The sequence below is a fragment of the Anarhichas minor genome, unplaced genomic scaffold, assembly GCF_050575085.1.
Source record: "Anarhichas minor isolate MPS153535 unplaced genomic scaffold, ASM5057508v1 ptg000087l, whole genome shotgun sequence".
Taxonomy (NCBI): Eukaryota; Metazoa; Chordata; class Actinopteri; order Perciformes; family Anarhichadidae; genus Anarhichas; species Anarhichas minor.
In genome coordinates, this window is record NW_027466533.1 from 322908 (window position 1) to 611265 (window position 288358).

Below are 288358 nucleotides of genomic sequence, written 5' to 3' on the forward strand. Positions count from 1 at the left end.
TGTCTGACGTTATTGCAACCCTTCACACACACACACTCGAATCGAAGTCACAGCGACTTGATATGACCGTGAAGCTTAACAAGCTGCTCTCTCCCTCCCAGGTGCTCTTAGTGTTATTATTAAAGCCCAGAGCATGCTTCACCCCAATGTGCCATTGGTCCTTGAATGGCAGCATAAATAAGCCACTGAATTTGAATAACAATCAGGTATAGCCTGAGGCTATAACAACCAGGTATAGCCTGAGGCTATACCTGGTTGGGTTCAATATCCGTGTGGAGACACACTAAGAGCGAGGCTACAAAAAGTGGAAGCGTCAGTTGGTGCACTGACAGGATTTTTGGGGAAGGTGACACAAGGCAACGGGTCTAATCACCGATACGTCAGACCCCTCTGACATCATTTTCAATCAGCGTCACAGACTGTGTAAAAGAAGTGGACGCAGTATTTGAACCAGAGAATTTGAACCAGAGATGCTGAACTTTGAGTGTTCATTGCCCAGTGGAGTTACCAGTGGATTTACAGATGACTGTAGAGATAAATATGGTTGTAGGTTACTATAAGCGTGTTGACAAAAAGACAAGTAAAGAGTCTTTCTGCTTAGCTGATCTAACCGACTGCTGGTTCCATGTTTGTATCAATATTCTCGTTTAAATCTCTGTGAGAGAGCCAGTGAGCATGTCAAACGTTCAGTGGTGTGACTCAGATTTTGGTCAATGCTTCACTCAAATGGTAGACTCCTTAACATGAAGCCACATCATGTATCACATGAGAGAAATGCTTACTTTAAGCTTGGCACTAAAACTCACTACCAGGCATTTAGACACATTCAAATCATGAAAATGGTGAGTTACATTCTGAATCACAACCATGTGGAGCTCCAAGCAGGGACAATGAAGAAGATTGGAGAGACAGAGGAAAATGAGAGAAGCCTTTTTCTTATATCAGAGGAGATTATGTCATAATTTACAAGTAAAGAGCAGCTTGAAGTGTGCGTGATACAGCGGGGCAATTAAGATAATAATGGTTGACTCTGAAGAGGACATAATGCGTGTAGATGTAAATGTCACTTGATCTTGTATCTCCACAGATTATCTCGTATAGTTGGGTGTTTGTGCAAGCTGCCGAAACACTTGTTTTTATTACATATTCAACATAATTATTTATGAATGTATTTTTAACCATGAAATTAATGATTCCTCGTAATCTTTCTAGAACAAAACTTGATTCCATGTGACATACTGTAAACTCACTCAACTTCAAGTTATTGTGAGGAACTTTTAACTTGTTATCTCTTAATTTAATACTGATCCCTCAAACCTATAAAGTAAATGAGACCACGCGCTGATGGAGACCCAGACCGTATTGCAGGGCCCGCTAGAGGGAAGGGAGGCGCGGGCGAACCAGAACCAGGACTGTGCGTAGCAGACTGTCACAGCACTGCTGCAGGAAAATTAGAGGTTTTCTAAAGGGACTATGGAGCACGCTTTTTGTCCACAGGGAGCAGTAACTTTAATATTGCAGTTGAAAGTTAGGCCATTGCACTGTACAACAACACTCTGAGTCTATACAGTCCCAGTATGACCTTATTTGTCTCTGTGACTATTTTGTGCTGAGATCACACAGGAGTCTGGCTAGGATTTATTGGTGGACTACTAAATAAAGGGTGCAAATATGGTAATGCATTGCCTGAATTAATTTAATTTGATGTGTCGTTACTGTGGGACTAATACAACTTCATGGACATATCAGACCATATTAAACGCCCCGCATTAGACCAAGCAACAATGCACTATAATAAATGGTTGCATGGTTTTGTTCATATCAATGTGAGGAGTAGATGAGATTTTTATCGCAGGGATTAGGCTGACGGGATTGTTCGCTATCTGATGTAAGACACTTTAATTGCATTTATAATTGATTTAGTATTAAGTAAAGACTGAAAAGAGAGAGACAAAGAGAGAGAGAGAGAGAGAGAGCGCTGCAGTCTAGGCTAATTGGCTTGGCAAATATCTCTGTAGAGCAATGTATGTCTAGGAAAAGTTCAGAATCATGAAAAAAAAAGTTGTCAGTGTTCTAAAAAGCACCGAAAAAAACTCAGACATAAAGTTAACAAAGCTTTCACATTTCAAAGACCTATTCATATGCATACTTTATATGGATTTTTTGTGAAAGCCTCTCTGAACATTGTCGCTTTACCGGCCTGCCACTGTTGTCCGAATGCAAGTCTAAGAATCTGAGTGGATGAAAAGGTTGCTAAATTTAGCAAGCCGTCTCCAGTTATGAACGAGCGATCAAAGTCGTGGGAGCAGTAGCCAGAAAACATTGCCTTGAAACTTTTTCTGCCCTGTCGTTCTCTTCTCAGGTTCCATACTGGCTGCCAATAGACTGTAGAACTGAACGAACCTTGAGGTCAATTACCTTGGTTTTTAGCTATTACCATCTAGATTTTTTTGGAACCAGTAGCGTGTAGCCACGCCATAAAGCATACCTTGCTTTATGTTCTATTTTACTCTAAATGGGACCATCATTTACTAAATGAACATCAATGACCACAAACTCATGTTTACATTGTTTATGAGGTAATAAATCAAATGAGAAGTAGGGTCATTTTCTGAAAGACCCTACTTCTACACAATCAGACTTCTTTTAACATTCAGACTTCTTTTTGCAACCAGAGGAGTCGCCCCCTACTGGCCATTAGAAAGAATGCAGGTCTAAGGCACATCCACATTGGCTTCCCTTTTCAGACCTGAAGGTTGCCGCCTGGCCCTACCTAAAAAAAATAATACCTGGAGACAGTACTACGGACTCTTTAGAATTACTATCAACTTTGCTTTTTTAGGTAAAAAATGTAGAGTATTTTCTTCAAAGGACAACATAATTGAACACGAATTAAAGAAAAGACAGTAAAGCATATCTTGACAAGCGCTTTGCAGATATAACGCTCATTAGTTCTATTTCCACACCATCAGTTTCACAGACACACACTCTGTGATACATGTGTTTATAAACACTTCTTTGACAGGAACCTGATGCACACACACACACACACACACACACACACACACACACACACACACACACTTGAAAACATGTTTCTCACACATCGTTTAATGATATAACGATGAGTGTGTGTTTCCTCTTGAAAGACAGCTCACATTTATAACAATGCAAATAGACACACCTATGCAAACCCACACCCACCCAAACAGACACATATACTGCCCATGTTCTTCAGCCCACACACAAACACACATCATACATTGTGACAATTACTGAAGAGGCGTTTGTGTGCCTGCCATATCTATCTCTGTCAAGCTGATTCCCATCCATCACCAGCTAATGATTACAGCGGGCAGGGCTTTTAGCACAGATAGAGATCTGCCCCGTCCGGGTCTCTCTGGTAATAGCATACAATTACGTAGATAAAAAAAGGCACACAACAATAGGATGAGCCGCTACACCACTGTAGCGAGTTATCTCCAGAGACCAGAGGGCAGACAACTGTGATAGTTTAGTTGGAAGGAAGAATAAAGACATTTTTCTTCTTTGCAGTTGTCCATGTGAAAGTTCAGCTTTTTACTCTATTTTAACCAACTTTACTTTACAGAGAGCAGGCATACAGAGTGCGGCAACTCATCATGTGCAATTGATGAGATATACAATTAGATGAAAAATAAGATAAAAGGAAGGGGAAACAGGGAAATCAAGACAGACTTTTAAATGAATCATGAGACACTAAAATCTAATAAGGAAAAAAAAATAAAGCATTTGTACATGCAAAAACACATCAGCCCCCAGCTGAGAAACGCACCCTTAAGCTGTTCATTATGTTGATGAGAGCAGGAGCTAGCAGGAGCTAGCTGGTGTAAGGAGATCCACAAGGCCTCTTCACTCCGGACTCGTCCAGGGGACAAGAAGATCCACAAGGAACCGCGGCCTCATCAAATCCTATCAGGTCACATGTAACATTCGCTGGTCGAACAGACTGTGTTTTATTTTGAGTTTTGGATCCTGTAGTGCGAGAACGGATAACTCCTATGCCCCGTTCTCCCACCCTTTTTGTGTACACACCGCCGGCAGAAGGTAACAATCTTTCCTCGCCGAAGATTTCCGGGAAGGACGACCCAAACCTCGTCCCTCAGCCGAAGTTACAAAGCCCCTCTCTGCAGCGAGGAGGCCGAGTCTGCGCCAGCCAGCCCCGAGGCCGCGCCACCGAGAGCCAGCGGCTACTCGAGGACCGAGTGATCCCCACCACGGGAAACGTACCCTACCGAACGAAGCTTCTCCAAGTAAGAGTTACTGGTATCTGGGCCTAGCTTAGCTTAGCTTAGCATTAGCTTAATTTAGCCAATTCTTATGTCGTTGTTATTCCTGTGTCTAGTTACATTAAGTTACTGTCGTGTTATAACGTGTTATTGCGCAAGCATCGCGGACCACGGAGTCCCGTTATATTGTGTATTTCCTGCTGTAACTGTTTACATTAGATCCGTCGCTGCTAGTGGATGTGGAGGTTGTGATTTTATCACTTCAAAGACCAAAACCACGGTGGCGGAGCCTCGTCTCGCCGACCGAGTTTCGGGGTGATAAGAGGGCAATACTCGCATCTCACCGCAGTGATAAAGATCTGTTTTGGGGATTATTTTATTTTGTTTGGTTTTATTCTCTCTTCTTTAAATCGGCTCTGTGAGTGAGATTGAGAACCGCAACTATCACCGTACAAGCGTGACCAGTCGGTTCAGAATCCGACCGCAGAGTTTACGAGTGATCAGCTAGCGCACCTCTCCTCTCTCTCTCTCTCTCTCTCTCTCTCTCTCTCTCTCTCTCTCCTAACCCGCACACACATAGTTAGATTCACTGATTTTGGGTGAACCTCTCAGACACGTGGTCGAGTAATCTATTGTCCCAACCGACATTGTGCGCCGTCCCACGTGGTTACACGTAGCCACCTCTCAATAGAGTCCGCCATCTTTGCTTGTAGGCTCACACGCCCCTTTTTAGGTTAGTACCATCACTGTTTGAGTAGCCCCCCCCCCCCTTCGTTTCCACACACACACACACTCACACATGTACATTTATCTATATACATATCCTTACCCCACTTTATTCATTTGACTTTAGGTATTAGACATATAATTGTATGATAGTGTTCGTTGATTTTGATATTACTTGACGTAAGCAACAACGGAACGCAGCCACGGAACGCATCGACGCAGCCAGGGAACGCATCGCAGCAACGTGTCGCAGCAACGTGTCGCAGCAACAACGTGTCGCAGCAACAACGTGTCGCAGCAACAACGTAACGCAACAACGTAACGCAACAACGTAACGCAACAACGTAACGCAACAACGTAACGCAACAACGTAACGCAGCAACGTAACGCTGCAACGTAACACAGCAACGCAACAACGTAACGCAGCAACGTAACGCAGCAACGTAACGCAGCAACGTAACGCAGCAACGTAACGCAACAACGTAACGCAACAACGTAACGCAACAATGTAACGCAACAACGTAACGCAACAACGTAACGCAACAACGTAACGCAGCAAGCAACGACGCAGCAAGCAACGACGCAGCCACGCAGCAACGGAACGCAGCCACGCAACAACGGAACGGAACGCAGCAACAACGGAACGCAGCAACGCAACAACGGAACGTAAAGCAACAACGGAACGCAGGATGCCAGTGCCCCCCGGCCGCCTACTTCCAGCAGCCACAGCATGTTGCTTGACTGGGCACGCGTCACCAGGACTCCAGCACTCCCCCCCCCCAGCCTCCTACTCCCAGCAACCACATCAAGTTGCCGAGACACCTGACACCGGGATGCCAGCGCCCTCCGCTGCCTACCTCTAGCAAACACAGAAAGTTGCCTTAGCCGAGGCACCTGGCACCGAGATGCCAGTGCCCCCCGCCGCCTACTTTCAGAAAACACAGCAAGTTGCCGTAACCCGGACACCTGGCACCGGGATGCCAGTACCCACCGCCTCCTACTTCCAGCAACCACAGCAAGTTGCCATAACCGGGACACCTGGGACCGGGATGCCAGTGCCGTCTACTTCCAGCGACGGACCCACACAATTACTCCACACAACGATGCCGCTCCCCCTGCCGTTTTTGGGGGGTTTCCACATCACAATACGTTTTGCCATAGATCAGCCTCGGACCATGCAAGCAAATGCCAAGTCGCCTTTCCTTCATGCTACAAAATCTGACCAATAGTAGCCGCAGCCATTACGTGGGGCCACGAACGGCCCAGCAAGTCCATCTCTTAACTCCTGACAACCTAGCAGTCGTTTCACCCAATCATCAAAGGACGCTAGGACACCCGTCCGTCAAGAGCGCGTTATCGATGCGGCCCGCATCCGTGCCACCACAACGCCATGGCCTTCTCATTTCTCATTCCAGAAGTTCGGAAGATCCGCCCTCCTGCAGACACCCGTCCAACATCCAACGCCGTCTTTAAACCCAAAAATCCTTACTTGATTTTACCGACCATCGACCAGCAGAACTCCACTGTCGAGAACCCATCTTCCCACGCCTACCAACTTTACACTCGCCAGCTCAAACGACCAGCGCACGGGCAGGCAACCTGCTCCTCAGGAGGACTTATTTTGGGGATCTGCAAGGCCCGGGAGCCGCAGTGGATCCTCAGCTAAGCCTCCCCCAAACCGCTACTGGTTAAATCTCCATCAACCATTCCTCAACGCTCCAAATAATCAACGAAGGTTTGCCCTCGGCTGAGGCGGGGTCCTAGATAGTGAATTACATTTTCATTTGATTTTATGATTTTCAGTTTCATTGTTTTTTCTTGCTATGTGAAACTTTGTTGATGTCAATCCTTAAACCTGCTGAACTACATGACCCAGTGTTTTATTGATTTAGTGAGTTATTTGTTACTTTTGGATACCGTATTTGTACATACATCTCCAGTAATAAAACCGCTTTTTGAAAAAAAGAAAGAATCAGCTGATGTGTTTGCAAAGTACTCATCATTGATCATGGATCACACTGTAGGAAATATAGGTTTAGAAGTGTGCTTTAAGAAATTATAATTAGAAGTGTTTAAGAATTCATAATTAGTCATAAATTAGAAATGTTTAAGAATTCATAATTAGTCATAATTACAGGAGTGTTTTAGAATTTATAGTTAGACATGTTTCTCAGTAGAATTAGTAGCACCTCTTACAGGTGGATAATGGTATGTTAGCAAGTACTTGGAGTTTGCCATCTCCTTATCTTTAATATAGTATGTTTAGAAGTAAGGCTGAGGGACAGAGAGACTTCTAGACAGGCATTTGCAGGTTGTACCCGTGCGAGGGTCTTCGCCAGTCTGAAGCCGGGAGGAGACTGTTGAAGTTAGCCAATAGGAATTAAGGTGAACAATATGGGAGGGGATTTCAAATTGTGACCAGGAAGTGCCGGCCAGAGAATCAGTCTCTTTCCTCTGGTCTCAACGGGAGGGCAGCTGTGCTTCTACTGGGATCAGGGTAAAATGCCTCTCTGCGCAGAGAATATATATCTATAGATACTGTAATTAATGTGCTTCACTCTGTAATTGTATTAGATTCAGTAGGATTAAATACTTTTTGATTGTAGACCAGTTTATGGCAGATTTTATTATTGCAGCGACTCTACTGTAGAACAGCAGTGGAGCGGAAATCAGCGGCCTTCTCTCTGTGGGGTAGAATTCAAGCCTCCACAACACTGATTCTAAAAAGTATAAACGTATCATGTCTGTGTGAACATATTTGAATTCGATGAGAAGTACACACTGCACATGTTCAGGAAGCAAAGAAGCTTCCCTCTTCTTTTAGTCAAAGTGAAGGAAATGTACAGACTGAGCAGACACAGTTTTGGTCATGGTGACTGGCTGCTTCGGGAAAACAGAGCTGCCCAAAGAACAGACTTTACAAAGATTGTCAACTGGGTCACTTAGGACAAGCAGCAGTGATATATGGAAGTTCATTTAAGACAAAAAAACATTTGATCGAGCACATAAGAGGCACAGGGGGGCTGATTTATGAACAACAAACAAGGCGTAAGAGCGAGCGAGGACGGAATCATGAGTGTCGATCGACGTCCTGAGCCTCCAGAGGAATCGTGTCACTGGATTTGAGCGAGCAGCACGGCTTCCTTCGAGTGCTCGCAAATCTGAGAAAACAGCTGGAGGAAACGGGGAGAACAGATTCTGAGCTTGGTGCGCACAAACTCAGGGATTTGCTCTCAAAACTGTTTTTCTTCTTTCTTTTATTTATTTATTTTTTTGTTGCTTAAAAGTCTGTCTCTGTGTGTGCACAAAAACACCTTGAGTTACAGATTGGGAGACAGCTTGTTGTGTTCTCACTCGGTGGTTTTGGTTTAAAAATTGTTAATTGTAAAAATGCCTGTATGCAATTCAGTGTACATGGGTTCATACAGTAGTTGTGTGTGTGTGCGTAGGTGTGCGTGTCCATGGAAGAGTGTGTACCAGCAAAAATAACGTGTGGAGAGCGGGCTTGAGACAGACAACTGCAATTACACAAGGCGTCAGCGCCGCTGTAGAGAGGGGAAAGGGCATGCGCTGCACGAACGCACGCACGGGAAAAATGCAATCACCGCACACATGCATCTCGTTTGATTGGCTGTGATGCGTGAGTCCGCAGGTTTGATTAGAGATGAGCAGAGGGCTGGTGAAGCCACTGAGGTGAAGAGAAAGGCTATAGCCCTGTCAGTATAATTTAGAGAGGGAGAGAGAAACCAGTGGAACCTGAGAAACATCAATCTATATGCACTTCTTTTTTATTGTTCTATTTCTTTATCTATTTTTTGGATATATCAGTCACCCTGGTTAGTAGGCCGATAATTTATCTGGTTTATTAAAACCTGACTGGTGTATTTGTTGTTTGACTTGTAAATAATTACAAAGATTACAGAAATTATAAAGATTTACATTGTTTATTTGATCTTTTTGAATAATTCTTTGCTCTTAGAAAAACTGATAACACACACACACACACACACACACACACACACACACACACACACACACACACACACACACACAGAGCAAGGGTTAACATGAAGGCATTTAACAATTCTATTTGTCCAAGGAGATTAATGAAGCAGTTCTTTTTCCTCCTCTTAAAGACATTAATATATTAGCCTTGGGTTAAGATCCTTTACTTAAACTGTGAATCAAAAATGTTGCTGTACGCTACTTTAGTTTTACTCTCCAATTTTTTATTTATTGACTGAATTCACATCAAACACCACTTAACAGAGCGCATCAGTGGTCATGATAAAAACGCCGACTTTGAAATGAACACGAGAAACATCAATAAAAAGTTGCAGAGCCTCTTATCCTGCTATAGATGGCAGGTACTACCAGTTATAATGAGCGGCCTCCGTTATTATGCTATTATGCACCAAACACACACAGAGAAGCATTATGATGCTGTCGACACTGTAATTTACCCTCAGCATGACCACTACATATGTAAAACAGATTATATTTATTCTACTGTTAAAGGTCTTCATGGGCTCCATGACATGCTTATGTAAAACAGGACATGCAGTGAGGTGTTGAGTGCTTGACGACATCTGGTTTAGTATATTTTTCCTTAGTGATAACAGTATGCATGATAACAGCTTCTGAGGCATTATATCTATATTTCTGGTGAAAAATGTTCATCCTTTCGGGTGATGCCTTGTGGCAACACTCTGAAGCATCCTTGGTTTTGGGTTAAGAGAGCTAAACTTGTTGATGGAAAATTGGCAGGTTAAGTTCATGGGCTGATTAGAAATGTTGTGGGTGAGAGTGAGTTTGGGGGGGGGACCTTTTCTCGCCCCGTGTCGTAACACCACCGCCTGCAGCTGCCAAAACTGAACCACTCATCCACTCCAGTGCTGCAGTGGAGGACTTATTAAGTGGTCAATAGTGTGAGTGAAATTACAGAGTTGCTGCTGTGTGTGTTTATCATTTCATTTATTTTATCCTGTTTTCCCGATGACTAATATTTTTGAATTAATTCCCCACATCAAATAAATGACTGTTAACGCTTTGATAACACAGAGATTGATTCCGATGGCCCATTGCATGCTGCAAAAAAATGATGATTATATTTTCTTTTATAAGGTTTTTATATAATTCTGTAGCTTCCCAGTGGTGTCGCTTATAGATTCAAATCTGAACATTCACATGTTGGTGGAAGTAGTTCTGCTACTTTACCATTGAGCTCTTCTAAAAACTTTTTCCCACGTGACTTGACAGAGCTTCCTGCATGATGACACTACATGTACAGTCTATACATAGTCAGCGGGTTGCATACAGTAACTTAGATGGCGGTCGGCACGCTACAGTTTTAGAGAAGCAGAGAGTACCGACCACAGAAGCTAAGCCCTGTGTGCTGTCGCAACCCTGGCTGTCGACGCCACGTTACTACGGATCCGAAATTCACACAAACTAACCCATCGAGGCAGCGGTGCAACTCCTGTGTTCTGCGAGGTACAATTTACTGCTTTTATCAATGGAGTTGAAGAACAGCTTAAGTTCCTTGACATAAAGGGCTGTCTGAGAGCAAGTTGTGAAAATACTCTAATACAGTGTATACTTCAACTGTAATGATTTTTTTAAGTGGGCCTTTTTTTAAGGTGGCTAAAATGACCCACCCACAGCCGCTCTATCTTGCCTTCAGACAGCGCTTTTCGACAGCAAACTGAAGTCATTATATTGCTGTCTTCAAATCCACCAGATTCCATTGACAAAAGCAATAATTTTACCTTGCAGAACACAAAGAACACATACAACCCCACCTCAAGAAATCCTAACGAACTCTTTCAGCAGTTTCCAAACTCAGCATAGCTACAGTTGACTTGGCTACTGCTTGTGCTCATTCATGACCTCATTGATTAGCTTAATTAACCTACGTCACTGCTCTGTGCTGACGGCTGAGTGTGAGTTTACGTTTGAAAAGCCCGTAAAAGAACCCAGATTGACCGTCGATTTTTCTGCCAACAGTTTTCTGCCAATGGGGTGAAGTATTACTAGTCTCATACGATTTTTTTTTGTCATTGGTTTTTCAGTTTTTTTGTTTTTTTTAGCAGTTTCAACAACAAACTTTGTGCTTTACTGTTGTGCAGCCTCCCTGCTGCTCCCTGCCTTAGGTGCTTACAGAGGCAGTGAAACATACAACTATAGATTATGCTGAAGTGAGAGGGACACAGAAACCTCTCAACTGAATTCTCTGTTCTCCTGTTCTGCCCTAAAACCAAATGGGGACATAAATCCTCTGCCTTTTGTTGTTTTGTCCAAGTATCTGGTTCAACACTGGAGACCCAGAAGAGAGCAGAGAGGTTCTTTGGGGTCACATTCCTGCTGAAGGGGCCTCAACTTCAAGTCTCTGTTTTTCTCTGTCTGTATCAAGCTTCACATTGAGTTCATCTTTATCTTTACTTTTACGTTACAGAAGTCCATGGCACAGATGATAACACTCATTTCACTAGCTTAGGACCCCGCCTCAGCCGAGGGCAAACCTTCGTAGATTATTTGGAGTGTTGAGGAATGGTTGATGGAGATTTAGCCTGTTGCGGTTTGGGGGAGGCTTAGCTGAGGATCCACTGCGGCTCCCGGGCCTTGCAGATCCCCAAAATATGTGCCCCTGAGGAGCAGGTTGCCTGCCCTACTGGTCGTTTGAGCTGGCGAGTGTAAAGTTGGTAGGCGTGGGAAGACAGGTTATCGACAGTGGAGTTCTGCTGGTTGATGGTCGGCAAAATCAAGTAAGGTTTTATGGGTTTAAAGACGGCATTGGATATGGCGGAACCGATGTTGGATGGGTGTCTGCAGGAGGGCGGATCGTCTGAACTTCTGGAATGAGAACCGAGAAAGCCATGGCGTTGCGGTGGCCCAGACGTGAGCTGCATCGAGGACGCGCCCTTGACGGACGGGTGTCGCGGCGTCATTTGATGATTGGGTCAAATCATCAAACCTAGCGACTGCTAGGTTGTCAGGAGTTTAAGAGATGAACTTGCTGGGCCATCCGTGGCCCCACGTAATGGCTGCAGCTACTATTGGTCAGATTTCGTAGCATGAGGGGAAATGACTTGGCATCTGTTTGCGAGATCCGAGGCTGGTCTACGGCAAAACGTCTTCTGTTGTGGAAACTCCCCAAAGACGGCAGAGGGAGCGGCATCGTTGTGTTGACCAATTGTGTGGGTCCATCGCTGGAAGTGGACGGGGTGGGGGCACTGGCATCCAGGTGTCCCGGTTATGGCAACTTGCTGTGTTTTCTGAAAGTAGGCGGTGGGGGGCACTGGCATCCCGGTGCCAGGTGCCTCGGCTAAGGAGACATGCTGTGGCTGCTGGAAGTAGCCGGCCGGGGGGGCGCTGGCGTCCTGCGTTCCATTGTTGCTTTACGTTCCGTTGTTGCTTGCTGCGTTCCGTTGCTGCGTTCCGTTCCATTGTTGCGTCGCTGCGTTCTGTGTTTGCTTGCTGCGTTCCGTTCTGTTGTTGCATCGTGGCGTTCCGTTGTTGCGTTGCTGCGTAGTTGCGTGGCTGCGTTCCGTTGTTGCGTTGCGTGGCTGCATTTGCGCTGCGTTGTTGCGATACGTTGTTGCTGCGATGAGTCGGTGCTTGCTGCGATGAGTCGGTGCTTGCTGCGATGGGTCGGTGCTTGCTGCGATGGGTCGTTGCTTGCTGCGATGGGTCGTTGCTTGCTGCGATGAGTCGTTGCTTGCTGCGATGAGTCGTTGCTTGCTGCAATGAGTCATTGCTTGCTGCAATTCGTTGCTTGCTGCGTGGCTGTGTTGTTCCATTGCTACGTTGTTGCGTTCCGTTGTTGCGATGCGTTCCGTTGCTGCGTTGCGTTCCGTTGGTGCTTAGAGAGGGGGACAGTTTAGAGAGGGGGATAGTTTAGAGAGGGGGACAGCTTAGAGAGGGGGACAGAGGAAAGAAGACCTGGCAACCCGGTGCCTGGGTATAGGCCGAAGAAGGGTGGTGTAGGGGAAACTGGGACAGGGCCCTGGAAAAAAAGTAAGGGAAAGCGAAGAGACGGACGGGTGAATCCGGCCAGGAGGTGGGATGGAATACTGTAGAAATTTAAAGGGAGGAAGAGAGAGTCGGCATCTCGTTGCCGCTATGGAAAGTAGAGTTTGCCTGAGGTAGTGGAGGGGGATGAGAGGTGATGTGCTGCAACCTGGCAACCCGGAACTTTGTGGGTTGGAGGGCGGAGCTTTGGGGTGCGTGGTGGCGTCATGGTCGTTGCCGTTACGCCGGTGTGTTTTGGATGTAGGTACGTTTGTGTTTTTTAGCCTGGCGTGACTTTAGGAAAGTTGTGAGGAGTTGGCACGGTTTGCTTTGTTGCTTCCATGCTCTTAGCAGGCGGACTATGGTCCAGTTGGAGGTCTCAGCTGGTGCGTCTTCAATGGGGGACCTGGCTGGAGCGCGGAGGGGTGGCGGCGTCTTTGAGCGCGGCGTGCCGGAGTCGTCGGAGGCTCGTTTGGAGGGTCTGGAGCGAGCGAAGAAGGAGAGAGCTGGATTTACGTTTCCGTTGTCTACGTCTGGAGGTGGCGGGTCTCCCTCTGCCACCGAGATGCGAGTTATAGGACGACGGTCGTGGGTCTGAATCTTCGTATTGTTGGATTCTGGCGGGTGGATGCAGCTGGTCGGTGAGGTGGAGATCGGCGGGTTTGGCTGCCTGGACCCTCTCGATGGCGGTTGGCGCCGTTTCGTGGGCGGCAGGTTGAGTGCTTCCCTGGGCTGTACGGGTGGCCTCTGGGGAGGCGAACTGATCGTCGTCGTCGGATGGCCTGATGGACGGCAGGTCCATGTTTTAGGCGAGGTAAGGTTTTTTGTTTTTGTCTTCTCTGCATGGCGTTCTTGTTGCGAGTGCAGAAAGCACGAGCCAGCTGAGGCTTATTAGCTGAGGGTAGGTATTTGTAGGAGTGTGGCCGGAAGTGGGCGAGTGGCTGAGGCGTGGTCCTGCTCCTGAAATTCAGCTAAATAAATTTATCAACAATATAATGACAGCTCGAGTTCTGATGTCTTTTAATACCTGCGGAGACGTCGGGTTTTACTCATCAAATCTTTGAATTCCTCAGTGAAAACACGACATGTAAAGAGGAAAAACAAACACTGCCGAGTTGCTCTCGCTGTAATCCCATCAGAGAAAATTAAGAAATGAGAAATGAATTAAGCCCGTTCTGCTGCCACGCCAGCAGCACTTCTGGGCCACCAAAAGGCACAGTCTTTGCCACAAACAGCTGAGATCTCTTGTCTTTTTCAGTGGACATTATGTGTAGCCAGACCTTCAGCCAAAAAAATAACAAAAAGGATGCGAGAGACGAGAGACAAAGCGTTGTGTGTCTGTATGGCATTAACAATGTCTAATTTAGGCTCAGCAATAACACTGGCGGGCTCGCAAAAGCAGCATGAGGGACAGGAGGGGAGATAGTATCGCAGAGTAAAAGAGAGAGGTTTGGTAGTAAATTACCGGAACGTGTAATTTCATTGAACATCGCGGTGAGTGGAGAGCATGAAAGAAGAAAGATTACACAAAGAGCTATACTATAAAAGAACATGTTGCTGCTGTACGAAGAGGCCAGGACTCATCTGCATAATGCATAATAGCTCAAGTGAGGTGCTGTCATGTATAACCAACGTGCAATAACTCTATCCCGCTCGCTCATGCCACCGCTCTCTCACCCTGTGACTAAATTGGAAACTCTACAACGGATGCCACATATTGCTTTCCTATTCTTAGTCCGTCTTTGTCTCTCCAACCAGCATTCTGCACACCGTCAACTGAATCTATCCTCTCCTCTTCCTTGCCCCAACGCTCCCGCAAAGGTTGAGTTATAAATTGTCATTAGACGTTCGGATTGCGCCTGTGATTGGTTCATACAGTGCTGACACTGATGACGTGCTTGTGTAACGGTTGATACATTTTTTAGAAGTTCCTTGTTGATTGGACGCCAAATGGCCAGGAATAAGTTAACAGATCAAGAGATAAATATTGACGGTCCTATTTAGTTGCACCGGAGTGGTTCAACATTACTCTGTCTGGCAGATTGTTTAGCTTTTTCTGTGCTTATAATTGTCGAAGCATTACTTTATATTTATCAAATGCCAGAAACGAATCAGCTGTAATAACTGGGCAATGTTCTTATCTGAAGATGCAGGTATATAGAAGGTTTGAATTATTATCTTATGAATCAAAGTCACACCATTATATATGCTTTATGGAAGTGTTGTCAAAATAGGAGAAGTAGGAAAAAAAAGTGCTTTTATTACCTAAACAATCAAGTGCAATCACAGGATGAACAAGTCAAGTCTGTCATGGAAAGGTATATTACTCGAGCAAACTACACCTCTGATTTGAGCAGGTGGTATGTTGATCAGGGTAATTGAAAGAAGACGGCAAAGGACTTGAAAGTCTGTGAGAGAAAGCGCCTGTGAGGTATATATTAAACTTTGAATCACTCTTTTTTAGTTTCATTAGCAAAAGTTGTGGATAGTACCTGGTACTTTCCTTGGTACTAACGCGGTCGAGGGTTCAAGCGAGCTCAGCCGATACTGGAAGGTGGAGTTAAAACACTACAAACCACCGATTGGTCAGAGAGAATCTGACCAGGGATCGACATCCCGCACGAATCCACCATTTTTAATCAGCCAAGCTACCGTCAATAGCAACCGCAATTTTGTTTGTACTCTACCCAGATGATCACCGATGAAGACCTCACAGAGTGTCGTGCTGAAGATGACGTCACGGCATTCAGCTGAGAATTCCGCCTACACCATCCGCAGTGGAAAAGGTAAAGACCTCGTATCAAAAGTGAGTTGGGTCGAATTGAGCTGACCATGCAGTGGAAAATATTTTAACACGTCTTGAACCAAGTCTAAGTTCAAGTAGTCTCGTATAGCCACAGCCCTGTGTCAGCACTAAAGAGAGTCCACCCATTATCATTCTGGTATTGTCTTGTTTGTCTTTTAACCAATCATTCATCTCGGGCGAAGCTAAGCACAGGATGTAGCAATGGTGCCCTTGCAAAAAAAAAAGATGGCGAAGGGAGCGGCTTCTCAGCCAACTGTAAATGCACTCCAATAAGTTCGGCCACATTCATACGGAAACCTTTTAGAATAAGCAAGTTGGAAGGTCACCTAATTTCGCCTGCGATCTCAAGCTGCCCATGAAAAATGCTACAGATGACTCCTTCCTCCACGAAAGAAAACTAAGTAGAGCACATAGAGCAGCACTGCCTCATCGATCTTAAGTGCCAGGGGACTCACTTACTCGCAATGGAAGACCTTCCTGGCAAAAGCCATCACCTGCAACGTGAGCACAAATCTGTGGCTGAGTGCGCGCATGGGTGTTTCCTATATTTTTATAATGCCCTTTGGATGTGCACAACAGTGCCGTTCATAGCTGCTCTTGGTTGATGAGATCATGCGTAGCCAAACAATTATGCACTTATGATATGCACTTATTATATATTAATGCACATGCGGTCACACCGTGTAACAGCTGATGGGTGCTTCTGAATGTTGGCACTGAATGCATTCGGCAAGTGTGGCGGTTTAAGTTGACACTTTACGGTCAGTTTAAACATTAATTGGAACAACTCACACATGTGCCATGCGGGTCCTGAAGTTAACCGGTTTAATGGGGATAGCAAGACTGCAGAGCTTGAGTCCAACTGGAATCCCACATGCTTAATTATGTATGAAGTTAAACGGTACAGCAACACACTTGAGCACAAGCGTCCATGACCAGGCATATGGTGATACAGCTTCGGTCAACATGCTGCCGCCTGAGATGGAGGGAAAATCATAATGGAAGTTTTATTTTCCCCTTATAGTTTTTCTAGTTGTATAAATGTAATTATTGCTACTCAGGTCGCTAATTAAAATAGAGCCGTTATGTGTAGATACACATCCGCTTTAAGCGCTGGGTGTCTCGCTCAAGGTCACTGCTATGACATGTCTGATTCACTTAGTGCTTCACACGAATGCGTTCACACATATAGGGTCCGTGTGAGACTGTCCTTTGTGTTTTGTGTATGAGAAGCTGTCTCCCATTGAGAGTGGGTGCCAAGTAAGACCGCATTTGATAATTGATAATCTATGGATAATTGCTAGTAGCTATTCCACTGTGGACAGGTCACACATGCACACATGAACAATGCACATGCACACGTGCTTCACTAACTCGCCTCGGCGCTGCTCATTAGCTCCTGAGTTCAGTGACAGTGAAATCTGGGTTACTGCTTTGCAAGTTTGTACACATGTATGCAAAACAAATACACACACACACAAATCCATAGGCGCGCACACACAAACACACCAGTCATGACCAGCAACGGAACTGGTGAATGTGGAGAGAAAGGCAGGCAGAGACGGCAATAAAGGAGAGCTGGGGGGGGGGGGGGATACTCACCTTTTTATTGCTAATTAGAAATATGTGAGAGTGTGAGATAAAGAGAGAGAGAGTGTGAAAGAAAAAAAATCAGTTTGAGGTGATGTTAATTTAGTTACAGCTCCTATTTCTGCAAGATCAATTTGCCGGAAGGAGAGGATGAGCGCTTTTGTTCATCTCTTTATGAGGTTAATATTGTACAGGATGTGTAGCATTTAAAAGCCTGTGTGCCTCTGTTACCTGAGGGCAAAGTGACACATGAAGCAGGAGCATCACATACACATGAGCCGTGAAATCAGTTGATCGGCATGGAGCGGTGCTCCTTGATGTTATCAAGAGAGATGCAGTGCTTTATTGAAACTACTGCTCAGATCTGTCTTGGTTTGAACAATGACATGGAAAATTAACACTATAACGGTGGATCTTTTTCCACTAGCCGGTTGGTGTACTGATACAAACACACTGACACACAACATTTATCTTAACACCATGTGATCTGAACAGCGGCATATTGAGAGTTAGTCTGCATCTTGACACAATCTTGTGTTCAAATCCATGAAATCAACAGCAATTACATGTTCTAATTGAAATGTCAATGTACAAAACCAGACTTTCTCATTGGGTCCAATTTGGGATTTTTTCCGCAGCCTCGCTTAATTCCATACTAATCCCCCTCCATTAAATTGGTAAACTACGCATTACAAGCATCAGAGAGAGGAATAATAGAATAAAATGCTGATGGGAGTAAATTCATCAGCTCTTCAGAGTGTAACCTAAGCTGCAATAGACCTTTTTTATATGAGACCTATATGTAGAAAATCCTACATACATTTCTGAAATGTTATTTCCTTAGACAAATAGGCTGTGGAAAGAGGAATTAAAGGTCACTAGTTCAAATCCATGACCTTAAACAATCTGTATCTGCCTGAATGCCACCGGAAATCCTGTACCCTATAAGATCATATTTATTATTTAAATCCTGGTGGAAGATTGACTGAGCGTGCTCTTTGCAGCAATCCCTTGCACATGTAATTATGCATGAGAACTACCTCAGGCCAGCTTAATCCAATACATATGCAGCATACAGTATACTATGTATTAAGCACCGTATAATTCCAGATAAGTATTCACATAATAGTATCCAGCCTCTGGTTTCCACAAAATTGAATATCGTAGTAATTATTTCCCTTTCGGTCTCTGTAAATGGACGATAGGAAACCAGAGCCTCCAGTCCTGAAAAATTAAGCCAATGTGGAAGTGCCTTAAACTTGCAGTCTCTCAACTGGCCGTCAGGGGGCAACTCGTCTGGTTGCAAAAAAGGAAGTCTGATTGTTTCTCTCTTGATTTATTACCTCAGTAAACATTTTAAACATGAGTTTATGATCTTAATCTCTAGTTTCAAGTCTTCTTCAATACAGCATGATGTTCATTTCGTAAATTATGGTCCATTTAGATTCAAATAGACCATAGAGCAGGGTATGCTTTAGGGCGTGGCTAACTTGATTGATGATTGACAGGTTGCTACCGCTACGAGAGCCATATAAGGCGCAGTCTAAATAAGGTCACGTCCGTTCACTGGTTGCAAAAAAACAAGATGGCAACGGCCAACATGCCGAAATCGAGACTTCAAAACTGCAGCTCACAAACCAGTGAGTGAATTCACAACGCCTACGTCCACTTCTTATACAGTCTATGTAGGAAATGTACATTTGAGATGCAAACAGCTGTTCTTAGTCTAATTCATGTCAACTGAAATAAATCTTCCCTGGATATAAACCTCATAATGGCCATAGCGAAGAGGATCAAGTGATCAGGATTCATACGCTGGGTCCGTACAAAACTGCATGGCAATCTATCCAATAGATGTTGTGGTGGACCGACAGAGTTGTCCTAGTTCTTGTCTGGCAATAGGGTTGGATTTAAAAGGCTGCTGTGGGAATAAGATCCAATCTCTGACTGTTGACACTCCAGTCACATGCACTCCAGCGTAAGAAGTTAGTGAGCCTCCTGCTGTCCTGTAGCCCTGGAGCCACAAACTGCTCCAGCAGCTCATTGGTCAACAGCGTTCAACTGTGATGGTAAGAAACATCTCCTGACTGCAAGCAGTACATACATGTTTCCATGCCTCAGCCAACCGCTCCCTCAGGTCATCGCTATAAATACCAATGTGTAACCATTTCACCGGTCTGGTTAGGTAAACGTTAGCAGAAATCCTTCGCAGGCTCTTCTGACGGCCCGACATGACTGCGTGTCACGAGCTCTGGATGTTGCGGGGCCGCTTTGACGTTCCCATCATGTGCCGTCTGCGAAGCAGAAATGCCAAGGAGAAAAAATATTCTTCAAAAGAAAGATTCCAGCCTGATGCACTGGTTGAGGGAACCGCAGCGACAGGCTCTCTATGCTACTGTTATGTAAGACTAAATGTAATGTATGAGAGCAGCGGCCCAGATAAATGGGCAGTAAAATCTGCTCTGTGGTTCTCAGCGTGAGCTGATCTCTCGGGACGAGGAGGAGTTATGTTCGTAGTTGATATTCTTATGATAGAAAAGTGTGACAAAAGACATGTACACACGTTGCTACATGGGGAAGATATACAGTATAACAGTTAATGGGTACCAAATAGTTGCCATTAAATTATCATTTGGATACTGGATTTAGTTTTATCAGTTTTATCGAGTAAAATAAAAACTTTGATGGATTCGGATAATTTGTTTTATTTTAATCTGATTGGGGAATCTTTGAGGTAAGAAAGAAGACACTTCTTACCTCAAAGATTCCCCAATCTGATTAAAAAATAAATAAATACTGGTGAATTACCAGTGAGCTCAGCAGTCACTCCCTGCACAGCAACTAGAGAGCATAAAAAAGAGCTAAAGGGAGAATGAATATTGGACTTATACTGACACTCGACACTATCCATCCATCCATCCATTTTCCACCGCTTATCCGGGGTCGGGTCGCGGTGGCAGCAGGGCAAGCAGGCCGACCCAGACCTCCCTCTCACCGGCAACATGTTCCAGCTCATTCTGGGGGATCCCGAGGCGTTCCCAGGCCAGCTGGGAGATGTAATCTCTCCAGCGTGTTCTGGGTCTTCCCCGGGGTCTCTTCCCAGTTGGACGTGCCTGGAAAACCTCCAGTGGGAGGCGTCCAGGAGGCATCCTAATTAGATGCCCGAACCCCCTCAGCTGACTCCTTTCGACGCGAAGGAGTAGCGGCTCGACTCCAAGCTCCCTCCTGATGACCGAGCTCCTTACCCTATCTCTAAGGCTGAGCCCGGCCACCCTACGGAGGAAACTCATTTCGGCCGCTTGTAGCCGCGACCTTGTCCTTTCGGTCACGACCCAGAGTTCGTGACCATAGGTGAGGGTAGGAATGTAGACCGAGTGGTAAATTGAGAGCTTTGCCTTCCGGCTCAGCTCCCTCTTCACCAAGACGGTCCGGTGCAGCGCCTGCTTTACTGCTGCAGCTGCACCGATCCGTCTGTCGATCTCCCGCTCCATCTTACCCTCACTCGTGAACAAGACCCCGAGATACTTGAACTCCTTCGCTTGAGGTAGGCACTCCGTCCCCACCTGGAGGGAGCAATCCACCGGTTTCCGGCAGAGCACCATGGCCTCAGATTTGGAGGTGCTAACTCTCATCCCCGCCGCTTCACACTCGGCTGCAAACCGTCCCAGTGAATGCTGGAGGTCACGATCCGAGGAGGCTAACAGGACCACATCATCTGCAAATAGCAGAGAGGCGATCCCGAGACCCCCGAAACTGACGTTCTCCACCCCCAGGCTGCGCCTAGATATCCTGTCCATGAAAATCACGAACAGGACCGGTGACAAAGGGCAGCCCTGGCGGAGGCCAACACCCACCGGGAACGTGTCTGACTTATTGCCGAGAATGCGGACACAGCTCCTACTGCAGTCGTACAGAGACCGGATCGCCCGTTGTAACGGGTCCGGCACCCCATACTCCCGCAGCACCCCCCACAAGATCCCCCGAGGGACCCGGTCGAAAGCCTTCTCCAAGTCCACAAAGCACATGTAGACTGGTTGGGCAAACTCCCAGAGCCCCTCCAGTAGTCTTGCGAGGGTAAAGAGCTGGTCCACTGTTCCACGGCCGGGACGGAATCCGCACTGCTCCTCTTGAATCTGAGGTTCGACAAGCGGTCGGAGCCTCCTTTCCAGCACCCTGGCATAAGCCTTCCCCGGGAGGCTGAGTAGTGTGATACCCCGGTAATTCGAGCACACTCTCCGGTCCCCCTTTTTGAAGATGGGAACCACCACCCCGGTCTGCCATTCCATGGGCACTGATCCCGACCCCCATGCGACATTGAAGAGGCGTGTCAGCCAGGACAGCCCAACTATGTCCAGCGCCTTCAGCATCTCAGGGCGGATCTCATCCACCCCCGGCGCCTTGCCACCAAGGAGCTTTTTAACTACCTCAGCGACCTCTGCCAGGGATATGGGTGAGCCTCCCCCTAGGTCCTCAGGCGCTGCCTCCTCTGCAGAGGACATGTTGGTCGGGTTTAGGAGTTCCTCAAAGTGCTCTTTCCACCACCCGACGATGTCCTCCGTCCGGGTTAGCAGTTCCCCCCCCCTGCTGAGAACAGCCTGGGGTAAGCCCTGCTCTCCCTTCCTGAGCCGTCGGATGGTTTGCCAGAACCTCCTTGAGGCCAACCGAAAGTCCTTCTCCATGGCCTCCCCGAACTCCTCCCATGCCCGAGTTTTAGCATTCGCGACCACCGCAGCTGCAGCCCTTCTGGCCTGCCGATACCTGTCAGCTGCTTCAGGAGACCCCTGGGCCAACCAGGCCTTGAAGGTCTCCTTCTTCAGCTTGACGGCTTCCCTCACCTCCGGTGTCCACCACCGGGTTCTCGGGTTGCCGCCACGACAGGCACCGATGACCTTCCGGCCACAGCTCCTAGCGGCCGCTTCCACAATAGAGGCTTTGAACATGGTCCACTCGGATTCCGTGTCCCCAACCTCCCTCGGGATGTGTGAGAAGTTCTTCCGGAGGTGGGAGTTAAAGACCTCCCGGACAGGGTCCTCCGCCAGATGTTCCCAGTTTACCCTCACTACACGTTTGGGTTTACCGGGTCTTTCCAACCGGTTCCCCTGCCATCTGATCCAACTCACCACCAGGTGGTGATCAGTTGACAGCTCTGCTCCTCTCTTCACCCGAGTGTCCAAAACATACGGCCGCAAATCAAATGATACGATTACAAAGTCGATCATTGATCTCCGGCCTAAGGTGTTCTGGTACCAGGTACACTTATGAGCCACCTTATGTTCGAACATAGTGTTCGTTATGGCCAAACCGTGGCAAGCACAGAAGTCCAATAATGAAACACCATTCGGGTTCAGATCGGGCAAGCCGTTCCTCCCAATCACCCCCCGCCAGGTTTCTCCGTCATTGCCCACGTGAGCGTTGAAGTCCCCCAGGAGAACTATGGAGTCGGTAGGCGGCGCCCTTTCCAGGACCCCTCCCACCGACTCCAAGAAGGCCGGATACTCCGAACTGCTGTTTGGTGCATAAGCACAAACCACAGTCAGAGCCTTGCTCCCCGCAACCCGTAGGCGCATGGAGGCGACCCTCTCGCTCTCCGGGGAGAACTCCAACACAGCGGCGCTCAGCCGGGGGCTCGTGAGTATCCCCACTCCCGCCCGGCGCCTCTCACCCTGGGCAACTCCGGAAAAGGACAAAGTCCAACCCCTCTCCAGGAGCTTGGTTCCAGAGCCAACGCTGTGTGTGGAGGTGAGTCCAACTATTTCTAGCTGGTATCGCTCCACCTCCTGCACCAGCTCCGGCTCTTTCCCCGCTAGCGAGGTGACGTTCCACGTCCCTAGAGCTAGTCTATGTCGCCGGCGATCGGCATGCCCGGGCCTCCCGCCCGACCTACCGCCCGGTCTGCATAGCACCCGACCCCAATGCGTGTCCCTGCGGGTGGTGGGTCCACAGGGTGGCTGCTCCATGATGTTTATTCGGGCTGAGCCCGACCGGGCCCCATGGGCAAAGGCCCAGCCACCAGACGCTCGCCTACGAGCTCCCCTCCTGGGTCTGGCTCCGGGAGGGTGCCCCGGTTTCCCTGGTCCGGGCGAGGTGACTGTAGTCCGTGGGCTGCTCATCATTAGGGTCGTTTTGAACTCGACACTAAAGGAATGCTAATGTTGCTCCATGTCTGCTGAATGTTCAAATAGACAACTGACATCCATTTTAAAAAATCAATTAACACTGCTTTAACCATGACAGCAATATTTCCCTTTTCATGTGTTTAATTTGCTTAACATTAACTTCACTGTGCTGCAGTTGCCGCACTTGGATAATGACGGAATAATTACTGACAGAAATGACGATATTTAACATTTTAAACTATCCATCATTGAGTGCAATCCAGGGTTATGCTAAATTGTTCAGCATCAACATTCTGTTTGGCGAGTCGGTTGCTATAATTGACCTAAGTGGATCGTGAGCACACGCACACACATACAAGGATGAGTGGTGTATTCATTCAGTTTTTTCAATTCAATCTTATTTGTACAGCCCAATATCACAAATTTGCCTCAGAGGGCTTTACAATCTGTACATCAGACGATGTCCTCTGTCCTTGGAGCCTCGCATCAGGAAACACTTTTATTTAGAAATCAACAGTGACCTTACCAATGATCTACCACTGATTAGGAGGAGTTGTTCACAGTCTGTGTTAGCGATGGCGATGCCAGCCAGACACTCTCATCACCCCTTAAACTCCTCTGTCTTCAAAACTGCAAACGGACACTAAACGGTTTCTACTGCTCACCAATTACGGCCGGCCGGCCTTTGGGCTCACTAATCCTCTCCATAGAGCATTAAAAACAGATCTCTGAAGCAAAGTTACAAATGATTCTTCCACTGGTGAGAACGTATTGATTGGAGTGCAGTAAACTGCTTTTGCTGCAGCTGACTGCACCATAGGCACATTTCAAAATACTGAATACTGAAAACCCTCAGCGTAGTACACGTGCATGACCTTGGCTCATTGTTTGAATGTCCTCTCTGTTAGAGCGCTTTGCTTGCACAAAACATCTCAATTAAAGCTACAGTTGGTAACTTAGATAAAAACATTAGTAATCACTGCTTGTGAACTCTGATCAAACTGTCAAGATAGACTGCGCTGATCAAATATGAATCAATATTCTGTTACTGCATTGGCTACTTCTTGCCTCAAATGTTTTCAGAAACATATTGTAGTTACTTTTTGGCTGTAAAATGAGAACGTTTTCTCCGGCCGGTGGCTGACTGTTTTCAACATGCTGGCTGGGTCACAAACTTTTTAATTTTCCAGCTTAACAGGAGAATAAAATATGTTTCTGACAACAGTTGAGGCAAGAACTAGACAATGCAGTAACAGAATATTGATTAATATATGATCAGCGCTGCCTAGTCTGACAGTTTAGTGCGTTAGAGACTCTTCCTCTCCTCTGATTGGTTGTTTTCCTTCGGGCATTGTGGAATCTAGCAAATGCCATTAGGAGCACTAATAGGAGGCGGAGGAACCTGTGTTTTTCCCAGAATATATCTCATGAACTTAGTAACTTTTATCATGAAACAGTGTTGTTATTTTGCCACTTGCAAGAAATTACGTCTCTCATAAGGGACTTCGCAAGTGCTCATGTGCAGACCGTGCATGTTCGTTTTCTTGATTTGTTCAATAATTCAACTGCGCAATACTTCCATTAATATGGCATTTATACTTGTTTTGGTTATACCGCTGTAATATATTGTAGAATCATGTACATAATTTACAATGTATTTTACTTTTTTTTTTTATATTTTACATGGTCCTTTATTTCTTTTATTTTTCTCATATTTCTTTATAAGGGCAACTGTAACGTACTAATTTCCCCACAGGAATCAATAAAGTATTCTGATTCTGATTCATTGGGAGAGGAAGTATACGAGGCAAGTTTCTAATATTACCCGTGAAAAACGGCTCAAACAAAAGGGGCACGGCTGCTTTTCATGGCTTCCTTCTCCTCCCTTCATCCATCGTTCACCGTCTATCTAATTAGCCAAAGTCCAGTGGGCGGGTCTGTCATGCAGGAAGCATGCAAACACACTCATGGAAATACACAGCACCATGCAAAACAGACATAGACATATATCAGCACTATTAAAACTTTCAATATCCAGCCCCACCCACCTCGTTTATCTCTCTGTGTCTTGTCCTTATTGCGCCTTCTCTCTCCTGATTTATGAAGATTCATCCCCTTGAGTCCTTCACACTCTATTCTGCCCAAGAGCCCCCCGTGCTTTTTTAACAATCCATGCATTTCTTAGATGAGGGCTTATCAGGTGACTGGGGGGAAACCCAAAAGAAATGAACATTACCGAACTCCCTGTAAGTATCTTTAGCAGTGGAGGGTCAACTAACTCTCTCCGTCTCTCTCCCCCCTACTCCCCTCCTGCTCTCGTTTGTTCACATTGTTGAAAAAAAACTCATGCCTGTAAGATGTCAGCCAACGAACTGCAACATATCCCTGTTGTCTTTTGATGAACAGTCAAAACTATTCCACACTGATGTAACAAACGCTTATCTGTTCAAGAAATATGTAGCGTTTCTTGATGGAGATGGCTACAGATTGTCTCCTGTCCTTGACTATTCAATGCAGAGAAAAACATTGGAAATACAAACACTTAAGTTAAAGAGTAGGCTACCATCTTAATACAATACTTTCTAGTCTTGTAGGCCATGAAGTGAGTCCTTCACTGTCACTTACATGGGGGCGGGGCGAAGGCCGCTAATGTCAGGGAAAAAGCTCTTAAAACCCACTGCACACTACCGGCACAGCACGAAAACAGCCGACAGACAAAGTTAGCGGCTAGCTTGTAAACAAACTGCAGCATTTAACAGCGAAACAGACACAGATATTTCCCTCAAGAGTAGGTGGAGACCAAATTAGAGCTAAAAAGGAGAGGGATTTATTTATCTGGTGGACACAAACACAACTCCAAATTAATACTAATGCTGTACTGTCTCTGCTCGATGTATATCTTACTTTATCAGCTTCATAAGGTGTTAATATGTCATTGTTATACTTACAGCTTACTGCCCCCAATTGGCCCAAAAGGTTTAGGTATAAACTAGGCTTCAGCAGTCAGAGTTGGCCAAACGAAGTTGATGTCTTCCAAAGTTACTACAGAATTATTTTTGTTTCCCTGGCCGGTGTTTTGTTAAGTAGCTGTGGTAGAGAGATACGCTTACACATGGCTGCCATTACAAAGACACCCACTTCATTTGGCTAACTGCTGGAGTCTCATTTTAGCTCCGGCTGTAGGGTCACTTCAAGGAATGATTGCAATGGCCAGTGCAATCATAAGGCATGCGAGTATTTAATTAATTAAGACGGATTTAGGGTTGAAAGTAGATCTCCTCCCGCCCACAGCTTCGGGCATCGCTGAACACACTCAGTCAATTTTACAAATGCTCTATCTTGCGATGTTAATGAACGTGAAAAATAATGTGTGTACAAATGAACAAACAGACATACCGGGCCGAAAAACATAACCTCCTCGGCTTGGGTAACTACGTTTTGTTGACCTAACGTCAGCAGTTTTCTTGTTGAGATGTGATTGTGAGTGATGGTTACTGCGGTGATGGTGGTTTTGGCAGGTAGCTGCTGCCCCCCTCTTCAGGGTACAGCGTACCGGCACTGAATCTACCAGAGTACTGCACCGTAACAACCTACTTTCACCCCTGGACAGACTTAAAAGAATCTGAAACCATCCTTTAAGTCGGCTGGATTTCTGAAAGCTTAGTTGATTCTGAATGAAGCCACCCGACCAAAATTAATCAACTTGAGCTTTTCTTTTAAATACTTTTTTTTCATTTTAGATGAGGAATTGATTAAAAGCTTGCCCAAGATTTATTAAAACTGCTATGTAGGGAAGTACCAGACATTGTCCAATGACCCACTCTGAGCCTCACGTTTTAGTCGGAGTACACTGCGTCAACCATTTTGATTGCTTACAGGATATTCAGTCACTTCAGTCAAACTGTCAGTGTTGCCAGATGTTTCCCCCCGACTCGATCCTCAAAGCATTCCCCTGTTGTCATTTTACAACCGTCCGTGTCGCTGGTGTGTGTGAAATATTTCAGACAAATTCAAATTGCTTCCTGAGCCGTCAGATGACAGACGATCACGTCAGGGGAAGAGGATTAAAGTGTCTCTCCGTGTCCATCTCTCCGTGTCTATAGGAGAGAGTTGAAGACCCCTTTCCCCTTCATCCACTCTGTATTCGTTGGCCCAAAACATTACCGCAGAAAATTTAAAAATCGCTTCTGTCATGGCACAAGCGACTTCAATGGCAGAGGTTATTTTGATTTGTATCAACCCTGTGCTCTATTGATTGAAGTATGCTGTGAGTCTTTTAAAGTGCCTGTAAGACGGATGGAATAAAAGAACCCTTGACAGTTAAATTAACTGCCTGAATCGGGATAATTATTTAGGGATCTTGGGACATGAAATGAAAGATTTTTCTGAGCAATTCTTTGCTGTTTCAGGTGGGAATGCGGTGGAACAGTAATGAGGCAACCTGGTGCTGCTGTGATGAGTCATAACTTTCTCTCTGTGTAAATATAGAACACCTACACGGAGCCTTTGTAACGGGACACAAGGGGCAAAGAGTAGAGGAAGCTTGACGGAACTCCTTTATTGAAGAGCGTCACGGTGCGCGTGTGCACATACTACGGGTTTAATGTGTCCAAAGTGAATAAATCACTTCATTTTGTTTTTCCATAACCACTGAGGGGCCTATAACAGGTGTAACTGCACAACAACCAAAAGCGAGGACAATGAGCACATTTTTGTAGGGCTTCCACGACGCTTACTTTGGGGTAAGGGGTAAGGGGATGAGTTTCGCATTACAGTTCAGCTAAGGGTAAAGCATGTAGTCGTGGTTAGCATTAGTGTTAGAGTTTCGGAAGGGAACCCAAGTCAACTGAATGTCATCGGCCTAAAATTACTAGTGCTGTGGATCTACGTGTGCTTGCAACAGATACCGAGACAGAAAGAGAGATACGAGACTGAATATGAAGATAGATAAGACTGGATCTTCTTACGCTCTCATTATTATTATATTAGTGGCAATGCATAACTGAGGAAATTTAATAATTGACACAATTCAAGAAAATCCATGGCCGGCCCTCCATCAAACTCTTATTAAATATTGTTCATTTGTGGATCCGATGAACTACAGGTTAGGGATGCAGCGATCCAAGTTTTTCAGTCCCGATACCATTACAGATATCTGGGCTTTGGGTATCTGCCGATACAGAGTAAAGATCTGATACCAAATAATTAATAAGCTTGATGTCTCACTGTGTGGAAGTGATTGGGATCATTATTTTATGTGTAAGGCAACATCAGGCTTGACTTAAACATTGCTTTACTCGGTTTGTAAAACAAATTGTAACAAATAAATATTAAAATATAAAAAGAATGAAATAATAAATAATAATCTTAAATAATAATAATATTATACAATATAATAACAAAAATAATATTATACAATAATGATAATATTATTATTATTATTATTATTATTAATAATAATAATAATAATAATAAATAATTTACCGGCAACTTGGTAACATTTCTTCAAGATTAACAGGAATTACAATTCAAGTGTAAACCTTCTTTAATGCAGCATCAAATAGGTCAAAACTAAAACAGGAATTAAAATTCCAGTGTATAATATATACATAGTATATAAAAATAGAACTAAATTGTTGAGATCTGTCTCATTGTCACCTCCAGCTATTTGAGTCAATTGGCACCTGCTGCATTGAATCTCACTTTTGTACTTCACACTTTTCAGCCATGCAACATCTCTGTAGAAGTTGAGCAATGAATGCAAAAAATAGATTTTCATACAACAACTATTATTTGAAAGGGTGCAATTTTCAAGTGCTAAGAGCTATGTCTTCAACTACGTCTGAACAAGCTGTCATGATGAACCAAAGTGAAGTCAGTGACAGGCTACTACAGCACAGCTGTTGGTAATTAACGTTAATCCCGCGAGTTGGCCAAACTACAAAACAAATCTCTGGTTCTCAGCTGGTGTCTGTACTATTTCTGCTCCTCCAAAGAATGTTTCTGAGAGAGAGAGAGAGAGAGAGAGAGAGAGAGAGAGAGAGAGAGGAAGCACTCTGCATCATTTTGCTGAATGTTGAGTTTTCATCTACACAGGTCATATCACATCATTTTCACTAGAGACAGTTAGCTAGCAGCTACCTCCAAGTACTTAGTTATTGAGTGAGTGACAGCGGGCCGAAAACTTCTGAGCACATCATTACGTTATTTTGAGTTGATCAATATGTATGCCCCGAGTTAAGACCACCAAGATTTGGAGCTGTGAGGCAGCCTGACCTGCATGTGAAGCTAATGCTAATCAGTCAGATATCACGGCATTGTCAGACTGAACTAAACAGCAGATGGTCAATATTGCAGCTATGGGCAACAGTCCATGGTATGGGCAACAGTCCATGGTTTAAACAGGCTGGGGCGACATTTTGTAATTATTCTCAAAGACAGTGAAGCTGGGAGTGTCTCGTTTTTTCCGCTCAATATGCTTCACGTTTTTACAGGAGTGCCCTGATGACCTCGAGTTGAAAGAAATTATATTCAGAGCAGAAAAGTTAAAGCTAAAATTACAAAACATTGACTTATCATGTACTGTGCCATTTCTGACATCAGCAAACACGTCAACTTTAGAACTATGAGCTTTCAGAAAATGTTCACTTACGAGGCTGTGATTCCCACACGAGGGGGGGGGGGGGGGGGGGGGGGGGACTCTTTTTGTAAACACAACCCCATTTAAAGGCAGCATGAGAGTCATGATTATTTTTTGACAAATAATAAAAAATGTCAAATAGTTTTGCTGATAATATATAATCTTGGAACAATGGCAGGACCTCGTCAAGCAAATGCATAATTTCTATCAGAATTTTTTTCTTTTTTCTTGTAGAAATATGGTTTGGTTTGACTATGCTTTGTAATAAAGCACAGAGGCATCTTTGTTTAAAGGATATTTTTGGACATTGTATGAGACAGTTGACAGTAGGGAGATGACAGGAAATAAGGGGAGCGACAGATGGGAAACGACATGCATCAGAGGAAGTGGCATCAACACTTAATTGTATATATTTAATTCCAGTCAGAAGAATTTGAAACATGTTTTCTCCTCAGATCGCTCTATAGTAGAAGATAAGAAGGAGCTGCCCTTGGATAACAGATCACCAACCAGGTCTGTGTTGACAACTCACTGCCAACACATAGTTATATTCTTTTTTGCTATGTATCACTTTTTTTCTGTTGCTTTCCAGATTGAATTACTATTTTCATAACCCCTTCAACTGAGTGGCCTACATCTTAGCTAGAATGAATGCATTCAATGAATTTCATGTCTTAATAGTGAGCATGATTGCAATGACCTGACGATAACCTGATGATATTACGTGATTGCACAAATGTTGCAAAAGATTAAGAGACATTACTGCCACTCCAATGGGAGAATCTAGCGGCCTCCACCCACCTATCAGACTGATTGTGATTTACTATGGGCCGAAGCAATAACATAAGAGATGCTGTGATGTTTTCTTCCTGTCACTTCTTCTGTACACTAAAGAGACGTACAACTGTTATGGTGAGCGTGACGGGACTTCTGCATTTTTGAGCAGATTTTCAGTGTTGCTGTAATTTTTCAAATTAAGTGTGTTTTCAGTGAACAGTTCAGTTTTAATATGATTATTGAGTGTCACAAACACAGAGCCCCTGTCACAATATTGCATTTTTTTTTTTTTTTTTTGAAGGAGAGTAACAGAACTCGTTTACACATCTTATGAAGTGTCCACAAACACAATAAGTGCATCCCAACTCAATCGCTTGGGACTAATTTGCACGAGGAATCTGTTTCGTCACGTCGCTTAAATATATATATAGGCTACTGTATCATTACACACAACGAATGCAGCCACAATGTGACAGACTCACCTACAATGAACCACAGGAGCGCCTGTCTCCGCAGAGCTGCCCCGGTCTGCGATCCCATCCTGTCTCTCTCTAAAACGATCCGCCGACTGAAGTTTGGGAGAGAAGTGAAGGGGGGATGGATGGAGGGGGGTTGAGCAACCGCCGAAGAGCTCAATGAGTGAGAGGTAACATCATAGGAGACAGCAGGTGAAGAAATCCATGTATTGCGGCCGTCCGTCGGGTCAGTCTGCTGTATCACCTTTGCGCAAACTGCTCGAGGGGGTTGGTGGAGTGGCGGAGGGGGGGGTCCTCGCTCCTGCTGCACCTGAACTCCCCCGACACTTCCTTGTCACCGATCCTCTGTCACCCACGCGTAAAATATATTGACTCGTAAAGTTGCAGCTAACTGTCCCACCAGTCCGCCCCGAGGAATTTTTGTTCTTCTTTTTTTTTTTTTTTGAGAAATCCGGAGCGCGCTCGTGAAGTGTGCCCGGCGTTGGTAAACGGTGCCGCGCGCAACGGGACGCACCAGCCTTGGACCGGTGGAGCGGAGAGACTGTGTGTGTGTGTGTGTGTGTGTGTGTGTGTGTGTGTGTGTGTGTGTGTGTGTGTGTGTGTGTGTGTGTGTGTGTGTGTGTGTGTGTGTGTGTGCGTGCGTGCGTGCGTGCGTGCGTGCGTGCGTGTGTTGAGGAGGGTTCACTGCGTACTCTGCGAGGACACGACTGTCGGTGAGCGGTGGGGACACACGGGACAGACCCAGACATAGCAATTACTGCGCGGGGGATGGGAGAGGAGGGGAGGGGGATTTTGGGTAAGGGAGGAGGCGCCGGACCCCTAATGGTACTTTTCCATTGGTTAATCGGATACCAGCTTCCGCATGACAAACCACTTAATGAATCAACAAACTAAATACACAAATAAACAAACAATGGCAATCCAATACAGCCAGTCTGATTGTATTCCCTGAAATCGTTGTGACATCATCTCCGATTTAACATCAGTATTATAGAGACAAGTTGTAGATGGTATATTCTCTTTAGAAATGTTGGTGTTACCATTGAATATAAAAAACAAAAACGTGTGTACATGGGTCGTTTACGTCTGGGACAAATATAAGGCAAACTGTCCTGCAACTCCCCCAAAAACTTTTCAGGAAACGTCATTTCATGGATCCTAGATCTGAAGACAGGTACAGTGAGGATACGGTGTGTGCGTGTGTGAGCTGTTCAACGTCGCCATCTAGTGGTCACATGGAGCGTTACAACGCGGTCTCTACATGAGTCGATCACAGTTCTGATACTGTTGATGTTTTGTATAAAGTTTTTTTTCTTCATAATGTCTTTATATTCTTATGCATGATGATGGATGATTACATGTCTCTGTTGTTTTGACCACAACGCACTTTATTTCTAAAAGAAAAGATGTTTTGAATGTCAGGCCTAACACTGAAAACTTTAACAGTTTAAAGAGGTTTAAGCCAAATTCAAAATTCGGCAGACAGGTCTGATTGATATACCGTGTATAAACAGTGGACGTTGTTGTCGTGAAGTCACCCATTGATTAGTGAACTGCCATTTTGAAGCATTTTGGCTGTCGCTATCTTTGTTTTTTTTGCAACCAGTGAACGGAAGTGACCATTTTTGGACTGCGGAGGAGTGACATAGTCAGACGTTTTTGCTTACTGCGCAACTTTTATAAGAATGGGGCCCAGCCTCCAGTTCTCTCTATACATCTGTAGTTTGCATAAGACAGGAATGGCCAGTAGCTGCTGACTTTATTATTTGCCTAGTAGCGCGTACCATTAAGGCTCACAGTGACCGGCCTGCTGTTCGAGTTCGGCACCGGGGTCCTTTACTGCATGTCATATCCTCTTCTTCCCCTGCCTTTCATGTCGGTCTCCCTCACTGTCAAATAAAGCAGAACAAAATGTTTCTCTCCTATATTTCCTCATAAATGTACTCAACTCGTTCCAACTTCACATTGAAATTATATGTGCTCTGCATTAAAAATAAAGATGAATGATGGGATGTCCAAGAGAATATTGAATAAAGTTGTGTGAGTTTGAATGTGTTTGGCTGCACAGCAGTTTGTTATGACTTTGGCTGAAGAGGAGACAAACTCATAGCAAGAACATTTCTCTGCCTCAGTTTCTGTGGATCATTACAGGAAACATCTAAACTGGTCGTAGAAGTAGAGACTGTTTTCACACACACACACACACACACACACACACACACACACACAAAAACCCCACATTGGAATGAATATAGTATGCAGTAAGATATATATTTTTTTATTTTGCATTTCAAAGACCAGTCTAGCTATAAAGTTTAGAGGTTTTTGGAGCCATTTCAAGTGGATAACAATTCCCTCTGTTTTGCTGCAGTTCAGTTTGAACCCAAGGCCTAAACATGACTCATCCATGTGGGTTGACGAGGACCTAATCTTTGTTGTTTTGTGGTGTTACATCAGAGCCATGGCAGAAGCTCCCAGACAACAGAAACTCAGAAAATGAAAAGGCTGACAAATCATCTCCCACAGACTCCCACAGAGAGTAAGAGGAAGGTCCGCCGGGGGGGGTGGAGGATGGCAGAGGCAACACAAGTTCAGAAACAAGGCAACTGTGAGTGTTTTAAAATGTAGGGCAACTGAAATAAGTCTGGAGGTCCAAGGGTCCAGAAAAATTATATCACAGTACAAATATCTTTCCAGACCAAGATCAAGCACATCGTCCTCTGCCAGCAGTTCACGCAGGATGAAATGATACGTTATGTTTTACATGATACGTTTTTAGGATATAAATTTTAAAAACCTTGAAGAAAAAAAGAAAATGTTTTCTTTTTGCTGTTGGACAAAAGGGTGAAAGGGATACAGTAAGGCAGACCACGATGAATCTCACTGTGTATCTCAAACCGAAATGTGTTTGAGGAAGAATGCAGAAAGATTGAAGAAGAGATGAAGCAGAAAGATAAGTAAACCACTTCTTAAAAGAGAGCAAGAGAGTCAAAAGAGAAAATAATAGAAAGTATTGATGACAGACATGAAGCAAAGTGAAAACTGATGGGGGAAAGCTCTGCATGCAGAAGAACTGGGACTAAAGGCAAGTTAGAGGAGGACTCAAAAACAATATGAAATGGGAAACTATATGAAGGTGTCAATTTGGTCTTAGAAATGTTAGGAAACCCAATAACTTGACCAGTGATGTAATAAAATGTTTCATAATGATTTTTTTGATGGATATTGCATTTGAAGTTCAGTGTTCTATATTTTGTGGTTTAAGAAATTAAGAATGTTATACGACCAACAGTGGATTTGATGTGACGCAACAACATCGTGGTCTCCCCCATCATAATCAGTGGGTGTGCGATTGAGTAACAGTCCAAAACGTTCCACTTTTAAATATACTTAAAGCTACCGTGATGAACTTTTAGCTGGTAATGAAGAAGTCTAACTTCAAAGGAACAGTGTGTGAGATTTAGTGACATCTAGTGGTGAGATAACAGATTGCAAGCAACAACACAACCCTCCGCTCACCCCTCCTGCCCAAGCGTGAGAGACCTACGGTGGCCTTCAGGTATGGATAGGCATCTTGAGGATTATATTACTACTAGGATCTACTCTTATCAATACTCAATATCAATGCTTATAATTTAGATATAACTAAATATTGTTTCTAGAGCAGCAAGAGTTATGTTTAAAACAGCAAAGTCACTATAAAGTCATTAATATCTCACTGGAAACTAACTTTAAATGTCAACAAAATGAATAAACAATGAAGAATACAGACATCAGTCAGTACCAGTCATTCCTTCTATATTCGTGTTTTTATTATTATTGTTTATTTTATGCACCAAACACCAAGGCAAATTCCTTGTGTGTAAAACTGTACGCAGGGCAACAAACCCTTTTCTGATTCTGAGCTGATTATATTGTTCACGTGGTTCCAGTAAATCAGTGGATGCACCGGGCACACTTGTTTGTTCTTTTACAAAATAGTTATTTTGTGTAAGTGCAAAGATTAGTGCAACCAAGTAAGGTATCTAGCTCCATCAAGTTCACGCCACACTAGAGTAAATGATCCTATTTCATGTCCAACTCGGGTCTGAATGTGTCAGGCAGCAAACAGCCTGCTGCAATTTAACCCGTTGCCAGCCGGCCATGTCTGCCTGACCATCTCCAAGGCAACCAAGTGTAAACGCACAGCAGGAGGAGTGCGGGAAGAAAACCAAAAAAAGAAGAAAGCAGAGGAAACAAAAGAGTGGAGTCTGCTGAAACGGATCAAAGGTCTGCACGTCTAATGTCCACTGAAGGACGTAGAAGACACATGGCTGGATTAGCTCGTGAAGGAACAGCAGCTAAACGAATTAAGTGACATGTAAGTAAAGTAGTTCATTTCAACTTTGCATAGCAATTCTTGCTGTTAACAATCACTGACAAATATTACATTGAAGTTCCTTCATATCTTCCAAAAGCCACTTTTCTAATGTATCTCTAGAGTATATTGTTTTAAACATGATTATATAATAGTCATTTCAGCCATCTTGACTGTTGCTCTGTTACTGTTGTCAAACATTGTTAGGAGTTGTCATGTAATTATACACACACAATCCTACACACGCGCACACACACACACACACACACACACATAGCCGTAACAGCTACCAACCAACCTTACCCTCACCTTAAACCAAGTCTTTACCCTTATATGTAATGATTTAAGGGGATGTGCAATTGTCTGCATTTACTCTACTGACTGTCAAAACAAATAATTAAAGTTCAATTGAATAATATTGAAACAATATTTATTTTTACAGATTTTAAATTGAACTGTATTAATGATAAATAATACATGCTCTAATATATAAATGTTCTTGATGGGCTGGATAAAAAAAGCAATACATAACAGAAAGTTTTTTGAAAAATTTGGCTCTTATTAAAATAAAGTACTGAATTTTCGGAAAATGTAAATTAATTGTCCTGTCATCAGTTCAGTCAGGTCTTGTGGACATCGAGCTGAGATAAAAAATGATTTTACACGTTCAATCAATGGGCAAAATGTATTTCAAACGTTAAAGTTGATTAGATGTCTACCATGCAGATAATATTTCACATATTAATAGACTTATTTAATATTTCTGACAAAGAATCTGAGTTATTAGAAAAATATATTTCAAAAAGTAAATACCCTCATTAGAATACTGTTGAACAACGGTTATATGTAATCTAGACATCTGATAAACTCTGACTTTACAACCAAATTTAGTCACGTTTTGATGTTTTTCGACCTCCAAATCACAAAATGAAGGCCTACTGACATTTATTCTTTATAAATATATTGCACTATTTTTCTTAGATTATTTCTTTGACATTGTTGCCTATACTTTTGTACAGCCAAAGACAGACAAGAGGTAAAGGAGGCATGGCACAACTACTGCTAGTGAAGAATGACTGAATAAATCAATCAATGCAGAGCATAATACAATGACATGTTGACTACTGTGTGTGGTTGTTTGAGAAACCAAACTATAAAGGTGTGGGACAGCAGTCACATTGATGCATTGATGGACTGGCACAGTGATGTATATTATTGCGACTCACCAGCAGTAATAATGTGATAGAATAGTTCCTATCACGCCCTCTGTCTGTGTTGTCCTTAGATCTTTAGAGACTTACATCACTGTGATGATCACACAAACACACAGACCAGCAAAGACACCGAGCTGAAAGAACCGGATCACACACTTAGGCGCAGCGTTTACAGGTAATCATTCATTTCGTCTTTTTTTTTTTATAACAGCAATAAAAATAAAAAAAGGGTCAAGTCGTCTCTGACCTCCGGCTTAGACACTGCACTTCACACAGATCCGTCTGACAACCTGAGAACCATGGAGAGAAGTGAGGAGAGACGAGAGAACAGCAGTGTCGATGAGGTGCTGAAGAGAGGGCAGCTGGAGGGAAACGAAGAAGTCCCGGTTATGAGCCGTAGACAAGAGTGCCGGGTGGAGCCGGAGGCCTCCGACACCGAAGACGAGGAAGGATCCAGTCCACTTATCACAGCATGTCGCACAGGCATGACTGAGGTAAGGATGGGTACACCTATTGTCATGATAATTACCGGTTTTACCTTAACAGATATGACATTCTGTCCGTTGTTCACCATCACTTCAGGTGAGCGATGTTTGTCAGACAGGCTGTATTCTTCCTGTCAATAACAACATGTGTTCATGCACAGGAGGGACCCATGTGACCCGAGTCTTGCTGTTTACGTAACACCTCTGCACCCTCTTGGGGTTGATGGGGGCATGTTGAAAACAAACATTTTACTTACCTGTAACACAGGGGAGATCACACTGTGATCCCTTTTAAAGTGAGATGAGACTACATTTGATTCTATTGAGAATTTACACATTAACCAGTATTCCTGAGTTTTTTATTCAGCTAAGGACATAAACGTCTCCCGATGTCCTTGTGTAACTGGAAATATGAGACACAGTGGCGGACCGTGCATTTTATACCTGGGCCTTCTGTGCTGTCCTACTACAGTTGAATTACCTCCTAATAACCTCATTATGACACATCAATCCAGCAAATCTGCAGCGGATCCACGCATTCCACCACACAAGAGCACGAGCCATTCAAATATTATTCATAAAAACGACACGATAGACAAATGAACAGTAACGTTAGTATGTAAAAAAACAAACGCAGTTTGTCACTTACCGAAAATTAAAGAGTTTATTAATCCCAGTACATCGTTTCAGTTCCAGTAAGAAGTCCTTCTCGATTCATGGACGCCAGTGATGACAGACGAGCCTCCCCAGTTGTATTTCGCCGGTCTGCTGCGGCAGGTTCGCAGCAGGGCCGGGATCCCACCTCTGCCAGGGCGCCCGCCGGCCGACGCAGACCACACGACCACACGGCCGCGGTTGTGGAGCTGTTTCCCTGCGAACGTGTCCGTTGAGTTGTAGATCCACTTGAGTCTCTCCAAAAGTTTTCAAATGCTATGGTGTCCTCAGGTTAGCGTAGCGTAGCTCCAAACACCAAGAGCTCAGTTAAAATGAAACAAATTCCCAGCCATAAAATGTGCAACGCTTCTCCGACGCTGTCAGCAAGAAATACCGTTCATAATCCTTTTCCTGGCTGAGTCAGGGCTGCCAGCTGTGGGGTTGACTGACCATTTCTTACATGTCCAGCTTTTTCCTGAAATGTCCTTTCTTGAGAAAGGCCTTGTCAGTAACTCTGCCACTAAATCCGCCACTAAATCAGTGTCTCCTCCTTATTCAGCCATTGAGTGTTAAAAAAACAAAGCTAGGTAAAAAAAAAAAAAAAACACCAAGCAAAATGCAAAAATTGTCATAATTTCTTCCATATCTTTCAATTTGAACTCTCACTACTTAGGCCTTAGGCCCTGTCCACACTACTCCGTTTCTCCTTGGATGCAGATTTGTCAAATAGAAACGATCTCCGTCCACACGGGAGTTTCAGCATCATTTTCGAGTTGATCTGCGTCCACACGGCAGCCTTCGAAGGCGGACAGCACGTGACCATTAACGTACACTGAGCATGCGCGTGACGGTGTAAAGAGGAAGTGGATTGCTTGCTTAGTTTAAAAAAATAAAAAATACGACAGAGTAATAAAGTAGTCTTTAATAATGAAAGGTTGTATTTGATAATTAAGATCTTCCTCTAAAATCTCCCTCTATAAACTCAAACAGACAGGTCGTGGAAAGTTTTAGAAGTTTTATTTTTCAGACGTAGTTACAGCGCTGCGGGTCTCTCGCTCTCCAAATTTACTTTAACATCAACACTTACACATAAACGTTTACTAGATTATGGGTCCATCAATGTGGTCTCTCACTCGTTTCCTCCGTGTTGTTGATGTCTGTTCTCACTAGTAGCTCTGAACATCATGTCCGCCTAGCTAGCTTCTAAGCTAATTTTAACATTACCGCCAATGGAGAAATGCTAACCGCGATTAGCATTACAGCGCTGCGGGTCTATCTCTCTCTCTCACATCAAATTTACTTTAAAATCAACACTTACACGTAAACGTTTACTAGAATATGGGTCCATAAATGTGGTCAACACACGTCTCTCACTCTATTCTGCTCTTGCTTCGTGCAGGAAAGCTTAGCAGATCGCTAACAGTAGATCCGTGAAATAAAGACCATGGAATCCATAGAAGAGTTTCAAGACTTCAGTGTGAATCTTTCTTATTTGTAAAACTGTGGAAACACAATATGAAATATGGCTTTACAAACTGTCCCTATACACATTACACGAATACAAAACAACAATCCATGATATAGCCAGCATGTAACATGTCCGCCTAGCTAGCTTCTAAGCTAATTTTAACATTACCGCCAATGGAGAAATGCTAACCGCGATTAGCATTTAATACAACACAAATGTTATACTAAACACGCGAATAGAATATATCTACGTACATCTTTTCATGCTTCATAAATACATACTTACAGACTAAGGTCTCTCAAGGCTACCAAACGGAAGAAGTAAAACGTTAGTGCAGCATGTCTTCTCATTAGAATCTAAAAACAACGAGCTGCTCCATAGGGCTGATGCCGGTCACGCCGCTCGCTAATCACTCCAATAACAGCTGCTTCCTCCACAGAAATGCAGACATTTACTGCACAACAGCTGCTAGCTGCTGCTAGCTGTTGTGCTAGCAGCAACATCATGTAGCTGTTGTGCTAGCAGCAACGCTTGCAATTAGTTATCCATGTTGAAATGAATCGCTGGTAGCCCAGTTTGTTTTCTTCCAGGTACGGGTCACGTGATAGTGAGTGTGACGAATCAGGGACGGAGACGTCATGGTTGCCAAGAACCAATCCAGTAGCGAACACGGGTGTGGGCGTAATTTTTTCTAAGCACATCCGTATCCGACCGTCCACACGCAAATGCAACCCCGGAGTTCTCAAATACCTCCAACCTCGGCGGAGTTTTCAGATTCCTCCGTTTAGGGTGCTCCAAAACTCCGGCGTAGTGTGGCCGCTCAGTGTAAACGTAGCAAATACGGAGTAAAAACGGAGTAGTGTGGACAGGGCCTAAGCCTCTGCTGTTAAGTTTCGTTTCACGATAGTCACGTGCTCGCACACTGACCAATCACAGCACACGCTGCACCTCACTGCAGAGCTGCACCTGAAAACTGAGCTGCACGTAATGCTAACGTAGCTATAGGCCAGCTAGCAGGCTCTGGCACTTCAAAGAATACGCCCAACATGTCAAACTAAAGATCTGATTGGTTGAACACTATGACAATCAACAATATCATCCCCATTCACTTAAACTGCAAAGGGATTCACTTGTGAGTCTGCAGGCCTCGAGCCTCTCTTCTTACCTAGAGACACAGAGGTGAAATCTGATTGGATAAAAGCTCTACTTAAAACAAGCTGCACTGGAAGCAGAGCAACTAAGGAAGACAGTAGCTGTGCAATGAGAAAATAAGATAATGGGGAAAATATTTTTATAAATTACAATACATGTAGTGTATTTAAGAAAAAATATTAAATTATAAAATAGCTATAACTTTGTGATTCTGTTTAGGCCAGCAGAGAAGGCCTTGAAGGCCCTGATGGCCCACCACTGGTGAGACATACCATCAGGTACTTTTCATTCAGATAATGGGTATAATCCAATGAGGCACCATGTGAATAACGTATGATTCTGTGCTTTATATCTGTATGCCGCCAAACTGTATTCACTGCTGCATCACATTGATTTCTCTTTAGGTGTTCAAGTAATGAATTTAATGAATTTTATAAAATCAAAACGATAATTTAAAGGCCCTGAAACCAGATTTGCTCAATCACCTTTGTACGGTTAGTGATGAGGTCATACAGGAACACAAGATGTTCTAGTATTTCACATGAGACATTTCTAACGTTGGTTTGCTATTTCGTTTGTTTGCTTGTTAGGGTTAGGGTTAGGGTTCGTTTTTGTGCTTTTCTCACTGGTATGTCATGGTTTTCCGGGCACCAATCAGGATGGAGCAGCATTTGAATCAGAATCTGATGACAGTTGATGGGTTGTCTGGGTTTGGTCAATCAATTCTGATCAAACCCAGACAGCCCTGTTGAGGTAGACTAACTAAGCTTTGACGTCTGATGTTTTTATAGATATTGACAAACAATGTTTTTTCTCCTAAATTATTTATTTATTTCTATGGAAGCCTTGAGAGGCAAGTGAGAAAAAAACAAATTCTGGTCATTTATTTTCTGAGTCGACTTTTTTTAATTGTCAGGTGTCCTTTGTTGTTGTAATACTCATTTCGGTATTTCTGAAGTGCACCACTACCCCTTCAGCCCCCTGTGGCCAAAATGAGTATAACAACATCAACAGAGACAAAAGAGAAGATTAAAAAAAACACGTATACGTATATGTTCTCTTTTTTATATTTAGTGAATTAAAATGTATTTAAACACAGGCTCACCTTTTCCTTCCTCACTTGCCACTCAAGGCTTCCGTATTGATCAACACAAAGTCATGAATATGTCATGTTGTAGAGAAATACTTAAGACTTTAAATCAAGCTGTCAAGAGCTTTAAATAATAACTAAAACATGTGTTTGCGGTGGATGTGAATAAAACAAGAAAAAGTTATAAATTTCAAGAGACCACAAACCGAAGCTATGCAAAGGATGTATGGTGCGTTTTTCCCCCTTTTGTGACCTCAGCACTTTGTATGATACTCCGAACTACGTTCTATAGAGCCCCATGTATTATTCATGTTTGTAATATGTTTCTCTGTCTGCTTGTCTCAGGCTCAGGCAGACAGGGTGGATGTGAATGTTCCCAACAGCGACAGTGTGACGGCTGTGATGCTTGCTGTTAGGGACGTTGATCTTTTCGAGGGCATGGCTGCACTGTTACCATGGGAACACAGACCTGTGGAAGTGGTCAAGGAACTACTGGGACTCTCGGCGTAAGAAAACACACATTCATGCACGCTTTGATATACTGTACAGAAAAGTAAATAGACACAAACTTTTTCACCACCAGCATGCAAAGGAGGTTGATTCTTGAATGAAAATACTCCGCACCACACTAACACACCAAATGGAAATGCATCTGCCAAAGCAAACACATTTTTAAATGCCTGAAACTGTCTTCTGTTTTAAACTTCTCCATCAGTGATCTGCGGCTACGCGACCACAGCGGCTGTTGTGCTCCCCACTACGCTGCTAACATCAACAGCCCTCTGAACGAGGAGATCATTCATATGATGGTTGAGGCCCTCAGTCACACAGGTACACATATACACTCACACAAAAAAAAAACAGTACACTTTGATCACTCCCGGACAGAAGAAGCATGTATCAATTAGCATGAGTTAGTGGACGATAGTTTTTATCTTTCCCAATTTCAAGCTACTCAAAATATTATTTCTTCGAATAACATTAGATAACTATATAGAATGTGAAATGGGTCACTGGGGCAGCTGTTTCAGCAAAATAGCTCCGATATACTGATTGTACGCTATACCTGGTTAGCACCAAACAACAGACGGACAGAGTTAGCGACTAGCTAGTAAATATATTGGAGCATTTAGCAGCTAAAGTTACAAACCTTTCTCTCAGGAGTTGGTGGAGACCAAAACAAAGCTAAAAATGGAAAGAATACATTCGTCAGGTGGTCAAAAACTCAAGTTCTATTTGGCTAATGTTGCTCTTGTTGCTCTGTGTCTGCAAGATGTGTAAGTAGCCAAGTGCTAGCAAGTTTAACCCCAAATGTTGAAAACATGTCAGTGTTGTGTTTATAGCTTTTTACGCTGCCTCAAGTTGCATCAATTCTGCTTTAAAGTTGTGGGAAAATACTGATCTTGATTACAACTGCTTTGGGAAAGTAGGGATTATCCAGTGATTTATACATTCTCACATTTCTTTCAAAAATAACTATAATCCAGTGGCGGGCCGTGCATTTTATACCTGGGCCTTCTGTGCTGTCCTACTGCACTTGAGCCATCTCCTAATAAGCTCATTATGATGCCACAGCTACGGTTATTTGTTTCTAGGTGTGTAACATCACGTATTCGTATTAAACCGTTCGGTGCGAGGCTTACGAGGCTGTGACCTTTTGAACCCGGAACAATAACAAAAACAGCTGAGGCGGCGGCACCGCACGTGCAGTGTTGCCAACTTGCCGACTTTCTCGCTAAATCTGGCGACTTTCCAAACCCTCATGGCGACTTTTTTTGTCAAAAGCTACTAGCGACAAATCTAGCTACTTTTTCTGGTGTTGTTGGAGACTTTTCTGGTGTTTTGACTCTGACGTGAAAGCCCCTCGCGCAGCAGTCACAGCTGCAGAAAGAGACCCACACTCCGTGTCAAGACTGCAAATGAATCGCGCATGCGCAAAGCCGCCGCTGTTCCCGCCTCTCTCCTACAGCGCTCATAACAATTATGCAAATTAGGCGATGACGTCATTTAGCGACTTCTAGCGACTTTTAGGACAGCCAATAGCTACTTTCCTTACTGACGAATTGGCAACACTGCGCACGTGTCTTCAGGGGGGCTAAGCTAACTAGCTTAGCGGGGAAACAACAGCCTGAACGGATTCAATTGTCCGGACAATAACCCCGCGCATGACGGGATGCTTCGTAATTAATGTACAATGCATATAGTCCAAATCAATGTAATTAACACAATGACAAGAACCAGTCACATATTTGTTGTCATATCTGTATATGACAACAAAGCAACAAATCAATCCAGCAACACTACAGCGCTAGAGCACGAGCCATTCATATTATTCATAAAAATGACACGATACTGCTACTGCTACTGCAGATGTAAAAACGCAAAAGCAGTTGACTTACCACAGCTGCTGTTCAAAAGCACGTAGCTTGTCCTGTCGTGTAGCTGCCTTGGTTAGCATAGCGTAGCTCCAAACAGCTCCAAACAGCTCCAAACACCAAGAGCTCAGTTGCAAATGAAACGCATTCTTAGCCATAAAATGTGTAACGCTTCTCCAACGCTGTCAGCCAGAAATACCATTCGTACAAATCCTTTTCCATGCTGGGTCAGGGCTGCCCTGCCCTGTCGACCCTTTGATATGATGTCCAGTTTTTCTGGAAATATCCTTCTCCAGAAATCCGTTTCTCCTAGTTCAGCCATTGAGTGTTAAAAAAACACAGCTAGGTAAAAAAAAAAGAATCTACACCAAGCAAAACGCTAAAAATGTCATAACTTCTCTTACATATGTTTCAACCTGAACTCTTATTAAATACTAAGATCTGCTAGCTAGCTTTCTGTTTGACAAAAGTCACGCTGACGCTGACCAATCACGGCGCAGTTAATGCACGTACTTAGAAGGCTACCTCGGTGCCAGTCGCACGTCAAAGAATACGCCCAACATGTCAAACTAAAGATCTGATTGGTTGAAGACTATGACAATCAACAATATTGTCCTCATATACTTTAATCTGCAAATTCTACCGAGAGGACCTCGGGCCTCTCTCCTTACATAGAGACATAGGGGCTGAATCTGATTGGATAAAAGCTCTCCTTAAAACAAGCTGTGCTGGAAGCAGCGCTGCAGGCTGGAAGTAGAGCAACAGAGGAAGACGGGAGCTGTGCAATGAGAAAATAAAATGATGGGGGGAAAAATGATAATACATGTAGTGTATTTGTGAAAAATTATTAAATTATAAAATAGCTATAACTTTGTGATTCTGTTTAGGCCAGCAGAGAAGGCTTAACTGGCCCTGACGGCCCACCACTGCTATAATCTGATTAGAATTATGCTGATAACAAAAGTTTTTCTAAAATGAAAAGGAATCCCCCCCTCCCCCACACACTTGCACTCTATAACACTACAGTGCTCTCTTTTGTGTTTAAATACAACATGGAAACCGTCAAAAAGAGATTGTATACTTTTGTATTACATATATTCATGAATAGGTGGCCATTGGCAACAGATATGTTTATTTCTGTTACAATCATTGCTTCTCATTTCATGAAATTAACAAATGTTGCTCACACTTGGTCACTTCACCTCATGTTATCGGCTTCACTTTGGTTACTGATTCATTTATCGGTTACTTATTAAACTGGGTGTTCAATTCAAAGCATACACACACCTCTAAAAATGTCTTCCTATTCATGACTAAATGTAAGTACACGCTCTTTTTTTCTCTCTCTCTCTCCCTTTCACACACATACACACAAACAGCATACCAAGTTCATTCATGATCCTGTTTTTTTCAGAGTAAAACCTCCGCAGTGGCACTCAAAGCCTGCACTTATGTGGGAGGGTATAGGAAAGGCTTGTTTGTGTGTTTTAAGCGAGCACGCTGCTGAGAGCCTCGAGTGTGTGAGTCAGAGTTTGTATCAAGGATGGCGATACAGAATCAAGGTGACACAGAGAGGATGGAGAAAGAGAGATAAAAAAAACACATAGAGAAAGGTAAAACTAGTCGTTTTTCAACTTTTACAACTCACCTCTACTTCCCCACCTTCTGTAAACAGCACAGGGTCCTCGTGTGGGTGTGGACCCTGTACGCCTAAACGTGGATCTGGAGTTTTCTCAAATTCTTGACCTGCTCTGGGAGAAACCATTTTCAACACAGGCCACAAAGGGGTTAGAATTGTTTCTGATTTTGCGCAGATGCTGCCTCCACGTCATTCCTAGCCCTTGACAAATACTCAGGCCAGGATTTGGACTCAGAGTTTGGGGATTCGGACGTGGAGTTGGACCTCGAGAGCCTTTATCCCGATCAGACGACCGCCGCCTCCCCCACGCAGATACCAGCACATCGGAGCGGCTTACTACTATATAGCCACACAGGGGTAAGTCCTTTGGGGAAAGAGATTGCTTGTCAGTCATTTTATTGAACATTATTCTTAAATGACAACAAAACTCTTATGATCCACCTTGATACTAATCTGCTGTATTTAAGCGTGTGTGTGCGAGTGCAGAAGTCTGCGTGGCTTACAATGTGGCTTGTTGCTCTCATGTAGCCACAATTAACAGACGCACAGGCAGACTGGCAGTGAGGGGTCACCCAGAAGACAAACATGTGGGAGTAGTAATTGGCTGAATAGATAAGTGTGTGTATAGGTGTGTGTGTGTGTGTGTGTGTGTGTGTGTGTGTTTGTGGAGGAGGAGGGGCTCTCTGGGTAGCTGACACTTAGTTGCCATACTACCGTATTATGGGGTCCTTATAGATGCAGCGGACAAGCAGGGCAGCTGGTTAGCTGGAAGAGAGGAGCAGGTGGTAGATCTTTACTTGTTTCAGAGGCCCACTGGCTCACTCAGCTTTAATGTGTGTGTACACGTAGAGTGTTAAAACTACTAAAATACACTTCATTCCAAGGGCTAACTTAGAACAATTCAAAAATCATTCAAACTCCATCACACTAACAAATGTAACAATTAAATGCGTGCCTTTGTGGGTTGTTTTGATTTAGATTTTGTAATATCTTCTTGGCCTGCATGCCGGACGAGTTTTGAGAAAGTATTCACAGACTCAATGAGAACACAGGAAATTAAAGCAATCAATACAAAATGAGATAAGGGCAGTGTTTACTTCAACTTGATTTTGAGTAATCACACTGAGGTCCCTCAGTGCTGGCGTGCAGTACTTCTACCGGCCATTTTTTTTAAAGATATATAGTATAATAAATTGCTCACTTTTGTTCTCTCCAGGAAGTGCTGGAGTCTCCAGGGTACCCTCCTCTATCTGGCCATCGTAAAGGCCTCAGCCACGGTATGGACTCTTTCTAGGACTATTGATGTATGACATAAGAGTAAAAACTTTCTTTTTGGGCTTGTTAGAGAAGGACCAACATTTTATTTTCAGTCCATAGAAGGGAAAAAAGGGCTAAAGAGAGAACACAAAAAGGTGACGTGGGTTTCTTGGATACCAACTGTCTACGTAAAACATATCAAACTATTGGCTTTTCATAGGGACAAAGAAATACACCGGTCAGCTCCCAAATAGGCCATCAGATCAGGTCACCTTCTAAAGGTAAGGGAGTTAGGGGGGAGTGACTGAGCGGGAGGGGTCTCGCACACAATACGACCTCTCAGCAGAGAAACCTGCCTGCCGGTCTTGTGCCCCAGTCACAACAGCGTGGTTGAGACGCAGAGGGGACTGAGCAGATCTCTAAAAGAGGAACGCGGAGAGCACAAACAGAATGAAGGTGTATTCATCAGGTTGAAATAAACAGAGAGAGGAACTCTCTAATTCAATCCTTTAGTCTCGATATGGGAGCAGAGTGGACCAACAGGCTCAGAAACCGGTAATGTGTTTTCTCTGTGACGTGTATCAAATGTTGTATACGAATATTGATATTGTATATGTTCTATATGAGCAGCAGCAGCAGGTTTACTTGAAAACAATTGATGCAAGTTTGCACCCACTCACCAGTGGTTATCAAGGCACTCTCTGTTGTTATTATGCAACATTGACATCTAGAACGGGTGGTTCATGAACTTCAGAAAGCTCAGAGTGACATTGTTCTTTAGCATTTATGAACCCCCACTTTATAGTTAAGGAACTGCAGTTTGAAATCATGTTTCTTTTGTTGCTATTCAAGATTTTCTTTCTGTGATGTGAGCATTTCTCTTGTATCAGTGATGGTTGTTTACTTTTCCGAACAAATCGGTTGGATGTAGACAACATTATTTGGCTTCTATCGGGCCAGAAATGTGGTAACTGAGTATTAAATGTGTGTGTGTTAGCGTGAACACCAAGAGAATACGATGGATTCAGGTGAGTGTAACTGTGTGTGTGTGTGTGCGTGCGTGCGTGCGTGTGTGTGCGTGTGTGTGTGTGTGTGTGTGGAGCAGATAAGGGAATCCCCTTCTGTTTCCAAAACGCCATGGAAACACTGAGAGACATCAGGCAGGCCTACCAGGATGCAGGGAGGGGAAGCAGGTGGGTAGGGTCTCACACCAACACACAAAAACAGACACGCACACACACACACATTCCCTTGAGTGTGTTCTGGCTGAAAATAAGTGATAATCCCCAAGCTGATGGCATTTAGCTGATAGTGTTGACAGTGCAGACATCACCATCTGTCCAAAACGTGTAACCACAAACATTTTTTGCGCGAACAGTTAACACTCCCCCATACACACACACACAAACACAGTCGCTTGAATACACAGCTCACTCTCCCTGGGCTAGTCAACAACTGCCTCTTACTTTACACCAACCAGTAGAATGGTGTCCTATCTGGTTACACTCCTGTCCTGTATGCAGGCACCTGTCACTGTGTCCAGAGGACAAGCTGTTCTGCCCAAACAGGTTAGAACCACAGGCAACGGGAGGGAGAGAGAGAGGGCTTCGGTGAATCAGCTCATTGTCTGCTATGTGACGCTCTCACCACTGAATAAAGTCCAAGCTCTCCAAGTAGAATAAAGGTCTTTGAGCAGGTCTCTAATGTCATAGCATCAGCTTCCAGTAATGTAGAGAGAGAGATGGGAGGGGAAATTTTGCTTTTGGCATTATGTTCAGTTCAGCACAAGATAATAAAAGTCATCAGCATTCGCAATTTTCTCAGTTGAGCCCCAAAAAACACCCCCTGAGTACAAACACTCTTTTCGAAGGCAAAGTTAACCACATTCCTGTCTGTGTTCTCTCCTCTTCGCCTCAGTAGAGGAGGTTTGTCTCTGCCGAGCCTGGGAGACAGCAGCAGACGCTGGAGCCATCTGGATCCTGCTCCCTCACCTGGTTTGCTGAGTACCAGGACCTCCTGCCTGCCGGTTCCCCCTCAAAACAGGTACATGCTGTAGCTGGACTCATTTAGGCATTTGCCATTGCTTAAGAAACACCAATCAAAAGCAGAACATGGTAATGTATCAACATCGCATATAAAGAGAGATACTGACAGTTGGAAATTAAACATTTAATGAAATAGACTGAAAATACTGCCCTTCCGTATTCTGATAATTGTACTTTTTTGTACTAAAGAAATCTGAGGCACTCGCACAAAACTCGACAAAAAAGGTCTGATTTTGAGTTGTCCCTTACAGGCAGAGGACAAGAAGTGTGGTTGCTGCATCTCCATCCTCCCCCGCCCTGCTGTCTGTGGCTGAGCCGAGCCAGCTCAGCCAATCAGCCCCCAGCATCATGGAACCCCTACTGTTGATGCAGGCCAGAGCACACATTCAGACCCGTATGTAAATGTAGTTATTAAAGCTTTAACTTATATTATAATACTTAAATTACATAAATTACATAGCAGTATTATTTGTAGAACAGAGGAGGACTTACATTTATTTTTCCTTATGTTATGAATATTCAAATGGAAACAGTGTTGTACATAATGCACAGTAGAAATCTCTGATAGTGATCACATCTGTCCGGGTCAAATTGATCAATACACTTTCTGTCTTAAGCTTCGAGGAGAAAACATTTTTCTTCGACGGAAATTATTTCAATGTGCAAGCAACACTAGCCTCAGGTAGCCAGCTGGAGGCAGATGGGTTACCATGATCCAAAGTATCATGGGAGTGCAGTAAAATAAAATAGAATTACCGTACTTTTTAATTGTCTTGCTTTTCAGGTATAAATAACACTATAGTGGTAAAAACGTGTCTTAATGTATTCAAAATAAAAAAAGTTTTTTTGTTTGCTGATGATGCCTGTGTGCATGTCGTTTTAATGTAAAATCTCTCTATCTGCAGGACTGGTCTTCCAAGACGCTGTAAATGAACAAAAGGTGAATTTAAACCGTCCTTGTATCGCCTTCACCTTTTGTCTTGTCATACTGACATTCATTCAATTTGTCTACCCCACAAGTCCTAACCATTGAATAACTGTCAATGTCTGTATTCTGTGCCGATTCGTGCAGGGACCCTTGCTGGCTCTGCATCCCAGAACGCCCAAACTGTTGGCACCGCTAGACAGCCGGCCCAGGGACGGTGCGGCTCTGCCAGCGCTAAAGCACCGTGTTCCCCTGAAGCCCATCAGCAGAAGCCCCCTTTGCTCCAGGGCCCGGCTGAGGAGAGAAAGGCTGTCCTGGGGCAGACCACGCACTGGCCTTCTGACCACTAAGGGGGGTAGTGAAGAGAGCGGGTCCAGCAGCCAGAGTTCCTTCGATCTGGAGGATGAGGATGAGGAAGATGAGAGGGATGTGTGTGGGAGAGCTTCAGGGGAAAGACATATGAAGTTAATTCAAAAGAGACTGGCGCGGCGTTCGAACGACGCAAGCCCCACTGAGGCTGATTTGGTTGGGGAGAAACGGCAGCATTTTAAAGTTTTGTCAAAGATCAGTCACATTCCACCCATCCATAGGTCGGCACATGGCCTGGATGAAGAGCCCATCGATCTTACAAACTCTCACTCTGAAGGCCAAGCAACCAACGACTCCTTTATTAAATATCAATATGCACAACAAGGAGACACTGTGAACGATGAATTATCTATCACATCAAAGTCTAAGGAGGAAAGGAACCATGTGGGCTGCACCCCAGAGTCTGACACTGAGATTAGCCATGGGATAATAGTCCATATGAATAATGGCCAAGGTGATGCTAGTGCATACTCTGAAGGGACTTACAGAAACGACCTGCAGCATATAAAACAGACAAGAACAACAATTAGGGATTCCTGTTGTGAAGAAACCCAGGTATATGATCCAATCCCTTGTAGGGAGGATGTAAAGATACCTACTGGCACTACCGAGGAGACAATTCAATTATTTACTCCGGCTGGAAACCTTCCACGGTCAGACATGGATCCCAAGGGAGATGAGAGGATGTTGAAGGCCTTAAAACCTGTCCTGAACAAGGACAGAAGAACCAGCATAAACTGTGAACTAAGAGCCGACATTCAAACGACCCAGCAGTCCTTCAACGTGCTTGCACACAAAGACCGAAGCATCCTCAATCGGAACAAGTCCAAAAGCAATCTGAAGCATTCCACACAAGTTAAGGACAAAACGAGGAACGGCCCCGAGCTAATGATTAGTGGAGAGACTTCCACAAAAGTAAAGTCAAAGCTCAAATCTGTTAACGGTGCTCATTGTCACACTGGCACCCCCTCACCACGAAAGAAGCTTAGTGATCAGGGCAAAAGAGCAAATCCTGACAAGATGAACAGAGCTCAACAGCATGCACCAACGAGAGAGCTGAAGAGCATCCGGCAGTTAAAGAGACCCGGTCTAGCAGGGACACCGAGGTCGAAATCTACCATGGACTTTATCACCTACAAAGACATGTTTCAGCAGATACAGAGCGGGGATGATGGACCGGCCATTTACGAGATGTTTGCCGGTCCTATCTATGATAACCTGCGAGTTTCCAGCTCCTGCGAGAAAGTGAAGGGCAGACAAGTGCAGTCTGCTCCGCCAAGGAAGCCACAACAGTGCCATAAAGCCCAAAACAGACCATTGAAACAAGCGCAGAGGATAAGTCCGGGGGAGAGTGTCGTGGTTTCCACTAAAAGCAAACCACAATTTGCGTCCTCAAGGGTAAAACCTCACATTGCAGCTGTTCCAAGGAAAGGCACACACAAATTAAAGAAGGATAGACACACAAAGGCTGAGTTAGTTCCTTCCAAGGATGTTGGAATTTGTCAAAGCAGTGCTCAAGAAACTATGTTATCTACCATAAAGGAGACTCTTTCTAGATATGGGTCTGAAACAATCAAATCAAATGACAAAACATTGACTTTGCCAGCAGCTTCATCTAATGCCGACGATCATAGATCACACATAAATATGCAAGAAATAAGAGACCCAAACCGACCGGTTCCTGAGCTTGTGTCAGCTCAAAGCACCCAACAGCCGAAGATCAACACCTGGACGTCTTCCAGCACCAGCCTCACCATCATGTCACCAGTTTACCAGAATTTCCTGGATGTGGCGGGGGACGGGCCGCTTACAGATGACTTGCTACAATGTCTGGCTGAGGAGTTGATCTCATTAGACGAGAGGGATGTATCCATAAGCCCTGAAAACCTGGAGTCCAACAGAGAAGATGATTATGTATCAGGAAGAAAGACATTTCCTGAGGTAAGCTTTCATGGCCAAAAGTATTTATTTAAAAAATATATATTTTTTTGTAGTCCTAAATTTACATTTTTCTTTAACCTTCCTTTGCAATATAGTTAATAGTTACATAAGCAGACTTTCCGTTGCATCATGGTTCATAAAGGTGCACTTTTCCACATGCACAGAGCAACAGTCCTGTCTCTGTATCAGGGTTTTATAAATGTTTACATTGTTGGCGCATATTAGAAGTTCCATTAAGATGATACGGTTTACCTTGAGGTCTGCACAATTAAGCATGTTGAACCAATTTTACTTTTGACACGCTGTGCAACAGGTGTTTCTCCAATCCAAGAGGTGTGTGAAAAGAAAACATGTATTACCCTGGAGAGGGCCTTGCTTTAGGTTTAGTCCCTCTACTCAACTTCATAATCTTTCGTAAAATCCCTGACTAAAAAAATAATGACATTGTGGTTTTTGTAAAAAAAAAATACATTTGTGAATTCTGTGTATTTTGTTGCAGGATAATTCAACAGACGGTAGTGGTCTTCTTGGCTCTGGGTTGGTTGTAGATGACACCATCACATGGACAAAGGGCGAAGTACTCGGCAGGGGAGCATATGGGACAGTAAGTATGGAAATTCATAATGACAAAGTAAGGTTTAAAGCATTATTGGTAGCAGACATTGATACTCAGCTAACCCTGGCAATCACTGCTGCCTTCTTACCAGGTGTACTGCGGCCTGACTAGCCAGGGCCATCTGATCGCTGTGAAACAGGTTAGCCTTGATTCCTCTGACCCCGACACTGCGAAGAAGGAGTTCGGCCATCTGCAGGGGGAAGTGGAGCTGCTAAAAACCCTCAGACACGCCAACATTGTGGGCTTTCTGGGTACCTCACTGTATCAGCATGTGGTTTCCATCTTCATGGAATACATCCCAGGAGGATCCATCGCCAGCATCCTTCACAGGTTGACAACTTACCCAGAAGAGTCTGTTGAGACATTGAGCTTTGGAATATAAGAGGGTTTAACAATAACTGGTCTGTACTAATGACTTCAACTGCCCTCAGGTTCGGTCCCCTGCCAGAGCGTGTCCTGGCTCTATACACCCATCAGATCCTTGAAGGGGTGGCCTACCTTCACCTGAACAGGGTGATTCATCGAGACTTGAAGGGAAACAACGTCATGCTGATGCCCACTGGCGTCATCAAGCTTATAGACTTTGGCTGCGCGCGCCGTCTCAGCTGCCTAAACCACACCGCCAGCAACAGCGGAGATCTGCTCAAGTCCGTCCACGGCACACCTTACTGGATGGCACCGGAGGTAGATGCATTAAGATGGCCTTCTCATCTGTGAAGATGGCTGATGGCTCCTTTTCAATTATTGAAGTTGTAATAATTTCTTCGTCAGCTAAACGAAAAATGACCATTTTACGCCGAGTTCACACGACACAACTTTAGCCTCTGATTTTCCTCTCGCCGACAGTTTTTAGAGCTCCCTGACAACAGCCCCAGATCAGAGGCAAACTAAAGCTTGAGCGCTGTGTGAACTGCTCAAAGACACTAGCTGAGAGGCTCGGCGGTGCATTGCAGACACATTCAAGATATCTAGCATGCTAAATACCTGGAACTGTCAGGGAGTCTGTTTGGGATCTGCAGCCAACGAGAGTGCAAGACAAAAGTCGCCTGTAAGATTAGGATTTTTACTCTGATTGTCACATTTGCAACACAGACCACCGTTGTTGTTGCGTCTACAGGGAACAGCTAGAAATAGTAAATAATTGTGAAAATGTCGTAAACACGCATTCCGACTACATCCATAGGCATGACTACAAGCAGAGTTCCGCGTATTGCTTGAACAAAAAAATTCCTCTTTCATGGTATTACATTATTTACTGTCACTACTCGTGTCAAAAAATAATTTGGAGAGAAAAAGTGAATTCTACAGGTGGAAGATCTTGTAGTATGTGACACTGTCGCTGGTAAGTCATGTTGCGTGAAAACGACATCTTTAAGAGTCCCAATTCCAAGAAAGCAAGTGTAGCGTGAACAGTGACGTGAATCTGACAACTTTGCAAGTCGGTTAGTGTGAACTTGGCTTTAATCTTACCCGACTCTTTTATCATCTCATCCACTCGTCAGGTTATCAATGAGACAGGATATGGCAGGAAGTCAGACATATGGAGTGTGGGTTGCACAGTGTTTGAGATGGCCACAGGGAAACCACCGCTGGCACACATGGACAAGATGGCTGCCTTGTTCTACATCGGGGCTCAACGAGGGTTGATGCCCGCCTTGCCAAATGGGTTTTCGGATCACGCCAAGGATTTTGTGAAAGTCAGCTTGACAAGGTGACCTGTCGTCTGTGCAAACTGGCAATTTCCTTTCATACTCACTCTGAACTATCCCTAATTTAATTCTAGTGAAAACTTGCTTAAGTCTGTAACTAATGGAGTTAAAGACATAATTCAGTGAATACTTTTCTACTAATAGTCCTGTTTGGGAATAAGTTCTCTTATAACTTAAAACTTTTTTTCTCTCTCTCAACTCCAGTGACCAGAGACTTCGGCCATCTGCAGACCAGCTGCTGAAGCATTCATTCATCCCCCAGCGTGAGACTGGAGCGCACTCAAACTGCTGTGCTCACCCAGAGGGACTGTGTGGTTAACAAGTTACACTTAAGACACGTTTTCGGGTTTCATTCAATTTAGACTTCATTTTTTTTTTTTTATTCAGATTGATGACTCAGAAAATAAAAGTATGCTTTGAGGGCCTACCACCTATCCCCAGAGATGCACTAGTAGTATGGTTGAGAGTACAAAGTATATAAAAAAAGAAGTCATAATTGCATTCTTAAACTGACATTTAAGAAACTATATGAGAAGCACTTTTATACATTTAACTTTTATAGAACCTATAAAATGTGAACTGACTTAACAGAATTTGAATATTTTATATAGAAATCTTATAAATGTGCCAATCTTCCAAGTACCGTACTTATAACTAGGTCTCTCTGCTTTGTGATATATGTAGATTGATAAAAATGTGTCTAATCCATATTGCAGCATGCTGAAAATGTTAACTACTTCCCGTTAGCTTTCCACTGATGAGTTATTGAGGAATCATTGGGTAAAGTTGTGACTAAGACATGAAAGTGATAAGAACTTGGTATTACTATAAGGAATAGTACATGTATGTCTCATATTCAAGTCAACAAGTTTCTTTCCTCCTAAACTCTAGAAACATGTATAATGCATAATAAAACAGCAACAACCAAGGTTCATACTGTGTCAGCGTAGTGGTGACTTTGAAGTTTATTTGTAATATTAAAAAGGAAAAAAAAAAAAAAAAAGCATGTAAAGAGTGGGTTAGGCTTATTTGTCCGCATCTGCTTTTGCTCCTTGTGCCCAACCGTTGATCCGTAATGGGTCCAAACGGCCTCAGGCTCAAGTATTTTGAATAACCCGGTGAAGAACAGAGGAGGCGGTCAGGTCTACATCTGGGAACAATATGGAGTTTAATGTATGAAACTGTTGTGATGAGACATGTCCGGACAGGTACATGGCTGTAAATGTTAATGAGGACATCAGTGACAAAACCTATAAGGGACGTCCACACTTCAGATACTTGAGGTTTATAAACGATATTCAGCAGGTCATGTTGCATATTGAAAATTGGTCACTAATCCGACAACTGTTGCTGGGCTCTGAGCCAGCAAGGGTATTTTCTTTTTCCTATATAGTACTATGTTAATGGCTGATTAACAATACTTGCATGAATCCCCTGCTGACATCTAAGGGCTACAGCTTCATGTCATAAAATTATGTCTGATGCACTTCAAAGTAAAAAGGGTTATGTAAATTTTAATAGCACACTACTACTGTCTTTGTTAGTTGTTTTCTTCTTTTGAGGCACAACCTTTGGCATCTAGCTTAAGGTCAACTTATAGGTCCCAAAAAATATTTTTTTGGTACAAATTGCATGGCTCCGATGTGATAAGTAGGTGTTAGATGTGCCTGCGTTACTGAGGGCATCAACTGATCTTCCCTGTGATGGAAAAGCACAGTACAGCATCCCTTGAAGGAAGGTTGGTAGAAGCACACACACACACCAGTGGAATGCTGCAATCATTCACCAAACGATGCCCAATCCGTTGATCAACAAAATAAAAGTATTTTATAGGTATTATAGTTATCTTGTTATACTTACAAGCAGCTCCAAACCTGAGTAGTCATGGTATAGCTTTTTTTCTTTTTTCTTTAAACATACAAAAACGTATGTACATTTATCTCCACTTTCTGTAAACAGCAAGTACGCGTTCTCCTTTTAAATCCCTTTGATGATTGAAACATGCAAATCATACGCACAGTACTGAAGTATAAAAAGAAATCACAACAAGAAAGAAATTGAGGAGATGAAACTTTACACCTAAAAAAATAATAATTGCATCCATCAACAGTACTAAATGGAATGCCAGCAAACATAACTTGAACTCATCTCCAGCTGGCCACTGGCTTCCTCCATATAACCGCAGAAATGTGATTCAATTAAATTACTTGTTTTAAAAAAATTGACGAAAATGAAAAAAAAGGTGCACCTTCCATGCCTCTTATAGTACTTGTAATACTTTTTTTTCCCCATGTGGAGATCTGAAATGCAGGGAAGACTTTCCCCCAGCGGTGAAAACACACACTTTTGCACATTCCTAGACTCATTTGAGGAGGAAGGAGAACCAAGCAGCGATTCAAGACTAACAGAAAGACAGGACTGAGCGTCACAGCCCAGAGATCTGACAGTCAGGAAGCATAATTCTGTTTTCATCTTTCTTGTCTCTCAGAAATTGAGATGTCCAACAATACTTGTCTTTTTTGAAGATACGTTATTTTTCTGCCTTTCAGTAAAGGGTTTATCATGACAAAGAGTTGTTTCCTTAGGGCACTTAACAGGGAGGTGAGCATAGTCTGAGCTGTGTGGGTAGTTTGTTGCCATTTCCATGGGCTGGCCATGGCTGCAGAGCGGTGGACTCAGTGTCTCTGCTCTCCCACTTCATGTGGCGATTCGCTAGGAGGAGGGTACTGCTGAGAGGTCCGCAGCCCACCTGGGTATGACAGGAGGGGAGGAGGAGAAACAAGAATAAGGAGGAGGAGGAGGGAGTGAGGTTAGCCACAGAGCTGCAAGCCAGACGAGACACACTGCAGTACAGGAGAGGAGCCAGGAGGAGAAAAGGGGAGAGAAAAAGATGTACCTGCAGCACCAGTGCCACCCTTGGAGATTTTGCTCACTTTGGAGCATGAAGTGGAGAATGAGGAGGAAGGGTGGTGGTTGTGGCCGGCCTCGGGGTACACCCTCTTGCGCGATGACGACAACGAGGCGGATCCGGGCGGAGGGAGCGCAGTCCCATCCATGCCGATCAGTCCTGGTGGGCCCCGTAGCGGGCCCGCCCCACCATTCCCGCTGTGCGTGTGTGGATGTAGGTGACTGTGCTTGTGGTGGCGATGGAGGCTTTGATCTGCTCCGCGGTGTTTCTCCTTGCTCACCAGAGGGCTGGAATGTTTACTCTTGATGTTGTTGGCCACGCCCTCGTCTGATGAGCTGTGGCGCTCGGATGACGAGACTTTTATCTTCATCTTAAGTTCATCTTTGATTGGCTGTCCACTTCTATCCAGCTGGGAGCTGCCGCCAGACCCAGGGACGGCCAGGCGGAGTTTAAGCGAGCCTTTGTCCCGTTTGTCACCGTGGTGACGTCTATCTTGCCCTGAAATCGAGGAGGGGACTTTGATTTTCATTGGGGAGGCGGTGGTGCTCCCACCACCACCATGGGATGCTTGGTGGAGCTGTGAATGCTTTCTATGGTCTACTTGGCTCGCAGAAGAGGATGATGCATAGGTAGAAGAGGAGGAAGATAACATATCCCCCCTCACATCGAAATCCATTATTCCCCCGTGCTGCTCCAGACCGCGTTTCTGCCCAGAGACCGCCAGCTCCGCAGCGTGTTTCTCTCTGTATTTGTCCAGGGAGAGCTTCTGAGCTGGAGATGGTTGCGGTGGAGGAGGCTGAGCTGGCAGAGGGTTGGCAGACTGAGGCTGATGCTTGCCCACTCCGCTCCCACCAGCTCCCTTTGGTTCCTGTTTGACAGGGATGATGTCTAACGTTTTCTCAGTCCTGTATGCCGACGGATGCTGAAGCAAAGAGGGCTCTTGGAGAGGGATGCTGAGGGGTTCCTGTTTTATACAGGTGGGAGGGTAACCTGCTTGGCTCTGGTTGACCAGGGGCCACTCGCTGTGGCTAGCTGGGTTGTACGTCCCGGCCAAGGTGTCCAGGGACTGGCCGGGCATGGCGGTGAAAGCGCCGCTTGCTTTGGAGAAACTTGAGGTGACGGAGAGCGGTGCATCGCCATGATCGTGGAGCATGGAAGGCCCGGGAAACGAGTTGTCGGTCAACTGAGAGCTGTCGCCCTTGGGCTTCTTGGCAGCTTGTGTGGCCTAGGGGATAGAAAGAGATTTGTAACGGGATAAGAGTTTGATTCAGTTGGCAGTGTGCTCTCTGAACGGGGTTTAGCAGTGGGACAACCAATCAATGTAGTGGGTAGATTTCTGTTCTGTAAATATTTGTGCTGCAACACTGCCACCAACATTGTTATATGGTGGTTTGCCAAACTGGGGTGTAATTCATAAGTCATATACTTGAGACTATTCAAATAGTTTTCAGAACTGTTTTGGTTAGGCTATGTACTTTAATACATCCTGCGCTTATAGTTGAAATCCAATGGGCATGCCAGACACGTCTTTCCCATGTATGAAACAGAGCAGCAGTGCATCTTACCCTCCAGTTGCGTATCCTCTTTAACCGGCTGGGCGTCTTCTCCAGAATCTGCAGAAACTCGTGGGTCAACTCTACAAGCACAAGGCGTGTGTGTTATCATCAAAACACTTCAAACTCTGCTGCAACACTGACACAACGGCCTCCATTATCTTAATACTCCCCCCTTAAAATATTTTAATTCTATGACCCTTTCCCCAAGTAAACACCTTCCTAAATATATAGCAAGATGTGAGAAATTGCCGCCATGTCATTTAAAACACATTAACTCAATCTCACCATCCAGCAGCTCGAGGGTGACCGAGTTGTCCACGTACTCCCACCAGTGTTTCCCGTCAGTGGAAACTGGGATCTCCCAGTTGGACCACTTGCACGCCAGGTGGATGCACACGCAGGAGATCACTGTGGGCTTGTACTGGAGGCAGAAGGTGGTGAGGTGTAGACTGCATAGCCGGTGAAGGTATGCGTGTGTGATGAGTGTGTGTGTGAGACAGAGTGAATATTTCACATATGTGAGGGTACAGGAATGTGAGTGGGTGGATTCAGGCCAGGCGGTATCCCGATGGGTCCACATATGTAGAAAAAAGAAAAGAAAACACAAGAGGGAGCGGACCGTTTTAATCTTCTGTAGGCATTGGTTGCAAAAGATGAGCCATTATTTAATGGTGTTTGTACATTTCACTGTCTGACAATGTAACAGTTCGTCGTATGCAAGGACACAATTCACAGTGGGATTAAAAAAAACAAGCATTGAATAGTGTCATGAAAACCATTTTTGTTCCGAGGAACCTGGCTGGTTTAAATGTTGAAACAAAAGGTGAGGGGGCCATGTGTGGTAGCTAAGTGTAGTCCCATTGTGAAACACTGAGGCCACACATGTGACAGTTACATCATTGGACAGTTAACCGACGAGGGGCTGCTCCTACAACCCTCTCTGCGTGGGACTCTGGGACTGTTTTGAAGGGAATAAACCTAGTGGGCCCTGCAGCTCCCTGGACAACATGGCACACTGGAGTAGTCTCAACACTAAGAGCCTTACTAAATATAAATATCAAAGCCAATCTGACCTATGGTGACTAGAAAACATGCAACATTGTCCTGCAAAAAAGGAAATTGGGTGGAGTAATGCAAGTTTAGATCATAATTACACAGGAAAATATATTCATATCGTATCTAAAGTAACAAATAATGTTAGACAAATGGTATTTGCAGATACAAACTGCTACAGCAACACTGCACTTTGGTTCTTTGCTAGCTTCCCTATGGTGAATCAAGTATGAATCAGCTAATATCAAACAAGCATCAAGGTTGTCGTTTTTAGATTGAAAGTAGGTTCTACACAATCATAGATCACAGACTTATGCCATGAACACATTGTGTTTAAAAACACATTAGGAAAGAGCTGGATGGTAACCGTGTAACGTGAGACAAGTACAACGTCTGGAGTCTGGTCTGTCGGATTACAGCGGCCTTAAATAAATCTATCAGTCACCGCCGACATTTACAATAATTTCATGAACAGTCATGCCTGCACTCTTGGTAAGTGCCAGCTCAGAGCAATACTTAAAACGCCGCTCACATTCAGCATCCAGACATTGTCAATTTATTGGAAGTAAAGTGAATTCCATTCCCTCACTGGTAACTATAACCAAACCCTTTAAGGACCCAGTTTCCCGACTACAAGACACGTCAAGAACATTTTGTCCTCGCTTTAGAATAAATCATAATCCCCAAATGCATTTTGATCAGTATGAGACGTACTCAAATAGCTATTAGGGGTGGGAATCACCAGAGGTCCCGCGATATATTATCACGATACTTGGGTCACGATACGATATCACGATACTGCGATATTTTCACGATATGCTGAGTATTGCGATAACATATATTGCGATTTCTTACTTTTTTCAACTTCAAATTATGTCCCCAAAAGAAAACTGTGTCGACATGTTTTATCTAATAAGTTATAAAGTTTTCAGTCTGTTTATCTCACTTCAATCATTTTTATTGAGAGAGCCAGTTATGCGCCGCACTCTCCCCATGAGCCTGGCTACTGTTGGCAGATTTAACCCCATTGTGAGGCCAGATTGAGCGTGTGAGCGAAACACTTCACATGCAGGAATCCCGTTACCTGAACGGCAACGCCCACGTTAGAAGCGTTGTCGGTTACAACCCCCAGGTTTTTGACGACAATCCCCAATCCTTGTGCTGCATTTTGCAGGTCTGTAATGTTTGCCCCGGTGTGACTTACGTGTACTGCTCTAGTTTGGAGAACGTGAGACAGCAGTCGCCAGTCCCCTGAGATATTGTGCTGTTATAGTCACATAGGAATCCACTGCGCTTGACGTCCACGCATTGATTTTAATTATTTTTTATAGTTTATATAATAAAAGATCGATACTTGGCTTCCGTGTATCGATACAATATCGCCACGCAAAATATCGCGATACTATGCTGTATCGATTTTTTCCCCCACCCCTAATAGCTATACTCATTACATATTCTGCAGGTCCTTAATGGGTCGCGATTAAGTTTTTCTTGTCACAGGTTTAACATAAGCTCCTTATACTAAAGAATGTTGTAGAAAAGCTAGAAAACATGTGCATTTAAAGACAGGAAAATATTGCAGAAGATAATGCAATTTGAACAAATGGATATGAAAAAGAACAAAAAAAAAAATACAAAAAATGTATTTGTGGTACTTACCGGAAGGACCTCTACGAGAAATGTTTACATCTGTGAAATCTTTAGCTGCTATTCAGGCTACCAAAGTGTCTTTCTTTTAGAATTATGCACTTTTTCGCAACCGAACAAACATGTGGGTTTCAAGCGCACCACTACACTTCACACCTTGCATTCAACCCATCTGTGCCAACACGTGGTCCCTTGTACAATACACCGCACTGCGACTGGGGCCGGTAACGCTACGAGCCGCCCTGTCCCGCTCCCTTTGAACGGGGGAGGGGAGCCGAGGGGCAGGAGGCAAGCATCCCAACAACCGCCAGCGCAAGTAGGGCCCGTTGGACACTGAAAGGGTACCCTGCATTACAGGAAGCTATGGTGTGCAGTCAAAGTGCAACAAAGGAGGGGCAGGGTAACAACCTGTTGGTAGCCATGAAATAGGAAGTCTGTGCCAGATCCTTGCTTGCTGTGAGAGAAGAGACAGAAAAAAAAAAAAAAAAAGAACAGGAGGGAAGGGGGAGAAGGATTAGCATCGTTGCGAGCCCAAAGCATATCTTCATCATTAGGTCAGAAAGTGAATGTTTGCACTGATTAAGCCAAGGCCAAGACAAAGAAAAACACTCGGCACAGACTCTTGCTACATTTTTGACACTTGCAGCAAGCTGGATGATTTTTATGAATTAAGCCAGAACCTCCGATTTAGCCGTGTCAACCATAACCAATATTTAAGGGGGTCTGTTTATCAGATCCAAAATGGCAAATCCCCCAACAAAATAAATACAATTCAGTCTTGGACTTGGCTGAATAAGCATCAGCAAATGTGTATGTGCTGTGTCGTAGAATGAACTCATAAAGGTCATCAAAAGAGCAAGGTGTGTGTGTGGTTATGTAACCATTAAGTCAGCACGGTTTTCACCCCCCTCCCCACCCATGTTTGAGGTGGGACAAATCAGAGCAGAGGGCACAAAGAGCAAAGAAGGAAGCCTCTACCTCTCACTAGCTGGGAACATTTCACCACATCAGTGTGTGGGTGATCAATAGTAATTTCAAAGCCTGGAACAAAATACATGACAGGTGAGTTCAACACAGAGACAGTTGGGAGGTGACATGTCATTTTATGATTAAACGAAAAACACACCAAGTGATGCATTTTAGGGCCGTAAAGTCAGATTGCAGTAGGTATCGATTTGGTAAACATGAATAGTGGAACCATTTGGTCTATTCACATATGCATGTTACAAATGAATCACTTTCTCTTTGGATGAAAGTATTGAACTTAATCAACAAGCGAGCACAAATTAACATAAAATGTGGCCCGGCAGTGAAATGGAGACTAAATTTGTGAGAGAAAAAATGCCAATGCAAAATTCCACAGTCGAATCAATACCATGTTTCGTGACCAGTGTCTGTAATGACAGAATGACATGTCACCTTTACATGATTTCCTGAAAATATGCATGTGAAAAGATACCCATACAGCAGCTGATAAAACATTTCACTTAACAGGCTGTGACGAATACAGTCAACAGTGATCAATAGCACTACTCCCGTACTGATGAAGATAAGCCAAAGATAATGATAAAACGCTCTATCTCTCTCAAGTCATCCACTCCAGTCACCACTACTTACCCAGGGTCTGCAGCACTATGGATTCAAGTATCACCAGCTCTTGAGCTTGCTGGAGGTATGCCTGAAGTTTGATAGACAGTCATTACAACACAATTGTAATGAGTCTATTAATCTCTCCCCCTAACAACTGATTTCAAATGGCCAAAAACTCCAAACAGAGAGGCTCATTTTACTATTTACTATTGTTTGAAAGCCTTGGGAAGTGTAGGCGTGTGGTACACCCCGACAGCAGGCCATGGCAGTTAAAATAAAGCCCTTTGTAGAGGGCAAAGGAATTTGGCACAGCCAGTTTAACATAAGGAAAACCATGACCACTGAGAGAACTGGAAGGTCAGATGTAGAAAAAAAGGGAGGGGGGGAGTACTCTCAACCATACAATATGTAGAGCTTCCTGAACTTACATTACTCTTCGTGTCGAGAGGTGGTTCTTGGGGATTTAGGCATGCGTGTGCCACTTTGATCACATGTTCGAGTTTCCGAGGTTGTTCTTCCACTTTGGCGGCCAAGAATAAAGTGGTTGGAGATATTATCTGCACAAAGACATTTCTCATAGTCACGTATCTGCGATTTCTGGAACATTCTACCCAACATGTGATTGTAGGTAGCAGGTGTGGAATTATGTAACAGAATACTTACATTCCTATGGAATTTGGTGAAAGAGTGGTGCATATAAAATCTATGCATGTAAACAATGGCTGTATTTATTGTTAATTGAGAGCTGGAGTTTTGGTCAAGGGAAATTTTTGAGTGAGTGCAACTTAAGCTGCCAAGAACAGAGTCAACAAACTAACTATATGCCATTCTATCACACGTTATTGAGCATATTAGCACGAAACAATTGTTTGAAATAAGTAAAGGTCTGAGTAAAATGAAAGAAAAATATTCAAGTTGAGCAAAGGACACTTTGTACAGCAGGCTAGCTAACGTGATTTACGCTAGCTTTATGATAGCGCTGACTAAATAATAAGAACGTGTCGTATGACTTTAAACTTCAGCTTACGTATGCGAAGTTAACACCTAGTTTTCTGGTCATTAAACTCGACCAGGCTGAGGGGTAAAGACGTTTAGCGGGCAAGGGGCTAGCAACAGCTGCAAACTCGCCTAATGGCCCTTTGAACATCGACCCACAGCTAGCTAGTTAGCGTGCTATATTAGCTCATAGCTATCGTTAAACATAAACCATATACAGCGAGAATCCAGGTTCAGAGTTCCACCGTAAAACGGTATTTTAAGAAACACAAAGGTAAAACATAATAAATCGAAGATTCATGATACTTGCAGCTTAAACTAAGCTCTTAACTTAACATTAGCTCGCGGTATCGGGCCCGCTGCGACGGTCTGCCTTAGCGCCATGTCTACTTCCAGCCTGGTCGAGGGAGAAGTTTGTTTACAAAGGATACACGTTGAGTCTCTGACCCATATCTTGGATCAGATTAGCCGCTTGTTGTCGGTAGGAGAGTTCCCTGTCTGGTTCTACTCCACAACGGCGGGACGGCGTGGTTTCGAGCTGCTCCCGGGTGAAAAACCATTTCGACGAGGATCCCCGGCACGCCGCCATTGCACTCCAACATTCAGCATCGAGGAAACGGATGTGACGTCCGTGTCGCACAGGAAAACACGACTTCTTCGGCGGTGAGAGCAGCGTGTGGTGGTGATTGGTTGGTTATGTTCCCTCGGTATCTGATCGGTATCCGTCCTATGTATCCATCCCACAGGCATCCTTACAGTATTAAATATTCTGATGCTGTTTTGTATCAATAGATGGCATTTTCTTTCACCAATATTGATTTTTTTAATTCACATTGTAAACAGCTTTGCGTTTGGTTGGGGTCAATGCAATTGTCATTGCCCAACCTTCAGTAATAAATAAACAGTTCACACAACTAAACTTGTATCCTGTGTAGGCTATAGAGTGAAGTGGGCAAAAAAAGGAAATGTATATTTCACAGGGTTTAGCGTCAAAGTTCAAAGTTATTTCCACACAAAGTCAGTAACTGGATGCATGATTTTGTGGTGTTACATTTAACCACACTGGGCAAGAAAGACAGATGAAATGCTTTATCTGGGTTGACATTAGCTAGAGAAGGGCATACCCAGATAGCAGTCAACTCCGGGGCGGATCCGCCCTCAGGTCGGCAGATCCGCCGTACTGTCTCACTCAGTTCGGCCATGCGCACAGGTAGCGGACCGTCAAACAGCAGACTCGCTGCTGACACCAGGCGGATCCGCACATCGAACGCTTATACTGCAGGCAGGTAACAGGCAGCCTACCATTAGGACCCACGCAACAGGGGGCAGTAAAAAAGGGGGTGGGAAGTTCACCTGGGCCTTTCCTCCTGAACTCAGAGAACAGCTGAACTCAGAGAACCTGAGAGAACAGCTGATCAGCCTTGAGGCCAACCTTTGTTTGGTGACTGATTTGGTAGGCTCTCTTTCTTTCCTTTTTAAAATATGTTTGAAAGCATGATTTTAAGAGTGAAATTGTAGAAAACATGATGTATTCTTTTTAGGTCATAGCATTAAATCAAAGATGTGTGAGATAATGGTTAAAATGTGTTATCTGCTGGAGGGGATGGTGGCCAGTCTAGAAAGGTAGATAATTACAGTTACATTTCATGTTCTATTAAATGTTTGTGTAAAGGTTCCTTTTTGTATAATGTATTGTTTATTTTTAGTTTTAAACGGACACTAGAGGAGCCAACCACTGTTTTTCCCACGCTTATTAGATTTAGTGTGTTTTTTTTAAACAAATCAATTGACTGGGCCATTTTCTGTTTAATTTCTTGTGGGGCTTTGTGTTATGCCGAAGGGGATGGTAGAGTTGGCTTCTTGCGTGCAGATCTTATTGTGTTGTTTGAGTCACCTTAGCGTGCTGTGCGTAGGTAAATTTGATTTGATTTTGGTGCAGTGGTTTAGTCATATTTTGCCTACATATTCTGTGACAAATTCCTCTATTTACGCCTAACTCAACACTGACCTCCCCGATGGTGCAGTTTAGCCCCACGTATTTTTATTTTCCTGTTCGGTTGTTTTGATTTATGCATTGATTTAATAGCGTAACGCTGCAACGACCTCCAGCCCTTTACCCCGCTGGGTCATCAGTCTATCCCCCTGAGCCCCAGTCTATGGACTCCGGTTGCCCGGAGCCTCATCTCCAGCCCCTGGAGCCCTGTTCCCAGTCCGATCTCCAGTCTCTGGAGCCCTGTTCCCAGTCCGATCTCCAGTCTCTCGAGCGCCGTTCCCAGTCCGATCTCCAGTCTCTCGAGCGCCGTTCCCAGTCCGATCTCCAGTCTCTCGAGTGCCGTTCCCCTCCTGGTTCCCAGTCTCTCGAGTGCCGTCCTCCCGACCCCCAGTCTCTAGAGTGCCGTCCTCCTGACCCCCAGTCTCTAGAGTTCCGACCCCCGGACCCCCAGTCTCTAGAGTTCCGACCCCCGGACCCCCAGTCTCTAGAGTTCCGACCCCCGGACCCTCAGTCTCCAGCGCTCCGTCCTCCGGACCCTCAGTCTCCCCAGTCTGCCAGGCCGGCCATCCCTCCTCCGGACCCCATCCACCCACCCGGTTGTGGACTCTGACTCTCGGCCTCGGAGGAGTTATAGTTATAGTTGCTCGTCCTGTTCCCGGTTTTCCAGTCTGCCTGTTCTGCCTTTTCCTGCCGGATTTTCCCCCTCGTCTTTTGTCTTGTCCCTGGATTCCCTGTTTTTGGTTCATTAAAGACCTTTTTTTCTCTACACCTGACTGTCTGCGTCTGAGTCCTCATCATGCCCCGTGACAATATGTATATATACGTATATATGTATATATACATGTATACGTATATATGTATGTATACGTATATATATATATATATATACGTATATATGTATGTATACGTATATATATATATATATATATATATACGTATATATGTATGTATACATATATATATATATATATATATACGTATATATATATATATATACGTATATGTATATATGTATATATGTATACGTATATATATATACATATATACGTATATGTATATATGTATATATGTATACGTATATATATATATATATACGTATATGTATATATGAATACGTATATATATATATATATATACGTATATATATATACGTATATGTATTTATGTATACGTATATATATATACGTATATATATATACGTATATATATATATGTATACATATATACGTATATACATATACGTATATATATATACGTATATATATATATATATATGTATACGTATATATATATATATACGTGTATATATATATATATACGTATATATACGTATATATATATATATATACGTATATATACGTATATATATATATATACGTATATACGTATATACGTGTATATATATGTATATGTATATATACGTATATGTATATATATATACGTATATGTATATATATATACGTATATATACATATACGTATATATATATATACATATACGTATATATACATATACATGTATATATACATATATATATATATACATATATATATACATATATATATATATATACGTATATATATATACGTATATGTATATATATATACGTATATATACGTATATGTATATACGTATATGTATACGTGTATGTATATGTATATACGTATATGTATACGTGTATATATACGTATATGTATATATACGTATATGTATATATACATGTATACGTATATGTATATATACATGTATATATATATGGGTGTATATATATATATATATATACACTTTCAGCGCCGCAAGCCGTATGCTATATAGTCATATTTTATTGGAGAGAAGGCACACATCTCTACTGATATGTCCAGCAACTCACACCAAAACCATCTAGATTGATGAATAGCACCACGGGTAAGAGGACAATGTGTTTTTGATTTTGGGTGAACTTTCACTTTAATCATCCAAATATGAATATTTGTATAAAGCATTTACACTGAATCACTGGGTGTGGCATTGTATCTCATATTTCCATGTCACTGAAATTGCTCTCGTTTCAGGCCCAGAAATTCCACTGCATTTCCAGCAAGCAATTTATCCTGCAAAACAAAAGAGTACACACCATGTTGACTACTCGATTGGACTTGCAGTTAGATTTTAAAACGTATTAATTCACGCGCATACATTTTGAAAGCAGAATCAAAGATATTTAGAATGGCTTATTAAACATTCTGCCAAAGACTAATAGTACTGTGCCTTTTGCACTACTGCTGATAAGCATGTTCTACCTGGCTATGTGTTACACAGCAGTACTGAGGCAGCAGCACTGTCAAAATGAAGGAGAGGAAAATGTTACCTTCAGTGTGTCATCAAATTCATCCATCGACTCAATCAGGGATCCAGGCTGCAGCTCTCCCAGCGGGAATGGATAGTCTGTTCCCAACATCACTTTATCCTGAAAGAGGAATACATGCACGTTAACTTGGAAAACTACGCTATAGCGCTAAACATGTAGTGAACATCCACAGTATCTATACCCACACACTCTCCACGATCAAAACTGGCAACATTGTTCTCATTGTGTGTGTGTGTGCTGAATACAAGCTCACTTTTCCAATAACATCAATGAGCAGCTTCAGGGAGATGGGATCGTGAACTAGGGAGTCGGTGTAGAAAGAACCGAGGTATTTCCTCGGACTGATCTTGTTGTCCACTGCACACAGGTCAGGGCGGACTTTGTGGCCGTGTTCAATTCTGCCAACAGTGAATGGAAAAGAGCCACCTGTAATCAGATGAACATGAGCAATAAAGGTCAAACAGTATCTGTAATTGAGCATCAAGTAAGAAAAAATTAAGTTGACACTTGTATTACTCTGCTGTGACATCTGATCTTTACCTCCATGTGCAAAACAAACTTTCAATTTCGGAAATCTCTCCAAGACGCCTCCGAATATCATCGAGCAAATTGCCATGGTTGTCTCTGTCGGCATGCCTTTGGGATGGAAAAGACAACAAAACATAACCTCTCCTTTCTAAAATACATTCATTAAGTGTCTTATTATAAGACAATATAAGTGTCTTTCAAAATATTCCTATCCTGATTAAAAAATATTTAAAAAAAAATCTTGATAAAAATAGCATTTCTTTCATATGGGGGACCAAACCTAGTCGGATTAGTGTTGGGAAAAATCTAAATGACTACTTATTATGCGTTTAATAAGTAGTGAATGTTATACATTTAACAGAGGCTCATGTCCTCTGTAGTGTTTAAGAAGCAGTTGATTGCCGAAAGAACACTTCAGCTGTTTGTCCTGAATAAGAATGATAATAAACTTGTAGAAAGCGTCAATACTTACGCAGGGCTGATTTGCGACCATGATTTATGAGAAAGTGACCTTTGTACTAGAACGAATTGTTAAAGTGTCCAGATACGTAGACGCCTGTGTGAAACGCAAAATGTGTGTGTGTTACCCTGTGCCAGCCCACTGCATGTTGTTTACTTAGTATAAATACCAGAGACTCGGAGACAGATCTTGGAGCGGTCTTGATGTACATTCTGTATGTGAATCAACCCTGTCTCCTTCTTTAACAATTAGCAAGACTCAACTCCAAAGACTAAAGCGCGCAGGAGGCTTAGCTTTACCCAATTTTCTCTTTTACTATTGGGCATGCAATATCCAGAAGCTACTTCACTGGTTTGAAGACAGGCCAATTGTGGGAAAGGCGGACTGGGTACAAATAGAATTTTCCTCCTGTCGGCACCACCTCGGCTCAGTGGTCTGTGCAGCCCTGCCTCTTCTTAGCAATAACTTGAGTACAAACATAATAGTAAATCACACAATAAGAATATGGGCTCAGTGTAGGAGACATTTTGGGCTGCAAGGAGCCTCCACCCGCTCCCCCATCAAATTTAATCATATGTTTATTCCCTCCTGTACAGATAACGCATTTACTCTATGGTTTGATAAAGGGATCAGATCAATCCATAATTTATACATAGAAGACACGTTTGCTTCATTCTCCCAATTATCACAAATCTATGATCTACCAAGGAACAATTTTTTCCGCTACTTGCAGATCAGGAGCTTCGTACGAAACACGTTTGACTCATTTCTGAACAAGCCCATGAAATCTCATGTTGACAACCTCCTAGAACTGAACCCGAACAGTAGAGGATTGATATCCCAAACTTACGAGCTCATTAACAATATCAACCCACACTCCTTGGAAAATTTAAGAATGGCCTGGGACTCAGATCTGGGAGTGGTTATAACAAATGACCAATGGGACTCTATTTTAGACTTGATATATACATCATCTCCATCCGCTAAACACAACTTAATACAGCTAAAAGTGGTACACAGGGCTCATTACACTAATGCTAGATTGGCAAAAATTTACCCTAACTCTGATCCGTTATGTCCTCGATGTAAAGGCCAGCCAGCAGACTTGTTACACATGTTTTGGCTATGCCCGAAACTCTCCACCTTTTGGATAAGTATTTTTAAAGCTTATAGTGAGATGTTTGCAGCTCAATTTGACCCGGACCCAATTTGCGCACTCTTTGGCTTAATACCAGAAGACTTCCGTGCCCGTTTACCAAATAAAGCCAATGTGGGCGTAGCCTTCACAACACTCCTTGCTCGACGTTTGATCCTTCTGAGATGGAAGCAACGTGCCCCCCCATCGTTCTCCCACTGGGTCAAAGATGTCATGTATTTCTTGACACTTGAAAAAATTAAATATACGGTTAAATATAAGGTTTGGGAGTGTCCTCCCAAACCTTTCGTAAAGTATGGAGACCTTTTCTAGAATACTACGACTCCTTACAAGAACCTCTCAACAAAGACTAATGTGGATCCCCTATCCGCCCCATAGCAACAGTGAGCAGCCCCCCCTCCTCTTTTCTTTTTTTTTTTTTTTTTCCTTTGTATTTTTTGTTTGTTTTCTTTAGCTATTAATCATTACATTTTTTACATGTAACTTCTCGCTATTATTTTTATTTTCCAAATTGCTTTACTTTGCCTGATCGATTAATGCAATTATTTGATATTATGTCTGCATCTCCGTCACCTGAATGTACCTGAATTTACCTGAATGTATACGTTCCATAGCCTGTAACCCTGCATTGGGTGGGTTGGGTGGGCAGGGTCGGGAATGAGGTTTTAAATTTCAATCTGTAATTGCCCTCAGACATGTGTGAATCCTCTTCCCTGGTGGGATAAAAACTGTGAAAATCAATAAAACATATTTACAAAAAAAAAAAAAGTATGAATAGTCAGTCATCAGGTCTGAAATCGGTTAAAAGATTTAAATAAGTGGAAGTGGAAAATGAAAATATTACATTTTATGTAAGGACATCAGAGCAACTTTTTTTAAAAGGCACATGGAAAAATACGATATTTGGATTTGATGACTTCATCTAACATTTTAGGAAATACTGTAATGTTGGACTTGCACTTTTGCCAGTGTTCTGTTTTTATATGCACAGATAACTAAACATGGTTCAATTTCAGCCACAAAGAAGTTACCTTAACAAGAAAAGTGTATTTTATTTTCTATTAACTTGAGGGAGGGGGGTGTTCAATATCTCCTGTTCCTACTCCATCTCCCTCACCTACCAGCCAGGGCAGCCAATACTTAGCCATCCTCCCATCTGTCTGCATGTCCCACGGGTGGACAAATATGGAGCAGCCCAGCTCCTCCGCTGCCTGCATAGAAGACACACCGCAAGATCAGCAATTCTATGTGAACGAGAACTTCACCCTCTGAATACAAAGTGTAAAATCAGTCAAACCAGTGAACAATTTGTAACTACCAGAAACATGTATACTGCAATATTCAAAGTCTCACAGCATAGAAAGGAAAGAGTTCAGCGGCGTTGAGGTCCCAGTTGTTGATCCGTGAGCCAATCTGCACCCCAGGGAAGCCCAGCTCCTTCACACAGCGCCTCATCTCCAGCACGGCCAAGTCGGGTGCTTGCATGGGCAGAGTGCCCAGACCCACAAACCTCTTGGGGTGACTGCGCACTGTCCGGGCCAAATCGTCATTTAAAAGGACACAGAGATCCAGTGTGTCATGAGGTTTGGCCTGCAAAAATAAGATGAGAATAGGTAAATATATCTGAAAGGTATAACCACTTCTATGATGCCCATTTCTATAATGCATTATAAACATACTTATAATGCGTGTAATTGCATCTTTTTTGCAAGGGTCATAGTGTATTATTATTGTCATAGTTTTAATGCTCTATAATGTTATTATAGGTCACTTAAAGTGGTCACTGTAGTTTACTTTACTTAAAGCAAACAATGGCCATTTATAATGACTTATAATCACATTATAATGCCTTCGAACAGTGATTTAATATCTATTACAACAATGGGAATTATAATGTGATCCTTGCAAAACAATGTCAGTGAGCAATTTTGAAGTAATATGATACTTGACATTATTAGGCCTACTGAAATGCTTTATGATTATTGTTATAAAGCATGATCAATATTTATGTGTGCTTATCATTTACTCAGTGCTATTAGCAAATTATAATGCATTACAAGTATGGGCATCATAGAAAGTATTACCAAATACAATTTGAATAATAAATTCTTCATCCTAGTGTTGATGCTTCTCTGGCTGAAGAAGGATAAAGACAGTGAAGCAGCTTTGCAGACAATAAGCCGCTGTGGTGTTTTAATGTAATTTTTCTCATGTTTCAGCAAGAATGAACAAATGCAACTCACAGTAATTTGGGGGCGTAGTAAACCGCACAGCAATAAAACATAACAGCTACACCGTTTTTGATCCATGTTGCTTAATTAATGTGCGCTTACCCAGTAACTGAACATCACAGGAACAGTGGAAAGGGCCTGAACTGTGACTCCTGAAGGGGTTAGAAACAGAAAGGCATCAATGAGATGAAACACTGTGGCACTTGTTGGTGTCTCGCATATCTGTGCATGTACCATGTTGATCCATGTCCCATATGCGTGCGTCTGCATCCCAGCAGTTCTCTTGAATCACTCTGAACAGCTTCCCATCCTTCATCATGTCTGCTTCGCCCTGAAACACAACATGATCAGCAGTCACATCCCCCATGTTGATGTGACTGTGATTAAAAATGTTCCTCCACAGAGTCCGGACACCTTGGCAGCATACATTGCTCTTGTTAACTATTTCATTTCCAGCTTTCAAGCTGACTTTTTGGGGGATTTCATAATACTTCAAAACCACATGATGGCAGCAGACAGCTGATTCATGGAAAACGTACGAGATGTGAACTGTCATTTACACCTGACATTCAAAATGTCTTTATAGAGGTGTATTCAAATGCAGACACAAAAAACACCTGGACAGTGTTTTCCCCTGTCAATGGCTGTAATAAAAAAAATCTTGTGCATCTACACCTGTGTTACAATGCGACCTGGAATCCTCACAGATCTTGTTCTAACATTGGCATCAAGACTCTAACAGATGCTCATCACCAGACACGGTTTACGGTTGAGTGCATCAATGTGTCACAGTCAACCATCCGTCCTTATGTGCGGTTCGCTGGTGCCAAAAGCTCAACCAATGTCGGCCACGGAAAGTTGCATTGGCAGCTGCCCTGCGTTGTTCTGCTGCGCTGCGGTGGTATTCGAAGGGAATCTTTCTGCTGATGCAGTGGCACCGTGCTGAGTCCTGCAGCTGCTCACATGTCGAGGACTTGAAAAGGTCCACAGGGTGGGGGTGCAGCCGGGGGAAGGTAACTTGCTGTGCCCTGCGCATTGTGTGCAGTACAATTGCATAAGGGCTTGTCTACCCTGTCTGTGCATGCATACAGGAAAATAAACAGCAGCTCACCTTGCAGTGATGGTGAAGCTGGACAAACCCATCATATCCATACCTCTGAAACACATGCAAAATAGTTATTATACTTAATAATTGAGTGGGGTTTTCTTATACCACATACTGGAAAACAAATTGTTTATTATCTTACATCTCTGGTGTATTTAATTTAGATGCAAAATCTGTATAAAAGTAAACATAGTTTGGTATCCAACGCGCGTCCTGCTGTGGGAAAGCCTCAATTGTGTTATCCCATCTGCCAGGGGTTCAATCTTCATCCTTCAGGACTATCCACTCCAACGCCCTGGATAACTCAAACTGAGTGCCATCTGAGGCCGTTGAGTCCTTTGCATACAGATGATGTCGCCAATGATCTCCGTGAGCAATGCAGCCAGCCCTATTTCATATCCCTACACATCCGCAGCACAGTGTGCTTTGTTCATGCCACAGAGAAGCTGCAGCTATTTAAAATGTCTTTTATACACTTGTTTTTTAAAAGTGTCAGTCTTTGTCTTGAAGTAGTTATTTCTTGGAAACGTGCTTTCAATGAAATGCATGCGTACCAGCTCAACAGTGGAGTTTATTTGAGTTAACCCTGATGTTCTCTTTTTGGGTTCTGAGTAACTAAGCCCTCTCAAGCAGCTCAGACAAATAGGTATTATTGTATTATCACCTTGCTATTTCATCAAAGTGAAGCGAGGACAAGCTTCAGAAGTACATTTCTTTGTCTGTGAATGACTTTTTGGCTCAGTTTGTGCAAAGGGAAAAGCTACCGCTTCAATACTACTTATCTTCATTTGGGGGTTTTATTTGTTTGGAAGGAAATGCAGAATTGTTTTTGCAATTATTAATAATTAATAATAATAATAATCCCATTCATCATATGATATGGATATGAAGAAAGACTCAGTGGTGCAATAAATCGAGACTCACAGAGTTAATCCTAAATGTGTCACTTCTGCTTATATAAGCCTTTAGTTGTTTATCAAACATCATGCAGAAGTGGTGAAATACAGTATTATTTCAGTGTAACACGCAAAGTTTTGATTTAACCCCCCCCCTGCAGAAAAAACCCACTGGCCTTGCATGTGTTCAAAGCCAAAACATCTCAAGAAGCAGAGAAGCTACTTCATAACTCATTATACGGTAACATGAATAAGACAGGCATGACTTGTTATGTTACAATATACATTTCCTGGGAAAAAAGAAAGACCATCTCTGTCTGGCACTGAACATGTCAAATCATTAGCCAAGGCCAGGCCTCCATAGTAACAAACACATACGAGCAGGAACAGATAACAGAAAGAACAGGGCAGAGCAAGGCCAAATCCACCTATTGATTAAAGTTTAACCATCCATACTGAAAACAGATTTATGGAGTGAGCTGTTAAACTCCCTGCTGACACTCCAATGGGAAAAGCATGTACACTTTATTTTACTGGCTTTTAATTGCATTGAACTGAAGGAGAAGCTCCTGCGTGCTGCAGACCCAACCAACCACACATTGTGTGGATTTACTCCGGAGGCTCCAGGCTGTAAGAAAAACCTCTCAGGTCCTCAATGACCTCGCGTCTCTCGGTGCCTACCTGCTTCAAATTGGGCCACTCCTTTGGTAAAATATGATTATGGATGTCAATCTTCATCCTTATGATTACCCTCTGGAAAAACAAGGCTGTCTGCTGCCAAGGATCACTTGCTGTGAGCGCAAATCTAGCAAATTCACTCTCCACCCTCCGGCCTCAGCCATAACCCAATGACCGACAGGTGACTGCATGGCTGCTGCTGGGACACCCTGGTCATTCATTACCTAGTCTGTAAGACAAGCAGAGAGTAATCATTAGTCTGTGGAGGCTATTAAACCTAGTAGGCCTACGATATAGTTGATACCCTGAACCATTAACTGATAGGCCTATTACAGCCTCAAATATTATTCGCTCCCTACCCCAGTTCAACCATGAACACACACACACACACACACACACACACACACACACACACACACACACACACACACACACACACACACGTACGTTTAAAGCAGCATTACTGTGCAGCTGACTGCCTGCACAGGAGGCATTTGCATTATTATTACCTCTGGCGTTTGCTCGCGGTAACTATAAGCTGCTGCACAGTTAAAAATCACTGACCCACAGAATGTAGAGCGAACTAAAATGTGCATTTTCTAAAGACAATGTGTGTGTGACAGCTGCAAGCTGTTAGGTGCTTCTGCAAGCTGCTTATAAACACCAATGTTTTACATCTTTTAGTGCCACCTACAGGTGAAATTGTATCAAATGCTTCAGACTTTACAGAATTTTGTTACCATGGAATATTACATTCAAGAGATATGGCAGTTAATAATTACTGTTACTAATACTAAGTTTTATTTATTAAATGTGAACAGAATTGAAGGAAATAGACGGAACCTAATACCTCAAAGCAGAAAAGAGAAAAAACTTCCGATCAGTCATTACAAATGTGTCTATTTTTTCATCTACTTTGTTTAATTGCTTGATAAAAAATAGCCTTTCAGTTAGTTCTCCAGTGTAGCCATAAAAAAAAAAATTCCGGACGACAATGCCAAATGTAATGAAAGTAAAAGGTAAAATACGGATGTTGCAATCTCCAAAATGAAATATCAATATAATGTCACTTAATCAGAGTTGTGATGCTATTGCTGAATGAAGCGCTATCTGCAGGGGAGAGAAGCAAAGTTGAAATGCAGGGATTGTAGTAGGCTGGAGCCAAAACAGAATTACACTCAACCTGTGAAAACATAAACCTGTGCAACAAGCATGTACGTGCACTCACATAGATCGTGTATGTACGCAAATACAAAATCTCACACATAGATACTCACTTGATGAAGAGGGGGCCACTGCTGTTGCTACATCCAGTCGTGAGGGCACCACCGATATTGCTCAGAGAGAGAAGGGTCATGCTTCATTTCATAACATGGAGAAAATACAAACATAAACTGTTTTAAAATGGGAATTGTAAATCAATGCAATAAAGGCTTCTTAGTTTGCTCAGCTGGTTTTAATGGATCACCGTGTGCCTCACTTTTCATGCGTTTCCCGGAACTCCCGTATAAACCCCCGTATATGCGCAAGCGCATTAGACTGTCATATATGACAGGAATAACCTCAGAAAACTTGACACAGCAGAGCATAACACAAACTACACATTCAACATAAATAACTAAATGAACAAGTACAACACAAAAGGGCATGGAGAACAAAATGGGCTATGGAATGTAGCGTAATACAATATAAACACAAACAAATGAATTAGTATTAAAGTATTAATTATTAAATTAATCATTATCCATGTGGGGCTCTGTGGAGCTCATGGCAGGTTGCTACATGTCTTGCTGTCAGTCGACAGCAGTCCTCCCTCTCTCCCAGTAGGGTGTAGCAGGAATGCTCTTATTATTTCTGCATCGGTCCCATAAGAACCCAATTTTTCCTGAAAGAAAAATTATAGGGGATATAAAACAGACTTAATGGACCACATGTAACACAATTCTGAAAATATTTTCTAAATACTACCCCATAGTGCCAAGGATCTGAAATGTTACATATATGTCCCAATTGTCACAATCAGGCTTTGCCTTGGGTGTTTTGTGTGTGGTTTTCTGTAGCTCCTCACTTCCTTCACCTGTCCCTAATCAGTTCATTCAGTGCGCCTGCCAGTCACACTCTCCCTCATCAGCACAACTCTCCTCACCTGTTCTAGTCACTATTTAAACCCCTGTCTTTCACTCACTCACTGCCAGATCATTGCTTTTGTTTCCTACCTACCTGCCCGTTTTGCTCTTCCTGTTCCAGGTTTCCCAGTCTGTCTGCCCTGTTTTTGCCCTGCCTTGTCCTGCTGGATTTCCCCCCCTTGTCTCGTCCTTGGATTACCTGTTTTTGTTTTGTGAGTTATTAAAACCCTTTTGTTCACTACTCTGACTGTCTGCATTTGAGTCCTCATTATGTCCCGTGACAGAATGATCCGGCCTACAATGGACTCAGCAGACCACGGTTGGGAGTGCTGTTCCCCTGAGTGGTACGAGCAGTTCAGGGGAACCCGCCTGGCTTTTGGTGGGCCTCGGCGTGTCCAGAAGGCGAACCGCGACCTGATGGACAACCAGCTCAACCCTCGAAGGAGACAGAGGAAGAAGGGTCAGACTCCCGCTCCCGCTGGGCCGCAGCGATCCCCCGCTCCCGCTGGGCCCTCCAGCCGCCGCCACCTGTTCCCCGTCTGATCTCCAGCAGCCTCTGGAGCCCTGTTCCCCGTCTCCAGTCTCTAGAGTTCCGTCCTCCTGACCCCCAGTCTGGCCATCCCTCCTCCGGACCCCCTCCACCCACCCGGTTGTGGACTTTGACTCTCGGCCTCGGAGGAGTTATTTCCCTCCTCCGGGCCCCCACCGCCCTCTCTTGGAAGACGTTTATGTTTTGGGACGTCTGGAATCCGTCCCTTAGGGGGAGGGTACTGTCACAATCAGGCTTTGCCTTGGTGTTTTGTGTGTGGTTTTCTGTAGCTCCTCACTTCCTTCACCTGTCCCTAATCAGTTCATTCAGTGCACCTGCCAGTCACTCTCCCTCACCAGCACAACTCTCCTCACCTTTTCTAACGATTTATTGAACCGGGAAGTCCGAATCTGTCAATATCTTTCTAACTTTACCTAAGTCAGCTTACCAATCACTTCGTTCAGGTTCTCTGGCTCTCCCTTTTTATTTGGGTCGAAAAACAAAGAAGCTCCAAATAGCCACATTTGCATTCTTTTGCTATAACGAGAGTGGACATCTTTCCCGCTGGAGTTACGGCCACACATGTAATCACTTGGGCTGTACCGAATTGTTCAAAGCTTCACTCATAAAGTTGACATTCCAACTATTATTGACAAAGAGAAACATTGCGTGCAATAGACCACCGGCTTCCATCTTCTCTTCCCCCTCTAACCCCAATCTCATTTTGCTGCAACTTTTACTATTTTTGCAACACTTCTTGCGATAAATGTGTTCAAATTGGTTGGTATTTGTCTGACAATAGGAACACGCATTTGTGAATACTCATTTATAGATCATGTAAAACACATTTGTGACCATTTTGAGATACATTTCACTCCATGCTGATGCCGGGTAATCGGACACCCTTATCTCCTGCTGTAAACACTAGACACTGATGTTATTTCGGGGGTATTAAATTTATCCGAGGTCGCCTAAATTTATATCAATTCAGGTTTAGGTCAGACTGGCAGAATTGGTCTAATTCATAATTTATCAGAGGCTCCAATGCAAGGGCGTAGGTTTGCATAGGGTACATAGGGACTAGTCACGACCAAAGTTTGGGAAAGACACAATTGTCCCCACCAATATTTCCCACCAAATTCACGGTAAACGCATTCAAACGGCACAGATCGGGAGCGAGCGAAGGACTTTGAAAGATAGCGGAAAGATTAACGTGAGACAACATCCGGTTTCTTCAGACGGACATCCGGTTTTCAGAATAAGATGCCAACAAAGTATGAATTATATTCACATTAAGTATAAAACATGCTACCTGCATCTTGTGAGTTAAAGGGAAAATAAACCTAAATTGTGCGTAAAGCGTCTTTATTCTTTGATCGCTGGGTAACCATAATTACCTCTGAGTTACAGCATTATATTGATGAACAGTAGAGCTGCATTCACATGCTCTGACTGTCATGAAGACAGACATTTTTGCTGAAACATTTTATTCCTGTTGCACAGCAGTGGAACGTTTCACATACAGTCAGCACACTGAGCACAGATATTGAAGAGCTAGAACTGCTACTGTGTAAAGGGACTACTGCTGTTAAAAATAACCTGATTTGTTTAAAGTGTTTACAAACCAAATGTTATTGACCTTTTGTTCATATAGCAGTACTTTTAAAATAAAAGTGCGCAATACACTACTTTTGAATTCATTATTGAACTTTGCCATAACAATGCGATTAATCGCAAAAAATCCATGCGATTAAAAATTGTAATCGTTGCCCAGCACTAATAATTGCATAAAGGAGGAAAGCACTTTATTTGTAGCCTATTAAGTGCTGCAGAATAGATTTATTTTTATATATACTGTTACTGTATATTGGCATTTTAGCAGAACGATTTTTATTCATTTATTTAATTATTTATTATTATTATTTATTTGGTGCAGAATACTGTTTTGTATTTAAACTAAGGTTTTGTTACTGTTATTATGTTTAAATCAGATCCAAGTTACACAAATGTTTACATATTTTAATACAGTTTGCCTGTTCAACATAATATATCAACTAAGACTTTTTTAGATGGGGGGGTAACGACGACGAAGACTACGACTGGCAGTGTCCCTACCAATGCTGAGACCAAACCTACGCCCTTGCTCCAATGGTGTGATTCCAAGTCAAATCACAGGCTACCAACTCTTTTCTAAAATGGTGGTTCCTGCGGTCATCTGAAGCCACTTAACCTTTCTCTTCACCAGCCTAAAGAGCGTGCCACTTAAGTGCAGCATAGTGGTCAAAATGGGTACCATCACATTGCACTTTTTAATGAAACACAAGATGGACAATTTTAACTACCGTATTTTCCGCACTATAAGGCGCACTTAAAAGCCTTTAATTTTCTCAAAAAACGACAGTGCGCCTTGTAATCCGGAGCGCCTTATATATGGATCAATTGGTTAATTGGTTGATCCATACTGGTTGTACACGGCGCTCTGTCAAAATGTTTCAGTACGACTGGTAAACTACAAAGCCGCACCGCGGTAAACACCGGTACTGTGCTTACTCCTAGTCCAACACCACTTGTGTGTATAAAGACCCCAAAATGGCACCTTTCAAGAGACACGCTTACGACGCTGAGTTCAAACTCAAGGCTGTCAGCTACACAGCCGAACATGGGAATAGAGCAGCAGCGAGAGAATTCAGACTATCAGACTGTTTCTTTTACGTGTTTACTGAATCAGGGAAAAGTTCCCCTCTACGTTTAAGTTACCGTATTGTGAATGAAATCAAAAATCAATAAAGTTTGACTGAATGATTTATCTGACTGTTTTGTTGACATTCCCTTTAGCACAGCTCCATCTAGTGGATGCATAACGCAACCCCAGTCAAACGTTTGACTGTAGTAGCTTCTATTCTATGCGCCTTATAATCCGGTGCGCCCTATATATAAAAACAGTTCTAAAATAGGCCATTCATTGAAGGTGCGCCTTATAATCCGGTGCGCTTTATAGTGCGGAAAATACGGTACTTCAATTCGGACAGGGGACAACCACCAGTCTGATTGACGGAAAAAACACGAATTAAAAGAGCAAAACTTCCAAGGCCCGTCTTCAAACATAGAAGAGCAGTCCACTAAGAGTAAAAGAGATGCAAAAAAAATGAAAACACAGCCATTAACTTAACCTCTTAAGTTATGTTGAAGTTACATCAATGATGAGAAATCCAAATTTGGGACTACTTGGTGGAAATTTTATTTTAGTTAGATAAGCACACACACCCACAAAATATCTAAAATGGACACAAATGTCCTTATGAGTTTCCCTCCTGCTCTATTATCAATTAAACCTACCAGTGGTAATCTGGCCAAGCAGCGACTGGGAAAATGGCAGCTTTTTCACTTTTTGAAGGGGGACGGAAAAAGTGAAAAAAATATGAAAAAAATTCTATAGTATTTTTGTGCATCCAGGTTGCACATCCAGGTGTCCAATTTGCAGCATGTAAACAAAATATGATAATTATATACCTGATTCAATTTACTGTCATCAGAGGGAATTTCATCCATGCATCTTACGGCTTTTTGCAAGTTTTAATGGCTTGTTTTTACTCATCTGTCAGGCCTAAACACACAACCATTCTAAACCCAACAGGATAGTTTGACCTCCCTCATCTCTACATTGTCTTCTCTCTGACGGCTCTCATGTCCACACCGTTCTGCTCTGTATGATTAAGCAGATAAAAGGATAATGGTAAATCATGTTATTGCAGTAACAACAGATGTAGTAATTAATCTTGTTCGTATATACACACACCAGAGTATAAACAGCTTCACAGCAGTGTTGCCAGATTAGACTGAAACCCGCCCAATTCATAAAAAAACCTGCACAGTAATAACTCTCCCAGAAACCTGGACATAGAATAACAACATAAATCCTCTTAAGCTCGCAGCCGTTTTTGAGGTCTCTGAGCGAAAAAGCATAGCCCTACAAAACTGACCATAGCTCTGTAACTACAAGGTCGATTTTAATAATTTTTGTTGATATAATCAGATCACAACACCTGTGACATAGTTTACATAGGTGATATTGTGAATATGTTGCTGGTTAATATAGAAAATAAGACATAACACAGCTGAAATTGAAAATATTCAGCCTCGCCTGGGAAAAATGCACTTTCAGTGATAAAAGCTTATTGAAATAATGCAGCTAGCCCCCTGAGACTTTTCCAAGTCATAGCATAACTGATCAGTAGTTATTAAAAAAAGGTTAAAGTGGAATAAAGTGGAATAAAGTTAAGAATAAGAGGTTTTAGTCAGGCGAGGCCATCATTTTCGAACCAGCTGTTGCAGCTCTTACATTGTACTTTTATACACTATATAACTATATATTTCACTTTCTTTATCACTCATATGATTCAATACATCCAAATACAGATAATAGGAATCATATTCATATTCATAACATCATCAGAGCCAGTTTTGGCTGTCATCTGTAGGATTTTCTCATTGCATGGGTGTGTATGTGGCTGCACGTCAGCCTATCCTCGGTCGATTTCCAAAAACAACCCCTCCTTAGACGCGTCACAGGCTTAGGAAGACTCATGCCAAGTTTGGTGGTGATCGTCAAAAGATTTCATACAATAAAGTTGCCAGAAGTGACGCGTGTACCCCGGCGGAAATTTCCGGTCGCAGGCAGTCTGACCACTCGCCCAAGCCTGCTTGACCCCTCTTATTCTGGAAACAAGTCGGAAGTCAACAGTATGCAGTTGGCAGCAATGACTACAGCTTTGGAACGGAAATTCCGCGACGGTATTATCCATATTTTCATAAAACTTGGGCGCATACCCACGATTTTGTTCGGCGAAGTTCAGCATGAAGGTACGTTTGATCGCCCACAACGGTTTAGTGTTTGTACGGATCGTAAAACAGAAGTTAGTTACGTGTTCCGCCACGTGTGCTAATGCTATTACATGCTTTGTATGACTGGGTAGCCGTTAGCATGAGGGTACAAACATTGATTTACTGTACTCATAGCGCCGATTTCTGGCCCGGATTTGGTGCTTTTATGCCACGATATTTATCTGCTTATGTGAGTACCCTATAACTGTGTTGGGAGTGTGTTAGAAGTGACTTATATGATGTTGTTGTCCATACGTTGCTCTTTCATCGAAAAAAAAATTTGCCACATACATGCTACTGGCTAATAATCATGCTATTTTCCGCATGTGAGTTTGAGGGGTTCTGAGCCCGAGTGCCCAAATTTGGGGGCGTCGTGCTTAAGAGGTTTTAACCATGCAATATAAAATATAAAATACGACATACGAATATAAATGCATCAAACAGTCTGATCAAGGATATAACATGTACATTTTTTAAAACTAATGTGTAGAAAAAAACTTTAGTGATGCAGGATAGATGTCACTGATTATTGAATGTGGCCTGTATGAGAAATATGTGCTGAGTTCTGAGAGGAGGAAAGGAGGAGGAGGAAGGGGAGGAGGAAAATAATTAAAAAAAAAAACTTGCTGGCACCGCCTGCCATATTCACAGCGGATCTCAGCGATTTATCGCATCGCCACATCTAACCCTAAACTGTCTCTAAGTGGCTCCGCCGGACAGGCTGTTTACATTGAGGCTGCGGAGCTGCTCCTGACAGTGTTCACTTCACAGCAGAGGGAGTTGTCTCGCGGCTGATGCTGGGGAGATCAATCCGTTATCTCCCATCTTATCGTATCCCAATCTTCCCCTCTGCAGATCTGAGTCGACGCCGGTGGCATATCGGACGCGCGCTGGATGGCTGGTGCATTTAGCGAGCCGGCGTGAATCTTTTTTTTCTTTTCTTTAATCATCATCGTTCTCTTTTGAGCCTGAAAAAACAAAACAGCAACAGAAAAACAACAATGACAGACCCGGCCAGCCAAGAGTCTTACCCTGTCCCGGACCCGACTATTGTGGATCCCTGCCCGGCAACGGCGCGAAACGGCCAGTGCGCCCCAGATGGCTTCACCAACAACCATCACCAGCAAGCCAAATCCCCCAGCCAGCCCGAGACGTTCACCACGGGCCATGAGATGAAAATCACAGACAGCGTGGAGGGAGAAGGTAACTTCATCTACCTCTGTAATGTTTGGAACAGTTTTTTTGTGTGTGTGTGTGTGTGTGTGTGTGTGTGTGTGTGTGTGTGTGTGTGTGTGTGTGTGTGTGTGTGTGTGTGTGTGTGTGTGTGTGTGTGTGTGTGTGTGTGTGTGTGTGTGTGTGTGTGTGTGTGTGTGTTATCAGGGACCCAGATGGGAGGGGTATTTTTATCTATGCGAGGTAGCCTATTTTTAGTTTGATTTGAATAATTTATGATAGTCCTACATCAGCAGAATTCAGACCAGCGTGAAGCAAAAGTTGAATTCAAAGCTTTATATCTTTAAATTGATTCCAGTCCCCAAACTATTCATTCATTCCAGTTTTACATATTGCATTGCCTCTGGGGACAGAGATTGCCCTAAGAATTCAATTGTTCCTTAAAACAAGGCATACAGGCTCGGTCTGCCTCAGAGTTAGATTCTGATACCAGTCACGTGCATTCCAAACCTCTAAGTGAGCATTTGCATTTGCTTAAGCACACATGAGTGTGCCTGTGTGTTAGAGACCACCAATTTAATCCCATTCATCTTTTAATATGCATAAAACCTGTAAATCATTCCACAGTGGATAATAAGAGGGCCACAATACAATAATTTCTAGCCTGTTCTCTAGTTTGTGAATGCAGTTTATTGAGAGTAATATCATGCATGTTAACTGGATCTCATTTCAATGGATAATTAACATGTTAATTAAACTGTGTAGCTATCAGTAGCATAACGACACTAATATAAATGAGCATGTCTTAAGCAATTAATAACAAATTGAAATAGTTATCATATTTAGAGTTGTGACAGCTACATTGATTGGATTTGGCTTATTTTTTAAGGCTGGAATCAACCTACAGTATTTCTAAAAAAATGCATTTAACTCTTTGTGTCTGCGATGTTCTCAATCCTAAAATTGCTTTAAGACCCTGGTCAGCTGTCAAATAACTGTTAGTGGCACTCCAGTGACTTACAGTTGCACTTTCACAAAGTCTGGAAACCAAGGTTACGATATTGTAACCCTAGTTCTATAAGCAATACGGCCCTCTACTGGACTCTATGGGACATTACTCTCCTCCAATCACGAGCATGCCATAGCCCACTCAAAATTTGCATAAGCAAAAGAGCCCGACATGTCCAAGAGATTGAACTGTATGAATGGACAAGACGTCGACCACGAAGCAGTCGTACATATTGTCCTCGACACTTACCCTGGTGGCAACCTCCTTGGTTCTGAAGAGTGAATCCCATACGAAAGTGTCTTAAACTTACATTGTCTACTGGCCAGCAGAGGGCGACTCCTCTGGTAGCAAAAAAAGTCTGATTGTATAGCAGTCTATGAGAAAATGACCTTACTCACATGATTTATTACCTCAGTAAACATTGTAAACATTAGTTTATGGTCTCAATTGCTAGTTTCAAGTCATCTTCAACACAGCGTTATGTTCATTTATAAATTATGGTCCTGTTAAGAATAAAATAAACCATAAAGGGGAGTATGCTTTAGGGCGGGGCTACCTTAGTTCGCTACCCTAACAGACAGTTCGCTACCCTACCAGAGCTGTATACGGCGTCTCACGTCACTCCTCAGCCATCCAAATATGGTCACTTCCCTTCTCTGGTTGCAAAAATCATCCAAGATGGCGACGGCCAAAACGCTGAACTTGAAGCTTCAAAATGGCAGTCCACAAACCAATGGTTGACGTCACAATGACCACATCCACTTCTTATATACAGTCTATGGACTTACCCCACTGAACAACGCTGCCGACACTGCCATGCTGCGTGTAGAGTGTGCGCGTACCACAGCGGGAAGGGCTCTTCCTGTCTGCCTTTAGGCTTGGGAGATGGACTCTCAAGGCAATCCCGCCAGGTGTTTCTTGGGTAGGGCTTGATTGGTCACATCATCCCAGAAGCACACCAACAGCTGTTCAGTGCACCTGATGGGGACCATGCGGTCAACATAAACTGCCAACACACAAACTGGGCTTAGCAGATGTAACTTTGCCTCCCATTCCCCTGCATGTGGTGGAAGACAAAAAGCATTAAGCTGTATAATCCTCTAACTGAAAGAACTCCTTAAGTTCTTGGTAATAATGGAGGGATTTGGTCTATGGGCAGCCTTGCTATGGTCACCACGAAGCAGCGAGCAACTAGAGTGCACTGACAGGGTGGTTAGTTCACACTTCTCTTAGCAATGGTATTTCCCACTGCAGCAAGGTCCTCACTGTCAAGATGCTCCCTCCTATAGTAATTTTTGCAGTGTCGGCCCGCTCCAAGCAGGACCCTCCTGCTGACTCGGACCCCTCTCTATGCTCATCTAAATCAGTTCATCTAGGTCCTGTGGAGAGTGATGCTGGGGAGCTTCAGCCGAGGCTGCCCGGGAAGTGGAGGCGGCCGGAGGCATGGGCGCTCTATCGTGCTGGCGCTCTCTCCTTTTCACCGTTGTGTCGTTACTCTTCGCTTCAGCTTTCCTCTGAGGAAGAGCGAGCAATAGATGACAGCTGAGCTGAGATTTCTCCTCGTCCAGACGTTTAAAGCGCTGAGTGTCCGTGAGCCCAAGCGGCATGATGCACAGTCCCTGGGGATCATCCCGGTCTATCCTCGGAAGTGCTGTGAGTCCTAGCCACACATAGCGATGGCCAGAGACACTCCCTAAATCAGATTATTCATTTTGCCAATGCTGGGGTCCAGAATGATAGTCTGAGACGGCCAGTCTTGGCTTATGCCAGCGAAACACCCTTAACACACCCAGGGTGTTAGCAGCTAGCTGCACTCCTAGTTGAAATATTCTCACTATATTATGATGTTACATGTAATAAGTAAAGTTAAAACAGGCAGAACTTGCCAAATATTGGTTTCTCTTCATGGCCGAAGCGCCCGCTTTAAAGATTACAATGCAAATGTAAACGTAAAATGTAAATCTGTAATTGTGTTAAGATGTGACAGAACAGGCAGAAATGGTAAATATATAAAAGACAGAGATAATTTCACTTAATATAGTCGACATCTAGTTTTTAAACTAGGATATGCAATGTACATACAGTGCAATTTATTAGAAAGATGGTCAAGCCATAATCTAGTTTATAAAAAAAAATCATACCACCCCGTTTGGCCACCCCAGATGTAAATTTGTGTTACTTTGCTACTGACGTGACAGGTAAGGTGATGTAAATAAAGGTCATTACATCGCCTGAGAATGAGGGTCGATCACAGAGATATTAAAGGTGATATGAGCGGGCATCAAGGAGGAAACTTTATTTTCAAAGTCAAGCAATTTAAATAGATGCGACACATTCACAGCCTCCCGGTCTACATTTCCTCCCCCGCTTTCCTCATCTCTCTCCTATTTACATAAATGTCCCTGCCGTTGCTGTTTGAAAACCTCTGAATTTTTCTGAACATGCCAGTGGTTTCTATCCATCCATCTAGATACCTGCCAGATAGCAAGATGGGTAGCACAGGTTCAGCCGCTGGCTTTCAGATAAAAAAATAATTTAATTGATCTCCTGGTCACACTGATCCTAGAAAATATATTCAATCACGCTTCCTGGCAAATGTGCTGCCTGATGTTAATTATTTTTAGAAAAGAAAGGTGTCGCAAACAAGTGTTGATACACACACACACACACACACACACACACACACACACACACACACAAATTTGTGTGTGTGCCACAGAGAGATGAATGAGGACATATTGAGCACATGCCTTCTGTCTGATCCCCCAGCCAAGGATCATGTGATCATGTCTCACTTCTCCCCTCTGCTGCACACACACGCACGCACACACACGCACATACACACACACAGCTTAAATGTTTTTTGTTTAAATGAATGTCCTAAAATGTAAGCATTTAACTTGAACACCATAGTATAACTTTTTGAGTAGCTTCTATTGTGCAGTTTGATGAACTGAGTTTTTGTATCTGCAGCTACACACAAAAAGGTAATCTTGAACTGTATGATGATTATTATCATTCTTAATTAACAACCCTTGATGAGTGTTTGTTGGAATATTCCCCTCACTTAAGCTTCACTTGTGATCTGACCGTATCTGGGCTGAAAACAATGCTAATGTCCATAGAAAAACACGCACTAATATTGTTATCAGAGCGTGTCCAGTCATGGTGTTATAAGGCATGTGGTTTGCAATCAGTAACCCTTTCACAGCCAATGGATTCAACCAACAAAACAAATTTTTCGATCAGCCTGCATGCTTTTTAAGTGAAAAATTACCAGAAAGTATCTTATGATTGGAAGTGTGTAATTGTGGCTCTAAATGTTGCTCCATGTGACTCTCACACTCCCTCACAAAGACATATATACACACACACACACACACACACACACACACACACAGTGCACACCACATGTAAAATACATCGCACATACCATTTCACTTTCATGTATGCACTTATAACAGTTGTAGGTGCAAATTGCCTCAACTAAACTAAAGTCAGTTGAAGACTAGTACATTGCTTGGAGTGCAAGGGGTCTGGCTGTCCATCAAAAGCAGTTGGCAGCGTACGCTGGTGTGAAGCCAGTCCCAAGTCCAAGTCCCTCTGGACACTCTCCCTCTGTCTACACCCACACTGGACAAACAGTGGGAGTTAAATCCTACCCACAGATAAAGTACTGATTACTCAAGAGTCTCATCCCTATGCGATACAAGTGTTAAACACTTGTACTGCTTGATGAGATCACACAATAAAACACTGCATAAAACAAACACAGACACAAATAAGGAAGGAATTGTCTTTGTAACAGAGTGTGTTTGTCTCACTGCAGGTCTCCTCGAGAGCAGCATGCGCCTGAAGCCCCACGAGGCCCAGAGCTACAGGAAGAAGGTACTCTGGGTCTCCTGGTTCTCCATCGTGGTCACGCTCATACTGGCGGTGGCAGCCTTCAGTAAGCATTTGAAATTCTCATTTATAGGCATTGCAACTTGGGCAGAAGTGCTTTAGAGTGACTTGTAAACAGTGTGTGTGTAGTAACAAGACTGGCGGTATCAGTTTTTTTCTCACTTCCCTGTTGACTAAAGGGAGATGTTGTCATCTAAACGTCTGTTCCAGTAATGGTGCAAACGTAGTTTTACAAACCTCTGTCTTACGATGTGAGGTTGGAAAAAATGCTTATGGTCACACAGGACCATAAGCATGTCTTACATTGTCTTACAAAGGAAGAAAAAAAAACATAACTATAGTTGCATTCGTTATGTATTTGAAGTCAACGGTCAGAAATACTACTTTTGATTTGACCAAAGTTCACGCTAACAAACTTTACATTTAAATGAAATATAAACGTTAAGCTTACATGGAAGGTTGTAGCAGAATATGATGATGGTCAACTGTCCAAAAAGCAAATGAGTGAATCAGGGCAATTCATTGTGAGAACAGAGAAGTTGGGACATTTAGACAAATTAACACAGCGACTGGTCTCCCGTGCAGCGGGGCCTGCGCTTTCTTGCTTTTTATTCAGGAAATTTGGTATGGCGCATTACACCGTTTGATTCAAGGACGCACTGTTGGTTCAACCATTGTGTTTGATTGAGGAAGTCAAAAACTATTTTAGCAATATATAACACTTTCACACAAGTGAAAGAGACATTTCTTGTCCAAAAAGTGGCACAAAACAACAAGAGATGCGGTGAAATTGTACCGTTTACTGTGCGAGGTAGAAGCTTTAATCACATTTACAACAACAAACTGCAGACTAACAATAAACCTCTCAATGTGCTGCCTCAGGCCTGTCCTTTCAGTCACAGTCAATTCGCCCACCTCCTTAATTATCTGACTAATGATCCAACACCCAGGTTTATCAACTATTCTCCCCACTCTAAGGTGATGGATCCATTCCTAAAATGTTCATACTTCCATCCTGACAAATGCCATGCTGTACTTTCCAGACTCCCTGCCTTTTGTGTGGCAATAAGACTGATTCCCTGAAGGTAAATTTATCATACGAGATAATCTCAAGTTTGGGAGGATTCACAGAAAGCGGGTAAAGGTATGGGAATATAAAATTGTCGAATTGTTCAGTATTAAAGGGGAACTACAACCAATTAAAAAATGTGTACAAGTTATTTCTGTGGTCTAAGACAGTCTAAAAATATTAACATGAACAACTCTCTGCCAAATCCCAAAACTACAATGCTAAAACTCAAATGTGTGATGTCATCAAGTATGAATTCTGGAGCTGCTTCATAGACACTTTATTGGGAAAGATGTTCTGGATGACACTGGATGAACTGAGAACACGACAAAAGAATGAAGGTCAATTGGGTATAAAAAAAACAACAAGAAATCAGTCTCCCGCCATTGTCTTTGGCGCAGCTGAACACTTTATACCTGATGACATTACAAGTTTGATTCTTTCTCTGGTTTTTGGCCGTGAGAGAGAGAGTAGCTTGTTTTCACAGATATCTATTGAACTTTCCTTGGCCATGGAAATAACATATTGGAATTGTTAATTTAGGTGGTGTTCCCCTTTAATGTAGGAGAAGAGAGCAGAATAGCACATCCCCAAGTGTTTTATGTGTACAATCTGATGTTTCTCACTGCTGATATGTGCCCCAGTAACCCCTCCGATCTTGTGAAACGATGTGGCAACAGTTTCACGCATTACATTGTCTTATGATGTAGAGGATGTCTAAGTTGTGCCGCACTGTTGTGAGTGCAATGGGTGGTGTTGCTTTGTCATCCTGGCTAAGCATCAGTTTCAAGTCACGATGTGTCCCAATCTATTCAGACTTATCCTTGATGTGCTGACTAAGCACACACTTGCTTTTTTTTTTTTTTTTTTAAGTGATGCAGCTGCATGGATTCACACTCAAAGTCTATAACAATACCCTGTTCAATTTGAAAAAAAAAATGTATCTCTATCTGAGAATCTCCACCAACGGCTTGAATACTACTTTTGCAAAGGCACGCCATATTTTTCTCACAAGCCAATCAAAGCAGATTGGATTTTTTCAGTAGGGGTCTTAAAGAGACAGGCGCAAAAACGGAGCGTTTCAGACAGAGGGTGAATACAGGTGTATTCAGACAGACAGTATAAGAAAAATAATGTGCTCTTTGATCATTAAAGCATGTAAACATGTTCAAATACAATCCCAAAATACAAGTTCTTAACACGAAAATGATCATAAAATGTCCCCTTTAACTGTTTTATTTCACTCTCATGGCTCTTATAGTGTCTCTTTTTGGCTGCTGATGGCAGACGCTCAAAAAACCCACTATGCTACTAGCGAAACGGATAAAGTTAGCAACTGGCAAACATAGTGGAGAATTTAAAAGCTAAAGAGATATTTTTTCCTAGAAGTTAGCGGAAACACAAAACTAAGCTAAAAACAGATGATAGTTCGCCATATCAACTTAAAAGTTTAAAACGTGTCAGTGTGTTGTGTTCACAGACTGTTCCCATGGCCTCCAAGAGGTCCAAAAAATCTTTGAGTAAGATGAGAAATAGTTGTGATGATGAAGCTTTTTTTTGGTTCTTCATATGAAACTTAGGTGAAACTTTAATTAATATGAACACCGCCACAATTATTATTGGCATAATTGTCATTCTCCTCAAGCAAAACCATTGCAAGGAGGCATGGAAACAGACTCTGTTTCTTGTGTGTGAACTTTTTTAGTAAAAGAAAAAGAGTCCGAACACAAAGACTTGAACGGACGATGACCACTGAAAAGCGAGGGAGACAGTCCGGCTACTGGGAGACCAAAAGGAAGAACAAGGGAGGGACTGGGTGGTGCAGGGAAGTGTAGACAGGCTCCCCCTCCGCCAGTCATAACTGCAGCCTCTAGAGGACGGGTCTGCTGCACTGGGTCAGGAAATTAATAAATGAATGCGGAGCTACTGTATCCACACTGGTCATAAAAGAGTCCACGCTTCTTACTGATATTCACGTTTATTATTGTCCTCTCATGGAACACCGTGAAAACTAGAAGACACAAAATAGCTTCATGTACAAACAACAAAGAAACAAATACTCTGTCTCATCACCTACAAGTATAACAGTACTTTAATCAGTTAACTTAATAAGCTTTACCGTGTTCGCCTGGTAGACCAGCAGGAGAATAACATGACGGGAAAGAAAAGGTTCGCTGGTTTCACCCGCCATTTGTCGTCTTTCTGAGTTCCGTTTAACTTCCGGGTTAATGGTCATGTCACAAGAACAAAAGCTCGTCTATCATCATCAGTGAAACAAGGGCAAAACGATAATGAGTTTAACACAAGGTACCCAAAATTACAGTAAACATAACATGTATTATAATTGCAGAAATAAACTAATAATAAAAGAAATCGCGGAAGTCAACTTCTGGTGTTGTCATGGCAACGTTTATACGCCGATCAGCGTCAGCTACACTCCCACCAAATTACCTTTGATTAATTAACATCCAAATATATGACAGTAATGTTTAACACAGTGTACACTTTTTTATCAAATAAATCAACGGTAATTTCCAAGCACTTTGTTAAGGTCACTCAAAGAACATCTGAAAATTTAGCAACGTAGTTGAATAACAATTTATTAACTCTATACCACAACACAGTAGAATGTTATTAATAAAGAACACTGTTCTCCACAGCCATAGGGTAAATAGTAACTTACTTTACTAAGCTAGAGAGTAGATAACTGATCACTGACTGATTAAACCAGAAGCTCTATAGTTCCGTTGTTTGTAACTACTTCCCTTTGCCATAGAAACTTTGGCCCTGTGAGGCAGTTTGAATTGATCAGCTCTGCTAGCTTGAGGCATGATCAGCAGGGTTCTCCCCTGTGTCGACATAGTACCAATGTCCTGGGTTGGTGGTTTCCCGAATTCTCTGGACACGGTTTGCGACGAAGACATGGAACCTTCGAGCTTCGTTGTTGATATGTCCTAGGTCTACTTGTGAATCTGTCCAAAAGTACTCTCCATCAACGCTGAGCTCTAGCTCTTCCTTTAGCATATTGGTTAGAGCAGCAGAGATCACTGCTGCAGTTAGCTCTAGTCTTGGTATGGTGACTATTTTTGTGGGTGCAACTCTTGCTTTGCCCATGATCAAGGTGCAGCGCACCTTATCTTCACTTACCAATCTTATATATGAACACTGACCATAGCCTTGACTGCTAGCATCTGAAAAGTGATGCAGTTCAACTTTCAGGACCTTTCCAAAGTTTTCAGGAGTAAAGCATCTTGGGATCTGAATATTTTCAAGGTTTCCCAAGTCCTTCACCCATCTCTCCCACCTTGGCTTCAATTCACTGGGCAGTGGTTCATCCCAACTGATGCCCTTCTGACACATCTGTTGTAGTACCCTCTTTCCTTGAAGGATGAATGGAGGCAGAAATCCTTCTATGTCCCACCTTACTTCCAACACTCTTTGCACTGGAAGATCGTCGTAGTTGAGATCCACATTCTTCACTTTAACAGCACGCTCAGTGACACAGATGGACTCCATTACCTCTCGGCTGTTGGAAATGAACTTGTGAAGGTGTAACTTCCCTTTAGCACAGACCACTTGGGTTTCTTTCACCAGTTTGACTGCTATGTCAACGGATTCCAAGCTTATGAGGCCATCGTCTACATAGAAATGCTTTCTGATAAAGCTAGCTGCTGATGGAAACTCTTGCTCGTTTTGGCTGGCCAGATGCTTTATGCCATTATTGGCGCAGCTTGGAGATGATGATGCTCTGAAGAGGTGAACTTTCATTCGATACTCTCTAGGTTCCGAGTTGGTATCTCCATTTTCCCACCACAGGAACCGCAGATAATCTCGGTCTTCCTTGCTAACGTGGAACCTGTGGAACATTTTTTCCACATCACACGTGACTGCAATGGGATGTTTACAGAACCGGCAGAGCACTCCAGTCATTCCATTTGTAAGATCCGGTCCTGTTAGCAGATGGTCATTCAAGGCAGTGCCTTCATACTTTGCAGAGCAGTCAAAAACTACCCTAATCTTCTCAGGTTTGTCTGCTCTCTCTGCATCGCCATCCTTGAAGACACCTTCCATAAATCTCAAATCGTCATTCCTGAATTTAGGATCTCTGTCAAGTTTCCTTTTAAAGTGCTTCAGCCGGACTAGGGCAAGCTTCTTGTTGTCAGGGAGGTGAGGACGTGCTCTGAAGGGAAGGGGCATCTCAAAGTGGCCGCACTCGTTCTGCTGGATTCTTCCCTTTAAAACTTGCAGAAACTGAATATCTTCTTGAGATATGCTTTTTTTCTCCTGCTCTGCTGTCCGTAAAATCGGACTTGAGCGCTCGAATAACAGCAGCTGGCGTCACAGGTGGAAGCTCCCGGACAGATATACGATGACACAGAGCAGTCACATCTATGGAGTTCGGGCGTTGTGGTGCGCTTCCTACGATGCTCCAACCTAGGTCAGTCTTAATGGCGTAAGGGTCATCGTCGCCTCCAGTGATAACCCTTCGTGGCGCCAGTGCTCTGGAGCAGTCATAACCAATCAAAAGTCCTACTCCACAATCCATTAGCGGGGGCATTTCTTGAGCTATGACTTCAAGGTGTTTCCACTTATTGGCGGTTTTGCAGGTCGGAATGTGCGTACGTTCCAGCGGAATGAAATCCCATGTATAGGCAGGCGGTAAATCAATCAAGCTATCTGAGGAAAACCCTCGGACTTTAAGTCCACTAACTCTCTGACTGTTCACAATTGAATCTTTTCCCATCATAGTGGAAAGCTTTAGTTTTACTGGTTCCATCACTGCCTGCATTCTTTCACATACCTCCTGGTCAACAAATGTGTGAGTGCTCTGAGTGTCCAATAGGGCATACACCAGGGTTTCTGAATCGGGGGTGTTGGGTGCTGAGATCCATACTGGAACGATCATTGACGTGCTCCCACCTCCACCTCCAGCCACGCAGCATGATAGTGAGGATGTATTTACTTTAGCTTGCAGGACACCTTGAGGAAAAGATTTGTTTGCTGCGGGATGATCTTCATGCAGTGGAGTAGGATGGTGCCTTTTGCATATTCCACAAATGGCTTTGTTCTTACAGTCTTTGGAGTAGTGTCCTTTCCTCAGGCATGCAAAACACAGCTTAGTATCGTGAATGAACCTTCTCTTTTCTTCCACAGACATTTCCATCAGCATTTGACATTTGTGTATGGAGTGATTTTCTCCACAACACATACACTTGCCTGGGTTTGAGTTGTCAGCCACTGAGTTCCATTTATTTGGCTTGAGCTCTTCTACATTATTGGATTCGATTATGATACTTGATGCATCCGAGTCCTTCACATTTGTGGCAAAGGCGTTTGCCTTTGAGCGGTTTGTTTCTCTAAATGGCTTTTCTTCAGAGGGCTTTAACGCATGCAGCGATGATACCGGATTGCACGCTATGCGTGCTTCCCTTGAGAGGAACAAAGCAAACTCTCTAAAGTTTGGATAGTCCTTGGATTGATCCAGCTGTTCCGTGACATAACGATTCCACCTGGACGTTACCCAATCAGGGAGTTTGAGCAACATCTTCTGATTCTCTTCACAGTCGTTCAGTACCTGGAGACCCTTGACATGGGGCATAGCGTTGCTACATGTTTGCAGGAAATCGCTGAATTCTCTTAGCTTAACATACTCTTTCCCACTTATCTTTGGCCACTTGTTAAGTTTATCTCTGAAGGCCCGTTGCACTACAAAGGAATGACCGTATCTGGCATTCAGCCTATCCCATGCTTGTTGATAGGCCTCATCGTCCTTTCTGTAGAAGCTGCCTTCAAGAGCTGACCTTGCCTCCCCACCGATGTACTTTTGTAAGTAGAACAACCTATTGGCAGGATTTGAGCATCGTCTCTCTATAAGAGCCTTGAAGCTTGTGCTCCATTCTGTGAAGTTCAGTGGATCTCCAGAGAATACAGAAGGTTCTGGAACTGGAAGTCGAGAGAGGGCCATTGACTCCTGTAGTGTCTGCACTAAGGATGCTTCATTTTTTGTAAGTTGCCCTCCCTGACATCCTGCATAGGGAGCATGTGGAGTTGTATCGTTCACTTGACTGTACACAGGGCTGCCTACAGGACTGTATTTCTCACTTTTTTCCTTTGACTCCTCCTCAGTATACACTCTAAGCTTCGCTTCAATGACCTCAATGTCTCTTTGATTTTCAAGCCTTTTCAGTTGCTGACGTTGTGCTTCAATGACAGCTTCCATTTCAATTTCAGCTCTTTTTGCAGCCAACTGTGCAGCTGTATCTGTTCTCTTAGCCGAAATACTTGGTGACTCTGAGAGATGATTGGAACGGTGGCTGAGTACAGTAACTCTGGAAGCTGTGGACCCATATATGGACCTAGCGTGTTCACTGTCGAGCAGCATCCGTAACCTTGATTTTTCCACCTCAGGATCAAATTCTTCTCCTTCTTCAATCATGCGTACTTTCATTAGTCCCAATAAATCTGCTGATACAGCTGAGCATGCATCAATTTTTCTCCGAATTTCTTGGCTTGGTACTGTTTGGAGTCGTGTGTTGTCGTATAACTGCTTAAATTCAGACTCAAGCTTCTCAACCACATCCATCATGTCATACAAGACACTCTCAGGGCACTTGTGTTTTAATTTATTACGGACGTCCCTAACATGGATTTTCCATTTCTCATATGCTGACTTGAACTTCTTATCTCCTTGAGCTGATTCTTGCTCTTCTGACAGGAAATCAACCTGCTCGGCTAACAAATCACTATTAACTGACATTTTGTAACTTTACAGGAGCAACAATTATCAACTTAACAGCATTGCCTGAGTAAGAATGACAGTTAATATAAGGACAGTTATGTTTTGTATCACTCTTTTCTCTACAGTCCTGAGCACCTGTACATTCTTATTACAATGATCAATCTCTTAATAACTTTGTAGTGGAACTGTCCATCAATTTCCAGAGGTGGAATTTATGTATTGCACAGTCTGACCTGAAGATGCACTCTGAAACCTGTAGTCCGCTACAGGAGATGCAGAACTGCACACTGAAACCTGTAGTCCGCTACAGGAGATGCAGAACTGCACACTGAGACCTGTAGTCCGCTGTAGTAGATGAAGCAGAACTGCACACTGAGACCTGTAGTCCGCTGTAGTCCGCTGTAGTAGATGAAGCCGAACTGCACGCTGGTTCACTGCAGGGAATGGAGCACCTCGGTAGGTTGGAATTAGGCTACGTTTTCACTGTATCCACACTGGTCATAAAAGAGTCCACGCTTCTTACTGATGTTCACATTTATTATTGTCCTCTCATGGACCACCGTGAAAACTAGAAGACACAAAATAGCTTCATGTACAAACAATAAAGAAACAAATACTCTGTCTCATCACCTACAACAAGTATAACAGTACTTTAATCAGTTAACTTAATAAGCTTTACCGTGTTCGCCTGGTAGACCAGCAGGAGAATAACATGACGGGAAAGAAAAGGTTCGCTGGTTTCACCCGCCATTTGTCGTCTTTCTGAGTTCCGTTTAACTTCCGGGTTAATGGTCATGTTACAACAACAAAAGCTCGTCTATCATCATCAGTGAAACAAGGGCAAAACGATAATGAGTTTAACACAAGGTACCCAAAATTACAGTAAACATAACATGTATTATAATTGCAGAAATAAACTAATAATAATACAAATCGCGGAAGTCAACTTCCGGTGTTGTCATGGCAACGTTTATACGCCGATCAGCGTCAGCTACAGCTACCGTCTTCCACACACAACATGGAGAGGGGTGAAAAAGAAAGAAAACACCGAGAGACTGGGCGCTGAAGAGGAGACAGCTTAGCGAAAGGGAGCATAGAGGAGAGACAGATGGATACGGAGGTGAAGCTCTGAAAGGTGCGACGGTACCGGGGAGACGAGGCAGGATGAGTCCTGGCAGGCGGTCTTGGGGATTTAGTGGTTGTGATGGCTCAACTTTAAAGAACGGCAGCGTGCTATTTCCTCCTGCCTGTGCCCTAGTTTCTCTTTCTCCCATCCGCATGTTTCCTTACCCTCTTACCTTACCTCCTCTGTGTGTGCTGTCTCACCATATCCCTCCCTCTTTGCCCCCTTTACTTTTTCTATATGTAGAACTAGATCCACTATACTCTATGCGGGCAAAGTCAAAAGATGGTTTGATCCTCAAAAGCCGTCCAGTGTCTTGTACATGTTTTTTTTTATCGAGTTTTCCTCAGGTGGAAATGTTTTAAAGCAGTGTAAAAGCTTTTTCTCTTTTTCCCCTCCTTCTTCTCTATATTCCTTTTTTTCTGTCTTTAAGGAAAACTGCAAACAGCCTCCGCTCTTCCGTGACCTTTAGCAGTATTTTAACATTTAGAAGGGATGAGGGTTCAAGGCCGATCCCTTTCTGCTCCACTTGAATGTCTCGGTCCTAACTGGCTGCTCCGCTTTAGCTCGCAACCTTTTCTTGAGGAGCTGTCTTTTGTGCTCCCTTAGCTATAGCCACTCACCTTTGAAAGTGGCACAACTCTGCGAGGCTTTATCAGACATATCAGGCTCAGAGAGTGAGCTGAGGCCACGCTTCAAGAGGCAAGAGGTATGAAGACAACGTCGCATTTCTTCGATGTAGTTATCGGTCATGTGAGCACACACAGACACGGATCTTGATGGTACGTTTTTAAGTTGAGCTTTGAGGAAAACATAAAATGACAACAACCAACAATTTCCGTTGGTGATGTACTTAAATGAGAGATGGAGCAGCAGACACTACCACCCTCCCACATATGCTTATTTCAGTTGTTTTATGTAAATAAGGGTCTGAGACAACAAATGTTAGTCCCAAATATTTAAAGCAGTAGGTAATTGAGATCTGGCATTCTATTATACCACATTTGTGCAGTGGTGGGCCGTCAGGGCCAGCAAGGCCTTCTCTGCTGGCCTAGACAGAATCACAAATAAATAAAGCCTTATTCTCCTCCCCTTTCGACACATTCTCACTCCCAACACATGAAACAGACGTTTGAGTCAGTGCCCCTCAGCTTCACACTTGTTACTCCTCTAGCGTCAGTTTTGGTCATGTGAGGGACGGCGTGTCAGTTTCCACTTGTTACATGCATAGTGTCTTTTCAGAGTAAACTTTTGTCTCTACAGGAAGTTAGGTTTAGGCAAGAAAAGCACTTAGTTAGGTTTAGGAAAAAAATGTGGTTGACATTAACTTGACTGACTAACGATTTACGTGATTAGCGAGTGATTTTAAAGTGTAGTCCGTTGAAAGCAAGTTGTGCCGAGACTGGGTTGACCCTTCTGCTATCTACACATTTTGCAAGGGCACCGTCGCAGCATCCTCTGCTTAGCCCCGCCCAAGACAATTGTGATTGGTTTAAAGAAAAAATACAAACAAGCCAGAGTGTTTTTTCCCCCCTATACTAGAATAATAATATGTGGAGCCAGACCTTTCCTTTCCTCAGCAACGTGGAGATAGTTCTGGCTATGCGAGACTACCTCTGTGCTATAAAAAGTCTTCTTATTAGAAATCCTAACCCAAAGCATGGAAGTAGCTGAATAGATACTGTTTCATTATCAGGTATAAAGTGGGTTTTTTCGGAATTGTGTTTGTGTAATGCATTTCTATTGTGCTTGCTAAGCAGCCCACAGGAAAAGCTGTTCCATATTCAGAGTGGGGGGACAGACGGCACACCAACGAGGATGATTTTCAGATTGCCTTTCAGGCTTTAGGAGCTGGCCTGTGGACTAATAGGTTGCTGCACGATCAATCAGTGGCACTGCCAACAAGCATTTAATGTTTGAGCAACGAGATGGGGCTAGAGAAAAAGAGGGAGGGAGGAGGGGGGGGGGGGGTGCTGGTGTAGGGTGATATAACAGAGAGAGGGAGGAAATGGGATTGAGTCTGGTGACGAAAGTAGGAACAAGAAGTACGGTTGAGAAGGACGGCAACTTGGGGGACACAACCTTGCTGTGTGGTAATAAAAGAAATTGGATCTTGCGCGTGAAAGACGAAGAAAGCAAAAAGGACTCACTTAGTGACAGAATATAGAGAAAGTTATAGAGTGACAGGAGGAGATGGAGGTAAAAGGATGAAATAAGGCCTGATGGGGAGAAATGATTAAGCACCTAAAAGACAGGACAAAAGAGAGAAACCAAGAAACCACTTGGCCAAGACACTCCTCTCTTTTTCTCTCCTTCTTGTTTGCCCTCTTGTGTCTCTGCAGTAGAGTTGTAATTGCTGTGATTCAACCCAGATACATAAAGTACACAATTATATATAAACCATCAATTTACGGATATCTATCTGTGCCGAGACTTTGTAGCTGCAGATGGAAGGAGCCGGGCCAGAGAACATTTTAAAAGTTTGACACGTGATAAGAAGGGCACAATAATGCCCTTGTTTGTCTCGTGGACGTAACGGACTACTGTCACACTTTATAGCCTGGTTGTATCCAGTAAAAAAAAGACCCAGTTCAGTGAGTGTAGCTCCATAACCGTCCCTACTAGACCACATAATGATAACAGACCTAATATTAGAGCTGAACGAAGCAGTAGACTTCCAGGTCATTAAAAGTGGTCATGTTTACAGGGGAGACATCTTACATCTTCCAGTTTACATTCTGTGTTTACGTCTACCTTGTTGGGGCTGTTATAACAGTAATTTAGGAGCCTCCATTTTTCTTTAAAAACATACTTGGATTTATTATTTTGTTTTTTTCCCTTTTCCACTCAGTGGTTACACTTGTCCTGAATAAGAGTCGTCACCAGTTATGAAAGCAATATTATATGGTATACGAAAATATGTTTTTTTTTCAATCATTTGTGTGAACCGACTCTGCTGCGATGTCTTTTCACAAGTGGGTCCCTGTCTTGATTGCTCTCATACATGCACGTGGGTGACGCAATACACAATTTCTTTGCCAATGACATTTCACTGCACTATGGGTATTACGTCAATGAAAGTCAACAAAGGCGGCAGAGGATTCAAAGAAAATCAGTTTTGCAGAGGTTTTATGCACTCAACATGCGTACGACCTCAAGGATGCACAATGTGTGATCTTGTGAGCAAATATCAATATAAGGAGAAACTTTGTTTCTTTAAAGAGAACTCCACAGGGAACCTTCAAGTAGTGGCATTTGCAACTTATTTCCTCAGTGAACTATTGGCAAAGGCGAAAATATCTCTGGTTTTGGTTATAATTGACTCAATGCTCCAATTTACTCGCAGAGCTCATCTTACTCTGATGTCATGCAATTCATTATTGGCCACTTACTGTATATGCACCACAGAAAAGAATTGCTTCACAAATGATTTAGTTGTTTGAACAGGTCTTTTTTTTTATTTTGCCCTTAGAAAGTAAGACTGGCTCTAGCCAACAAGACCAAAACCAACAATGAGTTGGTCCCTATAACAAATACCATCTGTATATCCGAGGTCTGATAAAGCTTATTCCATCAATGAGCCAAATCATTTGGGTGACGTTCGTCACCACATAGCACCACACATACGTATATGTGGTGCCACGCACTCACGCTGGTGACCAGCATGTTTCAATCCGTGGGTGGAAATAGTCCCCAAGAAATCCACTATTTACTCCTTTGTGAGTAACATTAGCTAAAAACTACTGTGCTCAGCTGTTTCTTCTCCTCCTCTTCCTCCATCTACCTCTTTAATAATTAAACTTTATACGTGGGGACTCATTTCAGAAGATTAATGTCTCCAGAAGAAACAAAATGAGCTTGAGGCTGTACTGAGGAAAATACTGAGGGACCATATAATGGATTGTTGGTTTTTGGTCTTTTCGTGGGATTTATTGACAATAAGACAAATATGTTAGCCTTATCCTTTGAACAAAATGTGACTGAAAGAGTTTTCAGAGTGACGTGAATGAGATGGATTGCGATTCACACCATGAATAATGAAAGACTGTGCCGGACAAGAATGAACATGTTTGGAACTGAGACAATTCTGTCCGTAACCGCGACAGAACACATGATAATAATTCTTTACTTCAAGGCATGTGAAAAAGTGTTGTAACATTATCAGGCTTTGTTTGTGGTCATTAGAGATGCATCTGCTGACTCCTTTGCAGCTTCCACTATCTCATTTGCTGGATCTGAAAGAAAAAGAACAAAAGAAAAAAAAAAAACACAGCCAGGGCCAAAACAAATGATGAATCACAGAAGGCCGAGGGTACACAATAGAGATGTTTGCATTCAGCTGCATGTGGTACCTGCAGGCCATTCATCATATCTGGGCGGTCACTGCATAAACACAGTTGTACCAATATCTGTCTCTCCCCCTCTACCTCCGTCTCTTGCTCCAATCCCACTCCCTTTCCCTCCTTTCTTCCTCTCCACCCAAGCCTCCTCCTTCGTTAGCTGTCACTCTCCAGCCTTCCCTCCCTCCTTCCACTTTAATCGTACACCCAACCCACCTACTGTCTGTCTCGGGGTAGAAAACACAATCATTTATTCATCTGTTTTCCCTCCCGTCCCTGTGCAGTCTATTTTTACTGGTAAATACCAAGTTGCCAACTGGGAAGCTGCCAGGCTATGTGGCGTTTGAATGAAAAATTCAAATAATTTACTGCTTGTTGTTTCTCTGCAATCATGTTCAACAGTGCTTTTTGCTCTTTTTTTGCCTTTTTTTTTAGCTTTGCCTGTGTTCCCATTACCGTACCTACACTAGGTTTATTAATGACGTGTTTGTGCTTTCACCTTGCCCAGTTTCTATTTATATGTGGCTGTCCAGGGCCCCGTTCCTCGTACGTGGTTCAACTAAGTCGATCAAATGTCCTATTAGCCAGCTGAAATTAACCCGATGATTGAAATCTCGGTTTCTCCAAGGCTGATCCGCTCTCAAACAGTCTCGTTAATTCGAACCAGAAGATCAGGATCAGGATAATTGCGCGTGCCCGTACTACTTCAAAAGGGGGAAGCGTCGATCACCGAAACTATGATTTCCTAACAGTACAATGGCAAATAAACTCAAAGAAAGAGCCTCTCTTTACTCCGCTGATGAGCAGGAGATGTTCATGAACGCATATGAGGAATTCAAGACCGTAATCATGGCAAAATCTAACACCGCCACCGCTGCGAGGGCTAGACAAGAAGCACGGCAAAATATCGCAGACAAGTTAAATGCGTAAGTGTTGGGGAAATGTATAGGCTCATTTTAAGTGCCTCATTACCCCAATCAATCAGATTATATTTCTTTAAATGTGCCTGCTGGCAGTAGGCTTAGTGGAATGCATCATCCAATGAGATATAGCGAAAATAATTATCTCAACTCTTTCAGAATAAGTAGATAAAAACAAGCCAAAAGAGTATCTAATTGATACGAATTAATATGAGGATACTGTATGCGCTTATGTATGTAGCCTACTATATATGTGTATATACATGTCTGTGTAGATTACTATATAGAACTAGGAGTTTGAATATGTGTGTGCGAATCTGTGTATGGGCGGATCAGAATGTATGTATGTATCATTCATAATCAGAAATTCAATCAATTGAAGCAGTGAAAAGAAATAGTGTGTGATTCTCTCTATTCTTATCAAGAGTCCACCTTAATCATTTTCTACAATAATGATATGCTGGTGTACTAATAACACTGTCATATAATTATGAGTGCTTTCAACCCCCATGTATGCAACCCAAGAGGACATGGGAGCAAGTAAAAACTAAGCACAAACACATTATTCAGAATGGTGAGTCTATACAATATGTGCCATGGTAATGTAATGAACACATCCATAAGTTTCTTAAGCGCCAAATAAACTTTACGAACAGCACGGCATGCATGTTCTCCGCATCGCCGACACTGTACAAAAATGTACCACTCGCAAAAAAAGCGCAAGGCTGCATCCAGTCTGTGAGACAGTCCATGCTCGGCTGCGGCGTGTGGTGTTCGCAATGTATGGCTCGAGAAGGTCTTGTAAATAAATGATTCCTTGTCGGCAGAATCGATAGCGCTCGTATAGGAAGTCATCATGATGTGATAACGGATCTTGGCGATGTGGAAGAACTCTCTCCCTATAAAACGCCAATCTAACTAATATCGCTCCTTCATCAATGGGATCTCTGAGGAAGGGAGCTGTACATTAATGCAATAGAGGCTTCTTAGTTTGCTCAGCTGGTTTTAATGGATCACCGTGTGTCTCACTTTACATGCATTTCCGGAACTCCCGTATAACCCCCGGTATATGCGCAAGCGCATTAGACTACCGTATATGACAGGAGCTGCCATTTTTTCCGGGGGAGTGGCAAGCTTATCCATCTACCTTCAGTTAGCCTGCGCTGTAGCAGGTTCAAGCTTATGGATGTGTTGCCATGGTGATTTTGCCAAACTTGCTTCGTGGAACCGAAAAGCCTGATCTATGTAATCTTATCCTGAAAGTTGGTCATTTCCAAAATGTTAGAAATATTTCTGCAGGACATAAGAACTGTATCATCCAGTCACTTTGAGATCAGCTTGGCTGGTAAAGCATGCCTTGTCTCTTATTCCAGCTTTCAAACCGTAGTAAATTACTGTAGCACTTATCATTGTTTCATGCATGAAGTACATGCAGACATGTACTACCTGCTATTGCAACACAAATACATTGAGGTGGACATACAGCAAAGGCACACCTAGAAATTACCAGCCTTTTATCAGGCACTGATCATTAGGATATTTACAGTGTTACTTTTATTCCAGCTTGATCTCCTAAAATGGACTTTCACATACAACATAACTGCATTGTCAAATACATTTTGAGGAAAGCATACTTTCTCCCGGATTGCGTTCGCTTTTTGACGTATCACAAGTCCGCCTGCGGAAGTCCGTGTATGGAAGAGGTCGGGCTGGATGGGTGAATCAAACAAACAGGAGTTTCACCCTAGAGATTGCGCTCTGAAACCAAAAGTCCACATTCACTTATTTTAATTTACGCCCAGAGCATAAATAAAGTAACAAGCATACTTATTTTGAGCCAAACCATGATGTTTTACTGTGGGTATACAAGGTCTGTGTTTGTGCCTGAGTAAGTAAATTAGTTTTTGTATGTATATGTGTTGGCAAAGAACAAGCAGTACACTGAGTTTCCCCTTCAGACATCATCTTCTCCATAATTAAGTGTTTGTTTACTTCAGTATTCTAGATCCATTCATGAGGCACATAAATTAGTATACCAGTGGCATACTGGCTAAATTTCAACATATGCCACTTCAACTTTCAATAGAACAAAGATGTGTCTTGCCTTTCTTGTTCAGCAGCGAGGTTCACATGAGGACTACTTTCATGACTCTTTTGGTTTTAGAAAGATTTGCCGGGTCCTTTTCAGATTTTTGTCTATCGCTGTCCCATTTTTTAAGTCGACAATCCAGATGAAATTAACATTTATTTAGGCCTCCTCCAATTACACAACCTTCAGAAAAATAAATGCACAATGCAATACACACGTTACACCACTAACTGATGGAATAAAGGTTGATGATGATATATGCTGTCTAAATAGAGTTAATGCCATAACCCGTGACCTACCTTTTCACCAACTTTTGTGCAAATCCATTCATAACGTTCATGTTTAAAAGACTAAGTACATTATACTTTATTACATACATCATACTGTTTATATATATATAATTCTCCAGACAAACGATAGCCGCTATCGATTCCAAAAGAAATTTAATTTTTTAAATTTATTATACTATATTGATCCCTTTAAGGCGGAAATTTGTCTCTGCATTTGACCCATCCCTGTATATAGGGAGCAGTGGGCTGCCAATGACAGGCGCCCAGGGAGCCTTGGGTCCAGTGTATTGCTCAGGTACACTACGACACGTGACACGTCCCAGCCGAGGATCGAACCGTTGACCTTCTGGTTCCCAGACAACCCTCTTAACCCAGTGAGCCACAGTCGCCCTAAATTACCATTTGTTTGGTTTTGCTCGCCGTCAATGCAACATGTGATTGTCCCACTAACGCAGCTACAACCTATTAATCCGGGAATGTGGAACCCAAAATCCCAAGAATCATGCAGCAAGTTCATCAACTTCATCAACTATGCTGAACCGCTTGTTATGCTAACAGATAGACAGGGTGTTATTATCTGCCAGCTGCAGAAAAAAGAATGTCGTTATCACTTTAAAAGATGTCCATTCAAACTGGATTACTATTATCAGATGACCTAGGAATTTGGAGTGGATAATCGGCCCTGACCCCCTACTTTCCAAACAGGAATTACAGACGTACACGTTATACATGATAGGCAGATCAAATCACAGAAATCCTCCCTCACAGATATCTCTTTTGATTGCATCTTAATACTCCACATACCTGCTCAGTGTTCAGTGTCTACCCCGGTCATTTAGCAGACTTAAGCTGACTGGGGCCACAGACTGGCTGTTGACTGGTATGTTAATCTTTAGTGGTTAAACATCTCATTCCTTGCTCATTGTGTGCTAAGGGGGACAATGCTGTCTTTTTCAACCCATGATCTGACATGTGCTGGCACTGTATTTGCCATTTACTATGCAATGACGATTAGCAATTGGTCTTTGTAAAATGTACTGGCTTCAGCAGCACGGAGCATCACAATGTAGTATCTTACTGTTGACAGATTGGGTGCAAGGGTGCTTTGACTTCCCAGGGATAGAGTGGGGTCACTGACGTGTTTGCTGCTAAGCGTAGCTACCACTCTCCATGATGTCAGTGACATGAGCAAAGGTACATCACTGTCGGATTATTTAAAAAAATATTTTTTATTGTATGATCTCGATACTATGAAAAGTAATGACCTTATAGAATAAATTGAAAGAGATGATCCATTTTCGAGCCAACTCTGGTGAAGTTTGTTTCATGGTGATGTGACTTTTCTTTTCATTCAAAAGCTAAACTACTATTGAAGTCATCTGCTGATTTTGTGATCTTTTTATATTCTAGTACTAAATTACTTTTTTCATTCCTAATTCCATCATTAGTTGCAGTCTCGACTAATAATGCTTATAATCCATTATTTCTTTGTGAGCATTTTGTGTCATCAGAGTAAGCCCAGTCGCTAGGTAAAAATGTTGGATGTGGACGTTTTTGCATTCAGTTAGTGCAAGTGACGTAGTATAGCGAAAGTTATGTGGTGTTAATTAAAGTTACGTGGTATAATAAGGAATAAACGAGCAAGAAAGTAGCAATAGTGAATGGGTCAAACAAACACAGGACTTTCACCTCGGAGACCGCCGTTTGTGTCGCATGTACGGTGACCAGACGTCCCGTTTTGTACGGGATTGTCCCGGATTGAAGCTTGGTATCAACTTAACACTTAAATGTTGAACACATCCTATTCATTTTCACTACAACACCTAAACTCTGATAATGCAGAATGACAGTCGGCAAAACTGTCCAATGAATGAGTTGCCTTTACGTCCAAATCACATGTTTACTGTTCAGTCTAAACTCTAAAGTAATAGGTTATGGTGAAAATGGTCCTCAACTAAGATGTAAAAATTATCTTTTTTTCCCCTGGTTTGGACCAACTGAACCAAACTCCAGTTGTGAAAGCCACGTTAATCATTGTTTTGCTGTAACTATATGTTGGTTCCAGTCCTCACTGTCTATAATTCCAGATAAATCCACTGCACCAGAGTCCCTGCAATATGCTAACCAGAAATACACCCCATTACCATTACTTATGTGTGTCTTTGCAACCAATTTGTTCAGCTCCTGGATAAAGGATTAGGGGGTATTGCATATTTTACTCCTTTATACTTGATTCATTTGAAAAGTTTTTGTTGTACAAACTTTACTACAGCACAGTTATGACAAACTGTTGTAGATGTTAATGCATTAGGGCGTTTGAGTCAGTCATCTGTAATAGCGTGGCTGCTATCCATGCAGCAATGTCACATTATAACTGCACGGCTTTCTGCAGAAGAACCACACTGTCACAGTGAACGGATCCTGTTATTCACACTTTGTGAAGCTCCTCCGAGCGTAGCAGTGTGGTTGTCTTCAGCGTTCTCGGTTTCTCACACCAGATGCTTCAGTCACCCCCCCCCCCCCTTCAACGGCGCAGGTTGAAGATATAAATACATTTGTTATGTCAGTCATGAGAATTGCAGACATTTAGATCGAGTGATCCAAATTTAAAATATAGTAACTAATGTAATGTAATCTTTCATACCTGCAACAGCTCTATTTTTGCTGCTGGATTTAATGAATTCAAGTCCTGCTAATCCTAATCATTAGTGACTGAAGTGTCCAGTGGGTGTTTACTGACTGTGGCATGTGTGCCTGAATCTACAGTATATACATTTGTTTGTGTATAACACTATGTGTGTTTGTGCCTAGGCCCTTCTTCTGTATGTCTATGTAGTCATTATAATGCCGAGAATAATGTCAGAGTTATAAATCATAGTCTTAATGTTCCCCAAACAGCCATTTTTCTTCTTCTCTATTAGGCCTTTACAGACCGGGGGCGTTTTTTTTGGTGTGCAATTAGTTTGCACGTCAGTGTATTTTCTCTAACTGTTGTTTCACACTGAACACAAATATTATGTGGCAAAAAAGCAACATGTATATGTATTTTTCTGAACAAGGTTGATTTTCTGAGCTTTCGCACCACGAATAATAAAGGCATCATCAAATCGCGTTGTGGGAAACAGGTTGAGTTGCATCTATATTGGTATTTATATCAATTCAGAGGCTCCGTAGTCCGAACCAGGATGGCAAACTTTATTACTCCTTTCAATCAAAAACTCCTTCTGTTCTTACCTTTCAGAATAAAAAAATCTAGACATATATTATTCGCTGGCGAGTATTTCTCTTATTTTATTGTCGCTTATTCATCACCCCCTCGATGTGCAAAGGCCTTTGGGCTTGGTCATTCCTCCACATCCTCTATTGGATCATGGCTAGGCCAGGCCCGAATCAAGTCGTCTTTTAATTAAGTTTTTATTTTTAGTTATTATATACTATATCATACTTCCTATACAACACGGCATGCATGCATTTAAATCCTAATGCCTGAGGGAGGTGAACGGAGGGAGGTGGACTCTATCCAACTTATCTATCAGTGAGTTCACCATTTAAATGCATGTTGCATGTTGCTAAATCTAGTCCGGGACAACTGCAGTTGTATGGCTGTGCATCTTTTCAAAATGTTCTATACTTAGTTTGGTAACAGATACTAAAACAACAATTTATCCGATACCTAATTTTCAGGATAATAAATGTATTTTTTGTTGTAGCCCCACAAGACCATGCTTAACTAAAATAAACACTCTGAACCTGTCTCATTTATGATTTAAAGGAGCACGTACGTGACTAAAGAGAAAGTTAACAAGCCTACAAATCTGAACAGGCATTTAGGGCATTCAATGAACAAAAAACCCTCTGTCGATTCTAAGTTGGAATGGATACAAAACAGAAGAGTTTTACTTCATCAAAGCAGAAATGACTCAGTGTGCACCAGTGCTCTTTCTGTGGTTGTCTGAAAATGGTATGGGAATAATGTTGGGCTCCATCTGTAGTACAAAGCCTTTGAATGTGTGTGTGTGTGTGTGTGTGTGTGTGTGTTTGCATACACCTGTGCTGTGCTGTGAACCCTTGATGTTAAGAGGATACCATGTGGTCATGTGCACGGTTGATTACACAGCTTCACTCATCACATTTTGTGATTAAACTGAATAAATGATGAATGCTGGAACAGGCACACATAGTCACACATAATACGGGTTGTGCAACATGCCACTAGCTAATGTAGCTAACGGCATGGACACTAAGGATTTGTTCCCTCTGACCCAAGACCTGCTCTTAAAGCGTGCACTTGTTTGCGGTCCCGCTGAAATATTGCATCTGGCTGTTTTTCGTGAGTAGAAATTATTTAGTGATGAGTGAAGACAAAAAGTAGAAAAAAAGAAAAACATTTTGTCATTTTGTTATCAGACTCCAGCTTTTTTTGGCTACATTGGGATTCAGGCTTTGCCCGTGTGGTAATTCTGACATTCTCAGCATCGCTGGTCACCCTTGTACTCATGCTGATTCGTTTTCTGTTCAGGTTTCATACTACATTAACTGTCTGATCCCACCTGTAGTGTGTGACAGGTCAGATGTCACAAACCATGATGCTTCGTGGCTTTGGCTTGGTTAGTGGCCTCAAGTGACTCTACGGCAGCCATTCCAGTCAGGTTCAGATGATTTTATTTGACTACATGGTTTCAAAGTGGCAACAGATCTTTTTTATGTTTTTGTTGCTTCAGCTTATCATTATGAAGTAAATAATTGCACAATAATTGCCTTTGGGGCAGGGCTTGTCTGACTATGTCAGGGAGGAGGCCTATCATGGGGTCGGGGATTGCGACAGCAATACTTACCAGACCCCCCTGAGGTTCTTCATGCCAGGTCTTAGTGCTTCTCTGAGCAGCCTGGAGTTGTGCACTCAGGGTGTTACTCTCTAAAACTTTAGAGGCTTTCGCTTTGGGGACCATGATGAGCTTAATAGCTCTTCTGCAGCTGGTCCAGCTCTGTTCGAGGGACCCGGGCTTCTTGTGGCAGGGCAGTTGTGTCCTGCTGCACAACATGGTAGCGACTGAGGGGGCCAGCAACTGCATCTTGTAATGCAGGGTTGTCCAACTTCTGTTGAGCTTCATGCTCCTAACCTGGGCTTCTGGTTGCACGTTTTACTTTTAGTAAGTGGCGACACCCAGTAGTGTTATTTACTTAATGTGAGCAAGGGACTGTTACGGTTATTAACGGGTGCACAGTGAACTGCCTAGTCTGTGACTTACAAGTTTGACTGCTATATGCTAATTACTGTTTTGAGGTATACAGTGAAAAGTTCTGTGACTGACAATTTCTACTGCTCTACTACTTTGCAATTGGAATGCTACTGAAGTGGTCTTAGCACTTCTGGCTGATGACAGCTGTGTGTTGGATTTATGAGGACTCAAAAAACCAAAATGAGTTTGTGTTACAATTAAACGATCACATTTACCACAACAGCTGAGTGTTTGTTTAGGAAATTCAACGAGTAATTTAACTTACAAAATCAAAGGGAGAAAAGGAAAAAAGGGAAATATTAATTTTGGAAAAATATTAATTTTGGAAAATACAAATTTTGGAAAATTTTAATTATTCAAAAATCCACTTTCGTGGAAAAATTTTAATTTCTCAAAAATGATTCAAAAATTATCAAAGTCAATTCTGGACTAATGTACATAAACACTGTGATAAAGCTGGTATAACATGGCCTCACACGGGGCACCAATATGTTGGGAATAACATAGCCTGACACGGGTTATCAGCAATATGTTGGGAACGTAAAGGAGCGTGTTTGGGTTATCAGCATCTAAGAAACTAAATTCTTGACATCAATAGAATTATTAATGTCAGTAACAATTATTAATGATTATTAATAATAACGGGGCACCACCCTGCGAACAGGGACCAATAACCAAACGATAAACTAAGTCTCATAATTAGTGTTCACTCACAATGTCAACAGTCTGAGTACTATTACACATTCAGAGTGAAAGTGAAGGTTTAAGTTCGAGCACAGACCACATATACAGCTATTATCACAATACATGCACAAAGTAATCACAGACAGCTGCTCTTTAAAATATAACAGAGTTTATTACGTTCTAATACTAATGATCTAGTCAACTAATATCTAAACTAACAACAACTATACATTTATGAGCACGCTATCTAAAATCAACAGACGATTGAAAAGAGGGGGGGGGGGGGGGGGGGGGAGTGTGTGTGTACATGTGGTGTGTGTGTGTGTGTGTGTGCGTAAGGAGGAGGAGCGAGGGAACAGCTCAGCGACGTATGACGTAGTTGGGACGTCTCTCATGTGCGAGACTCAAAATGGCGGATAGCCAACAGGAGACCCGGCGTCTGGTGCCGGTAGCCGTTTAGCACGTAGCTACATTAGCTCAAAGCGATGCGTGTGTGTGTGTGTGTGTGTGTGTGTGTGTGTGTGTGTGTGTGTGTGTGTGTGTGTGTGTGTGTGTGTGTGGATTAGTAAAAGAGAAGGGAAAGGAACAAAACAAAATGAAATAAAACAAAAGATTAAGATCCTCCGTGCCGCACTGGAGTTCGGTAAACTGTTCTCCCAGCCAGAGGAGCAAGAACCGGGCTCTTTGTCACAGACGCGGTTCCGACCTCTGACCCGAGACGCAGTCCCCGACCTCACTGCGGCTGTCTCGACAGGAATCACAGTAGCATGGAATACATGCCAACTTCTACACAACACTAGCAATTTCAGGGATCGCCAGTGTCGGTGATCATAAAGCATACACCACGTTATAAAAATGAACAGTACTTTAAGCACATAAACAAGATAAAATAAACACAAATTAACTCTGCCCAGAATCTATTTCGCCTTACGGTACGATGCGATCGTGTTGGTTGAGGGGGGGATTCTTCTGAGCTTCCGTGGGCTCGGGCAGCGCGGCTGCGGGCCGCGGGAGGTGTTCTCTCGGTAGGAGAGAATCGCTGTCGTCTGGATAAGGGATTTTCGCGTCCTTATGGCCGGAGCAAACGAGGCGCTTGGTGGAGAGTGGAAGTTCTCTCTCTCTCTCTCTCTCTCTCTCTGAAGAAGTCTTGCTTCTTCACTTCTGCAGGACTAAAAAGGGGTTCGCTTCGTGGATACGAACAAAGATAAAATAGACAGTTTGGTGAATTCGGCCAGCGAATATAAACTGTTAGACCTAGGTTTTGATTAAAAAGAAGAACAACGTTGCATGTGTGCCTCCTGCTACCCCGGAGGGATCAATGGAAAAAGCATTGAGGTGGGGGTTGCTGGTTGTTTTGTAGAAAGGGTGGCTGAACCACAGGGGTCCTGGGTTGTCTTGGCTCTCGGCCAATTAGATTGCAGCGCTGCTTTCAGGTAACTTCAGGAACACATAGTTTTTTGGGGGGAGGAAACTCACACCCTAATGTGAATTTCTTCAGAGTTGGGGGTTTGGTGCTCATCAAACTACAATCAGGATGAAACCTTTGCTTGCAAAAGGGAAGGCCTGACTCTCTCTTTGTTCCACAGCACATGTCGAAGCCATATAGTCAGATCCCAACACCAGGCTGCTAGTGGTGTTGTTGTTAGTTCCTAGGTTCTAAGGAAAATGAAAGCAAATCGTTGCGACAGCCGCACCAAGTAATATCACTTGGAAACACTTGGGGGTTATTATCTGTTGCCACTTTAATACTTATAGTATTAACAGTATGATGGTTGAAGATTTTTTAGTGGTTTGAATCAGGAGGTGAGGCTGAAAACAGACAAAGCTTGTCCGTTGTCCTCTTTGATGTCCCATATTTTGGCCCATGTGTATTCATTTCTTGTATTATTACGACCTCAAAATCTTTTTTGCACACAGGAAGCCAAAAATGGAAACCCATGCTTTGAAATAAAGCAACCCCTACTAAGCAATACAAGCTCAATGATGGCTAACCCGTTTCAAGAATACATTTTTTTCTACATCTCCATCCCCACATTTCCCCCTCATAGAACATTTGGGTTTATATTTGGTTCCGTAGCTGATATTATGTGTGGTCACGGATTCTTAAACCTTCAGGAGGTTAGCTATCGCTACATTTGGTGCTGCCAACATGCAAAGTCGCCTGCTGCATGTTGCTACACTATTGATCCCCTGCTCGAGAGCAATTGTTTTGAAACTCTGCAGGGCTGATAGAGATCAAGTTTGGAAATTTGTTTTATTTAAGCCGAGGACCTTTGCTGTCCATCAACTCTCTGTACTTTTGAACTAATAAATAATTATGAATGCCAAATTATATATCGATAAAAAAATATGTTTGATGGGAGGTTTGAAAGAATGGTGACACTGAAAATGCTCAGAAAGGTCTCAAAAGAGAACTGGTCTCTTTTGGGGGGATGAAATCATTGCAAGTATGTTTTTTTTGTGAAGTACTTCTCTTGCACACACTTCACCTTGCTGTTGATGTGTCAGGGAACTCTGTGTAGGCATTTTTTATCAGAAGCTACAGAGTTGTTTTATCTCTGTATTTGCTTGGCTGTCAAAAACTCTCCAACTACAGCATAATTATAGGACAGCCTCTCTAGGCAGCCTCACACCATCTTCTATCAGTCAGCAGCACTTGACTATTTTTACTCCTCACTGATGAGCCAGAGAAGTGAAGGTGTGCTCAGATGTAAACATCAGAAGAGAATGTCTGCTTGTGAGCGACTGAATGTGTGTGTGTGTGTGTGTGTGTGTGTGTGTGTGTGTGTGTGTGTGTGTGTGTGTGTGTGTGTGTGTGTGTGTGTGTGTGTGTGTGTGTGTGTGTGTGTGTGTGTGTGTGAGAATGTCTGGGATATTTCTAGTTAGTCACACAGTGTGGTTGTAATGTTCTACCTCTTCCGTGTCGAGGTGTAGCGTTTCACAGCTAGTCTAAACAGCTCTTTGCAGCTCAGATGTTCATCAGTGCTGAAACAGAATTGATGAAGAGAAAACTTCCTGGTGTTATCTTTGTGTTTTCCGTACACCGAGTATGGCTGCAACTTAAGTTCACTCATGCAACACAACTATAAGGTTATGGCAACAAAAGAACTTGGTTAGATTTAGGAAAAGATTGTAGTTTCGGTTAGAATAACTATGTGTGTTACGTAAAATAAGTATGCTACGTAACTAACACCAAACCACTGTAAAAAGGTTGAAATGTACTTGGTTTCACATGGACAGCGGTCTGTTGGGTGAAAGTCCTGTGCTTGTTCAACCAATCCATCCTACCCTCCCCTCCCACCCCATCCGCCCTACTTTGACTTTCTTGCTCTTCATACTAGGCCAGTTTTACTCTGACCATCTAACTTTGACACAGTTGAGTTTTCATTGGAGCTAGTTTAAATTGGGTCCTAACGGTTGCCCTGGAGCATCCTTATCAGAGGCCGAGGGGCACTCTGACCACACTGCAGTATTTGACGAGTTGGGAGTGAGGTTTTCCTGATATATTTATCTTGTATCATCGCTCTAGTGCGGTTTGCATGTGTACATGAGAGGGACAGCCTTGTGAATGGCATTAAAGTTTAATAGCAGCTCAATTAACACAAGTATGCAGTGCTGTCGTCAACAATGTGTGAGGTGCAAAAAAACCAAACATGCACTTTGGAACTTGATAAATAAATAAAGGGGTATTCCATTGATTTGATATTGTAATTGTACTTATACTTGTTCTTGTACTTGTACTATACTTGTACCACTCCACTGCTAGAACTCAATGTGCAGGGTGTCAGTTGCATACCAAGACTAATAAGCCCTGATAATATCTCTGGTCACCTTCTGAAACACTGTGAAGATACATTATGTTTTATTTTCCATCCCATATTGTGTTCCTTAGGCTCAAATGGTTCCTTAATCGTAGAAACAGTCAGCAATTGTAATGTCTGACAGTATGACCAGGTTTAACAGTGTGAATAATTATTTTATCTCTCAGGCTACCAAACGCTTAGATACTCATGATGGATGACTTAGCGGTTGATTAGTTTCTCGTGTCACTACTATCGGCTGATGATGTTTTCCTCGAGGGCTAAACACACTCTAGGTTTCTTGTTGTCACTTGATGTATTCATGTTTTATGCATTTTATCATATTCTATGTACCTTACTCTCTCTGTGCAGTATGTTTTACCTAGCTGCAAGACACAATTTCCCCCCATTTAGAGCTCCTCCAGATCCACTACAGACTTAATACAACCATTTTCACAGTCTGAGTAGCACTAGCCACAAAACGTATGCTGATCCTGATGTGTAAAATCAGTAGAATGCCTACCAGAAGACATTGTAAAAGGATCAGTCAAGGCCAACCACGAGTATTGCAACCTGAATATCAACTGTCTGTTAAATCCATGTACTGCTTTTTTCCGCTCCACCGTGCTTTGCTTTTCCTACACAAGGCAGTAACTCCACTACTCAAGTCACTGGCAAATCAAAGGGCTTGCTGCAGCTCATTAAAAATCTGAAACAAAAACCCGCGTTCTCTAGCGGATTCAAAAGCATCCCTTTAATTTGAAAATTATTCCAGGATCGAACTGCTGTAATGGACTCTTATTGACTAGCTTGCCCTGCCTCATGCAGTGGGGGAACACAAAAGGACCAGGCGGTGTAACTCAGAGCAGCCAACAGCTAGTTAGAAGGTGATCAATGGTAAACCGATGCTTGCAATGGATCCATTACATAGAGGCCTAGGCTTTCTCATACTGCAATTTGTTACCTGATTGTGTGGTGGTGAGGGTGGCCTCAGGGAAAAGGGGCCAGGAAAGCCTAATTTTCCCTTTAATGCATTACTTTTTTTATATGTTGAAGGACTGATGGAACCTGGAATAGGAAATGGGCAGGCTATAAGGGGGTGAGGAAGTGAAAGCAAGAAAGAGGGTAAGGAGATCAAAATGGTGAGAAAGGCAGATGGACGAGTAATTTATATTCATTCCACAATGTCATTTACATCCCAACCTTCATCTTTTTGGAGAGCATCAAGGTATAACCGGCAAAAACGATGTCAGCGTCTTCCTTTCTCCCTCTCCTGCATGCTTACACACAGCTTTACACTATCCAAGGTTTTATTAACTGAGAGGAAGCTGAGGGAGGGACGGACGAGTGCACAGGGAGGGAGGGTAAACAGAAAGGCCAGGTAATGGAATCAAGCAGAGAAAAAAAAGAAGAGAGATGAGTGACAGCAGACAGAGACGGTGAGAGTTACAGGAGCGATCGAGTTCACCATGGCGAAGAAGAAGAAAACTAACAGAGATCGCCCATCTTGCCGCCCATGGAGCAGCTGAACCGGGAGCTGCTGAATGGTCTGTTGATATTGTTATTCCTGAAAAATCCACATCATTCAACAAATAAACAGTAGGCTCTGATTTGATGTTAGGGATGTGGAAGGATTTGTCTTTCAGAACCCGTTGGGCCCTAGCCCTATTTTTAGGCCTCTGCTTGAAAATCGCATACCCATACTAAAAAGAGTGTCTTTCTCTAACTACAAGGTCTATTTGAATAATTGTGATGTTATAATAAAACACTCGTGAGATTTGTTCAGATGTGTAAATATCAGTGTATATGTCACTGGTTAAGAGTAAATGAAGATGGCACACAGCTCAAATTGAAAAGTTTCAGGTTCGCCTGAAAGAAAAGTACTTTTATTGATATTATTTCTTTGAAATAATGCAGCTGCAAGTCTAAAACATCTCCCAAATCATAGCACAACATGTCAGCAGTCTCTATGTGTAGCAGTTGTGTACTCTCTCGTTTGCGTTGTGTTTAATTCAGGCACACTTGATATCTTTATGGCTCCAACCAGACGTTTATTCACAGTACAGCATATAGCTAGACAGCTCATCTGGTAAAAGACAGAACAGCTTCAGTTACTCTCATAGACAACGTCGTGGTCACAAGCTCCGGAACACTGTCAAATTAAAGAGACAAATACTTAAGCTAGCTGTTGTTAGCATGTTACTAATGCTAAATGCTAAATGAGTTATCAGTTAAAACCATTTGCTCTAGAAATTATAAATTAAAACAATTATACGAACAAAAGGGGACTTATACAGAGATCTATATATATATATATATATATATCTATATCAGATATCGAATGAGATGTTTCACAACGGAGCTTGTCACAGATCAACCTACCACGGAGACGGCTTGCTTCAGACTAACGTTAGTTAAGGAAAACGGCCGCACCACTAAAATCTGCAAGCAGCCAGCAGAGGGCGCTAATGTTACACACAACACACTCCGTGGGGAACTAATGATAACAAGTTGTAAATGATATTTAAAGGAGGAAATAATATGAAAATGATAAGGATTAGCAATAACTTAAATAATATAGTAATACTAGCAACCAATGGCCAGTGATGGCAAGTGGAATCATTAACTCTGTTACATATGCAAAATTTGACTTTGATAAAGTGAAGCATAAAAAAGTTAGAGAGGTTTTAGTACAGAGAGGTCAGGCGAGGTCAGGCAAAATTGGCATTTTAGAACCAGCTGTTCCAGCTGTTCCATTGTAATTTTATATACTATATAACTATATATTTCACTTGTTTTATCACTACTAGTGTTCAATCTATCCAAAGTTTGGCATCATTTTGAGAGCTAAAATCCTATCTGAGTTGTGAAACATGGATCCATCCTCGTCTGACTGCAGTTTGCCTATGTGAGGCTATCTCAGCCTATGATTGGTCAATTTGAGTGAATGAGACCTCCTTCGACGCAACAGAGTCTCAAGAAGACAGTGGGCGTAAGCTGGTGTTGATTGACAGAATCGCTAGCCAGTAAAAATCAAAAATACGCCGTGCGTCGCGGAGCGTAAAATTTCAATCGCCAAAAGTGAAATCCCTTCCCCCCGGTCCCCCATGCTTGTCAGACCCCCCTTTCTTCAGGAAACAGATGAGAAACACACAGGATATACGTAGCACACAGGATATACGTAGTGTTTTAACCGGAAAACGGCATATTATTCCTTTGTCTTCATGAATCATCTCAAAGTAAGGGGCATTTATGATTTTTTCTGTGGTGGAGCGGCTTGTTGTTGTGTTGCTTGTTGGCTGTATCTTTGTAATGGTTTCACGGAGAGAAATTCTGAAGATATCTCTGGATTCTGTGTCAAATTCTCTTGCTTTCTGATGCCTCGGTCATCCGTGTTAGCTTTTAGCTTTGTGTTCGTAGCTTTGTCCAAAGTGCGTAGCTCGCAGTCATGGCGAAAAATACGTGATATTGTGGTACATCTTCTAGTTGATTATATTAGTTTGTGTAAAATTGTGTTTGGAGTGTGTAAAATGGCTTCGATGATATTTTTGCCCAGAATCTCTTCGTTAAGTGGGTATATAACATGTGTGTAGAATTCATTATTTTCGTTTCTGAGAAGTGCAATGTACGACACACTGTACGCTAAACTTTCTCCGTAGCTCCCCGCTGGGGGGCTCTCGGGTCAGGAAGTTAACGATACACTTTGTCAGCGATCAGTTTTCGGATTCTTGTGCCCAGACATCACCAAGCTATCTGCATAAGTTGCTGTGGTAACTACGTATCTACACTGGTGATGCGGCTTTCCAATGCAGAAGCATAAGAAACTCCGCCCTCAAAACAATCAAGTCGTGGTGCGGAACTCTCCATCGTGCTCTGCTAGTGGCAGCATGGATTCTGCTCAGCACTTCAGTCACTCTGGATTTAAAGCTGCGTGTTGCGATGCGAGTGATTGGAATCGCATTTCAAACCACCTACAAATGTAATTTGTTTTTCAAGTATTATTTTGCTGTCCAGACTTTATAAAAATCAATCTGGATACAATCTGGATCTGACAAAAAAAACAGATTAGGGCTGGCAGTCTAAAACAAGGCCTCAAGGTGCAGGTATTGATCTGACAACCACTTTTGAAATGCAATATGCCCTTTGTTACAGTCTTTCATCCAGGAAAAAAGAAACAGCTGTAAACTGACCTTCGATTGAATCAGTTTGAACTTGAATCTAACTTTTAGTCTTAGCTTGCAAGTTCTGCATTCTCATCCTGAACAACAAATACATTCAAAGGGTCAATATACAGGATTCAAAACATTAATATAGTAGCAAACAACTATTAGCTATGTAAAGATATAGTGAAGCAATCTCTTTGTGAGCACAAAATGAAGTCACTCTACCTCAGCTTCTCCTTGTTGACACTGCTCATATGGCATTTACAAATGATAACGACGTCTCAACTGATGGCGTTGCCCCCCCCTCCCAGTAGCTTTGCAGTATTGCAGTAAAATTGCAGTAAACACTATTAACTCTGTCATAATATTTTGACATTGTTTGTACTATTAGCGCTGTTAGCACTGGTAGCACTGTTAGCTGCAAGCCGCCGGCCGCCGGCCCATGCTCCGTATGATTTACTTTATTTTCCCAGAATGCATTTTTCTAACACAATAGCACCTTTAAAACAGAAATATTTGTCTGAGAATGAATGTAGTCCCTTTAGTTTCAGTGGAGGTTTTATGCTGTTCCAGCAGGGGTGGAGGGAAACCAAACGGTAAAATTTGCTACCCGCACGTGCCACCTGCTAAATGCCTATTCATCCACAGTTTACACAAGCAACTTTTGTCAGTTTTTTTGGATCATTTGTTTTCTCCGACACTGAATCATAGTATCCTCTTGTGAGCACCCACTCATGCTAGGCTGGCATGAAAACAAACAAACCCTCCTCTGCGCTCGAACCCAGTCAAACTCATTTCCATTCTGTCAGGCAGACGGATGAAACAGAGGCAGTCAGACAGAATAGGTAGCATGAAGACAACAGGGAATGCCAGTGTGTCAATAAAAAGATCACATGCATGCAACAATTAGTCATTTTGTATATGCAGCTGAAGTTTAGATATACAGTGAAATCCATGTAGTATCTGAGTGGTGGTCTTTATGAACCAGTGCAGCCAAGTTTCAAAGTATAATCCTGTTAGACTATGCTGCAATTTTAAGGTGAGAGGTTACAAGTGTTTTGTCCTGATCTGTCTGTATCCCCCAAGCAGCAGGCCATGTTCACGACCATGTCAGAACAGACACACACACACACACATACACACACACACACGCACTTGAGACAGAGGACTAATTTGCACTCAATTTGCACCACCTCTCTGTGAGGCAGCCGAAGCAATTTAGATGATTCCTGATGATGATGATGATGATGATGATGTGTGTGTGTGTGTGTGTGTGTACAAAACATGATACTTGCTGATGAACCAGAAATATACTATTCTTTCACAATTTCAGCACTCTTGTCTAACGGTGACTCAAGATGTTTGACTGAATGAACAGCATGCAGAAAAGATGTCACTGAGTGAATCGTGTACTGTAGGTGTGTGTGAAGTCAGAGATACAGTATGTTATGAACAGGTTGGCAGATGCCGGCGAGGCATTAATTGGAAGCAGCAAACAATAACCATTTGACCTCAGTGAGTAAAAAAAAACACCTCTTAGCACTGCTAAGAAAGCACATACATATTGTTATGCTTACTAGTTCTTTTATTATAGTTTGTTTTAATTAATTATGTTTTAACTATATTTTTTACTATGTACTGGCTCTGTGGCACTCTGCGATTTTTTTAATGAAAAGTGCATTACAAATAGAATGCATTATTATTATTATTATACTGTATGTACAGTAGCAGTTCATTTTTTATTAAATGAATAGCATTAGTTGGAGAGAAAATGCTACTGCCCTCAACCAACCTGGTGAACAAAGTGTCCATGGTTGTTATTCATAGCTAGGAACTGGGAACACATCATGCATCTACCTCTATATACGTAATCTATGGTGGGTACGGAAAGTATTCAGACCCCTTTAAATTTTTCACTCTTTGTTTCATTGCAGCCATTTGCTAAAATCAAAAAAGTTCATTTTATTTCTCATTAATGTACACTCAGCACCCCATCTTGACAGAAAAAAACAGAAATGTAGAAATTTTTGCAAATTTATTAAAAAAGAAAAACTGAAATATCACATGGTCATAAGTATTCAGACCCTTTGCTCAGTATTGAGTAGAAGCACCCTTTTGAGCTAGTACAGCCATGAGTCTTCTTGGGAATGATGCAACAAGTTTTTCACACCTGGATTTGGGGATCCTCTGCCATTCTTCCTTGCAGATCCTATCCAGTTCCGTCAGGTTGGATGGTGAACGTTGGTGGACAGCCAGTCAAGAATGGTCACAGAGTTGTTCCGAAGCCACTCCTTTGTTATTTTAGGTGTGTGCTTAGGGTCATTGTCTTGTTGGAAGGTGAACCTTCGGCCCAGTCTGAGGTCCAGAGCACTCTGGAAGAGGTTTTCTTCCAGGATATCTCTGTACTTGGCCGCATTCATCTTTCCTTCAATTGCAACCAGTCGTCCTGTCCCTGCAGCTGAAAAACACCCCCATAGCATGATGCTGCCACCACCATGTTTCACTGTTGGGATTGTATTGGGCAGGTGATGAGCAGTGCCTGGTTTTCTCCACACATACCGCTTAGAATTAACGCCAAAAAGTTCAATCTTGGTCTCATCAGACCAGAGAATCTTATTTCTCATAGTCTGGGAGTCCTTCATGTGTTTTTTGGCAAACTCTATGCGGGCTTTCATATGTCTTGCACTGAGGAGAGGCTTCAGTCAGGCCACTCTGCCATAAAGCCCCGACTGGTGGAGGACTGCAGTGATAGTTGACTTTGTGGAACTTTCTCCCATCTCCCTACTGCATCTCTGGAGCTCAGCCACAGTGATCTTTGGGTTCTTCTTTACCTCTCTCACCAAGGCTCTTCTTCCACAATTGCTCAGTTTGGCTGGACGGCCAGGTCTAGGAAGAGTTCTGGTCGTCCCAAACTTCTTCCATTTAAGGATTATGGAGGCCACTGTGCTCTTAGGAACCTTGAGTGCTGCAGAAATTATTTTGTAACCTTGGCCAGATCTGTGCCTTGCCACAATTCTGTCTCTGAGCTCCTTGGGCAGTTCCTTCGACCTCATGATTCTCATTTGCTCTGACATGCATTGTGAGCTGTAAGGTCTTATATAGACAGGTGTGTGCCTTTCCTAATCAAGTCCAATCAGTTTAATTAAACACAGCTGGACTCCAATGAAGGAGTAGAACCATCTCAAGGAGGATCAGAAGAAATGGATAGCATGTGAGTTAAATATGAGTGTCACAGCAAAGGGTCTGAATACTTATGACCATGTGATATTTCAGTTTTTCTTTTTTAATAAATTTGCAAAAATTTCTACATTTTTTTTTTTTTCTGTCAAGATGGGGTGCTGAGTGTACATTAATGAGAAATAAAATGAACTTTTTTGATTTTAGCAAATGGCTGCAATGAAACAAAGAGTGAAAAATGTAAAGGGGTCTGAATACTTTCCGTACCCACTGTATGTATATGTTTTCAGTGGGAGAAGGAAAGCGATCATCATCATTATGCTAGAAGATTCATTTTTCTTTTACGAAAGCTAATCCAACTTTGCTGCTTGTGCATACTTTGTATTTAGGACTAATTGCTTTCTTTTGGTCTCTAAATATTATCTCTGATGATCGCAGCAGGTTGTTATGTGTCTAAAGATGTCGCTGTAACTGCCACACACGTGTCACAAAAAATAATTACATACACGAAATACAGTGAAATGTAATTAATTTTAACTAAACATAATTTAGATAAACAATAGTATGATGACTTCAGCTATAAAGACCTCCATGATAGTGTCATTGTAGTACCAAAACAAAAGGAAGAGGAAAAAAAAAATGCAGGTTGGCACTAGGATGGGAGCTGAGCCGGAAGGCAAAGCTCTCAATTTACCACTCGGTCTACGGTCCTACCCTCACCTATGTCACGAACTCTGGGTCGTGACCGAAAGGACAAGGTCGCGGCTACAAGCGGCCGAAATGAGCTTCCTCCGTAGGGTGGCCGGGCTCAGCCTTAGAGATAGGGTAAGGAGCTCGGTCATCAGGAGGGAGCTTGGAGTCGAGCCGCTACTCCTTCGCGTCGAAAGGAGTCAGCTGAGGTGGTTCGGGCATCTAATTAGGATGCCTCCTGGACGCCTCCCACTGGAGGTTTTCCAGGCACGTCCAACTGGGAAGAGACCCCGGGGAAGACCCAGAACACGCTGGAGGGATTACATCTCCCAGCTGGCCTGGGAACGCCTCGGGATCCCCCAGAATGAGCTGGAACATGTTGCCGGTGAGAGGGAAGTCTGGGTCAGCCTGCTTGGCCTGTTGCCACCGCGACCCGACCCCGGATAAGCGGAGGAAAATGGATGGATGGAAGGTTGGCACTATTAACCATTTCTTGCTTTTAGCAATAAAAACTAATGCTTGGATTTGTGAGTTACAGTAGGCCTTAAGTGCCAAATTAAGAAGAAGGAAAAATGCACGGTAGATGCCAGCCAGAAAAAAAGTGCGAGGAAGTGAGCTATTGTACCAGCCTCCATATCTTAGAGAGCTCAGGTTGACCATATGACGGTCAGCCAGTGTCAGCTGAGCCTGAATCCATACCGCAGCAGCCCAGGTTCGAAACTGACCTATGGCCCTCTGTAGCATGTTGTCTCTTTTCTCTCTCTCCCCTTTTCTCATATATCCTATCAAGCTTAAAAACGAAAACTAACCTTAAATAAATAATACTCATCAGTTCTGGATATAGACTCTCTCCACTTCTCTACGCTTGTATTTTGAGTGTAATTCATTTGCCAAAAACAAGAAATTGTTTTTAAACGACAAAACACACAATCTGTTATATCTTTTGGAGTTAGGAAGCATCTTACAGCAAGCAACGGTCTTGCTTGTCTAAGAATTTGTTGGGTAGTATTATACCCATCACATATGACATTGAGATTCAAGCTTCTATGAGTGCTGTGGTACTCAAACTATATCCAGTGCTTATTCATTTCACTGTTGAAAATAGGATTAAAGGGAAACTTTGCCAATTTTCAAACTGGCATCTGGCAGACTCTCACCGGCAAATGAGCGGCGGATGAGCCGGGAGGGAAGCATTGATAAAACATTACTCATGTCAACCAATGTCCAAAAAAACTATACCCTCCCTTTGAACAGTTATTACATACTTTATTTACACTTATTTCTAAAGACAATATCACAACATTAGCACCAACGATAAAGTATTCAGGAGCATGCTTTTTGCTATTAGATGTTTGCTACTGTGTTAAGTAACTCATAACCACTGATATTAGTGCTAAGTAAATCACTTGAATTAACGCAAATACAACAGAAGATGCTTTAAATCAACTAGCTTTAACTTATTTTGTTCTACATATGGATGGATATGGGTTAGTGGTTAAAAAAAAAAGGTATGGCCGTGCAGACCAACGTAATCTCTTGCTGTTAACTCTCCTAGGAAGCAGAGATGCCGGTAATAGAAAGTGACAGCACGGAATCAAAATAGATGGAGATAGTTGCCGCTTATGACTCGCACCTCATTTATTTTTTAAGCAAGACGAAAGAAACAGTGTATTGACACCAGAGATGTTCGAGTGAGAGAAACTGGGCTGCAGCTGCTCTGCCTGAATGTGGGTTAGCTCGCAGTGAACACGGTTCCTTCAAACAGGGCCAGTATTTTGTGTTGAGATGGGATTCCTTGCTATAAAGCTAGTCCAGTTCAATTCAGTCGTTTCATTGTGATTCAACCACAGTTACAGTTATAAGTGCTTCAGTGAATTTCCTCATCCACCAAACATTGCTGAGTCCAAAACATCACACTGTGTTTTTAACTGAGAAGCCTATCAGCGCCTTCTGTGCCCGTGTTACCACGGTGAATGGTGATGAAGCAGGAGGCCCGTTGCCATGACAGGACTGCTTGTCACAGTGTGCATCCAGAAACTCCTAACCCGCCTCTTTTTTCGAAGGAAAAAAACAATAACACATAAACACAAGCCATAAGAAGTAGATAACTGATTTGGAGTGGCAGCTAGAAACACTGTTTGCCTCCTTATATCATCCACTGACATAATAAGTGATATGTTTCAAGATCAGGATATGTAGCTTTGACAAATCTGTTGAAACCATCCTGTCAGTGATGGTTTACTGGCCTTAAACCAGCTGAAGATGCTATTGTGCTGTAAATATTAACATTCAACATTTATTGTCGCATGGGATACAAGTGTTTCCCTGGGAATAGTACATTTTCTGTAGAATTTTTCTATAGGATATTACGTGTGAACCCGAGTGCGACTCTTTGCTTTTCAACGTGCCCTCATAAAACGGTTCGCATGATATCTTGCGCAAAAGTTACTCCTCATTTTTCGTGCATTTTCCTACAAAAGTCTAGCAACACGTGTGATTTCCGTTCGTTGCATGCATACAGTCTTTTCAAAATAAACTTCTGTCTTCACAGGAAACAACTCAGTTAGGTTTAGGCAACAACACTGCTTGGTTATCTTTTGGAAAATACTTAATTAATTAATTAAATAATTCATAAAGCAGAAAGCATTTCATCAGAATCTTTTCTATCCATTACAATCTTGTGATCCACGGAGGTGTTTTCTTGTCACGTAACAGAGATAAGCTTGTTTTCAAGTCTGGGAAAATTCAATTAGCTGGAAGGAAAGGTAGCTGCTGTGTGATATAAGGATCACTGTGACTCTGATGACTTCAACTTGCAGCTGGCGTGTTTGATTTTCGGGTTTATTCATGCTACACCTAGTTGTCATAATGAGCAAGGGGACAGATGGAGAAGACACTAAGGATAGAATGATGCAAGAGACACTGCTGAATTGTTCTCCTTTAAAACAAAGGAGTTCTCCTTTGAGTCACAAGTGTGAATGAATATTTTAGGGGTGACCCTGAATAGTACCTATGTAATATTGAACGAATCAATCAATCAAGCTTGATTCTACTGCCGCATTGATGGAAAAAGGTGGTTATTCAAAAAAAGTTGCACTATCCAAATGTGCAGGGACTGTTTGAGCAGCGTGTTGGCAACGGCCTCAAAACGGCTTCATAACAACAATAACATAAGGCTACTGTTTTAAAAAACAAACAATACATGTATTAATCAGAGCCCTCACATAAGAACGTAGCACTGTCAGAGCACTAGATATTTTTTGAATTCATGAACAATTCTCTGTCTCATTGACTGTCCCTTCACTTCCCTATTGTTTCTTTTCTGTCCATGGGTTGCTACAATGAGGGGGAAAACATGATTCGATGATAGGCATGACTTGACCAATCAGATTCGGCTATGTAAAGTCTTAGACGGGACAACCCTAGAATATCAACAGGACTGGCATGTCTTGGTCTTTTTCAAATCAGTATTTAACCCATGTTATTGCTGTAGAATCAGATTTATACTCACAGTATATAGTGGAGAGTTACATTGTATATTTGAATGAATTAAATTTATCATAGTTTGGCCTCTGGTTTTGTTGCTACATCAGAGAGTGAGAAGACTCCAGAGAGGCGCACACTTACAGCGGATGAGAGTAAACAGAAAATGTTCAAATGCCTAATATTTCTTTCAACTCATGCAGTTTTTAACACAAACCGTCATAATAATTGGTGTTTGACAGCTGAAATGATCTTCATACCTCACACTGATAGCAGCCCACATCGCGTGTTTGTGTGCATAACGGCATGTGTAGTATTGTGTGCCCACTTATGCTAGTGTCTCAGGCACCTCTCCCTGTCTGTGTCTCTGTTTGATTATGCAGAGCAGTCTCCACGGAGCTCATTATTAAACTGTGGGGGAAATGTGATGTGGTCATCTTGGTTCGGACTGAAGCCTTCATGAACACAAATACAACACCGTGTGCCTCACTCTCTTGTCTTTCTATTCTGCACACACATGCGTCCAAATTCACAGTAATACTCACAATCATATGCAAGTGTACTCATGTCGAAAACTTTCCTTACTTACCTTACGCCACATACTTACCTTACACCACATACTTAACTTACATCACATACTTAACTTACGCCACATACTTGACTTACATCACATACTTAACTTACATCACATACTAAACTTACACCACATACTTAACTTACATCACATACTTAACTTACAACACATACTAAACTTACACCACATACTTAACTTACGCCACATACTTAATGTTGGAGCCATAATGTGGTTTTGTTGTTTGCGTATGTCTTTGAGGGAAACATGGGGTGTGTACACATGCAGTTCTGACATTGAACAGTGGGTGGAACATTAACCTAAAAGTGCATATATGTAAGTGCCTGGTAATGAGGATCAGGCGTGTGTGGACAGAAAGCTAACAGTTTTTGACCGTGTCAAGGTGTCAAGGTATTGTGTCAATGTAGCGTGTCAGCCGGCATATGAGCTTGTAGTTTCAAGGTCTTATAGTATCCTGTAACGTAACCTGTGGTACTCTGTTAAGGTGTCAATATGCATATGAATAAATGGATCAACGGATCGAAAGCCAGACAGCGCATTGGATAGTGAAATGTTTGTGGAACACGCGTCCGAACAACTTCTCCCGTTCGCCCCCCAGTGGCTTTAAGATATAAAATGGATATTTGTTAAAGTCACTACACTTAACTTACGCCACATACTTAACTTACGCCGCATACTTAACTTACGCCACATACTTAGCTTACGCCACATACTTAGCTTATACCACATACTTAACTTACGCCACATACTTAACTTACGCCACATACCTAACTTACGCCACATACTTAGCTTACACCACATACTTGACTTACATCACATACTTGACTTACCCCACATACTTAATTTACGCCACATATTTATCTTACGCCATATACTTAACTTACATACTTAAACATAAACATACTTATTTCAACCCAAACAATAATCCTTTTCCAAACCTTAATTCTCTTCAATTCCCAACGTTAATTACATGTTTTAAAAAAATGTTTAACCGTTGCACAACGTGCATCCATCACTGGTTCTCCTTGGGAGTCATCGGCAAACGACCTCTACTGTCGTTTAAGTATGAGGACGTCTCGTCATTTTAACCCTGTTGGCTTGAGTGTGCATGAATTGTGTGGTTCAGTGTTTTCCTCTGGTCTCTGTATTTATTGCCTCTCTGCAAGCCAAATTTTCTCTGGCGTAATGCAAAAGTCGAAGGCTTTCTGAGTTTGTGTTTCAGAGTGTGGAACAACTGGCAAGAATATATGAAGACGGTTGTGCTTGTTTATGAGTCAATATGTAAATTCTCCCCATTATTTCACAAACTAGCTCTTCAAAATAACAGCAGGGAAAGAGAAGTCAATATAACCTGGAATAGAATTGACGTTGCAGGTTGTATATGTGGAAAAACAATGTTTTATGGGTTTTTTTCTTATACAAAATAGACAATAGACAATTTACACTCCACAACAGCCCATATGAACATTTTGCTGAATTTAAAGTGAGAATAGAATTCTCTTATGAAATTAAATCAGCTTGACTAAGAGACCACAGGCAGCAAGGATCATCTTACATGCCAAGAAATACTGACTCAAAGGCTACTGGATAAGCAATCTGACTGTGTGACATCTCCCTCAAACATTTTGCTTGTCTGTAATACCAAGAATGATCTGCACTTACCATTTGCTTTCTTTTTTTCCCAGAATTGGTGACTGTTCAGCCTTTTCATTTTAACAAAGACACATTTATGCAGTTTCTGCAGCATAGAAGAAGAATGCTGTCAGGCTGAGCTGTCGTGGGAAATTGACAGATAGTGATACAAAGCGAGGCTGCTGAAGTGCATATAGGATTATTGAAGATAAAGAAAGAGAGAGAGGTAGTGCGGTGGCTCAGGTGGCTCACAGATCTCACTGCAGGGCAAAAAATTTGACTCGGGTGAATCCATTCGTTATGTCAGGAGCACTTGTATGTGTGTGGTCATTTGGTGTCCTCAGACCTGTGTGCACCTCACGCGGTACGGGCCATGTATCAGACTTTGAGCCCCGGTAGCCCATCAGGTCAGAGCAGTTAAGCAGCAGTCGCTGTGTCTCAGTGAAACTGCTTAAATGCTCCTCTTCTGTCCGAGTTAACCGCGGCAGCTGTCTGGTTTGGGATAATGAAGCTGCATGATTGCTGCTCATTACTGCCCACTGTTATTCTGCCAGGAAGCACTGGAAGTCTTGAGATGTATCAAAGATAATAAATTAGATAGGTAAACAGTAAACAGCAGGGAGATCATTTCATGCTCCCTCCAGCTGGAGCTCTGATGGACCCAGAGGAAGCACTTAAAATACTTGTTTGTTTGTTTGTTGTAATTAAATGGTGAAGTGAAAGGGCTGACAATGGAGTTATGTAACTTTGAATGTTGAAAAAAAAGGGTTTTATAGGTTTTTTAAGCTTTTGATGAAGCAATTAAAAAGCAAAAAGAAATCACAGAAATCAGCTGTTGCTATTCAATGAGAAAGATTTTCATGAAATGTTTAATACACTAATAATAATGTTTACTCTTGTTTTGAATCTTATGTTTTAATTTACTGTTTATATTTTTGTTATATTATTTGTACGATAGAAATGTATTTTATTCTGCTATTTTAGTGCTACTCTATTTTGCACTGGTGTTAGTATTACTTCTTATACAATTTAATATCACATTTATTTTTTCTCTCTCTTTCTTTCATTCTTCTGTTGTAATCTTTGATCAATCTCTGGCGCAAGAATTTCCTTTGGGATTATTAAAGTTCTATCTTATTTTATCGTATCTAGATATGAATCCGGCATGGAATTTGAGTCTGATGTGGCTCATGTGACTGGCTGCAAAAACAATTACACAAATTAACTGCAAGACTGGTTGAAAAGAAACAACACCAACTCAATCAAACTCCACTTGTTTTGGAGCTTTCAACCCCCATCACACAGTCCTCACCATGTACAATTTGCTCATTTGCCACTTATGTTGAGATGCTTAAAATTTCAATGATTTTGAGCACCTCTACTCACCCATCGAGCTGTCACGTGACTTTCTCCAGGCATACAGTAAGTGGAGATCTACCACTGGGATTTCCACACTTTTTAATATTTAGTTTTGTAGTCGACTCTTTTTCTGCACTCAAGTGGTCCCGCTTTATCAAATAATGGCCAAGTTGGCAAAAGCACCCGCATACCATTATGAAAAAGCAATACATTCTGAAAGGTGCAGTTTTGTCAGTTGGAAAGTTCAGTGTTGGCAGAGGTTTAAGCACCAACAAGTGCCTTTTAGTGTGAGATTGTGTCTTGGAAGCATGGTGATACTCTGATTTAGAATGGGTAGAGAATTTGAAAGCAAGGTGCAATGTGTAAGATCTGGCCAGAATTTTATTTCAAACATGAATAAAATATTCATATATATCAACAGAAAGTGAAGACGTTATGTCAAAGGGATAAATGTATTGTGTAGTTATCTACTGAAATTAGCATGCTAACCAGCTAGCCAGGGCACCGTCCCGTCTTGTAATACCACTTGTACCTTCGAGAGGTGATAGTGAGTCACTGTAGCGTCCGGTCTGCCTTCAATCCAAATCCGAGGACCAAGAAGTAGAGCTGCCCCAAAGGCTTGTCAATCACGTTTCAGGTCCGTGTCTGTTTTCATAGTTTGCTGATTGGATTAATCCAAAGTGGCAGAAAAAAACCGACCCGTATCTTTGTCTTCCCCGCCACAAGGAGACCACTTTGCTGGGAGGAGGACGGGCGGCTCAGGGCGACGGACCTTTATGTAGCGGTTATCATGTCACGAGCTGAGGTCTGCTCCTTCATTACAGATGTTTGAGAGCCAAGATGTGTTTGAATACACATTAGTCTTCATTTCTTCATCTCAGTTTACCTTGAAATCCAATTCAATTTTCCAATCTCATGGCTTCTACATGAATGAAAGTGAACCAGCTTGTTTGTCTGTAATACTGTATATTATTGGAGCCATAACTGCACAATGCATTTGCACGCAGAGTTAAATCCCCAGGGATTCAATTAGACTTTGTTTATGTTACTGTATATTCTAATGAGAAGAGTTAAACTTCACTTTTAACAAGCGGTGCAGCTAAGACAGTATTGTGTTTTAGCATAATTTAGATTCAATATTATCCTCTTTGAAAAAGCTGTTTTTTAAATAAGGCAAATGTATACATTAAATCAAGTGGGACAAATACAACTTTTGATATGTGAAACCACTAGCTGTATCATGTGGCCTTTCTCTGTCTTAGTGGTCTCATTACTTAGTGTGCTCATTACTATTAAAACCAGCTCAAATAAACCACAGTCAAATCAGACAAATCATCCGGTTACGCGATCCAACCGTCAGATTTGGAGAGAAACTAACCTGCCCTGAGCTCAACTACGGCTCTGGCTGTCGCAGTGATGAAGCCGAGCTCAAACAGCAGCAGCAGTGGAGACCTTGAGAGGATATTCCCCGTGCTGCTAATGAATTCCCTTATAAAACTGTCACGTTGCTTTGCCACAAGATGTCCTTTTTGGCTAACTGCTTCACACAATAAATGCAAGGACATTAATGGGGAAACTTCAGCATAACCCATTCATGACTCTGCTGGGCTTTGCTGAACCATAATTCCCGACTAATTGTGAGGCCTATGCTGGAGGTGTTATAAGTTATTATCACCAAACACATGACCCTTCTCTCTTGATATTGGAGAAGGGTAGAGAACTCAAGTCAACCAGTCAATCAGATTTTGGAGAAAATCCTTGAACGGCCACCGGGCGTTTTTCTTAAGCCGTTAAAACTGTTTCCAGAATGAAGCTCATTAAAAAGCTGCAGGTGTCTATGAAGCATTACTTCAACCTACCGTGTGCTTGTCCTAGCTTAAACTTCGTACCAGCACTGGTGAGTCCCCAGTGCCAAGAGGCTTGCAGATGGCACCTCCCCGTCGACTGCTTTGCTACAAATCAATTCTGCCGGGGGGAGGGAGGTATACCACAGTGAGGGAGGGTTAGGAATATAGGGGTCTAGAGGAGAGGAGAGAGGGAAGGAAACAAAGGAGACGGATTGAAGAGCAAAATGAAAGGGATGGAAATAGATAGATAGGGAGGGCAAAGAGAGGGAGGATGATTAACGGCAAAACAGAAGTGTGATGAGGGAGGGATGGAGACGGACGGGGGATGAGGACAGCTTCAGCGAAGACGAACAGAAAGAAAAAAGGATTTATTTTCGAAGACACGCAGGGACAGAAGGGAGCGAGTGGCCCATCCGCAGGGGACGGAGAGGGACAGGAGGACAGTAAAAAATAAAGAGAGAGGTTAAAAAGGAGGAAGGAAGAAGGGGGGGAGGAATGGAGAGAGAGGAAGCATCCCAGTAGGGGTTTCCGCAGGGTGAACTCAGCCAGAGTGCGAGACGCGGTGCTGAGCAGAGCTGAGCAGGAGCTCCTAAATTATTAAAAGGCAATATTTTGCAGCAAACGCCCGCGGCCATGTCGGACATGTCTGCTGAGGGGGAAAGGACTCTGTGTGGGTTTACGTCTCGCAGCTTGTAGGAGTGTTTACATGTGCGTTTTGTGATTGGACGCAACGTAGTTTGTGCTTTTTGCTTAATCGTCTTATTTTTTAAAATATTGTGTGGGGTTGTTGCCTTTGCGAGTGTGTGTGTGTGTGTGTGTGTGGTCAGATGGAGTGTATGCCCATTTAGAGCCACTAATTAATGAGGAAGCAATGTCCTGAGGGCCTTTGTTTTAACTCCCTGCCCCAGTGGAGGGCAACCAGCAATTTAAGACACACACATACAGAAAGACACACACACGCATTTAGTAATGGGTTCAGACAAATTCTCCCCATTTACACTTGTCCTTCAACCATGTCTCCTATTAACATTTGAACATAATGGAATTGTTGTCCTAATTACATTGTGGTGTAAAACGTAATTACTATCTGCCTGTGAGGTTCAGAGGCAATGTTTTTTGTTTTTGAATGAATGAATGAAGCACAGCATTTATGAACTGCAGAGTCACAGGGAGGGGTGTATTCAATGTGGGCGTTCTAAGCAGGACTCTAACACCAGTGTGGGGTTTGCATCCTGGCAATTGCATTTATCACTTGTGAATATTTTGCTGCCCTAGATATGATACAACATCTTATGTACACATAATAATAATAATAATACATTTCTGACAAATCAGAAACGTGTGTGGGTATAATATTACAGCAGAATAAACAACCTGCAATAAGCTCAGCTGCTGCTGAATAGACAAAAGTAAACCTACATGCAGACAGACTTATCATGGCTTTATTTTATGTTTTATCTCCTTACGTGAGTCAGCATAGGACACAAACAGCCAGTCTCCTGGACTGCTCCTGGGTGAAAGTCTTGTGTTTCTTTGACCCACCCATCCAACCCGACCTCCTCCTTAAGTGGAATTTGTTGCTCTTTAAACTACGTCACTAGAGATGAGACCGGTACGATCCAGGTATCCAGTTCGGATATGATGTAATTCACACATCGGATAGCAGACTGAGGTTACCCATCCACGTACCAATCAATTTAAATATGTAACAATGGTGGAGAGTGTCCATTCGGCCATGTTATGTTATGGCTGCGAAGAGGGTGGTTAGCTATGGTAGGGTCTTTAGCTTGTTAAACACTCACGGTGCAACATTTAGGCTTCTTCTAGCTGCTATTAATAATCCATATGTGTCTATTCCAGCTGATTTCTAACTCTGCAGGGTAACCATAGCAACCTCTCACCACTTCCTCTATTCAACGTCCAACCAGTCAAAGGACTAAAGCCGATGCGGAAGTGCCTTAAAACTAGCACTCTATCTACTCACTAGCAGGGGTCGACTCCTCCGGTTCCAAAAAGAAGTCTGATTGCATGGAAGTCTATGAGAAAATGACTCTACTTCTCACTTGATTTATTACCTCAGTAAACATTGTGAACATGAGTTTATGGTCTCAAGCTCTAGTTTCAAGTCTTCTTCAATACAGCATGATGTTCATTTAGTAAATTATGATCCCCAAAGAGCAGTGGCGGGCCGTGCATTTTATACCTGGGCCTTCACTGCTGTCTTGCAGCTGAAAAACCACCTAATAACCTCATGATGGCGCCACAGCTACGGCTATTTGTTTCTCGGGGTGTAACATCACATATTCGTATTAAACCGTTCGGTACGAGGCTTGAAAACCAAACAATACATTTGAATAATACTAGTGCATTTGCAAAATGCAGAAGCTTAAATTGTGGTAAATATAATGTTTTCGGTGGACTGCGCTCACGTAGGAGACACCGGTCTGTCTGTCTGTCTGACACTGGAAGCAAAACAAAACACAACTGAGGCACCTGTGTTCTGCGAGGCTATGCTAAACTAGCTTAGTGAGGAAAACAACATGCACAATCTCACGCTACACTCTCCCCGCAGCGTTTAGCTGTTCCCTACTGATTCAAACAGGGCTAAGCAATCGCCACACAATCCCCATTTCTCCAGACCATCATTTTTACTTTGTAAAAGAAAACAGCCCAAACAGATTCAATTATCCGGACCCTAAACCCACGGAGGACGGTATGCTTCGTAATTAACGGACAATGCATATGGTCAAAATCGATGTAATTAACACAATGACAAGAGCGAACTCACAAGAATCAGTCACATTTATTTACAACAAAGCATGACAAAACAATCCAGCAACACTCACAGTAAGGGCCATTCAAATATTATTTACATCAGGGAACAATATCCATAAACGACATGATAGGCAAATTAACACAGTGTAGATGTAAAGAAGACAAAAGCAGTTTCACTTACCAAATGCTGTTCTATTTAAATACAAAGTCCATCCTCCTGTCTTTGTTTACAAAGAGTTCAATAATGCGGTTGTGCAGTACATCCGTGCGTTTTAGTTCCAGTAAGAGGTCCTTTTCGATTGCCATGGATGCCCAGGTTACCAAATCCAGCATGGCTCCAAACACCAAGACGTTCAGTCGCAAATAACAGGCATTCCCAGCAATACAATTTGCAGGAATACCGTTCATAGTTTGCAGACTGAAAGTGGCGCACAAATCCTTTTCCTGGCTAGGTCAGGGCTGCTAGCTGTGGTGTTGGCCGGCCATTTCTTACTATGTCCAGTTTGTCCGGAAATGTCCTTCTTGAGAAAGGCGTTCCCAGTAACTCCGCTACTAAATCAGTTTCTCCTCCTCCTTCCGCCATTTGATGTTCAAAAAACAAAGCTAGGTAAAAAAAACTAAAAATGCCATAATTTCTTCCATATCTTTCCAATTGAACTCTGACTGCTACAACCTAAGTTCTGCTAGTAAGCATAAGTTTCACTTTAGTCACATGCTCGCCCACTGACCAATCACAGCACTCTCTGCACCTCTCGGCAGAGCTGCACCTGGACACTGAGCTGCACGTAATGCTGACGTAGTTGTAGGCCAGCTAGCAGGCTCTGGCACGTCAAAGAATACGTCCAACATGTCAAACTAAATATCTGATTGGTTGAACACTATGACAATCAACAATATCGTCCCCATTCACTTAAACTGCACATGGATGCACTTGTGAGTCTGCAGGCCTCTCTTCTTACCTAGAGACACAGAGGGGAAATCTGATTGGATAAAAGCTCTACTTAAAACAAGCTGCACTGGAAGCAGAGCAACTGAGGAAGACAGTAGCCGTGCAATGAGAAAATAAGATAATTGTAAAAATATTTTTATAAATTATAATACATGTAGTGTAGTTAAGAAAAATTATTAAATTATAAAATAGATATAACTTTGTGATTCTGTTTAGGCCAGCAGAGAAGGCTTTGCAGGCCCTGACGGCCCACCACTGCTAAAGAGTATGCTTTAGGGCGGGATTACTGTGATTGACAGGTCGCTGCTGCTACCAGAGACGTATACGGCGTTTCTACGTCACTACTCCGCATTCCAAATATATGGTAACTTTTGTATATTGGTTGCAAAAAAAAACACTATGGCGACAACCGTAATCCAAGATCCAGTCGATGCTTCATAACGGCATTCCACCAATGGATGACGTCACGATGACTACGTCCACTTCTTATATACAGTCTATGCTTCCGACACAAACAGACAAGTGCTTCATTAAAGTGAATGTGTGTGTGTGTGAAAACATGTGGTCTTAGCACGCAGTCTTTTGTAACAAAGCAGATTTAAGAAGGAGCCACACACATTGTTGTTTTTAAATCATTTGTTGGACTTTTTTTTGATAGTGTAGATCAGGGGTCGCCAATTGGCGGACCGCGGTCCGGATCCGGACCCAGACGCCGTTGTGTCCGGACCCAGGACCTAAAATCGATTTTATTTTGACAGAGCGATTCTATTTTAACTGGCGCAGCTTTTTCAGCCTTTACGGCACTTGTTCAGCGGTGCAGGAAACGCACCGACCAATGCGTTGTAAATCACATCACGTGTTGCAGCTCAGCCAATCAAATATGGGTATTCTGACAAGTTTCCTGAATCCAGTCATATGTACACACACCGGGGGAGAGACGAGGAAAGAGAAGGAAGAGCAGGAGAATAATACGTGAGTCAGAGAAGTTATTTCACGTGACGTTCTCCAAAGAGAGAAAAGTGTTCAAAGAGACCAGAGTCTTTAACCATTAATGGACAGACTCTTATAGGTTAATTCTTCACACGGACAGTATATAACCAGTGTGTCTCATATGTTCAGAGACCGTGACGATTATTAAAAGCGGTAAATGAAGCGACACTACGAGACAAAGCACAACTCTTTTGAGCAAACGTATCCACTCACATCTGAATGAAGACAGAGAAAATAAACCTCAGAGCCCAATATGATCAGAATACTAACACATGAATTCACTGACCAACAATGATGTTAACAGAGAGAATGGAGCTGAAACAAGTGTTAATAACCACAGATAAAGTCCATGCTCACTAATTTCTCTTTTTAGAAGATGAGAAAAATATAATATCGTGGCTTTTTATTGACATCACTTCACACCTGAATGAACTGACTTTAAAGCTGCAGGGCAATTCAGTGGAATTCATTTTTCTAAAATTAATTACTTTATTTTAAGATGCACATTTTTGAAAAGCTTTCTTTTATGTCAGTTATTCTTTAATAAAGCCCTTATTGTACTTGAAATGAGAAGAACATTTATTTACAGTTGTGTGAAAAAGTGTTTGCCCCCTTCCTGATTTCTTATTTTTTTGCATGTTTGTCACACTTAAATGTTTCAGATCATCAAACAAATTTAAATATTAGACAAAGATAACACAAGTAAACACAAAATGCAGTTTTTAAATTAAGGTTTTTATTATTAAGGGGAAAAAAAAATCCAAACCTACATGGCCCCGTGTGAAAAAGTGATTGCCCTCCCCTGTTAAAACATAAATGAACTGTGGTTTATCACATCTTTGGAAAGCTGAGTTCAATTTCTCTAGCCACACCCAGGCCTGATTACTGCCACACCTGTTCTGAATCAAGAAATCACTTAAATAGGACCTGCCTGACAAAGTGAGGTAGACCAAAAGATCCTCAAAAGCTAGACATCATGCTGCGATCCAAAGAAATTCAGGAACAAATGAGAAACAAAGTAATTGAGATCTATCAGTCTGGAAAAGGTTACAAAGCCATTTCTAAAGCTTTGGGACTCCAGCGAACCACAGTGAGAGCCATTATCCACAAATGGCAAAAACATGGAACAGTGGTGAACCTTCCCAGGAGTGGCCGGCCGACCAAAATTACCCCAAGAGCGCAGCGACGACTCATCCAAGAGGTCACAAAAGACCCCAGAACAACATCCAAAGAACTGCAGGCCTCATTTGCCTCAATTAAGGTCAGTGTTCATGACTCCACCATAAGAAAGAGACTGGGCAAAAATGGCCTGCATGGCAGAGTTCCAAGACGAAAACCACTGCTGAGCAAAAAGAACATAAAGGCTCGTCTCAGTTTTGGCAGAAAACATCTTGATGATCCCCAAGACTTTTGGGAAAATACTCTGTGGACTGACGAGACAAAAGTTGAACTTTTTGGAAGGTGTATGTCCCATTACATCTGGCGTAAAAGTAACACGGCATTTCAGAAAAGGAACATCATACCAACAGTAAAATATGGTGGTGGTAGTGTGATGGTCTGGGGCTGTTTTGCTGCTTCAGGACCTGGAAGACTTGCTGTGGTAAATGGAACCATGAATTCTGCTGTCTACCAAAAAATCCTGAAGGAGAATGTCCGGCCATCTGTTCGTGACCTCAAGCTGAAGCGCACTTGGGTTCTGCAGCAGGACAATGATCCAAAACACACCAGCAAGTCCACCTCTGAATGGCTTAAGAAAAACAAAATGAAGACTTTGGAGTGGCCTAGTCAAAGTCCCGACCTGAATCCGATTGAGATGCTGTGGCATGACCTTAAAAAGGCGGTTCATGCTCGAAAACCCTCCAATGTGGCTGAATTACAACAATTCTGCAAAGATGAGTGGGCCAAAATTCCTCTACAGCGCTGTAAAAGACTCATTGCCAGTTATCGCAAACGCTTGATTGCAGTTGTTGCTGCTAAGGGTGGCCCAACCAGTTATTAGGTTTAGGGGGCAATCACTTTTTCACACAGGGCCATGTAGGTTTGGATTTGTTTCCCCCCTTAATAATAAAAACCTTCATTTAAAAACTGCATTTTGTGTTTACTTGTGTTATCTTTGTCTAATATTTAAATTTGTTTGATGATCTGAAACATTTAAGTGTGACAAACATGCAAAAAAATAAGAAATCAGGAAGAGGGCAAACACTTTTTCACACAACTGTATGTATTTCTATGTATTATTTATAATCCATCCAGTTAAATTTGAAAAGTGAGAATAATAATTGTTAAAATATAATTGATGTGGACTTTCTTTATTTGATTTGACAGTTGTTGACTACACAGAGACGTTACTACTACTAGGCTTCTTGAATATATATATATATATATATATATATATATATGGCACTAAATAGCGCGAGTTAGATATTATTGTAATGTTTCGGACCTCTGCCCGAGGAGATTTTCTCAATCTGGACCTTTTGGAATTTTAATTGAAGACCCCTGGTGTAGATATTCCTCTTCACAGTTCTCACATTTTTATTTTAAATATTCACTTTGAAAACCTTATAAAGGAGTTGTCTATACATAATTTGAACTCATGTATAGAAATCTACTAGAAATGGGTGGCCTAATTGCTATATACTTGATTTATTCAAGATTACCATAGCAATTTGCATCCCTACACCTGCACCTCTACACCTTAACTAACACTTCAAATAGATTGCTTTGTAATACATTTATATTGGATGCAAAATTGGTTGCAAAAAGAGCTCTGATATTGCCGAGCAATAAACATAAAAACATAAATCTTTTATCTAAAACAATTATTTGCACACAGGTGATCATATTAATACTTACTAATAAGTTATTTTGTTTTCATATTCAATATCAAAAGTTTGAAAGCTGCATTGGGTCACCTTGCACGTATTTTGTCAAACATGGCATTGAAATTGGGATTTCTCCTGCTCAAGATTTCAAGTCTTGTAACCCCTCAGTGTCTGGATTTGCACCAATGGGATGTTCTTTTCTGTTCCAACCTTATCTCGGACCCGACAGGTGTATTTGCATAAATACGCAGATGACTATTCCTGGATTGGAAGCTCAGAGAGTCACTGATTGGCAGCGTGAGAGTGGCTCCTTTTTTTCTCTCACTTTATTCATCTCACGCTCTGTCTGTTCTCCTACCTCCCCCGTCTCGCTCTCTATCTGTCTGTCCATCTGCTCCTTGGTCTGCCTCTTTCTTCATCTCTCTCCTCCCGGGTTATTCCTTTGCTCCTTGTGATGTAATTGAATTCTGCATCCCTGAATTGAGCTTTGGCCCTTGAGGAACAGAGAGGAGGTCGTAGTTGCATTTCGGTTTAGCTGCAAACGATTCTGCTAATTCGATATGGGCTTCTTTTTGTTTTCATACAGCAGGGGTGGTGTTGACTGGGGATTGAATGGGAGGCAGACAGTGTAGAAATGTTCTGTGTGGACCGACTGTACCTGTCAGCAGACAAATGGAGATAAGCATGACCTCAGTTTATCAGTGTGTATTTTGGCAGATTTCCTCAGTGAGATTGAACACATTTATAGTTGACAGTTTTGGTTTCTTCCAAATTAGCAGTTGTAGTCTTTGGAAAATGGGAAAATTGTAGCTGTATTCGTTGCAAATAGTTTAGTTTTGGAGACTCAATCAGTGCAGGGGTTTGGTTTGTTTTTTACATGGTTTACTGTTCATGCTAATTTGTTCCATCATCCCTCTCTTTCTCTAAAATGACCTGTGTCGGGGGCCATAATTATCTCTACTCCTACTATTATGTCTGCCATATTGCCCCGTAAGTCCAAACTGTAGCCCATGTGGTAAGAATAGGGATGTCAATGTCAGTCAGTTGATCCACCACTTCAGGCTCATCTCATCCGTCATTCGTAGCAAAAGGTACGAAAAATAATGCGCTGTTATTCGAAGGTATCCCACGAAATGATTTCGTATGTTATCCTCGTACGAGGAAGTATAAAGACAGCAAAAGCACACGCAGGGCGGGCAGGAGGTAGGGGAGGTGGATGTGCCCAACATACAGGGATATTTCTGCTGTAAAGCTGTGTGAAACGAGAGGTCAACATTGATGTTTTTGTCACGTAACTTGTGCACTTCTGCATTTATTTTAACCCAAACGACTATCTTTTTCTCAAACTAACTAAGTAATTTTGCTGCCTTAACTAAGTATTTCACAATCTATTCTCAAACCCAACTAAGTAGTTTTGTTGCCGAAACCTACCTGAGTTTCCTGTGAAAACGGAGGTTTATTTTGAAAAAAACGTATGCATGTAACGAGCAGAAATTCATGTGTTGCTTTTCGTAGGAAAACACACGGAAAATGAGGAGTAATTTTTCGTAAGATACCATACGAACAGTTGCATGAGGATACGTTGACTACTTTGGTTCAGACTGAGCCAAACATCTTACATTTTGTACAGATTTTCATGGATCCTCTGATATTTCCTGCTACGATGAGGTTCAGAGTTTTGATCATTCGTGAAATGCCACAAACAACTATTAGATGATTTATGAGCACCATTTATACGTTATGTTTTCTAGTAATTAGCAAATAGCTAGCATCGCTAAGACGGTGAACATGGTAAACATTATACCTGTTAAACATCAGCACGTTAGCTGTGTCGCTGTGAGCATGTTAGCCTGCTGATGTTAGCATTTAGCTCAAAGCACCACTGTCCCTGAGCAGGCTACAGCCTCACAGAGCTGCTAGCGTGACTGTAGAGGAGAGTGTATCCTCAAATACCATATCACCTTTTATATTTCTGTACTTTAAAAAACACGACAAGCTCATTGAAAGGGGGTTTGATGTGCCACACAGACTGAGGAAACAAAAGAGAAATGAGCCCCATATAGGGCATTATTAGAATAAAGCTAAGCAGCGCACCCATCTGTTGATGATGAGTTTTCATACACATTTGTTTAGTATGTGAGTATGACATATGTCATCTACTTTATGTCAAATATAAGGAGTATACATATTCACATCGTCTCCAGCAGAGGACAGAAAACTTGAAGAACTCTTAACACAGATATTAAAAATGCTCCCACAACAGTTCAAAGTCTGACCTGGAATTAATGTCCGATCAGATGCTGCCTCATCCAACTTCTGCTCATCATCAGTGCCAAGTGAAGACTGAGGAGAGAGACGGAGAGGGAGAGGGCACGGGTGTTAAGTGTTGGCGCTAGCCCCGGTTCTTACATAACTCACTAACAATTAGGGTTCTACCGCTGCCAAGTCTCGAGCACTGCTATGGATATGCAGGTATTGGCAGGACATCTGAGTGGACTATGGGGAGCATAGAAAAGAATGGAGTAGAATAACAATTCCTCGAAATACCCCCAAAAGACACGCTGGCCTCATGTTTGACTGCCATAAAGTGGCATAATCGACTTATAAGGGTTAGGATTAGTGTTTCCTTTTGATAGATAAACATAATACAGACACACACAGCACACTGTTGTTTCCTTTTTCATTTCTTGATCCTCCAGGCACTCTCCTCCAGCCCCTCCTTAATCATCACACCCGCTTCTTTCCTCTCCTCTTCCTCCTCTTTGAATTCCCCCCTTCTTTAGTGCTTCTTCCGTCCTCCCTCTTCTCTTTCCTCCTTCTACTGCTCCATCTTCACCTCCTCCTCTCCCTTCCTCTCCTGTTTCCCCAGCCTTGTTAGCAGTGGTCACGCACGCTTGCCTCCCTGATTAACTAACAACCCGAAGGATGTTGTGCCGAGTATAGTGTCTGCTCTCCACGAGAGAGAGGCATCGATTTGCTGGCAGGCGGCAACCACACAGACGGCTGGCACATCAAAATGAGCTTTGAGAGCAGAAACTGGAAAAATGAATGGCTTCCGGCAGAAGAAAAACCCATTTTCTAATTAGTAGCCAATGTGTTTTTTGGCCCAATGACCACATGTACAACGACATCACTGATAAGTAACTAGTTTAAATGAGGGCAGACAGTAGGAATAGGCTCAAGGTGATGAAGCTGGTGATGATGCTGAGGGGTCTTAAATGTTTCCCTAATGAGTTTCTAGACAGATGACACAGACACAGAGAGAGGACATCTGTTCTTTTGGGAACTGAATACACATTGAGCAAAGCCGTGTGTGTGTGTGTGTGTGTGTATATGTGTGTGTGTGTGTGTGCCTCTTCACTGAAAGTGTCGATTAACATTCCAGCTGACTCACTGCATCGATTTTGAAGACAGAGGGTCAGATAAACGATTTATTGCACGATGAGAAATTCAGAGAAAACAGTAAATATTTTTTTTTTTTTTTTGGGGGGGGGGGGGGGCATTCTACAGGAAATTATTTGTCGCTTTATCAGACGAGCCCTAATTGCAGCCAATAACTGTGTAGCAGTTTGCTGGAAAAAGTAAGGAGCCCCCATAATGCATCTTTGTGGCTTAAAAATATTAATCACACTCACCTTTAGAAAACATTATGTTTTTTTAACAAAAAATACTTTTTGATAAGTCCTGGAGTTGGTGTGGCTCGGGATTCTTTCTGAATATGCAACAGTTTACAGTAAGAGTTATTCAACTGTGGAACACATCACTATATCTGATAACTACAACACATTTGCTTGTAATGGTGAGCCCGCGTGATAATAGGATCCACTAATTACACAGTGTTATTAGAAAAGGTTACACATGGCCTTGGAGTTGCAACATGATGACATGGTTTTTCCCTGCTACTGAGCACGCTGTAGTCACAAGTTTAGAGCACACGGACATATTGTAAGCCATAGCGAGGGTGGAATTTCTCTCTGTAAAGGGAATAAATGTTCTGCTAACTCAGCATTAGAAGCCATATGAGCCCTACACTCATGTTGTCTCGTTATAATGTGGAGCTGTATGATGGCAGTTCATGGGTCAGTGCCTTTCAGGCAGCGGGGTTCAGCTCTCAACTCAGAGGCTCTCTTGGAATGTAGAAGGTCACACACACGCACACACACACAGAAGCTTTTAGATCAAGGAGACAATTATAATCAAGGGCACGAACCCACCCTGTCACTGGATGTATGAGTGCAGACAGGTTTGAAGAAAGAAGGGAGAAAAAGAGACACTTTGGTTCACTTTTCTACCACAAATTATGCCTTTGAATTTAGGAAAGAACTAGCCGGACTCCTTTAACAACTAACACGTCCCCGAGCAAAGCACTAAGCGTTAAAAACTAACCTCCAGGGTGGGATTATGTTTGTCAAAGGCAGTTCTTTAGGCAAGAGGGGGGGCAACTAGTTGGTAACTAAGAGCCAGAAAATAGTCCTTACAGCTTAACGTCAGCATCCACAAACTCTCTTGCAACTGCGCACACACACTCACGCTATCTGCTTGTATGTGTGGGTGTGTGTTGACCCTCTGAATGGGTCAATATATGTCATCCGCCTAGGAGGAGGATCAGTTTGCCCTATTGGCTCCCGGAGCAGCACATGAAGAACCAGAGTCTTTTTATTTTTTTATATGTCAGACCTGGTGACCCACAATATTCAAGAGTCAAGCACTGACGTCTACCATTTGTCACTGAGATTCCAGCATTACATGCACACTAGGAGACGTATCATGAAACTCATATTTGGTTTTAGGATATCTTTTAAAATGTGCTCCTCAAATCATTATTCGTCCTAAATGTCGCACTGAAGAACTTATTGTCTGGCCCTGTGACGTCCATCGGCATATGAGACATATCTCAAATCGTATCGGAGCCATTTTGAAAAGAGGATAACTTTAACTGATGAACTGATCTCAAGCTGACAGTTCACCTCTGTGCCTGTAGTCTTATAAATATTATTCATTCTTCATGAATAAAACATGGATTTAGAGCTTGGAACGGATAATTGGCTCTTTTGTTACAATTATTATCGTACTATAATTATTATTATCTATAATTATTATCTATCGACAGAAAAATAATCGCCAACTTTTTTCATAATCTATTAATTGTATTGTAAAAAAAGTGCTGTTTTTCAGCCGCTCAGTTACAAAGATTTCTATCTTTTCTGTTTTATATCATGTCAAACTGAATATCTTTGGGTTTGGACATTTCTCTCTGATTTCTGACTTTGTATATATCTAACAATTAAGCGATTGATCGAGAAAATAATGGGCAGATTAATCGATAATGAAAATAACCGTTAGTTGCAGACGTACACAGCACTGACATCTGTCGCAAGTTATAATACTTCTTCATGGAGATAAGCTAATGAAATAAAAGGAACTAATGTAAAACTACCAACAAGTGGAGATTCTTTACAGTTTCACGGTGCATTCATGGCATTGATAGACGTTTTGAATATGCCATTTATTAGCCGATGATTTCAGCTCTCAGACTCATTTTATTGATCAGTCCGACCAGCTAAGAAGCAACTTTATTTGATGCCGCTCAAAGTGACAAAAGGTCAGTGAAGAGGGGAGTCTCTAACCTTCCGGTTACCCTGTATTTGGTTCTTGAACTCATCGTAGAAGCACTCACTCTCTCAGTTTGGCTCCGTCTTTGGACTCTTTGGGTTCAGAAGGCCTGGTGGAGCTCCGGAAGAGTCAGCTCACCCGGTGTGAGAGAGAGTTTGTACATGTGAATGAAAGAGAAAGAGAGAGGGAGACTCTGGGTGACAGTCTCCAAGACAGAACGAGACAGAGGGATAGCATATGTGAGCGTGTGTGGGGCAGTCATGTGTTACGCACCCAGCCTGAGTAGTACCATCTGCCTCGTATCAGGGGTCGATCTGGGACTGCCCTCTCCATTTTCTTCTCTCCCTTTTAATGTAACTCTTTCTGTCACATTAGTGGTATACTGTAAGCATCAAACAAAAGGAAAAGTAGCTTTTGTTCAGATATTTATTAGCGGCTGGCAAAAATTCAATGTCACTCGCTTTTTGCGAGGCAGGACAGCTCCAGCGAGAATGAATAAAAGACAAAGGCCAGCAGTCAAAAATACTCTGAGATAGGGAGGAAGGGAAAGGAAGGACAGGATGAGATATGTGTCAAAGGAAATCAGAATCTGAGTCTTCCTGGAAACACAGGAGGGTGTAGGGGGGAGAAAGAGAGAGAGTAACACAAGGACAGGCAGAAGGGCAAAAAAAAAGAAAAGAGGCACAGGTGTGGTAGACAAGAACTGCAATGAATGTACAATACCCTCTTTCCCGTTCAGGAAACAGTTGTGCATCTAGCCGGTTTTAAATGGAGCCTCCAAAAGGTTCAAATGTGGAAGGTGTATTTGCTCTATACAGTTATTTAAAGTATTTCAGCTCATTGTTTTGGTTTTACACACCTTGCTTTCAACGAAAAACACCTCTAATAAACTCACTTGTAGCACGGAACAAGATTAGCAACATAGTGGAGCATTTACCTGCGAAAAAAAGGGAGTTGGTAGGGACCAAACTAGAGCTAAACAGCAAATGAATATTGGACTTATATTTGTCAGCTGGCCAAAAACAAGGCTCCAAATGGATACTAATGTTTCTCCGTACCTGTTGGATGGGTAAATAAGTAACTGTTTGCTAACACGTTTATCAGCGTGAGATGGTCATATGTCAATAATACGTTTATGGGGGGGGGGGGGGGGTTTGTGCCCCCAAGTGGCCAAAATAAATGCATGCTGATTTAAATGGTTGTAAGTCTCATGTAAGAAAAGCAATCTTGTGTGGTATACATTAAAAATTTATTTTGTTTTTTGAACATTGATGAATGAAGAGGAAGGGTTTTTCATTGCAAAATATCGTACCAATCGTCTTTTATGGACTACTTACTGTATATAAAATACCTTGAGAGTACTACTTTCTAGGTATATAGGGGTACATGAGGTGAACTGCCAGTATGAATTATCCACCAACAAAAAGAAACGATCGCATGTTAGACAGATGTTACACCTCAAAATATCTATGCCTTGTTTAGTATACACAATGGTAATGTGTTCTCTTGATATCATTATGATGTATTTTTTATATATTGTCATCCATCCTAATGGAGCAATACAGGAACCGACACTTATTATCCTGTAATGTTTCGTCATGTAATTGTTTTACGTTTCGCATTATTTTCTGCGCATGAGACGCATCATGTTTATTATACATGTTATGCATTTTATGCGCAGTTAAACATGATTATGCATCATTTATGCTACCTTAATATAGTATATTGTATTAGTAGCAAACTGAGTACTGAAATAGAAACTAATCAATTGGTACTAACTACTCTCTCTCTCTCCCTCCACAGCTGTATCATTCATGAGACACAGCTCGTCATCCTTTGGATTTGGCGTAAGTTCCACCTCCCTTCTCTCCCTCCATTTGCATTGGTCAATTAGTCATAACTTTGGTTGCTGTGATTTATTAATGAATCCCGTTTCCAACGTGTTATTGGTCCCTTTGTTTCCAAGGTAACAGGGCCTTTTGTGACTGCTAAACATGTCTGCTGGCTTTCCCCAAAATATAGCTTCATGAGTATAATTACTTAAAGAAAAAAAAAAGTGAAGTGAAAATGAAATCCTACACACCCGAGGCCAGTGAGGAAAAATGTGATTAGCATGATGTGATTAGAATACTATTAACCATAATCTGTAGCGCTAGCTATCTTTTTATTAAAGATTAGATTTTAATTAGCAAGGGCTTGGCTATCTATGACCGTTTTAATAAAGTAGCAAGAAGACAAGTTGATATACCCAACGCAAAGGGGCTAGAGTACAGCAGCTTTAGCTGCTATGATGTTGAAGGTTTAGCCTTTACAGGTACATTGTGTAACTAAAAAATGTAATGATAATGCTCATCATATTTCATGAGCTTAAGGCCGGATAAGACTTTCCTTAGCGTCCTTTGAAAGAGGATAACTGACTAATGCAGCACAAAGTCACTTTGACAATGTTTATCGCCTTGATTTCCCTGTGGCAATAAAACATCGACAGTCTTTCGGTCATGCAGTACATTTTAAAGCAGTTGCTGTATGTTCTACACCATATCAAAGCATTCATTAGATCTTTAGAACCACCGACACGTCTTAATTGATACACAGACTTAAGTTCCCTTAAAAAATCAAGTGCCTCTTTATTCTATTTTGTTCAAGTTAACATATTATCCAAAATTTGTCACATTTTATGTGGATGTCCAATCAGTGTTGATGGTAAATGTAGTCAGTTGAAGCAATCAATTCCTTGATGCCTTCTATATTGACTGAGGAAGCTGATTTCCCCTGCTTGTAGAGCTGTGCTGGCATTGCCTTCATGTACCATGATGCATTAGGGCTGCACAATTAATCTAATTTTAATCGCGATCACGATTTTGGCTGCCACGATTAAATGAGCATGATCGTCAGCGATATTGACGTTTAAAATGCTTGCTCTGCTACATATCAAATCAAGCGCTTCCTCAACTAACAGTCAGCCGACCACCAGGCGGAGAACGAGATGGGAGGTGTCATGCGCGCACCCTGCAGACTCCGCTATTAGTAGAAGAGTAGAGAGACAGACAACAGAACGGAGAGCAGACGGTCACGGGTGTCGTGTGAAAGCTAAATCAAATGTCAGGAGCAGAAATCGAGGAGCTAGCCCCTCGAAAAGGATCATCGTCCGTTGTCTGGAAGTTTTTTGGATTTAGGCCAAGTGATGTTAACCAAGAACAAATCATATGCACAGAGTGCGTTAGAGTTGTCTGCGCCGCATAGCAATACAACTAACTTGTTCAGCCACCTGAAAAATCACCACAAACCACAGTACGACGAATGCATTAAGGCCAAAGCTAACGTTACCTCACTGAATCTCCGTCCATGTCCAACGTCAACCCACAAAACCATAACAGCTACTCTGCATAGCGCAACCATCCATCCACCTCCCAAAGACATGCTGAAATAACGGATGCAATCGCATTTCATTTGGCCAAAGACGTGTCCAATAAATACTGTGAGCAACACACATATTTATTTTTAGTTAGCCCTTTATTTTGGGTAGAAATGTTATTTATATTTTGCTTCAGGTGAATAAGAACCGTATAAGTTTTATTTTGATGTAAAGACGTGTACATTAGCTGGAATGTAGCACAACATGGAAGTGAAAGCAGTGCTCTGTTGATTTAATTTTGGGTAAAAAGTGTTGATACTATTTTATTTATATTTTTCTTCTACGAGATGCAAATACTTGTACATTAGCCAGAATGTAGCACAACAATGGAAGTGGAAGCAGTGTTCTTGTTCATTTAAACGTGAAAGTGCAATAAAAAGATGTGTCCCTAAAATTAATGAATAATCGTGATAAATAATCGTGATCGCAATATTGATCAAAAATAATCGCGATTATGATTTTGGCCATAATCGTGCAGCCCTATGATGCATTGCACGCGATGTTCTGATGCCCAGCGTCCTCACTGGCTATATCCTGATTGCACTGCATTTCTTTGGCTGTGTAAGCTATTATGTTGAGTATGTTAAGAAGCAGGGTTCCTGTATATGTGTTGTGTGCTTTTATTGTGAAGGAGGAGACTGAAGGAGAGAGAGAGGAAAGAGGTTCTGAAGAGGTGGGTGACAAGAAATAAAGTGGCGGCCATTCTGAGTGCCGAATACGGAGCCCCGTGTTTGTGATGTAATTATTATCCTAAAGTATAGGCGCAACGTAAAACCTCGGCTACATTGGTGGCAGCGGTGGGATTGCTTCCCTACTGAAAAGACCCATCGTCAGATAAGTGAAGAAGACAGCTCACCGAAGTTTGAGCTAGTTAGCTAACGTTAGCTAACTGCTAACACCCGCTTAGCTTAACTTGTACAGTGTTCAGCTAGCACGAGTCGGAGATTCCGATCCGGTTCTGAGAGCTAAATGTCACGAGCAGGGGGCTACTGATTTGGAGGAGGCCCTGGTCATCGCTGGCCGATGTGAGATGGCCAGAGAGACTCTAAAGATGGACTATGTCAACACCCATGTAAGCCAGCCTCTTACAGGAAGCGGTACAGCAACAATGGTACAGTCCATATCTGATGGAGGGGGTTTGTACAGAACGATGGACAGAATTACTGAAGAAATGAGAGAAATGAGGATTGAAATGAGGAGAATGGCAGAGGAAAACAATCGACTGAGATCCAGTGGATGGAAGGACGACTGGAGAACCTCTCCCTCAGTGCGTGGAGGTCGGTGTCAGTGTGTGTGTGGGGAGCAGGGCTGCCAGTCACGTCGCCTGCGGGGTGAACAGAGAGGACGTTCCCCTGACCATGCCTGGCGGGAACGTGGAGCAGAAAGAGGTCCCGGGGAAAAACAGGATTACCGGGCGCCTTACGATAACAGAGCCGGCTCTCCAACTTGGAGGGGCCCTAGATCTACCAGGGGCCCCTTTAATGAGGAAACAGAGGAAGAGAGGAGTGCGTTTTCTCTCTCCCAAGAGAGAGGACCCAGCCGAACAGTCGGGAAACGGAATGTAGCTGATGTTGGGGTCCAAACACCAGCTACCACACCTATGGGCTCAGCCAGTAATGCATCGATACAAGACGCGACAAAGAGACAGAGTACCTCATATGTGAGGGGGAGCATTGAAGGGACTGAAATCAACATATTGGTGGACTCAGGGGCTACAGAGTCGTTAATCAGTGCTGATTTTCGCATGTCAGTTCCAGCGCTGCGCGAGCGGCCCATAAATGCTGACTTTATTGCTGCTCGTGCTGTGAATGGCCAGATGCTTGACACATTGGGCACCATAACTACCACACTACATCTGGGTAATGAATCCTGGCAGCATGTTTTCTACGTACTTCGAGGGTCTACACAAGCAGCACTGCTGGGCCTGGACTTTCTGGTCCCTAATCATGCCCTCTTGGATTTTTCCCGTGGCAGACTGCAGTTATGGGACACTGACATTCCCCTTTTGAGTGGCAAAGACTTGATTCCGGAGTGTTGTAATGTCTCAATCGCTACTGCTATGACATTGCCACCCCTCAGCGAGATGCTGGTGCCAGTGTGTGTGTCCCCGGCTGGGGCCATGGACCAGCTGCCTGACTTTGTGGGCTACTTAGCGACTAACCTCCGGAGTAAAAGTGAGTGTGTCGTTGCGCACACAGTGACTTCGGTGAAAGATGGGGTTACTACTGCCCGTGTATTGAATCCTACAGATCGAGACATGGTACTGAGAAAAGGCATGCATCTAGGGGAGTTTTTCTCTGTGAATGAGTCTGATCTTGTGACACTCCCTCAGATCCCAGTGGAGACAGTTTCGGCCAATTCATCCACTGAAATGCCTTTTGGGTCACTGGAGGAGTCTCCGGCTAGTCAGCAGCAGAAGGCACAATTGGTTGCGTTGCTGGCAGAACACCAGGAGATATTCAGCACATCCAGAGGAGTGACTGGAAAATGCACGCTTATTCAACATCACATCAAAACTGGCAATCACTCTCCCCTGCGACAGCGCGCCTACCGGTCTTCACCAGAAAAGAGAGGAGAAATAGACAGGCAGGTGGCAGCCCTGTTGGCTGACGGGGTAATTGAAGAGAGCTGCAGCCCCTGGGCCTCACCTGTTGTCCTCGTAAAAAAAAAGAATGGTGAGTGGAGATTCTGCATTGACTACCGTCGCTTGAACAGTGTAACGGTGAAAGACTGTCATCCCCTTCCCAGGGTGGATGATACATTGGATGCCTTAGCAGGCTCCCTGTGGTTTAGCACATTAGATTTCTCTAATGGCTACTGGCAGGTTGAGGTTGCTGATGAAGACAGAGAGAAAACTGCCTTCACGACGGGCAGGGGCCTCTACCAGTGGCGGTCGATGCCTATGGGCCTCACCAACTCACCTGCAACGTTTCAGCGGATGATGGAGCTGGTGCTGAGAGGGCTGCCATGGCAGGTGTGTATGGTGTATCTCGATGATGTTCTGATATACAGCCCCACCTTTGAGAGCCATCAAGAGGAGTCTGCGTGAAGATTTCTCCAGGATCCAGACGGCAGGTCTCAAACTAAACCCTAAAAAGTGCCACCTAGCTCAAGATCATGTGGTGTTCCTGGGGCATGTTGTTTCTCGCCACGGCCTACAGCCAGACCCTCGAAACACCGACAAGGTCAGAACTTGGCCTACACCACGGAATCCAACTGAAGTGAGAGCGTTTGTGGGTTTATGCTCTTACTATAGACGTTTTGTGAAGGACTTTGCCAAGCGTGCAGCACCTCTGCACCACCTGACGTGTAAAGGCACACCATTCCAATGGACCACTGAATGTAATGAGGCCTTTGAGTATCTTAAAGGGGTGCTCTCAGAGGCCCCGATTGTCACTATGCCTGACTTCAACGTCCCCTTTAAAGTGTACACAGATGCCTCCATGGAAGCAGTGGGGGCCGTGTTGGCTCAAGACAGGGAAGGACTAGAGAGAGTGGTGGTGTATGCTAGTCAGTCGCTCACTCCCACCGAAAGGCGCTGGTCCACGTTTGACAGAGAACTGTGGGCTATAGTGTGGGCTGTACGCCAATTCAGACATTACATCGGAGCGGCTGCCTTCACCATTATAACCGATCATAAGCCTCTGTTGGGCCTCCGCACCATGTCTATTGACAAAGATCCCACTGGAAGAAGAGCACGGTGGATATTGGAGCTGGATCCTTTCAACTGGGTCATTCAACACAAGGATGGAAAACAGCATACTAACGCTGATGCTCTCTCACGGCGGCCACAGGAGCCTGTGGCTGGTACGGTGTATGACGCCTCACGAGAAGTTGCCACACAGGTGATTGCAGTAGGCTCAGACAGGGAGTCAGGTGGTCCCCAAGCCGACAGCCTGTTGACACCGCCATCTGCGGCGAACCTCCCGACCTCTGACCTCGTCACAGGGGGGCAGCCGTTGGAACCGGACAGTGAGATAAGTGACCTGTCGTTCATACATGCACTTTCACATGATGGGACTGGACTGAAAGAATTGCAACAAGCCGACACAGATATTGCTACGGTGTTGGATTGGAGGGATTCTCGACCGGATTCTCGACGGGCAGATGAGAGGCAGCTCCAGGTGGCTGCGGAAGTTATGGACTGAATATCCTCGTCTTTCTGTGGTGAATGGCCTACTCTGCCGGAGAGTGATGTCCTCCCTCACTGGGGGTGCTCAGTATCAAGTGGTCGTGCCTTCATCGCTTGTCCCTGATGTGCTGCATCATCTTCATGGAGGCCCGGTGTCGGCGCACTTTTCAGCGGAACGAGTGTGGGAACGAGCAAGGCAAACCTGTTACTGGCCCTCTATGTTCAAAGACATTCGACAGTGGTGCGAGCAGTGCCTCCCATGACAGACCCGCAGAGCCCCTGTGCCTAAGCACCGGGCACCAATGGGTGGGTCCCAAGCAACTCGACCATTCCAGAGAGTGGCAATGGACATTCTTGAATTACCAGTGACTTCTCAGGGCAACAGATATGTGTTAGTAGTAGAAGACTACTTTTCCAAGTTTGTAAATCTGTATGCTCTTCCTAATCAAACGGCTCAATCAGTAGCACAGTGTCTGTTTGAGGATTACGTGCTGGTACATGGCGTTCCAGAAGTGGTTCACAGTGACCAGGGCCGGCAGTTTGAAGCTGGGGTTGTTCAAAGACTGTGTCAACTTTTAGGGATTAAGAAAACACGCACCACGCCGTATAATCCCAAATCTGACGGCATGGTCGAAAGATTTAATCGGACTCTCATTGATCAACTGGCCAAATCACTGCTTGCCTGCGGAGGTGAATGGGATGAGTATCTGAAACAGGTTGCTTTTGCCTATAACACATCTGTTCATGCTTCCACTAACTACACTCCTTACTTCTTAACTCATGGACGGGAAGCTCGTGTCCCGGTGGATGTGTTGGTGCCATCGCAAATGGTGCGCTTTGACTTGCCTCTTTCTCATGCTGACTTTGTGACCTCTCTGGCGGGAAGGCTGGAGACAGCTTTTTGTGGTCAGTGTGGAGCTGATGCCCATGAAAAACAAAAGCTGTACTATGATGGAACGGCACGTCATCAGCCATATCGAGAAGGAGACCTCGTATGGCTGCATAATCCTACGGAGGACCGCATGAAACTTGCTCCACACTGGAAGGGGCCCTACAGGGTCCTGGCTGTGTTGGACTCTCAAGGGGAACCAGGACTCATCTATCGCATTGGCAGTCCTCTGGACCTCCACGGACCGGAGCAGGTTATTCATTATGACAGACTGAAACCTTACACTTTGCTACGGCCTGCTGGTTCTTCAAGTAGCCTCCCAGCTTCTCCTCACCATGCTCCTTCGCTGCAGGACGAGGGGTCACCAGAGGAGGACTGTGGGGGGGAGGAGCCACGTTTCACTGGTGGCACAGAGACTGTTTTGGTTACGGGCACCAGTGAACCACAACAGACTGTTACTCGTTCAAAGAGAGTTGTGAGACAACCAACATATTTAAAGGATTTTGTCACTTATCGTTGATTTTTGAGTGATAAATGCATGAATATGTCTGTCAACATGTTTCTTCATTGTAGCAGTACATGCTTTATATGGATGGTGTGTCCAAACGCTATGGGGTATCAGCTATGTCTGGTGTCTAGTGGGATTAGTGGGGCATATTTTTTTGGAGGCTGTGCAGTTGGGTGATGGAAGGATGTATAATGTTCTTTACTGCCAAATGTCGTGTTATAGAGACATGTTACAGGGTTTGGAACTGTGATTTTTTTTGCACTTAGATGGTTTAGTAACGGGGACGTTTCTTTATGGAGGAGGGGAGGTATGTAAGCTATTATGTTGAGTATGTTAAGAAGCAGGGTTCCTGTATATGTGTTGTGTGCTTTTATTGTGAAGGAGGAGACTGAAGGAGAGAGAGAGGAAAGAGGTTCTGAAGAGGTGGGTGACAAGAAATAAAGTGGCGGCCATTCTGAGTGCCGAATACGGAGCCCCGTGTTTGTGATGTTATTATTATCCTAAAGTATAGGCGCAACGTAAACCCTCGGCTACAGCTGTATACTCATCCATAACATCCTCTGCTCTCTTATTTTGGGATGCCATTTTCACTGTTGGAAACGTAATGCCAGCGAAAAGAACAAGGAAGTTCCTTTTTTTTTTTTGTTTATTTTATTTACACAGAGGAAACTTTAAACAGGTTTCGGAAATTCTGTTCTTAAACCGCATCTTGAGGACGCCCCATAGGCAGAGACTAGAAATCCAAGCTAGGATTGCAGGCTGTAGTTCTCCCTTGCCCCCAGCTACCACTGTGACATCAAATGATGGTACCCGCATGCAGGATGAACGAGAAAAATGCACTCAGCAGACTGCAAATCTCCGCCAGGTGTGTCTGCAACGACCACCGGTGTATTGTGTGATTGAATGAATACAACCCGCAATTGGCCAACCCCTGTCTAGATAACAATGGGCTGTAAGGCGTAGTAAAACACACTTCATTCAAACTCAAAAACAATCGCGATGTATGCAGGCTCGAAGTTGTCTATAGCAGTGATTCTCAACTGGTGGGTCGGACCCGTTTTCAGTGGGTCGCGGGCCTTTGACTGACAAAAAAAAAAAAAAAAAATGTTGCGATTTTATTTTGAAGGGCATTTTTTATGCAGCGGAATTATTCCAGCATTTACGGCGCTTGTTCAGCGGTGCAGAAAAAACACAGACCAATGCGTTGTGAATCACTTCACGTGATGCAGCTCAGCCAATCAAATATGGGTATTCTGACAAGTTTCCTGACTTGAGTGAGATGTACACACACCGTGGGTACTTCTCAAGTCTCTTAATTGCATCCCCGTTTCCCTCACTTGCGTCCTTTCCTTGCGTCTTAGTCCATCCAAGGGATGCATGGAGGAAACCATGCGAGGAGCGAGGAAACGACAATTAAGAGACTTGAGAAGTACCCCGTGCCACACGGGGGAGAGACGAGGATATAGAATGCAGAGCAGGACTGTTGTAGTGAGAGTTGTGAAAGTCAAATCATAGGACGATTACCAAAAGAGAAAAATGTCCAGAGAGACCAGTCATTAGACTCTGACTGGACAGACTCATAAAAGTGAATTAGTGAACTAATTTCTCTTTTTAGAAGATGAAAAAAATATTATATTGTGGCTTTTTCACTTCACCCTGAATGAACTGAATTTAAAGCTGTAGATCATTTCAGTGAAAATAATTTTTCTAAAATGAATTTCGTTGCGTAATTAATTTTTGAATCCAACCTTTATTATACTTGAAATGAGAAGAACATTTATTCATGTATTTCTATGTATTATTTATAATCCATCCAGTTAAATTTGAAAAATGAGAATAATATTTGTTAAAATATAATTGATGTGTACTTTCTTTATTTGATTTGGCAGTTGTTTACTACACAGAGACGTTACTACTACTAGACTTCTTGAATATAGATATACCCAAATTATATATATAATTTGGGTCGTGGGTCGTGGCTTGTCACTAAGGGGTGATGGTGGGTCCCGCAGCCAGACTAGTTGAGAACCACTGGTCTATAGGACGTCACACAATCTTGCCAAAAACTAAATTAAACCCACCAAGCTCTCTGCCCGCTAAGCAGTGGCTGCAGCGTCAAGGTACACCAGTGCTGTACTGGTAGTACCGTTAAATGTTAGCGGTTAGCCAAACATACCGTCCAAAACAATAAAGTGAGCCGCAGTTGAGAGGCGCAAAGCGGTGTTTGCATTGGTAGTTCCGCAAACTGTCATCCCCTCACTGTTGTATAATATACAGTGTTCTGCAGCAGAATATGAGATTGGCAGTAGGTAGAAATGGAGGTGCACATTCACGGACACACTCACGAACGCACGACCGATCGCATGATCCCCAGGCAGAAACAACAACAGATTTTGCAGCAGGAGAACTCAGCTCTCTGCTTCAATTGACTTACATCTTCACAGAGCTGCTGAAAATACATGTTTTTTTTTTTAAATGTATTTTTCATTCCAACACCACATAAGATTATGATCATATGCCACAACACATTTGATACCTCTGAGCGTGATGGTGCAGCGTATCAGCAGCACTGCTACAGTATCATGTACCACTACCATATTATTTTGGGAGCTAATATTTAAGCTGCTTTTTGCAACATGCTTTTTGTCATTAAAAATATGCAGCTATTGTAATAAGTCAGATGAAACTACTGCAATAACTTGCAACTTAAGACATTTTCCTATCTTCCTTTGTCTGTGGGTTTCTGTTTCTGCTGTAGTTTGATGCCACGTTGGACGTCCTGTCGTCTTTCATCGTCCTCTGGCGCTACAGCAATGCAGCAGCTGTGCACTCTGCACACAGAGAGTATCTGTGAGTACCAAACAGCGTGCTGAATTCAATGAATGTTCAACGAATATATGTGGTGTGATGCAATTTGTGTTTCTCTTCTCTACCTGCAGTAAGGCAAGAGAGCTGCTGAATTTATTTATGTATCTGGAGTATTCATCCATCTATCTGTCTTTGCATTTCATTTTCTTTTGTCTACGGACACCCACTGATCTTGATTTATATTTTGCAAAGATGCTAATTCAACAACTAAATCTAGGTTTGCAATTTTTTTCTGTCAGAGATGGTATTTATTTTCAGGATCTTGTGATATTTTAATGGTTGTTTTTTACTGGGAAAGACAAACAGCAAAGGGTGATTTGAAGATGAAGGTAGCATTAAGTTGATCTGAGTCCATCAAAGTGGCTCTCAGGTTACGCAGAGCCTTGTTCGTCTTACGACAGCACCTCTGCTCCGCTCAGAGGTGTCGCAGAGGATAGACGGCCGAGCTGCCACTCTCATCCATTTAACACACAAACACACACACACCTGAATGTGCCAAATCAATAAAACTGCAAAGAGAAAACATTTGTCTTCACTTATTATCATGTACCTAATATGTTACACACAAAAAACACATAACACATGTGCATACTGTACATGTATATACCGCAAAAGCCAAAGTTCATATCCACATCTTATTTGCTGTAAACAGACAGACACTAAAGTTTGACAAATGTTCTTTGTTCTCACACTTGTAGAGTAAGGCAGGACTTTAAACTAAACTTTAAACCGGTAATACATAAAAAAAATAAGAATGTAGGACTGAGACAGAATGAGATTTTCAGGTTAAAGTGTGTCCAACTGAAAGAATAGATAAAGGGTCAGGACCAAATATACATTTTGAATTAGGTCGAGGCAAATGGATGGAGATTGTCTTGGATGGAGAGTGTATTTGGGCTACATCTGTATTTGGTAGCTATGTTTATTTTTTTAAATGCTGAAGGTGCCAGTGCTTCTGCAAGTTATTCTTCTTGTTAATGCCTGCATATTTTAAGACATTTAATAGCTGGAACTCAAGTAAAGCAATTTTGTGTGAAAAAAAATGTGTCTTGGAGAGACTCATTGCCCAAACACATGCAGACTTTAAACGTTGCCTTTTGCTCAGTGCATTGTGACAAAGTTGTTGTGACTGACCACCATCCGAATCAGTAAAAAGATAAACACCACCTCACTGCATCTGTCAGATACTGTTTCTCCGTGTGTCACAGGAAGTGAGACTGTCAAAAGTCAAGCAATGCAGAGGTGTTAATCTTATTCCATTGCATCCAGAGCTATTGAGTGTGCATCCTGTAGCCCCCCCTTCCCCTCCAAAAAAAACAAAACACATTGAACAAACATCACAAATTGCCTCCCCCTAAGCACTCCGACTGAAGTCAGCAACTTGTTTATTCTGGTAGTGCCCCAAATACATGGTGAACAGTCTTCTGACCACTCCCAAACACTTTTTTTTACATTAGATGTATTATCACTCAAATCAGACATAAAGAGGCCTTTCAGTATTACGACAGTTTGTGTTGTAACATCATCCATCATGCACCGGGCCAGACACTGTGTCATGTGGCTAATTCTACCCATAGCCTGTGAAATTAACTTTAATATTCAGTATAACTGAAGGGAATTGATGCACCACGACACTGCCATATCGATCTTTCCTGATGTATGTCTTTTTTAAAGGGCTGGCTGTAATTCAAGCCAGTGAACAGGAGTTTTTAACAGCTGAATTTGTTCATTATTTGTTGGACTGCTCCTTTAATATTTCACAGTGGTTGGTAAAACCATTTCCTAGTTTGCCAGACTGAAAGCCACCGCCAGTATCACTCATAACAGTTTATGTCTGGATACTGTGAACATTTACTTTGGACTTCACTGCAGCAGGAAAAAGACAAATGATCCTCATGCAAATGCAAAAGAGGGAGAGACTAGAAGTTGTTAACATTGTGACTGATCTCGAGTTGGCTCTTTTAGGTTATTGCTTTGGTTCAACTACTACCCAACTTTGTTGGAAAGAGACCACGCAAGCCGAACCTCCAAAAACTTTGCTCTCTGTCTGATTTTCTGTCTGCAGGGCATGTGTGGTCCTTGGGGTTGTGTTCATTCTCTCCTCCGTGTGCATCGTTGGAAAGGCCATCCATGATCTGGCAACCAGGGTGCCCCCGGAAGTGGTAAGACCTCTTTTTAATGCTCTTCCTGAGGTCTTCCTTCCTGAGGTCTACTTTGTAGTACGACTGAATTTAAACTGAATTTACACATTTAAACTGAATTTAATGTGTAACATTGGTAGAAATGCCCCTTTAAAGCATTTAATTAAAATGTTTAAACTGAATATCAGACTGTAAATCATGAGTGTTAAAAAAGGTGAATGATTTATGTTTATAATATTGATTTCTTACGGCACTGGATTGCAGTGGGCAATGTTTTTTGCATTTTGCAGTTCTGATCAGGGCAACGCTTATTTATTTATGAAGTGCTGCTTAATTCAAGGTAAAACCTGCCGTGACAGTGCGGCAGTTTAAATCTTACCTTGGGCCTTGTGATTTGCTAGTGTGTTGTGAAAAAAAGAGACACAGCTCATTTGCGGCTCCTAGCTATTCCCCCCCAACGACATAAACAACATGCTTATGGGAAAAGTGGCAAACACAGGCGCACGTGAGAGTTTATTGGGCACGAATCACCACACATACAAATTATGTGCCACACACACAGAAAACATGTCATGAGTAATGAAAATCTACAATAGCCTTGAGTTCCATATGCGCTCGATTTCAGTCAACACACGCACACAGTACGTGTACACACACATCACTCATTGTTGTGAGCGAGGTATCTTTTTATAGCCCTCTGCTGTAGCTCCTCTGACATCAGAGTTTTACTCTCCCTCCAAGGAGGGAGGTGTTAAGACTATGAATAAGATCCCCCGAAATAGTCTCGTCTTTCTGTTGCCGGGGCACTGCCCAACCCTTCTATCGTCACGCTGTTTTGGGAGCGCCCATCCCCCCGCCCCCGTCGTATCTTTTTTCCAGGTCTGTGCTTTGAAACCCTCTTGTTTTGGTTTGTAAATGATTTAACCTTCGCCATCTGTCCTTTGAGAGATTTATACGCTCCAAAAAAGTCCTCATCCCTCTTTAAAATTCCAAGCCTCCTACTTTCAAAGCTCTAAATTGCACTTCTTGATTTAGTTATTGAGCCCAGCAGCAGATCTCAAAATACCTTCATATTTTATTTGCACACCTGAATTATAAAACAGCCTTGAGCTGAGGGGAAATTTGAGATTTGGGGGGGGAGGGGACTATTGGGCCCTTTAACAAAATCACGTTGGCATACGTTACCCTGTGGAGTTTTCCTGTAAACACATGAAAGTACATTGTCGATATACTTGAGGCCTAACAAACACGTTAAAAGCATTTAGTTCCTCATAAATCATTTGCAAAGCAGATTCTAGAAAATATTTTCAAACCTGCATTTTTGTCTTTATCTTCCTTCTCTGGTGTACATTTCTTGCCGTATTGCTACCAACTGGTGAAAGTCATTGGAATGTCAAATGTGTGCTAGTACATGTGCTGTGCATCCTTGCGCGTGGGCACGAGACACAAACAAAACGTGTACCCACTTACAAAAACATTGCTCCATAGTGCCGCTACTGGCCAAAACTCCATAGGGGTACCCCTCAAAAATGTTGACATATTTGCTTGCTTGTAGTTTATTGTAATGCAAATATTCGTTATCTGTGAATGTATTTTAAGTTCTGACGTTCTAGTCACTATGCTATGATGATATAGCAAATGTGTATTTCTGACCATGACTGCTTTTAATGAGAGCTGTATAATATCCTATATGTTAGCTGGGATCGGCTCCAGCGCCCCGCGACCCTCAACAGGATAAGCGGTTTGGATAATGGATGGAATGGATGGATGTATAATATCCACTGAAAGTAATTTCAAGCAGTTTTTACATAGAAAGCAAAGCAAATGTTCGCCTCGCATTATTTGTGCAAGTCAGTTTGACTGTACAGATGGTATAGCTACAAGCTATCTTGCACAGTTTCTCTCCTTTTTCCTCTTGTTCCTGTATGTTTATGAAGCATATTCGTAGGCATGACTATTCTGATAAAGTCAAAACAATGTTACCTCAACGGGACGCAAATAAGCCTCTATTTGTGCCAAATTTCGACTGTATGTTGCACCGTGCCAAACATTAACATCGCTTTCCGTCTGGAAACACCTGGATAGTGAATTTCCTAAATATTAAAAGGTAACAACTCACACATACAGTATATACATTTTGACAATAAATGAAACAAAGTGAGACACAACAACAACAACAACGATAATGAGGACAATGCAGAGGTGTTAATTCATGTGGATATAATGAGATATATATGAGAGGATAAATATGCAGAGTTCCGATGGTAGAAAATAAACATATCCGTTCCAGACAAACCAACTGTGTGTCCTTTTTGATATTTTAAGTGCATGTTTGATGGTCGTTTTGACATCCTCTCTCTTTCCCTTACCATCCCACTCTCTTTTTTTCTACTCTATCTTCTCTGTCAGTTGGGGGCTCCGACTTCGCCCTGTGTCTTTACATCTGATTGATTATCAAGAATAATCTGTATTTATTATGTAAAATACTTCCGCAAGCGACTGGGCTTTGTGAGATTTCATGGATGCAGGAGTTTAAAGGATTCTTCTCATTCCGTCTCATTTATCCAGTCTCTCTCTCTACTTTCTTCTCTCACTATCGCATCTCTCCTCCTTCCATGTGCTACATTTCTTTAATTGTTTCCCTTCCATCATTATGCCCAGACTCTTTCTCTAACTTCTCCCTACACGATCACCTAGTCTGTCTCCCTCCATTAAACATGCCATGACAAATATTTTTCATCATTCATACGGCCTCCCTTTCTTTTTGTATCCACCTTTGGGCTTTTTTTTTTTCTTTCTTTCTGTGTGGCAGAAACAGGCTTGTTCATTGAAGTCTCCATCAAACAGAAGTCAGAGGTGATTTATCCCACCGGCAGTGATCTGTCCATGTGCTCTGTATGCGTGACCGAAAGAGCCAGATAGAGATTACAAAAAAGAGAATGGTTTAAAATAGAACGGCCAGAAGATTACAGTGCGAACGCTGTAAAATGTCTCCCACCTTGAAGCATCAGGCTTTAAAATCGCATCGAGCGGACGGAGGGCGAGGAAAATCAGGAATCCTGATTCGCATCACGTCCTGGGTCGCTGCTCTCATGGCGGGCCGTCTGTGTCTGGTGCCCGATTAAACTCAGAGAGCTGAGATTGGCTCTCCCTGGACGAAGTGAGAGCAACACACACTGATGCAACAAATACATACATACAGTACATGCACTTGTTTTTAGACACTTTCTTCTCTGATCTTGGTCTTAGTAATCTAAATTAGGAATTGCCTGTAAATAACTTAAAAGTGTCTGAGAACATGCAATACACACAGAATAAGTGATCCATGATACTGTAAAGCAGAGAGAGTACTGAACACAAGCAGCAGCCAGCTTATAAAGGATATGTATGTGTGGAAAGGTAATTAAAAATCCGAAAACTACAATTTAGGCATGCTTTACGAAACAGTGAAGTCATTTAGCACGAGCTCCTCCTTATTCTGCCTCCATCTCATTCTAGTAAAAAGGGTTTAAGGGATTAACAAGTTATTAGCTGACCAGCTATCAAGAGCTCAAACTACAAACAAGTGCATGTTGGTTTACAAGACAATGCAGCATATGTGTATTGTTGGGAACGTAAAGGAGCGTGTTTGGTTATCAGCAAATATGAAACTAAACTAGAAAATGCATTTCCTGCTGAAAATGCATTGGAATGCTGAAAGTTGAAATTAATTGTAAAAAAATTGCTGAAAATTAATAAATGGGAGACCAGCCATCTGAAAAATGTTGAAGCCCGAAAGCATTTAAACTGCACTGCATTTGCAGTGCCAAACTGCACTACACTGATTTGAAGATTTTCTCCATAGAGATCCCTTTCAAAAGAAAATTGCAAAAAGTTTAATAATTCAAAACGTTTAAAGCTTACAAATATGAAAAGTCATATCACCCCTCTCCTGAAAGAGCTGAACATTTTGATATTCGAACGGTTTCTGTGGCTAAAAAATTTCATCAGTAGTGATATTTGTAGTAGTAGAAGTTGTAGTTGTAGAAGTATTATTAGTAGTAGAAGTATTAGTAGCATTAGAATAAGTACTAGTAGTAGCAGTAGTGATATTTGTAGTAGTAGTATTATTAGTAGTAGAAGTATTAGTAATTAGAAGAAGTAATAGCTGTAGTATTGGTCGTAGTATTTAATATAACAGTAGTAGTAGTAATAATAATAATGGCAGTAGAAGAAGTAGAGGAGAGGAGACAGAATGTATGAAACAAACAGAGGTTATTAAATGACAGGCTTCATCACAAGCATTCCAGTTAGATTTCACTCTGTGGGGCTTTTATTTTGAAATGGGGTGTGGGGGGGGGGGGAGAAGGGGAGAGGAGACAGAATCATAATCTTAGATAAACATAAACAGGTTATTAAATGACAGGCTTCATCACAAGCATTTCAATTAGGATTCATTTTGTGGGGCTTTTATTTTGGAGAGAGAGAGAGAGCTCTCTGGCAATCTTTCTCATTTGGAGATTGTCCTGTGTTTTATCATTTACAGCTTACATGACTATTGTCCTGCTCTGCCATGTCTTTCCTCCTCTCTCCCTCTTGTGTGTGTAAATGTCACTCGAATCAGGAAACTTATCAGAATACCCATATTTGATTGGCTGAGCTGCATCACGTATATCTCTAAATCATGTGTGTGCGTGTGTGTCTCAGTGCCTCTCTGTGTTTATCAACATCACTAATGAGCTCATATAAACACCTGTGTGGTTGGGTGCATGTTGGTGATTGGAGCACCTGTGTGTTAGAGGCTAATTAAGAGAGATTAGAGTGAACAGTGATTTTCAACAACTACCTGTCAAACATATGCCCTTTATACCAAAACCATGAGAATAATCAATAAAATATGGATACCGTGAGAGAGATAAGACTCTGCCAAACGCGGTAATGTGGTTTTTATGTTTGTGGTGTTATAAATGTGAGCTCCAGCACAATATACAAAACTGGTACCGTCTGCTTTCTTTGAGAAATGAGTGGTCAGATTTAACATGGAGTCTAATGGAGTAGTTGGTTGGAGTTCATGTCGCTCTGCGGCTCTTTGAGCCAGACAGTTATATGGACTGAGTGAGTGAGACAGGCAGACAGACAGTTTTATGGACTGAGTGAGTGAGACAGGCAGACACAGTTGTATGGACTGAGTGAGTGAGTGAGTGAGACAGGCAGACAGATGGGTATATGGACTGAGTGAGTGAGTGAGACAGACACACACACAGAGACAGACAGACAGACAGACAGGAGTACAATGCCTCCAAGTCTTGTGTGTGTGTAGAGAGACAGACAGACAGAGCCTGCGTGCGTGGTTGCCATGGTGAGGACGCACCTGTTGGAGAGTCTGTGAGTCTGTGTGTTTATCAGCTTCACTAATGAGCACAATCATGAACAGCTGTGTGCCTCCAGCATTTTAATGGAGATAAAACAGGGAATCTAATGGAGCAGTTGGTTGGAGTTCATGTCGCTCTGCGGCTCCTTGAGCCAAATGTGTAAGTCTGTGGGATTCCGACAAGGACAAGATTAGCTACTTTTACATCCGAAAATTATTCATGAACAGTGAAGATTGTGGACACAGTGGCAAAACACAAATCTTTTTTTCACAAGAATCTCAAGCTGCTCTTCACTCTAGCGGTGACATCACGCACTCTAAGCTGCGCAATACACACCCATTATAAAGTCAGAAAAGGACTGAAAAAATCATAAAAGTTAAATTGCTGCAGTTCAAAAAGTGTAAAAGATATCAAAAAGCTGAATCATGTGGCAATAGATCAGGGTTTTCTAAACATTTTAAAGTTTAAATGGTGTCTGTAGCTGAACGTATGAGGAAGTAGAAGGATTTGAAAGTTGAAGAAGTTTAAGAGGATTTGAAAAATGTCTCCATAGACATCCCATTGAAAATAAAAATTGCAAAAAGCTTAATAATTTAAAAAGTTTAAAGATTATAAATATGAAGAGATATAGCACCCATGAGCTGAAAGAGCTGAACATTTTGATAGTTGAACGGTTTCTGTAGCTTAAAAAATGAATAAGAAGAAGAGTTTCAAAAAACGTACGGAAGAAATAGTTGAGTGAAGTTGAATAAAGATTTGAAGAACAATTGTTGGAATGCTTAACAGCATTCCAACAATAAGAACGGGGCACCACCCTGCGGACAGGGACCAATAACCGAACTATAAACTAAGTCTCATAATTAGTGTTCACTCACGATATTAACAGTCTGAATACTATTACACGTTTGGAGTGAGGGTGAAGGGTTAAGTTCGAGCACAGGCCACTACATCCAGTTATTATTACACACATATGCACAAGTAATCACAGAAGGCTGCTCTTTAAAATATAACAGAGTTTATTAAATCAAAATAATAAATGATCAAATCAAATAATATCAAAATAAATGTGTGTGTGTGTGTGTGTGTGTGTGTGTGTGTGTGTGTGTGTGTGTGTGTGTGTGTGTGTGTGTGTGTGTGTGGAAAAGGAGGGAATCAGACAGTGGGGGGCGGGGGTAATCTCACGCGGGGGTGGACCTACAAGCAAAGATGGCGGGGTCTTGACACTACGACAAGATGGCTGAGAGGTGGCCACGGGTGTAACCACGTGGGGCGACGCACAATGTGGGTTGGGACAATAGATTACGTAACCTTACGTGTCTGAGATATTCACCAAAAATCAGTGAATCTAACTATGTGTGTGCGCGGGTTAGTAGAGAGAGAGAGAGGGAGGAGGAGAGAGAGAGAAAACCAAGCTCTGGCGGTGCTGGGCGCTGCAGGGAGATGTGAGAACAGCTGATCCTACCCGCAAAACTCTGCGGTCGGGTTCTGAACCGACCAGTCACGCTTATACGGCGATAGTTACGGTTCTGAATCTCACTCACAGAGCCGATTTGAAGAAGAGAGAATAAAACCGAAACAAAATAAAAGAATCCCCAAAACAAAACAGATCTTTATCGCTGCGGTGGAATGCGAGTTTGTTTCCTTATCACCCCGAAACTCGGTCGGCGAGACGAGGGTCAACCACCGTGGTTTTAGTCTTTACAGTAATAAAATCACAAACTCCACATCCACTAGCAGTGACGGATCTAATGCAAACAGTTACAGCAGGAAATACACAATATAACGGAACTCCGTGGTCCGCGATGCTTGCGCAATAACACGTTCTAAACACGACAGTAACTTAACACAACAAGATACAGGAATAACAACGACATAAACTAATAGTCTAAATTAAACTAATGCCCACATACCAATGATACTCTTACTTTTAGAAGCTTCTTTCGGTAGGGTCGGTTTCCAGTGGTAGGAAACACTCGGTCCTCGAGTAGTCGGAGACTCTCGGTGGCGCGCTGCTGCGGAGCTTGGCGCAGACTCAACCTCACTCGCTGCAGAGAGGAGGGTAGAACTTCGGCGGAGAGACGGGGATCGCTCGTCTGTTACCGGGAATCTTCGGCGGGGAAAGAGGGGGTCAGTCGCCCTTTTGCCGGCAATGTGTGCGCTAAGGGTGGGAGAACGGGTCGTAGAAGTTATCCGTTCTCACACTAAAGGATCCAAAAAAAGCTAAAATATAAAAAGAAAAGCACAGTCTGTGGTTCCACCAGCGAATATAACATATGACCTGAAAGGATTTGGCGAGGCCGCGTTTCCTCGTGAATCTTCTTGTTACCAGGACGAATCCGGATGGAAGAGGCCAATTCGAGCTGTGCTCTGGCTTATAAACCAGGTAGTACAACCAGTGGGGGGCCCTTTCTTGGCCAATGAGGGGCCAGGATCAAGTTTTGGGGAGCTGGGATGTGTGGCCATCCATCTTGGAGGTTCTATCAGACCCCAGATCAGGCCTTGTTTGAAAGGAAGGAAACATGGATGCTCCTTTGTTTGAAAAGCACATGTGAGGGTCTCAGCCAGCCAGGAGACCAGAGTCAGATCCCAACAGTATGCATGCTGAAGCTTCATTTGGCAAGTGAAAAAATATAACTAAACTCTCATTCTCCACATTTATTTCCTGGGATTTTTAACGTTTCCCCGAATAACTTTTGCGCAGAAATGACAACTTTCAGAGATTTCTTTTTACCGTAATCAGCTACCAAATAAGACTGAGATATTTTGAAATCAATTTACATGCAGAACAGGTTTTACTATATGATACTATGTATTATTTTAATTAAATTCAGGTATACTTTACATCACCTTTTAGTTGATGGTTCACCATTTATACAATGTATGCCTCCAAGTGTTGTGTGACATCAGACAGCTGCAAACAATAAGTGAAATCACTTCACTATGTAGTTCACTGTATACTGTCAACCATTATATTTTAGTGTCCAAATGCGAGTGTGAAATGTATGCACAAATATATGCCCTCAAAATTCCCACAAACCAATGTAAAAGATGAGTGTATGGTATGCACTTTCTCTTAACAATCCCACAATGCAATGTGTCATATCTTCTGTGAAAGTTAGCATTTTTCACTCTACGGCTGTCATCGATGTCATCCTAATGCAGAGTTCATGTCACGAAGACGGCAGGGGTGTCGTTAGGCCTAATTTAGGGGGGCTCTTAAGTGTCACACTAAATTAGCTGCACACTATATAGTATACTATTGAATATCTCAACGTTTCCTCACACAACTGTTCGTATGATAACTTAAGAAAACTCTTGCGTTTTCCCACGAAAGCCAGCAACACGCGCAAATTTCAGCTCGTTACATACGGTCTTTTCAAATTCTCACAGGAAGGAGGGATGAATGGGTATAGGGATAGGTATAGCTGAGACCAGCCTGAATATCTGCATATTATGTAGGCGCATTTGAACTTGTCATAGTAGGAAAAGCACATGTGTTACTAATAACATTACATCCAGTAAGCCATGACAGTGGGACAGTGAGCCAGTATGAACCATAGCAGGACCCTGAAGCAGCTAAATGTAATTGGTGAGGAGGGCCCTTTGCACCCACACTAACCCACTTGCCGGCTGGATCAATGCTGGAATTACACAAGGTCATCAAACTTCACGAACCAATAAAAATGACACGGTATAATAACAAATTAGATGTCTATCAAGCACAGCCTATGCCCACTCCGTCCTTACAAAGAGTCTGATCAGGCAAATTAAGCGAAAGCACCTGTGTGGGTGGACCATGAGTGTGTAGTACCTTGAATAAATACATACTATTATTAGGCCTGATGTTAGTAATTCATGTCTACAACTTTACCATTCAGTCCGACAGATGGAAGCATGTGACATATAGGAAGGGACATGAAGAATATCAGGCTAAAAGCAGCACTCGAGTAAGAACATGTTTTCAATTAAACATTAAAAGAGAAGTTAAAATATACAGAAAAATAAAAGCTTTTTGGCAATGAAAGCTGAGTTCCATTTAGCTGCTTTAGTTTCAGGGTCCTGCTATTTTGCGTCGTGGCTCAACGTCACACTGTCATGGCTTAGGCACTTAAATAGAATAGAGAATGGAGCTGTTGTTCATTTCATTAGTGACACCTGTGCTTTTTCCTACTATGAGTCTGTAAATATGTCCGTCATGAAAAAGGCTTATTACATCTGTTTGTGTGATAGAGCCTAACAATCGATCGCTACGTCCGGTTGGTTTGCGAGGCCAAAGTTCATCCTAATACGTTATAGCCCTGACCATAATTCCTGGTGAAGAAATGTGAAGTCTGACGAAAACAATAGAGTTCCTCTCTCATGTGCGTCTTATCGTCCCAGTTTCCCTCTTCTTTTTCTCTCCACCTTGTCTCCGTCTTTCTACCCCCTGTTGGCCCAATTAACTCTGATACGGAGCCACTCCGGGGCCGAGTGCAGGTTTTTGTGCTGAGTCTGTTTGACACTCAAAAACTCTCTACCCTCACATCACTTAAAGTCGAATGACCTTGGGTTGATGCACCAAGTGGAGTCTGTATATCTATTATTGATGGTTGAGCTGAGACGAGCTTTGTGGGTCATTCTGTCTGACTGATAACGTTGGCGCTTCTCTGTGTTTGTCTTACGGACACTGTCTTTCCGTATGTTTGTATGCTTTGCTTTATCGTTAAACATACACTGTTTTTACCACAACTTATTATACATATATTCTCTTCCCTGTCTTTCCATAGGACGACTTCCTCTACAGCGTTGCTATAGTGAGCGGACTCACATGTGCTGTGCTGGCTGTGGCCAAGTACATGCTGGGAAGAGTGCTGACTAGCCGGGCACTCATCACTGATGGTATAGTGTACACACATACACACACACACACACACACAGTTAAAATAAATGAGTAGTGCACCGGTCTAAGAGGTCTACAGAATAGCAATAGGAAATTGTATTTGACTCACTAAATGCCCAGGAAAGTGATCTTGTTCGCTCAGTCATTTCTCTAGCCTTTCAGTGTTGATGATCAGTGTATGTGTGTCTCTACCCTGCTAATGACAAATAGTTTTACGAGAACAGTTGAAAAACTGACTTTCGTGCAAATTGGGGGGGGGGGAGATAAATACAGCCCTAAAAACAATTGAGAAAAGATTGAAGATTATGAGAAAATGTATTCCGATCCTTTGCTTGAGTAAAACTAGCAAAATCACATTGTCCATCCATCCATCCATTTTCCACCGCTTATCCGGGGTCGGGTCGCGGTGGCAGCAGGGCAAGCAGGCCGACCCAGACCTCCCTCTCACCGGCAACATGTTCCAGCTCATTCTGGGGGATCCCGAGGCGTTCCCAGGCCAGCTGGGAGATGTAATCTCTCCAGCGTGTTCTGGGTCTTCCCCGGGGTCTCTTCCCAGTTGGACGTGCCTGGAAAACCTCCAGTGGGAGGCGTCCAGGAGGCATCCTAATTAGATGCCCGAACCACCTCAGCTGACTCCTTTCGACGCGAAGGAGTAGCGGCTCGACTCCAAGCTCCCTCCTGATGACCGAGCTCCTTACCCTATCTCTAAGGCTGAGCCCGGCCACCCTACGGAGGAAACTCATTTCGGCCGCTTGTAGCCGCGACCTTGTCCTTTCGGTCACGACCCAGAGTTCGTGACCATAGGTGAGGGTAGGAACGTAGACCGAGTGGTAAATTGAGAGCTTTGCCTTCCGGCTCAGCTCCCTCTTCACCAAGACGGTCCGGTGCAGCGCCTGCTTTACTGCTGCAGCTGCACCGATCCATCTGTCGATCTCCCGCTCCATCTTACCCTCACTCGTGAACAAGACCCCGAGATACTTGAACTCCTTCGCTTGAGGTAGGCACTCCGTCCCCACCTGGAGGGAGCAATCCACCGGTTTCCGGCAGAGCACCATGGCCTCAGATTTGGAGGCACATTGTAAATTAGTATTAACGGTAAACTTACTTCTTATGCAGCAAAATGGCCCCTGTCAGAGTTATATTATTGTATATTATTATTGGGCTATTATTACTGTTGCCTTTGCTTGTCTGAGGCATTTCAGAGTTTTAGCCAATCTAGATGGAGCTGTTTTTATTATTTTACTCGCTGTTGGGTAAAAATACTTCACTCTTTTATTCCTCATTATAGTCCATAACGGTCAAATGAATTTGCAAAAAATTTAAATGACTAATAATGAACCAATTGTAAAAGACCATGGTCATGGTTCTCTAACCCCAAACAGAAAACAAGTGTGACAACCAAAATACAAAGTATTAAAAGCAAAGTCACAAAGTGTGTGTGTGTGTGTGTGTGTGTGTGTGTGTGTGTGTGTGTGTGTGTGTGTGTGTGTGTGTGTGTGTTTCTGTGTGAGAGAAAGTTGCTCTCACAACTGGATTCGATGGATTGAAAGAACTAATAGGTTGCTGTTCTCAGAGACTGGATCTATTTCCCACAAGACACTTACTGCAGGCGAGACAATAACCCACTGTGCCGGCTTCCACACAAGGAGAAATGTAATTATCAAAAAACATCAGCTGCTATACAGGGTAACTGAAATACAGTAGATTTAGTCAACTATTATGTAGTATTTATAGCCATTTGTGTTTCAAAGGAACTTCATGAAGTCCCTGCACTTGGCCAATTCAGGGACATAACCCTCCATAAAACTACAACTTTTGTTGTTCATTTTTCACACTTCAACTTTTGTACAGTTTTAATAATTGAGATATAATATGTTAATTAGTGAGTTTTGAGGTTCTTATTGGCAAATGTTCCCCCCTCTATCCAGTCTTTGGGATATAAGCTAAGCTAGTTTATTTACTGTAGCCTACAGACACGAGAGTCACATCAATATTGTCATCCAACTCTCTGCAAGAAAGTGAATAAATGTAAACCAAAATGTCAAAATATTTCTTTAACACCAAAAGACCTCAGATAATCAGATTGCTGTTTATGTTCAAATTTAATAAATAAATGAGTGATTATCAGGATTAGTGATGCATGTTTAAAGAGACAATTCACCCGAAAATAAAAAATGCATGTTTTTCATCGTACCTGTAGTGCTACCTTGTTGTGAGCAGTTTCATGTATTGTCTTTCAACCATAGTTGTTCCATGAAACTGCTCACAACAAGGTCTGGATTATCTTGAGTAACCAGTTCATGATTTCTGTAATGAGGCATTGCTGTTTAGTTTTTCAAATGTATTTTTTTTGGCACTTTGAGCACCACAAGCCAATATATATTGGAGAAAAGGCATCTCAACAACTGATACCTCTAACTCCAAGCAACTCACACCAACAATCTAGACTGATGAATAGCACTAGCACTATAGCAAGAAAGAGCAAAAAATCTGTATTTTTGAGTGAACTGTCCCTTTAAGTTTGGCCAACTGAAACTACTTCATTACTCATTCATACAATACATAAACACACCTGACATTTTTCTCCATTTTTGTGTTTTTCAGGGTTTAACTCTCTGGTCGGTTCCATCATGGGATTTTCCATTCTGATCAGCGCCGAAGTCTTCAAGCATCATGCTGACGTCTGGTTTCTGGATGGCACCATCGGAGTTCTCATTGGACTCATCATTTTGGCATATGGCATCAAGTAAGATAAAAAACCAACAGTCTACATTTCTTTGACCTATTGATTTGAAATTCCTAAATCCATATTCCATTAATGCCACATGTAAACTCGACAGCTGTGTGTGGCTGAGTGCCAAAACAGACGGAGACACCACAGCACTCTGATTAGCGGTGGCTGCGAAGGATTGTTATATAGTAGACTCGTGTGATCCAAACATTTCCAATTACTACAATTACTATTGTTAGGTCCAAAAGTTAATGTTCGTTGACAAAAGATAGATGTAATCATTTATTTGTCATGTTTTTATCCAACAAAATATTCTTCTTCAACCAATATTTGTTGGCATTTAGCCTTTCAAAAACCACATCTTGTCTGCGGTCAAAATCATGCTCTACTGCTTGCCGCATTGACACAAAGTGAGGCTCGCACTGATGAGTTAAAGATCAGCTACACATTCATTAAAAGATTAATTTATAGAAGAATATGTGCATATTGAATTTAAGCATGTTCATATACCATTCAAATTGTGCTTCGAGGAAATTATTTTCAACAAAAATAGTCTTCTCTCTCTCTCGGGCAGGAAAGTCGATTTTATCAGAGTAGGGTGGTTTATATTATATCATATATCCTTTATACCTTTCTATTATTGAACAGACAAACCAGTGTTTTTTCTTGCCAGATTTGCTAGCGTCTCACGAAACAAAATAGGTCAGACAAAAGGCAAAAGTACCGCCGCAGATGGCGAGCCGGCCGCGGAGCCAGGCCCGTGTGTGGGGCCAGCTGTGTCGCTCGAACAGCAAATTAAAGAGCGGGCGAGAAAGCAGGCAAATGAAAACTTTTCAATTCAGAACTGATGAGTCTCTTATGATCGGACTTCATAGAGAACACCGATCAAACTATAAAGAACAAATATCGTCCGATAACGATCGGAGGACGATCTCTTGGATCACCCTTTGTTTCTGCACACTTACACACTTTTGTTTACATTTCTGCGCCCACAGACTCCTGAAGGATATGGTGCCCCATGTGAGACAGACGAGGAACTACGAACGCTTTGAGTGAGAGTGTGTGTTGAACGCACACACCCACACACTTGGCTGCCTCCTGGGCGGAGGGCCGCCCTCTTCTCTCTGTCTTTCATATACACTTTGATACACATCTCACCTGCACATGCAGCACATACAGAAGCTACCCATGTTCTCATACACACATATTTACACACGCTGTGAACTGTACATAGCGCAATCACACAATCAGACATAACACACATGCATGCACGCACAAACACAGATGTCGGAGAGACTTTGAGGGAAAAGGACGCGAATGAAGACCACATCCTGGAGAGAAAACACTTGAAGTTATTTTTTTTTTTTTTTCTGCTCTTCTTCACTTTTTGTTCATGAAATCACCAGTTTAGAAATAAAAAACTAGAATAAGGAAAAAGCCAGAGAGCTGAGTCTCCTGTCTTCATGCAGGAGCTTTGGATTTGTTCGACTAAAATGGAGATACAATAGTTGCTGCTTATATGACACTGTTTATTCATGTCATGTTGGAAATAATGAGGAGCAAAATCATTTTTACTTAAATGAGGCGTACACAAAAAACTCAGTGGGATCCCCATGGGATTTTCGTGAGAAAACATATAATGACCTCTTTACGGATTTCTTAGTCTCCCTATTGTCTCTTAATTAAGAATATATACTCCAAGATGAGCTGAGTGCTCCTCACAAATTTTATTTATTTTAATTTTATTCTATTTCTAGTTATTTTTAAGTACAGGAGATGCTTTCCTAAATCAGACAGAAAGTTCCTGTCAAAACTTCACCAGCCTGCTTTCTTTGAAGCGGCCGCTGTACATCCAAATTTGTCGCTGAGAGAGGAGGAGAGTGGACTTAGTCAGACAGAATACGAGCAGCACCGAGTCAGGAAACACGGCTTTGTCCAAGAGGTGAAAAGCATCAGCGAAACACGGTGACGTCAGACTTCATCTAGAAACCCGTCAACTAAAAGCAAACAGCAGTAAAGAGCACAGGAGACGCTAAGGACAAACATTTGCCATAGGAAGGCTATAAACCTAAAGTGCACAAGTCGTACACATTGCATAGCCCACTGCACTGTGTGTAATGTATCCAAGCACAGATTAGCCCACTTTCCTTCATCCGCCGGTGTTTGTTGCAGACAGTTTAGCACTGTGGGTTATTAATAACTAAGAATTGATTTGAGGGTATTTGGTGCATTTTGTCTTAACTGCTGTATCTGACTTATTTCATCGCCATATATTGTGCGTATCTTTTGATTTGTTTACACACACAAACACCTGGGTCAGTAAATTACTGAAATCCATTCAGCACGTCTTCTAACAACTGAAGAACAGTAATGAAATCCAAGTTTTTCAGGGTAAGATGGGACAACATTTCTCAATATTTATATTGTACTTTTTGTTGCAACACCTTGTCACTTTCAGATGATGAAAAGATGTAAAAGCACATAACTCTGCAGGAAAGTTTCTGGTACCCGAATATTTATAATTTTCTCTATGGAATTTTGTACTGAATCCAGTTTTGATATTTATTACTTTGTTAATATTATTTTATTCTTTTTTCCCCCTTCATGTTGACTGCAAAGTTCCTGTGGAAAGTTGGATGAAAAAAATTTTAAAACCTAAGAAACAAAGCACAATGACAAAGATAAAGCAGCCAGTGGGAAAACCATTTTCATTGCATATCATTTATAGAGACGGGGAATTTTTTTTCCGTCTGCTTACCTGCTAAATACTCAGTCGTTCTGCATGTTACCATTGTTATCATCCATCAGTGTGTGTAACGAGACGAATATAAATACAAACCACACAGTCTGTAAAAATGTTTATTACACTGTTCGGGTCCATTAGTAGCAAAAAGTCACAAATATAGTCGTAGTAATTTGTATGGCCGACATAACAGGCTTTTTTTTGGAGTAGACAGCATATAGTTAAAGTGCAGGATGATCAATGCTGCATATGGTTGAAAAAAATGTTTACTCTATAGTGCTTATACTGTCAATGTTGTTTTACTTATTATTGTAGAATATTGGTGAAATGATAAGTCTTACTGTAAATGTTTGCACTGTAAGTGAAAATGTCAGACTGGATGTAGGTGGGATCTGACAGCTGTCCAAGGCTCCGCTATCACTTATTAGGTGTCAAAAGAAGAACTGATTGACAAGCAAATCATTGTTTTACATGTTGGAACTGGACAGCGACAATTTACCCGGTGGCACAAATCAGTGTTGTTTTACTGAACTTTAGTGGGTGTTACAAGCTTAGACATGAAATCAGCCAGAACATTTTTAGAGAAACACTACAGCTTTAAACAAGAATGGGGCGTGTGGATTTATTGAAATAGAGAGAAATACCTGCATTGTCATCCTCTTGGAGTAAACAATTATATTAGATTCATAAAACTGAGTTAAATTCATGGATTGATTTTATACAAATGTATTGAAATGAAGGAAACTTAAAATAAATTTGACATAAATAATTCATAGGCAACAAAGACACACAAACATAGACACAAACAAATATTGAACGAGCATGCTACCCAAAAAAAACACTTTTTCACCATCTAACATGAGGTAAACTCAACAGACTGGCCTGTTTTTTTCCCTGTAAATGTGCATCCAGAGTGCCGGTGTGCCCCCTTGTGGCAGACGGCCACGTGACAAGAGATGTAATTAGTATTCAGTGCACTGGATCCACGGGAGAGAGTCTAAATTTATCCCAGGCTGAGGACAGTAACAAAGCCTTGGACAGCGATCCTGGATGTGCCTACATCCACTCTACTCTGTAATTATCAACTCTCAGTTGACATACTCGACAAGGTGCAAAATTCTTGATTGTGTTCTTTAGTTTCATTGTGTGAAGAATATATAAACCGTAGGAATCAGCTCACACTGCTACGACTCACCAACAGCACAATGATTTGTAATGTTTCCCCTTTGATGCATAGAAGACAATCTCTACAATGACGTTTACTTGCAAAGCAGTGTTTACATGCTGACAACCACCACATAAGGCACAGAACAAACTCATCGTAACTCTTAGTAACAGTATGCTTTAATAGGCTCTACTGCTCATATGAACTATAATGTGTTCTGATGAACTGATTACTATTTTGATCTTGGCAACAAGTCCTTTCTACCTCTCCTCTTTGCACTTATTTTCATGCAATTTTCTCTTGTGCACGTTCATGCTACATTAAATTTAGGCCCAGTGCTGTGATTGCCCTGGCCCCCTTGCACACCTTAGTAATGGGTGATTTTTGAAGCTGCTGCACTCACTGTTGGGTCAGTGTAGCAGCTGAAGGAGAAAAAAAACTGTTCTGATGACATGTCCAGGGTCTCACCCGTTTTTTGTCCGATCAGCAGCAGTGAGTTTCGGTTGTATTTCATTACATCTATTATGTGAATTTTGTTTTTTTCCACCAAATGAAACGTTTGAACCCTCATACTCACTACCACTAGTGGTTTGTAAAGAAATCACCTCTGACCATGCATTTGCACAAACACGCATTTATTTGACAAGTGGTGTGATATTTGAATCATTGTTCCATTGAAATAGCTCAGAAACATGTCCAATTCTGCATCTTGATGAACTGTGCCAAACCGTCGAAAGCATCCGTCCTCTCTTCTGACATGTGTGTTTCATTCAATTATACTCTTGTATGGATAGATAGACGTATTAGTATCGCTTAAACTGTTCATTTGACTTCATTCCACAAAATTCAGATAGCAATACTACCCACTTCTCTGTTGCTAGTCTGCTTTGCATGGGCGTGTAAAAACCCTCACAGCTTCAGTGCATTGCAGCCACACACACACACATATACAAAACATAACATACATGGAAAGATGTAATTGAATTTCCAATAAATCTGACTGTAACAGAATATATTATTTGTCTGTTAGTACAGTAATGACATCAGTGGTAACAGATGATGTAAAAACTGTTTATTTATGTAAAGGAACTATGAGGTATCTCTTTGTCAAAAAGCAAAGTTTTATTGACGAATAAAGTTTTATCCTGCTCAATGTTGAGACATGTTTTCTTTTTTTTTCTTTTTTCCAACCACACAATTGTCAAGGGAAGTTGTCCTACCACTACGTAGAATGGGAACGCAGATATCCTTGTGCCATAGCAGTCAGTATGTGAATCAGTTTATCAGGAACAATCCATAAGGTGTCCAATCATATAATTTCTGTCAACCTGAACCATCAGCTCAGGTGGTTTTCTCTAAGGAAAATTAAAGTAAAAAATTAAAAATGGAGGATGAAAAAATACCCACTATCTTAACATGTTTCAAAAGTGTTCAAGCAACAAGAATCATTACTTTAAATGATGTAGACATCATTCATAAAGTATTCTTTGTGCACTAACGGTGCCCCTTAAAGGAATAATTTGATATCCTGTCTTTCTTCCATGAATAATAGTCTATGGAAACTATATGGAGAAGTAAATAATTGTTCTACTTCTGAGTTTGATGACCCCCCCCCCCTTTTTTACTTGCTTCACCCTTTTCCACCCAAGGATGTTATAACTTCCTGTTCGTCTTTGCTTTGACATTGTTTATAACATTTTAACTATAGTTGTTTACAGTTTATAGTATAGTAGTCAATGAGGTTTACTACTAAATTCTCACATCTCCATTGCATTGTTTCGGTTGCTAAGTGTGGCTGGCCTTTTCCACACATGTGAAAAGGCCCCTTTACATTTCATAATGAAAAGCGTTTCTAACCTCAGCGTGTTCTCTCACCTGCCATGATTCTATTTCACATGTTTGCATCATCATCTCAGTTGCTGCGCTCTCGCTGCTCTGGAAAGATAATGTACATTAAGAACACCTCAAGCAGATGGCTGGGCATTCATTTTTTCACGTTTTCATCTTGTTAACAGGCGACTGTGAAACCTCCCGGGGCGTTATTATCAGACAGGCAGCGGCTGCATTTTTGTGTCTGGATCATGGCTTCGCAGACTATTTCTCAACCCTAAATTGAGTGCTTAGAAGAAGTGAGTGAGTGCCTAAAGGGTTTAATGAGGACATGACTAAAATATATCTTTTAATTAATGCTGCATCAGAGAAATAGTGAGGAAAGGTAGGGGGAAGTGTACCAGTGTAATTTACTTCCTTTTACTATTTTGATCACAATCTGAAACGGTATGTAGTCCAACTGGCTCTTTTGTATAACACAGTGGTGTTGCCCTATCAAGGCAACATGTGAAGTCATTACACCTTTGTGTTTGTGCCATCGTAAGGATGCCGGAGACCTCAGCCAAAGTCTTTGAGAAAGTGTGAGTGATGAGTCAGGACATTTCGGATCAAATCCACATAAATACTGTTTATTTACCTTTATGTACATAGGGTTCACAATGACCCTAATGATAAGCAGCCCACGGTCTTCAGCCACCTCGCCCAGACCAGGGAAACCGGGGCACCCTCCCGGAGCCAGACCCAGGAGGGGAGCTCGTCGGCGAGCGTCTGGTGGCCGGGCCTTCGCCCATGGGGCCCGGTCGGGCTCAGCCCGAAGAAACAACATGGAGCAGCCACCCTGTGGACCTACCACCCGCAGGGACAAGCATCGGGGTCGGGTGCAATGCAGACCGGGCGGCGGGTCAGGCCGGAGGCCTGGGCGAGCCGATCGCCGGCAGCATAGACTAGCTCTAGGGACGTGGAACGTCACCTTGCTAGCGGGGAAAGAGCCAGAGCTGGTGCAGGAGGTGGAGCGATACCAGCTAGATATAGTTGGACTCACCTCCACACAGCACTGGCTCTGGAACCAAGCTCCTGGAGAGGGGTTGGACTTTGTCCTTTTCCGGAGTTGCCCAGGGTGAGAGGCGCCGGGCGGGAGTGGGGTTACTCACGAGCCCCCGGCTGAGCACCGCTGTGTTGGAGTTCTCCCCGGAGAATGAGAGGGTCGCCTCCATGCGCCTACGGGTTGCGGGGAGCAAGGCTCTGACTGTGGTTTGTGCTTATGCACCAAACACCATTTCGGAGTATCCGGCCTTCTTGGAGTCGGTGGGAGGGGTCCTGGAAAGGGCGCCGCCTACCGACTCCATAGTTCTCCTGGGGGACTTCAACGCTCACGTGGGCAATGACGCAGAAACCTGGCGGGGGGTGATTGGGAGGAACGGCTTGCCCGATCTGAACCCGAGTGGTGTCTCGTTATTGGACTTCTGTGCTAGCCACGGGTTGGCCATAACAAACACCATGTTCGAACATAAGGTGGCTCATAAGTGTACCTGGTACCAGAACACCTTAGGCCGGAGCTCAATGATCGACTTTGTAATCGTATCATCTGATTTGCAGCTGTATGTCTTGGACACTCGGGTGAAGAGAGGAGCAGAGCTGTCAACTGATCACCACCTGGTGGTGAGTTGGATCAGATGGCGGGGGAACCGGTTGGAAAGACCCGGCAAGCCCAAACGTGTAGTGAGGGTGAACTGGGAACGTCTGGCGGAGGACCCTGTCCAGGAGGTCTTTAACTCCCACCTCCGGAAGAACTTCTCACACATCCCGAGGGAGGTTGGGGACATGGAATCCGAATGGACCATGTTCAAAGCCTCTATTGTGGACGCGGCCACTAGGAGCTGTGGCCGGAAGGTCATCGGTGCCTGTCGTGGCGGCAACCCGAGAACCCGGTGGTGGACACCGGAGGTGAGGGAAGCCGTCAAGCTGGGGGGGGGGGGGGGAACTGCTGACCCGGACATCATCGGGCGGTGGAAAGAGCACTTTGAGGAACTCCTAAACCTGACCAACATGTCCTCTGCAGAGGAGGCAGCGCCTGAAGACCTAGGGGGGGGCTCACCCATATCCCTGGCAGAGGCCGCTAAGGTAGTTAAAAAGCTCCTTGGTGGCAAGGCACCGGGGGTGGATGAGATCCGCCCTGAGATGCTGAAGGTGCTGGACATGGTTGGGCTGCCCTGGCTGACACGCCTCTTCAATGTCGCATGGGGGTCGGGATCAGTGCCCATGGACTGGCAGACCGGGGTGGTGGTTCCCATCTTCAAAAAGGGGGACTGGAGAGTGTGCTCGACTTACCGGGGTATCACACTACTCAGCCTCCCGGGGAAGGCTTATGCCAGGGTGCTGGAAAGGAAGCTCTGACCGTTTGTCGAACCTCAGATTCAAGAGGAGCAATGCGGATTCCGTCCCGGTCGTGGAACAGTGAACCAGCTCTTTACCCTCGCAAGACTACTGGAGGGGTTCTGGGAGTTTGCCCAACCAGTCTACATGTGCTTTGTGGACTTGGAGAAGGCTTTCGACCGGGTCCCTTGGGGGTTCTTGTGGGGGGTGCTGCGGGAGTATGGGGTGCCGGACCCGTTACAATGGGCGATCCGGTCTCTGTACGACTGCAGTAGGAGCTGTGTCCGCATTCTCGGCAATAAGTCAGACACGTTCCCGGTGGGTGTTGGCCTCCGCCAGGGCTGCCCTTTGTCACCAGTCCTGTTCGTGACTTTCATGGACAGGATATCTAGGCGCAGCCTGGGGGTGGGGAACGTCAAGTTCGGGGGTCTCGGGATCGCCTCTCTGCTGTTTGCAGATGATGTGGTCCTGTTACCCTCCTCGGATCGTGACCTCCAACATTCACTGGCACCTCCAAATCTGAGGCCATGGTGCTCTGCCAGAAACCGGTGGATTGCTCCCTCCAGGTGGGGACGGAGTGCCTACCTCAAACGAAGGAGTTCAAGTATCTTGGGGTCTTGTTCACGAGTGAGGGTAAGATGGAGCCGGGAGATCGACAGGCGGATCGGTGCGGCTGCAGCAGTAAAGCAGGCGCTGCACCGGACCGTCTTGGTGAAGAGGGAGCTGAGCCGGAAGGCAAAGCTCTCAATTTACTGGTCGGTCTACGTTCCTACCCTCACCTATGGTCACGAACTCTGGTTCAAGGACAAGGTCGCGGCTACAAGCGGCCGGAATGAGTTTCCTCCGTAGGGTGGCCGGGCTCAGCCTTAGAGATAAGGTAAGGAGCTCAGTCATCAGGAGGGAACTTGGAGTCGAGCCGCTACTCCTTCGCGTCAAAAGGAGTCAGCTGAGGTGGTTCGGGCATCTAATTAGGATGCCTCCTGGACGCCTCCCACTGGAGGTTTTCCAGGCACGTCCAACTGGGAAGAGACCCTGGGGAAGACCCAGAACACGCTGGAGGGATTATATCTCCCAGCTGGCCTGGGAACGCCTCGGGATCCCTCAGAATGAGCTGGAACATGTTGCTGGGGAGAGGGAAGTCTGGGTCAGCCTGCTTGGCCTGCTGCCACCGCGACCCGACCCCGGATAAGCGGAGGAAAATAGATGGATGGATGAATGGATGTACATAGGGTTTGGTTTTTATACGTGACTTAGATACATGCTTTGCATAATGCTATCTGTTCCTTAATGTAGTCTCTACAGGGGCAGATGCAGATCAAGGACCGGTCGGATCTCACGCAGCTGAAGAGCAAGCGGTCGGACTGGAACACACAGTGTTTACTGCTGCTGTTGTAGGCCGGAAACACCAACTGGCTGTCAGAGAGCTCCAATGTTTGACAATCTATACTGTGGCTGAAAAAAAAAAAGAAGATGTTGGAGAATTTCAACTATACATCAAGAGGCGGATTTGAATTCACTGACCCTCGCTCAGAACCAAAGACTATATATAAGAAGTGGATGCAGTCACCATAACGTCACCCATTGGTTGGTGGACTACGGTTTTAAAGCCTCTAGCTCGACATCACCATCTTCGACAACAATGCTGTGGTAACTCCCAGTCAATGATGCGGCCGACACTGTCTGTATCCCGGGTGATGAATTAAACAGTGATAAAAGTACGTTGACTTAACGGTTGCTGCATAACATTGTCATGGTAAAGTTACCCTATTCACACACACATACAGCCTGCCATGCAAGGAGCCAACCTGCCCATTAGGATTCAAACATAGACTGTATATATATGAAGTGGACGCAGTCATTGTGGACTGCAGTTGTGAAGCCTTGCACTGTAACAAATTTCTCTGTTAAATAACAGTAAAGTGCTGGCAGCAGAGACGCCAGCTCTTTACTGTTATTCTACAGTACTCATACCGTGAAATGGCATAACAGCATAGTACTGTAAAAGTAGAATACAGTATATTTCTGTATTTTTTCAATCTACAGTATAATACTGGCAGCAGAGACGCCAGCAATGTACTGTAATTCTACAGTATTCATACCGTGAAATACTTAACAGCCTATTACTGTAAAATTATAATACAGTGTGTTTCTGTATTTTTTTCAATTTACAGTAAAATGCTGGCAGCAGAGACGCCAGGAACATACTGTAATTCTACAGTAGTCATACTGTTGAAATATTTCAGTCTATTACAGTAAAAATGCAGTATTTTTCAGTGATTATTTGAAGTAACATTCTGATTAAGGAGTTATATTACTTTAAATTCTCAGTGTTTACTGTATACTGGCAACATTGATAATACAATAACTCAATTTAACAGCTTAGAATATCTAAAATATCAATCTGCAATGCAATTAACATTACAACTTCATTTTTCTGTGGGCAACAGACATCTGCATTATCATGTAAATTATGCAACATAAGCAATAAACGACTTAGAAAGGATATAAATCAAACAAACTTTTATTTAACAGGACAGTGTCAACATAAATATCGCTGGTGTAAAAAATAATAATAACCAAAATAAAACACTTGGACGACCCAGCTTGTTTGGCAGCGAAACAAGCCAAAGAGATTTTTTAGTAGCAAATTAAAAACTGCCATGTCTGCCTGAAACAATGGCAATACATTTGAATTCCTAAATTGCATGTCAACGACTTGAAAACAATTGAGACATAAGTTTTAAATTAAATAGTTGAATACCAAGGTAACTAATACAAAAGAAATAACCTATAAAGAATAATTTGAGATACGTTGATGTTCTCTCAAAAAGTAGTTTCAAATAGTGACAATATCTAAATGTACTGCAATGCATTCTCTACTGTCTGTAAAATATACATCAGTAAGAACATTTCGAAGATATGCATAATCAGCAACATTTGTAAACTATACTAACTATACTATGAACAACATTTTAAAAGTTAATCAGTCAGGACATTTTGAAAATTAGCATTAAGACCATTTAGAAAATATACATCAATATCAACATCTTGAAAAAAATAAAGTGAAGGTAGGCTTGTGCTTTACCTCTTAAGAGTCCTGTGAGGTAGGTGCATGAAGAAAAGTCTGGGTGGTTGTGGACAGTCCTTATTTATAGAGGAATCTTCTGGGTCAGGTAGAAATGGCCATCACCTTGCTGGTGGTTGTTCGTCTCCATAGATACATTCCAGTGTTGCCACTGTAAAACAACAACAAACAAAATAATTAATCAAAATAACTCTAGAGTCAGGAATGTACAATAACAACGTCCAATCAACGCTTATGTAGCTGATAATACCAAAGTGTCAGTATGTCAAAACAACATATGGAGTGAGAGAGTGAGAGACGAGAGAGAGTTTACTGACCTATATGAAGTCCCATTCAAAGTCCAGGAGGTTCTTCAGTAGTGAGGAGACGTGTGTATTGACGGTGGTAGACTTCTTCTGGACGATCACACCCGTCTTCTTGGAGACAACCTTGCCCCGAATGGCCTTTGTTCCTCTCTCTGGATTAATACCAATGAAGCGCCTAAAATCACAATAGTGTAAAATCAGAGACGGAATGAAAAACTATTAGGAACACTTTGTAGTCTTAAAGGGGTAGTTTCAATTTTCTAACATAAGGTGGTATGAGTTACTAACCAGTTCTGATGTCATGAGGTATTTTGTGTAATTCCGGTGCTGGATTTTCGTATTAGACCTTTCTATATCTTGGAACTATATTATTTGTTGAAAATTGCCAGTGACTGGCAGTATTACTTTGCACTGGAGCCAGTTCACATATTACGCCTCTAATAAAGCTCATAGGCAGCGTGATATGAGAATTGGCTCCACTGCATAGTAATAATCTGACGTAATTCAACAAAGAAAATATTTTTAAGATACAGAGAGATCGGACAGGAGCATCAAGCAGCAGAATTATCTTAATATAGGTATGAATGCTTCATGTTTTTTTTGTGTGTGTTGTGGCTTGAAATGTTTTTGGTACCTGACCAATCTTCTGCTGAGTTAATGTCTGTGTAAATACCGGTAAGTAACTAATACCATCTTCTGCTAAAGAATCCAAACTATCTTTTTAACTGTGCAAAGTAATGATTTGTGGCTATTAAGGTTTCAAGAATAGTAATTGTCCAAAAAAATACTATAATGACGACAAGGAAATTAAATGAGTCTTACCTCTGAATGAATTCTAGAGTACAGGCCGCCTCTTCTTGGTATTGAAGGTTGAATGTATAGTAAATCACAAACACAGCAGCAAGTCCCGTCAAGAAAGTTGGTGTGATGCTCTCAGCTATAACACGGCCCTCAAGGGTGATCATCCAGCGTCCAGTAGTGACTTGCCCTGTTCCACCTGAAACTTCAAGTAATAGCAACATCAGAATGCCTCTCACCTTGAGTAAACATCTGTAAATTCAAAAAACAATGGCCAATCTAATGTGTAATATGTCTACCAATGACATGCATACCAGGCAGTATCAGGCGAGGACTTGCAGGTAGAGTGAGGGTTGTCTCAACATCAGCTGTGGTGGCAGACACCTGTAGGGAACAGACAAAGACACCCATATTATGAATACCATATGGTTTTTAAGGAGGAAAATAAACCACCTTTCTACTTTAAATGATCCCCTAACCATTCCCACCTTCAAGTTTCTTTGTTTCTTTGTGGCATTTGAAGCTATTAACAAGGGACAAAAGGCTATCAGCTAGCTAGCTAGCAACAACTGCTACCAGTCTTAAGAAATTAAACGGTTAGCATTTGATTAAACGGTGACTCTAAAATGCATGTGAATACAAATGTTTGAGCTATTCAAATCTCAACCTCATTGATAAGTGACATTTTAGAATCATAGACTGGCTAGCTAGACAGCTTGCAGAGCATCAGTTTGATTTCAAACCTTATTTTCGGTAATGCTACGTTACCTGTATGAATAACATACTGAGAGGAAAATAATATTGTTTTTAATTACCGTCTAATTTGTAGAGACACAACTGGATTGATGCAGATGAAGCAGGACGTCTTGTTGATGTGTAGCACATGTCCTCTGAAGTCAGTCCTCCTCTGGAAAAACTGCAGATTTCCAAAAAATACTGTAGTGTACTGTAATTTAAAACATTAGGATACTGTTTAGGGCCTTTGTGCAGTTGCTTCAAATGGGCCAGCCCACAATGCATTGCAGACTACAGTACAAAACCGTATTACATTAATACAGTTGATTACTGTTAGAAATTGGCTGTAAATTAACAGCAATTGGTTACAGTGTGAGTATGGCGATTTGTTCATCATCTTGGATTACGGCCATGTTGACATTCCAATGTCAGAACTACATGACAAGTGTGTTTTGTGAGAGCATTCACTCTACCTGTATACAACACATTTCAAAGAATTCAAACCACGCAGAAAAAAACAATAGATGACATTAGGATTTAACATGTGAGTACTTACATGGCAAGATTCTTGGCGTTGCTAAAATGGTGGAAGAATGCAGGTTCACAGATCAGCCCTGCCTGCTGGCACACCTGTTTACCCACGACCCAAATTATATATATATATATATATATATATATATATATATATATATAATTTTTATATATATACATATATATTTTTTTTTTTTTTTGTCAGTCAAAGACCCACTGAAAACGGGTCCGCGACCCACCAGTTGAGAATCACTGCTCTGGAGCATCCCTTCATAGGAGAACTCATAAGGGAAGGTGCGGCTCAATCTGAAATGTATGTACAAAAACTGCATTTATAGATAAACAAAAATTGCAGCTCCGTGTTCATCAAGCTGAGTGGAAAAAGGTAAATTTGTCACCAAAACTATGTTTACTTTCACAAAATCAACTTTTGGCCACCAAAACTATGTTTACTTTCACAAAATCAACTTTTGGCCTCCTCTCTGCCTAAAACGTCTTTTCAGAGCATACAAAGTGAAAATGCATCTCTAGGCAGTAAAGTGCTGAAAGCTGCAGATATTCATGAAAATGACAGACTGTGAAATCAACTGTCCTGAGAACCTTTTCTTGAAGAAAATCTTTGAAACTATGTTTACTTTCACAAAATCAACTGTTGGCCTCCTCTCTGCCTGAAACGTCTTTTCAGAGCATGAAAATGAAAATGCATCTCTAGGCAGTAAAGTGCTGAAAGCTGCAGATATTCATGAAAATGATATCAGACTGTGAAATCAACTGTCCTGAGTTACTTTCTTGAAGAAAATCTTTGAAACTATGTTTTTTCACAAAATCAACTTTTGGCCTCCTCTCTGCCTGAAACGTCTTTTCAGAGCATAAAAAGTGAAAATGCATCTCGAGGCAGTAAAGTGCTGAAAGCTGCAGATATTCATGAAAATGACATCAGACTGTGAAATCAACTGTCCTGAGAACCTTTTCTTGAAGAAAATCTTTGAAACTGTTTACTTTCACAAAATCAACTTTTGGCCTCCTCTCTGCCTAAAACGTCTTTTCAGAGCATACAAAGTGAAAATGCATCTCTAGGCAGTAAAGTGCTGAAAGCTGCAGATATTCATGAAAATGATATCAGACTGTGAAATCAACTGTCCTGAGTTACTTTCTTGAAGAAAATCTTTGAAACTATGTTTACTTTCACAAAATCAACTTTTGGCCTCCTCTCTGCCAAAAACGTCTTTTCAGAGCATACAAAGTGAAAATGCATCTCTAGGCAGTAAAGTGCTGAAAGCTGCAGATATTCATGAAAATGATATCAGAATGTGAAATCAACTGTCCTGAGTTACTTTCTTGAAGAAAATCTTTGAAACTATGTATTTTCACAAAATCAACTTTTGGCCTCCTCTCTGCCTGAAACGTCTTTTCAGAGCATAAAAAATTGTAAATGCATCTCTAGCCAGTAAAGTGCTGAAAGCTGTAGATATTCATGAAAATGACATCAGACTGTGAAATGAACTGTCCTGAGTTACTTTCTGGAAGAAAATCTTTGAAACTATGTATTTTCACAAAATCAACTTTTGGCCTCCTCTCTGCCTGAAACGTCTTTTCAGAGCATAAAAATGAAAATGCATCTCTAGGCAGTAAAGTGCTGAAAGCTGCAGATATTCATGAAAATGACATCAGACTGTGAAATCAACTGTCCTGAGTTACTTTCTGGAAGAAAATCTTTGAAACTATGTATTTTCACAAAATCAACTTTTGGCCTCCTCTCTGCCTGAAACGTCTTTTCAGAGCATAAAAATGAAAATGCATCTCTAGGCAGTAAAGTGCTGAAAGCTGCAGATATTCATGAAAATGACAGACTGTGAAATCAACTGTCCTGAGAACCTTTTCTTGAAGAAAATCTTTGAAACTATGTTTACTTTCACAAAATCAACTTTTGGCCTCCTCTCTGCCTGAAACGTCTTTTCAGAGCATAAAAATGAAAATGCATCTCTGAAAGTGCTGAAAGCTGCAGATATTCATGAAAATGACAGACTGTGAAATCAACTGTCCTGAGAACCTTTTCTTGAAGAAAATCTTTGAAACTGTTTACTTTCACAAAATCAACTTTTGGCCTCCTCTCTGCCTAAAACGTCTTTTCAGAGCATACAAAGTGAAAATGCATCTATTGGCAGTAAAGTGCTGAAAGCTGCAGATATTCATGAAAATGACATCAGACTGTGAAATCAACTGTCCTGAGAACCTTTTCTTGAAGAAAATCTTTGAAACTATGTTTACTTTCACAAAATCAACTTTTGGCCTCCTCTCTGCCTAAAACGTCTTTTCAGAGCATGAAAAATGAAAATGTATCTCTAGCCAGTAAAGTGCTGAAAGCTGCAGATATTCATGAAAATGACATCAGACTGTGAAATCAACTGTCCTGAGTTACTTTCTTGAAGAAAATCTTTGAAACTATGTATTTTCACAAAATCAACTTTTGGCCTCCTCTCTGCCTGAAACGTCTTTTCAGAGTATAAAAAATTGTAAATGCATCTCTAGCCAGTAAAGTGCTGAAAGCTGTAGATATTCATGAAAATGACAGACTGTGAAATCAACTGTCCTGAGAACCTTTTCTTGAAGAAAATCTTTGAAACTATGTTTACTTTCACAAAATCAACTTTTGGCCTCCTCTCTGCCTGAAACATCTATTAAGACCATAAAAAATGAAAATGCATTTCTAGCCAGTAAAGTCCTGAAAGCTGCAGATATTCATGAAAATGACATCAGACTGTGAAATCAACTGTCCTGAGTTACTTTCTTGAAGAAAATCTTTGAAACTATGTTTTTTCACAAAATCAACCTTTGGCCTCCTCTCTGCCTGAAATGTCTTTTAAGAGCATAAAAAGAGAAAATGCATCTCTAGGCAGTAGAGTGCTGAAAGCTGCAGATATTCATGAAAATGACATCAGACTGTGAAATCAACTGTCCTGAGTCACTTCTTTGAAGAAAATCTTTGAAACTATGTTTACTTTCACAAAATCAACTTTTGGCCTCCTCTCTGCCTGAAACGTCTTTTCAGAGCATAAAAATGAAAATGCATCTCTAGGCAGTAAAGTGCTGAAAGCTGCAGATATTCATGAAAATGACATCAGACTGTGAAATCAACTGTCCTGAGTCACTTCTTTGAAGAAAATCTTTGAAACTATGTTTACTTTTACAAAATCAACTTTTGGCCTCCTCTCTGCCTGAAACGTCTTTTCAGAGCATACAAAGTGAAAATGCATCTCTAGGCAGTAAAGTGCTGAAAGCTGCAGATATTCATGAAAATGATATCAGACTGTGAAATCAACTGTCCTGAGTTACTTTCTTGAAGAAAATCTTTGAAACTATGTATTTTCACAAAATCAACTTTTGGCCTCCTCTCTGCCTGAAACGTCTTTTCAGAGCATACAAATGAAAATGCATCTCTAGGCAGTAAAGTGCTGAAAGCTGCAGATATTCATGAAAATGACATCAGACTGTGAAATCAACTGTCCTGAGAACCTTTTCTTGAAGAAAATCTTTGAAACTATGTTTACTTTCACAAAATCAACTTTTGGCCTCCTCTCTGCCTAAAACGTCTTTTCAGAGCATACAAAGTGAAAATGCATCTCTAGGCAGTAAAGTGCTGAAAGCTGCAGATATTCATGAAAATGACATCAGACTGTGAAATCAACTGTCCTGAGTTACTTTCTTGAAGAAAATCTTTGAAACTATGTATTTTCACAAAATCAACTTTTGGCCTCCTCTCTGCCTGAAACGTCTTTTCAGAGCATAAAAAATTGTAAATGCATCTCTAGCCAGTAAAGTGCTGAAAGCTGTAGATATTCATGAAAATGACAGACTGTGAAATCAACTGTCCTGAGAACCTTTTCTTGAAGAAAATCTTTGAAACTATGTTTACTTTCACAAAATCAACTTTTGGCCTCCTCTCTGCCTGAAACGTCTATTAAGACCATAAAAAATGAAAATGCATTTCTAGCCAGTAAAGTCCTGAAAGCTGCAGATATTCATGAAAATGACAGACTGTGAAATCAACTGTCCTGAGAACCTTTTCTTGAAGAAAATCTTTGAAACTATGTTTACTTTCACAAAATCAACTTTTGGCCTCCTCTCTGCCAAAAACGTCTTTTCAGAGCATACAAAGTGAAAATGCATCTCTAGGCAGTAAAGTGCTGAAAGCTGCAGATATTCATGAAAATGATATCAGAATGTGAAATCAACTGTCCTGAGTTACTTTCTTGAAGAAAATCTTTGAAACTATGTATTTTCACAAAATCAACTTTTGGCCTCCTCTCTGCCTGAAACGTCTTTTCAGAGCATAAAAAATTGTAAATGCATCTCTAGCCAGTAAAGTGCTGAAAGCTGTAGATATTCATGAAAATGACATCAGACTGTGAAATGAACTGTCCTGAGTTACTTTCTGGAAGAAAATCTTTGAAACTATGTATTTTCACAAAATCAACTTTTGGCCTCCTCTCTGCCTGAAACGTCTTTTCAGAGCATAAAAAGTGAAAATGCATCTCTAGGCAGTAAAGTGCTGAAAGCTGCAGATATTCATGAAAATGACATCAGACTGTGAAATCAACTGTCCTGAGTTACTTTCTGGAAGAAAATCTTTGAAACTATGTATTTTCACAAAATCAACTTTTGGCCTCCTCTCTGCCTGAAACGTCTTTTCAGAGCATAAAAATGAAAATGCATCTCTAGGCAGTAAAGTGCTGAAAGCTGCAGATATTCATGAAAATGACAGACTGTGAAATCAACTGTCCTGAGAACCTTTTCTTGAAGAAAATCTTTGAAACTATGTTTACTTTCACAAAATCAACTTTTGGCCTCCTCTCTGCCTGAAACGTCTTTTCAGAGCATAAAAATGAAAATGCATCTCTGAAAGTGCTGAAAGCTGCAGATATTCATGAAAATGACAGACTGTGAAATCAACTGTCCTGAGAACCTTTTCTTGAAGAAAATCTTTGAAACTGTTTACTTTCACAAAATCAACTTTTGGCCTCCTCTCTGCCTAAAACGTCTTTTCAGAGCATACAAAGTGAAAATGCATCTATTGGCAGTAAAGTGCTGAAAGCTGCAGATATTCATGAAAATGATATCAGACTGTGAAATCAACTGTCCTGAGTTACTTTCTTGAAGAAAATCTTTGAAACTATGTATTTTCACAAAATCAACTTTTGGCCTCCTCTCTGCCTGAAACGTCTTTTCAGAGCATAAAAAATTGTAAATGCATCTCTAGCCAGTAAAGTGCTGAAAGCTGTAGATATTCATGAAAATGACAGACTGTGAAATCAACTGTCCTGAGAACCTTTTCTTGAAGAAAATCTTTGAAACTATGTTTACTTTCACAAAATCAACTTTTGGCCTCCTCTCTGCCTGAAACGTCTATTAAGACCATAAAAAATGAAAATGCATTTCTAGCCAGTAAAGTCCTGAAAGCTGCAGATATTCATGAAAATGACATCAGACTGTGAAATCAACTGTCCTGAGAACCTTTTCTTGAAGAAAATCTTTGAAACTATGTTTACTTTCACAAAATCAACTTTTGGCCTCCTCTCTGCCTAAAACGTCTTTTCAGAGCATGAAAAATGAAAATGTATCTCTAGCCAGTAAAGTGCTGAAAGCTGCAGATATTCATGAAAATGACATCAGACTGTGAAATCAACTGTCCTGAGTTACTTTCTTGAAGAAAATCTTTGAAACTATGTATTTTCACAAAATCAACTTTTGGCCTCCTCTCTGCCTGAAACGTCTTTTCAGAGTATAAAAAATTGTAAATGCATCTCTAGCCAGTAAAGTGCTGAAAGCTGTAGATATTCATGAAAATGACAGACTGTGAAATCAACTGTCCTGAGAACCTTTTCTTGAAGAAAATCTTTGAAACTATGTTTACTTTCACAAAATCAACTTTTGGCCTCCTCTCTGCCTGAAACATCTATTAAGACCATAAAAAATGAAAATGCATTTCTAGCCAGTAAAGTCCTGAAAGCTGCAGATATTCATGAAAATGACATCAGACTGTGAAATCAACTGTCCTGAGTTACTTTCTTGAAGAAAATCTTTGAAACTATGTTTTTTCACAAAATCAACCTTTGGCCTCCTCTCTGCCTGAAATGTCTTTTAAGAGCATAAAAAGAGAAAATGCATCTCTAGGCAGTAGAGTGCTGAAAGCTGCAGATATTCATGAAAATGACATCAGACTGTGAAATCAACTGTCCTGAGTCACTTCTTTGAAGAAAATCTTTGAAACTATGTTTACTTTCACAAAATCAACTTTTGGCCTCCTCTCTGCCTGAAACGTCTTTTCAGAGCATAAAAATGAAAATGCATCTCTAGGCAGTAAAGTGCTGAAAGCTGCAGATATTCATGAAAATGACATCAGACTGTGAAATCAACTGTCCTGAGTCACTTCTTTGAAGAAAATCTTTGAAACTATGTTTACTTTTACAAAATCAACTTTTGGCCTCCTCTCTGCCTGAAACGTCTTTTCAGAGCATACAAAGTGAAAATGCATCTCTAGGCAGTAAAGTGCTGAAAGCTGCAGATATTCATGAAAATGATATCAGACTGTGAAATCAACTGTCCTGAGTTACTTTCTTGAAGAAAATCTTTGAAACTATGTATTTTCACAAAATCAACTTTTGGCCTCCTCTCTGCCTGAAACGTCTTTTCAGAGCATACAAATGAAAATGCATCTCTAGGCAGTAAAGTGCTGAAAGCTGCAGATATTCATGAAAATGACATCAGACTGTGAAATCAACTGTCCTGAGAACCTTTTCTTGAAGAAAATCTTTGAAACTATGTTTACTTTCACAAAATCAACTTTTGGCCTCCTCTCTGCCTAAAACGTCTTTTCAGAGCATACAAAGTGAAAATGCATCTCTAGGCAGTAAAGTGCTGAAAGCTGCAGATATTCATGAAAATGACATCAGACTGTGAAATCAACTGTCCTGAGTTACTTTCTTGAAGAAAATCTTTGAAACTATGTATTTTCACAAAATCAACTTTTGGCCTCCTCTCTGCCTGAAACGTCTTTTCAGAGCATAAAAAATTGTAAATGCATCTCTAGCCAGTAAAGTGCTGAAAGCTGTAGATATTCATGAAAATGACAGACTGTGAAATCAACTGTCCTGAGAACCTTTTCTTGAAGAAAATCTTTGAAACTATGTTTACTTTCACAAAATCAACTTTTGGCCTCCTCTCTGCCTGAAACGTCTATTAAGACCATAAAAAATGAAAATGCATTTCTAGCCAGTAAAGTCCTGAAAGCTGCAGATATTCATGAAAATGACAGACTGTGAAATCAACTGTCCTGAGAACCTTTTCTTGAAGAAAATCTTTGAAACTATGTTTACTTTCACAAAATCAACTTTTGGCCTCCTCTCTGCCAAAAACGTCTTTTCAGAGCATACAAAGTGAAAATGCATCTCTAGGCAGTAAAGTGCTGAAAGCTGCAGATATTCATGAAAATGATATCAGAATGTGAAATCAACTGTCCTGAGTTACTTTCTTGAAGAAAATCTTTGAAACTATGTATTTTCACAAAATCAACTTTTGGCCTCCTCTCTGCCTGAAACGTCTTTTCAGAGCATAAAAAATTGTAAATGCATCTCTAGCCAGTAAAGTGCTGAAAGCTGTAGATATTCATGAAAATGACATCAGACTGTGAAATGAACTGTCCTGAGTTACTTTCTGGAAGAAAATCTTTGAAACTATGTATTTTCACAAAATCAACTTTTGGCCTCCTCTCTGCCTGAAACGTCTTTTCAGAGCATAAAAAGTGAAAATGCATCTCTAGGCAGTAAAGTGCTGAAAGCTGCAGATATTCATGAAAATGACATCAGACTGTGAAATCAACTGTCCTGAGTTACTTTCTGGAAGAAAATCTTTGAAACTATGTATTTTCACAAAATCAACTTTTGGCCTCCTCTCTGCCTGAAACGTCTTTTCAGAGCATAAAAATGAAAATGCATCTCTAGGCAGTAAAGTGCTGAAAGCTGCAGATATTCATGAAAATGACAGACTGTGAAATCAACTGTCCTGAGAACCTTTTCTTGAAGAAAATCTTTGAAACTATGTTTACTTTCACAAAATCAACTTTTGGCCTCCTCTCTGCCTGAAACGTCTTTTCAGAGCATAAAAATGAAAATGCATCTCTGAAAGTGCTGAAAGCTGCAGATATTCATGAAAATGACAGACTGTGAAATCAACTGTCCTGAGAACCTTTTCTTGAAGAAAATCTTTGAAACTGTTTACTTTCACAAAATCAACTTTTGGCCTCCTCTCTGCCTAAAACGTCTTTTCAGAGCATACAAAGTGAAAATGCATCTATTGGCAGTAAAGTGCTGAAAGCTGCAGATATTCATGAAAATGATATCAGACTGTGAAATCAACTGTCCTGAGTTACTTTCTTGAAGAAAATCTTTGAAACTATGTATTTTCACAAAATCAACTTTTGGCCTCCTCTCTGCCTGAAACGTCTTTTCAGAGCATAAAAAATTGTAAATGCATCTCTAGCCAGTAAAGTGCTGAAAGCTGTAGATATTCATGAAAATGACAGACTGTGAAATCAACTGTCCTGAGAACCTTTTCTTGAAGAAAATCTTTGAAACTATGTTTACTTTCACAAAATCAACTTTTGGCCTCCTCTCTGCCTGAAACGTCTATTAAGACCATAAAAAATGAAAATGCATTTCTAGCCAGTAAAGTCCTGAAAGCTGCAGATATTCATGAAAATGACATCAGACTGTGAAATCAACTGTCCTGAGAACCTTTTCTTGAAGAAAATCTTTGAAACTATGTTTACTTTCACAAAATCAACTTTTGGCCTCCTCTCTGCCTAAAACGTCTTTTCAGAGCATGAAAAATGAAAATGTATCTCTAGCCAGTAAAGTGCTGAAAGCTGCAGATATTCATGAAAATGACATCAGACTGTGAAATCAACTGTCCTGAGTTACTTTCTTGAAGAAAATCTTTGAAACTATGTATTTTCACAAAATCAACTTTTGGCCTCCTCTCTGCCTGAAACGTCTTTTCAGAGTATAAAAAATTGTAAATGCATCTCTAGCCAGTAAAGTGCTGAAAGCTGTAGATATTCATGAAAATGACAGACTGTGAAATCAACTGTCCTGAGAACCTTTTCTTGAAGAAAATCTTTGAAACTATGTTTACTTTCACAAAATCAACTTTTGGCCTCCTCTCTGCCTGAAACATCTATTAAGACCATAAAAAATGAAAATGCATTTCTAGCCAGTAAAGTCCTGAAAGCTGCAGATATTCATGAAAATGACATCAGACTGTGAAATCAACTGTCCTGAGTTACTTTCTTGAAGAAAATCTTTGAAACTATGTTTTTTCACAAAATCAACCTTTGGCCTCCTCTCTGCCTGAAATGTCTTTTAAGACCATAAAAAGAGAAAATGCATCTCTAGGCAGTAGAGTGCTGAAAGCTGCAGATATTCATGAAAATGACATCAGACTGTGAAATCAACTGTCCTGAGTCACTTCTTTGAAGAAAATCTTTGAAACTATGTTTACTTTCACAAAATCAACTTTTGGCCTCCTCTCTGCCTGAAACGTCTTTTCAGAGCATAAAAATGAAAATGCATCTCTAGGCAGTAAAGTGCTGAAAGCTGCAGATATTCATGAAAATGACATCAGACTGTGAAATCAACTGTCCTGAGTCACTTCTTTGAAGAAAATCTTTGAAACTATGTTTACTTTTACAAAATCAACTTTTGGCCTCCTCTCTGCCTGAAACGTCTTTTCAGAGCATACAAAGTGAAAATGCATCTCTAGGCAGTAAAGTGCTGAAAGCTGCAGATATTCATGAAAATGATATCAGACTGTGAAATCAACTGTCCTGAGTTACTTTCTTGAAGAAAATCTTTGAAACTATGTATTTTCACAAAATCAACTTTTGGCCTCCTCTCTGCCTGAAACGTCTTTTCAGAGCATACAAATGAAAATGCATCTCTAGGCAGTAAAGTGCTGAAAGCTGCAGATATTCATGAAAATGACATCAGACTGTGAAATCAACTGTCCTGAGAACCTTTTCTTGAAGAAAATCTTTGAAACTATGTTTACTTTCACAAAATCAACTTTTGGCCTCCTCTCTGCCTGAAACGTCTATTAAGACCATAAAAAATGAAAATGCATTTCTAGCCAGTAAAGTCCTGAAAGCTGCAGATATTCATGAAAATGACATCAGACTGTGAAATCAACTGTCCTGAGAACCTTTTCTTGAAGAAAATCTTTGAAACTATGTTTACTTTCACAAAATCAACTTTTGGCCTCCTCTCTGCCTGAAACATCTATTAAGACCATAAAAAATGAAAATGCATTTCTAGCCAGTAAAGTCCTGAAAGCTGCAGATATTCATGAAAATGACATCAGACTGTGAAATCAACTGTCCTGAGTTACTTTCTTGAAGAAAATCTTTGAAACTATGTTTTTTCACAAAATCAACCTTTGGCCTCCTCTCTGCCTGAAATGTCTTTTAAGAGCATAAAAAGAGAAAATGCATCTCTAGGCAGTAGAGTGCTGAAAGCTGCAGATATTCATGAAAATGACATCAGACTGTGAAATCAACTGTCCTGAGTCACTTCTTTGAAGAAAATCTTTGAAACTATGTTTACTTTCACAAAATCAACTTTTGGCCTCCTCTCTGCCTGAAACGTCTTTTCAGAGCATAAAAATGAAAATGCATCTCTAGGCAGTAAAGTGCTGAAAGCTGCAGATATTCATGAAAATGACATCAGACTGTGAAATCAACTGTCCTGAGTCACTTCTTTGAAGAAAATCTTTGAAACTATGTTTACTTTTACAAAATCAACTTTTGGCCTCCTCTCTGCCTGAAACGTCTTTTCAGAGCATACGAAGTGAAAATGCATCTCTAGGCAGTAAAGTGCTGAAAGCTGCAGATATTCATGAAAATGATATCAGACTGTGAAATCAACTGTCCTGAGTTACTTTCTTGAAGAAAATCTTTGAAACTATGTATTTTCACAAAATCAACTTTTGGCCTCCTCTCTGCCTGAAACGTCTTTTCAGAGCATACAAATGAAAATGCATCTCTAGGCAGTAAAGTGCTGAAAGCTGCAGATATTCATGAAAATGACATCAGACTGTGAAATCAACTGTCCTGAGAACCTTTTCTTGAAGAAAATCTTTGAAACTATGTTTACTTTCACAAAATCAACTTTTGGCCTCCTCTCTGCCTAAAACGTCTTTTCAGAGCATACAAAGTGAAAATGCATCTCTAGGCAGTAAAGTGCTGAAAGCTGCAGATATTCATGAAAATGACATCAGACTGTGAAATCAACTGTCCTGAGTTACTTTCTTGAAGAAAATCTTTGAAACTATGTATTTTCACAAAATCAACTTTTGGCCTCCTCTCTGCCTGAAACGTCTTTTCAGAGCATAAAAAATTGTAAATGCATCTCTAGCCAGTAAAGTGCTGAAAGCTGTAGATATTCATGAAAATGACAGACTGTGAAATCAACTGTCCTGAGAACCTTTTCTTGAAGAAAATCTTTGAAACTATGTTTACTTTCACAAAATCAACTTTTGGCCTCCTCTCTGCCTGAAACGTCTATTAAGACCATAAAAAATGAAAATGCATTTCTAGCCAGTAAAGTCCTGAAAGCTGCAGATATTCATGAAAATGACATCAGACTGTGAAATCAACTGTCCTGAGAACCTTTTCTTGAAGAAAATCTTTGAAACTATGTTTACTTTCACAAAATCAACTTTTGGCCTCCTCTCTGCCTGAAACGTCTTTTCAGAGCATAAAAATGAAAATGCATCTCTAGGCAGTAAAGTGCTGAAAGCTGCAGATATTCATGAAAATGACATCAGACTGTGAAATCAACTGTCCTGAGTCACTTCTTTGAAGAAAATCTTTGAAACTATGTTTACTTTCACAAAATCAACTTTTGGCCTCCTCTCTGCCTGAAACGTCTTTTCAGAGCATAAAAATGAAAATGCATCTCTAGCCAGTAAAGTGCTGAAAGCTGCAGATATTCATGAAAATGACATCAGACTGTGAAATCAACTGTCCTGAGAACCTTTTCTTGAAGAAAATCTTTGAAACTATGTTTACTTTCACAAAATCAACTTTTGGCCTCCTCTCTGCCTAAAACGTCTTTTCAGAGCATGAAAAATGAAAATGCATCTCTAGCCAGTAAAGTGCTGAAAGCTGCAGATATTCATGAAAATGACATCAGACTGTGAAATCAACTGTCCTGAGTCACTTCTTTGAAGAAAATCTTTGAAACTATGTTTACTTTCACAAAATCAACTTTTGGCCTCCTCTCTGCCTGAAACGTCTTTTCAGAGCATGAAAAATGAAAATGCATCTCTAGCCAGTAAAGTGCTGAAAGCTGCAGATATTCATGAAAATGACATCAGACTGTGAAATCAACTGTCCTGAGTTACTTTCTTGAAGAAAATCTTTGAAACTATGTATTTTCACAAAATCAACTTTTGGCCTCCTCTCTGCCTGAAACGTCTTTTCAGAGCATAAAAAATTGTAAATGCATCTCTAGCCAGTAAAGTGCTGAAAGCTGTAGATATTCATAAAAATGACAGACTGTGAAATCAACTGTCCTGAGAACCTTTTCTTGAAGAAAATCTTTGAAACTATGTTTACTTTCACAAAATCAACTTTTGGCCTCCTCTCTGCCTAAAACGTCTTTTCAGAGCATGAAAAATGAAAATGCATCTCTAGCCAGTAAAGTGCTGAAAGCTGCAGATATTCATGAAAATGACATCAGACTGTGAAATCAACTGTCCTGAGTTACTTTCTTGAAGAAAATCTTTGAAACTATGTTTACTTTCACAAAATCAACTTTTGGCCTCCTCTCTGCCTGAAACGTCTTTTCAGAGCATAAAAAATTGTAAATGCATCTCTAGGCAGTAAAGTGCTGAAAGCTGCAGATATTCATGAAAATGACATCAGACTGTGAAATCAACTGTTCTGAGAACCTTTTCTTGAAGAAAATCTTTGAAACTATGTTTACTTTCACAAAATCAACTTTTGGCCTCCTCTCTGCCTAAAACGTCTTTTCAGAGCATAAAAAGAGAAAATGCATCTCTAGGCAGTAAAGTGCTGAAAGCTGCAGATATTCATGAAAATGACATCAGACTGTGAAATCAACTGTCCTGAGTTACTTTCTTGAAGAAAATCTTTGAAACTATGTTTTTTCACAAAATCAACCTTTGGCCTCCTCTGTGCCTGAAATGTCTTTTAAGAGCATAAAAAGAGAAAATGCATCTCTAGGCAGTAAAGTGCTGAAAGCTGCAGATATTCATGAAAATGACATCAGACTGTGAAATCAACTGTCCTGAGTCACTTCTTTGAAGAAAATCTTTGAAACTATGTTTACTTTCACAAAATCAACTTTTGGCCTCCTCTCTGCCTAAAACGTCTTTTCAGAGCATGAAAAATGAAAATGCATCTCTAGACAGTAAAGTGCTGAAAGCTGCAGATATTCATGAAAATGACATCAGACTGTGAAATCAACTGTCCTGAGTTACTTTCTTGAAGAAAATCTTTGAAACTATGTATTTTCACAAAATCAACTTTTGGCCTCCTCTCTGCCTGAAACGTCTTTTCAGAGCATAAAAAATTGTAAATGCATCTCTAGCCAGTAAAGTGCTGAAAGCTGTAGATATTCATAAAAATGACAGACTGTGAAATCAACTGTTCTGAGAACCTTTTCTTGAAGAAAATCTTTGAAACTATGTTTACTTTCACAAAATCAACTTTTGGCCTCCTCTCTGCCTGAAACGTCTTTTCAGAGCATAAAAAGAGAAAATGCATCTCTAGGCAGTAAAGTGCTGAAAGCTGCAGATATTCATGAAAATGACATCAGACTGTGAAATCAACTGTCCTGAGTTACTTTCTTGAAGAAAATCTTTGAAACTATGTTTTTTCACAAAATCAACCTTTGGCCTCCTCTGTGCCTGAAATGTCTTTTAAGAGCATAAAAAGAGAAAATGCATCTCTAGGCAGTAAAGTGCTGAAAGCTGCAGATATTCATGAAAATGACATCAGACTGTGAAATCAACTGTCCTGAGTCACTTCTTTGAAGAAAATCTTTGAAACTATGTTTACTTTCACAAAATCAACTTTTGGCCTCCTCTCTGCCTGAAACGTCTTTTCAGAGCATACAAATGAAAATGCATCTCTAGGCAGTAAAGTGCTGAAAGCTGCAGATATTCATGAAAATGACATCAGACTGTGAAATCAACTGTCCTGAGAACCTTTTCTTGAAGAAAATCTTTGAAACTATGTTTACTTTCACAAAATCAACTTTTGGCCTCCTCTCTGCCTAAAACGTCTTTTCAGAGCATGAAAAATGAAAATGCATCTCTAGCCAGTAAAGTGCTGAAAGCTGCAGATATTCATGAAAATGACATCAGACTGTGAAATCAACTGTCCTGAGTTACTTTCTTGAAGAAAATCTTTGAAACTATGTATTTTCACAAAATCAACTTTTGGCCTCCTCTCTGCCTGAAACGTCTTTTCAGAGCATAACAAATTGTAAATGCATCTCTAGCCAGTAAAGTGCTGAAAGCTGTAGATATTCATGAAAATGACAGACTGTGAAATCAACTGTCCTGAGAACCTTTTCTTGAAGAAAATCTTTGAAACTATGTTTACTTTCACAAAATCAACTTTTGGCCTCCTCTCTGCCTGAAACATCTATTAAGACCATAAAAAATGAAAATGCATTTCTAGCCAGTAAAGTCCTGAAAGCTGCAGATATTCATGAAAATGACATCAGACTGTGAAATCAACTGTCCCGAGTCACGTCTTTGAAGAAAATCTTTGAAACCATGTTTACTTTCACAAAATCAACTTTTGGCCTCCTCTCTGCCTGAAACGTCTTTTCAGAGCATAAAAAGAGAAAATGCATCTCTAGGCAGTAAAGTGCTGAAAGCTGCAGATATTCATGAAAATGACATCAGACTGTGAAATCAACTGTCCTGAGTTACTTTCTTGAAGAAAATCTTTGAAACTATGTTTTTTCACAAAATCAACCTTTGGCCTCCTCTGTGCCTGAAATGTCTTTTAAGAGCATAAAAAGAGAAAATGCATCTCTAGGCAGTAAAGTGCTGAAAGCTGCAGATATTCATGAAAATGACATCAGACTGTGAAATCAACTGTCCTGAGTCACTTCTTTGAAGAAAATCTTTGAAACTATGTTTACTTTCACAAAATCAACTTTTGGCCTCCTCTCTGCCTGAAACGTCTTTTCAGAGCATAAAAATGAAAATGCATCTCTAGGCAGTAAAGTGCTGAAAGCTGCAGATATTCATGAAAATGACATCAGACTGTGAAATCAACTGTCCTGAGTCACTTCTTTGAAGAAAATCTTTGAAACTATGTTTACTTTCACAAAATCAACTTTTGGCCTCCTCTCTGCCTGAAACGTCTTTTCAGAGCATAAAAATGAAAATGCATCTCTAGGCAGTAAAGTGCTGAAAGCTGCAGATATTCATGAAAATGACATCAGACTGTGAAATCAACTGTCCTGAGTCACTTCTTTGAAGAAAATCTTTGAAACTATGTTTACTTTCACAAAATCAACTTTTGGCCTCCTCTCTGCCTGAAACGTCTTTTCAGAGCATAAAAATGAAAATGCATCTCTAGGCAGTAAAGTGCTGAAAGCTGCAGATATTCATGAAAATGACATCAGACTGTGAAATCAATTGTCCTGAGTCACTTCTTTGAAGAAAATCTTTGAAACTATGTTTACTTTCACAAAATCAACTTTTGGCCTCCTCTCTGCCTGAAACGTCTTTTCAGAGCATAAAAATGAAAATGCATCTCTAGGCAGTAAAGTGCTGAAAGCTGCAGATATTCATGAAAATGACATCAGACTGTGAAATCAACTGTCCTGAGTCACTTCTTTGAAGAAAATCTTTGAAACTATGTTTACTTTCACAAAATCAACTTTTGGCCTCCTCTCTGCCTGAAACGTCTTTTCAGAGCATAAAAATGAAAATGCATCTCTAGGCAGTAAAGTGCTGAAAGCTGCAGATATTCATGAAAATGACATCAGACTGTGAAATCAACTGTCCTGAGTTACTTTCTTGAAGAAAATCTTTGAAACTATGTATTTTCACAAAATCAACTTTTGGCCTCCTCTCTGCCTGAAACGTCTTTTCAGAGCATAAAAAATTGTAAATGCATCTCTAGCCAGTAAAGTGCTGAAAGCTGTAGATATTCATAAAAATGACAGACTGTGAAATCAACTGTCCTGAGAACCTTTTCTTGAAGAAAATCTTTGAAACTATGTTTACTTTCACAAAATCAACTTTTGGCCTCCTCTCTGCCTAAAACGTCTTTTCAGAGCATGAAAAATGAAAATGCATCTCTAGCCAGTAAAGTGCTGAAAGCTGCAGATATTCATGAAAATGACATCAGACTGTGAAATCAACTGTCCTGAGTTACTTTCTTGAAGAAAATCTTTGAAACTATGTTTTTTCACAAAATCAACCTTTGGCCTCCTCTGTGCCTGAAATGTCTTTTAAGAGCATAAAAAGAGAAAATGCATCTCTAGGCAGTAAAGTGCTGAAAGCTGCAGATATTCATGAAAATGACATCAGACTGTGAAATCAACTGTCCTGAGTCACTTCTTTGAAGAAAATCTTTGAAACTATGTTTACTTTCACAAAATCAACTTTTGGCCTCCTCTCTGCCTGAAACGTCTTTTCAGAGCATGAAAAATGAAAATGCATCTCTAGCCAGTAAAGTGCTGAAAGCTGCAGATATTCATGAAAATGACATCAGACTGTGAAATCAACTGTCCTGAGTTACTTTCTTGAAGAAAATCTTTGAAACTATGTATTTTCACAAAATCAACTTTTGGCCTCCTCTCTGCCTGAAACGTCTTTTCAGAGCATAAAAAGAGAAAATGCATCTCTAGGCAGTAAAGTGCTGAAAGCTGCAGATATTCATGAAAATGACATCAGACTGTGAAATCAACTGTCCTGAGTTACTTTCTTGAAGAAAATCTTTGAAACTATGTTTTTTCACAAAATCAACCTTTGGCCTCCTCTGTGCCTGAAATGTCTTTTAAGAGCATAAAAAGAGAAAATGCATCTCTAGGCAGTAAAGTGCTGAAAGCTGCAGATATTCATGAAAATGACATCAGACTGTGAAATCAACTGTCCTGAGTCACTTCTTTGAAGAAAATCTTTGAAACTATGTTTACTTTCACAAAATCAACTTTTGGCCTCCTCTCTGCCTGAAACGTCTTTTCAGAGCATACAAATGAAAATGCATCTCTAGGCAGTAAAGTGCTGAAAGCTGCAGATATTCATGAAAATGACATCAGACTGTGAAATCAACTGTCCTGAGAACCTTTTCTTGAAGAAAATCTTTGAAACTATGTTTACTTTCACAAAATCAACTTTTGGCCTCCTCTCTGCCTAAAACGTCTTTTCAGAGCATGAAAAATGAAAATGCATCTCTAGCCAGTAAAGTGCTGAAAGCTGCAGATATTCATGAAAATGACATCAGACTGTGAAATCAACTGTCCTGAGTTACTTTCTTGAAGAAAATCTTTGAAACTATGTATTTTCACAAAATCAACTTTTGGCCTCCTCTCTGCCTGAAACGTCTTTTCAGAGCATAACAAATTGTAAATGCATCTCTAGCCAGTAAAGTGCTGAAAGCTGTAGATATTCATGAAAATGACAGACTGTGAAATCAACTGTCCTGAGAACCTTTTCTTGAAGAAAATCTTTGAAACTATGTTTACTTTCACAAAATCAACTTTTGGCCTCCTCTCTGCCTGAAACATCTATTAAGACCATAAAAAATGAAAATGCATTTCTAGCCAGTAAAGTCCTGAAAGCTGCAGATATTCATGAAAATGACATCAGACTGTGAAATCAACTGTCCCGAGTCACGTCTTTGAAGAAAATCTTTGAAACCATGTTTACTTTCACAAAATCAACTTTTGGCCTCCTCTCTGCCTGAAACGTCTTTTCAGAGCATAAAAAGAGAAAATGCATCTCTAGGCAGTAAAGTGCTGAAAGCTGCAGATATTCATGAAAATGACATCAGACTGTGAAATCAACTGTCCTGAGTTACTTTCTTGAAGAAAATCTTTGAAACTATGTTTTTTCACAAAATCAACCTTTGGCCTCCTCTGTGCCTGAAATGTCTTTTAAGAGCATAAAAAGAGAAAATGCATCTCTAGGCAGTAAAGTGCTGAAAGCTGCAGATATTCATGAAAATGACATCAGACTGTGAAATCAACTGTCCTGAGTCACTTCTTTGAAGAAAATCTTTGAAACTATGTTTACTTTCACAAAATCAACTTTTGGCCTCCTCTCTGCCTGAAACGTCTTTTCAGAGCATAAAAATGAAAATGCATCTCTAGGCAGTAAAGTGCTGAAAGCTGCAGATATTCATGAAAATGACATCAGACTGTGAAATCAACTGTCCTGAGTCACTTCTTTGAAGAAAATCTTTGAAACTATGTTTACTTTCACAAAATCAACTTTTGGCCTCCTCTCTGCCTGAAACGTCTTTTCAGAGCATAAAAATGAAAATGCATCTCTAGGCAGTAAAGTGCTGAAAGCTGCAGATATTCATGAAAATGACATCAGACTGTGAAATCAACTGTCCTGAGTCACTTCTTTGAAGAAAATCTTTGAAACTATGTTTACTTTCACAAAATCAACTTTTGGCCTCCTCTCTGCCTGAAACGTCTTTTCAGAGCATAAAAATGAAAATGCATCTCTAGGCAGTAAAGTGCTGAAAGCTGCAGATATTCATGAAAATGACATCAGACTGTGAAATCAATTGTCCTGAGTCACTTCTTTGAAGAAAATCTTTGAAACTATGTTTACTTTCACAAAATCAACTTTTGGCCTCCTCTCTGCCTGAAACGTCTTTTCAGAGCATAAAAATGAAAATGCATCTCTAGGCAGTAAAGTGCTGAAAGCTGCAGATATTCATGAAAATGACATCAGACTGTGAAATCAACTGTCCTGAGTCACTTCTTTGAAGAAAATCTTTGAAACTATGTTTACTTTCACAAAATCAACTTTTGGCCTCCTCTCTGCCTGAAACGTCTTTTCAGAGCATAAAAATGAAAATGCATCTCTAGGCAGTAAAGTGCTGAAAGCTGCAGATATTCATGAAAATGACATCAGACTGTGAAATCAACTGTCCTGAGTTACTTTCTTGAAGAAAATCTTTGAAACTATGTATTTTCACAAAATCAACTTTTGGCCTCCTCTCTGCCTGAAACGTCTTTTCAGAGCATAAAAAATTGTAAATGCATCTCTAGCCAGTAAAGTGCTGAAAGCTGTAGATATTCATAAAAATGACAGACTGTGAAATCAACTGTCCTGAGAACCTTTTCTTGAAGAAAATCTTTGAAACTATGTTTACTTTCACAAAATCAACTTTTGGCCTCCTCTCTGCCTAAAACGTCTTTTCAGAGCATGAAAAATGAAAATGCATCTCTAGCCAGTAAAGTGCTGAAAGCTGCAGATATTCATGAAAATGACATCAGACTGTGAAATCAACTGTCCTGAGTTACTTTCTTGAAGAAAATCTTTGAAACTATGTTTACTTTCACAAAATCAACTTTTGGCCTCCTCTCTGCCTGAAACGTCTTTTCAGAGCATAAAAAATTGTAAATGCATCTCTAGGCAGTAAAGTGCTGAAAGCTGCATGTATTCATGAAAATGACATCAGACTGTGAAATCAACTGTTCTGAGAACCTTTTCTTGAAGAAAATCTTTGAAACTATGTTTACTTTCACAAAATCAACTTTTGGCCTCCTCTCTGCCTGAAACGTCTTTTCAGAGCATAAAAAGAGAAAATGCATCTCTAGGCAGTAAAGTGCTGAAAGCTGCAGATATTCATGAAAATGACATCAGACTGTGAAATCAACTGTCCTGAGTTACTTTCTTGAAGAAAATCTTTGAAACTATGTTTTTTCACAAAATCAACCTTTGGCCTCCTCTGTGCCTGAAATGTCTTTTAAGAGCATAAAAAGAGAAAATGCATCTCTAGGCAGTAAAGTGCTGAAAGCTGCAGATATTCATGAAAATGACATCAGACTGTGAAATCAACTGTCCTGAGTCACTTCTTTGAAGAAAATCTTTGAAACTATGTTTACTTTCACAAAATCAACTTTTGGCCTCCTCTCTGCCTGAAACGTCTTTTCAGAGCATGAAAAATGAAAATGCATCTCTAGCCAGTAAAGTGCTGAAAGCTGCAGATATTCATGAAAATGACATCAGACTGTGAAATCAACTGTCCTGAGTTACTTTCTTGAAGAAAATCTTTGAAACTATGTATTTTCACAAAATCAACTTTTGGCCTCCTCTCTGCCTGAAACGTCTTTTCAGAGCATAAAAAATTGTAAATGCATCTCTAGCCAGTAAAGTGCTGAAAGCTGTAGATATTCATAAAAATGACAGACTGTGAAATCAACTGTCCTGAGAACCTTTTCTTGAAGAAAATCTTTGAAACTATGTTTACTTTCACAAAATCAACTTTTGGCCTCCTCTCTGCCTAAAACGTCTTTTCAGAGCATGAAAAATGAAAATGCATCTCTAGCCAGTAAAGTGCTGAAAGCTGCAGATATTCATGAAAATGACATCAGACTGTGAAATCAACTGTCCTGAGTTACTTTCTTGAAGAAAATCTTTGAAACTATGTTTACTTTCACAAAATCAACTTTTGGCCTCCTCTCTGCCTGAAACGTCTTTTCAGAGCATAAAAAATTGTAAATGCATCTCTAGGCAGTAAAGTGCTGAAAGCTGCAGATATTCATGAAAATGACATCAGACTGTGAAATCAACTGTTCTGAGAACCTTTTCTTGAAGAAAATCTTTGAAACTATGTTTACTTTCACAAAATCAACTTTTGGCCTCCTCTCTGCCTGAAACGTCTTTTCAGAGCATAAAAAGAGAAAATGCATCTCTAGGCAGTAAAGTGCTGAAAGCTGCAGATATTCATGAAAATGACATCAGACTGTGAAATCAACTGTCCTGAGTTACTTTCTTGAAGAAAATCTTTGAAACTATGTTTTTTCACAAAATCAACCTTTGGCCTCCTCTGTGCCTGAAATGTCTTTTAAGAGCATAAAAAGAGAAAATGCATCTCTAGGCAGTAAAGTGCTGAAAGCTGCAGATATTCATGAAAATGACATCAGACTGTGAAATCAACTGTCCTGAGTCACTTCTTTGAAGAAAATCTTTGAAACTATGTTTACTTTCACAAAATCAACTTTTGGCCTCCTCTCTGCCTGAAACGTCTTTTCAGAGCATGAAAAATGAAAATGCATCTCTAGCCAGTAAAGTGCTGAAAGCTGCAGATATTCATAAAAATGACAGACTGTGAAATCAACTGTCCTGAGAACCTTTTCTTGAAGAAAATCTTTGAAACTATGTTTACTTTCACAAAATCAACTTTTGGCCTCCTCTCTGCCTAAAACGTCTTTTCAGAGCATGAAAAATGAAAATGCATCTCTAGCCAGTAAAGTGCTGAAAGCTGCAGATATTCATGAAAATGACATCAGACTGTGAAATCAACTGTCCTGAGTTACTTTCTTGAAGAAAATCTTTGAAACTATGTTTACTTTCACAAAATCAACTTTTGGCCTCCTCTCTGCCTGAAACGTCTTTTCAGAGCATACAAAATTGTAAATGCATCTCTAGGCAGTAAAGTGCTGAAAGCTGCAGATATTCATGAAAATGACATCAGACTGTGAAATCAACTGTTCTGAGAACCTTTTCTTGAAGAAAATCATTGAAACTATGTTTACTTTCACAAAATCAACTTTTGGCCTCCTCTCTGCCTGAAACGTCTTTTCAGAGCATAAAAAGAGAAAATGCATCTCTAGGCAGTAAAGTGCTGAAAGCTGCAGATATTCATGAAAATGACATCAGACTGTGAAATCAACTGTCCTGAGTCACTTCTTTGAAGAAAATCTTTGAAACTATGTTTACTTTCACAAAATCAACTTTTGGCCTCCTCTCTGCCTGAAACGTCTTTTCAGAGCATAAAAATGAAAATGCATCTCTAGGCAGTAAAGTGCTGAAAGCTGCAGATATTCATGAAAATGACATCAGACTGTGAAATCAACTGTCCTGAGTCACTTCTTTGAAGAAAATCTTTGAAACTATGTTTACTTTCACAAAATCAACTTTTGGCCTCCTCTCTGCCTGAAACGTCTTTTCAGAGCATAAAAATGAAAATGCATCTCTAGGCAGTAAAGTGCTGAAAGCTGCAGATATTCATGAAAATGACATCAGACTGTGAAATCAACTGTCCTGAGTTACTTTCTTGAAGAAAATCTTTGAAACTATGTATTTTCACAAAATCAACTTTTGGCCTCCTCTCTGCCTGAAACGTCTTTTCAGAGCATAAAAAATTGTAAATGCATCTCTAGCCAGTAAAGTGCTGAAAGCTGTAGATATTCATAAAAATGACAGACTGTGAAATCAACTGTCCTGAGAACCTTTTCTTGAAGAAAATCTTTGAAACTATGTTTACTTTCACAAAATCAACTTTTGGCCTCCTCTCTGCCTAAAACGTCTTTTCAGAGCATGAAAAATGAAAATGCATCTCTAGCCAGTAAAGTGCTGAAAGCTGCAGATATTCATGAAAATGACATCAGACTGTGAAATCAACTGTCCTGAGTTACTTTCTTGAAGAAAATCTTTGAAACTATGTTTACTTTCACAAAATCAACTTTTGGCCTCCTCTCTGCCTGAAACGTCTTTTCAGAGCATAAAAAATTGTAAATGCATCTCTAGGCAGTAAAGTGCTGAAAGCTGCATGTATTCATGAAAATGACATCAGACTGTGAAATCAACTGTTCTGAGAACCTTTTCTTGAAGAAAATCTTTGAAACTATGTTTACTTTCACAAAATCAACTTTTGGCCTCCTCTCTGCCTGAAACGTCTTTTCAGAGCATAAAAAGAGAAAATGCATCTCTAGGCAGTAAAGTGCTGAAAGCTGCAGATATTCATGAAAATGACATCAGACTGTGAAATCAACTGTCCTGAGTTACTTTCTTGAAGAAAATCTTTGAAACTATGTATTTTCACAAAATCAACTTTTGGCCTCCTCTCTGCCTGAAACGTCTTTTCAGAGCATAAAAAATTGTAAATGCATCTCTAGCCAGTAAAGTGCTGAAAGCTGTAGATATTCATAAAAATGACAGACTGTGAAATCAACTGTCCTGAGAACCTTTTCTTGAAGAAAATCTTTGAAACTATGTTTACTTTCACAAAATCAACTTTTGGCCTCCTCTCTGCCTAAAACGTCTTTTCAGAGCATGAAAAATGAAAATGCATCTCTAGCCAGTAAAGTGCTGAAAGCTGCAGATATTCATGAAAATGACATCAGACTGTGAAATCAACTGTCCTGAGTTACTTTCTTGAAGAAAATCTTTGAAACTATGTTTACTTTCACAAAATCAACTTTTGGCCTCCTCTCTGCCTGAAACGTCTTTTCAGAGCATAAAAAATTGTAAATGCATCTCTAGGCAGTAAAGTGCTGAAAGCTGCAGATATTCATGAAAATGACATCAGACTGTGAAATCAACTGTTCTGAGAACCTTTTCTTGAAGAAAATCTTTGAAACTATGTTTACTTTCACAAAATCAACTTTTGGCCTCCTCTCTGCCTGAAACGTCTTTTCAGAGCATAAAAAGAGAAAATGCATCTCTAGGCAGTAAAGTGCTGAAAGCTGCAGATATTCATGAAAATGACATCAGACTGTGAAATCAACTGTCCTGAGTTACTTTCTTGAAGAAAATCTTTGAAACTATGTTTTTTCACAAAATCAACCTTTGGCCTCCTCTGTGCCTGAAATGTCTTTTAAGAGCATAAAAAGAGAAAATGCATCTCTAGGCAGTAAAGTGCTGAAAGCTGCAGATATTCATGAAAATGACATCAGACTGTGAAATCAACTGTCCTGAGTCACTTCTTTGAAGAAAATCTTTGAAACTATGTTTACTTTCACAAAATCAACTTTTGGCCTCCTCTCTGCCTAAAACGTCTTTTCAGAGCATGAAAAATGAAAATGCATCTCTAGACAGTAAAGTGCTGAAAGCTGCAGATATTCATGAAAATGACATCAGACTGTGAAATCAACTGTCCTGAGTTACTTTCTTGAAGAAAATCTTTGAAACTATGTATTTTCACAAAATCAACTTTTGGCCTCCTCTCTGCCTGAAACGTCTTTTCAGAGCATAAAAAATTGTAAATGCATCTCTAGCCAGTAAAGTGCTGAAAGCTGTAGATATTCATAAAAATGACAGACTGTGAAATCAACTGTTCTGAGAACCTTTTCTTGAAGAAAATCTTTGAAACTATGTTTACTTTCACAAAATCAACTTTTGGCCTCCTCTCTGCCTGAAACGTCTTTTCAGAGCATAAAAAGAGAAAATGCATCTCTAGGCAGTAAAGTGCTGAAAGCTGCAGATATTCATGAAAATGACATCAGACTGTGAAATCAACTGTCCTGAGTTACTTTCTTGAAGAAAATCTTTGAAACTATGTTTACTTTCACAAAATCAACTTTTGGCCTCCTCTCTGCCTGAAACGTCTTTTCAGAGCATACAAATGAAAATGCATCTCTAGGCAGTAAAGTGCTGAAAGCTGCAGATATTCATGAAAATGACATCAGACTGTGAAATCAACTGTCCTGAGAACCTTTTCTTGAAGAAAATCTTTGAAACCATGTTTACTTTCACAAAATCAACTTTTGGCCTCCTCTGCCTGAAACGTCTTTTCAGAGCATAAAAAGAGAAAATGCATCTCTAGGCAGTAAAGTGCTGAAAGCTGCAGATATTCATGAAAATGACATCAGACTGTGAAATCAACTGTCCTGAGTTACTTTCTTGAAGAAAATCTTTGAAACTATGTTTTTTCACAAAATCAACCTTTGGCCTCCTCTGTGCCTGAAATGTCTTTTAAGAGCATAAAAAGAGAAAATGCATCTCTAGGCAGTAAAGTGCTGAAAGCTGCAGATATTCATGAAAATGACATCAGACTGTGAAATCAACTGTCCTGAGTCACTTCTTTGAAGAAAATCTTTGAAACTATGTTTACTTTCACAAAATCAACTTTTGGCCTCCTCTCTGCCTAAAACGTCTTTTCAGAGCATGAAAAATGAAAATGCATCTCTAGCCAGTAAAGTGCTGAAAGCTGCAGATATTCATGAAAATGACATCAGACTGTGAAATCAACTGTCCTGAGAACCTTTTCTTGAAGAAAATCTTTGAAACTATGTTTACTTTCACAAAATCAACTTTTGGCCTCCTCTCTGCCTGAAACGTCTTTTCAGAGCATACAAATGAAAATGCATCTCTAGCCAGTAAAGTGCTGAAAGCTGCAGATATTCATGAAAATGACATCAGACTGTGAAATCAACTGTCCTGAGAACCTTTTCTTGAAGAAAATCTTTGAAACTATGTTTACTTTCACAAAATCAACTTTTGGCCTCCTCTCTGCCTAAAACGTCTTTTCAGAGCATGAAAAATGAAAATGCATCTCTAGCCAGTAAAGTGCTGAAAGCTGCAGATATTCATGAAAATGACATCAGACTGTGAAATCAACTGTCCTGAGTTACTTTCTTGAAGAAAATCTTTGAAACTATGTATTTTCACAAAATCAACTTTTGGCCTCCTCTCTGCCTGAAACGTCTTTTCAGAGCATAACAAATTGTAAATGCATCTCTAGCCAGTAAAGTGCTGAAAGCTGTAGATATTCATGAAAATGACAGACTGTGAAATCAACTGTCCTGAGAACCTTTTCTTGAAGAAAATCTTTGAAACTATGTTTACTTTCACAAAATCAACTTTTGGCCTCCTCTCTGCCTGAAACATCTATTAAGACCATAAAAAATGAAAATGCATTTCTAGCCAGTAAAGTCCTGAAAGCTGCAGATATTCATGAAAATGACATCAGACTGTGAAATCAACTGTCCCGAGTCACGTCTTTGAAGAAAATCTTTGAAACCATGTTTACTTTCACAAAATCAACTTTTGGCCTCCTCTCTGCCTGAAACGTCTTTTCAGAGCATAAAAAGAGAAAATGCATCTCTAGGCAGTAAAGTGCTGAAAGCTGCAGATATTCATGAAAATGACATCAGACTGTGAAATCAACTGTCCTGAGTTACTTTCTTGAAGAAAATCTTTGAAACTATGTTTACTTTCACAAAATCAACTTTTGGCCTCCTCTCTGCCTGAAACATCTATTAAGACCATAAAAAATGAAAATGCATTTCTAGCCAGTAAAGTCCTGAAAGCTGCAGATATTCATGAAAATGACATCAGACTGTGAAATCAACTGTCCTGAGTCACGTCTTTGAAGAAAATCTTTGAAACCATGTTTACTTTCACAAAATCAACTTTTGGCCTCCTCTCTGCCTGAAACGTCTTTTCAGAGCATAAAAAGAGAAAATGCATCTCTAGGCAGTAAAGTGCTGAAAGCTGCAGATATTCATGAAAATGACATCAGACTGTGAAATCAACTGTCCTGAGTTACTTTCTTGAAGAAAATCTTTGAAACTATGTTTTTTCACAAAATCAACCTTTGGCCTCCTCTGTGCCTGAAATGTCTTTTAAGAGCATAAAAAGAGAAAATGCATCTCTAGGCAGTAAAGTGCTGAAAGCTGCAGATATTCATGAAAATGACATCAGACTGTGAAATCAACTGTCCTGAGTCACTTCTTTGAAGAAAATCTTTGAAACTATGTTTACTTTCACAAAATCAACTTTTGGCCTCCTCTCTGCCTGAAACGTCTTTTCAGAGCATAAAAATGAAAATGCATCTCTAGGCAGTAAAGTGCTGAAAGCTGCAGATATTCATGAAAATGACATCAGACTGTGAAATCAACTGTCCTGAGTCACTTCTTTGAAGAAAATCTTTGAAACTATGTTTACTTTCACAAAATCAACTTTTGGCCTCCTCTCTGCCTGAAACGTCTTTTCAGAGCATAAAAATGAAAATGCATCTCTAGGCAGTAAAGTGCTGAAAGCTGCAGATATTCATCAAAATGACATCAGACTGTGAAATCAACTGTCCTGAGAACCTTTTCTTGAAGAAAATCTTTGAAACTATGTTTACTTTCACAAAATCAACTTTTGGCCTCCTCTCTGCCTAAAACGTCTTTTCAGAGCATGAAAAATGAAAATGCATCTCTAGCCAGTAAAGTGCTGAAAGCTGCAGATATTCATGAAAATGACATCAGACTGTGAAATCAACTGTCCTGAGTCACTTCTTTGAAGAAAATCTTTGAAACTATGTTTACTTTCACAAAATCAACTTTTGGCCTCCTCTCTGCCTGAAACGTCTTTTCAGAGCATACAAATGAAAATGCATCTCTAGGCAGTAAAGTGCTGAAAGCTGCAGATATTCATGAAAATGACATCAGACTGTGAAATCAACTGTCCTGAGAACCTTTTCTTGAAGAAAATCTTTGAAACTATGTATTTTCACAAAATCAACTTTTGGCCTCCTCTCTGCCTGAAACGTCTTTTCAGAGCATAAAAAAATTGTAAATGCATCTCTAGCCAGTAAAGTGCTGAAAGCTGTAGATATTCATGAAAATGACAGACTGTGAAATCAACTGTCCTGAGTTACTTTCTTGAAGAAAATCTTTGAAACTATGTTTTTTCACAAAATCAACCTTTGGCCTCCTCTGTGCCTGAAATGTCTTTTAAGAGCATAAAAAGAGGAAATGCATCTCTAGGCAGTAAAGTGCTGAAAGCTGCAGATATTCATGAAAATGACATCAGACTGTGAAATCAACTGTCCTGAGAACCTTTTCTTGAAGAAAATCTTTGAAACTATGTTTACTTTCACAAAATCAACTTTTGGCCTCCTCTCTGCCTAAAACGTCTTTTCAGAGCATGAAAAATGAAAATGCATCTCTAGCCAGTAAAGTGCTGAAAGCTGCAGATATTCATGAAAATGACATCAGACTGTGAAATCAACTGTCCTGAGTTACTTTCTTGAAGAAAATCTTTGAAACTATGTTTACTTTCACAAAATCAACTTTTGGCCTCCTCTCTGCCTGAAACATCTATTAAGACCATAAAAAATGAAAATGCATTTCTAGCCAGTAAAGTCCTGAAAGCTGCAGATATTCATGAAAATGACATCAGACTGTGAAATCAACTGTCCTGAGTCACGTCTTTGAAGAAAATCTTTGAAACCATGTTTACTTTCACAAAATCAACTTTTGGCCTCCTCTCTGCCTGAAACGTCTTTTCAGAGCATAAAAAGAGAAAATGCATCTCTAGGCAGTAAAGTGCTGAAAGCTGCAGATATTCATGAAAATGACATCAGACTGTGAAATCAACTGTCCTGAGTTACTTTCTTGAAGAAAATCTTTGAAACTATGTTTTTTCACAAAATCAACCTTTGGCCTCCTCTGTGCCTGAAATGTCTTTTAAGAGCATAAAAAGAGAAAATGCATCTCTAGGCAGTAAAGTGCTGAAAGCTGCAGATATTCATGAAAATGACATCAGACTGTGAAATCAACTGTCCTGAGTCACTTCTTTGAAGAAAATCTTTGAAACTATGTTTACTTTCACAAAATCAACTTTTGGCCTCCTCTCTGCCTGAAACGTCTTTTCAGAGCATAAAAATGAAAATGCATCTCTAGGCAGTAAAGTGCTGAAAGCTGCAGATATTCATGAAAATGACATCAGACTGTGAAATCAACTGTCCTGAGTCACTTCTTTGAAGAAAATCTTTGAAACTATGTTTACTTTCACAAAATCAACTTTTGGCCTCCTCTCTGCCTGAAACGTCTTTTCAGAGCATAAAAATGAAAATGCATCTCTAGGCAGTAAAGTGCTGAAAGCTGCAGATATTCATCAAAATGACATCAGACTGTGAAATCAACTGTCCTGAGAACCTTTTCTTGAAGAAAATCTTTGAAACTATGTTTACTTTCACAAAATCAACTTTTGGCCTCCTCTCTGCCTGAAACGTCTTTTCAGAGCATACAAATGAAAATGCATCTCTAGGCAGTAAAGTGCTGAAAGCTGCAGATATTCATGAAAATGACATCAGACTGTGAAATCAACTGTCCTGAGAACCTTTTCTTGAAGAAAATCTTTGAAACTATGTATTTTCACAAAATCAACTTTTGGCCTCCTCTCTGCCTGAAACGTCTTTTCAGAGCATAAAAAAATTGTAAATGCATCTCTAGCCAGTAAAGTGCTGAAAGCTGTAGATATTCATGAAAATGACAGACTGTGAAATCAACTGTCCTGAGTTACTTTCTTGAAGAAAATCTTTGAAACTATGTTTTTTCACAAAATCAACCTTTGGCCTCCTCTGTGCCTGAAATGTCTTTTAAGAGCATAAAAAGAGGAAATGCATCTCTAGGCAGTAAAGTGCTGAAAGCTGCAGATATTCATGAAAATGACATCAGACTGTGAAATCAACTGTCCTGAGAACCTTTTCTTGAAGAAAATCTTTGAAACTATGTTTACTTTCACAAAATCAACTTTTGGCCTCCTCTCTGCCTGAAACGTCTATTAAGACCATAAAAAATGAAAATGCATTTCTAGCCAGTAAAGTCCTGAAAGCTGCAGATATTCATGAAAATGACATCAGACTGTGAAATCAACTGTCCTGAGTTACTTTCTTGAAGAAAATCTTTGAAACTATGTTCACTTTCACAAAATCAACTTTTGGCCTCCTCTCTGCCTAAAACGTCTTTTCAGAGCATGAAAAATGAAAATGCATCTCTAGCCAGTAAAGTGCTGAAAGCTGCAGATATTCATGAAAATGACATCAGACTGTGAAATCAACTGTCCTGAGAACCTTTTCTTGAAGAAAATCTTTGAAACTATGTTTACTTTCACAAAATCAACTTTTGGCCTCCTCTGTGCCTGAAACGTCTTTTCAGAGCATGAAAAATGAAAATGCATCTCTAGCCAGTAAAGTGCTGAAAGCTGTAGATATTCATGAAAATGACATCAGACTGTGAAATCAACTGTCCTGAGTTACTTTCTTGAAGAAAATCTTTGAAACTATGTTTTTTCACAAAATCAACCTTTGGCCTCCTCTGTGCCTGAAATGTCTTTTAAGAGCATAAAAAGAGGAAATGCATCTCTAGGCAGTAAAGTGCTGAAAGCTGCAGATATTCATGAAAATGACATCAGACTGTGAAATCAACTGTCCTGAGAACCTTTTCTTGAAGAAAATCTTTGAAACTATGTTTACTTTCACAAAATCAACTTTTGGCCTCCTCTCTGCCTGAAACGTCTATTAAGACCATAAAAAATGAAAATGCATTTCTAGCCAGTAAAGTCCTGAAAGCTGCAGATATTCATGAAAATGACATCAGACTGTGAAATCAACTGTCCTGAGTTACTTTCTTGAAGAAAATCTTTGAAACTATGTTCACTTTCACAAAATCAACTTTTGGCCTCCTCTCTGCCTAAAACGTCTTTTCAGAGCATGAAAAATGAAAATGCATCTCTAGCCAGTAAAGTGCTGAAAGCTGCAGATATTCATGAAAATGACATCAGACTGTGAAATCAACTGTCCTGAGAACCTTTTCTTGAAGAAAATCTTTGAAACTATGTTTACTTTCACAAAATCAACTTTTGGCCTCCTCTGTGCCTGAAACGTCTTTTCAGAGCATGAAAAATGAAAATGCATCTCTAGCCAGTAAAGTGCTGAAAGCTGTAGATATTCATGAAAATGACATCAGACTGTGAAATCAACTGTCCTGAGTTACTTTCTTGAAGAAAATCTTTGAAACTATGTTTACTTTCACAAAATCAACTTTTGGCCTCCTCTCTGCCTAAAACGTCTTTTCAGAGCATGAAAAATGAAAATGCATCTCTAGCCAGTAAAGTGCTGAAAGCTGCAGATATTCATGAAAATGACATCAGACTGTGAAATCAACTGTCCTGAGTTACTTTCTTGAAGAAAATCTTTGAAACTATGTTTACTTTCACAAAATCAACTTTTGGCCTCCTCTCTGCCTAAAACGTCTTTTCAGAGCATAAAAAATTGTAAATGCATCTCTAGGCAGTAAAGTGCTGAAAGCTGTAGATATTCATGAAAATGACATCAGACTGTGAAATCAACTGTCCTGAGAACCTTTTCTTGAAGAAAATCTTTGAAACTATGTATTTTCACAAAATCAACTTTTGGCCTCCTCTCTGCCTGAAACGTCTTTTCAGAGCATAAAAAGAGAAAATGCATCTCTAGGCAGTAAAGTGCTGAAAGCTGCAGATATTCATGAAAATGACATCAGACTGTGAAATCAACTGTCCTGAGTTACTTTTCTTGAAGAAAATCTTTGAAACCATGTATTTTCACAAAATCAACTTTTGGCCTCCTCTCTGCCTGAAACGTCTTTTCAGAGCATAAAAATGAAAATGCATCTCTAGGCAGTAAAGTGCTGAAAGCTGCAGATATTCATGAAAATGACATCAGACTGTGAAATCAACTGTCCTGAGTTACTTTCTTGAAGAAAATCTTTGAAACTATGTTTACTTTCACAAAATCAACTTTTGGCCTCCTCTCTGCCTGAAACGTCTTTTAAGAGCATAAAAAGTGAAAATGCATCTGTAGCCAGTAGAGTGCTGAAAGCTGCAGATATTCATGAAAATTACATCAGACTGTGAAATCAACTGTCCTGAGAACCTTTTCTTGAAGAAAATCTTTGAAACTATGTTTACTTTCACAAAATCAACTTTTGGCCTCCTCTGTGCCTGAAACGTCTTTTCAGAGCATGAAAAATGAAAATGCATCTCTAGCCAGTAAAGTGCTGAAAGCTGTAGATATTCATGAAAATGACATCAGACTGTGAAATCAACTGTCCTGAGTTACTTTCTTGAAGAAAATCTTTGAAACTATGTTTACTTTCACAAAATCAACTTTTGGCCTCCTCTCTGCCTAAAACGTCTTTTCAGAGCATGAAAAATGAAAATGCATCTCTAGCCAGTAAAGTGCTGAAAGCTGCAGATATTCATGAAAATGACATCAGACTGTGAAATCAACTGTCCTGAGTTACTTTCTTGAAGAAAATCTTTGAAACTATGTTTACTTTCACAAAATCAACTTTTGGCCTCCTCTCTGCCTGAAACGTCTTTTCAGAGCATAAAAAATTGTAAATGCATCTCTAGGCAGTAAAGTGCTGAAAGCTGTAGATATTCATGAAAATGACATCAGACTGTGAAATCAACTGTCCTGAGAACCTTTTCTTGAAGAAAATCTTTGAAACTATGTATTTTCACAAAATCAACTTTTGGCCTCCTCTCTGCCTGAAACGTCTTTTCAGAGCATAAAAAATTGTAAATGCATCTCTAGCCAGTATAGTGCTGAAAGCTGTAGATATTCATGAACATGACATCAGACTGTGAAATCAACTGTCCTGAGTTACTTTCTTGAAGAAAATCTTTGAAACTATGTTTTTTCACAAAATCAACCTTTGGCCTCCTCTGTGCCTGAAATGTCTTTTAAGAGCATAAAAAGAGAAAATGCATCTCTAGGCAGTAAAGTGCTGAAAGCTGCAGATATTCATGAAAATGACATCAGACTGTGAAATCAACTGTCCTGAGTTACTTTTCTTGAAGAAAATCTTTGAAACCATGTATTTTCACAAAATCAACTTTTGGCCTCCTCTCTGCCTGAAACGTCTTTTCAGAGCATAAAAATGAAAATGCATCTCTAGGCAGTAAAGTGCTGAAAGCTGCAGATATTCATGAAAATGACATCAGACTGTGAAATCAACTGTCCTGAGAACCTTTTCTTGAAGAAAATCTTTGAAACTATGTTTACTTTCACAAAATCAACTTTTGGCCTCCTCTCTGCCTAAAACGTCTTTTCAGAGCATGAAAAATGAAAATGCATCTCTAGCCAGTAAAGTGCTGAAAGCTGCAGATATTCATGAAAATGACATCAGACTGTGAAATCAACTGTCCTGAGTCACTTCTTTGAAGAAAATCTTTGAAACTATGTTTACTTTCACAAAATCAACTTTTGGCCTCCTCTCTGCCTGAAACGTCTTTTCAGAGCATACAAATGAAAATGCATCTCTAGGCAGTAAAGTGCTGAAAGCTGCAGATATTCATGAAAATGACATCAGACTGTGAAATCAACTGTCCTGAGAACCTTTTCTTGAAGAAAATCTTTGAAACTATGTTTACTTTCACAAAATCAACTTTTGGCCTCCTCTCTGCCTAAAACGTCTTTTCAGAGCATGAAAAATGAAAATGCATCTCTAGCCAGTAAAGTGCTGAAAGCTGCAGATATTCATGAAAATGACATCAGACTGTGAAATCAACTGTCCTGAGTCACTTCTTTGAAGAAAATCTTTGAAACTATGTTTACTTTCACAAAATCAACTTTTGGCCTCCTCTCTGCCTGAAACGTATTTTCAGAGCATACAAATGAAAATGCATCTCTAGCCAGTAAAGTGCTGAAAGCTGCAGATATTCATGAAAATGACATCAGACTGTGAAATCAACTGTCCTGAGAACCTTTTCTTGAAGAAAATCTTTGAAACTATGTTTACTTTCACAAAATCAACTTTTGGCCTCCTCTCTGCCTAAAACGTCTTTTCAGAGCATGAAAAATGAAAATGCATCTCTGGCCAGTAAAGTGCTGAAAGCTGCAGATATTCATGAAAATGACATCAGACTGTGAAATCAACTGTCCTGAGTTACTTTCTTGAAGAAAATCTTTGAAACTATGTATTTTCACAAAATCAACTTTTGGCCTCCTCTCTGCCTGAAACGTCTTTTCAGAGCATAAAAAATTGTAAATGCATCTCTAGCCAGTAAAGTGCTGAAAGCTGTAGATATTCATGAAAATGACAGACTGTGAAATCAACTGTCCTGAGAACCTTTTCTTGAAGAAAATCTTTGAAACTATGTTTACTTTCACAAAATCAACTTTTGGCCTCCTCTCTGCCTAAAACGTCTTTTCAGAGCATGAAAAATGAAAATGCATCTCTAGCCAGTAAAGTGCTGAAAGCTGCAGATATTCATGAAAATGACATCAGACTGTGAAATCAACTGTCCTGAGTTACTTTCTTGAAGAAAATCTTTGAAACTATGTTTTTTCACAAAATCAACCTTTGGCCTCCTCTGTGCCTGAAATGTCTTTTAAGAGCATAAAAAGAGAAAATGCATCTCTAGGCAGTAAAGTGCTGAAAGCTGCAGATATTCATGAAAATGACATCAGACTGTGAAATCAACTGTCCTGAGTTACTTTCTTGAAGAAAATCTTTGAAACTATGTATTTTCACAAAATCAACTTTTGGCCTCCTCTCTGCCTGAAACGTCTTTTCAGAGCATAAAAAATTGTAAATGCATCTCTAGCCAGTAAAGTGCTGAAAGCTGTAGATATTCATGAAAATGACAGACTGTGAAATCAACTGTCCTGAGAACCTTTTCTTGAAGAAAATCTTTGAAACTATGTTTACTTTCACAAAATCAACTTTTGGCCTCCTCTCTGCCTAAAACGTCTTTTCAGAGCATGAAAAATGAAAATGCATCTCTAGCCAGTAAAGTGCTGAAAGCTGCAGATATTCATGAAAATGACATCAGACTGTGAAATCAACTGTCCTGAGTTACTTTCTTGAAGAAAATCTTTGAAACTATGTTTTTTCACAAAATCAACCTTTGGCCTCCTCTGTGCCTGAAATGTCTTTTAAGAGCATAAAAAGAGAAAATGCATCTCTAGGCAGTAAAGTGCTGAAAGCTGCAGATATTCATGAAAATGACATCAGACTGTGAAATCAACTGTCCTGAGTTACTTTTCTTGAAGAAAATCTTTGAAACCATGTATTTTCACAAAATCAACTTTTGGCCTCCTCTCTGCCTGAAACGTCTTTTCAGAGCATAAAAATGAAAATGCATCTCTAGGCAGTAAAGTGCTGAAAGCTGCAGATATTCATGAAAATGACATCAGACTGTGAAATCAACTGTCCTGAGAACCTTTTCTTGAAGAAAATCTTTGAAACTATGTTTACTTTCACAAAATCAACTTTTGGCCTCCTCTCTGCCTAAAACGTCTTTTCAGAGCATGAAAAATGAAAATGCATCTCTAGCCAGTAAAGTGCTGAAAGCTGCAGATATTCATGAAAATGACATCAGACTGTGAAATCAACTGTCCTGAGAACCTTTTCTTGAAGAAAATCTTTGAAACTATGTTTACTTTCACAAAATCAACTTTTGGCCTCCTCTCTGCCTAAAACGTCTTTTCAGAGCATGAAAAATGAAAATGCATCTCTGGCCAGTAAAGTGCTGAAAGCTGCAGATATTCATGAAAATGACATCAGACTGTGAAATCAACTGTCCTGAGTTACTTTCTTGAAGAAAATCTTTGAAACTATGTATTTTCACAAAATCAACTTTTGGCCTCCTCTCTGCCTGAAACGTCTTTTCAGAGCATAAAAAATTGTAAATGCATCTCTAGCCAGTAAAGTGCTGAAAGCTGTAGATATTCATGAAAATGACAGACTGTGAAATCAACTGTCCTGAGAACCTTTTCTTGAAGAAAATCTTTGAAACTATGTTTACTTTCACAAAATCAACTTTTGGCCTCCTCTCTGCCTAAAACGTCTTTTCAGAGCATGAAAAATGAAAATGCATCTCTAGCCAGTAAAGTGCTGAAAGCTGCAGATATTCATGAAAATGACATCAGACTGTGAAATCAACTGTCCTGAGTCACTTCTTTGAAGAAAATCTTTGAAACTATGTTTACTTTCACAAAATCAACTTTTGGCCTCCTCTCTGCCTAAAACGTCTTTTCAGAGCATGAAAAATGAAAATGCATCTCTAGCCAGTAAAGTGCTGAAAGCTGCAGATATTCATGAAAATGACATCAGACTGTGAAATCAACTGTCCTGAGTCACTTCTTTGAAGAAAATCTTTGAAACTATGTTTACTTTCACAAAATCAACTTTTGGCCTCCTCTCTGCCTAAAACGTCTTTTCAGAGCATGAAAAATGAAAATGCATCTCTAGCCAGTAAAGTGCTGAAAGCTGCAGATATTCATGAAAATGACATCAGACTGTGAAATCAACTGTCCTGAGAACCTTTTCTTGAAGAAAATCTTTGAAACTATGTTTACTTTCACAAAATCAACTTTTGGCCTCCTCTCTGCCTAAAACGTCTTTTCAGAGCATGAAAAATGAAAATGCATCTCTGGCCAGTAAAGTGCTGAAAGCTGCAGATATTCATGAAAATGACATCAGACTGTGAAATCAACTGTCCTGAGTTACTTTCTTGAAGAAAATCTTTGAAACTATGTATTTTCACAAAATCAACTTTTGGCCTCCTCTCTGCCTGAAACGTCTTTTCAGAGCATAAAAAATTGTAAATGCATCTCTAGGCAGTAAAGTGCTGAAAGCTGTAGATATTCATGAAAATGACAGACTGTGAAATCAACTGTCCTGAGAACCTTTTCTTGAAGAAAATCTTTGAAACTATGTTTACTTTCACAAAATCAACTTTTGGCCTCCTCTCTGCCTGAAACGTCTTTTCAGAGCATAAAAAGAGAAAATGCATCTCTAGGCAGTAAAGTGCTGAAAGCTGCAGATATTCATGAAAATGACATCAGACTGTGAAATCAACTGTCCTGAGTTACTTTCTTGAAGAAAATCTTTGAAACTATGTTTTTTCACAAAATCAACCTTTGGCCTCCTCTGTGCCTGAAATGTCTTTTAAGAGCATAAAAAGAGAAAATGCATCTCTAGGCAGTAAAGTGCTGAAAGCTGCAGATATTCATGAAAATGACATCAGACTGTGAAATCAACTGTCCTGAGAACCTTTTCTTGAAGAAAATCTTTGAAACTATGTATTTTCACAAAATCAACTTTTGGCCTCCTCTCTGCCTGAAACGTCTTTTCAGAGCATAAAAATGAAAATGCATCTCTAGGCAGTAAAGTGCTGAAAGCTGCAGATATTCATGAAAATGACATCAGACTGTGAAATCAACTGTCCTGAGAACCTTTTCTTGAAGAAAATCTTTGAAACTATGTTTACTTTCACAAAATCAACTTTTGGCCTCCTCTCTGCCTAAAACGTCTTTTCAGAGCATGAAAAATGAAAATGCATCTCTAGCCAGTAAAGTGCTGAAAGCTGCAGATATTCATGAAAATGACATCAGACTGTGAAATCAACTGTCCTGAGTCACTTCTTTGAAGAAAATCTTTGAAACTATGTTTACTTTCACAAAATCAACTTTTGGCCTCCTCTCTGCCTGAAACGTCTTTTCAGAGCATACAAATGAAAATGCATCTCTAGGCAGTAAAGTGCTGAAAGCTGCAGATATTCATGAAAATGACATCAGACTGTGAAATCAACTGTCCTGAGAACCTTTTCTTGAAGAAAATCTTTGAAACTATGTTTACTTTCACAAAATCAACTTTTGGCCTCCTCTCTGCCTAAAACGTCTTTTCAGAGCATGAAAAATGAAAATGCATCTCTAGCCAGTAAAGTGCTGAAAGCTGCAGATATTCATGAAAATGACATCAGACTGTGAAATCAACTGTCCTGAGTCACTTCTTTGAAGAAAATCTTTGAAACTATGTTTACTTTCACAAAATCAACTTTTGGCCTCCTCTCTGCCTGAAACGTCTTTTCAGAGCATACAAATGAAAATGCATCTCTAGCCAGTAAAGTGCTGAAAGCTGCAGATATTCATGAAAATGACATCAGACTGTGAAATCAACTGTCCTGAGAACCTTTTCTTGAAGAAAATCTTTGAAACTATGTTTACTTTCACAAAATCAACTTTTGGCCTCCTCTCTGCCTAAAACGTCTTTTCAGAGCATGAAAAATGAAAATGCATCTCTGGCCAGTAAAGTGCTGAAAGCTGCAGATATTCATGAAAATGACATCAGACTGTGAAATCAACTGTCCTGAGTTACTTTCTTGAAGAAAATCTTTGAAACTATGTATTTTCACAAAATCAACTTTTGGCCTCCTCTCTGCCTGAAACGTCTTTTCAGAGCATAAAAAATTGTAAATGCATCTCTAGCCAGTAAAGTGCTGAAAGCTGTAGATATTCATGAAAATGACAGACTGTGAAATCAACTGTCCTGAGAACCTTTTCTTGAAGAAAATCTTTGAAACTATGTTTACTTTCACAAAATCAACTTTTGGCCTCCTCTCTGCCTAAAACGTCTTTTCAGAGCATGAAAAATGAAAATGCATCTCTAGCCAGTAAAGTGCTGAAAGCTGCAGATATTCATGAAAATGACATCAGACTGTGAAATCAACTGTCCTGAGTTACTTTCTTGAAGAAAATCTTTGAAACTATGTTTACTTTCACAAAATCAACTTTTGGCCTCCTCTCTGCCTGAAACGTCTTTTCAGAGCATAAAAAATTGTAAATGCATCTCTAGGCAGTAAAGTGCTGAAAGCTGTAGATATTCATGAAAATGACAGACTGTGAAATCAACTGTCCTGAGAACCTTTTCTTGAAGAAAATCTTTGAAACTATGTTTACTTTCACAAAATCAACTTTTGGCCTCCTCTCTGCCTGAAACGTCTTTTCAGAGCATAAAAAGAGAAAATGCATCTCTAGGCAGTAAAGTGCTGAAAGCTGCAGATATTCATGAAAATGACATCAGACTGTGAAATCAACTGTCCTGAGTTACTTTCTTGAAGAAAATCTTTGAAACTATGTTTTTTCACAAAATCAACCTTTGGCCTCCTCTGTGCCTGAAATGTCTTTTAAGAGCATAAAAAGAGAAAATGCATCTCTAGGCAGTAAAGTGCTGAAAGCTGCAGATATTCATGAAAATGACATCAGACTGTGAAATCAACTGTCCTGAGAACCTTTTCTTGAAGAAAATCTTTGAAACTATGTATTTTCACAAAATCAACTTTTGGCCTCCTCTCTGCCTGAAACGTCTTTTCAGAGCATAAAAATGAAAATGCATCTCTAGGCAGTAAAGTGCTGAAAGCTGCAGATATTCATGAAAATGACATCAGACTGTGAAATCAACTGTCCTGAGAACCTTTTCTTGAAGAAAATCTTTGAAACTATGTTTACTTTCACAAAATCAACTTTTGGCCTCCTCTCTGCCTAAAACGTCTTTTCAGAGCATGAAAAATGAAAATGCATCTCTAGCCAGTAAAGTGCTGAAAGCTGCAGATATTCATGAAAATGACATCAGACTGTGAAATCAACTGTCCTGAGTCACTTCTTTGAAGAAAATCTTTGAAACTATGTTTACTTTCACAAAATCAACTTTTGGCCTCCTCTCTGCCTGAAACGTCTTTTCAGAGCATACAAATGAAAATGCATCTCTAGGCAGTAAAGTGCTGAAAGCTGCAGATATTCATGAAAATGACATCAGACTGTGAAATCAACTGTCCTGAGAACCTTTTCTTGAAGAAAATCTTTGAAACTATGTTTACTTTCACAAAATCAACTTTTGGCCTCCTCTCTGCCTAAAACGTCTTTTCAGAGCATGAAAAATGAAAATGCATCTCTAGCCAGTAAAGTGCTGAAAGCTGCAGATATTCATGAAAATGACATCAGACTGTGAAATCAACTGTCCTGAGTCACTTCTTTGAAGAAAATCTTTGAAACTATGTTTACTTTCACAAAATCAACTTTTGGCCTCCTCTCTGCCTGAAACGTCTTTTCAGAGCATACAAATGAAAATGCATCTCTAGCCAGTAAAGTGCTGAAAGCTGCAGATATTCATGAAAATGACATCAGACTGTGAAATCAACTGTCCTGAGAACCTTTTCTTGAAGAAAATCTTTGAAACTATGTTTACTTTCACAAAATCAACTTTTGGCCTCCTCTCTGCCTAAAACGTCTTTTCAGAGCATGAAAAATGAAAATGCATCTCTGGCCAGTAAAGTGCTGAAAGCTGCAGATATTCATGAAAATGACATCAGACTGTGAAATCAACTGTCCTGAGTTACTTTCTTGAAGAAAATCTTTGAAACTATGTATTATCACAAAATCAACTTTTGGCCTCCTCTCTGCCTGAAACGTCTTTTCAGAGCATAAAAAATTGTAAATGCATCTCTAGCCAGTAAAGTGCTGAAAGCTGTAGATATTCATGAAAATGACAGACTGTGAAATCAACTGTCCTGAGAACCTTTTCTTGAAGAAAATCTTTGAAACTATGTTTACTTTCACAAAATCAACTTTTGGCCTCCTCTCTGCCTAAAACGTCTTTTCAGAGAATGAAAAATGAAAATGCATCTCTAGCCAGTAAAGTGCTGAAAGCTGCAGATATTCATGAAAATGACATCAGACTGTGAAATCAACTGTCCTGAGTTACTTTCTTGAAGAAAATCTTTGAAACTATGTTTTTTCACAAAATCAACCTTTGGCCTCCTCTGTGCCTGAAATGTCTTTTAAGAGCATAAAAAGAGAAAATGCATCTCTAGGCAGTAAAGTGCTGAAAGCTGTAGATATTCATGAAAATGACATCAGACTGTGAAATCAACTGTCCTGAGTTACTTTCTTGAAGAAAATCTTTGAAACTATGTTTACTTTCACAAAATTAACTTTTGGCCTCCTCTCTGCCTAAAACGTCTTTTCAGAGCATGAAAAATGAAAATGCATCTCTAGCCAGTAAAGTGCTGAAAGCTGTAGATATTCATGAAAATGACATCAGACTGTGAAATCAACTGTCCTGAGTTACTTTCTTGAAGAAAATCTTTGAAACTATGTTTACTTTCACAAAATCAACTTTTGGCCTCCTCTCTGCCTGAAACGTCTTTTCAGAGCATAAAAAATTGTAAATGCATCTCTAGGCAGTAAAGTGCTGAAAGCTGTAGATATTCATGAAAATGACATCAGACTGTGAAATCAACTTTCCTGAGAACCTGTTCTTGAAGAAAATCTTTGAAACTATGTATTTTCACAAAATCAACTTTTGGCCTCCTCTCTGCCTGAAACGTCTTTTCAGAGCATAAAAAATTGTAAATGCATCTCTAGCCAGTATAGTGCTGAAAGCTGTAGATATTCATGAACATGACATCAGACTGTGAAATCAACTGTCCTGAGTTACTTTCTTGAAGAAAATCTTTGAAACTATGTTTTTTCACAAAATCAACCTTTGGCCTCCTCTGTGCCTGAAATGTCTTTTAAGAGCATAAAAAGAGAAAATGCATCTCTAGGCAGTAAAGTGCTGAAAGCTGCAGATATTCATGAAAATGACATCAGACTGTGAAATCAACTGTCCTGAGTCACTTCTTTGAAGAAAATCTTTGAAACTATGTTTACTTTCACAAAATCAACTTTTGGCCTCCTCTCTGCCTGAAACGTCTTTTCAGAGCATACAAATGAAAATGCATCTCTAGCCAGTAAAGTGCTGAAAGCTGCAGATATTCATGAAAATGACATCAGACTGTGAAATCAACTGTCCTGAGAACCTTTTCTTGAAGAAAATCTTTGAAACTATGTTTACTTTCACAAAATCAACTTTTGGCCTCCTCTGTGCTTGAAACGTCTTTTCAGAGCATGAAAAATGAAAATGCATCTCTAGCCAGTAAAGTGCTGAAAGCTGTAGATATTCATGAAAATGACATCAGACTGTGAAATCAACTGTCCTGAGTTACTTTCTTGAAGAAAATCTTTGAAACTATGTTTACTTTCACAAAATTAACTTTTGGCCTCCTCTCTGCCTAAAACGTCTTTTCAGAGCATGAAAAATGAAAATGCATCTCTAGCCAGTAAAGTGCTGAAAGCTGTAGATATTCATGAAAATGACATCAGACTGTGAAATCAACTGTCCTGAGTTACTTTCTTGAAGAAAATCTTTGAAACTATGTTTACTTTCACAAAATCAACTTTTGGCCTCCTCTCTGCCTGAAACGTCTTTTCAGAGCATAAAAAATTGTAAATGCATCTCTAGGCAGTAAAGTGCTGAAAGCTGTAGATATTCATGAAAATGACATCAGACTGTGAAATCAACTTTCCTGAGAACCTGTTCTTGAAGAAAATCTTTGAAACTATGTATTTTCACAAAATCAACTTTTGGCCTCCTCTCTGCCTGAAACGTCTTTTCAGAGCATAAAAAATTGTAAATGCATCTCTAGCCAGTATAGTGCTGAAAGCTGTAGATATTCATGAACATGACATCAGACTGTGAAATCAACTGTCCTGAGTTACTTTCTTGAAGAAAATCTTTGAAACTATGTTTTTTCACAAAATCAACCTTTGGCCTCCTCTGTGCCTGAAATGTCTTTTAAGAGCATAAAAAGAGAAAATGCATCTCTAGGCAGTAAAGTGCTGAAAGCTGCAGATATTCATGAAAATGACATCAGACTGTGAAATCAACTGTCCTGAGAACCTTTTCTTGAAGAAAATCTTTGAAACTATGTTTACTTTCACAAAATCAACTTTTGGCCTCCTCTCTGCCTAAAACGTCTTTTCAGAGCATGAAAAATGAAAATGCATCTCTAGCCAGTAAAGTGCTGAAAGCTGCAGATATTCATGAAAATGACATCAGACTGTGAAATCAACTGTCCTGAGTCACTTCTTTGAAGAAAATCTTTGAAACTATGTTTACTTTCACAAAATCAACTTTTGGCCTCCTCTCTGCCTGAAACGTCTTTTCAGAGCATACAAATGAAAATGCATCTCTAGCCAGTAAAGTGCTGAAAGCTGCAGATATTCATGAAAATGACATCAGACTGTGAAATCAACTGTCCTGAGAACCTTTTCTTGAAGAAAATCTTTGAAACTATGTTTACTTTCACAAAATCAACTTTTGGCCTCCTCTCTGCCTAAAACGTCTTTTCAGAGCATGAAAAATGAAAATGCATCTCTGGCCAGTAAAGTGCTGAAAGCTGCAGATATTCATGAAAATGACATCAGACTGTGAAATCAACTGTCCTGAGTTACTTTCTTGAAGAAAATCTTTGAAACTATGTATTTTCACAAAATCAACTTTTGGCCTCCTCTCTGCCTGAAACGTCTTTTCAGAGCATAAAAAATTGTAAATGCATCTCTACCCAGTAAAGTGCTGAAAGCTGTAGATATTCATGAAAATGACAGACTGTGAAATCAACTGTCCTGAGAACCTTTTCTTGAAGAAAATCTTTGAAACTATGTTTACTTTCACAAAATCAACTTTTGGCCTCCTCTCTGCCTAAAACGTCTTTTCAGAGAATGAAAAATGAAAATGCATCTCTAGCCAGTAAAGTGCTGAAAGCTGCAGATATTCATGAAAATGACATCAGACTGTGAAATCAACTGTCCTGAGTTACTTTCTTGAAGAAAATCTTTGAAACTATGTTTTTTCACAAAATCAACCTTTGGCCTCCTCTGTGCCTGAAATGTCTTTTAAGAGCATAAAAAGAGAAAATGCATCTCTAGGCAGTAAAGTGCTGAAAGCTGCAGATATTCATGAAAATGACATCAGACTGTGAAATCAACTGTCCTGAGAACCTTTTCTTGAAGAAAATCTTTGAAACTATGTTTACTTTCACAAAATCAACTTTTGGCCTCCTCTCTGCCTAAAACGTCTTTTCAGAGCATGAAAAATGAAAATGTATCTCTAGCCAGTAAAGTGCTGAAAGCTGCAGATATTCATGAAAATGACATCAGACTGTGAAATCAACTGTCCTGAGTCACTTCTTTGAAGAAAATCTTTGAAACTATGTTTACTTTCACAAAATCAACTTTTGGCCTCCTCTCTGCCTGAAACGTCTTTTCAGAGCATACAAATGAAAATGCATCTCTAGGCAGTAAAGTGCTGAAAGCTGCAGATATTCATGAAAATGACATCAGACTGTGAAATCAACTGTCCTGAGAACCTTTTCTTGAAGAAAATCTTTGAAACTATGTTTACTTTCACAAAATCAACTTTTGGCCTCCTCTCTGCCTAAAACGTCTTTTCAGAGCATGAAAAATGAAAATGCATCTCTAGCCAGTAAAGTGCTGAAAGCTGCAGATATTCATGAAAATGACATCAGACTGTGAAATCAACTGTCCTGAGTCACTTCTTTGAAGAAAATCTTTGAAACTATGTTTACTTTCACAAAATCAACTTTTGGCCTCCTCTCTGCCTGAAACGTCTTTTCAGAGCATACAAATGAAAATGCATCTCTAGCCAGTAAAGTGCTGAAAGCTGCAGATATTCATGAAAATGACATCAGACTGTGAAATCAACTGTCCTGAGAACCTTTTCTTGAAGAAAATCTTTGAAACTATGTTTACTTTCACAAAATCAACTTTTGGCCTCCTCTCTGCCTAAAACGTCTTTTCAGAGCATGAAAAATGAAAATGCATCTCTGGCCAGTAAAGTGCTGAAAGCTGCAGATATTCATGAAAATGACATCAGACTGTGAAATCAACTGTCCTGAGTTACTTTCTTGAAGAAAATCTTTGAAACTATGTATTTTCACAAAATCAACTTTTGGCCTCCTCTCTGCCTGAAACGTCTTTTCAGAGCATAAAAAATTGTAAATGCATCTCTAGCCAGTAAAGTGCTGAAAGCTGTAGATATTCATGAAAATGACAGACTGTGAAATCAACTGTCCTGAGAACCTTTTCTTGAAGAAAATCTTTGAAACTATGTTTACTTTCACAAAATCAACTTTTGGCCTCCTCTCTGCCTAAAACGTCTTTTCAGAGAATGAAAAATGAAAATGCATCTCTAGCCAGTAAAGTGCTGAAAGCTGCAGATATTCATGAAAATGACATCAGACTGTGAAATCAACTGTCCTGAGTTACTTTCTTGAAGAAAATCTTTGAAACTATGTTTTTTCACAAAATCAACCTTTGGCCTCCTCTGTGCCTGAAATGTCTTTTAAGAGCATAAAAAGAGAAAATGCATCTCTAGGCAGTAAAGTGCTGAAAGCTGCAGATATTCATGAAAATGACATCAGACTGTGAAATCAACTGTCCTGAGAACCTTTTCTTGAAGAAAATCTTTGAAACTATGTTTACTTTCACAAAATCAACTTTTGGCCTCCTCTGTGCTTGAAACGTCTTTTCAGAGCATGAAAAATGAAAATGCATCTCTAGCCAGTAAAGTGCTGAAAGCTGTAGATATTCATGAAAATGACATCAGACTGTGAAATCAACTGTCCTGAGTTACTTTCTTGAAGAAAATCTTTGAAACTATGTTTACTTTCACAAAATTAACTTTTGGCCTCCTCTCTGCCTAAAACGTCTTTTCAGAGCATGAAAAATGAAAATGCATCTCTAGCCAGTAAAGTGCTGAAAGCTGTAGATATTCATGAAAATGACATCAGACTGTGAAATCAACTGTCCTGAGTTACTTTCTTGAAGAAAATCTTTGAAACTATGTTTACTTTCACAAAATCAACTTTTGGCCTCCTCTCTGCCTGAAACGTCTTTTCAGAGCATAAAAAATTGTAAATGCATCTCTAGGCAGTAAAGTGCTGAAAGCTGTAGATATTCATGAAAATGACATCAGACTGTGAAATCAACTGTCCTGAGAACCTGTTCTTGAAGAAAATCTTTGAAACTATGTATTTTCACAAAATCAACTTTTGGCCTCCTCTCTGCCTGAAACGTCTTTTCAGAGCATAAAAAATTGTAAATGCATCTCTAGGCAGTAAAGTGCTGAAAGCTGCAGATATTCATGAAAATGACATCAGACTGTGAAATCAACTGTCCTGAGTTACTTTTCTTGAAGAAAATCTTTGAAACCATGTATTTTCACAAAATCAACTTTTGGCCTCCTCTCTGCCTGAAACGTCTTTTCAGAGCATAAAAATGAAAATGCATCTCTAGGCAGTAAAGTGCTGAAAGCTGCAGATATTCATGAAAATGACATCAGACTGTGAAATCAACTGTCCTGAGTTACTTTCTTGAAGAAAATCTTTGAAACTATGTTTACTTTCACAAAATCAACTTTTGGCCTCCTCTCTGCCTGAAACGTCTTTTAAGAGCATAAAAAGTGAAAATGCATCTGTAGCCAGTAGAGTGCTGAAAGCTGCAGATATTCATGAAAATTACATCAGACTGTGAAATCAACTGTCCTGAGAACCTTTTCTTGAAGAAAATCTTTGAAACTATGTTTACTTTCACAAAATCAACTTTTCGCCTCCTCTGTGCCTGAAACGTCTTTTCAGAGCATGAAAAATGAAAATGCATCTCTAGCCAGTAAAGTGCTGAAAGCTGTAGATATTCATGAAAATGACATCAGACTGTGAAATCAACTGTCCTGAGTTACTTTCTTGAAGAAAATCTTTGAAACTATGTTTACTTTCACAAAATCAACTTTTGGCCTCCTCTCTGCCTAAAACGTCTTTTCAGAGCATGAAAAATGAAAATGCATCTCTAGCCAGTAAAGTGCTGAAAGCTGCAGATATTCATGAAAATGACATCAGACTGTGAAATCAACTGTCCTGAGTTACTTTCTTGAAGAAAATCTTTGAAACTATGTTTACTTTCACAAAATCAACTTTTGGCCTCCTCTCTGCCTGAAACGTCTTTTCAGAGCATAAAAAATTGTAAATGCATCTCTAGGCAGTAAAGTGCTGAAAGCTGTAGATATTCATGAAAATGACATCAGACTGTGAAATCAACTGTCCTGAGAACCTTTTCTTGAAGAAAATCTTTGAAACTATGTATTTTCACAAAATCAACTTTTGGCCTCCTCTCTGCCTGAAACGTCTTTTCAGAGCATAAAAAATTGTAAATGCATCTCTAGCCAGTATAGTGCTGAAAGCTGTAGATATTCATGAACATGACATCAGACTGTGAAATCAACTGTCCTGAGTTACTTTCTTGAAGAAAATCTTTGAAACTATGTTTTTTCACAAAATCAACCTTTGGCCTCCTCTGTGCCTGAAATGTCTTTTAAGAGCATAAAAAGAGAAAATGCATCTCTAGGCAGTAAAGTGCTGAAAGCTGCAGATATTCATGAAAATGACATCAGACTGTGAAATCAACTGTCCTGAGAACCTTTTCTTGAAGAAAATCTTTGAAACTATGTTTACTTTCACAAAATCAACTTTTGGCCTCCTCTCTGCCTAAAACGTCTTTTCAGAGCATGAAAAATGAAAATGCATCTCTAGCCAGTAAAGTGCTGAAAGCTGCAGATATTCATGAAAATGACATCAGACTGTGAAATCAACTGTCCTGAGAACCTTTTCTTGAAGAAAATCTTTGAAACTATGTTTACTTTCACAAAATCAACTTTTCGCCTCCTCTGTGCCTGAAACGTCTTTTCAGAGCATGAACAATGAAAATGCATCTCTAGCCAGTAAAGTGCTGAAAGCTGTAGATATTCATGAAAATGACATCAGACTGTGAAATCAACTGTCCTGAGTTACTTTCTTGAAGAAAATCTTTGAAACTATGTTTACTTTCACAAAATCAACTTTTGGCTTCCTCTCTGCCTAAAACGTCTTTTCAGAGCATGAAAAATGAAAATGCATCTCTAGCCAGTAAAGTGCTGAAAGCTGCAGATATTCATGAAAATGACATCAGACTGTGAAATCAACTGTCCTGAGAACCTTTTCTTGAAGAAAATCTTTGAAACTATGTTTACTTTCACAAAATCAACTTTTCGCCTCCTCTGTGCCTGAAACGTCTTTTCAGAGCATGAACAATGAAAATGCATCTCTAGCCAGTAAAGTGCTGAAAGCTGCAGATATTCATGAAAATGACATCAGACTGTGAAATCAACTGTCCTGAGTTACTTTCTTGAAGAAAATCTTTGAAACTATGTTTACTTTCACAAAATCAACTTTTGGCCTCCTCTCTGCCTAAAACGTCTTTTCAGAGCATGAAAAATGAAAATGCATCTCTAGCCAGTAAAGTGCTGAAAGCTGCAGATATTCATGAAAATGACATCAGACTGTGAAATCAACTGTCCTGAGTTACTTTCTTGAAGAAAATCTTTGAAACTATGTTTACTTTCACAAAATCAACTTTTGGCCTCCTCTCTGCCTAAAACGTCTTTTCAGAGCATGAAAAATGAAAATGCATCTCTAGCCAGTAAAGTGCTGAAAGCTGCAGATATTCATGAAAATGACATCAGACTGTGAAATCAACTGTCCTGAGAACCTTTTCTTGAAGAAAATCTTTGAAACTATGTTTACTTTCACAAAATCAACTTTTCGCCTCCTCTGTGCCTGAAACGTCTTTTCAGAGCATGAACAATGAAAATGCATCTCTAGCCAGTAAAGTGCTGAAAGCTGCAGATATTCATGAAAATGACATCAGACTGTGAAATCAACTGTCCTGAGTTACTTTCTTGAAGAAAATCTTTGAAACTATGTTTACTTTCACAAAATCAACTTTTGGCCTCCTCTCTGCCTAAAACGTCTTTTCAGAGCATGAAAAATGAAAATGCATCTCTAGCCAGTAAAGTGCTGAAAGCTGCAGATATTCATGAAAATGACATCAGACTGTGAAATCAACTGTCCTGAGTTACTTTCTTGAAGAAAATCTTTGAAACTATGTTTACTTTCACAAAATCAACTTTTGGCCTCCTCTCTGCCTAAAACGTCTTTTCAGAGCATGAAAAATGAAAATGCATCTCTAGCCAGTAAAGTGCTGAAAGCTGCAGATATTCATGAAAATGACATCAGACTGTGAAATCAACTGTCCTGAGTTACTTTCTTGAAGAAAATCTTTGAAACTATGTTTACTTTCACAAAATCAACTTTTGGCCTCCTCTCTGCCTGAAACGTCTTTTCAGAGCATAAAAAATTGTAAATGCATCTCTAGGCAGTAAAGTGCTGAAAGCTGTAGATATTCATGAAAATGACATCAGACTGTGAAATCAACTGTCCTGAGAACCTTTTCTTGAAGAAAATCTTTGAAACTATGTATTTTCACAAAATCAACTTTTGGCCTCCTCTCTGCCTGAAACGTCTTTTCAGAGCATAAAAAATTGTAAATGCATCTCTAGCCAGTATAGTGCTGAAAGCTGTAGATATTCATGAACATGACATCAGACTGTGAAATCAACTGTCCTGAGTTACTTTCTTGAAGAAAATCTTTGAAACTATGTTTTTTCACAAAATCAACCTTTGGCCTCCTCTGTGCCTGAAATGTCTTTTCAGAGCATAAAAAGAGAAAATGCATCTCTAGGCAGTAAAGTGCTGAAAGCTGCAGATATTCATGAAAATGACATCAGACTGTGAAATCAACTGTCCTGAGTTACTTTTCTTGAAGAAAATCTTTGAAACCATGTATTTTCACAAAATCAACTTTTGGCCTCCTCTCTGCCTGAAACGTCTTTTCAGAGCATAAAAATGAAAATGCATCTCTAGGCAGTAAAGTGCTGAAAGCTGCAGATATTCATGAAAATGACATCAGACTGTGAAATCAACTGTCCTGAGAACCTTTTCTTGAAGAAAATCTTTGAAACTATGTTTACTTTCACAAAATCAACTTTTGGCCTCCTCTCTGCCTAAAACGTCTTTTCAGAGCATGAAAAATGAAAATGCATCTCTAGCCAGTAAAGTGCTGAAAGCTGCAGATATTCATGAAAATGACATCAGACTGTGAAATCAACTGTCCTGAGTCACTTCTTTGAAGAAAATCTTTGAAACTATGTTTACTTTCACAAAATCAACTTTTGGCCTCCTCTCTGCCTGAAATGTCTTTTAAGAGCATAAAAAGAGAAAATGCATCTCTAGGCAGTAAAGTGCTGAAAGCTGCAGATATTCATGAAAATGACATCAGACTGTGAAATCAACTGTCCTGAGTTACTTTCTTGAAGAAAATCTTTGAAACTATGTTTACTTTCACAAAATCAACTTTTGGCCTCCTCTCTGCCTGAAACGTCTTTTCAGAGCATAAAAAATTGTAAATGCATCTCTAGGCAGTAAAGTGCTGAAAGCTGTAGATATTCATGAAAATGACATCAGACTGTGAAATCAACTGTCCTGAGAACCTTTTCTTGAAGAAAATCTTTGAAACTATGTATTTTCACAAAATCAACTTTTGGCCTCCTCTCTGCCTGAAACGTCTTTTCAGAGCATAAAAAATTGTAAATGCATCTCTAGCCAGTATAGTGCTGAAAGCTGTAGATATTCATGAACATGACATCAGACTGTGAAATCAACTGTCCTGAGTTACTTTCTTGAAGAAAATCTTTGAAACTATGTTTTTTCACAAAATCAACCTTTGGCCTCCTCTGTGCCTGAAATGTCTTTTAAGAGCATAAAAAGAGAAAATGCATCTCTAGGCAGTAAAGTGCTGAAAGCTGCAGATATTCATGAAAATGACATCAGACTGTGAAATCAACTGTCCTGAGAACCTTTTCTTGAAGAAAATCTTTGAAACTATGTTTACTTTCACAAAATCAACTTTTGGCCTCCTCTCTGCCTAAAACGTCTTTTCAGAGCATGAAAAATGAAAATGCATCTCTAGCCAGTAAAGTGCTGAAAGCTGCAGATATTCATGAAAATGACATCAGACTGTGAAATCAACTGTCCTGAGAACCTTTTCTTGAAGAAAATCTTTGAAACTATGTTTACTTTCACAAAATCAACTTTTCGCCTCCTCTGTGCCTGAAACGTCTTTTCAGAGCATGAACAATGAAAATGCATCTCTAGCCAGTAAAGTGCTGAAAGCTGTAGATATTCATGAAAATGACATCAGACTGTGAAATCAACTGTCCTGAGTTACTTTCTTGAAGAAAATCTTTGAAACTATGTTTACTTTCACAAAATCAACTTTTGGCTTCCTCTCTGCCTAAAACGTCTTTTCAGAGCATGAAAAATGAAAATGCATCTCTAGCCAGTAAAGTGCTGAAAGCTGCAGATATTCATGAAAATGACATCAGACTGTGAAATCAACTGTCCTGAGAACCTTTTCTTGAAGAAAATCTTTGAAACTATGTTTACTTTCACAAAATCAACTTTTCGCCTCCTCTGTGCCTGAAACGTCTTTTCAGAGCATGAACAATGAAAATGCATCTCTAGCCAGTAAAGTGCTGAAAGCTGCAGATATTCATGAAAATGACATCAGACTGTGAAATCAACTGTCCTGAGTTACTTTCTTGAAGAAAATCTTTGAAACTATGTTTACTTTCACAAAATCAACTTTTGGCCTCCTCTCTGCCTAAAACGTCTTTTCAGAGCATGAAAAATGAAAATGCATCTCTAGCCAGTAAAGTGCTGAAAGCTGCAGATATTCATGAAAATGACATCAGACTGTGAAATCAACTGTCCTGAGTTACTTTCTTGAAGAAAATCTTTGAAACTATGTTTACTTTCACAAAATCAACTTTTGGCCTCCTCTCTGCCTAAAACGTCTTTTCAGAGCATGAAAAATGAAAATGCATCTCTAGCCAGTAAAGTGCTGAAAGCTGCAGATATTCATGAAAATGACATCAGACTGTGAAATCAACTGTCCTGAGAACCTTTTCTTGAAGAAAATCTTTGAAACTATGTTTACTTTCACAAAATCAACTTTTCGCCTCCTCTGTGCCTGAAACGTCTTTTCAGAGCATGAACAATGAAAATGCATCTCTAGCCAGTAAAGTGCTGAAAGCTGCAGATATTCATGAAAATGACATCAGACTGTGAAATCAACTGTCCTGAGTTACTTTCTTGAAGAAAATCTTTGAAACTATGTTTACTTTCACAAAATCAACTTTTGGCCTCCTCTCTGCCTAAAACGTCTTTTCAGAGCATGAAAAATGAAAATGCATCTCTAGCCAGTAAAGTGCTGAAAGCTGCAGATATTCATGAAAATGACATCAGACTGTGAAATCAACTGTCCTGAGTTACTTTCTTGAAGAAAATCTTTGAAACTATGTTTACTTTCACAAAATCAACTTTTGGCCTCCTCTCTGCCTAAAACGTCTTTTCAGAGCATGAAAAATGAAAATGCATCTCTAGCCAGTAAAGTGCTGAAAGCTGCAGATATTCATGAAAATGACATCAGACTGTGAAATCAACTGTCCTGAGTTACTTTCTTGAAGAAAATCTTTGAAACTATGTTTACTTTCACAAAATCAACTTTTGGCCTCCTCTCTGCCTGAAACGTCTTTTCAGAGCATAAAAAATTGTAAATGCATCTCTAGGCAGTAAAGTGCTGAAAGCTGTAGATATTCATGAAAATGACATCAGACTGTGAAATCAACTGTCCTGAGAACCTTTTCTTGAAGAAAATCTTTGAAACTATGTATTTTCACAAAATCAACTTTTGGCCTCCTCTCTGCCTGAAACGTCTTTTCAGAGCATAAAAAATTGTAAATGCATCTCTAGCCAGTATAGTGCTGAAAGCTGTAGATATTCATGAACATGACATCAGACTGTGAAATCAACTGTCCTGAGTTACTTTCTTGAAGAAAATCTTTGAAACTATGTTTTTTCACAAAATCAACCTTTGGCCTCCTCTGTGCCTGAAATGTCTTTTCAGAGCATAAAAAGAGAAAATGCATCTCTAGGCAGTAAAGTGCTGAAAGCTGCAGATATTCATGAAAATGACATCAGACTGTGAAATCAACTGTCCTGAGTTACTTTTCTTGAAGAAAATCTTTGAAACCATGTATTTTCACAAAATCAACTTTTGGCCTCCTCTCTGCCTGAAACGTCTTTTCAGAGCATAAAAATGAAAATGCATCTCTAGGCAGTAAAGTGCTGAAAGCTGCAGATATTCATGAAAATGACATCAGACTGTGAAATCAACTGTCCTGAGAACCTTTTCTTGAAGAAAATCTTTGAAACTATGTTTACTTTCACAAAATCAACTTTTGGCCTCCTCTCTGCCTAAAACGTCTTTTCAGAGCATGAAAAATGAAAATGCATCTCTAGCCAGTAAAGTGCTGAAAGCTGCAGATATTCATGAAAATGACATCAGACTGTGAAATCAACTGTCCTGAGTCACTTCTTTGAAGAAAATCTTTGAAACTATGTTTACTTTCACAAAATCAACTTTTGGCCTCCTCTCTGCCTGAAATGTCTTTTAAGAGCATAAAAAGAGAAAATGCATCTCTAGGCAGTAAAGTGCTGAAAGCTGCAGATATTCATGAAAATGACATCAGACTGTGAAATCAACTGTCCTGAGTTACTTTCTTGAAGAAAATCTTTGAAACTATGTTTACTTTCACAAAATCAACTTTTGGCCTCCTCTCTGCCTGAAACGTCTTTTCAGAGCATAAAAAATTGTAAATGCATCTCTAGGCAGTAAAGTGCTGAAAGCTGTAGATATTCATGAAAATGACATCAGACTGTGAAATCAACTGTCCTGAGAACCTTTTCTTGAAGAAAATCTTTGAAACTATGTATTTTCACAAAATCAACTTTTGGCCTCCTCTCTGCCTGAAACGTCTTTTCAGAGCATAAAAAATTGTAAATGCATCTCTAGCCAGTATAGTGCTGAAAGCTGTAGATATTCATGAACATGACATCAGACTGTGAAATCAACTGTCCTGAGTTACTTTCTTGAAGAAAATCTTTGAAACTATGTTTTTTCACAAAATCAACCTTTGGCCTCCTCTGTGCCTGAAATGTCTTTTCAGAGCATAAAAAGAGAAAATGCATCTCTAGGCAGTAAAGTGCTGAAAGCTGCAGATATTCATGAAAATGACATCAGACTGTGAAATCAACTGTCCTGAGTTACTTTTCTTGAAGAAAATCTTTGAAACCATGTATTTTCACAAAATCAACTTTTGGCCTCCTCTCTGCCTGAAACGTCTTTTCAGAGCATAATAATGAAAATGCATCTCTAGGCAGTAAAGTGCTGAAAGCTGCAGATATTCATGAAAATGACATCAGACTGTGAAATCAACTGTCCTGAGAACCTTTTCTTGAAGAAAATCTTTGAAACTATGTTTACTTTCACAAAATCAACTTTTGGCCTCCTCTCTGCCTAAAACGTCTTTTCAGAGCATGAAAAATGAAAATGCATCTCTAGCCAGTAAAGTGCTGAAAGCTGCAGATATTCATGAAAATGACATCAGACTGTGAAATCAACTGTCCTGAGTCACTTCTTTGAAGAAAATCTTTGAAACTATGTTTACTTTCACAAAATCAACTTTTGGCCTCCTCTCTGCCTGAAACGTCTTTTCAGAGCATACAAATGAAAATGCATCTCTAGGCAGTAAAGTGCTGAAAGCTGCAGATATTCATGAAAATGACATCAGACTGTGAAATCAACTGTCCTGAGAACCTTTTCTTGAAGAAAATCTTTGAAACTATGTTTACTTTCACAAAATCAACTTTTGGCCTCCTCTCTGCCTAAAACGTCTTTTCAGAGCATGAAAAATGAAAATGCATCTCTAGCCAGTAAAGTGCTGAAAGCTGCAGATATTCATGAAAATGACATCAGACTGTGAAATCAACTGTCCTGAGTCACTTCTTTGAAGAAAATCTTTGAAACTATGTTTACTTTCACAAAATCAACTTTTGGCCTCCTCTCTGCCTGAAACGTCTTTTCAGAGCATACAAATGAAAATGCATCTCTAGGCAGTAAAGTGCTGAAAGCTGCAGATATTCATGAAAATGACATCAGACTGTGAAATCAACTGTCCTGAGTTACTTTCTTGAAGAAAATCTTTGAAACTATGTTTACTTTCACAAAATCAACTTTTGGCCTCCTCTCTGCCTGAAACGTCTTTTCAGAGCATAAAAAATTGTAAATGCATCTCTAGCCAGTAAAGTGCTGAAAGCTGTAGATATTTATGAAAATGACATCAGACTGTGAAATCAACTGTCCTGAGAACCTTTTCTTGAAGAAAATCTTTGAAACTATGTATTTTCACAAAATCAACTTTTGGCCTCCTCTCTGCCTGAAACGTCTTTTCAGAGCATAAAAAATTGTAAATGCATCTCTAGCCAGTATAGTGCTGAAAGCTGTAGATATTCATGAACATGACATCAGACTGTGAAATCAACTGTCCTGAGTTACTTTCTTGAAGAAAATCTTTGAAACTATGTTTTTTCACAAAATCAACCTTTGGCCTCCTCTGTGCCTGAAATGTCTTTTAAGAGCATAAAAAGAGAAAATGCATCTCTAGGCAGTAAAGTGCTGAAAGCTGCAGATATTCATGAAAATGACATCAGACTGTGAAATCAACTGTCCTGAGTTACTTTTCTTGAAGAAAATCTTTGAAACCATGTATTTTCACAAAATCAACTTTTGGCCTCCTCTCTGCCTGAAACGTCTTTTCAGAGCATACAAATGAAAATGCATCTCAAGGCAGTAAAGTGCTGAAAGCTGCAGATATTCATGAAAATGACATCAGACTGTGAAATCAACTGTCCTGAGAACCTTTTCTTGAAGAAAATCTTTGAAACTATGTTTACTTTCACAAAATCAACTTTTGGCCTCCTCTCTGCCTAAAACGTCTTTTCAGAGCATGAAAAATGAAAATGCATCTCTAGCCAGTAAAGTGCTGAAAGCTGCAGATATTCATGAAAATGACATCAGACTGTGAAATCAACTGTCCTGAGTCACTTCTTTGAAGAAAATCTTTGAAACTATGTTTACTTTCACAAAATCAACTTTTGGCCTCCTCTCTGCCTGAAACGTCTTTTCAGAGCATACAAATGAAAATGCATCTCTAGGCAGTAAAGTGCTGAAAGCTGCAGATATTCATGAAAATGACATCAGACTGTGAAATCAACTGTCCTGAGTTACTTTCTTGAAGAAAATCTTTGAAACTATGTTTACTTTCACAAAATCAACTTTTGGCCTCCTCTCTGCCTGAAACGTCTTTTAAGAGCATAAAAAGTGAAAATGCATCTGTAGCCAGTAGAGTGCTGAAAGCTGCAGATATTCATGAAAATTACATCAGACTGTGAAATCAACTGTCCTGAGAACCTTTTCTTGAAGAAAATCTTTGAAACTATGTTTACTTTCACAAAATCAACTTTTCGCCTCCTCTGTGCCTGAAACGTCTTTTCAGAGCATGAAAAATGAAAATGCATCTCTAGCCAGTAAAGTGCTGAAAGCTGCAGATATTCATGAAAATGACATCAGACTGTGAAATCAACTGTCCTGAGTTACTTTCTTGAAGAAAATCTTTGAAACTATGTTTACTTTCACAAAATCAACTTTTGGCCTCCTCTCTGCCTAAAACGTCTTTTCAGAGCATGAAAAATGAAAATGCATCTCTAGCCAGTAAAGTGCTGAAAGCTGCAGATATTCATGAAAATGACATCAGACTGTGAAATCAACTGTCCTGAGTCACTTCTTTGAAGAAAATCTTTGAAACTATGTTTACTTTCACAAAATCAACTTTTGGCCTCCTCTCTGCCTGAAACGTCTTTTCAGAGCATACAAATGAAAATGCATCTCAAGGCAGTAAAGTGCTGAAAGCTGCAGATATTCATGAAAATGACATCAGACTGTGAAATCAACTGTCCTGAGAACCTTTTCTTGAAGAAAATCTTTGAAACTATGTTTACTTTCACAAAATCAACTTTTGGCCTCCTCTCTGCCTAAAACGTCTTTTCAGAGCATGAAAAATGAAAATGCATCTCTAGCCAGTAAAGTGCTGAAAGCTGCAGATATTCATGAAAATGACATCAGACTGTGAAATCAACTGTCCTGAGTCACTTCTTTGAAGAAAATCTTTGAAACTATGTTTACTTTCACAAAATCAACTTTTGGCCTCCTCTCTGCCTGAAACGTCTTTTCAGAGCATACAAATGAAAATGCATCTCTAGGCAGTAAAGTGCTGAAAGCTGCAGATATTCATGAAAATGACATCAGACTGTGAAATCAACTGTCCTGAGTTACTTTCTTGAAGAAAATCTTTGAAACTATGTTTACTTTCACAAAATCAACTTTTGGCCTCCTCTCTGCCTGAAACGTCTTTTAAGAGCATAAAAAGTGAAAATGCATCTGTAGCCAGTAGAGTGCTGAAAGCTGCAGATATTCATGAAAATTACATCAGACTGTGAAATCAACTGTCCTGAGAACCTTTTCTTGAAGAAAATCTTTGAAACTATGTTTACTTTCACAAAATCAACTTTTCGCCTCCTCTGTGCCTGAAACGTCTTTTCAGAGCATGAAAAATGAAAATGCATCTCTAGCCAGTAAAGTGCTGAAAGCTGTAGATATTCATGAAAATGACATCAGACTGTGAAATCAACTGTCCTGAGTTACTTTCTTGAAGAAAATCTTTGAAACTATGTTTACTTTCACAAAATCAACTTTTGGCCTCCTCTCTGCCTAAAACGTCTTTTCAGAGCATGAAAAATGAAAATGCATCTCTAGCCAGTAAAGTGCTGAAAGCTGCAGATATTCATGAAAATGACATCAGACTGTGAAATCAACTGTCCTGAGTCACTTCTTTGAAGAAAATCTTTGAAACTATGTTTACTTTCACAAAATCAACTTTTGGCCTCCTCTCTGCCTGAAACGTCTTTTCAGAGCATACAAATGAAAATGCATCTCTAGGCAGTAAAGTGCTGAAAGCTGCAGATATTCATGAAAATGACATCAGACTGTGAAATCAACTGTCCTGAGTTACTTTCTTGAAGAAAATCTTTGAAACTATGTTTACTTTCACAAAATCAACTTTTGGCCTCCTCTCTGCCTGAAACGTCTTTTAAGAGCATAAAAAGTGAAAATGCATCTGTAGCCAGTAGAGTGCTGAAAGCTGCAGATATTCATGAAAATTACATCAGACTGTGAAATCAACTGTCCTGAGAACCTTTTCTTGAAGAAAATCTTTGAAACTATGTTTACTTTCACAAAATCAACTTTTCGCCTCCTCTGTGCCTGAAACGTCTTTTCAGAGCATGAAAAATGAAAATGCATCTCTAGCCAGTAAAGTGCTGAAAGCTGTAGATATTCATGAAAATGACATCAGACTGTGAAATCAACTGTCCTGAGTTACTTTCTTGAAGAAAATCTTTGAAACTATGTTTACTTTCACAAAATCAACTTTTGGCCTCCTCTCTGCCTAAAACGTCTTTTCAGAGCATGAAAAATGAAAATGCATCTCTAGCCAGTAAAGTGCTGAAAGCTGCAGATATTCATGAACATGACATCAGACTGTGAAATCAACTGTCCTGAGTTACTTTCTTGAAGAAAATCTTTGAAACTATGTTTTTTCACAAAATCAACCTTTGGCCTCCTCTGTGCCTGAAATGTCTTTTAAGAGCATAAAAAGAGAAAATGCATCTCTAGGCAGTAAAGTGCTGAAAGCTGCAGATATTCATGAACATGACATCAGACTGTGAAATCAACTGTCCTGAGAACCTTTTCTTGAAGAAAATCTTTGAAACTATGTTTACTTTCACAAAATCAACTTTTGGCCTCCTCTCTGCCTAAAACGTCTTTTCAGAGCATGAAAAATGAAAATGCATCTCTAGCCAGTAAAGTGCTGAAAGCTGCAGATATTCATGAACATGACATCAGACTGTGAAATCAACTGTCCTGAGAACCTTTTCTTGAAGAAAATCTTTGAAACTATGTTTACTTTCACAAAATCAACTTTTGGCCTCCTCTCTGCCTAAAACGTCTTTTCAGAGCATGAAAAATGAAAATGCATCTCTAACCAGTAAAGTGCTGAAAGCTGCAGATATTCATGAAAATGACATCAGACTGTGAAATCAACTGTCCTGAGTCACTTCTTTGAAGAAAATCTTTGAAACTATGTTTACTTTCACAAAATCAACTTTTGGCCTCCTCTCTGCCTGAAACGTCTTTTCAGAGCATACAAATGAAAATGCATCTCTAGGCAGTAAAGTGCTGAAAGCTGCAGATATTCATGAACATGACATCAGACTGTGAAATCAACTGTCCTGAGAACCTTTTCTTGAAGAAAATCTTTGAAACTATGTTTACTTTCACAAAATCAACTTTTGGCCTCCTCTCTGCCTGAAACGTCTTTTCAGAGCATACAAATGAAAATGCATCTCTAGGCAGTAAAGTGCTGAAAGCTGCAGATATTCATGAAAATGACATCAGACTGTGAAATCAACTGTCCTGAGTTACTTTCTTGAAGAAAATCTTTGAAACTATGTTTTTTCACAAAATCAACCTTTGGCCTCCTCTGTGCCTGAAATGTCTTTTAAGAGCATAAAAAGAGAAAATGCATCTCTAGGCAGTAAAGTGCTGAAAGCTGCAGATATTCATGAAAATGACATCAGACTGTGAAATCAACTGTCCTGAGTTACTTTTCTTGAAGAAAATCTTTGAAACCATGTATTTTCACAAAATCAACTTTTGGCCTCCTCTCTGCCTGAAACGTCTTTTCAGAGCATAAAAATGAAAATGCATCTCTAGGCAGTAAAGTGCTGAAAGCTGCAGATATTCATGAACATGACATCAGACTGTGAAATCAACTGTCCTGAGAACCTTTTCTTGAAGAAAATCTTTGAAACTATGTTTACTTTCACAAAATCAACTTTTGGCCTCCTCTCTGCCTAAAACGTCTTTTCAGAGCATGAAAAATGAAAATGCATCTCTAGCCAGTAAAGTGCTGAAAGCTGCAGATATTCATGAACATGACATCAGACTGTGAAATCAACTGTCCTGAGAACCTTTTCTTGAAGAAAATCTTTGAAACTATGTTTACTTTCACAAAATCAACTTTTGGCCTCCTCTCTGCCTAAAACGTCTTTTCAGAGCATGAAAAATGAAAATGCATCTCTAGCCAGTAAAGTGCTGAAAGCTGCAGATATTCATGAAAATGACATCAGACTGTGAAATCAACTGTCCTGAGTCACTTCTTTGAAGAAAATCTTTGAAACTATGTTTACTTTCACAAAATCAACTTTTGGCCTCCTCTCTGCCTGAAACGTCTTTTCAGAGCATACAAATGAAAATGCATCTCTAGCCAGTAAAGTGCTGAAAGCTGCAGATATTCATGAACATGACATCAGACTGTGAAATCAACTGTCCTGAGAACCTTTTCTTGAAGAAAATCTTTGAAACTATGTTTACTTTCACAAAATCAACTTTTGGCCTCCTCTCTGCCTGAAACGTCTTTTCAGAGCATACAAATGAAAATGCATCTCTAGGCAGTAAAGTGCTGAAAGCTGCAGATATTCATGAACATGACATCAGACTGTGAAATCAACTGTCCTGAGAACCTTTTCTTGAAGAAAATCTTTGAAACTATGTTTACTTTCACAAAATCAACTTTTGGCCTCCTCTCTGCCTGAAACGTCTTTTCAGAGCATACAAATGAAAATGCATCTCTAGGCAGTAAAGTGCTGAAAGCTGCAGATATTCATGAAAATGACATCAGACTGTGAAATCAACTGTCCTGAGTTACTTTCTTGAAGAAAATCTTTGAAACTATGTTTTTTCACAAAATCAACCTTTGGCCTCCTCTGTGCCTGAAATGTCTTTTAAGAGCATAAAAAGAGAAAATGCATCTCTAGGCAGTAAAGTGCTGAAAGCTGCAGATATTCATGAAAATGACATCAGACTGTGAAATCAACTGTCCTGAGTTACTTTTCTTGAAGAAAATCTTTGAAACCATGTATTTTCACAAAATCAACTTTTGGCCTCCTCTCTGCCTGAAACGTCTTTTCAGAGCATAAAAATGAAAATGCATCTCTAGGCAGTAAAGTGCTGAAAGCTGCAGATATTCATGAACATGACATCAGACTGTGAAATCAACTGTCCTGAGAACCTTTTCTTGAAGAAAATCTTTGAAACTATGTTTACTTTCACAAAATCAACTTTTGGCCTCCTCTCTGCCTAAAACGTCTTTTCAGAGCATGAAAAATGAAAATGCATCTCTAGCCAGTAAAGTGCTGAAAGCTGCAGATATTCATGAACATGACATCAGACTGTGAAATCAACTGTCCTGAGAACCTTTTCTTGAAGAAAATCTTTGAAACTATGTTTACTTTCACAAAATCAACTTTTGGCCTCCTCTCTGCCTAAAACGTCTTTTCAGAGCATGAAAAATGAAAATGCATCTCTAGCCAGTAAAGTGCTGAAAGCTGCAGATATTCATGAAAATGACATCAGACTGTGAAATCAACTGTCCTGAGTCACTTCTTTGAAGAAAATCTTTGAAACTATGTTTACTTTCACAAAATCAACTTTTGGCCTCCTCTCTGCCTGAAACGTCTTTTCAGAGCATACAAATGAAAATGCATCTCTAGGCAGTAAAGTGCTGAAAGCTGCAGATATTCATGAAAATGACATCAGACTGTGAAATCAACTGTCCTGAGAACCTTTTCTTGAAGAAAATCTTTGAAACTATGTTTACTTTCACAAAATCAACTTTTGGCCTCCTCTCTGCCTAAAACGTCTTTTCAGAGCATGAAAAATGAAAATGCATCTCAAGCCAGTAAAGTGCTGAAAGCTGCAGATATTCATGAAAATGACATCAGACTGTGAAATCAACTGTCCTGAGTTACTTTCTTGAAGAAAATCTTTGAAACTATGTTTACTTTCACAAAATCAACTTTTGGCCTCCTCTCTGCCTGAAACGTCTTTTCAGAGCATAAAAAGAGAAAATGCATCTCTAGGCAGTAAAGTGCTGAAAGCTGCAGATATTCATGAAAATGACATCAGACTGTGAAATCAACTGTCCTGAGTTACTTTCTTGAAGAAAATCTTTGAAACTATGTTTTTTCACAAAATCAACCTTTGGCCTCCTCTGTGCCTGAAATGTCTTTTAAGAGCATAAAAAGAGAAAATGCATCTCTAGGCAGTAAAGTGCTGAAAGCTGCAGATATTCATGAAAATGACATCAGACTGTGAAATCAACTGTCCTGAGTCACTTCTTTGAAGAAAATCTTTGAAACTATGTTTACTTTCACAAAATCAACTTTTGGCCTCCTTCTCTGCCTGAAACGTCTTTTCAGAGCATAAAAATGAAAATGCATCTCTAGGCAGTAAAGTGCTGAAAGCTGCAGATATTCATGAAAATGACATCAGACTGTGAAATCAACTGTCCTGAGAACCTTTTCTTGAAGAAAATCTTTGAAACTATGTTTACTTTCACAAAATCAACCTTTGGCCTCCTCTGTGCCTGAAATGTCTTTTAAGAGCATAAAAAGAGAAAATGCATCTCTAGGCAGTAAAGTGCTGAAAGCTGCAGATATTCATGAAAATGACATCAGACTGTGAAATCAACTGTCCTGAGTCACTTCTTTGAAGAAAATCTTTGAAACTATGTTTACTTTCACAAAATCAACTTTTGGCCTCCTCTCTGCCTGAAACGTCTTTTCAGAGCATAAAAATGAAAATGCATCTCTAGGCAGTAAAGTGCTGAAAGCTGCAGATATTCATGAAAATGACATCAGACTGTGAAATCAACTGTCCTGAGAACCTTTTCTTGAAGAAAATCTTTGAAACTATGTTTACTTTCACAAAATCAACTTTTGGCCTCCTCTGTGCCTGAAACGTCTTTTCAGAGCATGAAAAATGAAAATGCATCTCTAGCCAGTAAAGTGCTGAAAGCTGTAGATATTCATGAAAATGACATCAGACTGTGAAATCAACTGTCCTGAGAACCTTTTCTTGAAGAAAATCTTTGAAACTATGTTTACTTTCACAAAATCAACTTTTGGCCTCCTCTCTGCCTAAAACGTCTTTTCAGAGCATGAAAAATGAAAATGCATCTCAAGCCAGTAAAGTGCTGAAAGCTGCAGATATTCATGAAAATGACATCAGACTGTGAAATCAACTGTCCTGAGTTACTTTCTTGAAGAAAATCTTTGAAACTATGTTTACTTTCACAAAATCAACTTTTGGCCTCCTTCTCTGCCTGAAACGTCTTTTCAGAGCATAAAAATGAAAATGCATCTCTAGGCAGTAAAGTGCTGAAAGCTGCAGATATTCATGAAAATGACATCAGACTGTGAAATCAACTGTCCTGAGAACCTTTTCTTGAAGAAAATCTTTGAAACTATGTTTACTTTCACAAAATCAACCTTTGGCCTCCTCTGTGCCTGAAATGTCTTTTAAGAGCATAAAAAGAGAAAATGCATCTCTAGGCAGTAAAGTGCTGAAAGCTGCAGATATTCATGAAAATGACATCAGACTGTGAAATCAACTGTCCTGAGTCACTTCTTTGAAGAAAATCTTTGAAACTATGTTTACTTTCACAAAATCAACTTTTGGCCTCCTCTCTGCCTGAAACGTCTTTTCAGAGCATAAAAATGAAAATGCATCTCTAGGCAGTAAAGTGCTGAAAGCTGCAGATATTCATGAAAATGACATCAGACTGTGAAATCAACTGTCCTGAGAACCTTTTCTTGAAGAAAATCTTTGAAACTATGTTTACTTTCACAAAATCAACTTTTGGCCTCCTCTGTGCCTGAAACGTCTTTTCAGAGCATGAAAAATGAAAATGCATCTCTAGCCAGTAAAGTGCTGAAAGCTGTAGATATTCATGAAAATGACATCAGACTGTGAAATCAACTGTCCTGAGTCACTTCTTTGAAGAAAATCTTTGAAACCATGTTTACTTTCACAAAATCAACTTTTGGCCTCCTCTCTGCCTGAAACGTCTTTTAAGAGCATAAAAAGTGAAAATGCATCTGTAGCCAGTAGAGTGCTGAAAGCTGCAGATATTCATGAAAATGACATCACACTGTGAAATCAACTGTCCTGAGTCACTTCTTTGAAGAAAATCTTTGAAACCATGTTTACTTTCACAAAATCAACTTTTGGCCTCCTCTCTGCCTGAAACGTCTTTTCAGAGCATAAAAAGAGAAAATGCATCTCTAGGCAGTAAAGTGCTGAAAGCTGCAGATATTCATGAAAATGACATCAGACTGTGAAATCAACTGTCCTGAGTCACTTCTTTGAAGAAAATCTTTGAAACCATGTTTACTTTCACAAAATCAACTTTTGGCCTCCTCTCTGCCTGAAACGTCTTTTAAGAGCATAAAAACTGAAAATGCATCTGTAGCCAGTAGAGTGCTGAAAGCTGCAGATATTCATGAAAATGACATCAGACTGTGAAATCAACTGTCCTGAGTTACTTCTTTGAAGAAAATCTTTGAAACCATGTTTACTTTCACAAAATCAACTTTTGGCCTCCTCTCTGCCTGAAACGTCTTTTAAGAGCATAAAAACTGAAAATGCATCTGTAGCCAGTAGAGTGCTGAAAGCTGCAGATATTCATGAAAATGACATCAGACTGTGAAATCAACTGTCCTGAGTTACTTTCTTGAAGAAAATATTTGAAACTATGTTTTTTCACAAAATCAACCTTTGGCCTCCTCTCTGCCTGAAACGTCTTTTAAGAGCATAAAAAGTGAAAATGCATCTGTAGCCAGTAGAGTGCTGAAAGCTGTAGATATTCATGAAAATGACAGACTGTGAAATCAACTGTCCTGAGTCACTTCTTTGAAGAAAATCTTTGAAACTATGTTTACTTTCACAAAATCAACTTTTGGCCTCCTCTCTGCCTGAAACGTCTTTTCAGAGCATAAAAATGAAAATGCATCTCTAGGCAGTAAAGTGCTGAAAGCTGCAGATATTCATGAAAATGACATCAGACTGTGAAATCAACTGTCCTGAGAACCTTTTCTTGAAGAAAATCTTTGAAATTATGTTTACTTTCACAAAATCAACTTTTGGCCTCCTCTCTGCCTGAAACGTCTTTTCAGAGCATAAAAAATTATAAATGCATCTCTAGGCAGTAAAGTGCTGAAAGCTGCAGATATTCATGAAAATGACATCAGACTGTGAAATCAACTGTCCTGAGAACATTTTCTTGAAGAAAATCTTTGAAACCATGTTTTTTCACAAAATCAACTTTTGGCCTCCTCTCTGCCTGAAACGTCTTTTCAGAGCATAAAAAGAGAAAATGCATCTCTAGGCAGTAAAGTGCTGAAAGCTGCAGATATTCATGAAAATGACATCACACTGTGAAATCAACTGTCCTGAGTCACTTCTTTGAAGAAAATCTTTGAAACCATGTTTACTTTCACAAAATCAACTTTTGGCCTCCTCTCTGCCTGAAACGTCTTTTCAGAGCATAAAAAGAGAAAATGCATCTCTAGGCAGTAAAGTGCTGAAAGCTGCAGATATTCATGAAAATGACATCAGACTGTGAAATCAACTGTCCTGAGTTACTTTCTTGAAGAAAATATTTGAAACTATGTTTTTTCACAAAATCAACCTTTGGCCTCCTCTCTGCCTGAAACGTCTTTTAAGAGCATAAAAACTGAAAATGCATCTGTAGCCAGTAGAGTGCTGAAAGCTGTAGATATTCATGAAAATGACAGACTGTGAAATCAACTGTCCTGAGTTACTTTCTTGAAGAAAATCTTTGAAATTATGTTTACTTTCACAAAATCAACTTTTGGCCTCCTCTCTGCCTGAAACGTCTTTTCAGAGCATAAAAAATTATAAATGCATCTCTAGGCAGTAAAGTGCTGAAAGCTGCAGATATTCATGAAAATGACATCAGACTGTGAAATCAACTGTCCTGAGAACATTTTCTTGAAGAAAATCTTTGAAACCATGTTTTTTCACAAAATCAACTTTTGGCCTCCTCTCTGCCTGAAACGTCTTTTCAGAGCATAAAAAGAGAAAATGCATCTCTAGGCAGTAAAGTGCTGAAAGCTGTAGATATTCATGAAAATGACATCAGACTGTGAAATCAACTGTCCTGAGTCACTTCTTTGAAGAAAATCTTTGAAACCATGTTTACTTTCACAAAATCAACTTTTGGCCTCCTCTCTGCCTGAAACGTCTTTTCAGAGCATAAAAAATTATAAATGCATCTCTAGGCAGTAAAGTGCTGAAAGCTGCAGATATTCATGAAAATGACATCAGACTGTGAAATCAACTGTCCTGAGAACATTTTCTTGAAGAAAATCTTTGAAACCATGTTTTTTCACAAAATCAACTTTTGGCCTCCTCTCTGCCTGAAACGTCTTTTCAGAGCATAAAAAATTATAAATGCATCTCTAGGCAGTAAAGTGCTGAAAGCTGCAGATATTCATGAAAATGACATCAGACTGTGACATCAACTGTCCTGAGAACATTTTCTTGAAGAAAATCTTTGAAACCATGTTTTTTCACAAAATCAACTTTTGGCCTCCTCTCTGCCTGAAACGTCTTTTCAGAGCATAAAAAGAGAAAATGCATCTCTAGGCAGTAAAGTGCTGAAAGCTGCAGATATTCATGAAAATGACATCAGACTGTGAAATCAACTGTCCTGAGTCACTTCTTTGAAGAAAATCTTTGAAACCATGTTTACTTTCACAAAATCAACTTTTGGCCTCCTCTCTGCCTGAAACGTCTTTTAAGAGCATAAAAAGTGAAAATGCATCTGTAGCCAGTAGAGTGCTGAAAGCTGCAGATATTCATGAAAATGACATCAGACTGTGAAATCAACTGTCCTGAGTCACTTCTTTGAAGAAAATCTTTGAAACCATGTTTACTTTCACAAAATCAACTTTTGGCCTCCTCTCTGCCTGAAACATCTTTTCAGAGCATAAAAAGTGAAAATGCATCTGTAGCCAGTAGAGTGCTGAAAGCTGCAGATATTCATGAAAATGACATCAGACTGTGAAATCAACTGTCCTGAGTTACTTCTTTGAAGAAAATCTTTGAAACCATGTTTACTTTCACAAAATCAACTTTTGGCCTCCTCTCTGCCTGAAACGTCTTTTAAGAGCATAAAAAGTGAAAATGCATCTGTAGCCAGTAGAGTGCTGAAAGCTGCAGATATTCATGAAAATGACATCAGACTGTGAAATCAACTGTCCTGAGTTACTTCTTTGAAGAAAATCTTTGAAACCATGTTTACTTTCACAAAATCAACTTTTGGCCTCCTCTCTGCCTGAAACGTCTTTTAAGAGCATAAAAACTGAAAATGCATCTGTAGCCAGTAGAGTGCTGAAAGCTGCAGATATTCATGAAAATGACATCAGACTGTGAAATCAACTGTCCTGAGTTACTTTCTTGAAGAAAATATTTGAAACTATGTTTTTTCACAAAATCAACCTTTGGCCTCCTCTCTGCCTGAAACGTCTTTTAAGAGCATAAAAACTGAAAATGCATCTGTAGCCAGTAGAGTGCTGAAAGCTGTAGATATTCATGAAAATGACAGACTGTGAAATCAACTGTCCTGAGTTACTTTCTTGAAGAAAATCTTTGAAATTATGTTTACTTTCACAAAATCAACTTTTGGCCTCCTCTCTGCCTGAAACGTCTTTTCAGAGCATAAAAAATTATAAATGCATCTCTAGGCAGTAAAGTGCTGAAAGCTGCAGATATTCATGAAAATGACATCAGACTGTGAAATCAACTGTCCTGAGAACATTTTCTTGAAGAAAATCTTTGAAACCATGTTTTTTCACAAAATCAACTTTTGGCCTCCTCTCTGCCTGAAACGTCTTTTCAGAGCATAAAAAGAGAAAATGCATCTCTAGGCAGTAAAGTGCTGAAAGCTGTAGATATTCATGAAAATGACATCAGACTGTGAAATCAACTGTCCTGAGTCACTTCTTTGAAGAAAATCTTTGAAACCATGTTTACTTTCACAAAATCAACTTTTGGCCTCCTCTCTGCCTGAAACGTCTTTTCAGAGCATAAAAAGAGAAAATGCATCTCTAGGCAGTAAAGTGCTGAAAGCTGCAGATATTCATGAAAATGACATCAGACTGTGAAATCAACTGTCCTGAGTCACTTCTTTGAAGAAAATCTTTGAAACCATGTTTACTTTCACAAAATCAACTTTTGGCCTCCTCTCTGCCTGAAACGTCTTTTAAGAGCATAAAAAGTGAAAATGCATCTGTAGCCAGTAGAGTGCTGAAAGCTGCAGATATTCATGAAAATGACATCAGACTGTGAAATCAACTGTCCTGAGTCACTTCTTTGAAGAAAATCTTTGAAACCATGTTTACTTTCACAAAATCAACTTTTGGCCTCCTCTCTGCCTGAAACGTCTTTTAAGAGCATAAAAACTGAAAATGCATCTGTAGCCAGTAGAGTGCTGAAAGCTGCGATATTCATGAAAATGACATCAGACTGTGAAATCAACTGTCCTGAGTCACTTCTTTGAAGAAAATCTTTGAAAACATGTTTACTTTCACAAAATCAACTTTTGGCCTCCTCTCTGCCTGAAACGTCTTTTCAGAGCATAAAAAGAGAAAATGCATCTCTAGGCAGTAAAGTGCTGAAAGCTGCAGATATTCATGAAAATGACATCAGACTGTGAAATCAACTGTCCTGAGTTACTTTCTTGAAGAAAATCTTTGAAATTATGTTTACTTTCACAAAATCAACTTTTGGCCTCCTCTCTGCCTGAAACGTCTATTAAGACCATAATAAATGAAAATGCATTTCTAGCCAGTAAAGTAAAGCTGCAGATATTCATGAAAATGACATCAGACTGTGAAATCAACTGTCCTGAGTTACTTTCTTGAAGAAAATCTTTGAAATTATGTTTACTTTCACAAAATCAACTTTTGGCCTCCTCTCTGCCTGAAACGTCTTTTAAGAGCATAAAAAGTGAAAATGCATCTGTAGCCAGTAGAGTGCTGAAAGCTGCAGATATTCATGAAAATGACATCAGACTGTGAAATCAACTGTCCTGAGTCACTTCTTTGAAGAAAATCTTTGAAACCATGTTTACTTTCACAAAATCAACTTTTGGCCTCCTCTCTGCCTGAAACGTCTTTTCAGAGCATAAAAAATTATAAATGCATCTCTAGGCAGTAAAGTGCTGAAAGCTGCAGATATTCATGAAAATGACATCAGACTGTGAAATCAACTGTCCTGAGAACATTTTCTTGAAGAAAATCTTTGAAACCATGTTTTTTCACAAAATCAACTTTTGGCCTCCTCTCTGCCTGAAACGTCTTTTCAGAGCATAAAAAATTATAAATGCATCTCTAGGCAGTAAAGTGCTGAAAGCTGCAGATATTCATGAAAATGACATCAGACTGTGACATCAACTGTGCTGAGAACATTTTCTTGAAGAAAATCTTTGAAACCATGTTTTTTCACAAAATCAACTTTTGGCCTCCTCTCTGCCTGAAACGTCTTTTCAGAGCATAAAAAGAGAAAATGCATCTGTAGCCAGTAGAGTGCTGAAAGCTGCAGATATTCATGAAAATGACATCAGACTGTGAAATCAACTGTCCTGAGTCACTTCTTTGAAGAAAATCTTTGAAACCATGTTTACTTTCACAAAATCAACTTTTGGCCTCCTCTCTGCCTGAAACGTCTTTTAAGAGCATAAAAACTGAAAATGCATCTGTAGCCAGTAGAGTGCTGAAAGCTGCGATATTCATGAAAATGACATCAGACTGTGAAATCAACTGTCCTGAGTCACTTCTTTGAAGAAAATCTTTGAAACCATGTTTACTTTCACAAAATCAACTTTTGGCCTCCTCTCTGCCTGAAACGTCTTTTCAGAGCATAAAAAATTATAAATGCATCTCTAGGCAGTAAAGTGCTGAAAGCAGCAGATATTCATGAAAATGACATCAGACTGTGAAATCAACTGTCCTGAGAACCTTTTCTTGAAGAAAATCTTTGAAACCATGTTTTTTCACAAAATCAACTTTTGGCCTCCTCTCTGCCTGAAACGTCTTTTCAGAGCATAAAAAGAGAAAATGCATCTCTAGGCAGTAAAGTGCTGAAAGCTGCAGATATTCATGAAAATGACATCACACTGTGAAATCAACTGTCCTGAGTCACTTCTTTGAAGAAAATCTTTGAAACCATGTTTACTTTCACAAAATCAACTTTTGGCCTCCTCTCTGCCTGAAACGTCTTTTAAGAGCATAAAAAGTGAAAATGCATCTGTAGCCAGTAGAGTGCTGAAAGCTGCAGATATTCATGAAAATGACATCAGACTGTGAAATCAACTGTCCTGAGTTACTTCTTTGAAGAAAATCTTTGAAACCATGTTTACTTTCACAAAATCAACTTTTGGCCTCCTCTCTGCCTGAAACGTCTTTTAAGAGCATAAAAAGTGAAAATGCATCTGTAGCCAGTAGAGTGCTGAAAGCTGCAGATATTCATGAAAATGACATCAGACTGTGAAATCAACTGTCCTGAGTTACTTCTTTGAAGAAAATCTTTGAAACCATGTTTACTTTCATAAAATCAACTTTTGGCCTCCTCTCTGCCTGAAACGTCTTTTAAGAGCATAAAAACTGAAAATGCATCTGTAGCCAGTAAAGTGCTGAAAGCTGCAGATATTCATGAAAATGACATCAGACTGTGAAATCAACTGTCCTGAGTTACTTTCTTGAAGAAAATATTTGAAACTATGTTTTTTCACAAAATCAACCTTTGGCCTCCTCTCTGCCTGAAACGTCTTTTAAGAGCATAAAAAGTGAAAATGCATCTGTAGCCAGTAGAGTGCTGAAAGCTGTAGATATTCATGAAAATGACAGACTGTGAAATCAACTGTCCTGAGTTACTTTCTTGAAGAAAATCTTTGAAATTATGTTTACTTTCACAAAATCAACTTTTGGCCTCCTCTCTGCCTGAAACGTCTATTAAGACCATAATAAATGAAAATGCATTTCTAGCCAGTAAAGTAAAGCTGCAGATATTCATGAAAATGACATCAGACTGTGAAATCAACTGTCCTGAGTTACTTCTTTGAAGAAAATCTTTGAAACCATGTTTACTTTCACAAAATCAACTTTTGGCCTCCTCTCTGCCTGAAACGTCTTTTAAGAGCATAAAAAGTGAAAATGCATCTGTAGCCAGTAGAGTGCTGAAAGCTGCAGATATTCATGAAAATGACATCAGACTGTGAAATCAACTGTCCTGAGTCACTTCTTTGAAGAAAATCTTTGAAACCATGTTTACTTTCACAAAATCAACTTTTGGCCTCCTCTCTGCCTGAAACGTCTTTTCAGAGCATAAAAAATTATAAATGCATCTCTAGGCAGTAAAGTGCTGAAAGCTGCAGATATTCATGAAAATGACATCAGACTGTGAAATCAACTGTCCTGAGAACATTTTCTTGAAGAAAATCTTTGAAACCATGTTTTTTCACAAAATCAACTTTTGGCCTCCTCTCTGCCTGAAACGTCTTTTAAGAGCATAAAAAGTGAAAATGCATCTGTAGCCAGTAGAGTGCTGAAAGCTGTAGATATTCATGAAAATGACAGACTGTGAAATCAACTGTCCTGAGTTACTTTCTTGAAGAAAATCTTTGAAATTATGTTTACTTTCACAAAATCAACTTTTGGCCTCCTCTCTGCCTGAAACGTCTATTAAGACCATAATAAATGAAAATGCATTTCTAGCCAGTAAAGTAAAGCTGCAGATATTCATGAAAATGACATCAGACTGTGAAATCAACTGTCCTGAGTTACTTCCTTGAAGAAAATCTTTGAAACCATGTTTACTTTCACAAAATCAACTTTTGGCCTCCTCTCTGCCTGAAACGTCTTTTAAGAGCATAAAAAGTGAAAATGCATCTGTAGCCAGTAGAGTGCTGAAAGCTGCAGATATTCATGAAAATGACATCAGACTGTGAAATCAACTGTCCTGAGTCACTTCTTTGAAGAAAATCTTTGAAACCATGTTTACTTTCACAAAATCAACTTTTGGCCTCCTCTCTGCCTGAAACGTCTTTTCAGAGCATAAAAAATTATAAATGCATCTCTAGGCAGTAAAGTGCTGAAAGCTGCAGATATTCATGAAAATGACATCAGACTGTGAAATCAACTGTCCTGAGAACCTTTTCTTGAAGAAAATCTTTGAAACCATGTTTTTTCACAAAATCAACTTTTGGCCTCCTCTCTGCCTGAAACGTCTTTTCAGAGCATAAAAAGAGAAAATGCATCTCTAGGCAGTAAAGTGCTGAAAGCTGCAGATATTCATGAAAATGACATCACACTGTGAAATCAACTGTCCTGAGTCACTTCTTTGAAGAAAATCTTTGAAACCATGTTTACTTTCACAAAATCAACTTTTGGCCTCCTCTCTGCCTGAAACGTCTTTTCAGAGCATAAAAAGAGAAAATGCATCTCTAGGCAGTAAAGTGCTGAAAGCTGCAGATATTCATGAAAATGACATCAGACTGTGAAATCAACTGTCCTGAGAACCTTTTCTTGAAGAATATCTTTGAAACCATGTTTTTTCACAAAATCAACTTTTGGCCTCCTCTCTGCCTGAAACGTCTTTTCAGAGCATAAAAAGAGAAAATGCATCTCTAGGCAGTAAAGTGCTGAAAGGCAGATATTCATGAAAATGACATCACACTGTGAAATCAACTGTCCTGAGTCACTTCTTTGAAGAAAATCTTTGAAACCATGTTTACTTTCACAAAATCAACTTTTGGCCTCCTCTCTGCCTGAAACGTCTTTTCAGAGCATAAAAAGAGAAAATGCATCTCTAGCCAGTAGAGTGCTGAAAGCTGCAGATATTCATGAAAATGGCATCAGACTGTGAAATCAACTGTCCTGAGTCACTTCTTTGAAGAAAATCTTTGAAACCATGTTTACTTTCACAAAATCAACTTTTGGCCTCCTCTCTGCCTGAAACGTCTTTTAAGAGCATAAAAACTGAAAATGCATCTGTAGCCAGTAGAGTGCTGAAAGCTGCGATATTCATGAAAATGACATCAGACTGTGAAATCAACTGTCCTGAGTCACTTCTTTGAAGAAAATCTTTGAAACCATGTTTACTTTCACAAAATCAACTTTTGGCCTCCTCTCTGCCTGAAACGTCTTTTAAGAGCATGAAAAATGAAAATGCATCTCTAGCCAGTAAAGTGCTGAAAGCTGCAGATATTCATGAAAATGACATCAGACTGTGAAATTAACTGTCCTGAACCTTTTCTTGAAGAAAATCTTTGAAACCATGTTTTTTTACAAAATCAACTTTTGGCCTCCTCTCTGCCTGAAACGTCTTTTCAGAGCATAAAAAGAGAAAATGCATCTCTAGGCAGTAAAGTGCTGAAAGCTGCAGATATTCATGAAAATGACATCAGACTGTGAAATCAACTGTCCTGAGTTACTTCTTTGAAGAAAATCTTTGAAACCATGTTTACTTTCACAAAATCAACTTTTGGCCTCCTCTCTGCCTGAAACGTCTTTTCAGAGCATAAAAAATTATAAATGCATCTCTAGGCAGTAAAGTGCTGAAAGCTGCAGATATTCATGAAAATGACATCAGACTGTGAAATCAACTGTCCTGAGAACATTTTCTTGAAGAAAATCTTTGAAACCATGTTTTTTCACAAAATCAACTTTTGGCCTCCTCTCTGCCTGAAACGTCTTTTAAGAGCATAAAAAGTGAAAATGCATCTGTAGCCAGTAGAGTGCTGAAAGCTGTAGATATTCATGAAAATGACAGACTGTGAAATCAACTGTCCTGAGTTACTTTCTTGAAGAAAATCTTTGAAATTATGTTTACTTTCACAAAATCAACTTTTGGCCTCCTCTCTGCCTGAAACGTCTATTAAGACCATAATAAATGAAAATGCATTTCTAGCCAGTAAAGTAAAGCTGCAGATATTCATGAAAATGACATCAGACTGTGAAATCAACTGTCCTGAGTTACTTCTTTGAAGAAAATCTTTGAAACCATGTTTACTTTCACAAAATCAACTTTTGGCCTCCTCTCTGCCTGAAACGTCTTTTAAGAGCATAAAAAGTGAAAATGCATCTGTAGCCAGTAGAGTGCTGAAAGCTGCAGATATTCATGAAAATGACATCAGACTGTGAAATCAACTGTCCTGAGTCACTTCTTTGAAGAAAATCTTTGAAACCATGTTTACTTTCACAAAATCAACTTTTGGCCTCCTCTCTGCCTGAAACGTCTTTTCAGAGCATAAAAAATTATAAATGCATCTCTAGGCAGTAAAGTGCTGAAAGCTGCAGATATTCATGAAAATGACATCAGACTGTGAAATCAACTGTCCTGAGAACATTTTCTTGAAGAAAATCTTTGAAACCATGTTTACTTTCACAAAATCAACTTTTGGCCTCCTCTCTGCCTGAAACGTCTTTTCAGAGCATAAAAAGAGAAAATGCATCTCTAGGCAGTAAAGTGCTGAAAGCTGCAGATATTCATGAAAATGACATCAGACTGTGAAATCAACTGTCCTGAGTCACTTCTTTGAAGAAAATCTTTGAAACCATGTTTACTTTCACAAAATCAACTTTTGGCCTCCTCTCTGCCTGAAACGTCTTTTAAGAGCATAAAAACTGAAAATGCATCTGTAGCCAGTAGAGTGCTGAAAGCTGCGATATTCATGAAAATGACATCAGACTGTGAAATCAACTGTCCTGAGTCACTTCTTTGAAGAAAATCTTTGAAACCATGTTTACTTTCACAAAATCAACTTTTGGCCTCCTCTCTGCCTGAAACGTCTTTTCAGAGCATAAAAAATTATAAATGCATCTCTAGGCAGTAAAGTGCTGAAAGCTGCAGATATTCATGAAAATGACATCAGACTGTGAAATCAACTGTCCTGAGAACCTTTTCTTGAAGAAAATCTTTGAAACCATGTTTTTTCACAAAATCAACTTTTGGCCTCCTCTCTGCCTGAAACGTCTTTTCAGAGCATAAAAAGAGAAAATGCATCTCTAGGCAGTAAAGTGCTGAAAGCTGCAGATATTCATGAAAATGACATCACACTGTGAAATCAACTGTCCTGAGTCACTTCTTTGAAGAAAATCTTTGAAACCATGTTTACTTTCACAAAATCAACTTTTGGCCTCCTCTCTGCCTGAAACGTCTTTTCAGAGCATAAAAAGAGAAAATGCATCTCTAGGCAGTAAAGTGCTGAAAGCTGCAGATATTCATGAAAATGACATCAGACTGTGAAATCAACTGTCCTGAGAACCTTTTCTTGAAGAAAATCTTTGAAACCATGTTTTTTCACAAAATCAACTTTTGGCCTCCTCTCTGCCTGAAACGTCTTTTCAGAGCATAAAAAGAGAAAATGCATCTCTAGGCAGTAAAGTGCTGAAAGCTGCAGATATTCATGAAAATGACATCACACTGTGAAATCAACTGTCCTGAGTCACTTCTTTGAAGAAAATCTTTGAAACCATGTTTACTTTCACAAAATCAACTTTTGGCCTCCTCTCTGCCTGAAACGTCTTTTCAGAGCATAAAAAGAGAAAATGCATCTCTAGCCAGTAGAGTGCTGAAAGCTTCAGATATTCATGAAAATGACATCAGACTGTGAAATCAACTGTCCTGAGTCACTTCTTTGAAGAAAATCTTTGAAACCATGTTTACTTTCACAAAATCAACTTTTGGCCTCCTCTCTGCCTGAAACGTCTTTTAAGAGCATGAAAAATGAAAATGCATCTCTAGCCAGTAAAGTGCTGAAAGCTGCAGATATTCATGAAAATGACATCAGACTGTGAAATCAACTGTCCTGAGAACCTTTTCTTGAAGAAAATCTTTGAAACCATGTTTTTTCACAAAATCAACTTTTGGCCTCCTCTCTGCCTGAAATGTCTTTTAAGAGCATAAAAAGTGAAAATGCATCTGTAGCCAGTAGAGTGCTGAAAGCTGCAGATATTCATGAAAATGACATCAGACTGTGAAATCAACTGTCCTGAGTCACTTCTTTGTAGAAAATCTTTGAAACCATGTTTACTTTCACAAAATCAACTTTTAGCCTCCTCTCTGCCTGAAACGTCTTTTCAGAGCATAAAAAGTGAAAATGTATCTGTAGCCAGTAGAGTGCTGAAAGCTGCAGATATTCATGAAAATGACATCAGACTGTGAAATCAACTGTCCTGAGAACATTTTCTTGAAGAAAATCTTTGAAACCATGTTTACTTTCACAAAATCAACTTTTGGCCTCCTCTCTGCCTGAAACGTCTTTTAAGAGCATAAAAAGTGAAAATGCATCTGTAGCCAGTAGAGTGCTGAAAGCTGCAGATATTCATGAAAATGACATCAGACTGTGAAATCAACTGTCCTGAGTCACTTCTTTGTAGAAAATCTTTGAAACCATGTTTACTTTCACAAAATCAACTTTTAGCCTCCTCTCTGCCTGAAACGTCTTTTCAGAGCATAAAAAGTGAAAATGTATCTGTAGCCAGTAGAGTGCTGAAAGCTGCAGATATTCATGAAAATGACATCAGACTGTGAAATCAACTGTCCTGAGAACATTTTCTTGAAGAAAATCTTTGAAACCATGTTTACTTTCACAAAATCAACTTTTGGCCTCCTCTCTGCCTGAAACGTCTTTTCAGAGCATAAAAAGAGAAAATGCATCTCTAGGCAGTAAAGTGCTGAAAGCTGCAGATATTCATGAAAATGACATCAGACTGTGAAATCAACTGTCCTGAGTCACTTCTTTGAAGAAAATCTTTGAAACCATGTTTACTTTCACAAAATCAACTTTTGGCCTCCTCTCTGCCTGAAACGTCTTTTAAGAGCATAAAAACTGAAAATGCATCTGTAGCCAGTAGAGTGCTGAAAGCTGCGATATTCATGAAAATGACATCAGACTGTGAAATCAACTGTCCTGAGTCACTTCTTTGAAGAAAATCTTTGAAACCATGTTTACTTTCACAAAATCAACTTTTGGCCTCCTCTCTGCCTGAAACGTCTTTTCAGAGCATAAAAAGAGAAAATGCATCTCTAGGCAGTAAAGTGCTGAAAGCTGCAGATATTCATGAAAATGACATCAGACTGTGAAATCAACTGTCCTGAGTCACTTCTTTGAAGAAAATCTTTGAAACCATGTTTACTTTCACAAAATCAACTTTTGGCCTCCTCTCTGCCTGAAACGTCTTTTAAGAGCATAAAAACTGAAAATGCATCTGTAGCCAGTAGAGTGCTGAAAGCTGCGATATTCATGAAAATGACATCAGACTGTGAAATCAACTGTCCTGAGTCACTTCTTTGAAGAAAATCTTTGAAACCATGTTTACTTTCACAAAATCAACTTTTGGCCTCCTCTCTGCCTGAAACGTCTTTTCAGAGCATAAAAAATTATAAATGCATCTCTAGGCAGTAAAGTGCTGAAAGCTGCAGATATTCATGAAAATGACATCAGACTGTGAAATCAACTGTCCTGAGAACCTTTTCTTGAAGAAAATCTTTGAAACCATGTTTTTTCACAAAATCAACTTTTGGCCTCCTCTCTGCCTGAAACGTCTTTTCAGAGCATAAAAAGAGAAAATGCATCTCTAGGCAGTAAAGTGCTGAAAGCTGCAGATATTCATGAAAATGACATCACACTGTGAAATCAACTGTCCTGAGTCACTTCTTTGAAGAAAATCTTTGAAACCATGTTTACTTTCACAAAATCAACTTTTGGCCTCCTCTCTGCCTGAAACGTCTTTTAAGAGCATAAAAACTGAAAATGCATCTGTAGCCAGTAGAGTGCTGAAAGCTGCGATATTCATGAAAATGACATCAGACTGTGAAATCAACTGTCCTGAGTCACTTCTTTGAAGAAAATCTTTGAAACCATGTTTACTTTCACAAAATCAACTTTTGGCCTCCTCTCTGCCTGAAACGTCTTTTAAGAGCATGAAAAATGAAAATGCATCTCTAGCCAGTAAAGTGCTGAAAGCTGCAGATATTCATGAAAATGACATCAGACTGTGAAATCAACTGTCCTGAGAACCTTTTCTTGAAGAAAATCTTTGAAACCATGTTTTTTCACAAAATCAACTTTTGGCCTCCTCTCTGCCTGAAACGTCTTTTCAGAGCATAAAAAGTGAAAATGTATCTGTAGCCAGTAGAGTGCTGAAAGCTGCAGATATTCATGAAAATGACATCAGACTGTGAAATCAACTGTCCTGAGAACATTTTCTTGAAGAAAATCTTTGAAACCATGTTTTTTCACAAAATCAACTTTTGGCCTCCTCTCTGCCTGAAACGTCTTTTCAGAGCATAAAAAGAGAAAATGCATCTCTAGGCAGTAAAGTGCTGAAAGCTGCAGATATTCATGAAAATGACATCACACTGTGAAATCAACTGTCCTGAGTCACTTCTTTGTAGAAAATCTTTGAAACCATGTTTACTTTCACAAAATCAACTTTTAGCCTCCTCTCTGCCTGAAACGTCTTTTCAGAGCATAAAAAGTGAAAATGTATCTGTAGCCAGTAGAGTGCTGAAAGCTGCAGATATTCATGAAAATGACATCAGACTGTGAAATCAACTGTCCTGAGAACATTTTCTTGAAGAAAATCTTTGAAACCATGTTTACTTTCACAAAATCAACTTTTGGCCTCCTCTCTGCCTGAAACGTCTTTTCAGAGCATAAAAAGAGAAAATGCATCTCTAGGCAGTAAAGTGCTGAAAGCTGCAGATATTCATGAAAATGACATCAGACTGTGAAATCAACTGTCCTGAGTCACTTCTTTGAAGAAAATCTTTGAAACCATGTTTACTTTCACAAAATCAACTTTTGGCCTCCTCTCTGCCTGAAACGTCTTTTAAGAGCATAAAAACTGAAAATGCATCTGTAGCCAGTAGAGTGCTGAAAGCTGCGATATTCATGAAAATGACATCAGACTGTGAAATCAACTGTCCTGAGTCACTTCTTTGAAGAAAATCTTTGAAACCATGTTTACTTTCACAAAATCAACTTTTGGCCTCCTCTCTGCCTGAAACGTCTTTTCAGAGCATAAAAAGAGAAAATGCATCTCTAGGCAGTAAAGTGCTGAAAGCTGCAGATATTCATGAAAATGACATCAGACTGTGAAATCAACTGTCCTGAGTCACTTCTTTGAAGAAAATCTTTGAAACCATGTTTACTTTCACAAAATCAACTTTTGGCCTCCTCTCTGCCTGAAACGTCTTTTAAGAGCATAAAAACTGAAAATGCATCTGTAGCCAGTAGAGTGCTGAAAGCTGCGATATTCATGAAAATGACATCAGACTGTGAAATCAACTGTCCTGAGTCACTTCTTTGAAGAAAATCTTTGAAACCATGTTTACTTTCACAAAATCAACTTTTGGCCTCCTCTCTGCCTGAAACGTCTTTTCAGAGCATAAAAAATTATAAATGCATCTCTAGGCAGTAAAGTGCTGAAAGCTGCAGATATTCATGAAAATGACATCAGACTGTGAAATCAACTGTCCTGAGAACCTTTTCTTGAAGAAAATCTTTGAAACCATGTTTTTTCACAAAATCAACTTTTGGCCTCCTCTCTGCCTGAAACGTCTTTTCAGAGCATAAAAAGAGAAAATGCATCTCTAGGCAGTAAAGTGCTGAAAGCTGCAGATATTCATGAAAATGACATCACACTGTGAAATCAACTGTCCTGAGTCACTTCTTTGAAGAAAATCTTTGAAACCATGTTTACTTTCACAAAATCAACTTTTGGCCTCCTCTCTGCCTGAAACGTCTTTTCAGAGCATACAAAATTATAAATGCATCTCTAGGCAGTAAAGTGCTGAAAGCTGCAGATATTCATGAAAATGACATCAGACTGTGAAATCAACTGTCCTGAGAACATTTTCTTGAAGAAAATCTTTGAAACCATGTTTACTTTCACAAAATCAACTTTTGGCCTCCTCTCTGCCTGAAACGTCTTTTCAGAGCATAAAAAGAGAAAATGCATCTCTAGGCAGTAAAGTGCTGAAAGCTGCAGATATTCATGAAAATGACATCAGACTGTGAAATCAACTGTCCTGAGTCACTTCTTTGAAGAAAATCTTTGAAACCATGTTTACTTTCACAAAATCAACTTTTGGCCTCCTCTCTGCCTGAAACGTCTTTTAAGAGCATAAAAACTGAAAATGCATCTGTAGCCAGTAGAGTGCTGAAAGCTGCGATATTCATGAAAATGACATCAGACTGTGAAATCAACTGTCCTGAGTCACTTCTTTGAAGAAAATCTTTGAAACCATGTTTACTTTCACAAAATCAACTTTTGGCCTCCTCTCTGCCTGAAACGTCTTTTCAGAGCATAAAAAATTATAAATGCATCTCTAGGCAGTAAAGTGCTGAAAGCTGCAGATATTCATGAAAATGACATCAGACTGTGAAATCAACTGTCCTGAGAACCTTTTCTTGAAGAAAATCTTTGAAACCATGTTTTTTCACAAAATCAACTTTTGGCCTCCTCTCTGCCTGAAACGTCTTTTCAGAGCATAAAAAGAGAAAATGCATCTCTAGGCAGTAAAGTGCTGAAAGCTGCAGATATTCATGAAAATGACATCACACTGTGAAATCAACTGTCCTGAGTCACTTCTTTGAAGAAAATCTTTGAAACCATGTTTACTTTCACAAAATCAACTTTTGGCCTCCTCTCTGCCTGAAACGTCTTTTCAGAGCATACAAAATTATAAATGCATCTCTAGGCAGTAAAGTGCTGAAAGCTGCAGATATTCATGAAAATGACATCAGACTGTGAAATCAACTGTCCTGAGAACATTTTCTTGAAGAAAATCTTTGAAACCATGTTTACTTTCACAAAATCAACTTTTAGCCTCCTCTCTGCCTGAAACGTCTTTTCAGAGCATAAAAAGTGAAAATGTATCTGTAGCCAGTAGAGTGCTGAAAGCTGCAGATATTCATGAAAATGACATCAGACTGTGAAATCAACTGTCCTGAGTCACTTCTTTGAAGAAAATCTTTGAAACCATGTTTACTTTCACAAAATCAACTTTTGGCCTCCTCTCTGCCTGAAACGTCTTTTAAGAGCATAAAAACTGAAAATGCATCTGTAGCCAGTAGAGTGCTGAAAGCTGCGATATTCATGAAAATGACATCAGACTGTGAAATCAACTGTCCTGAGTCACTTCTTTGAAGAAAATCTTTGAAACCATGTTTACTTTCACAAAATCAACTTTTGGCCTCCTCTCTGCCTGAAACGTCTTTTCAGAGCATAAAAAGAGAAAATGCATCTCTAGGCAGTAAAGTGCTGAAAGCTGCAGATATTCATGAAAATGACATCAGACTGTGAAATCAACTGTCCTGAGTCACTTCTTTGAAGAAAATCTTTGAAACCATGTTTACTTTCACAAAATCAACTTTTGGCCTCCTCTCTGCCTGAAACGTCTTTTCAGAGCATAAAAAATTATAAATGCATCTCTAGGCAGTAAAGTGCTGAAAGCTGCAGATATTCATGAAAATGACATCAGACTGTGAAATCAACTGTCCTGAGAACCTTTTCTTGAAGAAAATCTTTGAAACCATGTTTTTTCACAAAATCAACTTTTGGCCTCCTCTCTGCCTGAAACGTCTTTTCAGAGCATAAAAAGAGAAAATGCATCTCTAGGCAGTAAAGTGCTGAAAGCTGCAGATATTCATGAAAATGACATCAGACTGTGAAATCAACTGTCCTGAGAACCTTTTCTTGAAGAAAATCTTTGAAACCATGTTTTTTCACAAAATCAACTTTTGGCCTCCTCTCTGCCTGAAACGTCTTTTCAGAGCATAAAAAGAGAAAATGCATCTCTAGGCAGTAAAGTGCTGAAAGCTGCAGATATTCATGAAAATGACATCACACTGTGAAATCAACTGTCCTGAGTCACTTCTTTGAAGAAAATCTTTGAAACCATGTTTACTTTCACAAAATCAACTTTTGGCCTCCTCTCTGCCTGAAACGTCTTTTCAGAGCATACAAAATTATAAATGCATCTCTAGGCAGTAAAGTGCTGAAAGCTGCAGATATTCATGAAAATGACATCAGACTGTGAAATCAACTGTCCTGAGAACATTTTCTTGAAGAAAATCTTTGAAACCATGTTTACTTTCACAAAATCAACTTTTAGCCTCCTCTCTGCCTGAAACGTCTTTTCAGAGCATAAAAAGTGAAAATGTATCTGTAGCCAGTAGAGTGCTGAAAGCTGCAGATATTCATGAAAATGACATCAGACTGTGAAATCAACTGTCCTGAGTCACTTCTTTGAAGAAAATCTTTGAAACCATGTTTACTTTCACAAAATCAACTTTTGGCCTCCTCTCTGCCTGAAACGTCTTTTAAGAGCATAAAAACTGAAAATGCATCTGTAGCCAGTAGAGTGCTGAAAGCTGCGATATTCATGAAAATGACATCAGACTGTGAAATCAACTGTCCTGAGTCACTTCTTTGAAGAAAATCTTTGAAACCATGTTTACTTTCACAAAATCAACTTTTGGCCTCCTCTCTGCCTGAAACGTCTTTTCAGAGCATAAAAAGAGAAAATGCATCTCTAGGCAGTAAAGTGCTGAAAGCTGCAGATATTCATGAAAATGACATCAGACTGTGAAATCAACTGTCCTGAGTCACTTCTTTGAAGAAAATCTTTGAAACCATGTTTACTTTCACAAAATCAACTTTTGGCCTCCTCTCTGCCTGAAACGTCTTTTCAGAGCATAAAAAATTATAAATGCATCTCTAGGCAGTAAAGTGCTGAAAGCTGCAGATATTCATGAAAATGACATCAGACTGTGAAATCAACTGTCCTGAGAACCTTTTCTTGAAGAAAATCTTTGAAACCATGTTTTTTCACAAAATCAACTTTTGGCCTCCTCTCTGCCTGAAACGTCTTTTCAGAGCATAAAAAGAGAAAATGCATCTCTAGGCAGTAAAGTGCTGAAAGCTGCAGATATTCATGAAAATGACATCAGACTGTGAAATCAACTGTCCTGAGAACCTTTTCTTGAAGAAAATCTTTGAAACCATGTTTTTTCACAAAATCAACTTTTGGCCTCCTCTCTGCCTGAAACGTCTTTTCAGAGCATAAAAAGAGAAAATGCATCTCTAGGCAGTAAAGTGCTGAAAGCTGCAGATATTCATGAAAATGACATCACACTGTGAAATCAACTGTCCTGAGTCACTTCTTTGAAGAAAATCTTTGAAACCATGTTTACTTTCACAAAATCAACTTTTGGCCTCCTCTCTGCCTGAAACGTCTTTTAAGAGCATAAAAACTGAAAATGCATCTGTAGCCAGTAGAGTGCTGAAAGCTGCGATATTCATGAAAATGACATCAGACTGTGAAATCAACTGTCCTGAGTCACTTCTTTGAAGAAAATCTTTGAAACCATGTTTACTTTCACAAAATCAACTTTTGGCCTCCTCTCTGCCTGAAACGTCTTTTAAGAGCATGAAAAATGAAAATGCATCTCTAGCCAGTAAAGTGCTGAAAGCTGCAGATATTCATGAAAATGACATCAGACTGTGAAATCAACTGTCCTGAGAACCTTTTCTTGAAGAAAATCTTTGAAACCATGTTTTTTCACAAAATCAACTTTTGGCCTCCTCTCTGCCTGAAACGTCTTTTCAGAGCATAAAAAGAGAAAATGCATCTCTAGGCAGTAAAGTGCTGAAAGCTGCAGATATTCATGAAAATGACATCAGACTGTGAAATGAACTGTCCTGAGTTACTTTCTTGAAGAAAATCTTTGAAATTATGTTTACTTTCACAAAATCAACTTTTGGCCTCCTCTCTGCCTGAAACGTCTTTTCAGAGCATACAAAATTGTAAATGCATCTCTAGGCAGTAGAGTGCTGAAAGCTGTAGATATTCATGAAAATGACATCAGACTGTGAAATCAACTGTCCTGAGAACCTTTTCTTGAAGAAAATCTTTGAAACCATGTTTTTTCACAAAATCAACTTTTGGCCTCCTCTCTGCCTGAAACGTCTTTTCAGAGCATAAAAAGAGAAAATGCATCTCTAGGCAGTAAAGTGCTGAAAGCTGCAGATATTCATGAAAATGACATCACACTGTGAAATCAACTGTCCTGAGTCACTTCTTTGAAGAAAATCTTTGAAACCATGTTTACTTTCACAAAATCAACTTTTGGCCTCCTCTCTGCCTGAAACGTCTTTTCAGAGCATAAAAAGAGAAAATGCATCTCTAGGCAGTAAAGTGCTGAAAGCTGCAGATATTCATGAAAATGACATCAGACTGTGAAATCAACTGTCCTGAGTCACTTCTTTGAAGAAAATCTTTGAAACCATGTTTACTTTCACAAAATCAACTTTTGGCCTCCTCTCTGCCTGAAATGTCTTTTAAGAGCATAAAAAGTGAAAATGCATCTGTAGCCAGTAGAGTGCTGAAAGCTGCAGATATTCATGAAAATGACATCAGACTGTGAAATCAACTGTCCTGAGAACCTTTTCTTGAAGAAAATCTTTGAAACCATGTTTTTTCACAAAATCAACTTTTGGCCTCCTCTCTGCCTGAAACGTCTTTTCAGAGCATAAAAAGAGAAAATGCATCTCTAGGCAGTAAAGTGCTGAAAGCTGCAGATATTCATGAAAATGACATCACACTGTGAAATCAACTGTCCTGAGTCACTTCTTTGAAGAAAATCTTTGAAACCATGTTTACTTTCACAAAATCAACTTTTGGCCTCCTCTCTGCCTGAAACGTCTTTTCAGAGCATAAAAAGAGAAAATGCATCTCTAGGCAGTAAAGTGCTGAAAGCTGCAGATATTCATGAAAATGACATCAGACTGTGAAATCAACTGTCCTGAGAACCTTTTCTTGAAGAAAATCTTTGAAACTATGTATTTTCACAAAATCAACTTTTGGCCTCCTCTCTGCCTGAAACGTCTTTTAAGAGCATAAAAACTGAAAATGCATCTGTAGCCAGTAGAGTGCTGAAAGCTGCGATATTCATGAAAATGACATCAGACTGTGAAATCAACTGTCCTGAGTCACTTCTTTGAAGAAAATCTTTGAAACCATGTTTACTTTCACAAAATCAACTTTTGGCCTCCTCTCTGCCTGAAACGTCTTTTAAGAGCATGAAAAATGAAAATGCATCTCTAGCCAGTAAAGTGCTGAAAGCTGCAGATATTCATGAAAATGACATCAGACTGTGAAATCAACTGTCCTGAGAACCTTTTCTTGAAGAAAATCTTTGAAACCATGTTTTTTCACAAAATCAACTTTTGGCCTCCTCTCTGCCTGAAACGTCTTTTCAGAGCATAAAAAGAGAAAATGCATCTCTAGGCAGTAAAGTGCTGAAAGCTGCAGATATTCATGAAAATGACATCACACTGTGAAATCAACTGTCCTGAGTCACTTCTTTGAAGAAAATCTTTGAAACCATGTTTACTTTCACAAAATCAACTTTTGGCCTCCTCTCTGCCTGAAACGTCTTTTAAGAGCATAAAAACTGAAAATGCATCTGTAGCCAGTAGAGTGCTGAAAGCTGCGATATTCATGAAAATGACATCAGACTGTGAAATCAACTGTCCTGAGTCACTTCTTTGAAGAAAATCTTTGAAACCATGTTTACTTTCACAAAATCAACTTTTGGCCTCCTCTCTGCCTGAAACGTCTTTTAAGAGCATGAAAAATGAAAATGCATCTCTAGCCAGTAAAGTGCTGAAAGCTGCAGATATTCATGAAAATGACATCAGACTGTGAAATCAACTGTCCTGAGTTACTTTCTTGAAGAAAATCTTTGAAATTATGTTTACTTTCACAAAATCAACTTTTGGCCTCCTCTCTGCCTGAAACGTCTTTTCAGAGCATACAAAATTGTAAATGCATCTCTAGGCAGTAGAGTGCTGAAAGCTGCAGATATTCATGAAAATGACATCAGACTGTGAAATCAACTGTCCTGAGAACCTTTTCTTGAAGAAAATCTTTGAAACCATGTTTTTTCACAAAATCAACTTTTGGCCTCCTCTCTGCCTGAAACGTCTTTTCAGAGCATAAAAAGAGAAAATGCATCTCTAGGCAGTAAAGTGCTGAAAGCTGCAGATATTCATGAAAATGACATCACACTGTGAAATCAACTGTCCTGAGTCACTTCTTTGAAGAAAATCTTTGAAACCATGTTTACTTTCACAAAATCAACTTTTGGCCTCCTCTCTGCCTGAAACGTCTTTTCAGAGCATAAAAAGAGAAAATGCATCTCTAGGCAGTAAAGTGCTGAAAGCTGCAGATATTCATGAAAATGACATCAGACTGTGAAATCAACTGTCCTGAGAACCTTTTCTTGAAGAAAATCTTTGAAACTATGTATTTTCACAAAATCAACTTTTGGCCTCCTCTCTGCCTGAAACGTCTTTTAAGAGCATAAAAACTGAAAATGCATCTGTAGCCAGTAGAGTGCTGAAAGCTGCGATATTCATGAAAATGACATCAGACTGTGAAATCAACTGTCCTGAGTCACTTCTTTGAAGAAAATCTTTGAAACCATGTTTACTTTCACAAAATCAACTTTTGGCCTCCTCTCTGCCTGAAACGTCTTTTAAGAGCATGAAAAATGAAAATGCATCTCTAGCCAGTAAAGTGCTGAAAGCTGCAGATATTCATGAAAATGACATCAGACTGTGAAATCAACTGTCCTGAGAACCTTTTCTTGAAGAAAATCTTTGAAACCATGTTTTTTCACAAAATCAACTTTTGGCCTCCTCTCTGCCTGAAACGTCTTTTCAGAGCATAAAAAGAGAAAATGCATCTCTAGGCAGTAAAGTGCTGAAAGCTGCAGATATTCATGAAAATGACATCACACTGTGAAATCAACTGTCCTGAGTCACTTCTTTGAAGAAAATCTTTGAAACCATGTTTACTTTCACAAAATCAACTTTTGGCCTCCTCTCTGCCTGAAACGTCTTTTCAGAGCATACAAAATTATAAATGCATCTCTAGGCAGTAAAGTGCTGAAAGCTGCAGATATTCATGAAAATGACATCACACTGTGAAATCAACTGTCCTGAGTCACTTCTTTGAAGAAAATCTTTGAAACCATGTTTACTTTCACAAAATCAACTTTTGGCCTCCTCTCTGCCTGAAACGTCTTTTAAGAGCATAAAAACTGAAAATGCATCTGTAGCCAGTAGAGTGCTGAAAGCTGCGATATTCATGAAAATGACATCAGACTGTGAAATCAACTGTCCTGAGTCACTTCTTTGAAGAAAATCTTTGAAACCATGTTTACTTTCACAAAATCAACTTTTGGCCTCCTCTCTGCCTGAAACGTCTTTTAAGAGCATGAAAAATGAAAATGCATCTCTAGCCAGTAAAGTGCTGAAAGCTGCAGATATTCATGAAAATGACATCAGACTGTGAAATCAACTGTCCTGAGTTACTTTCTTGAAGAAAATCTTTGAAATTATGTTTACTTTCACAAAATCAACTTTTGGCCTCCTCTCTGCCTGAAACGTCTTTTCAGAGCATACAAAATTGTAAATGCATCTCTAGGCAGTAGAGTGCTGAAAGCTGTAGATATTCATGAAAATGACATCAGACTGTGAAATCAACTGTCCTGAGAACCTTTTCTTGAAGAAAATCTTTGAAACTATGTATTTTCACAAAATCAACTTTTGGCCTCCTCTCTGCCTGAAACGTCTTTTAAGAGCATAAAAACTGAAAATGCATCTGTAGCCAGTAGAGTGCTGAAAGCTGCGATATTCATGAAAATGACATCAGACTGTGAAATCAACTGTCCTGAGTCACTTCTTTGAAGAAAATCTTTGAAACCATGTTTACTTTCACAAAATCAACTTTTGGCCTCCTCTCTGCCTGAAACGTCTTTTAAGAGCATGAAAAATGAAAATGCATCTCTAGCCAGTAAAGTGCTGAAAGCTGCAGATATTCATGAAAATGACATCAGACTGTGAAATCAACTGTCCTGAGAACCTTTTCTTGAAGAAAATCTTTGAAACCATGTTTTTTCACAAAATCAACTTTTGGCCTCCTCTCTGCCTGAAACGTCTTTTCAGAGCATAAAAAGAGAAAATGCATCTCTAGGCAGTAAAGTGCTGAAAGCTGCAGATATTCATGAAAATGACATCACACTGTGAAATCAACTGTCCTGAGTCACTTCTTTGAAGAAAATCTTTGAAACCATGTTTACTTTCACAAAATCAACTTTTGGCCTCCTCTCTGCCTGAAACGTCTTTTAAGAGCATGAAAAATGAAAATGCATCTCTAGCCAGTAAAGTGCTGAAAGCTGCAGATATTCATGAAAATGACATCAGACTGTGAAATCAACTGTCCTGAGAACCTTTTCTTGAAGAAAATCTTTGAAACCATGTTTTTTTACAAAATCAACTTTTGGCCTCCTCTCTGCCTGAAACGTCTTTTCAGAGCATAAAAAGAGAAAATGCATCTCTAGGCAGTAAAGTGCTGAAAGCTGCAGATATTCATGAAAATGACATCAGACTGTGAAATCAACTGTCCTGAGTTACTTTCTTGAAGAAAATCTTTGAAATTATGTTTACTTTCACAAAATCAACTTTTGGCCTCCTCTCTGCCTGAAACGTCTTTTCAGAGCATAAAAAGAGAAAATGCATCTCTAGGCAGTAAAGTGCTGAAAGCTGCAGATATTCATGAAAATGACATCAGACTGTGAAATCAACTGTCCTGAGTCACTTCTTTGAAGAAAATCTTTGAAACCATGTTTACTTTCACAAAATCAACTTTTGGCCTCCTCTCTGCCTGAAATGTCTTTTAAGAGCATAAAAAGTGAAAATGCATCTGTAGCCAGTAGAGTGCTGAAAGCTGCAGATATTCATGAAAATGACATCAGACTGTGAAATCAACTGTCCTGAGTCACTTCTTTGAAGAAAATCTTTGAAACCATGTTTACTTTCACAAAATCAACTTTTGGCCTCCTCTCTGCCTGAAACGTCTTTTCAGAGCATAAAAAGTGAAAATGTATCTGTAGCCAGTAGAGTGCTGAAAGCTGCAGATATTCATGAAAATGACATCAGACTGTGAAATCAACTGTCCTGAGTCACTTCTTTGAAGAAAATCTTTGAAACCATGTTTACTTTCACAAAATCAACTTTTGGCCTCCTCTCTGCCTGAAACGTCTTTTAAGAGCATAAAAACTGAAAATGCATCTGTAGCCAGTAGAGTGCTGAAAGCTGCAGATATTCATGAAAATGACATCAGACTGTGAAATCAACTGTCCTGAGTTACTTTCTTGAAGAAAATATTTGAAACTATGTATTTTCACAAAATCAACCTTTGGCCTCCTCTCTGCCTGAAAGGTCTTTAAAAAAAAGTGAAAATGCATCTGTAGCCAGTAGAGTGCTGAAAGCTGTAGATATTCATGAAAATGACAGACTGTGAAATCAACTGTCCTGAGTCACTTCTTTGAAGAAAATCTTTGAAACCATGTTTACTTTCACAAAATCAACTTTTGGCCTCCTCTCTGCCTGAAACGTCTTTTCAGAGCATAAAAAGTGAAAATGTATCTGTAGCCAGTAGAGTGCTGAAAGCTGCAGATATTCATGAAAATGACATCAGACTGTGAAATCAACTGTCCTGAGTCACTTCTTTGAAGAAAATCTTTGAAACCATGTTTACTTTCACAAAATCAACTTTTGGCCTCCTCTCTGCCTGAAACGTCTTTTAAGAGCATAAAAACTGAAAATGCATCTGTAGCCAGTAGAGTGCTGAAAGCTGCAGATATTCATGAAAATGACATCAGACTGTGAAATCAACTGTCCTGAGTTACTTTCTTGAAGAAAATATTTGAAACTATGTATTTTCACAAAATCAACCTTTGGCCTCCTCTCTGCCTGAAAGGTCTTTAAAAAAAAGTGAAAATGCATCTGTAGCCAGTAGAGTGCTGAAAGCTGTAGATATTCATGAAAATGACAGACTGTGAAATCAACTGTCCTGAGTCACTTCTTTGAAGAAAATCTTTGAAACCATGTTTACTTTCACAAAATCAACTTTTGGCCTCCTCTCTGCCTGAAACGTCTTTTAAGAGCATGAAAAATGAAAATGCATCTCTAGCCAGTAAAGTGCTGAAAGCTGCAGATATTCATGAAAATGACATCAGACTGTGAAATCAACTGTCCTGAGAACCTTTTCTTGAAGAAAATCTTTGAAACCATGTTTTTTCACAAAATCAACTTTTGGCCTCCTCTCTGCCTGAAACGTCTTTTCAGAGCATAAAAAGAGAAAATGCATCTCTAGGCAGTAAAGTGCTGAAAGCTGCAGATATTCATGAAAATGACATCACACTGTGAAATCAACTGTCCTGAGTCACTTCTTTGAAGAAAATCTTTGAAACCATGTTTACTTTCACAAAATCAACTTTTGGCCTCCTCTCTGCCTGAAACGTCTTTTCAGAGCATACAAAATTATAAATGCATCTCTAGGCAGTAAAGTGCTGAAAGCTGCAGATATTCATGAAAATGACATCAGACTGTGAAATTAACTGTCCTGAACCTTTTCTTGAAGAAAATCTTTGAAACCATGTTTTTTTACAAAATCAACTTTTGGCCTCCTCTCTGCCTGAAACGTCTTTTCAGAGCATACAAAATTATAAATGCATCTCTAGGCAGTAAAGTGCTGAAAGCTGCAGATATTCATGAAAATGACATCAGACTGTGAAATTAACTGTCCTGAACCTTTTCTTGAAGAAAATCTTTGAAACCATGTTTTTTTACAAAATCAACTTTTGGCCTCCTCTCTGCCTGAAACGTCTTTTCAGAGCATAAAAAGAGAAAATGCATCTCTAGGCAGTAAAGTGCTGAAAGCTGCAGATATTCATGAAAATGACATCAGACTGTGAAATCAACTGTCCTGAGTTACTTTCTTGAAGAAAATCTTTGAAATTATGTTTACTTTCACAAAATCAACTTTTGGCCTCCTCTCTGCCTGAAACGTCTTTTCAGAGCATACAAAATTGTAAATGCATCTCTAGGCAGTAGAGTGCTGAAAGCTGTAGATATTCATGAAAATGACATCAGACTGTGAAATCAACTGTCCTGAGAACCTTTTCTTGAAGAAAATCTTTGAAACTATGTATTTTCACAAAATCAACTTTTGGCCTCCTCTCTGCCTTGAAACGTCTTTTCAGAGCATAAAAAATTGTAAATGCATCTCTAGGCAGTAGAGTGCTGAAAGCTGTAGATATTCATGAAAATGACATCAGACTGTGAAATCAACTGTCCTGAGAACCTTTTCTTGAAGAAAATCTTTGAAACCATGTTTTTTCACAAAATCAACTTTTGGCCTCCTCTCTGCCTGAAACGTCTTTTCAGAGCATAAAAAGAGAAAATGCATCTCTAGGCAGTAAAGTGCTGAAAGCTGCAGATATTCATGAAAATGACATCAGACTGTGAAATCAACTGTCCTGAGTCACTTCTTTGAAGAAAATCTTTGAAACCATGTTTACTTTCACAAAATCAACTTTTGGCCTCCTCTCTGCCTGAAACGTCTTTTAAGAGCATAAAAACTGAAAATGCATCTGTAGCCAGTAGAGTGCTGAAAGCTGCGATATTCATGAAAATGACATCAGACTGTGAAATCAACTGTCCTGAGAACCTTTTCTTGAAGAAAATCTTTGAAACCATGTTTTTTCACAAAATCAACTTTTGGCCTCCTCTCTGCCTGAAACGTCTTTTCAGAGCATAAAAAGAGAAAATGCATCTCTAGGCAGTAAAGTGCTGAAAGCTGCAGATATTCATGAAAATGACATCACACTGTGAAATCAACTGTCCTGAGTCACTTCTTTGAAGAAAATCTTTGAAACCATGTTTACTTTCACAAAATCAACTTTTGGCCTCCTCTCTGCCTGAAACGTCTTTTCAGAGCATAAAAAGTGAAAATGCATCTCTAGGCAGTAAAGTGCTGAAAGCTGCAGATATTCATGAAAATGACATCAGACTGTGAAATCAACTGTCCTGAGTCACTTCTTTGAAGAAAATCTTTGAAACCATGTTTACTTTCACAAAATCAACTTTTGGCCTCCTCTCTGCCTGAAACGTCTTTTCAGAGCATAAACAATTATAAATGCATCTCTAGGCAGTAAAGTGCTGAAAGCTGCAGATATTCATGAAAATGACATCAGACTGTGAAATCAACTGTCCTGAGAACCTTTTCTTGAAGAAAATCTTTGAAACCATGTTTTTTCACAAAATCAACTTTTGGCCTCCTCTCTGCCTGAAACGTCTTTTCAGAGCATAAAAAGTGAAAATGCATCTCTAGGCAGTAAAGTGCTGAAAGCTGCAGATATTCATGAAAATGACATCAGACTGTGAAATCAACTGTCCTGAGTCACTTCTTTGAAGAAAATCTTTGAAACCATGTTTACTTTCACAAAATCAACTTTTGGCCTCCTCTCTGCCTGAAACGTCTTTTAAGAGCATAAAAACTGAAAATGCATCTGTAGCCAGTAGAGTGCTGAAAGCTGCAGATATTCATGAAAATGACATCAGACTGTGAAATCAACTGTCCTGAGTCACTTCTTTGAAGAAAATCTTTGAAACCATGTTTACTTTCACAAAATCAACTTTTGGCCTCCTCTCTGCCTGAAACGTCTTTTCAGAGCATAAAAAGAGAAAATGCATCTCTAGGCAGTAAAGTGCTGAAAGCTGCAGATATTCATGAAAATGACATCACACTGTGAAATCAACTGTCCTGAGTCACTTCTTTGAAGAAAATCTTTGAAACCATGTTTACTTTCACAAAATCAACTTTTGGCCTCCTCTCTGCCTGAAATGTCTTTTAAGAGCATAAAAAGTGAAAATGCATCTGTAGCCAGTAGAGTGCTGAAAGCTGCAGATATTCATGAAAATGACATCAGACTGTGAAATCAACTGTCCTGAGTTACTTTCTTGAAGAAAATCTTTGAAATTATGTTTACTTTCACAAAATCAACTTTTGGCCTCCTCTCTGCCTGAAACGTCTTTTCAGAGCATACAAAATTGTAAATGCATCTCTAGGCAGTAGAGTGCTGAAAGCTGTAGATATTCATGAAAATGACATCAGACTGTGAAATCAACTGTCCTGAGAACCTTTTCTTGAAGAAAATCTTTGAAACTATGTATTTTCACAAAATCAACTTTTGGCCTCCTCTCTGCCTGAAACGTCTTTTAAGAGCATGAAAAATGAAAATGCATCTCTAGCCAGTAAAGTGCTGAAAGCTGCAGATATTCATGAAAATGACATCAGACTGTGAAATCAACTGTCCTGAGAACCTTTTCTTGAAGAAAATCTTTGAAACCATGTTTTTTCACAAAATCAACTTTTGGCCTCCTCTCTGCCTGAAACGTCTTTTCAGAGCATACAAAATTATAAATGCATCTCTAGGCAGTAAAGTGCTGAAAGCTGCAGATATTCATGAAAATGACATCAGACTGTGAAATTAACTGTCCTGAACCTTTTCTTGAAGAAAATCTTTGAAACCATGTTTTTTTACAAAATCAACTTTTGGCCTCCTCTCTGCCTGAAACGTCTTTTCAGAGCATAAAAAGAGAAAATGCATCTCTAGGCAGTAAAGTGCTGAAAGCTGCAGATATTCATGAAAATGACATCAGACTGTGAAATCAACTGTCCTGAGTTACTTTCTTGAAGAAAATCTTTGAAATTATGTTTACTTTCACAAAATCAACTTTTGGCCTCCTCTCTGCCTGAAACGTCTTTTCAGAGCATAAAAAGAGAAAATGCATCTCTAGGCAGTAAAGTGCTGAAAGCTGCAGATATTCATGAAAATGACATCAGACTGTGAAATCAACTGTCCTGAGTCACTTCTTTGAAGAAAATCTTTGAAACCATGTTTACTTTCACAAAATCAACTTTTGGCCTCCTCTCTGCCTGAAATGTCTTTTAAGAGCATAAAAAGTGAAAATGCATCTGTAGCCAGTAGAGTGCTGAAAGCTGCAGATATTCATGAAAATGACATCAGACTGTGAAATCAACTGTCCTGAGTCACTTCTTTGAAGAAAATCTTTGAAACCATGTTTACTTTCACAAAATCAACTTTTGGCCTCCTCTCTGCCTGAAACGTCTTTTCAGAGCATAAAAAGTGAAAATGTATCTGTAGCCAGTAGAGTGCTGAAAGCTGCAGATATTCATGAAAATGACATCAGACTGTGAAATCAACTGTCCTGAGTCACTTCTTTGAAGAAAATCTTTGAAACCATGTTTACTTTCACAAAATCAACTTTTGGCCTCCTCTCTGCCTGAAACGTCTTTTAAGAGCATAAAAACTGAAAATGCATCTGTAGCCAGTAGAGTGCTGAAAGCTGCAGATATTCATGAAAATGACATCAGACTGTGAAATCAACTGTCCTGAGTTACTTTCTTGAAGAAAATATTTGAAACTATGTATTTTCACAAAATCAACCTTTGGCCTCCTCTCTGCCTGAAAGGTCTTTAAAAAAAAGTGAAAATGCATCTGTAGCCAGTAGAGTGCTGAAAGCTGTAGATATTCATGAAAATGACAGACTGTGAAATCAACTGTCCTGAGTCACTTCTTTGAAGAAAATCTTTGAAACCATGTTTACTTTCACAAAATCAACTTTTGGCCTCCTCTCTGCCTGAAACGTCTTTTAAGAGCATGAAAAATGAAAATGCATCTCTAGCCAGTAAAGTGCTGAAAGCTGCAGATATTCATGAAAATGACATCAGACTGTGAAATCAACTGTCCTGAGAACCTTTTCTTGAAGAAAATCTTTGAAACCATGTTTTTTCACAAAATCAACTTTTGGCCTCCTCTCTGCCTGAAACGTCTTTTCAGAGCATAAAAAGAGAAAATGCATCTCTAGGCAGTAAAGTGCTGAAAGCTGCAGATATTCATGAAAATGACATCACACTGTGAAATCAACTGTCCTGAGTCACTTCTTTGAAGAAAATCTTTGAAACCATGTTTACTTTCACAAAATCAACTTTTGGCCTCCTCTCTGCCTGAAACGTCTTTTCAGAGCATACAAAATTATAAATGCATCTCTAGGCAGTAAAGTGCTGAAAGCTGCAGATATTCATGAAAATGACATCAGACTGTGAAATTAACTGTCCTGAACCTTTTCTTGAAGAAAATCTTTGAAACCATGTTTTTTTACAAAATCAACTTTTGGCCTCCTCTCTGCCTGAAACGTCTTTTCAGAGCATAAAAAGAGAAAATGCATCTCTAGGCAGTAAAGTGCTGAAAGCTGCAGATATTCATGAAAATGACATCAGACTGTGAAATCAACTGTCCTGAGTTACTTTCTTGAAGAAAATCTTTGAAATTATGTTTACTTTCACAAAATCAACTTTTGGCCTCCTCTCTGCCTGAAACGTCTTTTCAGAGCATACAAAATTGTAAATGCATCTCTAGGCAGTAGAGTGCTGAAAGCTGTAGATATTCATGAAAATGACATCAGACTGTGAAATCAACTGTCCTGAGAACCTTTTCTTGAAGAAAATCTTTGAAACTATGTATTTTCACAAAATCAACTTTTGGCCTCCTCTCTGCCTTGAAACGTCTTTTCAGAGCATAAAAAATTGTAAATGCATCTCTAGGCAGTAGAGTGCTGAAAGCTGTAGATATTCATGAAAATGACATCAGACTGTGAAATCAACTGTCCTGAGAACCTTTTCTTGAAGAAAATCTTTGAAACCATGTTTTTTCACAAAATCAACTTTTGGCCTCCTCTCTGCCTGAAACGTCTTTTCAGAGCATAAAAAGAGAAAATGCATCTCTAGGCAGTAAAGTGCTGAAAGCTGCAGATATTCATGAAAATGACATCAGACTGTGAAATCAACTGTCCTGAGTCACTTCTTTGAAGAAAATCTTTGAAACCATGTTTACTTTCACAAAATCAACTTTTGGCCTCCTCTCTGCCTGAAACGTCTTTTAAGAGCATAAAAACTGAAAATGCATCTGTAGCCAGTAGAGTGCTGAAAGCTGCGATATTCATGAAAATGACATCAGACTGTGAAATCAACTGTCCTGAGAACCTTTTCTTGAAGAAAATCTTTGAAACCATGTTTTTTCACAAAATCAACTTTTGGCCTCCTCTCTGCCTGAAACGTCTTTTCAGAGCATAAAAAGAGAAAATGCATCTCTAGGCAGTAAAGTGCTGAAAGCTGCAGATATTCATGAAAATGACATCACACTGTGAAATCAACTGTCCTGAGTCACTTCTTTGAAGAAAATCTTTGAAACCATGTTTACTTTCACAAAATCAACTTTTGGCCTCCTCTCTGCCTGAAACGTCTTTTCAGAGCATAAAAAGTGAAAATGCATCTCTAGGCAGTAAAGTGCTGAAAGCTGCAGATATTCATGAAAATGACATCAGACTGTGAAATCAACTGTCCTGAGTCACTTCTTTGAAGAAAATCTTTGAAACCATGTTTACTTTCACAAAATCAACTTTTGGCCTCCTCTCTGCCTGAAACGTCTTTTCAGAGCATAAACAATTATAAATGCATCTCTAGGCAGTAAAGTGCTGAAAGCTGCAGATATTCATGAAAATGACATCAGACTGTGAAATCAACTGTCCTGAGAACCTTTTCTTGAAGAAAATCTTTGAAACCATGTTTTTTCACAAAATCAACTTTTGGCCTCCTCTCTGCCTGAAACGTCTTTTCAGAGCATAAAAAGAGAAAATGCATCTCTAGGCAGTAAAGTGCTGAAAGCTGCAGATATTCATGAAAATGACATCACACTGTGAAATCAACTGTCCTGAGTCACTTCTTTGAAGAAAATCTTTGAAACCATGTTTACTTTCACAAAATCAACTTTTGGCCTCCTCTCTGCCTGAAACGTCTTTTAAGAGCATAAAAACTGAAAATGCATCTGTAGCCAGTAGAGTGCTGAAAGCTGCAGATATTCATGAAAATGACATCAGACTGTGAAATCAACTGTCCTGAGTCACTTCTTTGAAGAAAATCTTTGAAACCATGTTTACTTTCACAAAATCAACTTTTGGCCTCCTCTCTGCCTGAAACGTCTTTTCAGAGCATGAAAAATGAAAATGCATCTCTAGCCAGTAAAGTGCTGAAAGCTGCAGATATTCATGAAAATGACATCAGACTGTGAAATCAACTGTCCTGAGTTACTTTCTTGAAGAAAATCTTTGAAACTATGTATTTTCACAAAATCAACCTTTGGCCTCCTCTCTGCCTGAAACGTCTTTAAAAAAAAGTGAAAATGCATCTGTAGCCAGTAGAGTGCTGAAAGCTGTAGATATTCATGAAAATGACATCAGACTGTGAAATCAACTGTCCTGAGAACCTTTTCTTGAAGAAAATCTTTGAAACTATGTTTACTTTCACAAAATCAACTTTTGGCCTCCTCTCTGCCTAAAACGTCTTTTCAGAGCATGAAAAATGAAAATGCATCTCTAGCCAGTAAAGTGCTGAAAGCTGCAGATATTCATGAAAATGACATCAGACTGTGAAATCAACTGTCCTGAGTTACTTTCTTGAAGAAAATACTTGAAACTATGTTTTTTCACAAAATCAACCTTTGGCCTCCTCTCTGCCTGAAACGTCTTTTCAGAGCATAAAAAGAGAAAATGCATCTCTAGGCAGTAAAGTGCTGAAAGCTGCAGATATTCATGAAAATGACATCAGACTGTGAAATCAACTGTCCTGAGTTACTTTCTTGAAGAAAATATTTGAAACTATGTATTTTCACAAAATTAACCTTTGGCCTCCTCTGCCTGAAACGTCTTTAAAAAAAAGTGAAAATGCATCTGTAGCCAGTAGAGTGCTGAAAGCTGTAGATATTCATGAAAATGACAGACTGTGAAATCAACTGTCCTGAGTTACTTTCTTGAAGAAAATCTTTGAAATTATGTTTACTTTCACAAAATCAACTTTTGGCCTCCTCTCTGCCTGAAACGTCTTTTCAGAGCATACAAAATTGTAAATGCATCTCTAGGCAGTAGAGTGCTGAAAGCTGTAGATATTTATGAAAATGACATCAGACTGTGAAATCAAATGTCCTGAGAACCTTTTCTTGAAGAAAATCTTTGAAACTATGTATTTTCACAAAATCAACTTTTGGCCTCCTCTCTGCCTGAAACGTCTTTTCAGAGCATAAAAAAATGTAAATGCATCTCTAGCCAGTAAAGTGCTGAAAGCTGTAGATATTCATGAAAATGACATCAGACTGTGAAATCAACTGTCCTGAGTTACTTTCTTGAAGAAAATATTTGAAACTATGTATTTTCACAAAATCAACCTTTGGCCTCCTCTCTGCCTGAAAGGTCTTTAAAAAAAAGTGAAAATGCATCTGTAGCCAGTAGAGTGCTGAAAGCTGTAGATATTCATGAAAATGACAGACTGTGAAATCAACTGTCCTGAGTTACTTTCTTGAAGAAAATCTTTGAAATTATGTTTACTTTCACAAAATCAACTTTTGGCCTCCTCTCTGCCTGAAACGTCTTTTCAGAGCATACAAAATTGTAAATGCATCTCTAGGCAATAGAGTGCTGAAAGCTGTAGATATTCATGAAAATGACATCAGACTGTGAAATCAAATGTCCTGAGAACCGTTTCTTGAAGAAAATCTTTGAAACTATGTATTTTCACAAAATCAACTTTTGGCCTCCTCTCTGCCTGAAACGTCTTTTCAGAGCATAAAAAAATGTAAATGCATCTCTAGCCAGTAAAGTGCTGAAATGTAGATATTCATGAAAATGACATCAGACTGTGAAATCAACTGTCCTGAGTTACTTTCTTGAAGAAAATACTTGAAACTATGTTTTTTCACAAAATCAACCTTTGGCCTCCTCTCTGCCTGAAACGTCTTTTAAGAGCATAAAAAGTGAAAATGCATCTGTAGCCAGTAGAGTGCTGAAAGCTGTAGATATTCATGAAAATGACAGACTGTGAAATCAACTGTCCTGAGTTACTTTCTTGAAGAAAATCTTTGAAATTATGTTTACTTTCACAAAATCAACTTTTGGCCTCCTCTCTGCCTAAAACGTCTTTTCAGAGCATGAAAAATGAAAATGCATCTCTAGCCAGTAAAGTGCTGAAAGCTGCAGATATTCATGAAAATGACATCAGACTGTGAAATCAACTGTCCTGAGTTACTTTCTTGAAGAAAATACTTGAAACTATGTTTTTTCACAAAATCAACCTTTGGCCTCCTCTCTGCCTGAAACGTCTTTTCAGAGCATAAAAAGAGAAAATGCATCTCTAGGCAGTAAAGTGCTGAAAGCTGCAGATATTCATGAAAATGACATCAGACTGTGAAATCAACTGTCCTGAGTTACTTTCTTGAAGAAAATCTTTGAAACTATGTTTACTTTCACAAAATCAACCTTTGGCCTCCTCTCTGCCTGAAACGTCTTTTCAGAGCATAAAAAGTGAAAATGCATCTGTAGCCAGTAGAGTGCTGAAAGCTGTAGATATTCATGAAAATGATAGACTGTGAAATCAACTGTCCTGAGTTCTTGAAGAAAATCTTTGAAATTATGTTTACTTTCACAAAATCAACTTTTGGCCTCCTCTCTGCCTGAAACATCTTTTCAGAGTATAAAAAATTGTAAATGCATCTCTAGGCAGTAGAGTGCTGAAAGCTGTAGATATTCATGAAAATGACATCAGACTGTGAAATCAAACGTCCTGAGAACCTTTTCTTGAAGAAAATCTTTGAAACTATGTTTACTTTCACAAAATCAACTTTTGGCCTCCTCTCTGCCTGAAACGTCTTTTCAGAGCATAAAAATGAAAATGCATCTCTAGCCAGTAAAGTGCTGAAAGCTGCAGATATTCATGAAAATGACATCAGACTGAAATCAACTGTCCTGAGAACCTTTTCTTGAAGAAAATCTTTGAAACTATGTTTACTTTCACAAAATCAACTTTTGGCCTCCTCTCTGCCTGAAACGTCTTTTCAGAGCATAACAAATTGTAAATGCATCTCTAGCCAGTAAAGTGCTGAAAGCTGTAGATATTCATGAAAATGACATCAGACTGTGAAATCAACTGTCCTGAGTTACTTTCTTGAAGAAAATCTTTGAAACTATGTTTACTTTCACAAAATCAACTTTTGGCCTCCTCTCTGCCTGAAACGTCTTTTCAGAGCATAAAAATGAAAATGCATCTCTAGCCAGTAAAGTGCTGAAAGCTGCAGATATTCATGAAAATAACATCAGACTGAAATCAACTGTCCTGAGAACCTTTTCTTGAAGAAAATCTTTGAAACTATGTTTACTTTCACAAAATCAACTTTTGGCCTCCTCTCTGCCTAAAACGTCTTTTCAGAGCATGAAAAATGAAAATGCATCTCTAGCCAGTAAAGTGCTGAAAGCTGTAGATATTCATGAAAATGACATCAGACTGTGAAATCAACTGTCCTGAGAAACTTTTCTTGAAGAAAATCTTTGAAACTATGTTTACTTTCACAAAATCAACTTTTGGCCTCCTCTCTGCCTAAAACGTCTTTTCAGAGCATGAAAAATGAAAATGCATCTCAAGCCAGTAAAGTGCTGAAAGCTGTAGATATTCATGAAAATGACATCAGACTGTGAAATCAACTGTCCTGAGAAACTTTTCTTGAAGAAAATCTTTGAAACTATGTTTACTTTCACAAAATCAACTTTTGGCCTCCTCTCTGCCTAAAACGTCTTTTCAGAGCATGAAAAATGAAAATGCATCTCAAGCCAGTAAAGTGCTGAAAGCTGCAGATATTCATGAAAAATGACATCAGACTGTGAAATAAACTGTCCTGAGTTACTTTCTTGAAGAAAATCTTTGAAACTATGTTTACTTTCACAAAATCAACTTTTGGCCTCCTCTCTGCCTGAAACGTCTTTTCAGAGCATAAAAATGAAAATGCATCTCTAGCCAGTAAAGTGCTGAAAGCTGTAGATATTCATGAAAATGACATCAGACTGTGAAATCAACTGTCCTGAGAAACTTTTCTTGAAGAAAATCTTTGAAACTATGTTTACTTTCACAAAATCAACTTTTGGCCTCCTCTCTGCCTGAAACGTCTTTTCAGAGCATAAAAAATTGTAAATGCATCTCTAGCCAGTAAAGTGCTGAAAGCTGTAGATATTCATAAAAATGACATCAGACTGTGAAATCAACTGTCCTGAGAAACTTTTCTTGAAGAAAATCTTTGAAACTATGTTTACTTTCACAAAATCAACTTTTGGCCTCCTCTCTGCCTAAAACGTCTTTTCAGAGAATGAAAAATGAAAATGCATCTCTAGGCAGTAAAGTGCTGAAAGCTGTAGATATTCATAAAAATGACATCAGACTGTGAAATCAACTGTCCTGAGAAACTTTTCTTGAAGAAAATCTTTGAAACTATGTTTACTTTCACAAAATCAACTTTTGGCCTCCTCTCTGCCTAAAACGTCTTTTCAGAGCATGAAAAATGAAAATGCATCTCTAGCCAGTAAAGTGCTGAAAGCTGCAGATATTCATGAAAATGACATCAGACTGTGAAATCAACTGTCCTGAGAAACTTTTCTTGAAGAAAATCTTTGAAACTATGTTTACTTTCACAAAATCAACTTTTGGCCTCCTCTCTGCCTAAAACGTCTTTTCAGAGCATGAAAAATGAAAATGCATCTCTAGCCAGTAAAGTGCTGAAAGCTGCAGATATTCATGAAAATGACATCAGACTGTGAAATCAACTGTCCTGAGAAACTTTTCTTGAAGAAAATCTTTGAAACTATGTTTACTTTCACAAAATCAACTTTTGGCCTCCTCTCTGCCTAAAACGTCTTTTCAGAGCATGAAAAATGAAAATGCATCTCTAGCCAGTAAAGTGCTGAAAGCTGCAGATATTCATGAAAATGACATCAGACTGTGAAATCAACTGTCCTGAGAAACTTTTCTTGAAGAAAATCTTTGAAACTATGTTTACTTTCACAAAATCAACTTTTGGCCTCCTCTCTGCCTAAAACGTCTTTTCAGAGCATGAAAAATGAAAATGCATCTCAAGCCAGTAAAGTGCTGAAAGCTGCAGATATTCATGAACAATGACATCAGACTGTGAAATCAACTGTCCTGAGTTACTTTCTTGAAGAAAATCTTTGAAACTATGTTTACTTTCACAAAATCAACTTTTGGCCTCCTCTCTGCCTAAAACGTCTTTTCAGAGCATGAAAAATGAAAATGCATCTCAAGCCAGTAAAGTGCTGAAAGCTGCAGATATTCATGAACAATGACATCAGACTGTGAAATCAACTGTCCTGAGTTACTTTCTTGAAGAAAATCTTTGAAACTATGTTTACTTTCACAAAATCAACTTTTGGCCTCCTCTCTGCCTAAAACGTCTTTTCAGAGCATGAAAAATGAAAATGCATCTCAAGCCAGTAAAGTGCTGAAAGCTGCAGATATTCATGAAAAATGACATCAGACTGTGAAATCAACTGTCCTGAGTTACTTTCTTGAAGAAAATCTTTGAAACTATGTTTACTTTCACAAAATCAACTTTTGGCCTCCTCTCTGCCTGAAACGTCTTTTCAGAGCATAAAAATGAAAATGCATCTCTAGCCAGTAAAGTGCTGAAAGCTACAGATATTCATGAAAATGACATCAGACTGTGAAATCAACTGTCCTGAGAAACTTTTCTTGAAGAAAATCTTTGAAACTATGTTTACTTTCACAAAAT

At 40.4% G+C, this 288358-nt stretch overlaps 4 protein-coding genes and 1 long non-coding RNA gene across 6 annotated transcripts; 2 read left to right on the plus strand and 3 right to left on the minus strand.

Moving 5' to 3' along the window:
- Nucleotides 1-52927: 52927 nt before the first annotated feature.
- map3k19 (mitogen-activated protein kinase kinase kinase 19) lies at nt 52928-55024 on the plus strand (the record flags this gene model as incomplete). The annotated part of the gene is made up of 5 exons (XM_076081795.1): nt 52928-52984; nt 53088-53326; nt 53428-53680; nt 54499-54707; nt 54910-55024. Coding segments are annotated over 5 exons (873 nt in total), but the record flags the coding sequence as incomplete, so codon positions are not given.
- A 611-nt stretch (nt 55025-55635) lies between these two features.
- On the minus strand, nt 55636-65085 carry ccnt2a (cyclin T2a). 2 transcript variants are annotated; one of them, XM_076081807.1, is made up of 10 exons: nt 64887-65082; nt 64123-64204; nt 63888-64016; nt 63487-63547; nt 62848-62910; nt 62278-62323; nt 59455-59618; nt 59179-59249; nt 57602-58838; nt 55636-57454 (listed from the first exon to the last, which is right to left on the minus strand). In XM_076081807.1, exons 1-10 carry the CDS (start codon nt 65042-65044, stop codon nt 57381-57383), a joined length of 2085 nt encoding a protein of 694 aa, XP_075937922.1. In that variant the 5' UTR covers nt 65045-65082; the 3' UTR covers nt 55636-57380. The 2 variants fall into 2 exon arrangements, 1 of the variants encoding a protein (XP_075937922.1); XR_012949657.1 differs by lacking the exons at nt 55636-57454; nt 57602-58838; nt 59179-59249 and having other exon boundaries at nt 59479-59618; nt 61882-62323; nt 64887-65085.
- A 3390-nt stretch (nt 65086-68475) lies between these two features.
- Nucleotides 68476-76070, minus strand: acmsd (aminocarboxymuconate semialdehyde decarboxylase). Its single transcript, XM_076081928.1, has 10 exons — nt 75853-76070; nt 74282-74326; nt 73405-73501; nt 73273-73322; nt 72293-72529; nt 72057-72150; nt 69336-69431; nt 69049-69221; nt 68796-68894; nt 68476-68538 (listed from the first exon to the last, which is right to left on the minus strand). The coding sequence occupies exons 1-10, from the start codon at nt 75907-75909 to the stop codon at nt 68476-68478; spliced, it is 1011 nt and encodes a 336-aa protein (XP_075938043.1). The 5' UTR covers nt 75910-76070.
- Nucleotides 76071-84386: 8316 nt separating this feature from the next.
- Nucleotides 84387-173829, plus strand: LOC142938652 (transmembrane protein 163a-like). Its single transcript, XM_076081966.1, has 8 exons — nt 84387-84588; nt 89397-89516; nt 147663-147706; nt 157562-157653; nt 159737-159833; nt 169930-170041; nt 172647-172788; nt 173769-173829. Exons 1-8 carry the CDS (start codon nt 84387-84389, stop codon nt 173827-173829), a joined length of 870 nt encoding a protein of 289 aa, XP_075938081.1.
- A 9571-nt stretch (nt 173830-183400) lies between these two features.
- Nucleotides 183401-185183, minus strand: LOC142938660 (uncharacterized). Its single transcript, XR_012949679.1, has 3 exons — nt 185097-185183; nt 184287-184449; nt 183401-184120 (listed from the first exon to the last, which is right to left on the minus strand). It is a non-coding gene; the product is annotated as an uncharacterized LOC142938660 (long non-coding RNA).
- Between the last annotated feature and the right edge of the window lie 103175 nt (nt 185184-288358).

Excerpts from the sequence above, each read along its gene's own strand:
- ccnt2a (XM_076081807.1), bottom strand. The coding sequence starts at position 65,044 with ATGGCGGCGTGCCGGGGATCCTCGTCGAAATGGTTTTTCACCCGGGAG. Across the intron at positions 59,619-62,277 it reads TATTTCATGGCTACCAACAG|TCTACACCTCACCACCTTCT; the intron begins GTTGTTACCCTG and ends CCGGCTATGCAG. Across the intron at positions 57,455-57,601 it reads GGGTGGCACTGGTGCTGCAG|GTGGGCTGCGGACCTCTCAG; the intron begins GTACATCTTTTT and ends TGTCATACCCAG.
- acmsd (XM_076081928.1), bottom strand. The coding sequence starts at position 75,909 with ATGAAGATTGACATCCATAATCATATTTTACCAAAGGAGTGGCCCAAT. Across the intron at positions 73,323-73,404 it reads ATGGGACATGGATCAACATG|GAGTCACAGTTCAGGCCCTT; the intron begins GTACATGCACAG and ends TAACCCCTTCAG. Across the intron at positions 69,432-72,056 it reads TTGGCTGCCCTGGCTGGTAG|GCATGCCGACAGAGACAACC; the intron begins GTGAGGGAGATG and ends TCCATCCCAAAG.
- LOC142938652 (XM_076081966.1), top strand. The coding sequence starts at position 84,387 with ATGACAGACCCGGCCAGCCAAGAGTCTTACCCTGTCCCGGACCCGACT. Across the intron at positions 159,834-169,929 it reads CCAGGGTGCCCCCGGAAGTG|GACGACTTCCTCTACAGCGT; the intron begins GTAAGACCTCTT and ends GTCTTTCCATAG. Across the intron at positions 172,789-173,768 it reads ATTTTGGCATATGGCATCAA|ACTCCTGAAGGATATGGTGC; the intron begins GTAAGATAAAAA and ends CTGCGCCCACAG.